Source organism: Coregonus clupeaformis, chromosome 29, assembly GCF_020615455.1.
Source record: "Coregonus clupeaformis isolate EN_2021a chromosome 29, ASM2061545v1, whole genome shotgun sequence".
NCBI classification, from domain to species: domain Eukaryota; kingdom Metazoa; phylum Chordata; class Actinopteri; order Salmoniformes; family Salmonidae; genus Coregonus; species Coregonus clupeaformis.
Genome location: NC_059220.1, coordinates 49986396 through 50274753, shown reverse-complemented (window position 1 = coordinate 50274753; position 288358 = coordinate 49986396).

The following is a 288358-nucleotide window of genomic DNA, read 5'->3' as shown; positions in this document are numbered from 1 at the left end:
AAATACCAAGGGGTCTTTAGTCAAGTGCCAAGGAAGCGCAGAGGCCTCGTCCAGAAACAACCCCTACCCTTCGGGTACTTGTAGATCTGAAAGGATTGGATAGGTTTAAGGCAAACATTCCCTCCATTGTTCAAACCTATCCAATTGTTTCTAAAATGCAGTACAAGTGAAGTGCCTGGGGTTAAAATCCAGCGGTTATTTCTAGACAGGACCGTATAGTTGATTCTAATGCTACCCTGAGTCTCCAAAAGTATTCATATTAATAGGTCTCCACTGGTACTTTTGCATTGGGATATCTCAATGTTGCTCTTCCTGAGTTATTGCCTTTAGACAGATACAGAGAAAAAGTGTTGAACTGATACTCTGGAGGACTGGTTCATTCTTTGTCTTCTAGTCAGGAGTGCTTTCCTTTATCCCCTTTATCGCTGGCAGGCTTTCACAGATTTACACTGAAAGCGCTTAGGACCTTCACAAGTGACCAATACACAACGAAAGACATGGTGGAGTCATTCAACATTTGTTAGGTCGAGGTGAGGAGGGGGATTATTTAAGATACTTTTTGAAGAGGTAGGGTTTCAGGTGCTTTCAGAAGATGGGAAGGGACTCTGCTGTCCTAGCTTCAGGGGGAAGCTGGTTCCACCATTGGGGTACCAGGACAGAGAAGACTTTGGACTGGGCTAAGTGGGAGCTTCCCTCCCGTAGGGGTGGTAGGGCCAAGAGACCAGAGGAATGGAGTGCTCGGGTTGGGGTGTAGGGTTTGTAGGGTTTGAGCATAGCCTGAAGGTAATGAGGGGCAGTTCCTCTTGCTGCTCCGTAGGCAAGTACCATGGTCTTGTAGTGGATGCGAGCTTCAACTGGAAGCCAGTGGTGTGTGCGGAGGAGCAGGGTGACATTGGAGAACTTGGGAAGGTTGAAAACCAGGCGGGCTGCAGAGTTCTAGATAAGTTGCAGGGGTTTGATGGCACAAGCGGGGAGCCCAACCTACAGCGAGTTGCAGTATTCCAGAGAGGAGATGACAAGTGCCTGGATTAGGACCTGTGCCGCTTCTTGTGTGAGGTAGGGTCATACTCTACGGACGTTGTAGATCATGAACCTGCAGAAGCGAGTCACTGCTTTGATGTTTGCTGAAGAATCTGATCATCAATGAATTTGAGAAAAGGCCATTTGTTTTTTAACACAGCAGCCGCATATCATCAGGTAACTTTCTTTCATTCAGGAAACTATTATTTTCTAATTTATTCTATTTTATTTAATTATATTGTTTCTGCAGAATACATTTGTGTTCAGTGATTAGGGCATGAGAATATAAGAGCATCTGCTGGGCTAAATCAATTATAGCAGTAGCAAGCTTACCTCCGGTCCTCCTTCTCATCTTCACACTCTCCCTCTCAAACTGAACAGGACGTCAGTAGGCCTAGTTTGCTATTTTAAAACTGTTGCGCAAGGATGGGTAATTTACCTGTCTTATATCAGCTCGCTTGTGCTCAGACGGGAGGAGTGGAAATGTTTGAGGTATGTCCTTAAAGAAAATATTCAAAGTGCTAATTTCAGGCAGTGCTGGTAGGGATACTTAAGACCAAGCAGACTTTAGCGGTAACACGGTTGGTTATGGCATGAATTTTAACAGTGGAAACGTAGCCTATCCAGCCATAACGCACACTGCCCATACAGTGCATTCGGAAAGTATTTAGACCCCTTCACTTTTTCCACATTTTGATACGTTACAGCCTAATTCTAAAATGGATTCATTATTAATATTTTTTTAATCAATCTACACACAATACCCCATAATGACAAAGCAAAAACAGTTTTGTTGAAATTTTAGCAAACGTATAAAAAATACATAAGTATTCAGACCCTTTGCTATGAGACTCGAAATTTAGCTCAGGTGCATCATGTTTCCATTGATCATCCTTGAGATGTTTCTACAACTTGATTGGAGTCCACCTATGGTAAATTCAATTGATTGGACATGATTTAGAAAGGCACTCACCTGTTTATATAAGGTCCCACAGTTGACAGTGCATCTCAGAGCAAAAACCAAGCCATGAGGTCGAAGGAATTGTCCATAGAGCTCCGACAGGATTGTGTCGAGGCATTGATCTGGGGAAGGGTACCAAAACATTTCTGCAGCATTGAAGGTCCCCAAGAGCACTGTGGCCTCCATCATTCTTAAATGGAGGTGAACTGAGGACCACGGTCAGGGGGAAGGTCTGTGACAAAGTCCACAGAGAGATGGGACCAGGGTCGTTAGGGAACCGGCAGCGGGTGCAGTTTGCCATAGGGGAGGTCTAGGTGTCTTGCTCTGTGTGCAGGTGGAGCAGGAAGAGACGTAAACCCGGACGTCCCGGGCCAAGGTGGGCCACCAGTACCTGGTGGAGAGACAATCGATAGTACGGGCTATACCCGGGTGCCCCGACACAGATGCTGTGTGTGCCCAGGCGAGGAGACGGTCCCGCACATCAGAGAGCACATAGATACGTCCCTCGGGACAGTGGGCAGGGCTCGACGGATGTCCGCATCCACATACCACACGACAGGAGCCACAATGCCGGACAGGGGAATAATGGGTGTCACTTTCTCCCTCCGATCCTCTGTGTCATGCACCCGGGACAACGCATCAGCCTTAACGTTCTTAGATCCCGGCCGGTAGGAGAGGGTAAAGTCAAACCTGGCGAAGAATAGGGCCCACCTGGGCTGATTCGGGTTCAGCCTCTTCGCTGCTCGAATGTACTCCAAGTTCAGAACAGCCCCTTCTCCAACCTCGGAGGCGTCCACCTCCACAATGAAGGGCAGAGACGGGTCAGGGTGAGCCAGAACAGGTGCGTTAGTAAAATGTTCCTTGAGTGAACAGAAGGCTTCGTTGGCCTCCCCAGTCCAGCGCAGCTGTCGAGGATCTTCCTTCAGGAGGGAGGTGAGAGGGGCCACCACTGTGCTGAAACCCCTAATGAAGCGCCTGTAATAGTTGGCAAAACAAAGGAAGCGCTGCACCGTCTTGATGTTGGATGGAACAGGCCACGACCATACTGCACTGAGTTGATGAGTGAAGGGCGTTTGCCAGCAGTAAGTTCGGCGACGGTGAATGCCTGAGCTGGACAGAAGGGGGAGCCAAAGCGAAGGCTGGTGTGACACAAACTGCGTAGCATGTACAATTCTACAGAGGTGGATGTAGGCGTAGACGGAGGAGATGCGCACCTCCCTCTTGGCCCTCTGTTGGGTGGTCGAAGACGGCACGGAAGAGTTGGGTGAAGCACTCATAGGACTGCACTTTTGGACCGTCCCTCTTACAGACGGCGTGTGCCCACTCCAGAGCCCGGCCTGTCAGCACAGAGATCACCAAGGCCACCTTGTACCTCTCGGAGGCCGTCCCGGCATGACAAGCAAGGTGGAGGTCACACTGCAGGAGAAACCCCCTACAGTGAGCTGGGGTGCCGTCAAACCGCTCCGGGAGGGGCAGGTGGACGTTGCTGATCGGACCGGGTAATGTAGATGGTGGTGGGGTGGCTGGAACGACTGCGGGGAGCTGGGAAGGTGGTGGTGTAGCCTGCAGTTGGCATACGGCGTGGAGCACCTCTTCCATGGCAGTCCCGAGGCGCTCCAGGCACGAGTCGTGGTGGCGGAGCTTCGCTTCTACAGCGGAGAGGTCGGGATGTCCTGCTTCTTCCTGTTTTCTTGGGTCGGTCATTCTGTCACTGGTGTAGAGAGGAGTAGGCAGGAGGCAGTCGCAGGTTTAGAACTACTAGTCCCCTGTGGGAATTGAACCCACAACCCTGGCGTTGCAAAGCCATGCTCTACCAACTGAGCCACATGGGAATATTCCCTGCTTGTTGTTATAGGGGTTTTTAATAACATCTCCATCAACATTAGCAGAACGTTCCTGTAATGTTTTCTCAGAACCATTTCTATTGCTCTCACATTTTGTTGTGGCAGTATGTTCTAAAAACATTGCTGGTACATTGTGTATTACATTATACCTGGAAACCTAATGAAAACGTTTGGGGAATGTTCTGTGGTGGTTGTTACAGATGTTGTGCACAACATTTTAGTGAATGTTAGGAGAACATTCCAAGTATATATATATAAAATATATATATACACGGTATCTGGAAAAAAAAAGTAACATTTTGTTATCAAAAACGGATGTTGTCATTTTAATGTTACATAAAAACCAAACTAAAACTTGATGTGAATCTTAGCTAATGTTCTGGGAACGTTCCCGGTTTGCTGGGTGCTGTGTGGACCCTCTCCTTCAAGGATACACTGCTGTGCAAATCAAACACAATTCTGAAAGTACAATGCAGAAAATCCACCGTCTGCAACAATTGAATTCCAGCCTTGGTTTCTCCCATCAGAAACATAGTGATTTTGTTTGCACTGGTATAAAAGAAAATGGACAGTGGGGAAAATGAGCCACAGTAACGGACATGATGTAGAAGTCTCAGAATACAGTGCACAGAATACCACACTAGAAGGTGTAGGAATAATGATCTTCAATACTATAATCATTATTTTCTCAAAGCTGTATTGTGTATCTCCATACAGAGCTGTAACATTGTCTCAAGATGGATGTATTTCTGGTTATCGTACAGCAAACTGAGTATGAGGTAATACTGTAATATAGCATACCATGAGAAATGTACAGAAACAGCTTTACATCACGCTGGCCTTATCAGTGCAGACCATAAGCTACTATTTAGTGTGGGTTTACTGGGTTACACATTTGCCTGCCCGTTGATATGGCCAACTCCTACATGCACTCCCACATCCACTCAGAGGCTAGGGGTCTTACAGAGAGCCTGGAATGAACATGGATATGGTGATAGAAATTAAGGCAGATTTTGTGGGAATAGCCATAGAGTAACACTCTATTGATATTTACTACGGCAGCAGAGGAGGGCATTTTAAAGTGGACTAAGAAGGGCATTCTGTAATTAAAATTGTAACGATCCCGGCAGTCTGAGTCGGGTCCTGTCTGGTGACTAGTTTTTCTGTTCGTGATCTCCAGTTTCCCGAGGGTTCGGGAACGCTCCGGGGAGCTCTCTTGATTTCCGCACCTGCATCCCATCAGCAATCTGCACACCTGGTCCTGATCATCACCCTTCTTAGGCTCTGGCCTAACATCCAGTCCCTGCCGGATCGTTAGCCATGAACAGTAGGTTTACCAGAGTATCAGTTTTAGAGCCTAGCGTTAGTTTTGTTGTTTTTGCACCTTGTTGGTTGGTTGCTTACTTACCCCCGTTTTGTTCCATCTGCAGTCACCCGTCCGGAACCTTCATCCAACCTCTGCCTGGTGGTCGGCGGCTGCCGACCCAGGATGGGATCAACCACTGCACCCCCAACAACTAATCAACGCCGCCCGCTCTGTTCCCTGGATTATTCAGCATCACTCTTGAATTTGTAATAAACACTCACCTTCGTTTCAACTTACCTTGTCCTGGTCTGCTTCTGGGTTCTGGCTTAGCAACTCGTGACAGAACGATCCGGCCAGTAATGAACCCAGCGGACCTGGACTCTGTTCGCCATGCCATTACCCATCAGGAGAAGATGTTGGGCCATCATAGCACGGTACTACAGGAGATCGCGTTGTCAGTTCGGAACCTTTCTACCGGTCTGACGGAGGTCCAGAACCAACGCACGTTTCGGTGGAGGATCCACTACCGGTTTCACCCATCTCGCCTGCCGCTTCTGGAGCTGTGTCCTTCCGTGAGCCCAAGGTTCCGACGCCGGATAGATATGAGGGGGAGCTGGGAAGATGCCGTTCCTTCCTTATGCAGTGTGGATTAGTGTTCGATCTACAGCCCTACTCTTATGCCACAGACAAGGCTAGGATAGCCTTTGTGATTGCGTTGCTGCGTGGTCGAGCGCTGGAGTGGGCTTCAGCCGTTTGGGAACGACAAGACCCCTGCATGGCTTCATACCAGGGGTTCACGGCCGAGATGAGGAAGCTCTTCGACCATTCCGTCCGAGGGAGGGACGCAGCTAGGCGCCTGTTTTCGCTTCACCAAGGAACTCGCAGCGTGGCCGACTTCGTGATCGAGTTCAAGACGTTGGCTGTGGAGAGTGGGTGGAACGAGGAGTCTCTGCAAGCGGCCTTTTACCAGGGTCTGTCGGAGCAGCTCAAGGATGAGTTGATCTCCTATCCGGAGCCTAGTGACCTGGACAGCTTGGTAGCCTTGTCTATTCGGGTGGATAATCGAGTCCGAGAGCCGAAGGAGGGAGAAGCAATGGGGTCCGTCCAATCGATCAGCTTCTCAGTTCCCAGTCGGGTCGGGTGGTGGACCAGAACACGTCGATCATTCTCCACCACAAAGGATTAGTGGAGAGGTCCTCTCTCCCGATTCTGAACCCATGCAAGTGGGGGCGGCACGGGTTAACCAAGGAGGAGCGTCAACATAGACGTAAGACCAACTGCTGCCTCTACTGTGGTAGCTCGGGACATTACATCTCCACTTGTTCCCGGCGGTCGTCAAACTGCCCGGCTCGCTAAAGTTGGGAGGACTTTTAGCGAGCCAGTTTCAACCTCTCAGTACCTCTGTCAGACCCCGTTTCCCGGCTACCCTTGTGAACAGGAATCAGAGCTTAGCGATTAACGCTTTTATCGATTCAGGTGCCGATGGAAGCTTTCTTGATGCCGAGTTGGTGGAACAGCTGGGGCTTTCCAAGGAGCAATTGCCGGAAGCCATTGAAGCGACCACTCTGAACGGCAGTAGTCTGGCACGTATCACGATGAGGACTGAACCGGTTAAGATGCGGTTGTCGGGAATCATTCTGAGATGATTTCATTCTTCATTCTGCCGTCTTCCCATGTTCCTCTGGTCCTTGGATACCCCTGGCTGAAGGAACACAATCCCACGTTCGATTGGGTGACGGGCAAGGTAACGAGTTGGAGCCTTGATTGTCATGCTAACTGTCTCAAGACTGCCTGCCCCCATTCGGTTCCCAGTCAGGTGATTGAGGCTAAACCCCCAGATTTGTCCCTGGTTCCCGAGACATATCACGATTTGGGGGAAGTTTTCAGTAAGCAGAAGGCTCTGTCACTCCCTCCCCACCCGACCATATGATTGTGCCATCAACCTGTTCCCTGGAGCTGTCTACCCCAAGGGAAGGTTATACAGTATCTCCCGACCTGAACGTGAGGCTTTGGAGACCTACATCAAGGAGTCCCTAGCTGCTGGTCTCGTTCGTCCCTCGTCATCACCCCTGGGGGCAGGATTCTTCTTTGTGGGTAAGAAGGATGGCTCTCTTCGACCGTGTATTGATTATCGGGGGTTGAATGACATCACGGTCAAGAACAAGTATCCCCTGCCCTTGATGAGTTCTGCCTTCGACTCCTTACAGGGTGCTACGGTGTTCACCAAGCTAGACCTACGCAATGCGTATCACATGGTCCGGATCAGAGAGGGGGACGAGTGGTTGACGGGTTTCAATACACCGATGGGTCACTTCGAGTATCAGGTGATGCCGTTTGGACTGACCAATGCTCCAGCGGTATTCCAGAGTATGGTGAACGACGTCCTGAGAGATATGATCGGTCTCTTTGTGTTTGTTTACCTGGATGACATTCTGATCTTCTCGAAGGAACCTTCCGACCACGTCCAGCATGTCCGGCAGGTTCTGCAGCGATTGTTGGAGAATCGCCTGTTCGTGAAGGCCGAGAAGTGCGAGTTTCACGCCCACACGACATCCTTTCTCGGGTACATCATCTCCAGGGGAGAGATTAGGATGGACCAGGAGAAGGTTAGAGCGGTTCTGGAATGGGCCCAGCCCGGTACGAGATTGCAGCTCCAGAGATTTTTGGGGTTTGCGAATTTCTACCGCAGATTCATCCGGGATTACAGCCGTGTGGCCGCTCCGTTAACTGCCTTGACTTCCAGTATCAGGACCTTCAAGTGGAATCCGGAGGCGGATCGAGCGTTTCTGGATTTGAAGAGGCGATTCACCAACGCTCCGATTCTCTCTCAACCGGACACGGCCCGTCAGTTCGTCGTTGAAGTGGACGCGTCTGATGTGGGAGTTGGCGCCATCCTGTCGCAGCGATGCTCCACGGACAGTAAACTCCATCCCTGCGCCTACTACTCTCGTCGCCTTTCGCCTGCGGAGAGGAATTACGATGTGGGTAACCGGGAGCTTCTCGCGGTGAAACTTGCCTTGGAGGAGTGGCGCCACTGGTTGGAGGGGCGGAGCAACCGTTTATTGTCTGGACTGACCACAAGAATCTTGCTTACGTGCAATCGGCTAAACGTCTCAACTCCCGCCAGGCCAGGTGGGCGTTGTTTTTCGGACGATTCAAGTTTTCCCTGACGTTCCGACCTGGATCTAAGAACGGCAAGGCGGACGCCTTGTCCCGGATGTTCTCCAAGACGGAGGAGAGTGGGTCCAAGACCGAGACAATTCTCCCCCGGAACTGCGTCGTGGGAGCAGTTATGTGGAAGATTGAGGAGGAGGTGCTGGCGGCCCCCTTCGGACTCAGCCCGGTCCCGGTAACGGTCCACCCGGTCGGTTGTTTGTGCCTGAGTCGGTTCGTCCTGCTGTCCTCAAATGGTCCCACGCCAGCAAGATGGCTTGTCACCCTGGCGTGGCTCGGACAATGGCGTTTCTTCGCAGACGTTTTTGGTGGCCTGCCATGGCCGAGGATACTCGGGGTTTTGTTGCTGCCTGTCCAGTGTGTGCACAGAATAAGAGTACCAATCGGCCCAGCTCTGGACTACTTCACCCCCTTCCTATTCCCCGGCGACCATGGTCGCATCTGGCCCTGGACTTCGTCACTGGGTTGCCCGCTTCTGAGGGGAACACGGTCGTTCTGACTATCGTGGACAGATTCAGCAAGTTCGCCCACTTTGTGCCAATTGCCAAGCTTCCCTCTGCCTCGGAGACGTCCGAGATCCTGGTTAGGGAGGTTTTCAGGGTCCACGGTTTGCCCAGTGATATCGTTTCCGACCGTGGCCCTCAGTTTACCTCTGCTGTCTGGAAGTCCTTCTGTTTGGCCATTGGAGCTACAGTCAGTCTCACATCTGGTTTTCACCCCCAATCCAATGGTCAGGCGGAGAGAGCCAACCAGAAGATGGAATCCACGCTACGCTGTCTGGTCTCTTCCAACCCCACCTCCTGGGTCTCTCAGTTGCCTTGGGTTGAGTATGCCCACAATACTCTCCCTACATCTGCCACTGGGATGTCTCCCTTCCAGTGCCTGTATGGCTACCAACCTCCCCTGTTCCCTTCTCAGGAGAGGGAGCTCTCAGTGCCTTCTGTTCAGGCCCATATTCGTCGTTGCCACCGGACCTGGCATCGGGCCAGAAAGGCACTCCTTAGAGTTTCGGACCGGTATCAGCTCCAGGCGAATCGTCGCCGGATCCCCGCTCCCACCTATACCGTCGGAGATAGGGTTTGGTTGGCCACACGGGATCTTCCGTTACGGACTGAGTCTAGGAAGTTGTTACCGAAGTTCATTGGTCCGTTTGTGGTGGAGAAGGTGATCAATCCAGTGGCAGTTCGACTCAAACTACCGAGGACGCTCAGAGTCCATCCCACCTTTCATGTCTCCTGCCTCAAGCCTGTCTTCCTCAGTCCTCTGTTGCCTCCTCCGCCTCCTCCTCCTCCTCCTCGGATGATCGGAGGTGGTCCTGCCTACACGGTGCGTCGCATCATGGATTCCAGACGGCGGGGCCGGGGTTTCCAGTATCTCGTGGACTGGGAGGGGTATGGTCCTGAAGAGAGGAGTTGGATTCCGCGGCGACAGGTCCTAGATGCTGACCTCATCAGTGACTTCTACCGCCTCCATCCTGGCGCTCCGGGAGTCCGCCCGGTGGCGTTCGTCGGAGGGGGTACTGTAACGATCCCGGCAGTCTGAGTCGGGTCCTGTCTGGTGACTAGTTTTTCTGTTCGTGATCTCCAGTTTCCCGAGGGTTCGGGAACGCTCCGGGGAGCTCTCTTGATTTCCGCACCTGCATCCCATCAGCAATCTGCACACCTGGTCCTGATCATCACCCTTCTTAGGCTCTGGCCTAACATCCAGTCCCTGCCGGATCGTTAGCCATGAACAGTAGGTTTACCAGAGTATCAGTTTTAGAGCCTAGCGTTAGTTTTGTTGTTTTTGCACCTTGTTGGTTGGTTGCTTACTTACCACCGTTTTGTTCCATCTGCAGTCACCCGTCCGGAACCTTCATCCAACCTCTGCCTGGTGGTCGGCGGCTGCCGACCCAGGATGGGATCAACCACTGCACCCCCAACAACTAATCAACGCCGCCCGCTCTGTTCCCTGGATTATTCAGCATCACTCTTGAATTTGTAATAAACACTCACCTTCGTTTCAACTTACCTTGTCCTGGTCTGCTTCTGGGTTCTGGCTTAGCAACTCGTGACAAAAATGTTGAATAATCATTACATAATCCACAGCATGGCAGTTGCATCTATTTCAGTCTGATCAACTTAAGCTTTCAAATGAGGTATTTTCAAAATGCCACTCTTACTTGATGACTACCTCCATAGATAAAGTTGTGGTCCTTCATCCCTGTGGTGTGTTGCCTCAGGAGCGATAGAACGTCGAGGGAATCTCTTTTTCTGAGAGCGAATGCAATTATGATTTCCAATCGACTTTGGGGTGCACTGTGTGAGTCCACTGGAAAGCCAACCTCCTCGGCTGTCAAATATGGACAGCTTTTAAGAACCTCACTATAACAGCATGCTCCATGCATACTGATACACAGGCACACAAAAAATATGCTTTACTAAGCGTGCAGGGTTACCGGCCTGACCTGTCAAAAGCTGGCTGAAATACACTTTGTGAGGCCGTGAAATGTGTACTCTGGACTCGACCTGCCAATCAAAACTGTAGAATTTTAAACTGATTATGCATTTTCCTGGCTTTTAGTGGGAGTCGTGTAATTGTACTCATGTTCACACCTGCTAGCAACAGCAGGTTTGGCAATTAAGAAAAAATTAGCAGTCCAAGAGATGGTCCTCTGTGTTAATCTGGGCTCGCATCCAAACACTGTTGCATCGATTAATTGAATTGTCAATGTCATGGTAGCAGCTGTGGGTGTGTTGGGCAGTGGAGTAGGTTGTCACGGTTCGAGGGGGGGCCAAAATGGCTCCGCTTTGGATTTAGTGACAGATGTCAACTTCCTCATCAAAATGCCTCACTCAGACCGGGAGGCCTCTTTTCTGTGGATAATGGACATGCACAAAAACGTTTGATATGGTGAGCTATTGAGACACGTTGATCACTCAACAGGAATACAAATACCTAATTTCACATTTGGCACAGTGGAGGAGTTGTTCCCATGGTTATTCCATAGATGTAACTTTCTTATATACAAGATCCTCACAAACAGGGTGAACTTTGGGTGAACTTTGATATGGATTGTTGATGTTTGCTGTGCGTCTTCACATTAATGACCTAACTTTATTTTGACTCCTTAACTCCATAAGTGTCTCTAGACATAACAAATAGTGTTATTAAAGTAAAGGGGAAAATAATTAAACATGTGTAGTCTACAGGGCAAAAAAATATGCACACTGCTTTTCCATTTTAGCAATGTGAGAGGCCTACTAACATCCATGTAATCTTTGTTACTTTGTCCAGATTATTATTAAAATCCATGTACAGTATGATGATCATCGAAATCACCACACACCCAGCAGCATTTTTGCTCGGTTAATACTCTTGTCATACATGCCGACGAGGCCACACGAGGGTCACCAATCAATTGTGTATAATGTCCCCGGAATAATCAAATTGGCTCAAGGACCCTTGAGGAAACCGAAGATAAAGGACCATAATGCCTTTCCAAATTCCCGTCTCCTCTGCTGCACCTTCGGACGACATGGCCCTGGTGACCGAGAGGCTGTCTGATCTGCCCTCCAGCATAATTATTAGTGTGTTATTATTTATGATTATTCATTAACCTGTGGTCAACAGCCGAGCGGAGGAACAGGGAACTGTCTGTCCCTCCTAATGAGAGCGATAACTCAGGCCAAATTGAGGACTCTCGATCATGGTGGTAAGTGAGAGAAGAATCAATTTGGAAAATTGGAACTTGACCCCGCTTTTGTACTTTGTTTGAGAACATTACATCTGCATTCAAGGGGTCTCCTTGGTTATGATAAAGTTATGAAATAAAGAAGTGAAATGTGATGTTCATCCCTAATTGGTGGTGGGGTGGTGAAATTAAAGAGACATTCTGTAAGATGTGAATACACAAGGTAAGGTCGAACAATTCCTTCATGGCATCACACCTACTGAGTGACCATTGCCAGCTGGGAATTTCCAGCTGAAACTGCAAGACACCCTTATTAACCAACATCAGTTTCCTACACAAGGACTTTATTTGCCTTGCCATTATGTTTTGGGATGTCTCTCTCTGTTATGTATGCCAAAGTATGTCTGTGTTGCACATAAATTGTATTGTTTCTAAGGCCTTCAATCTCAATGAACCAAAAATGTCTAAGTAATTTCAGTGATGATCTTTGGCAAGACTTTTGTCTTCATTTGAGCTGTCTGGATTATTTTTCCATGTTCCCACTTAGCAAAGAGCTAGAACCCCAAGGGAAATTAACATTCAATTCAGATATTTGCTGAATTAGAACTAATATTGCACACTCAGACTGCATTGCCAAATGAGCAAATGTACATACTACATGGTTGCTCACACAGATATACTTTGGGATAATATCTATTTAGGCTCCAGGCATTGCATTCCATAGCAATGTAACACAGTGTGTGCTAACATGTATTTTATGATGTATTCATGCCAACATTTGCTTGAGTATAACCTCATGTATCACTTTCCTTTTATATTGTATGGGAAAACATGGAGCACCCACCTAGGTGTACTATTATGTGTGTTTTTCCGCGTTATTTGTAATTTATTTTGTACATAATGTTTCTGCCATCGTCTCTTATAACCAAAAAGAGCTTCTGGATATCAGGACAGCGATTACTCACCTCGTATTGGACGAAGATTTTTTCTTCAACGAGGCGGCCGCGAAGGATATCATACAGACACCCGACAAGGCCCAAATCCCCGTCATTCGCGTGAGGAAGAGACGGAGATATCGTGGACGTAGATCGGGGTGCCTTGTAAGGATCCGACGGCGAGCGAGTAAACTGCCTCTTCCATCAATCCTATTAGCCAACGTTCAATCATTTGAAAATAAATTGGATGACCTAAGATTACGGTTATCCTACCAACAGGACATTAAAAACTGTAATATCTTATGTTTCACCGAGTCGTGGCTGAACGACGACATAGATAACATACAGCTAGCGGGCTATACGCTACATCGGCAGGATAGAACGGCTGACTCCGGTAAGACAAGGGGTGGCGGTCTGTGTATATTTGTAAACAACAGCTGGTGCACAAAATCAAATACTAAGGAAGTCTCGAGGTTTTGCTCGCCTGAGGTAGAGTATCTTATGATAAGCTGTAGACCACACTATTTACCAAGAGACTTTTCATCTATATTTTTCATAGCTGTCTATTTACCACCACAAACCAATGCTGGCATTAAGATTGCACGTAATGAGTTGTACAAGGCCATAAATACAGGAAAACGCTCATCCAGATGCAGCGCTCCTAGTGGCCGGGGACTTTAATGCAGGGAAACTTAAATCCGTTCTACCTAATTTCTACCAGCATGTTAAATATGCAACCAGAGGAAAAAAAACTCTAGACCACCTTTACTCCACACACAGAGACGCATACAAAGCTCTCCCTCGCCCTCCATTTGGCAAATCTGACCATAACTCTATCCTCCTGATTCCTGCTTATAAGCAAAAACTAAAGCAGGAAGCACCAGTGACTCGGTTAATAAAAGAGTGGTCAGATGACGCAGTTGCTAAGCTACAGGACTGTTTTGCTAGCACAGACTGGAACATGTTCCGGGATTCTTCAGACAGCATTGAGGACTACACCACATCAGTCACTGGCTTCATCAATAAGTACATCGATGATGTCGTCCCCACAGTGACCGTACGTACATACCCCAACCAGAAGCCATGGATTACAGGAAACATCCGCACTGAGCTAAAGGGTAGAGCTGCCGCTTTCAAGGAACGGGACTCTAACCCGGACGCTTATAAGAAATCCCGCTATGCCCTCCGACGAACCATCAAACAGGCAAAGAGTCAATACAGGACTAAGATTGAATCGTACTACACTGGCTCTGACGCTCGTCGGATGTGGCAGGGCTTGAAAACTATTACAGACTACAAAGGGAAGCACAGCCGCGAGCTGCCCAGTGACACAAGCCTACCAGACGAGCTAAACCACTTCTATGCTCGCTTGAGGCAAGCAACACTGAAGCATGCATGAGAGCACCAGCTGTTCCGGATGACTATGTGATCACGCTCTCCGTAGCCGATGTGAGTAAGACTTTTAAGCAGGTCAACATTCACAAGGCCGCAGGGCCAGACGGATTACCAGGACGTGTACTCCGAGCATGTGCTGACCAACTGGCAAGTGTCTTCACTGACATTTTCAACATGTCCCTGACTGAGTCTGTAATACCAACATGTTTCAAGCAGACCACCATAGTCCCCGTGCCCTAGGACTCCAAGATAACCTGCCTAAATGACTACCGACCCGTAGCACTGACGTCTGTAGCCATGAAGTGCTTTGAAAGGCTGGTCATGGCTCACATCAACAGCATTATCCCAGAAACCCTAGACCCACTCCAATTTGCATACCGCCCCAACAGATCCACAGATGATGCAATCTCTATTGCACTCCACACTGCCCTTTCCCACCTGGACAAGAGGAACACCTATGTGAGAATGCTATTCATTGACTACAGCTCAGCATTCAACACCATAGTGCCCTCTAAGCTCATCACTAAGCTAAGGATCCTGGGACTAAACACCTCCCTCTGCAACTGGATCCTGGACTTCCTGATGGGCCGCCCCCAGGTGGTAAGGGTAGGTAACAACACATCTGCCACACTGATCCTCAACACGGGGGCCCCTCAGTGGTGCGTGCTCAGTCCCCTCCTGTACTCTCTGTCCACCCATGACTGCATGGCCAGGCACGACTCCAACACCATCATTAAGTTTGCCGACGGCACAACAGTGGTAGGCCTGATCACCGACAACGATGAGACAGCCTATAGGGAGGAGGTCAGAGACCTGGCCGTGTGGTGCCAGGACAACAACCTCTCCCTCAACGTGACCAAGACAAAGGAGATGATTGTGGACTACAGGAAAAAAAAGAGGACTGAGCACGCCCCCATTCTCATCGAAGGGGCTGTAGTGGAACAGGTTGAGAGCTTCAAGTTCCTTGGTGTCCACATCACCAACGAACTATCATGCTCCAAACACACCAAGAAAGTCGTGAAGAGGGCACGACAAAGCCTATTCCCCCTCAGGAGACTGAAAAGATTTGGCATGGGTCCTCAGATCCTCAAAAAATTCTACAGCTGCACCATCGAGAGCATCCTGACTGGTTGCATCACCGCCTGGTATGGCAACTGCTTGGCCTCCGACCGCAAGGCACTACAGAGGGTAGTGCGTACGGCCCAGTACATCACTGGGACCAAGCTTCCTGCCATCCAGGACCTCTATACCAGGCGGTGTCAGAGGAAGGCCCTAAAAATTGTCAAAGACTCCAGCCACCCTAGTCATAGACTGTTCTCTCTGCTACCGCACGGCAAGCGGTACCGGAGTGCCAAGTCTAGGTCCAAAAGACTTCTCAACAGCTTCTACCCCCAAGCCATAAGACTCCTGAACAGCTAATCATGGCTACCCGGACTATTTGCACTGCCCCCCCCCCCCCTCCCTTTTACGCTGCTGCTACTCTGTTAATTATTTATGCATAGTCACTTTAACTCTACCCACATGTACATATTACCTCAACTACCTCAACTAGCCGGTGCCCCCGCACATTGACTCTGCAACGGTACCCCCCTGTATATATATAGCCTCCCTACTGTTATTTTATTTTACTTCTGCTCTTTTTTTTCTCAACACTTTTTGTTGTTGTTGTTTTATTTTTACTTTTTTTGTTAAAAATAAATGCACTGTTGGTTAAGGGCTGTAAGTAAGCATTTCACTGTAATGTCTGCACCTGTTGTATTCTGCGCATGTGACCAATAAACTGTGATTTGATTTGATTTGATTTAGGTGATACCCAACAGCCATTTTGTGCCAGAATGGCCACAACAGTTATCACAGTGGAGAGGATAGGAGTGAAGGGGCCAATATGAAGCTGGGCATGACAGTAGGCCTATGCGGAGACAGGTTGGAAATTCAGATAGGACACCACCACTCCAGTCACAAATACCAAGGGGTCTTTAGTCAAGTGCCAAGGAAGCGCAGAGGCCTCGTCCAGAAACAACCCCTACCCTTCGGGTACTTGTAGATCTGAAAGGATTGGATAGGTTTAAGGCAAACATTCCCTCCATTGTTCAAACCTATCCAATTGTTTCTAAAATGCAGTACAAGTGTAGTGCCTGGGGTTAGAATCCAGCGGTTATTTCTAGACAGGACCGTACAGTTGATTCTAATGCTACCCTGAGTCTCCAAAAATATTCACATTAATAGGTCTCAACTAGTACTTTTGCAATGGGATATCTCAATGTTGCTCTTCCTGAGTTATTGCCTTTAGACAGATACAGAGGACCTTCACAAGTGACCAATACACAACGAAAGACATGGTGGAGTCATTCAACATTTGTTAGGTCGAGGTGAGGAGGGGGATTATTTAAGATACTTTTTGAAGAGGTAGTGTTTCAGGTGCTTTAAGAAGATGGGCAGGGACTCTGCTGTCCTAGCTTCAGGGGGAAGCTGGTTCCACCATTGTAGTGCCAGGACAGAGAAGAGCTTGGACTGGGCTGAGCGGGAGCTTCCCTCCCGTAGGGGTGTTAGGGCCAAGAGACCAGAGGAATGGAGTGCTCGGGTTGGGGTTTGAGCATAGCCTGAAGGTAATGAGGGGCAGTTCCTCTTGCTGCTCCGTAGGCAAGTACCATGGTCTTGTAGTGGATGCGAGTTTCAACTGGAAGCCAGTGGTGTGTGCGGAGGAGCAGGGTGACATTGGAGAACTTGGGAAGGTTGAAAACCAGGCGGGCTGCAGAGTTCTAGATAAGTTGCAGGGGTTTGATGGCACAAGCGGGGAGCCCAACCTACAGCGAGTTGCAGTAGTCCAGACAGGAGATGACAAGTGCCTGGATTAGGACCTGTGCCGCTTCTTGTGTGAGGTAGGGTCATACTCTTTGGACGTTGTAGATCATGAACCTGCAGGAGCGAGTCACTGCTTTGACGTTTGCTGAAGAATCTGATCATCAATGAATTCGAGAAAAGGCCATTCGTTTTTTAACACAGCAGCCGCATATCATCAGGTAACTTTCTTTCATTCAGGAAACTATTATTTTCTAATTTATTCTATTTTATTCCATTACATTGTTGCTGCAGAATACATTTGTGTTCAGTGATTAGGGCATGAGAATATAAGAGCATCTGCTGGGCTAAATGAATTATAGCAGTAGCAAGCTTACCTCAGGTCCTCCTCCTCATCTTCACACTCTCCCTCTCAAACTGAACAGGACATCAGTAGGCCTATTTTGCTATTTTAAAACTGTTGCGCAAGGATGGGTAATTTACCTGTCTTATATCAGCTCGCTTGTGCTCAGACGGGAGGAGTGGAAATGTTTGAGGTATGTCCTTAAAGAAAATATTCAAAGTGCTAATTTCAGGCAGTGCTGGTAGGGATACTTAAGACCAAGCAGACTTTAGCGGTAACACGGTTGGTTATGGCATGAATGTTAATAGTGGAAACGTAGCCTATCCAGCCATAACGCACACTGCCCATACAGTGCATTCGGAAAGTATTTAGACCCCTTCACTTTTTCCACATTTTGATACGTTACAGCCTTATTCTAAAATGGATTCATTATTATATATTTTTTTTATCAATCTACACACAATACCCCATAATGACAAAGCGAAAACAGTTGACAGTGAATCTCAGAGCAAAAACCAAGCCATGAGGTCGAAGGAATTGTCCGTAGAGCTCTGAGACAGGATTGTGCCGAGGCACAGATCTGGGGAAGGGTACCAAAACATTTCTGCAGCATTGAAGGGCCAAGAACACTGTGGCCTCCATCATTCTTAAATGGAGGTGAACTGAGGACCACGGTCAGGGGGAAGGTCTGTGACAAAGTCCACAGAGAGAGGGGACCAGGGTCGTTGTGGAACCGGCAGCGGGTGCAGTTTGCCATAGGGGAGGTGTCTTGCTCTGTGTGCAGGTGGAGCAGGAAGAGACGTAAACCCGGATGTCCCGGGCGAAGGTGGGCCACCAGTACCTGGTGGAGAGACAAATCGATAGTACGGGCTATACCCGGGTTCCCCAACACAGATGCTGTGTGTGCCCAGGCGAGGAGACGGTCCCGCACATCAGAGGGTACGTAGATACATCCCTTGGGACAGTGGGCAGGGCTCGACGGATGTCCGCGTCCACATACCACACGACAGGAGCCACAATGGCGTACAGGGGAATAATGGGTGTCACTTTCTCCCTCTGATCCTCTGTGTCATGCACCCGGGACAACGCATCAGCCTTAACGTTCTTAGATCCTGGCCGGTAGGAGAGGGTAAAGTCAAACCTGGCGAAGAATAGGGCCCACCTGGGCTGATGCGGGTTCAGCCTCTACGCTGCTCGATTGTACTCCAAGTTCAGAACAGCCCCTACTCCAACCTCGGAGGCGTCCACCTCCACAATGAAGGCAGAGACGGGTCAGGGTGAGCCAGAACAGGTGCGTTAGTAAAATGTTCCTTGAGTGAACAGAAGGCTTCGTTGGCCTCCCCAGTCCAGCACAGCTGTCGAGGACCTTCCTTCAGGAGGGAGGTGAGAGGGGCCACCACTGTGCTGAAACCCCTAATGAAGTGCCTGTAATAGTTGGCAATAGCAAGGAAGCGCTGCACTGCCTTGATGTTGGATGGAACAGGCCACGACCGTACTGCACTGGGTTGATGAGTGAAGGGCGTTTGCCTGCAGTAGGTTCGGCGACTCCGAACGTCTGAGCTGGACAGGAGGGGGAGCCAAAGCGAAGGATGTTGTGACACAAACTGCGTAGTATGTACAATTCTAAAGAGGTGGAAGTAGGCACAGAACAATGCTGCAATAAAATCATGCGGTTTCAGTTAGAGCATATGTGGAGTCATTTACTATTACATTCCAAATGTTTACATTTTTTACACACACACACACACACACACACACACACACACACACACACACACAAACAGAAACACAGACACACACAATGGAAGTATGGCTGAATGTAGGAGGACTGCTGCAGTAATAAAATAGCTAGAATGCTGGCCAGTGCGAGCTGGGCGATAAAGCGCCTTCAAAGTGCCAGATTGCTCACTGTGCCCACACTAATCCCCATTTCAATCACTCAATATTAACTGCCAGAGGAGAGAATGAGAGAGATAGAGAGAGAGAGAGAGAGAGAGATGCAGGAAACCAAATGGCCTTGCATATTTGAATTTAGTTTTACACCTCAGAACTAGTCAACAATAGTGATTGATTGGGTTTGCATTAGGCTACATTACAAAGTTGCTGCATTTTTATAGTGATTACTTCATATCTGTAGTTTCTGTATTTAAAATCGTCTCACCTCTGGTTTCAAATATTTTCAACTTTTTCTTCTACTAAAAGAGAAATGTCACTTTCAAAGGCAAAATATCTCTATTTTCTCTTGTTTCATATGTGTATAGGCTATGTTACTAGAAAGACATGAGAACATGTTGTCAGTGGCTCAGAGAAAAGAGAGGCAGTGGCGACTGGTGCTAACATGGACAGGTATGAAAACAGATTCCTTGGCTAAGGGCCAATAAGAGGAACTCAGGGGGGACCTCAGCGTCACCATGATTGGTTGCTGACTATTCGTTAACCTTTGACCTGTGCACACTTGGTGCATCAATTCTACGTGCAGCATTCAGATGCCCCCACTAGGTATTAGGGTCCTTGGCCTTTCCCCTTGGCCTATCAGTGGATAGTTGATCGTGATGCTTGATTGGCATAGAGTGAATTTCAATAGGGATGCACTGCGAAGGCTAGGGCACTGCACAGTGAGAGGTTCCAATGGAGAGGTTTTTCTTTGACGATGGGTAGTGCAGTCGTGGTCAAAAGATTTGAGAATGACACAAGTATTGGTCTTCACAAAGTTTGCTGCTTCAGTGTTATGAGATATTTTTGTCAGATGTTACTATGGTATACTGAAGTATAATTACAAACATTCCATAAGTGTCAAAAGCTTTTATTGACAATTACATTAAGTTTATGCAAATAGTCAATATTTGCAGTGTTGACCCTTCTTTTTCAAGACCTCTGCAATTCGCCCTGGCATGCTGTCAATTAACTTCTGGGCCACATCCTGACTGATGGCAGCCCATTCTTGCATAATCAATGCTTGGAGTTTGTCAGAATTTGTGGGTTTTTGTTTCTCCACCCGCCTCTTGAGGATCGACCACAAGTTCTCATTGGGATTAAGGTCTGGGGAGTTTCCTGGCCATGGACCCAAAATGTCGATGTTTTGTTCCCCGAGCCACTTAGTTATCACTTTTGCCTTATGGCAAGGTGCTCCATCATGCTGGAAAAGGCATTGGTCGTCACCAAACTGTTGTTGGATGGTTGGGAGAAGTTTCTCTCGGAGGATGTGTTGGTACCATTCTTTATTCATGGCTATGTTCTTAGGCAAAATTGTGAGTGAGCCCACTCCCTTGGCTGAGAAGCAACCCCACACATGAATGGTCTCAGGATGCTTTACTGTTGGCATGACACAGGACTGATTGTAGCGCTCACCTTGTCTTCTCTGGACAAGGTGTTTTCTGGATGCCCCAAACAATCGGAAAGGGGATTCATCAGAGAAAAGTACTTTACCCCAGTCCTCAGCAGTCTAATCCCTGTACCTTTTGCAGAATATCAGTCTGTCCCTGATGTTTTTCCTGGAGAGAAGTGGCTTCTTTGCTGCACTTCTTGACACCAGGCCATCCTCCAAAAGACTTCGCATCACTGTGCGTGCAGATGCACTCACACCTGCCTACTGCCATTCCTGAGCAAGCTCTGCACTGGTGGTGCCCGAATCCCGCAGCTGAATCAACTTTAGGAGACGGTCCTGGCACTTTCTGGACTTTCTTGGGCGCCCTGACGCCTTGTTCACAACAATTGAACCTCTCTCCTTGAAGTTCTTGATGATCCGATAAATGGTTGATTGAGGTGCAATCTTACTAGCAGCAATATCCTTGCCTGTGCAGCCCTTTTTGTGCAAAGCAATGATGACGGCACGTGTTTCCTTGCAGGTAACCATGGTTAACAGAGGAAGAACAATGATTTCAAGCACCACCCTCCTTTTAAAGCTTCCAGTCTGTCATTCTAACTCAATCAGCATGACAGAGTGATCTCCAGTCTTGTCCTCGTCAACACTCTCACCTGTGTTAACGAGAGAATTACTGACATGATGGCAGCTGGTCCTTTTGTGGCAGGGCTGAAATGCAGTGGAATTTTTTTTGGGATTAAGTTCATTTTCATGGCAAAGAGGGACTTTGCAATTACAATTCATCTGATCACTCTTCAGAACATCTGGAGTATATGCAAATTGCCATCAAAACTGAGGCAGCAGACTTTGTGAAAATGTGTATTTGTGTCATTCTCACAAGGGGGGACCTTCTCTCAGAGAAGCCGGTGATTGGCACGTGTTGTTAGGCCCAAAGGCATTATCACTTCTATACAAGATATTTAAATAAAAATTGACATATTTTCATTAAAAACATTATTTTTATGAATTTATTCATACCATTTCAACCTTCCACAAGATTTAGTCCCGACACAAATCTAGGGTTACTACCCAAGCCGGCTGGTCGTTCATTCTATCGATTAGGTTGCCAGAGACTTGACCCAGTCGGGAAGTATTTTTGTTCTATATCTATGGACCCAGTCGTTCATTCTTAATGTTCCGTTGCCAACAGTTTTTATCCCTTGCTTGCTAGCTAGCCAACTTCTGCTAACGCAGTCATGTCAAACAGTGCAGCCAAAATAACTGCAAAGTAGCTGCATTTGCGTTTGCTTAAGCGGTTTATATTTATTTGGATGCATCCATAATAACGAGCTAATGATGTGCCTGGCATAGAACAACTACACAGTTAACAAAATCACTTCAAACTCAAGCTGGAAAGAGGGCAAACTAGGTGCATTTTGTTTCGTTTGACACGTTGTTCTATTGACATTTTGTTGTTGTTTATAGCCATACAAATTATGCTGATTCATGATTTCGACTGGCTGATAAAAGCTGCCTGCCTGTCTGTCTTGTCCCGACACGTTCATTACCATGGGACAGCTGGAGAATGAATTTCAATATTGAAACAATGTTGCAAATGTCAGAGAGACATTTGCAACAATCCAAAGCTCTGCTGTTAAAAACCAAATGCTAGTCTAAAAGAAATGGGAGGTAATGTCTAGAGGCTTTTTACAGTGGAGATAAAGCTGATAAATTGCCTGGCTGGGCTGGGTCTTTTTTCCCCCCAAATGAGGTTAGCTGAAGCCATGGCCCTTTTCAGCTAGGGACGTATTCCAGCCTACACACGTCCGCGTCATTGGTCCACAGCATGAGAGTGGTGATTGGATAGATTCGGAGAGCCTCAGCAAGGGGACTACCGTCAAAATACAGGAGAAAATGCGATTGAACTTATTGAAGTTCCCAAATTACCTTGTTCACGAGATGTTTTAGCTTTTAATTTGGCGTATTATTGTTGGAAAAAGTACAAACATTATTCATGCTTGGTAACTCTTCATTACTTGAAAAACGTCCTTGCAAAACTTGCCTTTAGCATGGTGGCTTGCCAAACTTGCTCTCAAAACTAGATTTTAGTAAGTATCGATGCTGTAAACGACATAGTGATGGATGCTTCAAACACGGGACTATGAGGTAAGACAATATTTCCAAATCTCTTAGCTATTATAGTTAGCTAGCTAGCAAGTTAAGCTTGATATTGTGCATGATTTGTGTTACATTTTGATTGTATTCTATTAAGTGTAGCTGTAATATTATGTAGAAAGGTTTACCAAACTTGTAGTTATGTTTGATCAAACCTACCACAACGTTTTTCAGGTAGGAGCATAGAGAGCAGCTGGCTCCACATTTGGAGAGACTGGTTTCAGATTAGGGCCCAGTCCCAAATTGACCCCACAACCATATGAACTTGTGGAGATCTGAAAGGATTTGACAGGTGCAATCGATATAGTAATAGCTCCACCTGGTTGTCCTCTGATAGGCTAGGTTGAAGCTTCACCATATTGCTTATACCAATCAAATAGGGCTTTGCGTCTAGGGGTCCGTTTGAGATTGAGCCTAGAATGGCAAAAAGTCTGCAAAGGTGGAAACATCATCTAGTCTAGTCAGTGACACTCCCCTTGTGGCCCCACATCCACATCACTCTTTGAAATAACAGATCTGAAAGAGGTCTAGCAAGCACAGAGCACAGTAAGGCAGAGAGAAGCCATGCCTCTTCTAATGAGAACCAAGTTTCTCTGTTCCACCTACTCCTAGCTACAGAATGTAACACCATATAATGTGATTTAACCAAACATTTTGGTATCCATTATGCTGGTAGTTAAAGGTTAGGTAGAATCGACTACAATCACTACTCTCGGCGGGTCTGACTTAGAATATGTGGACAACTACAAATACCTATGTGTCTGGTTAGACCGTAAACTCTCCTTCCATACTCACATTAAGCCTCTCCAATCCAAAGTTAAGTCTAGAATCGGCTTCCTATTTCGCAACAAAGCCTCCTTCACTCATGCTGCCAAACATGCCCTCGTAAAACTGACTATCCTACCGATCCTTGACTAATTGGATTAAGTCTATCACAGTGCCATCCGTTTTGTCACCAAAGCCCCATTTACTACCCACCATTGTAACCTGTACGCTCTTGTTGGCTGGCCCTCACTACATATTCGTCGCCAAATCGACTGGCTCCATTTCATCTATAAATCTCTGCTAGGCAAATCCCCGCCTTATCTTAGCTCATTGGTCACCATAGCAACACCCACCCGTAGTCTGCGCTCCAGCAGGTATATCTCACTGGTCATCCCCAAAGCCAACACCTCCTTTGGCCACCATTCCTTCCAGTTCTCTGCTGTTAATGACTGGAACGAACTGCAAAAATCTCTGAAGCTGGAAACTCTTATCTCCCTCACTAACTTCAAGCATCAGTTGTCAGAGCAGCTTACCGATCACTGCACCTGTACACAGCCCATCTATAATTAGCCCACCCAACTACCTCATCCCCATGTTGTTATTTATCCTGTATCTCTATTTGCACATTACATTTACATTTTAGTCATTTAGCAGATGCTCTTATCCAGAGCGACTTACAGTTAGTGAGTGCATAATATATATATTTTTCATACATCATCCTCTGCACATCTATCACAGTGTTAATACTAAATTGTAATTATTTTGCTCTCTGGCCTATTTATTGCCTTACCTCCATAACTTACTACATATATAGATTTTCTATTGTGTTATTGACTGTATGTTGTGTTTATCCCATGTGTAACTCTGTGTTGTTGTTGTTTTTATCGCACTGCTTTGCTTTATCTTGGCCAGGTCGCAGTTGTAAATGAGAACTTGTTCTCAACTGGCCTACCTGGTTAAATAAAGGTGAAATAAATAAAAATAAATAAAAGGTACTGTTTGGTGTAGCACAGAGAATTTTCGACCATCCTTAGCTTGGCAATACTGTCTTTGTCCTTGATTAATGGAAACATGAGTCTCACAAAATGTCTGTGTCCAGTTGCAGGGGGTCAGTTTGAATTTAGAAAATAAATGTTTTGCTCCATGAAGTAATCCAACTATGTGTACGCCGCCATCTTGTCTTTTTCAAGTCTTCTCTCATTGACTGAGACAGGTGGGTCCACCCCAAAGTGCCTCATGTCATGATGACAGACACCTGTCTCAATCATAGAGAGACATTCTGTAGTTAACCTACTCCAAGATGTGTGGAGATAGGCCTTTGCTAAAATAATAAAGGGGAAGGACTTGAATCACCAAGATACTAAATTCATGAATTTAATTGACTCTGTATTTCTTTCATGTGATTAAAAGGCCGCTGTGGTGTGAGCCTATGGTTGTCTTTCTAACAGCTTCCAGCAACAAATGCAAGTGGCGCTTGTGCAACTACAACAGAGTCAGTAAATGATGAGTGACAAACTAAGAAAATAGGGGAACATCTTAATAGTCTAAGTGGCCTCCTTGTTCTTCTCTTCATCTGGATAGAGTGTAGACTTACATATACTTATTTAGTTGTCCTAAATGTGGACAACTAAATGTGTAAATGTAATCTGCAAACATGTAAAATAATTGGATAAGTAAAAGCATAATCTGAGAAGATAGTCAATGTATATATGGCAGAAACGATTAATCATATTCAGTTGTTAGTTTTCTTGTCAGATTTGACAATTGGTATACACAAAGATGAGTAGATGAGGCAGCAACGACCAGCCCAAGGAAAATCAGCAAGGAAGTGGCGAACTGTGAACAGCCTACTGTGTGGTGTTAGGCATGTTCCCTCTAACCACCCTTTTTTCCCTATCTCTGTATCCCCTGCCAGAGGGCCTGAGGCCCTAGGACCGCAGCTGAGGACATCCTGGCCTGATGACTCCTGGACTTGCCAGGCCTAAACCCACGTGGTTGTGCTGCTAATCCTGGTCCTCTGAGCTCACTATTCTAGTGGCAATCCCCTTGTAATGATAGATCTGCGGTGCAAATCACCATGTGAGAAAATTGAGAAATACACAATAAAGCAATCTATAACATTTCATTTTACATTTTAGTCACTTAGCAGACGCTCTTATCCAGAGCGACTTACAGTTAGTGCATACATTTTTTTCATGTTTTTTTAAATTTTTATACTGCCCCCCCATGGGAATCGAACCCACAACCCTGGCGTTGCAAACGCCATGCTCTACCAACTGAGCTACATCCCTGTATTAAATATACAGTGCATTTGGAAAGTATTCAGACCCCTTGACTTTTTCCACATTTTGTTACGTTACAGCCTTATTCTTAAATTGATTCAATTGGGGTTTTTCCTCATCAATCTACACAATACCCCATAATGACAAAGCAAAAACAGGTTTCAGACATTTTTGTAAATGTATCTAAAATAAAATACTGAAATATCACATTTACATAAGTATTCAGATCCTTTGCTCAGCACGTTGTTGAAGCACCTTTGGCAGCGATTACAGCCTTGAGTCTTCTTGGGTATGACGCTACAAGATTGCCACACCTGTATTCTGGGAGTGTCTCCCACTCTTCTCTGCAGCCTCTGGCTGGGACACTCAAGGACATTCAGAGACTTGTCCCGAAGCCATTCCTCTTGTCCTGTTGGAAGGTGAACCTTCGTCCCAGTCTGAGGTCCTGAGACCTCTGGAGCAGGTTTTCATCAAGGATCTCCCTGTACTTTGCTCCGTTCATCTTTCCCTCGATCCTGTCTAGTCTCCCAGTCCCTGCCGCTGAAAATCATTCGCACAGCATGATGCTGCCACCACCATGCTTCACCGTAGGGAGGGTGCCATGTTTCCTCCAGATGTGATGCTTGGCATTCAGGCCAAATAATTACATATTGGTTTCATCAGACCAGATAATCTTGTTTCTCATGGTCTGAGAGTCCTTTGGGTGCATTTTTGGTAAACTCCAAGCAGGCTGTCATGTGCCTTTTACTAAGGAGTGGCTTCCGTCTGGCCACTCTACCATAATGGCCTGATTGGTGGAGTGCTGCAGAGATGGTTGTCCTTCTGGAAGGTTCTCCCATCTCCACAGAGGAACTCTGTAGCTCTGTCAGAGCTCTACGGACATTTCCTTCAACCTCATGGCTTGGTTTTTGCTCTGACATGCACTGTCAACTGTGGGACCTTTTACAGTGGGGTAAAAAAGTATTTAGTCAGCCACCAATTGTGCAAGTTCTTCCACTTAAAAAGATGAGAGAGGCCTGTCATTTTCATCATAGGTACACGTCAACTATGACAGACAAATTGAGATTTTTTCTCTCCAGAAAATCACATTGTAGGATTTTTTATGAATTTATTTGCAAATTATGGTGGAAAATAAGTATTTGGTCACCTACAAACAAGCAAGATTTCTGGCTCTCACAGACCTGTAACTTCTTCTTTAAGAGGCTCCTCTGTCCTCCACTCGTTACCTGTATTAATGGCACCTGTTTGAACTTGTTATCAGTAGAAAAGACACCTGTCCACAACCTCAAACAGTCACACTCCAAACTCCACTATGGCCAAGACCAAAGAGCTGTCAAAGAACACCAGAAACAAATTTGTAGATCTGCACCAGGCTGGGAAGACTGAATCTGCAATAGGTAAGCAGCTTGGTTTGAAGAAATCAACTGTGGGAGCAATTATTAGGAAATGGAAGACATACAAGAGCACTGATAATCTCCCTCGATCTGGGGCTCCACACAAGATCTCACCCCGTGGGGTCAAAATGATCACAAGAACGGTGAGCAAAAATCCCAGAACCACACGGGGGGACCTAGTGAATGACCCGCAGAGAGCTGGGACCAAAGTAACAAAGCCTACCATCAGTAACACACTACGCCGCCAGGGACTCAAATCCTGCAGTGCAAGACGTGTCCCCCTGCTTAAGCCAGTACATGTCCAGGCCAGTCTGAAGTTTGCTAGAGTGCATTTAGATGATCCAGAAGAGGATTGGGAGAATGTCATATGGTCAGATGAAACCAAAATAGAACTTTTTGGTAAAAACTCAACTCGTCGTGTTTGGATGACAAAGAATGCTGAGTTGCATCCAAAGAACACCATACCTACTGTGAAGCATGGGGGTGGAAACATCATGCTTTGGGGCTGTTTTTCTGCAAAGGGACCAGGACGACTGATCCATGTAAAGGAAAGAATGAATGGGGCCATGTATCGTGAGATTGAGTGAAAACCTCCTTCCATCAGCAAGTGCATTGAAGATGAAATGTGGCTGGGTCTTTCAGCATGACAATGATCCCAAACACACCGCCCGGGCAACAAAGGAGCGGCTTCGTAAGAAGCATTTCAAGGTCCTGGAGTGGCCTAGCCAGTCTCCAGATCTCAACCCCATAGAAAATCTTTGGAGGGAATTGAAAGTCCGTGTTGCCCAGCGACAGCCCCAAAACATCACTGCTCTAGGAGACCTGCATGGAGGAATGGGCCAAAATACCAGCAACAGTGTGTGAAAACCTTGTGAAGACTTACAGAAAATGTTTTGACCTGTGTCATTGCCAACAAAGGGTATATAACAAAGTATTGAGAAACTTTTGTTATTGACCAAATACTTATTTTCCACCATAATTTGCAAATAAATTCATAAAAAATCCTACAATGTGATTTTCTGGAGAATTTTTTTTCTAATTTTGTCTGTCATAGTTGACGTGTACCTATGATGAAAATTACAGGCCTCTCTCATCTTTTTAAGTGGGAGAACTTGCACAATTGGTGGCTGACTAAATACTTTTTTCCCCCACTGTATAGACAGGTTTGTGCCTTCCCAAATCATGTCCAATCAATTGAATTTACCACAAGTGGACTCCAATTAAGTTGTAGAAACATCTCAAGGATGATCAATGGAAACAGGTGCACCTGAGTTCAATTTCGAGTCTCATAGCAAGGGTCTGAATACTTAAGTAAATAAGGTATTTATGTTTTTTTTGCAAACATTTCTAAAAACCTGTTTATGCTTTGTCATTATGGGGTATTGTGTGTAGATTGATGAGGAAAAAAAGTATGTAATCCATTTTAGATTAACGCTGTAACGTAACAAAATGTAGGAAAAGTCAAGGGGTATGTATTATGCACTGTATAACTTAACATATCAATTATTATTATTCAACATATATTGGGCTCTATCTGAACTGGAAGATGTTAGTCTAGCTCCTTCAAGTTGGATGGGTTCCGCTGGTGTACAGCAATCTTTAATTCATACCACAGATTCTCAATTGGATTGAGGTCTGGGCTTTGACTAGGCCATTCCAAGACATTTAAATGTTTCCCCTTAAACCACTCAAGTGCTAAAACCACTCAAGTGTTGCTTTAGCAGTATGCTTAGGGTCATTGTCCTGCTGGAAGGTGAACCTCCGTCCCAGTCTCAAATCTCTGGAAGACTGAAACAGCCCTCAAGAACTTCCCTGTATTTAGCGCCATCCATCATTCCTTCAATTCTGACCAGTTTCCCAGTCCCTGCCAATGAAAAACATCCCCACAGCATGATGCTGCCACCACCATGCTTCACTGTGGGGATGGTGTTCTCGGTGTGATGAGAGGTGTTGGGTTTGCGCCAGACATAGCGTTTTCCTTGATGGCCAAAAAGCTCAATTTTAGTCTCATCTGACCAGAGTGCCTTCTTCCATTTGTTTGGGGAGTCTCCCACATGGCTTTTGGCGAACACCAAACGTGTTTGCTTATTTATTAAACTCAATAAACATAAACAAAACAAGAAACAACGTAACGTGAAGTCCTCAGGCTATACACATACAAGCCAAACACGGAACATAAACATGATCCCACAACCCAGGCAGGAAAACTGGCTACTTAAGTATGATCCCCAATCAGAGACAACAAGCGACAGCTGCCTCTGATTGGGAATCATACCCGGCCAAAAACACAGACGTATAACAACTAGACTCTAAACAAAGATATACAGTGGGGGAAAAAAGTATTTAGTCAGCCACCAATTGTGCAAGTTCTCCCACTTAAAAAGATGAGAGAGGCCTGTAATTTTCATCATAGGTACACGTCAACTATGACAGACAAATTGAGAAAAAAAAATCCAGAAAATCACATTGTAGGATTTTTAATGAATTTATTTGCAAATTATGGTGGAAAATAAGTATTTGGTCACCTACAAACAAGCAAGATTTCTGGCTCTCACAGACCTGTAACTTCTTGTTTAAGAGGCTCCTCTGTCCCCCACTCGTTACCTGTATTAATGGCACCTGTTTGAACTTGTTATCAGTATAAAAGACACCTGTCCACAACCTCAAACAGTCACACTCCAAACTCCACTATGGCCAAGACCAAAGAGCTGTCAAAGGACACCAGAAACAAAATTGTAGACCTGCACCAGGCTGGGAAGACTGAATCTGCAATAGGTAAGCAGCTTGGTTTGAAGAAATCAACTGTGGGAGCAATTATTAGGAAATGGAAGACATACAAGACCACTGATAATCTCCCTCGATCTGGGGCTCCACGCAAGATCTCACCCTGTGGGGTCAAAATGATCACAAGAACGGTGAGCAAAAATCCCAGAACAACACGGGGGGGACCTAGTGAATGTCCTGCAGAGAGCTGGGACCAAAGTAACAAAGCCTACCATCAGTAACACACTATGCCGCCAGGGACTCAAATCCTGCAGTGCAAGACGTGTCCCCCTGCTTAAGCCAGTACATGTCCAGGCCCGTCTGAAGTTTGCTAGAGTGCATTTGGATGATCCAGAAGAGGATTGGGAGAATGTCATATGGTCAGATGAAACCAAAATAGAACTTTTTGGTAAAAACTCAACTTGTCGTGTTTGGAGGACAAAGAATGCTGAGTTGCATCCAAAGAACACCATACCTACTGTGGAGCATGGGGGGTGGAAACATCATGCTTTGGGGCTGTTTTTCTGCAAAGGGACCAGGACCACTGATCCGTGTAAAGGAAAGAATGAATGGGGCCATGTATCGTGAGATTTTGAGTGAAAACCTCCTTCCATCAGCAAGGGCATTGAAGATGAAACGTGGCTGGGTCTTTCAGCATGACAATGATCCCAAACACACCGCCCGGGCAACGAAGGAGTGGCTTCGTAAGAAGCATTTCAAGGTCCTGGAGTGGCCTAGCCAGTCTCCAGATCTCAACCCCATAGAAAATCTTTGGAGGGAGTTGAAAGTCTGTGTTGCCCAGCGACAGCCCCAAAACATCACTGCTCTAGAGGAGATCTGCATGGAGGAATGGGCTAAAATACCAGCAACAGTGTGTGAAAACCTTGTGAAGACTTACAGAAAACGTTTGACCTGTGTCATTGCCAACGAAGGGTATATAACAAAGTATTGAGAAACTTTTGTTATTGACCAAATACTTATTTTCCACCGTAATTTGCAAATAAATTCATTAAAAAATCCTACAATGTGATTTTCTGGATTTTTTTTTCTCATTTTGTCTGTCATAGTTGACGTGTACCTATGATGAAAATTACAGGCCTCTCTCATCTTTTTATGTGGGAGAACTTGCACAATTGGTGGCTGACTAAATACTTTTTTCCCCCACTGTACAACAACCTAGAACTAAACATGCACACCCTGACCAAACTAACTAGAGTTCTATAGGTCAGGGCGTGACACATTCAAATGGATTTGAGTTAAATGTTGTATGCTGGGACTTTTAGTTCTTAAAACTCATTAACTGTTGATATACCAATTTATATGTGCTGTAGTGCTACACCTATAATAACAGAAAATAGCAAATTATTTTAAGATCTCGCCTTATTTACTAACCCCCTTCTGAGTCGCTTGGCACAGTGAGAGGCTGGTGGTCAGGAGCACTGGAGGTTGCATCTCCAAGCCAGTGGTTAAGTCTGTTAAGTGAGTGCAGTAACATCATTGTTAGTCTAGACATGAACCAAATATTGTTAGTCTACAATCTAGATATGTACAGATGATCACATGATGTATCAGTTAACCAACCGTTTGCAAGGTCCTCTTGAAGTCTTTGCGTCACCTGAACTGTAGCTGTTAAAGATAATATACACTGAGTGCACAAAATATTAATGACACCTGCTCTTTCCATGACATAGACTGACCAAGTGAATCCAGGTGAAAGCTATGATCCCTTATTGATGACACTTGTTAAATCCACTTCAATCAGTGTAGATGAAGGGGAGGAGCCAGGTTAAAGAAGGATTTTTAAGCCTTTTAAGACAATTGAGACATGGGTGAATAGGAAAGACAAAATATTTAAGTGCCTTTGAACGGGGTAGGTGCCAGGTGGAACGGTTTGTGTCAAGAACTCAAACACTGCTGGGTTTTTCACACTCAACAGCTTCTCGTGGTCCACCACCCAAAGGACATCCAGTCAACTTGACACAACTGTGGGAAGCATTGGAGTCAACATGGCCCAGCATCCCTTTGGAACGCTTTTGACACCTTGTAGAGTCCATGCCCCGACGAATTGAAGCTGTTCTGAGGGAAAATCAAAATTAGGAAGGTGTTCTTAATGTTTTGTACACTCATTGTATACTGTATATAAATATAATCAATAATAAAACAAATATTATACTTTACAATACCGTTTCATGAAGCAAATAAGTAACATAGCTGTGGTAATTATAAGGTAAAAAAGGACTACATCAAACGTGTTACTCCTTCAGTCACGAGCTGGGGTGTGACATCAACAATTTGTCCAGATTCTTATGAATTATTCAAATGGGATTTGAAAACTAGTTGCATGTGTTTTCATTGTGAAATGCATAAATGTATATCTATAAAAAATATGATATTCTGTATTGTTGCCTCATTCATAATTTGTCTATTATGTGCTCACTCTAATGACTGCCTTGGCTGTCTCAGTGGCTGGAGAAAATCCAGAGGTATTGTTGCTGTAAGAGATATTTAATCAACTTCAGCACTCTGCTTTGGTACATAGAATATTCACACGAAAATTATTGTCTAACTGTAATCAATAATAAAATAGTCACTATTTTACCTCCTGTTATCTTCAGCAACTCAGCCCTCATCTCCGGTGTTGTCGGGAGGAAGTTGCTCGACAGGCATTTGTGGATTCACTGGCCAGTTTATTAGGTACACCCATCTAGTACCTGGTTGGACCCCCCTTTGCCTCCAGAATAGCCTATATTCTTCAGGACATTCTACAAGGTGTCGGAAACGTTCCTCAGAGATGTTGGTCCATGCTGACGTGATGACATCACGCAGTTGCTGCAGATTGGACAGGGGTACATTCTTGCTGCGAACAGCACGTTCCATCTTATCCCAAAGATGCTCTATTGTGTTGAGGCCTGGGGACTGCGTAGGCCACTCAAGTAAACTGGACTCGCTGTCATGTTCCAGGCTATGTTTTTCCACTACTCAATTGTCCAGTGTTGGTGCTTACTGCCCATTGGAGCGCTTCTTCTTGTTTTCAGCTGATAGGAGTGGAACCAGGTGTGGTCGTCTGCTGCAATAGCCCATCCGTGACAAGGATCGACGAGCTGTGCATTCCAAGATGCCGTTTTGCACACCACTGTTGTACTGCGTCGTTATTTGTCTGTTTGTGGCCCGCCTGTTAGCTTGCACGATTCTTGCCAATCTCCTTCTACCTCTCTCATCAACGAGCTGTTTTCGCCGACAGAACTGCCGCTGACTTTATGTTTTTTTATTTGTTGCACAATTCTCGGTTAATCTTAGACACTGTCATGCTTGAAAATCCCAGGAGGGTGGCCGTTTCTGAGATACTTGATCTGGTGCGCCTGGCACCGACGATCATATCACGCTCACAGTCGCTTACGTCACTCGTTTTGCCCATTTTAACATTCAATCGAAAAGTAACTGAATGCTTCGATGCCTGTCTTCCTGCTTTATATAGCAAGCCACATCCATGTGACTCACTGTCTGTAGGAGCAATCAATTTCCGTGAATGGGGTGGTGTACCTAATAAACTGTCCGGTAAGTGTATATCTGGACCACAGCAGCCTGGTGCTTGTATGGAGGTCCTGTGTGCCCGGCTGGACAAGTGCATAGGTCCAGCTCCATGTCAGCAGATCAAATAAGGCAGGGAGATTGAACGCTTTTGTCCTCTGGACAATTTTGTCCTTAAGGAACCGCATTGCTGCCTCCACAAAGTTATTTGTGTCGTTCCCTCGGGTTGGCAGTTCCTCCCGATAGCTGAGTGCCCAACACTCTCGACGACTGAACAGTCAATCAAAGTAGGCCGTGAATTTCTTGTACCTGTAATTAGGGTACAATATGTAATTGAACAATGGCTTGTACTATCACATGTTGGTGACAAAATATAAGGGAAAATGTATCCCAAATAACAACATATCCCAAACAAGGACTGGGCAAATTTCAATTAGACTAAAACTGATCAGCAAGTCCTGGCTTTATCAGAAAGAAGTTACTGAGAATAAAGCATAAGTTAATAGATTGCACCTCATTATACTGTTCTATACAGTAACACTAACCTGGCTACAAGTGGGTGTTGTTGTGCCTGCTGATAGAGGGGCTCAACCATCTCTTCCCTGGCATACATGATGTCTTTGACGACAGCGAAGAGGGTCTGCCTGTCTCTCAGGTCTACTCTACTCTCCTTGCCCCACAGCCACCTCCACACTGCCTGAAGTAGGTGGAAGGTGCAGAGGAGCAGTTTGGCCCCTGAAAATGCCCTCCTTAATGCTTCCATCTCTGCCTGGCAGTCATCTGTAATGATGAGGCGAGGACCAGCCTGACCTCTCCCTGCAAAGGCGTCCTCCCTCAGGATGTCCTTCAACAGTTGAAGGCCATCAAGGAGTCAGGATAAACCCAAGGAGGAGATTGCCAGCACAGGTGTGGCTAAGGAGAAGAATAACTGCAGTTCTCTCTGTCCATGTTCCCAGAGAAATCAATGAAGCAGAGCTCCCCACTGTGTTTGGTCTGATAGACACCCTTCATCAGTGGGGAGCAGATAGCCATGAGAGGGGTTCCTCCAGAAGATTTCTCAATTTTGGCACAGATCTCGCCGCACCTAAGATTATACTCCTCAACCTGCCTCTCTAGGGCTGAGAGCATCTCAGGCCCATTCTGTTCCCCATACTCCTGCCTGAACACTTTGTGGTACAATCTGTGCAACAATGTGTCCACAATTTTCTACACCTGTTCACTACTAATACTGTAACACTTACCACGATACAAAAGGAAATGATCATAATCATCATAACCCAAGACTGTCCTGAATTCTAAAAATGTGTCTTAGGCACCGTCCTTAAAAAATATTAACTTACCGGTAACAGAGGGATATGTTTGCCGAAGTGAAGATGTAGTCCTCTATGTACTCCATCTGCAGGTCATTCTTCACTACCATCAGCGCAGATGAGGGGGAGTGCCCGATTTCAAATAGCTGGGTCAGTGTCTCTATGGTTCTGACCCCCACATCTCTGTGCCTGAGGGCGTCTGCCACAGAAATGTTGTGGTTGTGTAAATTGCTCCTGGGACCAACCACACACAAAATTGTGTCAAATTGAGTCAGAAAACAAAGAGGGGACAACTGGATTGACAAACAGGCTTATTAGACATCGCTGAGCCACCTGCTCAATCCTCTGGCCTTGTCGGCATTTCAGCAGGGTACAGGTCATCTTTGCAGCAGGTGTTCTTGGACAGTCTTCTGTCATTGGCTGTTTGGGAACTAACGGGTAAATTGTGTTGACGCCTATATAATGAGCCTGAACAAAATAGATGGAATTTATTCTTCTCATATTATAGAAAACAGCAAAATGATTTACTGGGATAGGGTAGGAGACCATAAATAGCAAAAGACTAAACAAACAAGAAATGTGTGTGTGAGGGAGAGAGAGAGAGAGAGAGAGAGAGAGAGAGAGAGAGAGAGAGAGAGAGAGAGAGAGAGACAGAGAGACAGAGACAGAGAGAGAGAGAGAGAGAGAGAGAGAGAGAGAGAGAGAGAGAGAGAGAGAGAGACAGAGAGAGAGGGAGAGAGGGAGAGAGAGTGAGAGGGAGAGAGAGACAGAGAGAGAGAGAGAGAGAGAGAGAGAGAGAGAGAGAGAGAGAGAGAGAGAGAGAGAGAGAGAGAGAGAGAGAGAGAGAGAGAGAGAGAGAGAGAGAGAGAGAGAGAGACAGAGAGAGAGACAGAGAGAGAGACAGAGAGAGAGTTTTGAGTTTTAAATAATCTTTATTGGGTCTGGGAGCCCACCACACAATAAATACTCATACAAAACCGTAGTTACACATCAATTAAAAACACAACTCCAATTCCTCCTCCACAGTTACTAAACACAACAGCCTCTGAATACCCCATATACTCATAAAAATATCAATATTGTTGACAAGTTTATAATAGGCAAACTCAACCCTTATTCTCGCTGCCAACATTCCCTCCAGCATTACCACCACATCCACAGACCCCTGTCCCCGAAAGCTGTTTTTTCGGGTCTTCCATATCGCTAATTTTGCTGCCCCTAACACAAAATTAAGCAACACAACTACACCTTTTTGGCTAAACCTGTACTTTGGCCCAAATATATACAGTGGAGAAGAGAAAACTTCTCCCAACGTTGAGAACCAATTAGTGATCAGGTCAATCATCCCGACCAACCTGGGACACTGTAAAAACAGATGTGCCAGAGTTTCAGACTCAGTACAGAATGGACACTTCTCCCCAACAGTAGGATCCAGGTGTACCAGATGCATGTTGGTGGCTATGGCTCCATGTATTATCCTCCATTGGAGGTCAGCTGTCCTCTTATCAATAGGCAGTTTGTATAATGATCGCCAACAGCCTTTTGGGGAGGCACCTGGACCAAGCAAACCCGCCCACCTCGTCGATTTTACCCCTTCCAGGGAAGAGGCATGGGACACCTTTACACATATTCTGTACATGGCCTTCTCTCCCACCTCCTTGAACTCCCCCAGCTCCGGGGTATCGAAGGAAAGCAGCATCCCCACGTCCTCCTCGAATGCCCCCGCTGCAGCACTAACAATCAGTGCAGGGAACACATAATCCAGACCCTCCTTCCACCGATCAGAATTGGAAGTGTCAGTCACATACTGCAGATGAAGTACTGGCAAGGAGTCACAGACCTCAGCGACGACCTTCCTCAGTAGGCGAGACGATCGGATCCCCGCTCTTTCTCCCAGCTCCTCCAACGACCTATTCCTGTTCCGCATCAGATGACCCAGCTTAGTACACCCCACGCCTAACAGGCATGAACGTAGGCTAGCTGAACCCAGAACACGGGACTGGATGGCAGTGTTGTGAAAAAGAGGCTCTTCAAAAAGCCACATCCCTGGTGGCGTGCAGGCCTTACGGGACTTGACCAAAACTCTCCAAGCCTGCATAACAGACTCATAAAATGGAGTCAGGCCAGGCAACTCACCCCCCTCCAGCTTTAAGAGGAAAAGGTGCTTGTCTAAGCCCAAACAGCCCGCTCTCCTCATCAATGTGTAGGCTGTGTCAACCCAGCTAGAACCATCACTGTACAACAGTCTCTGGGCTGCTTGAAGCCGGAAAGCCATGATCCTGGAAGAAATGTCCACCAGGCCTTGCCCACCCTCGTGCAGTGGCAGGTACAGGGCTGAAGCTTTAATCCAATGTTGTCCAGACCAGAAGAAATTGACAAGGGTCCTCTGAAGCTCTTGTATCAGACCCTTTGGTGGCTGCAAAATCATTAGTCTGTGCCACAGGGTAGAGGCAGCAAGATTATTAGCTACCAGTACCCTTCCCCTATAAGACAGCTGGGGCAGCACCCATTTCCATCTTGACAGTCTGGCACACACTTTCTCCACTACACCCTCCCAGTTCTTTTTCTGAAAGACTTCGGAGCCTAGAAAACCCCCCAAAGTCTTCATCCCATCTCTGCCCCACTGATGCCCCCCTGGTAACCGTGGAGCGGACCCCATCTGAAGCTGGCCTGCCCACAGTGCTTCACTCTTTCCCCAATTAACTCTAGCTGAGGAGGCCCCCTCATACACCTTTAAAGCGTTTGAGAGAACCTTAACATCCTCACCCCCTGTAATAAAAACTGTCACGTCATCTGCATATGCAGACAGTGCTATCGTGGGACCCTTCATAACCCCTGGCACAGAGAAACCAGTAAGCCTCGCTCTTAAAAAACAAAGCATTGGTTCAATCGCCAGACTATATAACTGCCCTGAAATTGGGCATCCCTGCCTGATGCCCCTTTGGACAGGGATGGGGCAACTCAAACCACCCCCCACCTTCACCATACACGAGGCCCCAGCATACAGTAAATTCATCCAAGACAAAAAAACATCCCCAAACCCAAAGGCTTTCATTATTTTAAACAAGTACTGGTGGTCCACACGATCAAAAGCCTTCTCCTGATCCAAAGAAAGTAAACCCACATTTACATCAGACAGTTTACAAATGTCTAGAACATATCTTATTAGAAACAAGTTGTCAACAATAGAGCGATCAGGTACACAGTAGGACTGGTCCTTGTGGACCAACAATCCCAGATACTCTTTCAACCTGTTTGTCACACCCTGGCTCTGGGGACTCTATATGTTGAGCCAGGGTGTGTATATTCTATGTGTTCTAGTTCTGTGTTATTGTTCTATGTGTTATATTTCTATGTTGGCCAGATTGGTTCCCAATCAGAGGCAACGAGTGTCAGCTGTTGCTGGTTGTCTCTGATTGGGAACCATATTTAAACAGTCTGTTTTTCCCTTAGTGTTTGTGGGATCTTGTTTCCGTTTGGTTTGTTCTGTGTCGGTTGTGTTAAACCGTAGGACTGCACGTATCGTTTGTTGTTTTGTTTATTGTCCGTATTATCACTAAAGATAAATAAACATGTTCGTTCATCACGCTGCGCCTTGGTCTACTCCGTCTAACGATCGTGACACTGTTTGAGAGACATTTAGAAACAATTTTATATTCTGCACACAGCAAAGCAACAGGTCTCCAATTTTTTATGAGAGCCAAATCCCCCTTTTTTGGCAACAGTGAAAGTACCGCACGTTGACAAGATACAGGAAGAGAGCCCTCATGAAAAGATTCACACACCACTTCATAAAAATCCTCCCCAATAGACCCCCAAAAGTGCTTATAAAACTCACATTGTAAACCATCAATGCCAGGGGCTCGGCCTGTTGAGAGCTGCATAACTGCTGTGGACAGCTCTTGCATTGTAATGTCAGAGTCCAATGCGACTTTGCTCAGGTCCCAATTGAGGAAGACCGTGTAACAACTGTTCAGTACACAGAGAGTCACAATCCTCCGCCTTATAGAGGGCAGAATAGAAATCCACGGCATGTTGACGCATTTCACTGTCATCTGTGGTCACCTTCCCATCAGGGAGACGAAGGCAGACCATCTGTTTACGTTGCAATGTCGACTGTCCTAGGTTTTTTTTTAAAGCACTAGGAGCATCCATATCCTTGAGGGAAGCGAAACGAGACCTAATCAAGGCACCCTTCACTCTTTCATGCAGAAACGACCTCAGTTCATGTTTCTTGTCCTGTAAGTTCATGACTAGCCTGGGGTCATTCTGAGTGAGCAACTTCAATTCAATAGATTTGATGTCCTGTTCAAGGGCCCTGATAGTCTCTTTAACTTCAATTCGAGACAGAGCAGTATACTGTTGACAAAATAATCGTATTTGGGCCTTCCCAACCTCCCACCATTGTCTCAAGGACTCAAAATTCTCTTTTGTAACCCTCAATTTTTCCCAAAACAACAAAACCCTTTCACAGAACATGACATTATGTAACAATTTAACATTAAAATACCAATAAGATGATGACCTTCGTGGACAGGACAAGTGAATATCAACAGTGACAATATGGTGATCAGAGAAACCTACAGGAGTAATGTCACACCTTCCAACCCTACTACAGTATTGCTCATATACATACAACCTGTCTAACCTTGCTGCACTGACATGACCTTCATTAACTTTTAGCCAAGTGTACTGCCTAACTTTTGCATTCCTTACTCTCCACATATCAGAAAGCTCAAACTCAGTTAATAGACCAGACAGACAAATTGCTGACCGCAGGTGAGGTTCTTCAGCGGTGCGATCAACAGTAAAATCCACTGTACAGTTCCAGTCCCCCCCTAAAACCATACACCCCTCTTGGTCACACTGTCTTAAGATTTCCTTTATTTTATCAAAACCAACAATACGCTCTGTCCCCTCGTTAGGAGCATAAACATTCAAAAAAAAAAAAAAAAAAAAACATAACATCCACCTTGACGAATAAAACCCGACCCTTGACAATCTCTGTTGTAGATACCACAGTCACCCCTAAGCCTGAAGAAACCAAGATTGCCACCCCAGCAATGAAATTAGTACCATGACTGAGTATGTGCTGCCCCTCCCACCACATACCCCAGTCAACCTCATTTTCCTCATCACTATGTGTCTCCTGTAGGAAAACTACATTAAGCCTTTTCTGTTTTATTACTTCTAATACCCAAGCCCTCTTATTCCTGTCCCTTCCTCCATTAATATTGAGAGAACCTACCCTTAGTACCTCCATATAGAAAAGAAAAAGGAAAAGCAGAAGATACCACAGAGAAACCAGACAAAGAGAATAGAACACCCTATGAGGCATAATCATCATCATTATTTAAATTTTCTCTTAACCTGACCACGTTTCCCACCACCTTTTGCTGCTGCAACAGCAGTAACAAATTTCCTCAAGCGAAACCGCTTCTTCTCACTCAACTGGTCTAACCCCACCGTCCTCTGTAACATCACAGCTGACCTCACAAACTTATCAACATCAAAATAATCTGCCAATTTGACAGATTTCCCAAAAGTCTGATCAAGAAACCCATTTACCTCCTCTAGATCGTAAATTGAGTCCTCACCAGCTGATATCGTATCAAGAATGATATCCATATCCTTCTCCTGATCCTCCTCAACTGAGGCCACAGACCACTGACTCCCCTCTACCACATCCCTTTCAACACTCCCCACTTGCACCCCATCACTCGTACCAGGCATCTACTCCACTACCTGGGAGACTAGCCCCACCTGAACCCCATTACTCGTAGTGGGCATCTCCTCCACTACCTGGGAGACTAGCCCCACCTGAACCCCATTACTCGTAGTGGGCATCTCCTCCACTACCTGGGAACCTAGCTCCACATGAACCCCCCCCTGTACCCCAGCACTCATAGTGGGCATCTCCTCCACTACCTGGGATATTAGCTCCACATGAACCCTCTCCTGTAACCCATTACTTGTAGTGGGCATCTCCTCCACTACTTGGGAGATTAGCTCCACATGAAACCCCCCCTGTACCCCAGCACTCGTACTGGGCACCTCCTCACCAGTCTGAGGAAATGGCCCTTCAGATCCATCCTTACCTTCTACAACAATATGTTTCTGCTGCATAACATTTCCCTCTGGTACAAGTTGCAACTATGTGCCCTCAACACGGACAACTTGTTCCTCAGCAACAGATGCTTGTGGCTGCTCTACCGCTGTCAGCCCACCTCTCCCTACATCAGTGGGCCCAGGCATTACGAGGACCACCTGCGCCCCTCCCTCTGCCTTCTCCCTTTTCGGGCAAGCATGTCGCTTATGACCAACATCCCCACACTCAAAACACTGTTGACTACCCGTACTAGCATAAGCCATATACAGTCTAAGTCATACTTGACTTTAAACGATAACTCCAAAGTCTGTTCCGGTGAGTCCAAAAACATAAACACCTGTCGCTGAAACGACATAACCTGTTTCAACGCCGGGTGTTTGCAACCCAATGGGACAACCTTAATTGAACTTGCAAACTTCCCAAAGCGCAACAACTCGCGCTCCAATAGCTCATTTGGAATAAACGGCGGTACATTTGAAATCGTTACCCTTGTTGATGCAGAAAAAAGCGGCGTAACTTGAATAAACATTCCTTTAAGAAGTACGCCATGCTCAACCATATGATCAACAAGGCGCTCTTCTTTAAGAAATACCACCACCGCTTTATTCATCCGTGACGCAAAAGCAACATTCTCATATCCTACCTTCTCTCCTACGGTGACCAGAACCTCCTCCACCGTGACAGTAGCTTCAGTAACACACCTAAAGCCGTGCCGAAGTGACAGGGACGGCGTCCCCATTCGGGCCGCCATCCCCACCAAAATCAGCGTAATTTCGACACGAAAAACAATATACTTAATTCTACCACAACAAGAAAATAGAAATAATAACCTTAATCATGCATAGAGAAAAAAAATTAAAAATAAAAGGATATCACCAAGAAAAGGAAAACCCAGGATATCTAACTCTACACAACACTCGCACTTAGCACTCACTCAAACAATTCCCAGCATGCACCAAACACTCCCAGCATGCAGAGAGAGAGAGACAGAGAGAGAGAGAGAGAGAGAGAGAGAGAGAGAGAGAGAGAGAGAGAGAGAGACAGAGAGAGAGACAGAGAGACAGAGACAGAGCGAGAGAGAAAGAGAGAGAGAGAGAGACAGAGAGACAGAGAGAGAGAGAGAGAGAGAGAGAGAGACAGAGCGAGAGAGAAAGAGAGAGAGAGAAAGAGACAGAGACAGAGACAGAGAGAGAGAGAGAGAGAGAGAGAGAGAGAGAGAGAGAGAGAGAGAGAGTGTGTGTGTGACATAACAGTGTTGCTGTTGTGACCTTACCTTAAAAAGCACACACTATTCCTTTACTTGGTTTTGTGACAGCAACCCTCCAAGAGACTCCTGACTCTTGCGTCTTCTGTAGCCACTCTTTCAACTGACTTACTCCTTCGATTGCTATTCAAAAGGATGCCTCAAATGCACATTGGTCCAATTGTGTGGGGCTCTCCTCGTAGGAACATTTCCATTTTAGTCATTTAGCAGACACTCTTTGAGCAACATACAGTAGTGTGTGCATTCATTTTTGTACTTTTTCTCCATGGGAATTGAACCAAGAACTAAGAAGGTAACAAACTATGAATTGAAAAATAAACGTAGTCAACTGTGATATTGATTGACATAACTACATACAGTATGTCACAAAAAAAGTAATGAGCATACCAACTAACATCTTGGTTTTCATCATGAATTCATTACATTCATTAAAATGATCAATAACAATCTTTGCCTTAACTACAGCTAACCTTTAATTGTGGATACTCAGTGTTTTCTCTCACATTGCCACAAGTCAATGGGACTTGCCATGAAACTCTGAGACCAGCAAGATTCAAATTATGAATCTAATTATCAGTCAAACTATATTCTCCACTCATAAAAACTAATATTTAAGCTATTTTATATATGAATGACTGTTATCTTACCTAGCTGTAGAGCTATTGGCGTCCAATCTTCTCAGATGAGGTGATAGAATTTGCAGTTGGAAGATACTTCGCTCGCTCACTGACGCGCAGAGATGATTTTATTAGCAACGGTAGCTAGTGCTTCTTGACGGCACACTGTTGGCGGCACGCGCCTGGCTGAGGTTCTCTGAATCTATCCAATCACCGCTCCCATGCTTTTGACCAATGATGCAGACTTATGAGGCTGGAATACGCCCCTAGGATAAATGGGGCATGTTTTCAGCTAAACTTGTTTTGTTTTCAGCTAAACTTGTTTAAGGAAAAAAAGACGCTCATGAGACAATGTGATTACAAAGGCTATGTTTACTGAACCCCAGGCTATCAAAGAACATCTGGTATATGAATATGGCATATGGCTGTGTAAGCCAAGGATTCATCTAGGATTTGTGAGATTTAACAGGAAGGAATGAGAGGTAGGTGAGTGTAAAGGGAGAAAAATACTTCCTGTATAGGTTTCAGTTCTCAAGTGCATTTTCTTTAAAGTGACAGGACTTAAACAGTTTGTCATTTCACAAGACACAGTGGGGAGAACAAGTATTTGATACATTGCCGATTTTGCAGGTTTTCCTACTTACAAAGCATGTAGAGGTCTGTAATTTTTATCATAGGTACACTTCAACTGTGAGAGACGGAATCTAAAACAAAAATCCAGAAAATCACATTGTATGATTTTTAAGTGTTTCATTTGCATTTTATTGCATGACATAAGTATTTGATACATCAGAAAAGCAGAACTTAATATTTGGTACAGAAACCTTTGTTTGCAATTACAGAGATCATAAGTTTCCTGTAGGTCTTGACCAGGTTTGCACACACTGCAGCAGGGATTTTGGCCCACTCCTCCATACAGACCTTCTCCAGATCCTTCAGGTTTCGGGGCTGTCGCTGGGCCATATGAACTTTCAGCTCCCTCCAAAGATTTTCTATTGTGTTCAGGTCTGGAGACTGGCTAGGCCACTACAGGACCTTGAGATGCTTCTTACGGAGCCACTCCTTAGTTGCCCTGGCTGTTTGTTTCGGGTCGTTGTCATGCTGGAAGACCCAGCCACGACCCATCTTCAATGCTCTTACTAAGGGAAGGAGGTTGTTGGCCAAGATCTCGCGATACATGGCCCCATCCATCCTCCCCTCAATACCGTGCAGTCGTCCTGTCCCCTTTGCAGAAAAGCATCCCCAAAGAATGATGTTTCCACCTCCATGCTTCACGGTTGGGATGGTGTTCTTGGGGTTGTACTCATCCTTCTTCTTCCTCCAAACATGGCGAGTGGAGTTTAGACCAAAAAGCTCTATTTTTGTCTCATCAGACGACATGACCTTCTCCCATTCCTCTTCTGGATCATCCAGATGGTCATTGGCAAACTTCAGATGGGCCTGGACATGCGCTGGCTTGAGCAGGGGGACCTTGCGTGCGCTGCAGGATTTTAATCCATGACGGCGTAGTGTGTTACTATTGATTTTCTTTGAGACTGTGGTCCCAGCTCTCTTCAGGTCATTGACCAGGTCCTGCCGTGTAGTTCTGGGATGATCCCTCACCTTCCTCATGATCATTGATGCCCCACGAGGTGAGATCTTGCATGGAGCCCCAGACCGAGGGTGATTGACCGTCATCTTGAACTTCTTCCATTTTCTAATAATTGCGCCAACAGTTGTTGCCTTCTCACCAAGCTGCTTGCCTATTGTCCTGTAGCCCATCCCAGCCTTTTTTAGGTCTACAATTTTATCCCTGATGTCCTTACACAGCTCTCTGGTCTTGGCCATTGTGGAGAGGTTGGAGTCTGTTTGATTGAGTGTGTGGACAGGTGTCTTTTATACAGGTAACGAGTTCAAACAGGTGCAGTTAATACAGGTAATGAGTGGAGAACAGGAGGGCTTCTTAAAGAAAAACTAACAGGACTGTGAGAGCCGTAATTCTTACTGGTTGGTAGGTGATCAAATACTTATGTCATGCAATAAAATGCAAATTAATTACTTAAAAATCATACAATGTGATTTTCTGGATTTTTGTTTTAGATTCTGCCTCTCACAGTTGAAGTGTACCTATGATAAAAATTACAGACCTCTACATGCTTTGTAAGTAGGAAAACCTGCAAAATCGGCAGTGTATCAAATACTTGTTCTCCCCACTGTATCTGCCATAATATGTATAGCTTTTCTGCTACTGAAACATTGAGGATTTCAGTACTCAAGGACCATGCGAAAAGCAATATGTTGACTACTTGAGAGTTTTTTTTATACAGTATATATACTGAACAAAAATATAAACACAACAGTTACAGCTCATATGAGGAAATCAGTAAATTGAAATCAATTTATTAGGCCCTAACCTATGGATTTCACATGACTGGGAATACAGATATGAATCTGTTAGTCACAGATACTGGGCCTCAGCATTCAAATTGCCAACCGATAAAATGCAATTGTGTTCGTTGTCCGTAGCTTATGTCTGCCCATACCATAACCCCATCGCCACCATGGGGCACTCTGTTCACAACGTTGACATCAGCAAACCGCTCACCCACAGGACGCCATACATGTGGTCTGCGGTTGTGAAGCCGGTTGAACGTATTGCCAAATTCTCTAAAACGACGTTGGAGGCGGCTTATGGTAGAGAAATTAACATTCAATTCTCTGGCAACAGCTCTGCTGGACATTCCTGCAGTCAGCATGCCAATTGCACGCTCCCTGAAAACTTGAGACATCTGTGGTATTGCGTTGTGTTGCCATACCTCCAAAATCACGTCGCTGTCACGCCTCCTTTGGAGGTCTGGAGAATTTTGTATTGCAAAAATGGTTTGAATGGTCCGCTGGCTCCCAGCTGCAAGATTTTGATTGGATGTTACAATTCAAGAACCCTTCCCCCACATGCTCGTTGGCACATGTGTTATGTTTGTCACCGTTTTCAGACTGGGAAGGAAGCATTTTGCAGAGAGTTATTACGTATGCTAGTTTGCAACATTGCAGAAAATGGAAGAAAACCTGTAGGAAAAATGTATTTATGTTTTGCGAGAAGTGTGGTCTATACACACAATCGACATACATCAACCTATTTTGATCAGGTTTTAATTGGCAATTTCCCAGGCATCCTCAAGGTTTCCACTAGTTACCACAGCCACAAAGAGAAAATTGGGTATAGAGTGGGGGAAAAAAGTATTTAGTCAGCCACCAATTGTGCAAGTTCTCCCACTTAAAAAGATGAGAGAGGCCTGTAATTTTCTTCATAGGTACACGTCAACTATGACAGACAAATTGACAAAAAAAATCCAGAAAACCACATTGTAGGATTTTTTATGAATTTATTTGCAAATTATGGTGGAAAATAAGTATTTGGTCACCTACAAACAAGCAAGATTTCTGGCTCTCACAGACCTGTAACTTCTTCTTTAAGAGGCTCCTCTGTCCTCCACTCGTTACCTGTATTAATGGCACCTGTTTGAACTTGTTATCAGTATAAAAGACACCTGTCCACAACCTCAAATAGTCACACTCCAAACTCCACTATGGCCAAGACCAAAGAGCTGTCAAAGGACACCAGAAACATAATTGTAGACCTGCACCAGGCTGGGAAGACTGAATCTGCAATAGGTAAGCAGCTTGGTTTGAAGAAATCAACTGTGGGAGCAATTATTAGGAAATGGAAGACATACAAGACCACTGATAATCTCCCTCGATCTGGGCTCCACGCAAGATCTCACCCCGTGGGGTCAAAATGATCACAAGAATGGTGAGCAAAAATCCCAAAACCACACGGGGGGACCTAGTGAATGACCTGCAGAGAGCTGGGACCAAAGTAATAAAGCCTACCATCAGTAACACACTACACCGCCAGGAACTCAAATCCTGCAGTGGCAGACGTGTCCCCCTGCTTAAGCCAGTACATGTCCAGGCCCGTCTGAAGTTTGCTAGAGTGCATTTGGATGATCCAGAAGAGGATTGGGAGAATGTCATATGGTCAGATGAAACCAAAATATAACTTTTTGGTAAAAACTCAACTCGTCATGTTTGGAGGACAAAGAATGCTGAGTTGCATCCAAAGAACACCATACCTACTGTGAAGCATGGGGGTGGAAACATCATGCTTTGGGGCTGTTTTTCTGCAAAGGGACCAGGACGACTGATCCGTGTAAAGGAACTAATGAATGGGGCCATGTATCGTGAGATTTTGAGTGAAAACCTCCTTCCATCAGCAAGGGCATTGAAGATGAAACGTGGCTGGGTCTTTCAGCATGACAATGATCCCAAGCACATCGCCCGGGCAACGAAGGAGTGGCTTCGTAAGAAGCATTTCAAGGTCCTGGAGTGGCCTAGCCAGTCTCCAGATCTCAACCCCATAGAAAATCTTTGGAGGGAGTTGAAAGTCCGTGTTGCCCAGCGACAGCCCCAAAACATCACTGCTCTAGAGGAGATCTGCATGGAGGAATGGGCCAAAATACCAGCAACAGTGTGTGAAAACCTTGTGAAGACTTACAGAAAACGTTTGACCTGTGTCATTGCAAACAAAGGGTATATAACAAAGTATTGAGAAACTTTTGTTATTGACCAAATACTTATTTTCCACCATAATTTGCAAATAAATTCATAAAAAATCCTACAATGTGATTTTCTGGAATTTTTTTTCTCATTTTGTCTGTCATAGTTGACGTGTACCTATGATGAAAATTACAGGCCTCTCTCATCTTTTTAAGTGGGAGAACTTGCACAATTGGTGGCTGACTAAATACTTTTTTTCCCCACTGTATCATAAAAATTCCTGAAAAGCAGAGAGAACAGCCTATGGCTTGTGTGGATGGATTTTCCAGGCCTTCCTTTCACACCGCCTGATATAGAGGTCCTGGATGGCAGGAAGCTTGGCCCAAGTGATGTACTGGGCTGTCCGCATTACCATCAGTAGTGCCTTGCGTTCGGAGGCCGAACAGTTGCCATACCAGGCGGTGGTGCAGCTGTATAACCTTTTGAGGATCTGAGGACCCATGCCAAATCTTTTCAGTCTCCTGAGGGGGAATAGGCTTTGTTGTGCCCTCTTCACTACTGTCTTGGTGTGTTTGGACCATGATAGTTTGTTGGTGATGTGGACATTCTCACGTAGGTGTTCCTTTTGTCCAGGTGGGAAAGGATGCAGGATTTTAATCCATGACGGCGTAGTGTGTTACTATTGATTTTCTTTGAGACTGTGGTCCCAGCTCTCTTCAGGTCATTGACCAGGTCTTGCCGTGTAGTTCTGGGATGATCCCTCACCTTCCTCATGATCATTGATGCCCCACGAGGTGAGATCTTGCATGGAGCCCCAGACCGAGGGTGATTGACCGTCATCTTGAACTTCTTCCATTTTCTAATAATTGCGCCAACAGTTGTTGCCTTCTCACCAAGCTGCTTGCCTATTGTCCTGGGTCCTCATTTTAAGTCAGAATGTGATGCTGGTCAACTGAGATATGCCATGCATGAAAGGTTTCCTATGTGTAAATAAAAATAAAAGATGTAGCTATGTATGTCAAATGTACGGGAAAGTAGAAATTCATAAATGTGATGCAGGTTAACTGTGTTTTAAGTACAAATATTCCATTATTTAAACAATTTGATGCACTGAATTAGACTAATCTCAAAGCAGAATAACTATTAGCAACATTTAATTTTAATGAAAGTGCTTTATGAGATTATAATTGTGTTTGTGCATTGTTTTTATACCGGTTTTAGGAAGAGTAATCCCATGTAGAAAATGTCTGGCCCGCTTCTAAATAACCTTTTTCAAATTTGGCCCCTGTAAGAATATAGATGAATAACCCTGTCATAGCCTATCCAGTCCAAGTGCTTATAAAAGTCACGAGAAGACGTCCAAGTCCAAGGGTCTGACTGATCTGAGAGTAGCAAGACTGAAGAGCAAGGGCGTCCAGAGTTACATAACATTCAGGACTAGGGGCTGACGGAGCATGCATATCATCGTATTTGTGGGTCTGAGAACAAATGTGCTTTTCTCAAATAATTTCATTAAATTCTACGTCATTTTCCGGCTGGAGACATTACAATAAAAAAAAATTCTACACATTGACATTGACATACTGACTTCAATAAAACGAACAACCCTGTCCAAAATGCAACCAATAGCATAGGCCTATGAAAAGAGTTGATACACAGATTGTACAATATGAGGAGGAAATTAGTCCACCAACTTTCCAGTATAACTACTCTTCAACATAGGAACCACTCGGATTACCTTCTTCTGGAGACGGGAGGATATTTCTTCCTTAAAAACGAGCGCTGAGGCCTCGGGAACGTTCGACGTGATGACGCTGCAGAAGTGTAGCCTATACTCTGACGCCACTGTTTGCATGATCCAGGGTGACACTGCGCATGCACACCATTGGTCAGAGCAGACAGCAAGTCTCCCGTGAAGTGCCATCTGAAGGGGCGGGATGCCACCTTGTGGACTGGGAGAGATTGGATCTTTTTCCATTTACTCCACTCTTGACAACTGTGTGTCTGAACATGGAGAAGGAACAATTGTCATCGAACTCGCATGCCGGAGACAATAAAAATTTGTAACACTGTGGAACTCTGTTGAAAACACGTTTCTTATGTGCCAAGGTTTGCCTAAAGCCCGGCCCAGTCTGGGTACACGGGCTCCTGCGATTAGTGACGTACCCTTGAACACTGTGAACGCGGGCTAACAGAGGGGCCAGCATTAAACATTGGACAAAATTCCAACATAAGTTGTGCTTCGGTGAGACTGTATAGCCTGCTTGAAGCACGGCCCCTTTACGGGCACAGGGGGCTCTGGCAATGGCTGATGTAGTAACCCGTTTGCCAAATGTGGGGGCACTCCGACCCATGCCAAGGCCCCTCGCTCCGGGGGTTACCCCAGCCAAGTGCTCCGGGGGCTGCTTCTTCGTCGGAGGTGGAGGCAAACCTTGTTTCCTTCACTCCCTCCAACTCCAGGAACTGAAAATAGGAATGGGGTTGCCATAACGCCGGGGGAAAGTTAAGAATGCTAGCCGGTGTTAGCCAGGAGGCTTTTTAGCATAAGCTAGGCTAGCTAGCTTCTTTGACTGCAGCACGGTCCATTTAGAATAACCAAGCGACTTAATGCTACATATACTAAACAAGAGAGATACCCTAGCAACTCCACCGTGGGGAGGCAGGGATAGCTAGTAATAGCTAGCTCGCCTCAGCGAGTTAGCCAACCTGGCTAGCATGCTATGCAGAGCTAGTTTAGCTAGCCTGGACTCAAACGTCCATGTAGGACTAGATCAGTTCATCAACAAGTCTGAGAAGAGAAGCAAGTGGTGCTTGACCGAGGCAGACACAGGCGACAGGGGGCCCACCGAACCTGGCCGCCCTCTCTATTTAAGTAGCCTCCCGCAACCAGCGATAGAGTGCACAGGAGCTGGGTTGGGCGCGGGCAGCCACCGCATACCCCACGCCCAGGCAGACAAAACATTTGCTCAGACCACCCAAGCCATCTCCATTTTCTGCCCCTCGGACCCAGCCGAGGTACCGGCATCCGGGAATGGAAAGTCGCCATCGGTAGGAGTTTGTCGTACGTGGCAATGCGCACACAAACTGGTTTGAGCGAGGGCTGCCTGAACGTGCTCCAAGCCGACACAAACTACACATAGATCGTGAGTATCTTTCTGAGAAATGCTATAACCGCATGACTAGGGGCATGATCTCAACTCCAAACCCAGCTTAGCCATTGTCGTCTCGGTCATTTTCTTAGCCATCTTACTCATTGCACCAGGAAATTGAAGAATAACTAATCGTTTATGAGAACAAGTACAAACTTCAGCACACAACGTCCAGGGGGTGATCACGCTCTACCACTATTGGACAGTTTAGTTGGCGCAACGTAAGACAGACATTTTCCAATTGTTTGTTTTAGTAGCATGAATCCTTCCTGTTTACACAGAGGTGAAGTTTAAGGAATCATTTAAGGAATGAATCTAAGCCTCACGCTTATCAACTGTGGAAGGTAGGGCTTCCAGCGAGGCGTGGATTTAATTGGCCTTGTCAGGCGTGATTGTAGATGCTTCAACCCTAGTTGTGAGAGTGCGACTCCCCATAGTATGTTGTACCGAAGTTGACTGACTGAAAGAGAACAGCTATTTGATATTTGCCGCGCGGGGTGCCCAATTGCGGAACTTCCGACTGTAGGCCTATCCACAAACAATCCACAGCAATTTTTTAAAAGAAGCTATTGATCCTAAATTATGCTCTCTGGTGTAGTATTTTCAATGATTTCATTTATTTATGTACTTACACTGAACAAAAATATAAACTCAACATGTAAAGTGTTGGTCCCATGTATCATGAGCTGCAATAAAAGATCGCAGAAATGTTCCATACACACAAAAAGCTTATTTCTCTAAAATGTTGTTCACTCATTTGTTTACATCACTGTTAGTAAACATTTCTCCTTTGCCAAGATAATCCATCCACCTGACAAGTGTGGCATATCAAGAAGCTGATTAATCAGCATGATCATTACACAGGTGCTCCTTGTGCTGGGGACAATAAAAGGCCACTCTAAAATGTGCAGTTTTGTCACACAACACAATGCCACAGATGTCTCAAGTTTTGAGGGAGAGTGCAATTGACATGCTGACTGCAGGAATGTCCACCAATGTTCATTTCTCTACCAAAAGCCGCCTCCAACATCATTTTAGAGAATTTGGCAGTACGTCCCACCGGCCTCACAACCGCAGACCTGTTGGCGTCGTGTGGGCGAGCGTTTTGCTGATGTCAACATTGTGAACAGAGTGCCCCATGGTGGCGGTGGGGTTATGGTATCGGCAGGCATAAGCTACGGACAATGAACACAATTGCATTTCATCGGTTGGCAATTTGAATGCACAAAAATACCGCAACGAGATCCTGAGGCCCATTATAAGGCCCATTTTTTTAAGGTATCTGTAACCGACAGATGCATATCTGTATTCCCAGTCATGTGAAATCCATAGATTAGGGCCTATTACTTTATTTCAATTGACTGATTTCCTCATATGATCTGTAACTCAGTAAAATCGTTTCAATTGTTGCATGTTGCGTTTATATTTTTGTTCAGTATATATAATTTGGCAAATGTATTTAAATGTATCTGCAGCACTTCCAGCAGCACTTCCAGCACCCCTTCCTGCGTCACTATGTTTCTTTCATGCGCTGTGCTCTCCCCAAGGCCAAATAATCAACACGTATTATTATTAATTCAATGGATTGTGGTCAGTAACTCCATATGAGGTTATTGTGTAGGTAGGCCTACTGTTACAATAATATTTAAAATAATCAAGCCTAACTACTTGAGCAGAGCAGATGGAGTTCCACACTGTCACCCGTACAGCCACCTGTATTTTGTTACATAAGTCTGCAGGTAGCCTTGCGGTTAAGAGCGTTGGGCCAGTAACCGAAAGGTCACTGGTTTGAGTCCCTGAGCCGACTAGGTGAAAAACCTTTCAATGTGCCCTTGAGCACGGCACTTTGCCCTAATTGGTCCTGTAAGTCGCTCTGGATAAGAGTGTCTGCTAAAATATAAATAATTAAATCAAAGCCTATGGCGCGTCTTATTGAGTTCTGGCTGGATTTTATTTTCAACCTAAATTGTAATAAGAAATTATGTGGTGTTTTTGGTCTAACAGTAGCCTAACATTATCTATGCTGTTATATTTGGTTTGTTGTGTAGAATACTAATTAATCATTAAGTGATCTTGCATTGCTTCATTGTGCACCTTTGCAGCACTACACCTCTGATTATAACGGTTGGATGACTTTGGGAGTTTTATGTAACCAAGGCTCTATGAACTAAGTGCCGAATTCAGTTGACCACACCATCGCAAGCAGCGAAAAAGATTCTGGGCTGACCCAAAATCATTTGGGGCTAACGCCACAAAAGCCAGTTCCTGGTGACGTCCCTGCTGAAGAGCAGACAATGTATTCGTGACATTGCATTGCATCAACCAATAGTTGTGCGCCACGTCATCAACTGGGCAGTCGCGCATCAGATTGCTATATCATATGTTGTAGTTAGTTTATATTAAACACCTATCCAAGCGTTGTGAAATATGACAGTCGTCTGCAATGTAGTCAGGCAGGAATGCCACCATTAGCATCCACAGTTACCCTGATGTCAAGTCAAGGTGAACATAATGCGGTGGCTAACAAAAAGAACTGTCACGCACGTTGACTGATGACTCGTGGAACCAAGGCGCAACGTGATAAGCGTACATTTTATTTCGGACACAACACACGAACAAAACAACAAAACGATACGTGAAGTCCTGATGTTACACAACACAAACCTTTACGGAACAAGATCCCACAAACTAACTGGTGCCAACAGGCTGCCTAAGTATGGTCCCCAATCAGAGACAACGAGCTACAGCTGTCTCTGATTGGGAACCACCCTGGCCAACATAGATCAACACGATCTAGAACAAAAACATAGAAAACTAAACAATGAAAATCCACACCCTGGCTCAACATTTAAGAGTCCCCAAAGCCAGGGCGTGACAAGAACATGAGGGTCTGACTGACCTTTGAGCAACAGATTAATTCCGCTCATCTGTAGAGGTCAGTGGCGCTGCACGTTATGGGACATTAATTATGGGGGAAAAGTAACGGTATCGCTGTCAGGCTAATCCGGGGCTATTAAGGAGAATATTGAATATAGATCCGTCAAATTTAAGGGGTTCTGTTTGGATTAACAATCCAAGGCACACTTGCCTTTCAGAATAAATATTTAAAAATTCAGTTGAGATCCTCTCAAAAGCAAAAGGACACTAATGAATGTTAAACCTGCCTATATAATTTTTTTCTCTCTCAGGAGTGGAATGAATTGTGGATTTTAGAAGGAGAGAAGTCCTTTACAGTCCCTAAATTGGAATAGCCTATTCATTATAGAACGATTACTGAGCTAAATGTATTTTACAGAGGCAATATGACAGCGTTAACCCTATTGAAAAAGTGTGTCGCTATCAATTCAAAATCCGAGGGATTATTGGAAGAATAGGGTAAAGTCTATCATTAGTCTATATCAGTGTTCACCTATCCTGATCATGGGGTGCCCGTGTAGTGAGCAGGGTTTTGTTCTAGCCTGTCACTAACACACCTTATTCAATCATCAAGCCCTTGACGAGCTGAATCAGTTGTGTTACTGCTGAGTTAGCGTCTGCTGAGTCCCCAAAAACCGGATGTTCCGGTTTTCAGGGAAAATGGAAAGAGAGCCTGTGACACGGATTCCACTTTTGGACGTTAACAAGGCGACACTCCATTTGAACTCCTCTTCCAAATTTACTGAATTGGTTAAACAGTGCAGAAGAGAATGTCCCCCTACAGTTTTTTTTATTTTCGTCAAGACCAGTATTTAGAGGATCTAGTTTCTCCACTATAAAAAGCATCTAGACATTATCTCACATTTCTTTTAGACTAACATTTAGTTTTCAACAGCGGAGATTTATATAAACCTTGCTGTCTGTCTCTCCGGCATTTGCAACATTGTTTCAATATAAAAATTATATCTCCAGCCGTCCCATAGTAATGACTGTGTCGGGACGAGACAGACAGACAGGCAGGCAGGAAGCATTTCTCAGCCAGTCGAAATCATGAATCAGCTGGCATCATTTTTATGGATATATACAAAGACATTTCAATTGGAAAAAAAGGTCAAACGAAACGAAGTGCAGCTAGTTTGCAGTCTTTCCAGCTTCAGTTTGAAGTGATTGTGTTAGCTGTGTTGATGGCTAGCTCCTCTGAACAACAGTGTCCTGACGAGAGAGCACATTTTCTATGCCAGGCAAAGTTGTTAGCTCATTGTTATGGATGTGTCCAAAAATATGTCACTAGAAAACAGCCTAAACAAATGCTAATTGTTGTTATTCTGGCTGCACTATTTGACGTGACTGTCAGTTAGCCGTAGTTGGCTAGCTAGCAAGCAAGGGATAAGAGCGTTGCCAGCCAGTATCGCAATGGAACGTTTAGAATGAACGACTGGGTCGTAGATACAGAACAAAAAGACTGAACGAATGGATCGCATCTCCGGCAACCGAACAGATAGAACGAATGACCAGCCGGCTTGGGTAGCAACCCTGGATTTGTGTCAGGACTATATCTTGTGGAAGGAAGAAATAGTATGAACAAATTCATCAAAATAATGTTTTTAATTAAAATATGTAAGTCATTATCTGAATATGTTGGTGACCCATTGTATAAAAGTGATAATGCCCTCAAATAAGCTCAGATGCACTAAAAACTAGCCATTGATTAATAATTATGCATTTGATTATTATTAGGCTAATCTTCATGGATGAGGTGTAGTCTGATCTTATGAAAGTGCATGTCAGACAAAATGTTAACAATACATGCACCATCGTTTTGTACAGTGTTAAGATCCTTTTGTCACGTTGGTGGCATTCTAGCCTGAAAATGACTAGTAATCTTGACTATAAATATTCTGTGCAGTCATCTTCTGTGAAGATTACTAGTCAAACATTTCTCTGGATGTATGAGCTTGTGGGTGAATCCCTTACTTTATGTTCTCGCTTGATTTGTATTTGTATTTGTATTTATTAGGGATTCACCCACAAGCTAAGGCAGCAGCTACTCTTCCTGGGGTCCAAACATATTAAAGAATTTACATTACATATAAAACAAAATGTAAAACAGTACATCATATGACATTATTACACCACTACCTATCTACAATACAAAATGTTTAATACCACCATACAACAATATCACAATGTGTGCATATGCATGTGTCTATACCCTTGTGTGTGTCTCTTCACAGTCCCTGTTGTTCCAGAAGGTGTATTTTTACCAGTTTTTTAAAATCTGATTCTACTGCTTGCATCAGTTACCTGATGTGGAATAGAGTTCCATGTAGTCATGGCTCTATGTAGTACTGTGCGCCTCCCATAGTCTGTTCTGGACTTCGGGACTGTGAAGAGACCTCTGGTGGCATGTCTTGTGGGGTATGCATGGGTGTCCGAGCTGTGTGCCAGTAATCCAAACAGACAGCTCGGTACATTCAGCTTGTCGACACCTCTTATAAAAACAAGCAGTGATTAAGTCAATCTCTCTTCCACTCTGAGCCAGGAGAGACTGCCATTCATGTCATTAATGTTAGCTCTCCATGTACTTTTAAGGGCCAGCCATGCTGCCCTGTTCTGAGCCAACTGCAATTTTCCCAGGTCCCTCTTTGTGGCACCTGACCACACTACTGAACAGTAGTCTAGGTGCGACAAAACTAGGGTCTGTAGGACCTGCCTTGTTGATAGTGTTGTTAAGAAGGCAGAGCAGTGCTTAATTATGGACATACTTCTCCCCATTTTAGCTACTGTTGTATCAATATGCTTTGACCATGACAGTCTACAATCCAGGGTTACTCCAAGCAGTTTAGTCACCTCAACTTGCTCAATTTCCACACCATTCATTACGAGATGTAGTTGAGGTTTAGGGTTTAGTGAATGACTTTACCCAAATACAATGCTTTTAGTTTTGGAAATATTCAGGACTAACGTATTCCTTGCCACCCATTCCGAAACTAACTGCAACTCTTTGATAAGTGTTGCATTTATTTCAGTTGCTGTAGTAGCTGACGTGTATAGTGTTGAGTCATCCGCATACATAGACACACTGGCTTTACTCAAAGCCAGTGGCATGTCAGTTATAAAGATGGAAAAAAGCAAGGGGCCTAGACAGCTGCCTTGGGAAATTCCTGATTCTACCTGGATTATGTTTGAGAGGCTTCCATTAAAGAACACCCTCTGTGTTCTGTTACACAACTCTTTATCCACATTATAGCAGGGGGTGGAAAGCCATAACACACACGTTTTTCTAGCAGCAGACTATGTTCGATAATGTAAAAAGCCTCACTGAAGTCTAACAAAACAGCCCCCACAATATTTTTATCATCAATTTCTCTCAGCCAATCATCAGTCATTTGTGTAAGTGCTGTGCTTGTTGAATGTCCTTCTCTATAAGCATGCTGAAAGTTTGTTGTAAATTTGTTTACTGTAAAATAACGTTGTATCTGGTCAAACACAATTTTTTCCAATAGTTTACTAAGGGTTGGTAACAGGCTAATTGGTCGGCTATTTGAGCCAGTAAAGGGGGCTTTACTATTCTTAGGTAGCAGAATGACTTTTGCTTCCCTCCAAGCCTGGGGGCACACACATTCTAGTAGGCTTAAATTGAAATTATGGCAAATAGGAGTGGCAATATCGTCCGCTATTATCCTCAGCAATTTTCCATCCAAGTTGTCAGACCCCGGTGGCTTGTCATTGTTAATAGACAACAATAATTTGTTCACATTTTCCACACTCACTTTACAGAATTCAAAATTACAATGCTTGTCTTTCATAATTTGGTCAGATATACTTGTGTAGTGTCAGCAATTGTTGTTGGCTTGTCATGCCTAAATTCACTAATCTTGCAAATGAAAAAAAAATATTAAAGTAGTTGGCAATATCAGTTGGTTTTTTGATGAATGAGTTTGCCTTTTTAAGGTGCTCCAAAGCTTTTTACTATCATTCTTAATGTAATTTATGCTTGTTTCATAGTGTTGTTTCTTCTTTAGTCACATGATTTCCCAATTTGCAATACGTTTGCCAATCGGTTGTGCAGCCAGACTAATTTGCCATTCCTTTTGCCTCATCCCTCTCAACCATACAATATTTAAATTCCTCATCAATCCATGGGGATTTAACAGTTTTTACAGTCATTTTCTTAATGGGTGCATGCTTATTAGTAACGGGAATAAGCAATTTCATAAATGTGTCAAGTGCAGTGTCTGTTTGCTCCTCATTACACACCACGGACCAACATATATTCTTTACATCAACAACATAGCAATCACTACAAAACGTATTGTATGACCTCTTATACATAATATTAGGCCCAGCCTTTGGAACTTTGGTTTTCCTAGATATGGCTACTATATTGTGATCACTACATCCAATGGATTTGGATACTGCTTTCAAACAAATCTCTGCAGCATTAGTAAAGATATGATCAATACATGTTGATGATTTAATTCCTGTACTGTTTGTAACCACCCTGGTAGGTTGACTGATAACCTGAACCAGCTTTCTCTTGAGTGGTCAGCCTGATGAAAGCCAGTCAAAATTTTTATCACCCAGAAAGTATACCTCTCTATTGATATCACATGCATTATCAAGCATTTCACACATGTTATCCAGATACTGACTGTTAGCACTTGGTGGTATATAGCAGCTTCCCACCAGAATTGGCTTTAGGTGAGGCAGATGAACCTGTAGCCATATTACTTCAACAGTATTTAACATGAGATCCTCTCTAATCTTCACAGGAATGTGGTTCTGAATATAAACAGCAACACCTCCACCATTAGCATTTCTATCTTTTCTGTAAATGTTATAACCTTGAATTGCTACCACTGTATCATCAAAGGTATTATCTAAGTGAGTTTCAGAGATAATCAGAATATGAATGTCATCTGTTACTGGCAAATTATTGATTTCACTTGTTTCTTAAGCTACATACAGTATGTTAACGTGGGCTATTTTGAGCACTTTTCTTCTGGGATGCTTACATGTTTTTATTGCTTTACTGGGAAGCCGCAGTAGATGTGCTCATGTTCTTTATGTTAGTGTATGGTGAGCTGCACACAGTGGACTGCCTACTCGGGCACACCAGCTCAGTGCTAACAGTATAAATCTGGTTCTTAGGCACATGATTACTGCATACAATAGCTGTAGGATCAGCAGCGGCATTCAGGGCAGTTAGAGGGACATAAATTAGGTTACTTATATTGTGACTACCGACGCTCCTGATGTAATGGACATTTGCTGAAGCATTTTGATGATGATAATGATGATGATCATTCTTTAGCCTTTCAACCTATGGTTGAATAGATGACACCTTGGCCTTCCACACAAACCCTTAATACCCCTAATACAATAACCAAACGCATGTGGATAAACTAGATATGACAAGCTAGGCATCCCATGAGAGTTTGTGCTGCTACTAACAATCATTGTCAAAGTGGTTAGAACCTTGAGTGCAAGAGTTCCTTTGTAGGTACATTACCGGTCAAAAGTTTTAGAACACCTAATCATTCAAGGGTTTTTCTTTATTTTTACTATTTTCTATATTGTATAATAATAATGAAGACATCAAAACGATAGAAAAAACACATATGGAATCATGTAGTAACCATAAAAGTGTTAAACAAATCAAAATATATTTTATATTTGAGATTCTTCAAATAACCACCCTTTGCTTTGATGACAGATGTACATTCTCTCAACCAGCTTCATGAGGTAGTCACCTGCAATGCATTTCAATTAACAGGGGTGCCTTCTTGAAAGTTAATTTGTGGAATTTCTTTCCATCTTAATGCGTTTGAGCCAATCAGTTGTGTTGTGACAAGGTAGAAGGGGTATACTGAAGATAGCCCTATTTGGTAAAAGACCAAGTCCATATTATGGCAAGAATAGATCAAATAAGCAAAGAGAAACGACAGTCCATCATTACTTTCAGACATGAAGGTCAGTCAATACGGAACATTTCAAGAACTTTGAACGTTTCTTCAAGTGCAGTCGCAAAAACCATCAAGCGCTATGATGAAACTGGCTCTCATGAGGACCACCACAATGGAAGACCCAGAGTTACCTCTGCTGCAGAGGATACCAGCCTCAGATATTGCAGCCTAAATAAATGCTTCACAGAGTTCAAGTAACAGACACATCTCAACATCAACTGTTCAGAGGAGACTGTGTGAATCAGGCCTTCGTGGTCGAATTGCTGCAAAGAAACCACTACTAAAGGACACCAATAAGAAGAAGAGACTTGCTTGGGCCAAAAAACACGAGCAATGGACATTAGACCGGTGGAAATTTGTCCTTTGGTCTGGAGTCCAAATTGGAGATTTTTGGTTCCAATCGCCGTGTCTTTATGAGACGCGGTGTGGGTGAACGGATGATCTCCGCATGTGTATTTCCCACCGTAAAGCATGGAAGAGGAGGTGTTTTGGTGTGGGGGTGCTTTTCTGGTGACACTGTCTGTGATTTGTTTAGAATTCAAGGCACACTTAACCAGCATGGCTACCACAGCATTCTGCAACGATACGCCATCCCATCTGGTTTGGGCTTAGTGGGACTATCATTTGTTTTTCAACAGGCCAATGACCCAACACACCTCCAGGCTGTGTAAGGGCTATTTGACCAAGAAGGAGAGTGACGGAGTGCTGCACCAGATGACCTGGCCTCCACAATCCCCCGACCTCAACCAAATTGAGATGGTTCGGGATGAGTCGGACCGCAGAGTGAAGGAAAAGCAGCCAACAAGTGCTCAGCATATGTGGGAACTCCTTCAAGATTGTTGGAAAAGCATTCCAAGTGAAGTTGGTTGAGTGAGTGCCAAGAGTGTGCAAAGATGCCAAGGCAAAGTGTGGCTATTTGAAGAATCTCAAATATAAAATATATTTTGATTTGTTTAACACTTTTTGGTTACTACATGATTCCATATGTGTTATTTCATAGTTTTGATGTCATCACTATTATTCTACAATGTAGAAAATAGTAAAAATAAAGATGAACCCTTGAATGAGTAGGTGTTCTAAAACTTTTGACCGGTAGTGTATGTTGCCTTGGACACACAGACAAAAATCAAGGACAATCCCGAAGGGCAGCCATCGATGGCTTTGTTTCTATCTTCAATCAAAATTGTATACTATTTCATGAAGACATTTTCCCAATTTTGAGTAGATGTGGTGCTTGTCTATTCGTTTGATGATTGTCTTGATATTCCACTGTTTTAAGCACCCTGCACCAACCTCAACCCTACTATTTTTATTTGATGATAAAAAATCTGCAGTGTGACCCAATTTCCGGTTTGTCAGAATGGTGTGAGCAAAGAAAGCTCTTCGCATTTGGCATTCACGACTGGTACAGAAGTCTATGTTGGATTGATTCCAGGATATGTTATAAATTTGCCAGAATTTGCAAGAGTGTAAAAGTGAAATCCAGTCAGCAATAATTGTGCTAAAATATTTATGTTCATGGTTCCTGTGCTTTGAAACACTTGCTATGCTTCAAGAGCCAGACATCAAAATTAGGGGGGAAAAAGCTATTTATTTCTGTCAATGTAGCTACTATATTTTAAAGCTGGAAACTATAATAACCCTGCATGTGTTTGGTTTATATAATAACCCTGAAAGTGTCTGGTTTTTGGACTCATTAAAACTGTATCTTCTATTCAAAATTAAGAGATTGCAGTTTAATTATGGGTGATTGCACTGGACAGAAGAACTGTGCAAACGTAAATAATAATAGTAAATACAAAAGGGTCTCAGAGGAACCCGTGTAAAGGTTCAAACCAGAACCTTTTTGTGATGGGAGGGGTTACATTTTGAACCTTTAATAATATATTGTAGAGGTGGCAGCCTATCAGAAGATTGGAGGCATGGCTTATTGGAGGCATAGCTTTCATATAGTTATTTTTGGCCACTCGTTACAGTAAATGTAATTCCTGTTAATAGCGTTAACTTTGTACACTGCAAATGTAAATTCTCCTTTAATATGTATGCATAGTACATATTGTAATATAATATTAATAATATTAACATTACTAATTACATTTAGTAATTATTATTTATTTTTTTTTAGCAACAATTCCAACATTGGGATTTGTATGGGCTCTTGAGGAACACAGTAAACCTTATTGACGCTACAAAACTGTCAGTGTTCCACCTTAACATGTGATGACAACAGAACAGATTAACAGGAATTACATTTGCTCCCACAGATGGCTTAAAGCCACGCCCCTACTAAGCCCACCTCCAGTCCTTACTACTTTTGGGCTCCTGAGTGGTGCAGCGGTCTAAGGCACTGCATCTCAGTGCTAGGGGCATCACTACAGACCCTGGTTCGATTCCAGGCTGTATCACAATCCGGCCATGATTGGGCGGCGCACAATTGGCCCCGCGTCGTCCGGGATAGGCCATCATTTTAAATAAGAATTTGTTCTTAACTGACTTGACTAGTTAAATAAAGGTAAAATAAAAAATAAACATTAGGTTCCTCCAAGAACTCCTCAACTAACCAAAGGTGCAAATACAAACCCTTGACCAAGGGGTTCCTTGAGGATCTCCAGGGTTACTCGAGTCACAACTAATTCTAATAGTTTAGAGGACAATGCAGGAAATTGCCAACATAACCTCCTGGGTGATTTTATAGGTCCACAAATCAAAACCCAAGAGTCAAAACCCGCTCTCTGTTTTCTGCTGTCCTGCTTTATTTACAGTACAAAACGGACAGAGGTAATAAGTGTAATTTTGAATAATGCATAGCTACGGCCAATGTCTTTCAGTAGCAATCAATTATTCAATGTTGTTTTGCTCCCACTCAGCATGTTCCCTAATAGCACTAACCACTGTCACATCAAAACTACATAAGAAATGAAAAGAGCCACAACAAACACAAGTCACAGGGACAGAACTGGGACATTAATAATGTTGTTGTTTTTCTCTGCAGTATCTACATAGTGATCGCACATGCTTGTCTCAACATAGGGGCCTATTGGTAAATGCCAGTCAGAGTTGTTGGCTTGCTCATAGCATACCAGACTGACAGATCCTAACTCTGAATTTGATGTATTCTTTATTAAAAATGGAGGTTGGATGGATGCAGTTTTATGCAGTTTGTATCACCGTTGAGAGGAATACTCCAGGTTTAGGACGAAGATACCATACTTCGCTAGGGGCATAAACTCAATTTACTGGAAAGCCATACTTCATTGATTATCCCTCCAAAAAGGGAACATAATGTTTCAGAGTTTTACCTGAACCTCTGAGCGAAGGACTGACAATTAATTTTCAGGTGGATAACAAGTACTGAACTACAAACTACTCTTTCAACTACACTCTTAGAAATAAGGGCATGGTTAGGGTAAAAATTGTTCCCTGGGGTACAAAAATATCAAAATATACATAATGTACCTTCAGAGGTACACAGAAAAATCTCACATGGTACTGTGTGGATAATCTAGTATAATGGTACATTTTTGTACCCAATCTTTTAAATCAATCATCACGCTCACTCATCACACACATAGGGTACATTTATGCATTTTTGACACTTACTGCTATTAGCCCATACATGGAAAAACAGATCTTGTGACACCTGTGTGGGTCGTAGATGCAAAACGGAGAACACCATCGTATTCGTGAGTCTCATCATTCCATAAAGGGGTCATCAGGGCTCCCATGCAAGGTCTGAGAAAGACACCCCCCTCCAGAGCCATGGGCCCCCCCGCATTGCGGGTGTGTGGTACGCCAACGGGGGTCATATTAGTTTGTAGGCCAAACCGCTCTGACACTACAGACGTTTTCGTGAGAAGACCGATTTTCGGATTGTCTACTGAGCTGAAAAACTGCTGTACCTCGGTCACCTTCCACCACAGCTATCTACAGCGCATTGCAAAAGTATTCATCCTCCTTTGCGTTTTTCCTATTTTGTTGCATTACAACCTGTAATTTAAATTGATTTTTATTTGGATTTCATGTTATGGACATACACAAAATAGTCCAAATTGGTGAAGTGAAATGAAAAAAATAACTTGTTTCATAAATAACGGTGGTGCATGCATATGTATTCACCCCTTTTGCTATGAAGCCCCTAAATAAGATCAGGTGCAACCAATTACATTCAGAAGTCAGATAATTAATTAAATAAAGTCCACCTGTGTGCAATCTAAGTGTCACATGATCTGTCACATGATCTCAGTATATATAAACCTGTTCTGAAAGGCCCCAGAGTCTGCAACACCACTAAGCAAGGGGCACCACCAAGCAAGCGGCACCATGTAGACCAAGGAGCTCTCCAAACAGGTCAGGGACAAAGTTGTGGAGAAGTACAGATCAGGGTTGGGTTATAAAAAAATATCTGAAACTTTGAACATCCCACGGAGCACCATTAAATCCATTATTAAAAAATTGAAAGAATATGGCACCACAACAAACCTGCCAAGAGAGGGCCCCCCACCAAAACTCACGGACCAGGCAAGGAGGACATTAATCTGAGAGGCAACAAAGAGACCAAAGATAACTCTGAAGGAACTGCAAAGCTCCACAGCGGAGATTGGAGTATCTGTCCATAGGACCACTTTAAGCCGTACACTCCACAGAGCTGGGCTTTACGGAAGAGTGGCCAGAAAAAAGCAAACACGTTCGGTGTTCGCCAAAAGGCATGTGGGAGACTCCCCAAACATATGGAAGAAGGTACTCTGGTCAGATTAGACTAAAATGTAGCTTTTTGGCCATCAAGGAAAACGTCTGGCGCAAACCCAACACCTCTCATCACCCCGAGAACACCATCCCCACAGTGAAGCATGGTGGTGGCAGCATCATGCTCTGGGGGTGTTTTTCATCGGCAGGGACTGGGAATCTGGTCAGAATTGAAGGAATGATGGATGGCGCAGACATCGACTATGTTTTTGCATGTACATTGATTGACTGATAAATAACATACATTTCTCTAAACTAATCCAATCAGTTAGTTGGATTTGTTGCATCTGTTTCTGAAATGGTTGTTCCAGTTTAAATGGCTTTGGTAGTCTCCTCACTGTGTTCCTAACCCTGGCAGTCATTTTGAATGCAGGTTGCGGGTGAAAAAAAATTCTAAACGTTGGATATCCTTACTTTTCCAATAGGAATTATATATATCACTTTGCAAGCCAGCATAATGTGACTTGCAGGTAGGGTTGCAAAATTCTAGTAACTTTCGTAAAATTCCCAGGTTTTACAGAAATCCCGGTTGGCAGATTCCTGGAAACGGGAGGGAATAAGCAGGAAATCCGTAAAGTTACAGGAATTTTGCAACCCTACATGCAGGCTCATTGTAATGGCTGGAATGCCATTAATGGAACAGAGTCAAACATGGGGTTTCTATGTGTTTGATACCATTCCATAAATTCCATTCCAGCCATTCCAATGAGCCCATCCTCCTATAACTCCTCCCACCAGCCTCCTCTAGTTCCAAAGTATTCCCACTCATAATGGAGACATACTGTATATGTGATCGTATACAAATGTAAACAAGGTTTGCAATGATTATGTTTCAATCAAATATTATATCTGTTAGAGCTTCTTGCGGTCAATTGCGATCTACAAATTATTTGTTACTATGTTTTGGCCCCCTGACCATCCGTTCAAGAAGAAAATTGGCCCGTGGCTGAATCTTCTTGATGATCCCTGCCTTATGAGATTTGCAAAGGCATTGTCATAATGATTTTAATTTTAATGATAACATTCTCCTTGGAACTCACTTGGTGACAGCCACAGGACTGAAAATTAATGAATTAAAAAACCATGTCTCTGTCACTAACAAATACAGTCAGGGGTGGTAACTACAATTCACTCGAAAAGGCAAGGTACGATGGAAAATTATATTGGAGGCATGACTTAGTGGCAGAGAATTTGCACCGACTTTCTGGAGCAAACCAGCTAGCCCTGGGCTAAGGTTGGTGCTAACCAACTTCAGAATTGTGACGTTCTGGCTCCGGGACTCTTAGTAGTGAGCCAGGGTTGTCATTTTCATTTGGGTGTATTTCTATGTGGGATCTAGTTGTTTCATTTCTATGTTTGGTTTTGATGTTGATTAGTCAGATGACTCCCAATCGGAGGTAACGAGTGTCAGCTGTTCGGCTCGTTATCTCTGATTGGGAGCCATATTTATACTGTGTGGTTTCACCTTGGTTTTGTGGGTTTTTGTTTCCTTGTTGCTGTTTAGTCATTATCAGTATTGGACTTCACTTTCGTCATATTTGGTTTGTTGTTTTGATCGTGGTTTCTTTATAATAAAGTCTACGATGTTCAGCTCAACACGCTGCGCTTTGGTCTCCTCCTTTCGACGATCGTGACAGAAAAACCCACCATAAAAGGACCAAGCAGCGCGTCCAGGAGCAAAGGGTCTGGACATGGGAGGAACTGTTGGACGGTAAAGGGTCCTGGACTTGGGAGGAGATCCTGGATGGTATGGATCGCCGACCATGGAGCGAGACGGTGGAGAGGCGACGGCGAGAGGAGCAACGGCATCGGCAGGGCCATCGTCGGAAGGACGGGAGGCAACCCCAAAAAAATTTTTTGGGGGGCACATGGCAGGCGGCTGGGCAGCAGGAGGCTGCCACAGGGAGAAAAGGAGAGAAGGCTAACGGAGTACGGGAGCCATTGGCGAGTAGAGGGAGGGAAGTGTTTGTGGCACGGCGTGAAAGACTGATGTGTGTTGCCAGTCCGGTCCGGCCCGTTCCTGATCCTCGGTTGAGGCCAGTGGTGTGTGTTCCCGGTACGGACCGGCCTGTTCCTACTCCAAGCACCAGGTCCACGGTGTGCTACACCAGCCCGGCCCGGCCTGTTCCGGCCACTCGCACCAGGGATGCGGTGCGCGTCGCCAGCCCAGCCCGGCCTGTTCCTGCTCCACGCACCAGGGATAGGATGCGCTTCGCCAGCCCGGCCCGGCCTGTTCCGGCCACTCGCACCAGGGATACGGTGCGCGTCGCCAGCTCAGCCCGGCCTGTTCCTACTCCACGCACCAGGGATACGGTGCGCTTCGCCAGCCCGGCCCGGCCTGTTCCGGCCACTCGCACCAGGGATACGGTGCGCGTCGCCAGCCCAACCCGGCCTGTTCCTACTCCACGCACCAGGGATACGGTGCGCTTCGCCAGCCCGGCCCGGCCTGTTCCGGCCACTCGCACCAGGGATACGGTGCGCGTCGCCAGCCCAGCCCGGCCTGTTCCTGCTCCACGCACCAGGGATACGGTGCGCTTCGCCAGCCCGGCCCGGCCTGTTCCGGCCACCCGCACCAGGGAGACGGTGCGCGTCGCCAGCCCAGCCCGGCCTGTTCCTGCTCTCCGCACTAGGCCTTATGTGCGTCCCCAGGGTCCAGCATGCCCTGTTGCTGCTCTCCGCACTAGGCCTTATGTGCGTCCCCAGGGCCAAGCATGCCCTGTTGCTGCTTCCCGCACTAGCCCTGAGATGCGTGTCCTCAGCCCGGTACCTCCAGTTCCGGCACCACGCATCAGGCCTACGGTGCGTCCCCAGGGCCAAGCATGCCCTGTTGCTTCTCCCCGCACTAGCCTTGAGATGTGTGTCCTCAGCCCGGTACCTCCAGTTCCGTCACCACGCACCAGGCCTATGGTGCGCCTCAGACGGCCAGAGTCTGCCGTCTGCCCAACAGGGCCTGAACTGTCCGTCTGCCCAACGCCGTCTGAACTGCCCGTCTGCCCAACGGCGCCTGAACTGTCCGTCTGCCCAACGCCGTCTGAACTGCCCGTCTGCCCAACGGCGCCTGAACTGCCCGTCTGCCCAACGCCGTCTGAAATGTCCGTCTGCCCAACGCCGTCTGAACTGCCCGTCTGTACTGAGCCTGCAAAGCCGCCCGTCTGCCATGAGCCCTTCAGAGCCGTCCGCCAGACCGGAGCCGCTAGAGCTCTCCGCCAGACAGGATCAGCCAGAGCCTTCCGCCAGACAGGATCAGCCAGAGCCTTCCGCCAGACAGGATCAGCCAGAGCCTTCCGCCAGACAGGATCAGCCAGAGCCTTCCGCCAGACAGGAGCAGCCAGAGCCTTCCGTCAGACCGGATCAGCCAGAGCCTTCCGCCAGACAGGAGCAGCCAGAGCCTTCCACCAGACGGGATCAGCCAGAGCCTTCCGCCAGCCATGAGCAGCCAGATCCGTCAGCCAGCCATGAGCAGCCAGATCCGTCAGCCAGCCATGAGCAGCCAGATCCGTCAGCCAGCCATGAGCCGTCCAGCCAGGATCCGCCAGAGCCGTCCAGCCAGGATCCGCCAGAGCCGTCCAGCCAGGATCCGCCAGAGCCGTCCAGCCAGGATCCGCCAGAGCCGTCCAGCCAGGATCCGCCAGAGCCGTCCAGCCAGGATCCGCCAGAGCCGTCCCGCCAGGATCCGCCAGAGCCAGCCAGCCAGGATCCGCCATTTAGTCAGGTGCTGCCCCTTAGTCAGGTGCTGTCCCTTAGTCCGGTGCTGCCCCTTATCCTGGTGCTGCCCCTTAGTCCGGTGCTGCCCCTTATCCTGGTGCTGCCTCTTAGTCCGGTGCTGCCCCTTAATCCAGGTGGGTTTAAGTGGAGGGTGGTCATTGGGAGGAGGTTAAGAAAGCGGGTAGTAACTATAGTGGGGTGGTGGTCAAGCCCGGAGCCGGAACCGCCTCCGGGGAGCAACACCCACCCAGCCCTCCCCTATTGTAGGGTTGTGAGGCGCGGTCGCAGTCCGCGCCTTTAGGGGGTACTGTGACGTTCTGGCTCCGGGACTCTTAGTAGTGAGCCAGGGTTGTCATTTTCATTTGGGTGTATTTCTATGTGGGATCTAGTTGTTTCATTTCTATGTTTGGTTTTGATGTTGATTAGTCAGATGACTCCCAATCGGAGGTAACGAGTGTCAGCTGTTCGGCTCGTTATCTCTGATTGGGAGCCATATTTATACTGTGTGGTTTCACCTTGGTTTTGTGGGTTTTTGTTTCCTTGTTGCTGTTTAGTCATTATCAGTATTGGACTTCACTTTCGTCATATTTGGTTTGTTGTTTTGATCGTGGTTTCTTTATAATAAAGTCTACGATGTTCGCTCAACACGCTGCGCTTTGGTCTCCTCCTTTCGACGATCGTGACAAGAATGTGCAAGTGTGAACACTCGCTTAGCCCTGGGCTAAGGAGGCTCTTAGCCCAGGGCTAAGGTGTGAAAGCACCTTGTGTGAACGTTAGTTGGAGTCCTCTGTCGCAATGACTACGTAAGGCTAGCTTGACTGGAGCTAACGTTAGCCGATGTTAGCTTCTATGCTAACAGATTTTTATAAATTCGTTTTTCTGGATTTTTATGTTGTTATTCTGTCTCTCACTGTTCAAATAAACCAACCATTAAAATTATAGACTGATCATGTCTTTGTTAGTGGGCAAACATACAAAATCAGCAGGGGATCAAATACTTTTTTCCCTCACTGTATAACACAAGGATGTAACCCAAACAAAAGAGCGAGGTGTAAACTTCTAAATAATACACGGGACGAGACCCATAATAACAAGTGCACAATACTCGGTATGTAAACTGTGATACAATGTACTCACGAGACCAACGGACATAGGACAATAATTGACAAGGACAATGGGTAACAGAGGGCACATACAGTGGGGCAAAAAAGTATTTAGTCAGCCACCAATTGTGCAAGTTCTCCCACTTAAAAAGATGAGAGAGGCCTGTAAATTTTATCATAGGTACACGTCAACTATGACAGACAAAATGAGAAAAAAAAATCCAGAAAATCACATTGTAGGATTTTTTATGAATTTATTTGCAAATTATGGTGGAAAATAAGTATTTGGTCAATAACAAAAGTTTCTCAATACTTTGTTATATACCCTTTGTTGGCAATGACACAGGTCAAATGTTTTCTGTATGTCTTCACAAGGTTTTCATACACTGTTGCTGGTATTTTGGCCCATTCCTCCATGCAGATCTCCTCTAGAGCAGTGATGTTTTGGGGCTGTCGCTGGGCAACACAGACTTTCAACTCCCCTCCAAAGATTTTCTATGGGGTTGAGATCTGGAGACTGGCTAGGCCACTCCAGGACCTTGAAATGCTTCTTACGAAGCCACTCCTTCGTTACCCGGGCGGTTTGTTTGGGATCATTGTCATGCTGAAAGACCCAGCCACGTTTCATCTTCAATGCCCTTGCTGATGGAAGGAGGTTTTCACTCAAAATCTCACGATACATGGCCCCATTCATTCTTTCCTTTACACGGATCAGTCGTCCTGGTCCATTTGCAGAAAAACAGCCCCAAAGCATGATGTTTCCACCCCCATGCTTCACAGTAGGTATGGTGTTCTTTGGATGCAACTCAGCATTCTTTGTCCTCCAAACACGACGAGTTGAGTTTTTACCAAAAAGTTCTATTTTGGTTTCATATGACATTCTCCCAATCCTCTTCTGGATCATCCAAATGCACTCTAGCAAACTTCAGACGGGCCTGGACATGTACTGGCTTAAGCAGGGGGACACGTCTGGCACTGCATGATTTGAGTCCCTGGCGGCGTAGTGTGTTACTGATGGTAGGCTTTGTTACTTTGGTCCCAGCTCTCTGCAGGTCATTCACTAGGTCTCCCCGTGTGGTTCTGGGATTTTTGCTCACCGTTCTTGTGATCATTTTGACCCCACGGGGTGAGATCTTGCGTGGAGCCCCAGATCGAGGGAGATTATCAGTGGTCTTGTATGTCTTCCATTTCCTAATATTTGCTCCCACAGTTGATTTCTTCAAACCAAGCTGCTTACCTATTGCAGATTCAGTCTTCCCAGCCTGGTGCAGGTCTACAATTTTGTTTCTGGTGTCCTTTGACAGCTCTTTGGTCTTGGCCATAGTGGAGTTTGGAGTGTGACTGTTTGAGGTTGTGGACAGGTGTCTTTTATACTGATAACAAGTTCAAACAGGTGCCATTAATACAGGTAACAAGTGGAGGACAGAAGAGCCTCTTAAAGAAGAAGTTACAGGTCTATGAGAGCCAGAAATCTTGCTTGTTTGTAGGTGACCAAATACTTATTTTCCACCATAATTTGCAAATAAATTCATTAAAAATCCTACAATGTGATTTTCTGGAATTTGTTTTCTCAATTTGTCTGTCATAGTTGACGTGTACCTATGATGAAAATTACAGGGCTCTCTCATCTTTTTAAGTGGGAGAACTTGCACAATTGGTGGCTGACTAAATACTTTTTTTCCCCACTGTATATACACATACTAATCAGGGGGAATGGGAACCAGGAGTGCGTAATGAGACAAGACAGTCCAGGGTTGGTGATAATGAACCAGGTCAGTGACGCCTAGAAGGCTTGTGAAGTAGACCTCCGGAGCTGGTGAACGGAATGAGCAGCAGTACCGGCGGGATCCGTGACATTTTCTTTGACGTTAGAGACAGACTAGCACCAACAATAGTAGCCTAATGACTCTGACTTTATCAGAAACTTGCCCATAACGGTATATAAATGCATCAATATAATACCATTCAACCTCTTGACCTTGGTGGGTTTATTTAATGCATTATACTGCCATTGTGCCATTGTAATGCACAATTACTAAAGATGGTACCATATGATAATTTTTTGTACCATTTATCAGAATTGTGCGTTACCATCGTAGAATGTATAATGCAGGTTAAAAGCATGGTATTTCCATGATCCACATCTATACCATGGTAAAATGATGCAATACCATGGTATTATTTAGGTGCATGGCAGTACCATCATACTTCAAAGCTAAAACCAGGTTGTGACTATAGGGGTAGCAGGTTAGGAGAGAATTTTTGCTTACCATAACCCTTTTCCTAACCTTAACCTAAGTCTCCTAACCTCCTAACCTGCCACGTTAATTATCCTAACCTGCTGCGTAAATTCTCCTAACCTGCTACGAAAAAGTCACTTCTGCTTGTAGCTGTACTCCTTCTAGTCAGAACCCTAAAACCATGGTACGTTGACATTATTTAGATCTATAACATGGTTTAAATGATGGTATAAATTATCCAATACCATGGTAATATTTAGGTACAATGGCAGTACGTACCATCATCCTTCAAGGCTAAAATCATGGTACATTATTTCTCAACATTCCTAATATTAAGCACATGGCTTCTCTTTACAACAGGAGTATAGCCTACCTGGCTGGTGGGAAAAGTGTCCTCCATTCGCTATTTAAGTGCATAGATAACATGTATTCTTTTTCGCTGCCCCTGTTTCGAGACAGGTGCATGATAATGGTCCATTCTAAATCAAAACAAATTTCACACATATATTATTGAGTATATGTAAAGACAAGATTAAGTCAAGAATAGTGTGATGGGTGACAATATTAGCCTATCACTTGTGAACGATATATTATCACTTGTGAATGATGCCCAGTTTAAGGCAAGAAACAGTGCATGCTTTTTTATGACTTTTTCAAATCATAGTTGCATACCTCATGTAGCCTAGCCCATAGGCCTATATGTTTTAATAAGGTTTATATTACAACTAAAGTGGCCAAATAACTTCTTAAAATGAAGCACATTAATCCGCTTTACAACGGGTGTAGAGCTTAACCGGCATACGTACACAGCGCGTGAGTTTCAAGTTTGGGGAAGATCATTTTCACCATACAAATGCACCTTTATAATAAAGCATTACATGTATAAATCGCATTTGTGGTCACTTTTGAGAGTGGTGTTTTCCTGCTAATGGAACATTCACGCTTATAGCCTACTGCCGTGTGTGCATTGCTGCACTTATAATGTGAAGAAAAAGCCTAATAGTTTATCAACATTTTAAGCTAAACATTTTCATCTGTTGCGTCAGGCTCATTGCTTAAAACATGTTTTTGATGCTAGTGGTTGTATTAATTTGGGATCTATCGCACCCCACAACTGTCCCTCACTATGTTTGGAATATGTATTTATTGCACAGAATAGAATAGGTCAACTTTTGTTCTATGGGGGATAGCAGATTTACATAGGCTAGTGCTTTTGCTGTTGGTTAGGCCTACTCATCTTGTTGGCTGACCAAAAGTAAATGTGGACAGTTCTTCAATATGCACCTCGGAATTGGATAAGGACGCGCGCAGTTGCGTCCCTGATGTGTCTGTCTTCACTTGTAGCCTGTGAGAAAGACCGATCCCATGACGGAGAGCCATGTGAGTGAGAGGTGCTTCTGCACGCAGCCGGGAGAAGGGAATCATAATTATTATATTCAGCCCAATGGCACAATGGCCACTGGCCACAAAATGCATGGATCTTTTAAAGGGGCATTACGGCCACACAAAGGGGATGCATCTGGGAAATCCGAGGCATTGTCAAGTGCTTATCAAATTGTGAATGAGAGACTGATGAAGTGTGTATAGCCTGCGTAAAAAACAAAGCAGAGCTCATGCCTTTCATGCAACTATTTTCAAATCATCATTAGAGTCGCATCATGTAGCCTTAGAATGTATTAAAAATCAAAACATATAGCCCAACATTTGTATCACAACTAAAGTTACATAAATAACTCTAAATTAAGCATTTAGGAGTACCTGTTTCTTTGTTAACCGCTCAACACAGAATAGCCACATGTGCGCTCTCCCTCAGATCGTTTGGAGAAAATATCTATTTTATTCAGCTATGTTCAATTGTATTCTTCATGCTATAAATTAATGCCACGGGATTCTAAGAAAATCTTGTTTGCTAAATGAACTAGTGTAGCCCACAGCCATTTGGCATAGCCAGATCAGGGCCTAACATAAGGACATCTTAGTATGCTATTCTGTTCTTCTGAAATAGACTACATTTTCTTCATATCATGTTTCTTTAGACCTGTCTAAAATAAATAATAGATTTATTGTGATGGTGTAGACTGTATTACATGGATTTATTAGACTTTTTTAAATGTAGATGTTCCAAAGGTCTGCATCAGTTGCTTGTAGGCTATGCGTGGAAGCCAGGAGATGCTAAATGTGTTTATGTTAATTAAAGGGCAATTACCGTGAGACTGGCAGTTATTTGCTTGACAATCACCGACTGAAAAAAATGTCATGACCACAATAGCCCTAGCAACGGATATCAAAAATCATTGGATAAATCACATTATCTGGTGTAACAATCTGTAGCTAAGAGAACTGGTGATAAGCAGACGATGGGAGACGTTGTCATGATGAAATTGCCATTCCAAAGAAACATGGAGTAAATTCAGGGAATACTTGTAAAGCTGTGGGAGGAGTATTGTCATGATCAAACTGCCATTCAGCTCCTCATTAGTAATCTGCTTGAAATTCAGCATAATGTCTAATAGCCACAGAGATTACATTTACAACAATATCTAGCATAATATAAATAAATATGGCATAACCCTCAACCTTTGTACAGTGACCAGACCGTACAAATGTAGGTAGGTAGGCAGACAGTATCTATCTATAGGCATGTCTATTAGGCATGCTTAGGCAAAATATTTTTTAAATAGTAAAACCAGTTTCAATTTTAGAGATGTACAACAGTAAATTGTTGTATTATTGTTTCTCTTCACTGTTTGCTAGTAAACTTAGCTAGTCAGCTTGCTGGATATGCAATACTTGTTATTTACATCTGTTTGGAATCCTGTCTTGCATCATGTCTATAATTTTGTGAGATTGAAATGCATCCATGGTTATAATCATGACCAATGTCAACCCTCATCAATTATGTTACATAGCTAGCTAGTAAAATGAATTACAGTTGCTGATGTTACACATGTTTGCGAATAAATTGCAAATGTGAGGCGTGGCGCATAAAAGTTGGCAGGCGCCAGGCTAACTAGCTAGCCAACTCAAGTCATGTGCTAACATTTGCTGGTAAACCTAGCTTTAGGTTGCTGGTTGCAACGTTGTAGCTCGCTGTTTAGTAGCTAGCCATATATACGACTAAAAAGAGAAGAGGTTTTTACAACTGAGATACAATTGATCTCCGATTGTAAAGCATTTTCTATTTTTTGTCATAGATATGGCTACCGGTAGTTGTTTAGCTAGCAAGCTAACTTAGCTAGGCGCCATTTTTGTAATCTGCCCTCTTGGTGCTGGCATTGGCTGTAGCTGAGCTTCTAATGTTAGCTAAATCCAACTCTTTGTTTTGAATCCATAGCTATATTCCGGTTGAAACATCTATGGTTGAATGTCACCATGTAGCTAACAGATGCTCCATCGTCAAATTTGTGTTCATGAGAGGAATCACTTGAAGCCTTTGTCTCTGGTCAATTCTTTCAGTTTTGCCCAAAGGATTGTTGTTAGTGTCTGCCTCCTTTTCAAAAAAGCCCACCTTGGGTGAGAGAGACGGGGGCCAGAGCATGAAGCACTGCCCAACACAAGTTGTAGTCTTTCAGAGATGGGAAAAAATGTGTCTGCTTGTATATTTACACTGTAGGTTTTTAGGGTTGAGATAATAACCAGTAAAAATTACTGACATGGCAGATTCGGACAGGACTAAAATTTCAGATGTGGTGATTTGTGCTCGTGCACATAATTACATTAACTGAGCTCCCCAAGTAAAACTCATCCCGTCCGAATAGGGCTTGTCAACTTTCTGGGAATTACTCTATACTAAATTTCCACCCATGCCAAATGGCATCCTATTCCCTACGGTGCCCTACTTTTGAGCAAGGCCTATAGCCCTGCTCAAACGTAGTGCCCCATATAAGGAATAGGTTTCCGTTTGGGATGCAAGCCCATATAAAAATCTCTCTTGTACATCTTACATTTGTTGTCACAACTCACACACTATCAAGATGGGCTTCACTACTAATCCAATGCTGCTCTGCAGAGGATGGAGAGAGTGGAGACTCTGGCCGACTCGCCAACCTTGCTGTGTAAGCACGTGCCACCTTTTGGACCCCTGTCGAATTGTGGCCTGTATAGTTAACCACCGTCACATCATAGGAGATGTGGCGCAACAAGCTGAGGTAACCCACTAGGCAAAAAAGTTTTGAATCAACATTGTTTTCATTTCATTTCAAAATGTGATGATGTTGAATCAACGCGGAAAACTGATTGGATTTGCAAAAAGTCATCAACGTAAGGGCATTTCGTATTTTTTTCACCCAACTTTTAACCTAAATCCAATGACATGGTGACATTTGTTTGTGTATTTAAGAGCGTCTGCTAAATGATGAACATTTAATGTAAAAGTTAATGTTGAATTTGCGTTAGTTGAAAACTCAACCTAATGTAAATCGAAACTAGACGTTGAACTGACGTCTGTGCCCAGTGGGAAATCACCCCATCACTGGCGCCGAAATCCCCTTACAGAGAGCCAAGGTCGGAGGTCAGGGCCATCTGCCTTTTAAAACAGATGAAATGACATATTCATGACCCACGGACGACTTGCTCGTTCGTTTGTTTATTTAATTAAATTATACCCTGGACCCGATGCTCGGGAGTATGCGACAGGCATACAGATTGAACGCGGAGCCGTGCGGTAAACATTTGCAATGTTAATGTGGGTATCTTTTTAATGTTTTTCTCTTCAAGGAGAATGTGGTCGATTGGATTCTTGTTGATTTAGGACAAATTTCTAGCTTTAGCTCTTCAAATTGGGATAAAAAAATGCCTGTGTGACGTGAATGCTGTGCATAAGCAGAGGGAATATTAGCGACTACTACTATTCGTTTTGTTAGAGCGAGGCTTGAGCTCTTGATCCCCTGGTGTGAATTTTGAATAACTTCTAAGATTGCCTCTTGCACAAATACTTGCTGCATTAAAATACCAAAATTGGTATTCATGTAATGCAATGTAAATTGTATGGAAGCACATTAAACAGAGCATAGCCAACATAGTCCCTTTTCCCCTTTTCCTACGTTCATATATGAATTATAAAAATGGTTTAGCAAAAGCAATTAATACAACATACAATTAATACATGACAATTAATATGACATTATTATGACTTGATGAATGTTAATAATAATGTTATATTGACCCTTGAATGCACCTTGATTGTATCTAGTTTTTCTAGGTTCTTTCACTCATTCACCTGCCGTTTTCAAGCACTTCAATTCTCTTTGACTCTATGACCTTTTGACTTGTTTGCTGGTTAATGCACATTACAAATAACTGCAGTTCCTGCTATTTTGTTATGGTGACCTTCAAGCCCCAAGCCCAAGGTCTTTGAACTCTGTAGAAAGGACAGAAATAAGTGGAAGTTTCATTGACTATAGGCTTTATTGACCTTCAGTGTGTATTTTCCTCCTTCCACTCAAAGGCATGGGGAGCTTTACGGTTAATTTCCCCTTCGACCAGGGATTTGCCTGTGGTGGCTTCTCTAGCTGTCAAGGGGGGCACATACAGCTCCCAGAGAACTTTAACTCGGAGCTCAAAACCCACTTAATGGCACAGAAACAGCGAACATTAGATGTCTGAAAGCTCAATTTCCCTCAACATACATACAAAGATGGAGGATCGTCCACTAGAGCGAGGGTAATAGTCGACCTGACAGCTATCTTCACAGATTTCCCCACCACCGCATCAACTGGGTTGCACTTTAGGCATTGATGCCATAACATGGTGCATGTCGAGGAACTGAGAACTATGGCGTCGTCTAGAACCTTCGAGCGAAAGTCAAGGACTCCTGGTGTGACAGTTTCCAGTATCTCCCACATACATCTGAGGAAACAGCAACTTCTTGACTTATTCATTAAAGCATGATGCGAAAGCCAAGGAAAGTGACATTCGGTATGCAGCAGTGCTCAATTTCTATAAAGCTCACCAGATGCATTTTCTCTGTTCCACTGTAGTGTGTTTGGACACTGGCAAATAACAGTATTTCACAGAATGAATAGTACAGTGTGGTAAGTTATAGGATTCTATTTTCTTTTTTTGTATAAATATAACAGACAATAAATACTGTTTTTATTATTTGGTAGGCTATTGTACTAGTATGCTGTACATTGGGTGGAATTGCGGGAACCCGGTTACCAACATTTACTGGGATTTACAGCCCAAAATCACTCCCTTTTCCCAGGAAAAATAACTGTGGGAAACCGGTAAATTATAATAAATTATTGATTTGAACAGCATGGCGTGAAATGGAACTGTTAATTATATGCGATGTCTAAATCTGGCTTCTCTACGGCCTCTGCATGATGAATCATCAACGCTCAGGGTGGGGACAGACAGCCCATCTCAGTATGGAGCACAGTTCACAATGCACGTAGACCTATTATCTCATCATGGCAACTTTTTTTATTGTGACAGGTAGGCCTGCATTTGCTGCAGCATAGTCTATGCTACAGGAATATAAAGCCTGAATGCACGTCTAATTTACCCATCTCCATCTGGCTCTCGGGATAACCTTATTTTAAAATGTTAAAGACTTTAGTATTTTTTATTGCAGCTGCAGAGTTTTAAAACAGCCTATCACTCGAATATCGTTGCTTTAAATCAGTGCACGCGTGAGCACTCTCTCGCAGTCTTTCTCTCTCTCCATCAACTCCATTCAAATTGCATCCAAAATAGATGATCCTGTTCTAGATTGATATGTAGCCCTATATATAGAAGTCCTAGCCTACCTCTTTCAGGTAATACATTTCAATGCAGTATTAGCCTTATATTTAGCTAATTAATGATGGGTTATGCATAATAAGCTTCTAACCTATAGCCTCTGTCTCAAGAGCAATATGCACGCACCTGTGCTCCGGTGGCCTCTCTCCTTAAAAAACGCTCCTTAGCTCTTGGAGTCCCATGCAGGAAAAGCTACACTAGAATAGCTTGCTGGACTCTTTTTTTTTTTTGCATTTCTTACTAATAGACTATTCGAAGAGGGACGCAAGCTCTTGTTTGCTGAACGTGGTACCTTCAGGCGTTTTGAAATTGCTCCCAAGGATGAACCAGACTTGTGGAGGTCTACAATTTTTTTTCTGAGGTCTTGGCTGATTTCTTTTGATTTTCCCATGATGTCAAGCAAAGAGGCACTGAGTTTGAAGGTAGGCCTTGAAATACATCCACAGGTACACCTCCAATTGACTCAAATGATGTCAATTAGCCTATCAGAAGCTTCTAAACCCATGACATCATTTTCTGGAATTTTCCAAGCTGTTTAAAGTCACAGTCAACATAGTGTATGCAAACTTCTGACCCACTGGAATTGTGATACAGTGAACTATAAGTGAAATAATCTGTCTGTAAACAATTGTTGGAAAAATGACTTGTGTCATGCACAAAGTAGATGTCCTAACTGACTTGCCAAAACTATAGTTTGTTAACAAGACATTTGTGGAGTGGTTGAAAAAACGAGTTTTAATTACTCCGACCTAAGTGTATGTAAACTTCCGACTAAATTCCATTCCTTACTATATTTGTGTGTTTTGGGTATACGTTGTGAAATTGTTAGATATTACATGTTAGATATTACTGCACTGTCAGAGCTAGAAGCACAGGCATTTCGCTACAACCGCAATAACATCTGCTAAACACGAGTATGTGACAAATAAGATTTGATTTGAATTGATAATGACAAAGCGAAAACAGGTTTTTAGAGAAAAAAAATCCTTATTTAGATAATTATTCAGACTCTTTGCTACGAGCTCAGGTGCATCCTGTTTCCAATTATCATCCTTGAGATGTTTCTACAACGTGATTGGAGTCCACCTGTGGAACATTGAATTGATTGGACATTATTTGGAAAGGCACCTGTCTATATAAGGTCCCACAGTTGACAGTGCATGTCAGAGCAAAAGCCATGAGGGTGAAGGAATTGTCCATCGAGCTCCGAAACAGGATTGTGTCGATGTACAGATCTGGGGAAGGGTACCGAAAACTTTCTGTAGCATTGAAGGTCCCCAAGAACACAGTGGTCTCCATCATTCTTAAGTGAAAGAAGTTTGGAACCACCAAGAACCAATGGTCACTCTGACAGAACTCCATAGTTCCTCTTGGAGATGGGAGAAACTTCCAGAAGGACAACCATCTCTGCAGCACTCCACCAATCAGGCCTTTATGGTAGAGTGGCCAGATGGAAGCCACTCCTCAGTAAAAGGCACATGACAGCCCGCTTGGAGTTTGCCAAGAGGCACCTAAAGGATACTCAGACCATGAGAAACAAGATTCTCTGGTCTGATGAAACCAAGATTAAATTATTTGGCCTGAATGCCAAGCGTCACATCTGGAGGAAACCTGGCACCATCCCTATGATGAAGCATGGTGGTGGCAGCATCATGCTGTGGGGATGTTTTTAGCAGCAGGGACTGGAAGACTAGTCAGGATCGAGGGAAAGATTAACGTAGCAAAGTGCAGAGAGATCCTTGATGAAAACCTGCTCCAGAGTGCTCAGGACCTCAGACTGGGAAGATGGTTCACCTTCCAACAGGACAACGACCCTAAGCACACAGCCAAGACAACGCTCAGGACCTCAGACTGGGGCAAAGGTTCAACTTCCAACAGGACAACGACCCTAAGCACACAGGCGAGACAACACAGTAGTGGTTGCGGGACAAGTCCCTGAATGTCCTTGAGTGGCCCAGCCAGAACTCCATCGAACATCTCTGGAGAGACCTGAAAATAGCTGTGCAGCGACGCTCTCCATCCAACCTGACAGAGCTTGAGAGGATCTGCAGAGAAGAATAGGAGAAACTCCCCAAATTCAGATGTGTCAAGCTTCATACCCAAGAAGCCTCGAGGCTGTAATCGCTGCCAATGGTGCTTCAACAAAGTACTGAGTAAAGGGTCTGAATACATTTACATTTTAGTCATTTAGCAGACGCTCTTATCCAGAGTGACTTACAGTTAGTGAATGCATAAAAGGGATATTTTTTTTCATACTGGCCCCCCCGTGGGAAACGGACCCACATCCCTGCCGGCCAAACCCTCCCTTACCTTGGACGGCGCTGGACCAATTGTGCGCCGCCCACGGGTCTCCCGGACTTGAACCAGGATCTCTAGTGGCACAGCTAGCACTGCGATGCAGTGCCTTAGACCACTGCGCCACTCGGGAGTGTTCCTATTAAGTACCTGTAAAAAGTTATTCCCATATTGCAAATAAACCAAATGACCAACATAACTTACCAGTAATACCCTACAATAGTTGTGCGTATTGCATATTTAAACTATTACAACAATACATCAGTTTGTGCCTATTAGCACATATGACCCTATAGGCCATCTCATGTAGTGTTTGTGCTATTAAAAAGCTTGGAGGACGATCCTCTTCTGTAACCTGTGCTACAGTATGATAAAGGACTGAATAGGAAAAATGATATGACTTTGCCACTAATACAGAAATACAGACTAGACTAGGTTGGATTTACCGAAGCTGCCGACGTTTCACAGCATTGCTTATACAGTATCGTGTAACTGTCGGTATTGCATGAAAGTTCCAACATTTGAATGACAGACTAACCCTATCCCTTTAAAAATCTATGCAGAAACACCAAGAGTAACAGACGTGACCTGTTCATCTCTGCCGGTCAGCCAGCCTATCAAAGGGAGTGCGTAGTTATGTTAATGTAATATTTCAGTTTTTTTTAAATATAAATTTACAAACATTTAAAAAACCTGTTTTTGCTTTGTCATTATGTATAGATAGATGAGAAAAAAATGTTTAAACAATTTTAGAATAAGGTTGTAACATAACAAAATGTGGAAAAAGTCAAGTTTCCAATTGCTCTGTATGTGTCAGTCTACTAATTATATAAATAGGCCCTATTATATTTCCAAATTGAAAAATCAAATTCGCTAGCCTATGCTTGTAACTTTGTAGGCCGCATGTGCTGCACCAGAATCACATGTTCTCTCCCTGCTTTATTGTGGTTTGAATGATGTGCGTAATTCTAGTCCATATAATACAATACAGTACAGTAATACAGTTCACACTCAAAAAAGATTAGCCTACTGGTGCTAGTTTCATTTATTTACCCAAGACAGCATATAGCTAGCTACATCTATGGGCTTTTATGTTTTTCTGTCGTGTCTAATGTGCAGTAGCCTATATCATATATGTGTTGGATAACGGCACAATCGTTTGGCCTTTTTTGGCTTGGGCTCATTAAATGTCTTTAATGTAGGGCTCATAAAATGTATTTAATGTACGGCTCATCAGCATCAGGCTTCAATTTGAGATCAAAGCTCTAATCAAATTCGGTCGGACATATGCCTATTTATATGCTTTATAATACTTTTGATTATATTTCCGGTTTTGGCGGGAAATACCGGGTTAACCAGGAGAAAATACATTTATTCGGGACGGAACATTTGTAAATTACCAGGAATATATTAAACCCCAGCTGTACAGGCCCTAGACAAAATGTAAATGTACAAACCAGCCATTTAAAAGGTTGTACAGCGCTCAGAGGTCAAATTCACATGGCATGACCATTGCTGTTAGAAAGGTCCACCCCCCAAGGATATAGTTGCCACAGTTGCATAACTAAACTCTTGGGGTTGGTGCCCTTTACACTGGAATTCTCTCCAATATGAAGAGCCAATGAGCCTGCCAAGAGGCACAAACAGTGCCTTCAGAAAGTATTCACACCCCCTTGACTTTTTCCACATTGTTGTGTTACAGCCTGAATTTAAAATGGATTAAATTGAGAATTTGTGCCACTGATCTACACACAATATCCCAAAATGTCAAAGTGGAATTTTGCTTATAATTCTTTTTACAAATTAATAACAAATTAAAAGCTCAATTATTCAACTAACTCTGTGTGCAATAATAGCGGTTAATATGATTTTTGAATGATTCGCCCATCTCTGTACCCAACACATGCAATTATGTGTAAGGTCCCTCAGTCGAGTGGTGAATTTCAAGCAGAGATTCAACCACAAAGAGCAGGGAGGTTTTCCAATGCCTCGCAAAGAAGGGCACCTATTGGCAGATACTGAATATTCCTTTGAGCACGGTGAATGTATTAATTACCCATTGGATGGTGTATCAATAGACCCAGCCACTACAAAGATACAGGCGTCCTTCCGAACTCAGTTGCCGGAGAGGAAGGAAACCACTCAGCGAATTCACCATAATGCCAATGGTGATTTTAGAACAGTTACAGAGTTTAATGACTGTGATAGGTGAAAACTGAGGATGGATCAACAACATTGTAGTTACTCCAAAATACTAACCTAAATGACAGAGTGAAAAGAAGGAAGTCTGTACAGAATAAAAATATTCCAGAACATGCATCCTGTTTGCAATAAGGCACTAAAGTAATACTGCAACAAATGTGGCAAAGAAATGAACTTTTTGTCCTGAATACAAAGCATTATGTTTGGGGCAAATCATTTACATTTACATTTTAGTCATTTAGCAGACGCTCTTATCCAGAGCGACTTACAGTTAGTTAATTTTTTATTTTTTTTATTTTTATACTGGCCCCCCGTGGGAATTGAACCCACAACCCTGGCGTTGCAAACGCCATGCTCTATCAACTGAGCTACATCCCTGCCGGCCATTCCCTCCCCTACCCTGGACGACGCTGGGCCAATTGTGCGCCGCCCATGAGTCTCCCGGTCGCGGCCGGCTGCGACAGAGCCTGGATCCTGAAATCCAACACAACATATCACTTATTACCACTCTTCATATTTTCAAGCATGGTGCTGGCTGCATCATGTTATGGATATACTCGTCATCGGCAAGGACTAGGGAGTTTTTTTAGGATAGAAATAAACGGAATAGAGCTAAGCAGAGGCAAAATCCTAGAGGAAAACCTGCTTCAGTCTGCTTTCCAACAGACACTGGGAGACAAATTCACTTTTCAGCAGGACAATAACTTTAAACTCAAGGCCAAATATAACCTGGAGTTGCTTACCAAGACGACATTGAATGTTCCTGAGTGGCCTAGTTACCATTTTGACTTAAATCGGCTTCAAAATCTATGACAAGACTTCAATATGGTTGTCTAGCAATGATCAACAACCAACTTGACAGAGCTTGAAGAGTTTAAAAAAGAATAATGGGCAAATATTGTACAATACAGGTGCGCAAAGCATACCCAAAAAGACTCAATGCTGTAGTCGCTGCCAAAGGTGATTCTAAAGTATTGACTCAGTGGCTTAAATACTTATCTAATCAAAGATATATTAGAGTTGTATTTTTCATTCATCTAAAAAAATATCTATATAATTTCCTTCCACTTTGACATTACAGAGTATTTTGTGTAGATCATTGAAAAAAGGACAATTAAAGCTGCAATATGTAACTTTTTGGGCGACCCGACCAAATTCACATAGAAATTTGAGGTATAGATCTGTCATTCTCATTGAAAGCAAGTCTAAGAAGCGGTGGATCTGCTCTATGTGCGATATTTCTATGCTTTCCGTGCTTAAGTTTAGTTTTTGTGTCATTTACTTTCGGTTTTGTACACCAGCTTCAAACAGCTGAAAATACAATATTTGTGGTTATGGAAAATATATTTCACAGCGGTTTAAATGGTGTAATGATTCCCTACACAATGACAGCTTGTTTTGTCACATAAACTATTAGATTTTTAGCAACCAGGAAATGGCGGAGCCATTTCTGCATATTGCACCTTTAAATCCATTTTTAATTAATTAATTAATCCCAATTTGTAACACAGAATGTGGAAGGTGGGGTGTGAATACTTTCTGAAGGCACTGTATTTCCAATCAATATACTGCCCCATTGCCCTGCTCATATATAATGACTGCCTTGTAGACTACTGAATGTGAGGCTTTGTGTATTGAAGGGTCCCTTTGGGTTCTTGTGATGATGTATGGACTGCGTCTCTAAGGACTGAGAATCTGTAGTGTATACATAGATGTAGCATGTATGTAGGATGGTCTCAAGGCCCACAAGGCCCACCAAAGCCCACAAGGCTTGTTGATTCAGAAACATCATTGAACAATTCATTCCATTCATTGTGAGAGGACCATTTTCCTCTGTCCTTTTCATTCATTTTGTTATTTCTCAACAACATTGACCACTTTGCTGGCCACTAATGGACATCCATCTGCCATGTACTAGTAGATCCAAAAGGACACTTGGAGGATTAATTCCATTATCGATTTGTTTTTGTCAAAGAGCTCTGTTTAGCCGATTATTCATGTACTTTTTCAAGTCAAGGATGCATTCTAGGAAATTGCTTCAGCTAGGAGAAGTATAAGTAAATGCACCGGGCCTTGATCCACATCCTCGAGTGATCATTATAGGAAAAGATGCTGAAGGAGATAATAGGAGCCCTTACAAAAAAATAAAATAATAATCCTTGTCACAATAATAATCATTGTCACAACACAACTGATTGGCTCAAATGCATTAAGAAGGAAATAAATTCCACAAATTAACTTTTAACAAGGCACACCTGTTAATTGAAATGCATTCCAGGTGACTACCTCATGAAGCTGGTTGAGAGAATGCCAAGAGTGTGCAAAGCTGTCATCAAGGCAAAGGGTGGCTATTTGAAGAATCTCAAATATAAAATATATTTTGATTTGTTTAACACTTTTTTGTTTACTACATGATTCCATATGTGTTATTTCATAGTTTTGATGTCTTCAGTATTATTCTACAATGTAGAAAATAGTAAAAATATGAATGAGTAGGCGTGTACAAACTTTTTACTGGTACTGTACATGTGCAACAATAGTAATCATATTACTAGTATTTTTTTTAAACACCTTATAAACTGCACACGCACTAAAAACCCTGTTGTTTTGACAAGTGTCAATAAATCACTGATATTGATTAGGGGGGAAATCAGATTTTAGGTGCTGTTGAAATTAACACAACTAAAAAACACATTGAAACTGGAGATATTTTTTACATCATTGGTTAGAGAACAACCTGCTGAAGACAGTCAGCTACATTTTGGAGTGATGCATTTTGATTTGGGGGTCGCCAAAAAGGAAAGAGAAATGCAACACTTATTTGTTAATCACTCATATTGATATCATGTTGAAATCAATTGAGCCAGAGGGGGAGATGAGGTTGCACGTCCTGTTAAAACAAACACAGCTCAAATACCACACAGAATCTGTGAATAATGTGTACATCACTGGTTAGACGTGTTGGATTCTAACTTATAACTTGAAAAATCCTTATTCATGTTACCATATTAGAACTGAGTGTATGGAAATCTAGAAAGGGGAGTGCAGAAAGTTTACATTCTGTCTGAACATGTTATTGTTAAATCTCATGTATCCTATGGAGAGGAGAAGGGCAACGGTCTGGTTTCAGTCACAGATAAGGTAGGACAGCCGTGAGTTAGGGAGGATTTGAGGAATTCAGGCCGGGGTCAGGTCAGAGGAAGTGAGAAGGCATAGTCGCCACCTGAGTTCCTGCCTAGCAACAAATATGTATTGGCTGTCTAAATGTGGAGGAGAGACTCACCCTGGAAGGAGGGTATAAATATGTGTGCTTGTGTAAACATGTCTTTGTCTTTTCAGCTGTTTGACCCAGTGGGTGAATAAACTTGGTTTGAGCTTTGACTAGTTGTCCGTTAGGTTCTCACAAACAGAGTGAAAAACTAACAGTTGGCGTTGTTGGCAGGATTCACAACGATTTTTTGTCGAACTGGAGAGTCCGAATCAGTGGAGCAGGAGCCGGAACAAAAAAACAAGGTAGGCACAGTTCCTACACCTGTTACCACTCATTCAGACATCTTGGGGAGATGAGAGTCATTGGCTGAACAACAATAGGATAGAAAGCCTGAGCTTATTCAGTAGTCCCATTATATAACGACCGGTCGTAGATTTATGGTATATGGTAAGACCCAGAAGGTAAGCCTGAGCAGGGTAGTCCCTGCGGAGGGTATGTCCTAGGAGGTAAATCCCGGGTGGGGTTGATTCCCTGCTAGACCCGTAATAAGGGGGGGGGTGAAAGCCAAGCCGCGGTGGCCATGAGGCCATAGGGTGTGTGTGAGTGTATGAATGTTTGAACATGATTTGTCTGTAGTAACAGCAGCAATAAAGAGAGAGGTTGGTCCATGCCCTATTGGGGCAGAGAACCATGACAGATTAGGTGGAAATAGGAGGACAACTGTGAGTAATTTTAGTAATGAGGATCGTTGGGAACAGTGGTATTTTATGTCGAGAAATTGGACTAGAACCCCTTCCCATGCTACACATTAGTCGTCCACAATTGCCTGTGGTGAATTGACGGACACGAGTGTGGTCCAGCACCAAAAGTGTATGGAGGGCACAGCAGGATTTCTTATAAGCGTCCGGGTTAGAGTCCCGCTCCTTAAAAGCAGCAGCTCTACCCTTTAGCTCAGTACGGATGTTGCCTGTAATCCATGGCTTCTGGTTGGGGTATGTACGTACGGTCACTGTGAGGACGACGTCATCGATGCACTTATTGATGAAGCCAGTGGTGTACTCCTCAATGCCATCGGAAGAATCCCGGAACATATTCCAGTCTGTGCTAGAACAAAACATTCCTGTAGCTTAGCATCTGCGTCATCTGACCACTTATTTATTGACCAAGTCACTGGTGCTTCCTGCTTTAGTTTTTGCTTGTAAGCAGGAATCAGGAGGATATAATTATGGTCAGATTTGCCAAATGGAGGGCGTGGGAGAGCTTTGTACGCGTCTCTGTGTGTGGAGTAAAGGTGGTCTAGAGTTGTTTTCCCTCTGGTTGCACATTTAACATGTTTGTAGAAATTAGGTAAAACAGATTTAAGTTTCCCTGCATTAAAGTCCCCGGCCACTAGGAGCACAAAGTCCCCTGTCTATGTGAACTGAGCCAGCCACAGTCTCTGGTGTGTTAACGCTTGAGTCCCTCCATCTCCCCTCCGAATCCCTAGGGGGCAGAGGGCAGGGGAACCGGGAAGGATAGGAAAGCGTGGTAGTCAGCGCACAGCCTGGAATTAGAGCAGTAATCATTCTCCTGTCACCTGTGTGGATGAACAGATGCACAATGTATTGGCTGCAGCAGTGGATGCCTCCTCCACCCCTGCTACACCTTCTGTTGACAAGCTGCTTCTCTTCCCCCATTACTCTATACGCTGCCAGTCATGTGCACGCACAATCGCTTCCTCATTAAATCCCTGTCTTTATTAACTGAGCCAGCCACAGTCTCTGGTGTGTTAACGCTTGAGTCCCTCCACCTCCCCTCCGAATCCCTAGGGGGCAGAGGGCAGGGGAACCGGGGAGGATAGAAAAGTGTGGTAGTCAGCGCACAGCCTGGAGGATTTAGAGCAGTAATCATTCTCCCGTCACCTGTGTGGATGCACAGATGTATTGGCTACAGCAGTGGATGCCTCCTCCACCCCTGCAACACTCCCTCTTCCTCCTCCTCCCACCAGCCTCCCAGCTTCTGTAGCAGAGCCGCCCTCTATCTCCTGTGGTGGGTGCCCCACCGCCATGCATGGCCTGTGTGAGAGAGGCCATCAAAAGAACTCACCACATGTTCAAGAATGGCCTTTTCCCCTTTATTCAGATTACAACCTCTCACTTTCAGTTATTTGAAAAGGAAATGATCTCCCAAATATCACTATTTCTAAAACAAGCCATAGAAAGTTGGATGCAATTTCAATTTAATCCTCCAGAAACGACAGAACAAATAATGCAACAAATATTGTGGTTAAACTCAAATATACTAATTGATAAAAAAAACATTAAATTTTTTTTTTTTTAAGTATAATCTTTGTAAATTACATCATAGGTAGGACTGGTGGAGTTATGTCGCACATGCAGCTAACAAAAACATATGGAAATGTCTGCTCTACCCAAAATTACAACCAAATAATTGCAGCATTACCGCAAAAATGGAAGAGGAAAGTGGAAGGGGGAAAAAGTAAGGAACTTGTCTGTCGGCCCTGCAATAAAGAACATAATTGGTTAAAGAAAATTGTGATAAATAAAAAAGTATGTCAGTTTCACTTAAGGACTAAAGGATTGACAGACATTTACATTTACATTTAAGTCATTTAGCAGACGCTCTTATCCAGAGCGACTTACAAATTGGTGCATTCACCCTATAGCCAGTGGGTTAACCACTTTACAATAATTTTTTTTTTTTTTTGGGGGGTGGTAGAAGGATTACTTCATCCTATCCCAGGTATTCCTTAAAGAGGTGGGGTTTCAAATGTCTCCGGAAGGTGGTGAGTGACTCCACTGTCCTGGCGTCGTGAGGGAGCTTGTTCCACCATTGGGGTGCCAGAGCAGCGAACAGTTTTGACTGGGCTGAGCGGGAACTATGCTTCCGCAGAGGAAGGGGAGCCAGCAGGCCAGAGGTGGATGAACGCAATGCCCTCGTTTGGGTGTAGGGACTGATCAGAGCCAGAAGGTACGGAGGTGCCGTTCCCCTCACTGCTCCATAGGCAAGCACCATGGTCTTGTAACGGATGCGAGCTTCAACTGGAAGCCAGTGGAGTGTGCGAAGGAGGGGGGTGACGTGAGAGAACTTGGGAAGGTTGAACACCAGACGGGCTGCGGCATTCTGGATGAGTTGTAGGGGTTTAATGGCACAGGCAGGGAGCCCAGCCAACAGCGAGTTGCAGTAATCCAGACGGGAGATGACAAGTGCCTGGATTAGGACCTGTGCCGCTTCCTGTGTAAGGCAGGGTCGTACTCTCGAATGTTGTAGAGCATGAACCTGCAGGATCGGGTCACCGCCTTGATGTTAGCGGAGAACGACAGGGTGTTGTCCAGGGTCACGCCAAGGTTCTTCGCACTCTGGGAGGAGGACACAACGGAGTTATCAACCGTGATGGCGAGATCATGGAACGGGCAGTCCTTCCCCGGGAGGAAGAGCAGCTCCGTCTTGCCAGGGTTCAGCTTGAGGTGGTGATCCGTCATCCATACTGATATGTCGGCCAGACATGCAGAGATGCGATTTGCCACCTGGTTATCAGAAGGGGGAAAGGAGAAGATTAGTTGTGTATCGTCAGCGTAGCAATGATAGGAGAGGCCATGTGAGGATATGACAGAGCCAAGTGACTTGGTGTATAGGGAGAAAAGGAGAGGGCCTAGAACTGAGCCCTGGGGGACACCAGTGGTGAGAGCACGTGGTGCGGAGACAGCTGTCCCATATAGATTGCAAAATAGTTGGGAAGACATTTTTGATGTACCGATTCCATGGCATAGTGTTTATGAACTTATACGCAAAACTTAGAATGTTTACATTTAAATTATTATGCAAAATTCTTGCTACCAATAGAATGTTATTTACAGTGGGGAAAACAAGTATTTGATACACTGCCGATTTTGCAGGTTTTCCTACTTACAAAGCATGTAGAGGTCTGTAATTGTTATCATAGGTACACTTCAACTGTGAGAGACGGAATCTAAAAAAAAAATCCTGAAAATCACATTGTATCATTTTTAAGTAATTAATTTGCATTTTATGGCATGACATAAGTATTTGATACATCAGAAAAGCAGAACTTAATATTTGGTACAGAAACCTTTGTTTGCAATTACAGAGATCATACGTTTCCTGTAGGTCTTGACCAGGTTTGCACACACTGCAGCAGGGATTTCGGCCCACTCTTCCATACAGACCTTCTCCAGATCCTTCAGGTTTCGGGGCTGTCGCTGGGCAATACGGACTTTCAGCTCCCTCCAAAGATTTTCTATTGGGTTCAGGTCTGGAGACTGGCTAGGCCACTCCAGGACCTTGAGATGCTTCTTACGGAGCCACTCCTTAGTTGCCCTGGCTGTGTGTTTCGGGTCGTTGTCATGCTGGAAGACCCAGTCACGACCCATCTTCAATGCTCTTACTGAGGGAAGGAGGTTGTTTGCCAAGATCTCGCGATACATGGCCCCATCCATCCTCCCCTCAATACGGTGCAGTCGTCCTGTCCCCTTTGCAGAAAAGCATCCCCAAAGAATGATGTTTCCACCTCCATGCTTCACGGTTGGGATGGTGTCCTTGAGGTTGTATTCATCCTTCTTCTTCCTCCAAACACAGCGAGTGGAGTTTAGACCAAAAGCTATATTTTTGTCTCATCAGACCACATGACCTTCTCCCATTCCTCCTCTGGATCATCCAGATGCTCATTGGCAAACTTCAGACGGGCCTGGACATGCGCTGGCTTGAGCAGGGGGACCTTGCGTGCGCTGCAGGATTTTAATCCATGACGGCGTAGTGTGTTACTAATGGTTTTCTTTGAGACTGTGGTCCCAGGTCATTGACCAGGTCCTGCCGTGTAGTTCTGGGCTGATCCCTCACCTTCCTCATGATCATTGATGCCCCACGAGGTGAGATCTTGCATGGAGCCCCAGACCGAGGGTGATTGACCGTCATCTTGAACTTCTTCCATTTTCTAATAATTGCGCCAACAGTTGTTGCCTTCTCATCAAGCTGCTTGCCTTTTGTCCTGTAGCCCATCCCAGCCTTTTTTAGGTCTACAATTTTATCCCTGATGTCCTTACACAGCTCTCTGGTCTTGGCCATTGTGGAGAGGTTGGAGTCTGTTTGATTGAGTGTGTGGACAGGTGTCTTTTATACAGGTAATGAGTTCAAACAGGTGCAGTTAATACAGGTAATGAGTGGAGAACAGGAGGGCTTCTTAAAGAAAAACTAACAGGTCTTTGAGAGCCGTAATTCTTACTGATTGGTAGGTGATCAAATACTTATGTCATGCAATAAAATGCAAATTAATTACTTAAAAATCATACAATGTGATTTTCTGGATTCCGTCTCTCACAGTTGAAGTGTACCTATGATAAAAATTACAGACCTCTACATGCTTTGTAAGTAGGAAAACCTGCAAAATCGGCAGTGTATCAAATACTTGTTCTCCCCACTGTATATGGGGGATACAATCTTCCCAGTTCTGCAGATTTTGCTGCAAAGAGACAGAATCATTAGATAATTTGTTTTGGTACTGTTCATTTGTAGCTTGGTTTTGGTCACAGGTCCAGGAATGGCTGACTGATTGCAATATTTACCTGGAGCTAACCCTGCAGATAGCACTACTGGGTGATCTGAAAAGTCATAGTCAATCGATCAATAATATAATAATACTTTTAGCAAAAATGTTTATTTTCAATTTACAATCTGTAGAAACAATGAGAATAGAAGGGTTCAGAACTTTTGTGAAACATCACAGTACAGTTGAAAAATATATGGCAAATAGAAATCTATAGATGGTGTTAAGAGATAGATGGGCGGTGTTGAATGGAGTTGAAGGATGAGACTAATAACAACTAACAACAACAAGATAACTAATGTAAAGCATACTGTGTCCATAATAAGTACAGTGGGGGAAAAAAGTACATGCTATATACATTTTATTGACACAGTCAATTTTACAATAGTTATATTTTGTTTGTTTTTACTCCTGAACTTCCTCTACCCTCAACCTCTCCGATCATTTTCATGATGTCCATCCGGTTTGCTTCTATATGCCATATCTTTCTAACTGTGCTCTTTCACAAAAGCTCTCAACCTATAACCTATATACAGTGGGGGAAAAAAGTATTTAGTCAGCCACCAATTGTGCAATTTCTCCCACTTAAAAAGATGAGAGAGGCCTGTAATTTTCATCATAGGTACACGTCAACTATGACAGACAAATTGAGGAAAAAAAATCCAGAAAATCAAATTGTAAGATTTTTTATGAATTTATTTGCAAATTATGGTGGAAAATAAGTATTTGGTCACCTACAAACAAGCAAGATTTCTGGCTCTCACAGACCTGTAACTTCTTCTTTAAGAGGCTCCTCTGTCCTCCACTCGTTACCTGTATTAACGGCACCTGTTTGAACTTGTTATCAGTATAAAAGACACCTGTCCACAACCTCAAACAGTCAGACTCCAAACTCCACTATGGCCAAGACCAAAGAGCTGTCAAAGGACACCAGAAACAAAATTGTAGACCTGCACCAGGCTGGGAAGACTGAATCTGCAATAGGTAAGCAGCTTGGTTTGAAGAAATCAACTGTGGGAGCAATTATTAGGAAATGGAAGACATACAAGACCACTGATAATCTCCCTCGATCTGGGGCTCCACGCAAGATCTCACCCCGTGGGTCAAAATGATCACAAGAATGGTGAGCAAAAATCCCAGAACCACACGGGGGGACCTAGTGAATGACCTGCAGAGAGCTGGGACCAAAGTAACAAAGCCTACCATCAGTAACACACTACGCCGCCAGGGACTCAAATCCTGCAGTGCCAGACGTGTCCCCCTGCTTAAACCAGTACATGTCCAGGCCCGTCTGAAGTTTGCTAGAGTGCATTTGGATGATCCAGAAGAGGATTGGGAGAATGTCATATGGTCAGATGAAACCAAAATATAACTTTTTGGTAAAAACTCAACTCGTCGTGTTTGGAGGACAAAGAATGCTGAGTTGCATCCAAAGAACACCATACCTACTGTGAAGCATGGGGGTGGAAACATCATGCTTTGGGGCTGTTTTTCTGCAAAGGGACCAGGACGACTGATCCGTGTAAAAGAAAGAATGAATGGGGCCATGTATCGTGAGATTTTGAGTGAAAACCTCCTTCCATCAGCAAGGGCATTGAAGATGAAACGTGGCTGGGTCTTTCAGCATGACAATGATCCCAAACACACCGCCCAGGCAACGAAGGAGTGGCATCGTAAGAAGCATTTCAAGGTCCTGGAGTGGCCTAGCCAGTCTCCAGATCTCAACCCCATAGAAAATCTTTGGAGGGAGTTGAAAGTCTGTGTTGCCCAGCGACAGCCCCAAAACATCACTGCTCTAGAGGAGATCTGCATGGAGGAATGGGCCAAAATACCAGCAACAGTGTGTGAAAACCTTGTGAAGACTTACAGAAAACTTTTGACCTGTGTCATTGCCAACAAAGGGTATATAACAAAGTATTGAGAAACTTTTGTTATTGACCAAATACTTATTTTCCACCATAATTTGCAAATAAATTCATAAAAAATCCTACAATGTGATTTTCTGGAATTGTTTTTCTCATTTTGTCTGTCATAGTTGACGTGTACCTATGATGAAAATTACAGGCCTCTCTCATCTTTTTAAGTGGGAGAACTTGCACAATTGGTGGCTGATTAAATACTTTTTTTCCCCACTGTATATAGGTTATAGGTTGAGAGCTTTTGTGAAAGAGCACAGTTAGAAAGATATGGCATATAGAAGCAAACCGGATGGACATCATGAAAATGACCGGAGAGGTTGAGGGTAGAGGAAGTTCAGGAGTAAAAACAAACAAAATATGACTATTGTAAAATTGACTATGTCAATAAAATGTATATAGTATCTATAAACTGGAAGTAGTGGCCTAAGCGTTGTTATTCACTAGTTTACTCCAATTAGGGAAGGGGTGGTGGGTTTGGAAAGTAATAAAGGGAAATATATTTTTTAAAAGATATGTATATAGATGTGTATGTATATGTTTTTATATGTATATACACACACACACATATATATATATATATATATATACATATATATTGTGACGTCACGAGAGGCTACACAGCTTTCAGCGGGATTGCTCAAGTAGTGCAAGGAGACAAGGTTCAAACAAAACAAGGATTTTATTATAGGTCTTGGGAAATTAACGAAAATATAACAAAATTCTGTTCTCTTGTGGCTCTTTAAGGGTTAACAGTTCAGGGATGTCTCTTCCACATCCAAAATCATAATTCTCACTCGCTCAGATAACTTTTCCCCAGCCTTACTGTAGTCCACGTTGCAGCTAGTGGCCAACCCAGCAAAAAGTCCTTCCAAATGTCTCTCACGTATTTCCACAGGTGCATATATCCAAAGGTGAGTATTTCCCAAAGGTAAGTATCTCCAAATCCTTATATTCCTCATGGAAGTGGACGTGCAGCACTCTTGTCCTCCAGAGAGCCCAGGTTGGAGACTGTGTTTCTTCACCCCCCACACACCCCCTCAGTGTGTCTCTTCCCTTCCCCAACCTTCAGCTCATCAGCTCCTCATTTGTTTCAGCTGCGTGGGAAGATTGGCCATAGAGGGGTGGAGTTCCCGACCATACCAGCAGATGGAGCCATAGCTGTCTGGGTTTGCAGCCACCTCAGGGGGATGTAACGTCCCTCCAGGACACAGCCTCTCGTGACATCACAATATATATATATATATATATATATATATACATGTATACATACAGATGAAGTCGGAAGTTTACATACACCTTAGCCAAATACATTTAAACTCAGTTTTTCACAATTCCTGACATTTAATCCTAGTAAAAGTTCCCTGTCTTAGGTCAGTTAGGATCACCACTTTATTTAAAAAATGTGAAATGCCAGAATAATGGTAGAGAGAATGATTTATTCAGCTTTTGTTTCTTTCATCACATTCCCTGTGGGTCAGAAGTTTACATACACTCAATTAATATTTGGTAGCATTGCCTTTAAATTGTTTAACTTGGGTCAAACGTTTCGCGTAGCCTTCCACAAGCTTCCCACAATAAGTTGGGTGAATTTTGGCCCATTCCTCCTGACAGAGCTGGTGTAACTGAGTCAGGTTTGTAGGCCTCCTTGCTCGCACACGCTTTTTCAGTTCTGCCCACACATTTCCTATAGGATTGAGGTCAGGGCTTTGTGATGGCCACTCCAATACCTTGACTTTGTTGTCCTTAAGCCATTTTGCCACAACTTTGGAAGTATGCTTGGGGTCATTGTCCATTTGCAAGACCCATTTGCGACCAAGCTTTAACTTCCTGACTGATGTCTTGAGATGTTGCTTCAATATATCCACATAATATTCCTTCCTCATGATGCCATCTATTTTGTGAAGTGCACCAGTCCCTCCTGCAGCAAAGCACCCCCACAGCATGATGCTGCCACCCCCGTGCTTCACGGTTGGGATGGTGTTCTTCGGCTTGCAAGCAACCAAATGTAATGATGGTCATTATGGCCAAAGGACATTTCTCCAAAAAGTATGATCTTTGTCCCCATGTGCAGTTGCAAACCGTAGTCTGGCTTTTTTATGGCGGTTTTGGAGCAGTGGCTTCTTCCTTGCTGAGCGGCCTTTCAGATTATGTCGATATAGGACACGTTTTATTATGGATATAGATACTTTTGTACCTATTTCCTCCAGCATCTTCACAAGGTCCTTTGCTGTTGTTCTGGGATTGATTTGCACTTTTCGCACCAAAGTACCTTAATCTCTAGGAGACAGAACGAGTCTCCTCCTGAGCGGTATGACGGCTGCGTGGTCCCATGGTGTTTATACTTGCGTACTATTGTTTGTACAGATGAACGTGGTACCTTCAGGCGTTTTGAAATTGCTCCCAAGGATGAACCAGACTTGTGGAGGTCTACAATTGTTTTTCTGAGGTCTTGGCTGATTTCTTTTGATTTTCCCATGATGTCAAGCAAAGAGACACTGAGTTTGAAGGTAGGCCTTGAAATACATCCACAGGTACACCTCCAATTGACTCAAATGATGTCAATTAGCCTATCAGAAGCTTCTAAAGCCATGACATCATTTTCTGGAATTTTCCAAGCTGTTTAAAGGCACAGTCAACTTAGTGTATGTAAACTTCTGACCCACTGGAATTGTGATACAGTAAATTATAAGTGAAATAATCTGTCTGTAAACAATTGTTGGAAAAATTACTTGTGTCATGCACAAAGTAGATGTCCTAACCGACTTGCCAAAACTATAGTTTGTTAACAAGAAATGTGTGGAGTAGTTGAAAAACAAGTTTTAATGACTCCAACCTAAGTGTATGTAAACTTCCGACTTCAACTGTATATATACAGTGGGGGGGAAAAGTATTTAGTCAGCCACCAATTGTGCAAGTTCTCCCACTTAAAAAGATGAGAGAGGCCTGTAATTGTCATCATAGATACACGTCAACTATGAGAGACAAAATGAGAAAAAAATATCCAGAAAATCACATTGTAGGATTTTTTATGAATTTATTTGCATATTATGGTGGAAAATAAGTATTTGGTCACCTACAAACAAGCAAGATTTCTGGCTCTCACATACCTGTAACTTCTTCTTTAAGCGGCTCCTCTGTCCTCCACTCGTTACCTGTATTAATGGCACCTGTTTGAACTTGTTATCAGTATAAAAGACACCTGTCCACAACCTCAAACAGTCACACTCCAAACTCCACTATGGCCAAGACCAAAGAGCTGTCAAAGGACACCAGAAACAAAATTGTAGACCTGCACCAGGCTGGGAAGACTGAATCTGCAATAGGTAAGCAGCTTGGTTTGAAGAAATCAACTGTGGGAGCAATTATTAGGAAATGGAAGACATACAAGACCACTAATAATCTCCCTCGATCTGGGGCTCCACGCAAGATCTCACCCCGTGGGGTCAAAATGATCACAAGAATGGTGAGCAAAAATCCCAGAACCACACGGGGGGACCTAGTGAATGACCTGCAGAGAGCTGGGACCAAAGTAACAAAGCCTACCATCAGTAACACACTACGCCGCCAGGGACTCAAATCCTGCAGTGCCAGACGTGTCCCCCTGCTTAAGCCAGTACATGTCCAGGCCCGTCTGAAGTTTGCTAGAGTGCATTTGGATGATCCAGAAGAGGATTGGGAGAATGTCATATGGTCAGATGAAACCAAAATATAACTTTTTGGTAAAAACTCAACTCGTCGTGTTTGGAGGACAAAGAATGCTGAGTTGCATCCAAAGAACACCATACCTACTGTGAAGCATGGGGGTGGAAACATCATGCTTTGGGGCTGTTTTTCTGCAAAGGGACCAGGACGACTGATCCGTGTAAAATAAAGAATGAATGGGGCCATGTATCGTGAGATTTTGAGTGAAAACCTCCTTCCATCAGCAAGGGCATTGAAGATGAAACGTGGCTGGGTCTTTCAGCATGACAATGATCCCAAACACACCGCCCGGGCAACGAAGGAGTGGCTTCGTAAGAAGCATTTCAAGGTCCTGGAGTGGCCTAGCCAGTCTCCAGATCTCAACCCCATAGAAAATCTTTGGAGGGAGTTGAAAGTCTGTGTTGCCCAGCGACAGCCCCAAAACATCACTGCTCTAGAGGAGATCTGCATGGAGGAATGGGCCAAAATACCAGCAACAGTGTGTGAAAACCTTGTGAAGACTTACAGAAAACATTTGACCTGTGTCATTGCCAACAAAGGGTATATAACAAAGTATTGAGAAACTTTTGTTATTGACCAAATTGCAAATAAATTCATTAAATATCCTACAATGTGATTTTCTGGATTTTTTTTTCTCATTTTGTCTGTCATAGTTGACGTGTACCTATGATAAAAATTACAGGCCTCTCTCATCTTTGTAAGTGGGAGAACTTGCACAATTGGTGGCTGACTAAATACTTTTTTTCCCCACTGTATATATTAGCGAGAGAAAAAAAAAACATATGGGGGATTGGAAGTGATGCAGACAATAACATTGATGGAAGTTACAATATATCTGCAATATTAAAGCTGATCTACCCCCCCCCCAAAAAAAAATACAATAATAATCCCTGTCTTTATGAACTGAGCCAGCCACAGTCTCTGGTGTGAGTCACTCCACCTCCCTTCCGAATCCCTAGGGGGCAGAGGGCAGGGTAACCGGGAAGGATAGGAAAGTGTGGTAGTCAGCGCACAGCCTGGAGGATTTAGAGCAGTAATCATTCTCCCGTCACCTGTGTGGATGCACAGATGTATTGGCTTCAGCAGTGGATGCCTCTTCCACCCCTGCTACACTACCTCTTCCTCCTCCTCCCACCAGCCTCCCAGCTTCTGTAGCAGAGACGCCCTCTATGTCCCGTGGTGGGTGCCCCACTTCCATGCCTGGCCTGTGTGAGAGAGGCCATCAAAAGAACACATCCCTGCTGCACTGTTTGCTTAGCATGGTCTGCACACCAATACGGGACACCGGGGGTGTACTGGTAGATCAGCATGTGGGCGGCCCAGTATGGAGCAGTCGACAGTAAACAAATGCAACCTCCTCCACCGCAGAGAGCCGGAGGCTATGTACACCCTGGGTGTGTGCTGTCGGCATTCCCTTACATCCACTGTCTCCTGCTATGTATTTGCTATGTATATTTGGCAATGGAGATCGCTATAGCTAGAGAGGGTGTATTCAAATGCTTGAGATGCATTCATTAGCATGTGTTGTCATGGTTCTGATGCCAAAATAAAAGAAAACCACTCTTGTTCTCATGCCTGCTATGTTGAACTCCATGGATGGGCAGACAGGAAGCCTATGTATTCACAGTGGCCAGTTTATTAGGTACACCCATCTAGTACCGGGTCGGACCCCCCTTTGCCTCCAGAACAGCCTGAATTCTTCGGGGCATGGAAACATTGCTCAATTGGTGTCAAGGGACCTAACGTGTGCCAGGAAAACATTCCCCACACCATTACACCACCAGCCTGTACTGTTGACACCAAGCAAAATGGGGCCCTGGACTCATGCTGCTTACGCCAAATCCTGACTCTGTCATCAGCATGACGCAACAGAAACCGGGATTCGTCTGACCAGGTAATGTTTTTCCACTCCTCAATTGTCCAGTGTTGGTGATCGCGTGCCACTGGAGCCACTTCTTGTTTTTAGCTGATAGGAGTGGAACCTGGTGTGGTCATCTGCTTCAATAGACCATCCGTGACAAGGACCGACGAGTTGTGCGTTCCGAGATGCCATTCTGCACACCACTGTTGTACTGCGCCGTTATTTGCCTGTTTGTGGCCTGCCTGTTAGCTTTTACCATTCTTGCCATTTTCCTTCGACCTCTCATCAACAAGCTGTTTACGCCCACAAGACTGCCGCTGACTGGATGGTTTTTGTTTGACACACCATTCTCGGTAATGAGACACTGTCGTGCATGAAAAGCCCAGGAGGCCAGCCGTTTCTGAGATACAGGAACCGGCGTGCCTGGCACCGACAATCATTCCACGCTCAAAGTTGCTTAGGTCTCTTGTTTTGTCCATTCTAACGTTCAATCGAATAGTAACTGAATGCCTCAATACCTGTCTGCCTGCTTTATATAGCAAGCCACGTCCGCGTGACTCACTGTCTGTAGGAGCGAACTATTTTCGTGAACAGGGTGGTGTACCTTATAAACTGGCCGCTGAGTGTATATTTGTGTGTTGTCAAGCTCAAGTGCCAAAATAAGGTAAGCCCACAGCTTAGTCCATGCGAACGATGAGGTGTTGCTCATTCCATGTTTCATGAGTGCTGACGGGTGCATACTGATCAAATTTTGTCCGTGGAGGGATCAGCAAGGCCCCCACACGCGATTTATCTCCAGGTCACCTGCAGGCCTCCGTTCTTCCTGAAGGCATATGGATGAAGTGGTAATGGATGGTAGTTCATGTGGTTTTCAAGAGACTTTGAGTTATGACCGCACCTGTCAATAAACTCTGAAAGACAATACTTGGTTGTAGTCACACTGGGTTACTGACCATAAAAAGACCATCACCGACCATGAACGCTTGTATTCAGTTAGATGGAGGGAGAGATTGGATGGGATATTTATCAGATGTATCCACTGCCATAGTCAATAGGGGAGTTTTATTCAAGCTTGTCACATTGATTGGATATGATGACAAGGGGATATGTAGCCTATTGCATATTTAGGAAAAACTCCACACATTGCATTTTTTTCACAATGGGGGGTGGGGTTGCATGACTTGAAAAAACTAAAACAAATTATACAATACCTTTGAGTATCATTTGAGCATACAGACTCTTTTTGAAGTTGAACTTCTATGATTTCACATACAGTACCTTGTGAACTTTATACCATATTCTTACTCTCTCAACAGTAGGCTACATAAGGTATTTTCATGCGGAAGCGTGTATTGGGATCATTTCAGGGATCAGCACCACAGACTGCCCCTGGTTACCTACCACCTTGATTTCCTTAAACCCTCCCCTGAATTCCTTACGATCAATAAAATGTAACATATAGGTGAGGAAAATCTATTTGTTCCCCAGTTACATTTAAATGAAACTCCCCAAAGACCTCGATTGCCCATGTGAATTGGATTAAATTAATTAGATCATTCTGACAAATTTGACCTGTTCCAAAGATTGTCCATAGTTATTTAATTAATTAATCTGAGAAATCGCCCATTCCAAATCTGCTCATCGGTGGAGGAACCTGCGGCTTGAACAAATCCACTAACAGAAGATGACATTTAAGTGACATGGTCTTTCAATGTCCATTAGTTTCTTAAAGATGTTATGTTTGATTTAAAAAATCAGCACCATGAAACCGATGCTCAATGGAGCCAGTACTTAAAAATACAATATAATAAGGCCTGTTAAAACAGGATTATCCCTCTAATCTGGTTTGTACTGGCCAGCGAGTGCAGTGTCCTCTTTAGCTAAAATGGAAACACACAACCCAGGCTACACAGCCATCAAGTAGTGAAGCTTATAACTCCTCAGCCTCCTCAAGATTTGAGCTGTGAATGAATATCACCATTCAGCCATTAACTACTGTGTTGTGGATGCATTTGTGAGCACTTGCATTAGTGAGTGTAACATTGTTGCCTCTATTAAAGCAATTGATGTGGGAAGCATACAGTCGTTTTTATGATGGCAATTTGCATATACTCCAGAATGTTATGAAGAGTGATTAGATGAATTGCAATTAATTTAAGTCCCTCTTTGCCATGAAAATGAACTTTATCCCAAAAAACATTTCCACTGCATTTCAACCCTGCCACAAAAGGACCAGCTGCCATCATGTCAGTGATTCTCTCGTTAACACAGGTGAGAGTGTTGACGAGGACAAGGCTGGAGAGCACTCTGTCATGCTGATTGAGTTAGAATAACAGACTGGAAGCTTGAAAAGGAGGGTGGTGCTTGAAATCATTGTTCTTCCTCTGTTAACCATGGTTACCTGCAAGGAAACACGTGCCGTCATCATTGCTTTGCACAAAAAGCGCTTCACAGGCAAGGGTATTGCTGCTAGTAAGATTGCACCTAAATCAACCATTTATCGGATCATCAAAAACTTGAAGGAGAGAGGTTCAATTGTTGTGAAGAAGACTTCAGGGCACCAAAGAAAGTTCAACAAGCGCCAGGACCGTCTCCTAAAGTTGATTCAGCTGCACCACCATTGCAGAGCTGCACCACCATTGAGTGCATCTGCATGCACAGTGAGGTGAAGACTTTTGGAGGATGGCCTGGTGTCAAGAAGGGCAATGAGGAAGCCACTTTTCTCCAGGAAAAACATCAGTGACAGACTGATATTCTGCAAAAGGTACAGGGATTGGACTGCTGAGGACTGGGGTAAAGTCATTTTCTCTGATTAACCCCCTTTCCGATTGTTTGGGGCATCCGGAAAAAAGCTTGTCCGGAGAAGACAAGGTGAGCGCTACCATCAGTCCTGTGTCATGCCAACAGTAAAGCATCCTGAGACCATTCATGTGTGGGGTTGCTTCTCAGCCAAGGGAGTGGGCTCACTCACAATGTTGCCTAAGAACACAGCCATGAATAAAGAATGGTACCAACACATCCTCCGAGAGCAACTTCTCCCAACCATCCAAGAACAGTTTGGTGACGACCAATGCCTTTTCCATCATGAAGGAGCACCTTGCCATAAGGCAAAAGTGATAACTAAGTGGCTCGGGGAACAAAACATCGACATTTTGGGTCCATGGCCAGGAAACTCCCTAGACCTTAATCCCATTGAGAACTTGTGGTCAATCCTCAAGAGGCGGGTGGACAAACAAAAACTCAGAAATTGTAACAAACTCCAACATTGATTATGCAAGAATGGGCTGCCATCAGTCAGGATGTGGCCCAGAAGTTAATTGACAGCATGCCAGGGCAGATTGCAGAGGTCTTGAAAAAGAAGGGTCAACACTGCAAATATTGACACTTTGCATAAACTTTATGTAATTGTCAATAAAATCCTTTGACACTTATGGAATGCTTGTAATTATAGTTCAGTATACCATAGTAACATCTGACAAAATATCTAAAAACACTGAAGAAGCAAACTTTGTGAAGACCAATCCTTGTGTCATTCTCAAAACTTTTGACCACGACTGTACACTTCTCTTTTTTCTCTCTCCATCAGAACAAGTAGCTCTATAAAACCATTGTTATGACCTGTTCTCTGCCTTCTTCCACACTTCTTCAAAGTAAATTAAATATTTGCGCATTGTACTAACTAGCTACTCACCATCTTGCACTGACAGACTCAGTCGCTCTGTTTCTAGTTCCTATCCAACTTTGCAGTATTCTTTTTTTATGTGTGTTTTATTTCTTACATTATTTGCTCAGAACGTTTCTTGTATTATTACCTACAGCAGGAAATAACTTTTGGATATTAGATCGGTGGTCACTAACAAGAAATGTCACTTCCCTGACCTGGATCATTTGTTTGAACTTCACAAGGCAGCTCTTTTCATCCCGGGGGCTGCACCAAAACGCTGACGCCGTAGAAGAGGTAGAAGGAGTGGTGTCCTAGTCAGACGCAGATAGCGTGCATACTGTACCATCCACCGCTTCCGCGTATATTACTCACAAACTTTCAGTCCCTGGACAATAAAGCAGACGAGCTCAGGGCGAGGATCTCCTTCCAGAGAGACATCAGGGACTGTAACATACTCTTGTTTTACAGAATCATGGCTCTCTCAGGATTTATTGTCTCTGTCCACCACAACAGCTCTCAATGAACTATACTGGACTATGTGCAAACTGGAAATCGCATATCCTGAGGCCACTTTTATGGTAGGTGGGAACATTAGCCCCCTAGAGTCAATGTCCGCGCCCCCACTGAAATCTAATTAGCATAATAAAAAAATCCCCAGAAAAATCTGTACGTTTAAGCTAGAGATATCTATTTCTGCATTGGAAGTGTCTCAATCCACCGCATCCGCCTATGTCGCACTTCCACATCTGCGGTGAAAAGGTGACAGAGCCCGAAAATCGGTCTTCCCACAAAATCTTCTATAGCGTACAAACTATTATGATCCCTCTATGGAAAGATGAGACTCTCATGGACACGATAGTGTTCTCCGTTTTGCTCTACGAGCCCCACAAGCGTCTTGGGACTCATCTGAAGTTGGTACAGCCGATCTGCCAACTTCTGTCTGTAGCATCTGAACAGTTTGGGCTACACACTAATAGGACCCCTCTGTGGACAGGTGAGACTCTCACAAACATGTACATGTCGGTTGTTTTGAAGGTTCCCCGGGACCAGTTGAAAAAATGAATGGAAGTATGTATGGAGACTATTTAGTGCCAAAAATAAGGGGTTAAATACATGTAACAAAATTAATAATAATAATAATAATAATGTTTCCTGATCTTTCTTATGTCTCTGAGATAAAGGACAGACACTTTATTTTGGGGGGTGGACTATCTGTTGTTCCATGTAGTGAATCTGTTTTTCAATGCATTTGTATGGGCTAATAGCAGTAATGCCCAAAATAATTGTTCATCAAATACTTTTTTAATACTTCAAGGGGACTTAAAATTCTAAATCAAATAGCAAAATTATCCTTGGTATGACCTTCTAGAATGTTTGGTGCCAAAAATAAGGGGTTAAATACATTGTAAAAAATATATATATATACAGTTGAAGTTGGAAGTTTACATACACCTTAGCCAAATACATTTAAACTCAGTTTTTCACAATTCCTGACATTTATGCCATCCAGCTGGTCCTATTGCAAGAGGATAGTAGTGACCACAGCAGTGGTTTTTTCTACTTTTCCTCGTTAAATAAGATTTGGTTCAGGTGATCACCTAATCAGTACCTAATTCAGTAGAATGAGGTGTGCCTGTGTTGGAATTCAACAGACACTGGAATGGAATGGCTGTCATACATGTAGAGATGCTGATTTAAGAAAAAATGTGCAGTGGTCTCTTAATTTTTTCCACAGCTGTATATATACACAGTATATACAGTAGAAGTCGGAAGTTTACATACACCTTAGACAAATACATTTAAACTCCGTTTTTCACAATTCCTGACATTTAATCCTAGTAAAAATTCCGTGTGTTAGGTCATTTAGGATCACCACTTTATTTTAAGAATGTGAAATGTCAGAATAATAGTAGAGAGAATGATTTATTTCAGCTTTTATTTATTTCATCACATTCCCAGTGGGTCAGAAGTTTACATACACTCAATTAGTATTTGGTAACATTGCCTTTAAATTGTTTAACTTGGGTCAAACGTTTCGGGTAGCCTTCCACAAGCTTTCCACAATAAGTTGGGTGAATTTTGGTCCATTCCTCCTGACAGAGCTGGTGTAACTGAGTCAGGTTTGTAGGCTTCCTTAGTCGCACACGGTTTTTCAGTTCTGCCCACACATTTTCTATAGGATTGAGGTCAGGGCTTTGTGATGGCCACTCAAATACCTTTACTTTGTTGTCCCTTGTTGTATGCATGGGGTCATTGTCCATTTGGAAGACCCATTTGCGACCAAGCTTTAACTTCCTGACTGATGTCTTGAGATGTTGCTTCAATATATCTACATAATTTTCCTTCCTCATGATGCCATTTGTTTTGTGAAGTGCACCAGTCCCTCCTGCAGCAAAGCACCCCTACAGCATGATGCTGCCACCCCTGTGCTTCACAAAGTAGATGTCCTAACCGACTTGCCAAAACTATAGTTTGTTAACAAGACATTTGTGGAGAACGAGTTTTAATGACTCCAACCTAAGTGTATGTAAACTTCCGACTTCAACTGTATGTTTCCTGATCTTTCTTATATCTCTAGATATAGGACAGACACTTCAGAACAAACTTCCTTTAGATTATTTTTGTGGACTATCTATTGTTCCATGTAGTGAATCTGCTATTCAATGCGTTTATATGCACTAATTCATCAAATTCTTTTTTTATATATTTTTTTATACTTCAAGGTGTCTTAAAATTCTAAATCAAATAGCTAAATGATCCTTGGTATGAACTCTTAAAACAATGATATAAAGCTTAGTAGAACCCCCACACACACACACACGCATGCATGCACGCACGCACGCACGCACACACACACACACACCGACATACACACACACACCTTAGACAGGGCTTAGACTCTTATGGGTTAATAAAGGAAATGTCAGGGAAACGCTACCGAAAGTCTATCAACACATCTCCTGTGCTACACATGCAACACAGACCCTGGATCATTGCTACTCTCCCTTCTGGGACAGCTACAAGGCCCTCCCTTCGGCAAATCAGATCACGCCTCCATAGAAAGCTGCCATGGAAAGGACTGTTCAACATTTGTCTGAACAATCTGAATATATGCTTCAAGATTGTTTTGATCACGTAGACTGGGAAATGTTCCAGGTCGCCTCTGAGAATAGTATCGACATATACGGGTCTTTCTATAAACTAGGGTACCAGTGAGGATTCCCTACGCTGGACATCTTGTTACAGCTGTTGTCAATGTTGTCATAAGTAATTGTTAATAATCAGCTAATTGTTTTCATGTCATTACATTAAGATATAAGACGGAACATAGCTATATTCAATTAAATTCATGAGTTGTTTAACCCTTTCTCATTATTGGTGTTTTGTATAGAGATCTCAGAAATGCAGTGTAACTACGTAACATTTCCTATCTCCTCATGTTACGGCGTGAAAACAGGTTTCATGGGCACACAAATCGAAAATAATATATCTGATTGCAAAATCGAATGCTTTTAATAACCGAAAGAGTCAACTTACCTTAACACTTAAAACCTAAATTAATAATGTCACTAACGTGGTTCTTCAATAATTATATATAAACTTGTTGGATGCTCATTTGGTGTCGGAGCAGTTTAATTATTTTCACACATCATCTGATCCTGGAAGGAATTTTCCGAATGACATTCAAGTGATGAACAGCTGTTGTGATAGCAAATGTGATGCAAGAACATCCCAAGTACTGGAAAAAAGGTGTTCACAAGGAACGTTCAGAATATTTTGTTCGCAGTGGTTTAAAGTAACCAAGTAAAAATACTTTGAAGTACAACTTAAATATTTTTTTTGGTATCTGTACTTACCTATTTATTTCCTAAAGAAAATATGTACTTTTTACTCCCATATATATTCCCTGACAACGAAAGTACTCATTACATTTCGAATGCTCAGGCAGGACAGCAATTTGGTATAATTCACACACCTATCAATATAACGTGTTGTCATATCAGCCGCCTCCAACATCGTTTTGGAGAATTTGGCAGTACGTCCATCCGGCCTCACAACCGCAGACCACGTGTAACCACGCCAGCCCAGAATCTCCACATCCGGCTTCTTCACCTGCGGGATTGTCTCAGACCAGCCACCCTGACAGCCGATGAAACTGTGGGTTTGCACAATCGAATAATTTATGCACAAACTGACAGAAACCGTCTCAGGGAAGCTCATCTGCATGCTCGTCGTCCTCACCAGGGTCTTGACCTGACTGCAGTTCGGCATCGTAACCAACTCCCGGTTTCACCTGTACCGGGCAGATGGCAGACGGTGTCATGTGGACGAGCGGTTTGCTGATGTCAACGATAAATGGTTGATTTAGGTGCAATCTTACTAGCAGCAATATCCTTGGCTGTGAAGCCCTTTTTGTGCAAAGCAATGATGACGGCACGTGTTTCCTTGCAGGTAACCATGGTTAACAGAGGAAGAACAATGATTTCAAGCACCACCCTCCTTTTTAAGCTTCCAGTCTGTTATTCTAACTCAATCAGCATGACAGAGTGATCTCCAGCCTTGTCCTTGTCAACAGTCTCACCTGTGTTAACGAGAGAATCACTGACATGATGTCAGCTGGTCCTTTTGTGGCAGGGCTGAAATGCAGTGGACATTTTTTTTGGGGATTAAGTTCATTTTCAATGCAAAGAGGGACTTTGCAATTAATTGCAATTCATCTGATCACTCTTCATAACATTCTGGAGTATATGCAAATTGCCATCATAAAAACTGAGGCAGCATACTTTGTGAAAATTCACATTTGTGTCATTCTCAAAACTTTTGACCACGACTGTACAGAGGCCTTGTAACCCAAATGGAATACATTTTAGTTGTTTTTACAGTTTAATGCTACATGAATTCAAACTCTAAATTCATTAGTGCAGCCCTACATTTTTACTTGGAATAGTTAATAATAATTTCATTTTTATTTTCATAAAATAGGAATTTACACAGCAAATAAAATGAAGAACTACAGATCTCTGGAAGCATACAACATCTTTACCAGTGGATCAGGTGATTTGCCATGTAGAACCTCAAGCCCAGGTCAAGACATCCTGGAGGGTTACTGAGATGGCTCACAGCGCCTGGGTGGCTGTTAAAAATGATGGGAAGATAAATGTTGCTCACTGTGACTGTATGGCAGTCTAAGCACAAACAGTAATTACATTCCTTTAAAGGAAACCTGGCACCATCTCTACGGTGAAGCATGGTGGTGGCAGCATCATGCTGTGGGGATGTTTTTCAGTGGCAGGGACTGGGAGACTAGTCAGGATCGAGGGAAAAATGAACGGAGCAAAGTAGAGAGAGATCCTTGATGAAAACCTGCTCCAGAGGTCTCAGGACCTCAGACTGGGGGCGAAGGTTCACCTTCCAACAGGACAACAACCCTAAGCACACAGCCAAGACAACGCAGGAGTGGCTTCGGGACAAGTCTATGAATGTCCTTGAGTGGCCCAGCCAGAGCCCAGACTTGAACCCGATCAAACATCTCTGGAAAGACCTGAAAATAGCTGTGCAGCGACACTCCCCATCCAACCTGTCAGAGCTTGAGAGTATCTGCATAGAAAAATGGGGAAACTCCCCAAATACAGGCGTGCCAAGCTTGTAGCGTCATACCCAAGAAGACTTGAGGCTTTCTAAAAACCTGTTTTTGCTTTGTCATCATGGCGTATTATGTGTAGATTGATGAGGGGGAAAACACTATTTAATCAATTTTGGAATAAGCCTGTAATGTAACAAAATGTGGAAAAAGTCAAGGGGTCTGAACACTTTCCAAATGCACTGTAAGACGCACATTAACTTGAAAGCGGAAAAGGCAGGCTTTCGAATTTTAAAGACATACCATATATTGGCGTTTCTTGTGATGGATACATATAATGTGAGTGCTGTGGAAAATGAGTACTTGAGTCAAAGTGTCCCTTTAAATGGGCAAATGACCATTCAACCAACCGCTGGACAGAAGACAAGAGAACACATTTCAAGACATTATTTTCCTTGAAAACAAAGCACTCCTACTGTTCAGGTATGGTCACTGTGCACATTGAATCCTATTACCATTCATTATATGTCAGTCTGAAAGCATCATATAAAATGAAGTTACACTTTGTCCCTAGCCTGAACGTCAGCCCCATGATAGCCTAGCAAAACAGTGCTGCTAGGCTATCATGGGGCTGACATGCATGCTACTTTGTCCTGTTTGTTTTCACAGGTGCAGCTGCAGATGTTTGTCTGTCATGCAGGCTATGCTGATTATCAGGTGGACCCCCCAGCAAAGCGTCACATTTACCCTGGGCTGGTGGGAACTTCAGCCCAAGAGATGGACCAGGAGGTTCAGGTAAAACAAATTGTGGTTAAAACACTACAGAATAAATCAAAAATGTATTAGTCAGTTAAAACATGATTTTAAGTTTTTAATGAAATTCATTGTTTTGTCTGAATCACATGACAATTAACATAATAACTGATGTCACAATTCGTCTTGCTTTCTCAGGAGATAGAAGCAGAATCTACAGACAGTGCAGGGTGGAGAGCAGTGCAGTAAGGTATCAGATGCTGGTAGATGAGGGAGTTGCTGGTACATGCATTAAGTTAATCATATCACACAAATGAATGTGTCTAATGAGCTAACAATAACAGCTGATTTAGCTTAATTGACTAGGTTGACCAGGTCCTTTGCTTTTCAACTTCAGGTTTTACAGTGGGGAAAAAAAGTATTTAGTCAGCCACCAATTGTGCAAGTTCTCCCACTTAAAAAGATGAGAGAGGCCTGTAATTTTCATCATAGGTACACGTCAACTATGACAGACAAATTGAGAAAAACAATTCCAGAAAATCACATTGTAGGATTTTTAATGAATTTATTTGCAAATTATGGTGGAAAATAAGTATTTGGTCACCTACAAACAAGCAAGATTTCTGGCTCTCACAGACCTGTAACTTCTTCTTTAAGAGGCTCCTCTGTCCTCCACTCGTTACCTGTATTAATGGCACCTGTTTGAACTTGTTATCAGTATAAAAGACACCTGTCCACAACCTCAAACAGTCACACTCCAAACTCCACTATGGCCAAGACCAAAGAGCTGTCAAAGGACACCAGAAACAAAATTGTAGACCTGCACCAGGCTGGGTAAGACTGAATCTGCAATAGGTAAGCAGCTTGGTTTGAAGAAATCAACTGTGGGAGCAATTATTAGGAAATGGAAGACATACAAGACCACTGATAATCTCCCTCGATCTGGGGCTCCACGCAAGATCTCACCCCCGTGGGGTCAAAATGATCACAAGAACAGTGAGCAAAAATCCCAGAACCACACGGGGGGACCTAGTGAATGACCTGCAGAGAGCTGGGACCAAAGTAACAAAGCCTACCATCAGTAACACACTACGCCGCCAGGGACTCAAATCCTGCAGTGCAAGACGTGTCCCCCTGCTTAAGCCAGTACATGTCCAGGCCCCGTCTGAAGTTTGCTAGAGTGCATTTGGATGATCCAGAAGAGGATTGGGAGAATGTCATATGGTCAGATGAAACCAAAAGATAACTTTTTGGTAAAAACTCAACTCGTCGTGTTTGGAGGACAAAGAAGGCCGAGTTGCATCCAAAGAACACCATACCTACTGTGAAGCATGGGGGTGGAAACATCATGCTTTGGGGCTGTTTTTCTGCAAAGGGACCAGGACGACTGATCCGTGTAAAGGAAAGAATGAATGGGGCCATGTATCGTGAGATTTTGAGTGAAAACCTCCTTCCATCAGCAAGGGCATTGAAGATGAAACGTGGTTGGGTCTTTCAGCATGACAATGATCCCAAACACACCGCCCAGGCAACGAAGGAGTGGCTTCGTAAGAAGCATTTCAAGGTCCTGGAGTGGCTTAGCCAGTCTCAGATCTCAATGCCATAGAAAATCTTTGGAGGGGAGTTGAAAGTCTGTGTTGCCCAGCGACAGCCCCAAAACATCACTGCTCTAGAGGAGATCTGCATGGAGGAATGGGCCAAAATACCAGAAACAGTGTGTGAAAACCTTGTGAAGACTTACAGAAAACGTTTGACCTGTGTCATTGCCAACAAAGGGTATATAACAAAGTATTGAGAAACTTTTGTTATTGACCAAATACTTCTTTTCCACCATAATTTGCAAATAAATTCATAAAAAATCCTACAATGTGAATTTCTGGATTTTTTTTCCTCATTTTGTCTGTCATAGTTGACGTGTACCTATGATGAAAATTACAGGCCTCTCTCATCTTTTTAAGTGGGAGAACTTGCACAATTGGTTGCTGACTAAATACTTTTTTTCCCCACTGTACTTTCAATTGAGCTCTTGAATTAGGAGGCTGGAAACTACCCATCCACCAACCTGTTCTTGTTGAACACCACACTTGCTGACATACACTGAGTATTCAAAATATTAAGATTGTTCCATGACATAGACTGACCAAATGAACCCAGGTGAAAGCTATGATCCCTTATTGATGTCACTTGTTAAATCCAATTCAATCAGTGTAGTGTAGATGAAGGGGAGGAGACAGGTTAAAGATCAGGCTGCCTTGAGGCAATTGAGACATGGATTGTGTGTGTGTGCCATTCAGAGGGTGAATGGGCAAGACAAACGATTTAAGTGCCTTTGAACAGGGTATGATAGTAGGTGCCAGGTGCATTGGTTTGTTTCAAGAACTGCAACACTGCTGGGTTTTTCACACTCAACAGTTTCCCGTGTGTATAGAGAATGGTTCACCACCCAAAGGACATCCAGCCAACTTGACACAACTGTGGGGAGCATTGGAGTCAACATGGGCCAGCATCCCTGTGGAACGCTTTCGACACCTTGTAGAGCCCATGCCGTGATGAATCAAGGCTGATCTGAGGGCAAAAGGCGGGTGCAACTCAATAATAGGAAGGTGTTCCTAATGTTTGGTATATTCAGTGTATTTACCAAAGCTGCACACATGTACAACATTTTATAAATGGTGGCCACCTCCCTGTTTTCCATTTTGTCCCGCAAAGACTTCACAAACTGAAGAGGAAGTGGCATATCAAGAATATGGAAACTCCCCTTCAAGACGTAAATCACCCGCTCTATAACAAAATGCACATGAATATTTTTTGAATATTATTTTGGTTCATGAAATAAACGTAGACTTGCCCAGCAGTGTATAATACCTGTATACTGGTATAATATAATAATATGCCATTTAGCGGACGCTTTTATCCAAAGCGACTTACAGTCATGTGTGCATACATTTTTACGTATGGGTGGTATAATACACGTGGTACAATACACCACTGGGCAACTCAACGTTTGTGAATACTTTATTGGATTCATATTGTGTTGTTCAAGATAGTTTCAGTATGATGTGAAAGTACAGATGCGTACAGGGACTGAGCGTCGGCTGTCATTCTGCCCAAGCAGTTTCCCTTAAGACACTGAGGAAAACATGATGTGGCGCTATCTGCCATAGAAGATATCAACACCATGGGGCTACGGCTTTACAGCTCTCAGGTGGTGTAAAAAAAGTAGTGGTGGTCTAAAGAAGTTATGTGGCTGAGCTTATCTGGTCTTTGAATAGATTCCACTTTTGTCATTTTATTTCCTTTTTGTTCACAAATTTAATCCAGGTTATTGAATGTACACATTCTTGGTAATAAATGTATTTCTGAATGTTATTGGTATTGTTTATTACCAAAATATGTGAGAAATAAACTTGCCAATATGAATCCGAACATTGGATTTGACTCTGGATTCTTCAACATCTCTCCATGGGAGCTGTTTCCTGCCACAGGTGAACGCTGGGGTGAGTAGATTGGCACTAATCAGGGCAAAGTCATCTTTAATGGTAAAAACTCGATCAACCAAGGTCTGAAACGAATGAGTAGAATAAAACCCAAATATTTAGTTGAACTGTAATGATATTTTGGCATGTCCTTTTCATCTTACTTAATGCTATGCAGTATGTGACCCTGGCCTAAAGTAATTGCTTTTGAAATTAGGAGAGTGTGACGATCAATAAAATCACTGTCTACATTACCTATGAAGCAAGACTCTCTGACAATCTTTACATCAGACGCTCTTACGAGAAGGTTAGAGGCATAAATATCATACCGCCCAAAAAAATGATAACCTCCCCCATTATTGTTATGGGGAGAGGTTAGCGTGTCTTGGGGGTATGATATTTGTGGGTCCGCAACTTTCTCACTCATCATTATTCACGATTCATTCAGGATTATCCGTAATCATGGGAGCATCCACATTAATGTAGAAGTGTTTAGAAACATATTCTATTCTTATTTACAATACAATTTGAATGTAGCCAAATAGAGTGCACAAAAATCACACAGGTACCGAGAGACAGGACAGCCAGCAGACTGACAAACCAGCAGTGTTTCCCTGTCATCGCTCTCTTTGTGACTGACAGGCACCTGTCCTATCAATAGATCACTAGAAGATGCATATTGTTCATTATAGCGAGAGAAGGCTATACAGACTTTTCTGACTTGCGAATTAAAACTATTAAATAAAAAGAAGCCTAGTTAAGTAAAGTGGAAAAAGTAGCCGGCTAATAATGAGTCTGGAAAACACTGCATAAATAAGTATCTACTACCCTGTGTTGTCCAGGAGCAGGAGGGAGGGGGCGGCCATCTTGATGTTTACAATCAGTAATTCTTTATTAATCACCTGATTTCTCTCCCCGCAGCAGTACACAACAATCTGATCCGAAACCAATCCAAATGATGAATCTACCGCGTGTGGCAAATTGAACCCTAATCTCCAGCATCTGACACCTGACAACAGTGACTAACCGCTTAAACATTGGTATCGACTGTTTCCAGAGGGCACTCTCCATTGATAGACGCGAGTTACAAATTGCAGCAACTTTTCCTTAGGGAAGAGAGAGACCTTGACCAGTGTGTGATTGCAGTGTTGATGGTGTGTACCACTAGGGGCAATGGTGTCACATGATCACCCATCTACTTAATCTATAATTAAATATTTATAAGATGCATTAATTGAGTTATTTCTTGGGGCTATAACCGGCAATGTTATTATTGTCTTAAGATGTAGGGATGGAGTGAGGTCATGCACTTTGGACAGCCCACCTCCTGGTGAGCTATGGGTATGCAGGCTTTTGCTCGAGCACTGCCTCAGAACATACCTGATTCAACTAATAAAGGTCCCGAGGAGTGGGAGTAGCAGGCCACCGATTTTAGGGGTTCAGGAGGCTATATGTGTGGCATCAATTGACACACAAAATGGAACAATTATGCAGCCTGATTGGTTTATGGATATACCCATCAAACAGATCAAATCAAAGTTTATTGGTCGCATACACAGATTTTCAGATGTTATCGCAGGTACAGCGAAATGCTTGGGTTTCTAGCTCCAACAGTGCAGTAATACTTAGCAATATACTGTAGATATATATACAGTATATATATTTAGTAAACAACACAACACACACATAATCCCCCCCCTAAAAAAAGAATGCAATGTCAGAGACCGAAATATATATATATATATATATATATATATATATATATATACATACACACAGTACATATACAGTATCATAAATAAATATATACTGAACAAAAATATAAATGCAACATCCAACAATTTCAAAGATTTTACTGAGTTACAGTTCATAGGAAATCAGTGAATTGAAATAAATTAGGCCCTAATCTATGGATTTCACATGACTGGGAATACAGATACACATCTGTTGGTCACAGATACCTTTAAAAAAAAAGTAGGGGTGTGGATCAGAAAACCAGTCAGTATCTGGTGTGACCACCATTTGCCTCATGCAGCGCGACACATCTCCTTTGCATAGAGTTGATTATAATGTTGATTGTGGCCTGTGGAATGTTGTCCAACTCCTATTCAATGGCTGTACGAAGTTGCTGGGTATTGTCGGGAACTGGCACACGCTGTCGTAAGCGTGTGCAGGCCATGGAAGAACTGGGACATTTTCAGCTTCCAGGAATTTCGTACAGATCCTTGCGACATTGGGCTGTGCATTATCATGCTGAAACATGAGCTGATGGCGGCAGATTAATGGCAAGACAATCGGTCTCAGGATCTCGTCACGGTATCTCTGTGCATTCAAATTGCCATCGATAAAATGCCCATACCATAACCCCACCACCACCATGGGGCACTCTGTTCACAACGTTGACATCAGCAATCCGCTCACCCACACGACGCCATATACGTGGTCTGCGGTTGGTTGTACTGCCAAATTCTCTAAAATGACGGCTTATGGTAGAGAAATTAACATTAAATTCTCTGGCAACAGGAAAAGGTGCACCTGTGTAATGATCATGCTGTTTAATCAGCTTCTTGATATGCCACACCTGTCAGGTGGATGGATTATCTTGGCAAAGGAGAAATGCTCACTAACAGGGATGTAACAAATTTGTGCACAAAATATGAGATAAAGCTTTTTGTGCATATGGAAAATTGCAGCTCATGAAACATGGGACCAACACTTTACATGTTTTGTTTATATTTTTGTTCAGTGGTATTTGAAAAATCTTTACAACAATCTCCCCCTTGATAATCACCAATCCTACGTGTGAAAGAGCAATGGAAGTTATAGGCTACTGCTACATTGGCCTATAGGCTATGAGTTCCATGCGCTCATTTCTTTAGCCGCCAATGGATCACGGTGTATCTTTTTAGTCATGCACCAAAACTGTTTTTAAGATGCGATTGCATTCAGAATTATTGCGCAATGAATGGGTTTATAAAAGCACATTTTACTCAGGCAGTAACCAGCTGAGGAGCTTCAGGAGAAATCCCACTCAAAATGGGCTCTCTCTGTATGCTGTGCGCGTGTGATAGTTGTGTTGATAAATAAGACACATGATGACTAACGAAAATACACACAGGCCAATTTAATTCCATTAAATTATGCAAATTAACCCATAGACCGATAAGCATGAAAGTCAAATGTATTTCCATCGACTGGTATTTCCATCAATGAATAAAAAGCATTATTTTTGGTCATTTTGGCCGGCAACAGTTTTATTTATCGGCTTTTTTTTTAAATATGGCCAAAAGCGCTGGCTAATGGAAACCCTGGTGGGTGAGTGAGTGAGTGGGCCACGGCTTCATAAAATAACACTCTCAGCCCATAGTCATCTGACGAATAATGTGTTGTAAACATTTATCTGTGTTATTAGTCTTTCCTTTACGATTGCAGACTACCCATGTCTTGGTGGCAGTGTGGAGGAGGAGTGTAGGTGTGTAACTTTGTATTGCCACATACAGTATGTGTCCATCTGCCGGTACTGCATGCCGCACTATTATATCCAGGTGCTGTGCTAAATACGTATCTGCAGGGGAAAATATCTCTCCCTCTATGTGCCCAAGGTTCCCCTTTTCTGTCTCATTAGATATGCTGCTAGATTTGACCGAGCCCCCTCTCTCTCTCTCTCCCCCTTTCTCGCTCTCCCTCCCTCTGCTGCAAGACACACTGCTGGGTTTGACTGAGCCCCTCTTTCTCTCTCCCTGACTCCCTCCCTCCTTCTTTCTGCCGCCTGCATGCCAAGTGGTTCTCTGAGCCCACAGGCACACGTCCGTGAGAGCTCCAGCAGGCTCTGTGCAGAGCAGCCCCGGAGTGAGTTTCATCTGTCCCCCCAGAGGGATGGGGAAGAGGAGGAGTGGGTCAAAGGGTTTTCTCCCGTTTTAGTTGGCTCCCGAACAGGGGCAATGCTTTTTTTTGTCACTGAGCACCCCGAATGTCACTAGCACTCTCCGCCCTGCACTTGTTGTTGGCTAATTAGTTATTATTACCGATTCTGAGGATTGTCCCCATACTACTTGTGAGAGAAAGCAGAGTGATCAAAGTGAGAAATGGGATGGCTTGCTGGTAAGGGTGTTGAAGTAATCAGACTTGTACACCTGGGTTTTGATGCGCTACATGGCCAGTACTGCTTCGCCACACTGGCTGAGTGGTTGCTAATGCTGTATTTTACATATTTATCAGATCACATTTGACTCACCCAATAGATGTACTTCAGCATAAAAAACATGTTGGTCTAAATAAAGTTAGCTCACATATGATCGCCCACTACTGTGAAGCCACCAGGACATTTCATACCTACAAAGCAGTTTGTTTCAAATCCTTTGGCAAAACTCAACTAGGCCTATACCTTTAAACCCCTGTGTCTTTCTGTGAGCATCCTCTTTGAGTTCAAGAGCATTTCACCTACTTTTGATGAAAGTCAGGGGTTGTTGTCGATGTTAGCCACAATGTGACTAAATTGAACAACAGACTCAAAAAGCCCTGAGGGCCAAACAGACTCTTTGAAACAAGTACCTTTACACCCACACATCTGCCATGATTGAATTGATTGGCCACAGTATGCCCAGGTGGGGGTGGTGAGGTCAAACATGGTGTATGTTTTTTTAGGTGGTTGCATATGACATAATTGGTTGGCTCCCTTCTAGCATTTTGTCCCATCTTTCCCACAAGAACTGATGTCACTGTTGTTTAATGTTAAGAAAAGTAATACATTGAACATGCGGCAAATGTTTTCCCAGACTTCGCAATTAAAGTAAAAAGAAAACAGCTGGTGAGGTAATATTGAGACTGTTCAAATATGAAGCAATGAGCTCAACTAATGTAGAGGGTTTCAATAATGCCAAATATTGGACATTATTCAAGGTAGAGCAAACCCCGCGAGGATATTACATTTATATGCAAGTCCCTCATCTCACTGACTGTCTGTCACCCATAAAGTAAACCAAAAGTTTTGTGGAGTTTTTGAATAAGGAATGTTAAAAGGGGTATTGGGAAAGGGCTTTCACTCCAGGTTTAAATTTTTCACCAAGACTTAAGAGTTTCACACATCAGTGAGATAGACACTGGCACAGTCTTCCAAACACCAGCAAAGGGGCTAAAAATGAAAATGAGACAAATAGAAGAGTGACAAAGACAAACCTCCTACTGTGACTTTGTCACAACAAGGAGAGCACTAGTTTTTGTGCATGCTTTGATACTGCTTTCCAACCGTCTCAAAGCTTTGATGGGTTAAAGTTATATTTTAGTTGAATCCAAATAGGTTGCAATCCTCTCGTCTATGTGTGGTTTGCTTGGATGTCATACTTTTAAGTTCTTGCACCCCTCATGTTTTAATGGAGACCATGCAGGCTAGTTTCTGCATGCATATCTACTCGTGTAGAACTCAGAAATAGTATAAACAAATGCATACTCCAAGTACTGTATGTGTATATCGGTAATATAATTATATAATATAATATAATCAGCTGGAGATTAATAAAACTTTACCACTATTGGAAATGTAGTACTTGGTTTTCTTTTTGCCCTAACCATGAAAAACTAACCCCATTTGGTCTTATATGACATTTTACTAAATGTCAGCTTGGAAAGGGTACACTATTTGGTCACACTACACATTCATATTTATTTGTCACACACAAACACCTCAATTTAAAGTCCATGTAGCAGATAATGGACCCTATCAGATATGTATGTAGTTGGTGCTGTATATTAACTAATATAAATGGGTTATAACTTGAAGAATTCTTTGTTAGTTTATAATTGTACAATTTATTCTCCCCGCATGTAAAATCCACGAAGACTGCCAGAAAGCCCCGAACGCAAGATCGTAATTTATAAAGGATGCTCTGAATAGATGTGTACGACAGCGTGTTCCAGTACCCGCCAATATCCAGCAACTTTGCACAGCCATTGAAGAGGAGTGGAACAATATTCCACAGGCCACAATCAACGGCCTGATCAACTCTATGCGAAGGAGATGTGTCGCGCTGCATGAAGCAACATGTTGCCTGTAGCCTACTGTACATGGCAAACTGATGCGCACCAAGTGGCACTGATGCGCACCAAGTGGCACAATCTTTATAGAATAAAAATCTAATTTCATAAAATACCTGTGGGAAAAAGTATTTGAGTGAACGTTTGTAAACCAGCAGCAGATGAAAGTTAATTCTCTCCTTTTCTCCGGTTTTAGCTTGCAGCTATCACTGTCTAGCTGGCTAGGTTTAGGATATTTACTAGCCGATACCAGTGACGAACTTAGCTATGTTATCGACATATGGCAGTACACAAACAAAATCTAGCTCACTTATTTTGCAAGCTAGAAAGAAATAGCGACAAATTCATTCGAAAACAGAGGAAGATGATAGCTAGTTATAGCAAGCTAACATTAGCTTCTGCCTCTCCAACAATAAGCAACTGTGACAACTAGGGATGTGACAAATGGACAATTTTACTTAATGTTTAAACTGCCATTTTCTTTACCGGTTTTCCGTTAAAACGATAAGAAAAAATATCATAAAATCCCATGACAATTTACAATGCAGAATAATGGTCCTATTAGGTATGTATGACCACTAGGGCCGGGAAATAAGTTATATCTACCGCAACCCTTTACAGACATAGAACGCAGCTACAGTAATATGTCGATAACGACAAGTGATCACTTTTCAGACAATAAAAAAAAGTACTGCATCAGACAGTAGAATTCTGCTCCGGCTTAAAATGTTCTCTATTTTACCTGACAACAATAAATGTCACTGATTGATGTGCTGCTGTGTTGTTTTTTATGCAATTTATGGTATGGTAGCTAGATGTGTTTTATTTGTACTAAATGTCTTGGTAAGTCACAGTATTTAACAAACTTTAAAGTGCTTTTTTAGGAGAGTGTGGTCTGCGCACAGGCAGCAGGCAAGCAGGCTGTGTGGTTGGAAGTGCCATATGGAGTGTGTGACGCAATTGCGGAGCCTCCAGTGGCATAGAGAGGCCAAATTGAGCTCTGTACCGCATCGCTGTGCGCCTCCCACATTTTGTAATAATGAGGAGGGCTCCATATAGCTCTGTATAGCTCCGCATTGATATGATTGGTTGACGGTAGGTGGGGATGGGAGGTCCTGTATAAACACAAACTCACTTACATTTACATTTACATTTTAGTCATTTAGCAGACGCTCTTATCCAGAGCGACTTACAGTTAATGCATACCTTTTCTTTTTCTTTTTCTTTTTTTCATACCCCCTGTGGGAATCAAACCCACAACCCTGGCGTTGCAAACGCCATGCTCTATCAACTGAGCTACATCCCTGCCGGCCATTCCCTCCCCTACCCTGGACAACGCTGGGCCAATTGCGCGTCGCCCCATTGGTCTCCCGGTCACGGCCGGCTATGACAACTTCCTTCACAAAGGCTCTGCTCATCTGCTCCGTGAAGCGCAAGAAGTATGAATGCCCTGACTTCTGCAGAGGCCGTATCACCGTAAATACTGCACGGCCAACGCTGCACGGCCAACGTTGACCATGCAGCGCCTTTTACAGATAGACAAACAAACATTTCATAGCGGAGGCGCTTTCAGGGGGCCACATTCCCTTGTCTGAAAAGCGTAATTGATACAGACTACCGGTAGCCTACTGTAATTTCATATGAGGCAAAAACAAAGAGTAGGCTAAAACCTGGCCCGAAGACATGAGAGCACTGCCCGGTAGCACTCACATCGTTAGCCATGAAGTTCTTTGAAAGGCTGGTCATGGCTCACATCAACGCCATCATCCCAGAAAACCTAGACCCACTCCAAATCGCACACTGCCCCAACAGATCCACAGATGACGCAATCTCAATTGCACTACACACTGCCCTTTCCCACCTGGACAAAAGGAACACCTACAGTATGTGAGAATGCTGTTCATTGACTACAGCTCAGCGTTCAACACCATAGTGCCAACAACGCTCATCACTAAGCTAAGGACCCTGGGACTTAACACCTCCCTCTGCAACTGGATCCTGGACTTCCTGACGGGCCGCCCTCAGGTCGTAAGGGTAGGCAACAACACATCTGCCACGCTGATCCTCAACACAGGGGCCCCTCATGGGTGCGTGATTAGTCCCCTCCTGTATTCCCTGTTCACCCACGACTGCATGGCCAAGCATGACTCCAACACCATCATTAAGTTTGCTGACGATACAACAGGCCTGATCACGGACAACGATGAGACAGCCTATAGGAAGGAGGTCAGAGACCTGGCCATGTGGTGCCAGGACAACAACCTCTCCCTCAACGTGAGCAAGACAAAGGAGCTGATCGTGGACTACAGGAAAAGGAGGGCCGAACGCCCCCATTCACATCAACAGGGCTGTAGTGGAGCGGGTTGAGAGCTTCAAGTTCCTTGGTGTCCACATCATCAACAAACTATCATGATCCAAACACACCAAGACAGTCATGAAGAGGGCACGACAATGCCTATTCCCCCTCAGGAGATAGAAAATATTTGGCATGGGTCCCCAGATCCTCAAAAAGTTACACAGCTGCACCATCGAGAGCATCCTGACCGGTTGCATCACCGCCTGGTATGTCAACTGCTCAGCATCCAACTGTAAGGTGCTACAGAGGGTAGTGCGTACAGCCCAGTACATCACTGGGGCCAAGCCTCCTGCCATCCAGGACCTCTGTATTAGGCGGTGTCAGAGGACGGCCCCGAAAAATGTAAAGGACTCCAGTCACCCAAGTCATAGACTGTTCTCTCTGCTACCGCACGGCAAGTGGTAACGGAGCGCCTAGTCTAGGTCCCAAAAGGCTCCTTAACAGCTTCTACCCCCAACCCATAAGACTGCTGAACAATTAATCAAATGCCCCCCCACCCCCCCACGACCCCCCCCTTTGTTTTGACACTGCTGCTACTCGCTGTTAATTATCTATGAATAGTAACTTTACCCCTACCTACAGTACATGAACAAATTACCTTGACTAACCTGTACCCCCTGTATATATTCTCGTTATTGTTATTTTATTGTGTTACTTTTTTTTGCTTTAATTTATTTCATTTTATTTTCTTAACTCTATTTTCTTCAAACTGCATTGTTGGTTAAGGGCTTTTAAGTAAGCATTTCATGGTAAGGTCTAAGCCTGTTGTTTTCGGCGCATGTGAAGAATACAATTTGATTTGACATCAGTGCCATGAAAAGGCTATGAAGAGACAAAGGCAGAGCAGGCAGGCGAGGGAGAGAGAGGCAGAAGAAGGATAGAAGCCTGCTCATATGTTTTGGTAATCTACATCTCACAATGTCTTGTCTTGCATGCCTTGCAAATTCACCAAGTAGCCTAAAGTTCGCCTCTTCCTCTCTGGTTTTATTTGAATTACACAACTTCCTCAGGCCTTTATTGCCTATTGGCTATAACATGGAAAATTATATTTTTTGTGATAACTGAACTGTGATTTTAATTAAGTGAAGAAAACAAATTAGAAAAAAAATTGTTTTCTTGTAAGGATTTTTCTTAAAGTTAAGGATCCCAACTTCCTTTAAACAGCTTTAACGTTCACACATTGACACTAAGATAAAATAAATAAACGTTCCCATTAAGCAAAATCCACCCATCCAAAGAAAACATGGCTCCGGGGGCCTGTTGGAAATGCCACAGGATCTGTGATCTGATCCATGGCCAAGCGTCGCATTTCAGTTTATCCAGCAGTCAGCAGGCCATATAGAAAAATCCCAGGGAGCCACAGAACGTCCGAATTACCGCAATGCGCAGCCCCCCACAAACACCTTTAAAACTCCAGTTTCCATATTCGTTCCTAAAATCTGCCATCAGTCCAGTGTAGGGAATATCTTCGAGATGCCCTAGCCCATAGCAGATGCCATCAAATTCTGCTGGAGGTGTCGCAACCCGTGCGGATCCATCCAACAAACCATTCCCCCAAGCACAACGCACGCACGAGATACCCTAGCCCATAGCAGATGCCATCAAATTCTGCTGGAGATGTCGCAACCCGTGCGGATCCATCCAACAAACCATTCCCCCAAGCACAACGCACGCACGAGATACCCTAGCCCATAGCAGATGCCATCAAATTCTGCTGGAGATGTCGCAACCCGTGAAGATCCATTCAACAAACCATTCCCCCATGCAGGCAGGCAGGCAGGCAGGCAGGCAGGCAGGCAGGCAGGCAGGCAGACAGACAGAGCCCGAGTGTAGACTGCCTGAGGCTCCCAAAACACAACTCAGGGCGAGCTGCAGAAATAAACTTTCCCATTGAGAGAAATCCACAATCCACCCCTCCAAAGAAAGCCTGGCTCAGGGACTTCTCAGAAATGCCACCAGATCGGATCCATGGCCAAGCGTCGCATTTCAGTTTATCCAGCACACAGCAGGCCTTATAAAAAACTCCCCCTGAGCCACAGAACCTCAGAATTACCTCAATGCGTAGCGCCCACAAACACCTTGAAAACGACTCTTTCCCATAGGCTTGTACCATCTATGACAGCATTGGCAGTTAGCTACCAACCGCTGGCAGATATGTTTACACTTGGTTAGTTTTATCGGTGTTAATTAGATGGATAAATGTGGTAGCTCTATAGCTAGCTAGCTCGTTCACTTACCTGGTTCACTTCCATGCTCACTGAAGCCTATGATAACGCTTGGTCTCTGCTGGTGCTGCTGGCTGTTTGAGATGCTTTAGAAGCCCTTCTTCCTTTGTTGATAGCCGTGAAAATCTCATGGATGAAATGTGCCCCGCAGATTGACGAGTAGACACCCAATTCGCCCGCCTCAATCTCACAAATGTATCCCACATATTACAATGTTTTTAATTCACTGTGTGACTGACAGGGCATTGTGGGATTGTTTCCAAAAGTAGAGCTGATTTGAAGAAAACCTCAAACCCAATTTTTAGAACATTACAATAAAAATAAAACATGTATTTAAGAGTTTGTCATTTGTGAATATGTTCATGGGGTGATCTAAAATACTATTATATGTGTTTCTGGCATTGAGAAATAGGTACACTCCCTTTAATTACTTATGTGTTTTTACTTTGTTGCTAGCTGCATTAGTAATTTCTGTAGTGTGCATTAGCAGTTTCACTAAATACATACACTGTGTAATGAGACAATTATAATTCCATGTTACCTTGCGACAACTGTTATTACTTAAGCAATAAGGCATGAGAACCCGGAAATTATCGTGGGATAACGCCCGACTAGGCAAAGCCAAGGGCTGGGTTATCTGACGATAATTCCCAGGTTCGAGGGCCTTATTGCTTTTGTAAAATGGTTGCCAACATATTTTAAAAAAAGATTAATGACATGTTTTCATTAAGCATGTTCTTTTAATGAGTAAATTAGTTTAATTTCATCCTTCCACCAGATGATATACACTGAGTGTACAAAACATTAGGTACACCTGCTCTTTCATTTTTACATAGACTGATCAGGGGAATCCAGGTGAAAGTTATGATCCCTTATTGATGTCACCTGATAAATCCACTTCAATCAGTGTAGATGAAGGGGAGGAGACAGGTTAAAGAAGGATTTTTAAGCCTTCGGACAATTGAGACGTGGATTGTGTACGTCTGCCATTCAGAGGGTAAATGGGCAAGACAAAATATTTAAGTGCCTTTGAACGGGGTATGGTAGTAGGTGCCAGGCGCACCAGTTTGAGTGTGTCTAGAACTGCAACCCTGCTGGGTTTTTCACACTCAACAGTTTTCCGTCTGTATCAAGAATGGTCAACCACCCAAAGGACATCCAGCCAACTTGACACAACTGTGGGAAGCATTGGAGTCAACATGGGCCAGCATCCCTGTGGAAGGCTTTTGACACCTTTTAGTCCATGCCCGACAAATTGAGGCTGTTCTGAGGGAAAAGGGGGGTGCAATTCAATATTAGGAAGGTGTTCCTAATGTTTTGTACACTCAGTGTAGTCTGGGCAAAAGCCAGTTGTTAGTTCTGAGGTTCTAAAGTTGCTAACTGAACAATCTGGTCGTTAATTCTATTATCATGTTTTGGCCCAGTCGTTCATTCTATTCATTCCACGTTGCTATGCTAAACAAATAATTGACATGTAACTAGTTAGCAGAGGTTCAATGATGACGAGAGACAAGAACTTCAATTAATAATTATTTAAAGTTGCAATATGTAACTTTTTGGGTGACCCGAACAAATCCACATAGAAATGTGAGTTATAGATCTGTCAGTCTCATTGAAAGCAAGTCTAAGGAGCGGTACATAAGTGTGCATAATTCTATGTGCGCTATTTCTATGCTTCCCATTCTTAAGTAATTTTTGCATCTTTTACTTTCAGTTTTGAACACCAGCTTCAAAGAGCTTAAAATACAATATTTTTGGTTATGGAAAATACATTTCACAGCGGTTTAGGTGGTACAATGATTCTCTACCCTATATGTGACTCGTTTCAGGAACCTAGGCATATGTCGTGGGTCACTACTTCACAGGAGAGCCATTTGAACGTAAACTTATTTTTCAAATCAAAATGCGTTTTTTGGCAGAAATGCTTTCTGGAACATGTGAACTTTCATGTGCCTTAATAACAAACGTGTATGCCATCTGTAAATACGAATGAAATTGTTAAATTATGAGCCTGGTTGGTTTAGCCACAAAAAAAGACAGCAACCTTCCCACTAGTCATGATTGGCTGAGATAATGAGTGGGCTGAACATGCCGAGAGATGAGTTCGGATTGGTCTGCCATATAGCACGCTTCTGTTTATTTGAGCTGGTCAGTATGTGTAGGTAATCCTGTCTAACGCAGCTTTTTTTAAATGTATTGCGTAGTTAAACTGCATAAGTGTTGCTCTCCACTTTCTGGAGGACCGAGTTTTGAAATCAGTGGAATTAGAGTATGATAGCTAAGGAGGGGAGAAAACACCTGTCTCCGGATTACATCTTCAAACTAAGGGCAACCATGGCATCCGTGAGGGAGACGCGTCCATCCATGATGTATACGGCTTAGATAGTCTAGCTAGCTACATTTTCAGATATTACACGCTTCTAATTTTGACAGAAAGTGGTTTCATTTCAAGTTAAAGTGTACTGTTAACTTAAAAATGTGTATGATGTTATCATTCGTATCTCAGAGCCATTTGCTTTGCTAGTTATAGCCTAATGTTAGTTAGCTAACATTGAACCTGGTTGGTTAGCTACCTGCACATTCATGCAGGGTAGTAACGTCATGAGTTGGGATTATGGTTCATTGTTTACCTTAGCTAGCTAGCTACATGTCTTAACAAAAGACTCCACTATGCAAGTAACCATTTCGGGTGCGTTCGTAAATTCAGTCTGGCCATCTACTCCGATTTCAAAGCACTCTCGTCTGAGTGTGCCAGAGCGCAGAATAACTGATGAATTTAGGGTTCTAAACTCACATATGGAAATGTTTTATAAAGGTCATACCATGGATCATTTAGATATTTGATTTAGAATATTAAGACCCCTTTAGGTATAAAATATATATACAGTGAGTGGAAAAAAGTATTTGATCCCCTGCTGATTTTGTACGTTTGCCCACTGACAAAGACATGATCAGTCTATAATTTTAATGGTAGGTTTATTAGAACAGTGAGAGACAGAATAACAACAAAAAAATCCAGAAAAAACGGATGTCAAAAATGTTATGAATTGATTTGCATTTTACTGAGGGAAATAAGTATTTGACCACTCTGCAAAACATGACTTAGTACTTGGTGGCAAAACCCTTGTTTTCAATCACAGAGGTCAGACGTTTCTTGTAGTTGGCCACCAGGTTTGCACACATCTCAGGAGGGATTTTGTTCCACTCCTCTTTGCAGATCTTCTCCAAGTCATTAAGGTTTCGAGGCTGACGTTTGGCAACTCAAACCTTCAGCTCCCTCCACAGATTTTATATGGGATTAAGGTCTGGAGACTGGCTAGGCCACTCCAGGACCTTAATGTCCTGCTTCTTGAGCCACTCCTTTGTTGCCTTGGCCATGTGTTTTGGGTCATTGTCATGCTGGAAAACCCATCCACGACCCATTGTCAATGCCCTGGCTGAGGGAAGGAGGTTCTCACCCAAGATTTGACGGTGCATGGCCCCGTCCAACGTCCCTTTGATGCAGTGAAGTTGTCCTGTCCCCTTAGCAGAAAAACACCCCCAAAGCACAATGTTTCCACCTCCATGTTTGACGGTGGGGATGGTGTTCTTGGGGTCATAGACAGAATTCCTCCTCCTCCAAACACGGCGAGTTGAGTTGATGCCAAAGAGCTCGATTTTGGTCTCATCTGACCACAACACTTTCACCCAGTTCTCCTCTGAATCATTCAGATGTTCATTGGCAAACTTCAGACGGCCCTATATATGTGCTTTCTTGAGCAGGGGGACCTTGCGGGCACTGCAGGATTTCAGTCCTTCACGGCGTAGTGTGTTACCAATTGTTTTCTTGGTGACTATGGTCCCAGCTGCCTTGAGATCATTGACAAGATCCTCCCGTGTAGTTCTGGGCTGATTCCTCACCGTTCTCATGATCATTGCAACTCCACGAGGTGAGATCTTGCATGGAGCCCCAGGCCGAGGGAGATTGACAGTTCTTTTGTGTTTCATCCATTTGCGAATAATCGCACCGAATGTTGTCACCTTCTCACCAAACTGCTTGGCGATGATCTTGTAGCCCATTTCATCCTTGTGTAGGTCTACAATCTTGTCCCTGACATCCTTGGAGAGCTCTTTGGTCTTGGCCATGGTGGAGAGTTTGGAATCTGATTGATTGATTGCTTCTGTGGACAGGTGTCTTTTATATTTATTTAAGAGTGTGCTCCTAATCTCAGCTCGTTACCTGTATAAAAGACACCTGGGAGCCAGAAATCTTTCTGATTGAGAGGGGGTCAAATACTTATTTCCCTCATTAAAATGCTAATCAATTTATAACATTTTAGACATGCGTTTTTCTGGATTTTTTTGTTGTCATTCTGTCTCTCACTGTTCAAATAAACCTACCATTAAAATTATAGACTGAGCATTTCTTTGTCAGTGGGCAAACGTACAAAATCAGCAGGGGATCAAATACTTTTTTCCCTCACTGTATATATATTTAACCTCTTAAGGATCTGACACTTTTTTCCAATTTTCGCCTAAAATGACATACCCAAATCTAACTGCCTGTAGCTCAGGACTTGAAGCAAGGATATGCATATTATTGACACCATTTGAAAGGAAACACTTTGAAGTTTGTTGAAATGTGAAATTAATGTAGGAGAATACAACACATTAGATCTGGTAAAATATAATACAAACAGAAAAACATGTGTTTTCTATTTTGGTTTTTGTTCCATCATCTTTGAAATGCAAGAGAAAGGCCACAATATAATATTGCACTTTCGATTTGGGCCACTAGATGGCAGCAGTGTGTGTGAAAAATTTCAGATTGATCCAGTGAAGCATTGCAATACTGGAATATTTTGTATCAAGTCTGCCTAAATGTGCCGAATTGGTCAATTGATACATTTTCAAGTACGTAACTATAGAGAACATAGAGAAATGATATGGTAATACAAATTGTAAGTTTACACACTCCCAGGAATGTCATACATGATGGATCATTAGCTAATACACTAACATTCACACATCAGGATGGCCGGGATGGGGTGGGTGTGGAGCCAGAGAGAGCAAGGGTTCAAACTGTAAAACCCAAATCCTACATTTCAATATAAAAATTGATTTTATCAAACAAAACGATGCTACATTTTATCTCTGGGACCCTCAGGATGACAAATCAGAGCAAGATTACCAAATAGATCCTGCTCCAGTGTCACGTTCGTCGAGGAGTGAAGGAGACCAAGGCGCAGCGAGTGAAAAGAACATGTTGACTTTATTTACTTAAAGCAACCAAAAACAACAAACCAAAGCGACGAATGTGAAGTCCAATAGTGACAATGACTAAACAGGAACAAAAACCCACAACCCTCATGAGAACACAAACAGTATAAATATGGCTCCCAATCAGAGATAACGAGCCGAACAGCTGACACTCGTTACCTCCGATTGGGAGTCACACGACACTACAATTACTCACCCAAAACACAACCAAACGAATACACCCTATACAACAAAACCCCACAACAAAACCCAACAAAACAAATACACCCTGGCTCAAATACAAAAGTCCCGGAGCCAGAGTGTCACAGTACCCCCCCCTAAAGGTGCGACCTCCGGGCGCACCAGCATACAGTCTAGGGGAGGGTCTGGGTGGGCGTCTGTCCACGGTGGCGGTTCTGGCCCTGGTCGTGGTCCCCACCCCACCTTAGTCACCACCCGCTTCCCTAGCCTCCTCCACATGACCACCCTCCAACTTACCCCACCTGGATTTAGGGGCAGCACCGGGCTAAGAGGCAGCACCAGGATAAGGGGCAGCACCGGGCTAAGGGACAGCATCGGGCTAAGGGACAGCACCGGACTCAATGGCGGATCCTGGCTGGCTGGCTCTGGCGGATCCTGGCTGGACGGCTCTGGCGGATCCTGGCTGGACGGCTCATGGCCGGCTGAAAGATCTGGCTGCTCATGGCTGGCTGACGGATCTGGCTGCTCATGGCTGGCTGACGGATCTGGCTGCTCATGGCTGGCTGACGGATCTGGCTGCTCCTGGCTGGCTGACGGATCTGGCTGCTCATGGCTGGCTGACGGATCTGGCTGCTCATGGCTGGCTGACGGATCTGGCTGCTCATGGCTGGCCGACGGATCTGGCTGCTCGTGGCTGGCTGACGGATCTGGCTGCTCATGGCTGGCTGACGGATCTGGCTGCTCATGGCTGGCTGACGGATCTGGCTGCTCATGGCTGGCGGAAGGCTCTGGCTGATCCTGTCTGGCGGAAGGCTCTGGCTGATCCTGTCTGGCGGAAGGCTCTAGCGGCTCCGGTCTGGCGGACGGCTTTGAAGGCTCATGGCAGACGGGCGGCTTTGCAGGCTCAGTACAGATGGCCAGTTCAAGTGCCTTAGGGCAGACGGGCAGTTCAGGCCCCGTTGGGCAGACGGCAGACTCTGGCCGTCTGAGGCGCACCGTAGGCCTGGTGCGTGGTGCCGGAACTGGAGGTACCGGGCTGAGGACACGCATCTCAGGGCTAGTGCGGGGAGAAGCAACAGGGCATGCTGGACCCTGGGGACGCACATAAGGCCTAGTGCGGAGAGCAGGAACAGGGCATGCTGGACCCTGGGGATGCACATAAGGCCTAGTGCGGAGAGCAGCAACAGGACGCACAGGACTCGGGGAACACACAGGAGGCCTGGTGCGTGGTGTAGGCACTGGTGGGAAAAGGCTGGAGACACGCACCATACAGCTAGTGCGTGGAGGAGACACAGGGCTCTGCAGACGTACAGGAAGCCTAGTGCGTGGTGTAGGCACTGGTGGTACTGGGCTGGAGCGGGGAGGTGGCGCCGGAAATACCGGACCGTGCAGACTTACTGGCCCCCTTGAGCACTGAGCCTGCCCAACCTTACCCGGGTTGATGCTCCCCGTCGCCCGACCAGTACGGGGAGGTGGAATAACCCGCACCGGCCTATGTGGGCGAACCGGGAACACCATGCGTAAGGCTGGTGCCATGTAAGCCGGCCCGAGGAGACGCACTGGTGGCCAGATGCGTTGGGCCGGCTTCATGACATCCGGCTCAACGCTCAATCTAGCCCGGCCGATACGTGGAGCTGGAATGTACCGAACCGGGCTATGCCTGCGTACAGGAGACACCATGCGCTCTACTGCGTAACACGGTGTCTGCCCGTACTCTCGCTCTCCACGGTAAGTCCAGGGAGTAGGCGCAGGTCTCCTACCTGACTTCGCCACACTCCCTTTCAGCCCCCCCCCAATAAATTTTTGGGTAGTACCCACGGGCTTCCAGCCTCGACTCCGTGCTGCCTCCTCATACCACCTCCTCTCGGCTTTAGCTGCCTCCAGCTCTTCACGAGGGCGGTGATATTCTCCCGGTTGTGCCCAAGGACCCTTTCCATCCAGTATCTCCTCCCATGTCCATGAATCCTTGATAGGCGTCCATAAATCCTGTGTAGGTAGGTCCTGTTGCCGCTTGACACGCTGCTTGGTCCTTTTACGGTGGGTTTTTCTGTCACGTTCGTCGAGGAGTGAAGGAGACCAAGGCGCAGCGAGTGAAAAGAACATGTTGACTTTATTTACTTAAAGCAACCAAAAACAACAAACCAAAGCGACGAATGTGAAGTCCAATAGTGACAATGACTAAACAGGAACAAAAACCCACAACCCTCATGAGAACACAAACAGTATAAATATGGCTCCCAATCAGAGATAACGAGCCGAACAGCTGACACTCGTTACCTCCGATTGGGAGTCACACGACACTACAATTACTCACCCAAAACACAACCAAACGAATACACCCTATACAACAAAACCCCACAACAAAACCCAACAAAACAAATACACCCTGGCTCAAATACAAAAGTCCCGGAGCCAGAGTGTCACATCCAGAGTACTGGCCTCGGTGTAACGCTCATTGCTTTGACGATAAACGCGAATCCGACCATCACCCCTGGTGAGACAAAACCGTGACTCGTCAGTGAAGAGCACTTTTTGCCAGTCCTGTCTGGTCCAGCGACGGTGGGTTTGTGCCCCTAGGCGACGTTGTTGCCGGTGATGTCTGGTGAGGACCTGCCTTACAACAGACCTACAAGCCCTCAGTCCAGCCTCTCTCAGCCTATTGCAGGCAGTCTGAGCACTGATGGAGGGATTGTGCGTTCCTGGTGTAACTCGGGCAGTTGTTGTTGCCATCCTGTACCTAACGCGCAGGTGTGATGTTCGGATGTACCGATCCTGTGCAGGTGTTGTTACACGTGGTCTGCCAATGCGAGGACAATCAACGGTCCGTCCTGTCTCCCTGTAGCGCTGTCTTAGGCGGACATTGCAATGTACAGTGGGGAAAAAAAGTATTTAGTCAGCCACCAATTGTGCAAGTTCTCCCACTTAAAAAGATGAGAGAGGCCTGTAATTTTCATCATAGGTACACGTCAACTATGACAGACAAAATGAGAAAAAATAATCCAGAAAATCACATTGTAGGATTTTTTATGAATTTATTGGCAAATGATGGTGGAAAATAAGTATTTGGTCAATAACAAAAGTTTCTCAATACTTTGTTATATACCCTTTGTTGGCAATGACACAGGTCAAACGTTTTCTGTAAGTCTTCACAAGGTTTTCACACACTGTTTCTGGTATTTTGGCCCATTCCTCCATGCAGATCTCCTCTAGAGCAGTGATGTTTTGAGGCTGTCGCTGGGCAACACGGACTTTCAACTCCCTCCAAAGATTTTCTATGGGGTTGAGATCTGGAGACTGGCTAGGCCACTCCAGGACCTTGAAATGCTTCTTACGAAGCCACTCCTTCGTTGCCCGGGCGGTGTGTTTGGGATCATTGTCATGCTGAAAGACTCAGCCACGTTTCATCTTCAATGCCCTTGCTGATGGAAGGAGGTTTTCACTCAAAATCTCACGATACATGGCCCCATTCATTCTTTCCTTTACACGGATCAGTCGTCCTGGTCCCTTTGCAGAAAAACAGCCCCAAAGCATGATGTTTCCACCCCCATGCTTCACAGTAGGTATGGTGTTCTTTGGATGCAACTCAGCATTCTTTGTCCTCCAAACATGACGAGATGAGTTTTTACCAAAAAGTTATATTTTGGTTTCATCTGACCATATGACATTCTCCCAATCCTCTTCTGGATCATCCAAATGCACTTCAGACAGGCCTGGACATGTACTGGCTTAAGCAGGGGGGACACGTCTTGCACTGCAGGATTTGAGTCCCTGGCGGCGTAGTGTGTTACTGATGGTAGGCTTTGTTACTTTGGTCCCAGCTCTCTGCAGGTCATTCACTAGGTCCCCCCGTGTGGTTCTGGGATTTTTGCTCACCATTCTTGTGATCATTTTGACCCCACGGGGTGAGATTTTGCGTGGAGCCCCAGATCGAGGGAGATTATCAGTGGTCTTGTATGTCTTCCATTTCCTAATAATTGCTCCCACAGTTGATTTCTTCAAACCAAGCTGCTTACCTATTGCAGATTCAGTCTTCCCAGCCTGGTGCAGGTCTACAATTTTGTTTCTGGTGTCCTTTGACAGCTCTTTGGTCTTGGCCATAGTGGAGTTTGGAGTGTGACTGTTTGAGGTTGTGGACAGGTGTATTTTATACTGATAACAAGTTCAAACAGGTGCCATTAATACAGGTAACGAGTGGAGGACAGAGGAGCCTATTAAAGAAGAAGTTACAGATCTGTGAGAGCCAGAAATCTTGCTTGTTTGTAGGTGACCAAATACTTATTTTCCACCATAATTTGCAAATAAATTCATAAAAAATCCTACGATGTGATTTTCTGGATTTTTTTTCCTCAATTTGTCTGTCATAGTTGACGTGTACCTATGATGAAAATTACAGGCATCTCTCATCTTTTTAAGTGGGAGAACTTGCACAATTGGTGGCTGACTAAATACTTTTTTTCCCCACTGTATTGCCCTGGCCACATCTGCAGTCCTCATGCCTCCTTGAAGCATGCCTAAGGCATGTTAATGCAGATGAGCAGGGACCCTGGGCATCTTTCTTTTGGTGTTTTTCAGAGTCAGTAGAAAGGCCTCTTTAGTGTCCTAAGTTTTCATAACTGTGACCTTAATTGCCTACCGTCTGTAAGATGTTAGTGTCTTAACGACCGTTCCACAGGTGAATGTTCATTAATTGTTTATGGTTCATTGAACAAGCATGGGAAACAGTATTTAACCCTTTACAATGAAGATCTGTGAAGTTATTTGGATTTTTACGAATTATCTTTGAAAGACAGGGTCCTGAAAAAGGGACGTTTCTTTTTTTGCTGAGTTTATATTAAATGTTATCTCGAACCTTACACAATACGTGTCCATACTTCTGTAGCCGCCCTTGCAACAAACATAACAGCTAACACTCATGAGTGTATCCCCCTGTGCTGAAAGCCCCAAAGCCAAAGATGTAATGAATTCCCCATTCTCAAAGGGTTGAAGCGCTTTTAACTTCAGACAGCACAACTACTTTTAGTATGTTTGCTAGCTTGACCGAAATAACAGGGCTCTGGACTCCCGAGGATCAACAGAGTTCGACCTCCTTAAAAACAAACATAATCTGAGCTTGAACCGTTAAAGGGGCATCTATTATCATAATAACATGGTATACAGTTCATTTTGAAAGTATTCAGACCCCTTCACTTTTTTCACATTTTGATACGTTACAGCCTTATTCAAAACACTTTTTTTTTTTTTTTTTATCCTCAATCATCTACACACAATACCCCATAATGACAAAGCAAAAACAGGTTTTTAGAAATTTTGCAAATGTATTACAAATTAAAACTGGAGATATCACATTTACATCAGCGTTCAGACCCTTTACTCAGTACTTTGTTGAAGCACCTTAGGAAGCGATTACAGCCTCGAGTCTTCTTGGGTATGATGCTACAAGCTTGGCACACCCATATTTGGGGAGTTTCTCCCATTCTTCTTTGCAGGTCCTCTCAAGCTCTGTCAGGTTGGATGGGGAGCGTCGCTGCACAGCTATTTTCAGGTCTCTCCAGAGATGTTCGATCGGGTTCAAGTCCGGGCTCTGGATTGGCAACTCAAGGACATTCAGAGACTTGTCCCGAAGCCACTCCTGTTTTGTCTTGGCTGTGTGCTTAGGGTTGTTGTCCTGTTGGAAGGTGAACCTTTGCCCCAGTCTGAGGTCCTGAGCGCTCTGGAGCAGGTTTTCATGAAGTACTTTGCTCCGTTCATCTGTCCCTCGATCCTGACGGACAAAGCAGAGATGGCGCCGGAGGGGATGGCTGCCGTTTTATGGACTCATAACCAACCACGCTATTTTGTGTGTTTTTTTGTATTTTTTTAAAACTTATTTTGTACATAATGTTGGTGCTACCGGCTTTTATGACCGAAAATAGCTTCTGGACATCAGAACTGCGATTATTCACCTTGAACTGGATGAATAATTTTTCTTTAATGAGTCGGACGAGAGGGATTTTCTCCAGACACCCGACAGGGCCATCATCCCCGTCATTCGCAGTAGAAAGATAAGAAGATGTCGCGGAAGGAGATCGGGGTGCTTGGTAAGGAGCTGGCGACGAGTGGCTAATCTGCCTTTCCATCAATACTATTGGCCAATTTACAATCGCTTGATAATAAAGTGGACGAACTACAGGCACGAATATCCTACCAACAGGACCTTAAAAACTGTAATATCTTATGTTTCACAGAGTCATGGCTGAACAAAGACATGAATAACATACAACTGGCGGGTTATACACTGTATCGGCAGAATAGAACAGCAGCCTCTGGTAAGACAAGGGGTGGCGGTCTACATGTATCTGTAAACAAAAGCTGGTGCACGATATCTAAGGAAGTCTCTAGGTTTTTCTCACCTGAGTTTTCATCTATATTCTTCGTAGCTGTCTATTTACCACCACAAACCGATGCTGGCACTAAGACCCACACTCAATTAACTGTATACGGCCATAAGCAAACAGGAAAACGCTCATCCAGAGGCAGCGCTCCTAGTGGCCGTGGACTTTAATGCAAGGAAACTTAAATCTGTTTTACCTCATTTCTACCAGCATGTTAAATGTGCAACCAGAGGGAAAAAAACTCTAGACCACCTTTACTCCACACAAAGAGATGCGTACAAAGCTCTCCCTCGCCCTCCATTTGGCAAATCTGACCATAATTCTATCCTCCTGATTCCTGCTTAAAAGCAAAAACTAAAGCAGGAAGCACCAGTGACTTGGTCAATAAAAAAGTGGTCAGATGAAGCAGATGCTAAGCTACAGGACTGTTTTGCTTGCACATACTGGAATATGTTCTGGGATTGTTCCGATGGCATTGAGGAGCACACCACATCAGTCACTGGCTTCATCAATAAGTGCATCGATGACGTCGTACCCACAGTGACTATAGGCACATACCCCAACCAGAAGCCATGGATTACAGGCAACATCCGCACTGAGCTAAAGGGTAGAGCTGCCGCTTTCAAGGAGCGGGACTCTAATCCGGACGCTTATAAGAAATCCCGCTATGCCCTCCGATGAACCATCAAACAGGCAAAGCGTCAATACAGGACTACGATCGAATCGTACTACACCGGCTCCGACGCCGGTCGGATGTGACAGGGCTTGCAAACAATTACAGACTACAAAGGGAAGCACAGCCGCGAGCTGCCCAGTGACACGAGCCTACCAGACGAGCTAAATTAGTTCTATGCTCACTTCGAGGCAAGTAACACTGAAACATGCATGAGAGCATCAGCTGTTCTGGACGACTGTGTGATCACGCTCTCCGTAGCCGATGTGAGTAAGACCTTTAAACAGGTCAACATTCACAAGGCCGCAGGGCCAGACGGATTACCAGGACATGTACTTCGAGCATGAGCTGACCAACTGGCAAGTGTCTTCACTGACATTTTCAATCTCTCCCTGTCTAAGTCTATAATACCAACATGTTTCAAGCAGACCACCGTAGTCCTTGTGCCCAAGAACACTAAGGTAACCTGCCTAAATGACTACCGACCCGTAGCACTCGCATCTGTAGACATTAAGTGCTTTGAAAGGATGGTCATGGCTGACATCAACACCATTATCCCAGAAACCCTAGACCCACTCCAATTTGCATACAGCCCCAAGGTATCCACAGATGATGCAATCTCTATTGTGCTCCACACTGCCCTTTCACACCTGGACAAAAGGAACACCTATGTGAGAATGCTATTAATTGACTACAGCTCAGCGTTCAACACCATAGTGCCCTCAAAGCTCATCACTAAGCTAAGGACCCTGGGACTAAAAACCTCCCTCTGCAACTGGATCCTGGACTTCCTGACGGGCCACCCCCAGGTAGTAAGGGTAGGCAACAACACATCCGCCACGCTGATCCTCAACACGGGGGCCCCTCAGGGGTGCGTGCTCAGTCCCCTCCTGTACTCCCTGTTCGCTCATGACTGCATGGCCAGGCACAACTCCAACACAATCATTAAGTTTGCCGATGACACAACAGTGGTAGGCCTGATCACGGACAACGACGAGACAGCCTATAGGGAGGAGGTCAGAGACCTGGCAGTGTGGTGCCAGGACAACAACCTCTCCCTCAACGTGATCAAGACAAAGGAGATGATTGTGGACTACAGAAAAAAGAAGAGGATCGAGCACGCCCCCATTCTCATCAATAGGGCTGTTGTGGAGCAGGTTGAGAACTTCAAGTTCCTTGGTGTCCACATCACCTTCAAACTAACATGGTCCAAGCACACCAAGACAGTCGTGAAGAAGGCACGACAAAACCTATTCCCCCTAAGGAGACTGAAAAGATTTGGCATGGGTCCTCAGATCCTCAAAATGTTCTACAGCTGCACCATCGAGAGCATCCTGACTGTTTGCATCACCGCCTGGTATGTCAACTGCTCGTCCTCCAACTGCAAGGCACTACAGAGGGTAGTGCATACGGCCCAGTACATCACTGGGGCTAAGCTTCCTGTCATCCAGGACCTCTATACCAGGCGGTGTCAGAGGAAGGCCCTAAAAATTGTCAAAGACTCCAGCCACCCTAGTCATAGACTGTTCTCTCTGCTACCGCACGGCAAGCGGTACCGGAGCGCCAAGTCTAGGTCCAAGAGACTTCTAAACAGCTTCTACCCCCAAGCCATTAGACATTAGTCTGGCTACCCAGACTATTTGCATTGACCCCCCCATATTTTACGCTGCTGCTACTCACTGTTTATTATCTACGCATAGTCACTTTAACTCTACCTACATGTACATATTACCTCAATTACCTTGATTAACCGGTGCCCCCGCACATTAACTCGGTACCGGTACCCCTTGTATATAGCCTCGCTAATGTTATGTTTACTGCTGTTCTTTAATTATTTGTTACTTTTATTTTACATTGTATTATTTAATTTTTTTGATATTCTTTATTAAAACTGCATTGTTGGTTAAGGGCTTCTAAGTAAGCATTTCACTGTAAGGTCTACACCTGTTGTATTCAGCGCATGTGACAAATAACATTTGATTTGATTTGACTAGTCTACCAGTCCCTGCCGCTGAAAAACATCCCCACAGCATAATGCTGCCACCACCATGCTTCACCGTAGGGATGGTTCCAGGTTTTCTCCAGACGTGACGCTTGGCATTCAGGCCAGAGAGTTCAATCTTGGTTTCATCAGACCAGAAACCAGAGAATCTTGTTTCTCATGGTCTTTTGACAAACTCCAAGCGGGCTGTCATGTGCCTTTTACTGAGAAGTGGCTTCCGTCTGGCCACTCTACCATAAAGGCCTGATTGGTGGAGTGCTGCAGAGATGGTTGTCCTTCTGGAAGGTTCTCCCATCTCCACAGAGGAACTCTGGAGGAATGTCAGAGTGACCATCGGGTTCTTGGCCACCTCCCTGTCCAAGGCCCTTCTCCCACGATTGCTCAGTTTGGCCCAGGAGGCCAGCTCTAGGAAGAGTCTTGGTGGTTCCAATCTTCTTCATTTAAGAATGATGGAGGCCACTGTGTTCTTGGGGACCTTCAATGCTGCAGACAATGCTGCAGACATTTTTTGGTACCCTTCCCCAGATCTGTGCCTCGACACAATCATGTCCCAGAGCTTTACGGGTAATTCCTTCGACCTCATGGCTTGGTTTTTGCTCTATAATATAATATAATAATAATATGCCATTTAGCAGACGCTTTTATCCAAAGCGACTTACAGTCGTGCGTGCATACATTTTTTTTGTGTATGGGTGGTCCCGGGGATCGAACCCACTACCTTGGCGTTACAAGCGCCGTGCTCTACCAGCTGAGCTACAGAGGACATGCACTGTCAACTCTGGGACTTTATATAGACAGGTGTGTGCCTTTCCAAATCATGTCCAATCAAATCAATTTACCACAGGTGGACTTCAATCAAGTTGTAGAAACATCTCAAGGATGATCAATGGAAACCGGATCCAATTTAGCAGGTCCCTCACCGCATATGCCGGACTCCCATCAATGTCCAGGGGCAGAGGGGGCGTACACAGGGGGACGGCATCCTCCAGAGGACCAGGAACCACCGGCCTGAGGAGAGACACATGAAAAGTGGGTGAGACACGGTAGTGAGAGGGAAGGAGCAGCCGGTACGATACCTCATTTATCTGCCGGAGGACCTTAAACGGCCCCACAAACCGGGGGCTCAGTTTCTTGCAGGGCAGGCGGAGAGGGAGGTTTTTTGTGGACAGCCAGACACGATCACCAGGCGGGAATACGGGGGCCTCACTGCGGTCGCGGTATGCTTGGTCCTTCTGCCGACTAATGGCCCTCTGGAGATGGACATGGGCAGCGTACCAGACCCGTCCAGCCCTGCGGAACCACTCGTTGACAGCGGGCGCATCAGTCTGGCTGGGTGTCCAAGGGGCCAGGGCCGGCTGGTACCCCAGGACGCACTGGAAGGGAGTGAGCCCTGTGGAGGAGTGAACGAGGGAGGTTCTGGGCATATTCTGCCCAGGGTAGAAACCTCGCCCACTCACCCTGCCGGTCCTGACAGTGGCAATGAAGAAACCTCCCCAGCTCCTGGTTCATGCGCTCCACCTGCCCATTCGAATGAGGCCTATACCCGGAAGTGAGGCTGGCTGTGGCTCCGATCTTCTCCAGGAAAGCCTTCCACACTCGGGAGGTGAATTGGGGGTCACGGTCCGAGACGATGTCCTCCGGCAGTCCATAATGCCGGTAGACCTGTTGGAACAGGACCTCAGTGACCTGGAGAGCAGAAGGAAGACTAGTTAGTGGCAAAAAAACGAAATGATTTGGAGAACCGATCTACGACCACCAGGACTGTGGTAAAGCCGTCAGGACGTGGGAGGTCGTTGACAAAGTCTATGGACAGGTGTGACCAAGGTCACTGAGGCACTGGGAGAGGAACTAGTTTGACTGCCTGGGCGTTCCGAGGTGTCTTCTTTGGGCACATACGGAACAGGAGTTGATATAGTGGGAGACATCAGTAGTCAAGGTGGGCCACCAGTATTTTTGTGAGAGAGAATGTAGGGTGCACGTCATCCCGGAGTGCCCTGCCGTAAGGGTGGTGTGCGCCCAGATCAGCAAGCGGTCACGGACCCTGGTGGGGACATATATGCACCCCGGAGGGGCGTTGGCAGGTGCTGGGTCCTCCTGAGCCGCCATGCGGCTGTCTTCGTCCACATCCCAAGCGACAGGTGCCAGGATGAGAGATGGTGGCAGGATAGGACCCCCTAGATCCTTCCTTTCTCCGGTATGGTGCATCCTGGAGAGTGCGTTGGCTTTCACATTCTGGGAACCTGGGCGGTAGGACAGAATAAACTGAAAGCGAGTAAGAAATTGGGCCCACTTGGCTTGACGAGAGTTCATATGTTTTGCTGCCCGTATGTGCTCCAAATTCCAGTGGTCAGTGAGAATCCGGAATGGATGGACTGTGACCTCCAGCCAGTGTCTCCATTCCTCCAGAGCGAGGACCACCGCCAACAGCTCCCTGTCTCCAACTCCATAGTTCCTTTCTGCGGGGGTAAGCTTTTTCGAGAAAAAGGCACAGGAATATTTTTTCTCTGGCTTACCTTGCCACTGGGAGAGGACCCAAAGGACGAGCTGGGTCTGGGTGTTTTAGGAGGGGCGCTGTGGTGAACCTCTCCTTCAGCCTCTTGAAGGCAGCGTCAGCCTCAGGGTTCCAGACCAGCTTCTGAGGCCCCCCCTTAAGGAGAGAGGTGAGCGGGGCGGCTATGGAGCTGAAGGAACTGATGAAACGCCAGTAGAAATTTGCTAAGCCCAGGAAGCTCTGTAGGCCCTTGATGGTGGTGGGAACTGGCCATGACCTGACGGCGTCCGTCTTCGCTCTTTCCATGAACACCCCCTGAGGACTGATCCTGTATCCCAGGAAGGAGATGGCCTGTTGGTGGAATTCACATTTCTACCCCTTCACCAACAGGCTGTGTTCCCGGAGGCGGAGTAGGACCGCTCTGACGTCCCCGACGTGCTCCTCGTACGTAGCCGAGTAGATCAGGATATCGTCAATGTACACCACGACCTGTCTACTCAGCATGTCACGGAACACGTCATTGACGAAGGACTGGAACACGGAAGGTGCGTTAGCGAGGCCGTAGGGCATGACGCATTATTCATAGTGGCCTGAGGTAGTGCTGAATGCCGTCTTCCACTCGTCTCCTTCCCGGATTCTGATCAGGTTGTAGGCACTCCTCAGGTCCAACTCGGTAAAGTACCGGGCCCCTCGCAGCTGCTCGATGGCTGACGGAACCAGAGGGAGGGGGTACCGGTACTTGGTGGTGACTGCGTTCAGCCCCCGGTAGTCAATGCACGGTCTCAGTCCTTTTTGGCCACGAAAAATAAGCTAGGTAGAGAGGTAGAGCGTCTAATGAACCCCTGTTTCAGGTTCTCCGCCACATACTTCTCCATGGCCTCAGTCTCCGCTATGGAGAGGGAGTAAATGCGACTCTTCAGGGGGTGTTGTCCCTCCAGCAGGTCAATGGCGCAGTCCCAGGGCCTGTGAGGAGGGAGACACTTAGCCTTGGAGGCAGAGAAGACATCGGAGAGATCTGCGTATTCACATGGAATGTTGGGCTGGAGGGCGGACTCCGGACTCTCCACTGACGTGGAACAACAAACCACCGGCAGGCAGGTCCTCCGGCATGAGGGGGACCAGGCTGTGATCCTCTTGGTGATCAAATTGATGGTGGGGTTGTGTAGTCTGAGCCAGGGCAATCCCAAGACGATCCGGTGAAGGGGTGACGTGACGATGTGGAAGGACAGCTCCTCGTGGTGCTCTGGTAGTGTGGGAATGGTGATGGTGATGGGGAGAGTGACGTGCGTAATGGTGCCTGATCCAAGTGGTTTATTGTCCAGCGAGGTGACGCGTAGCAGAGATGGCAGTGGCACGGTGGGCAACCCCCATTCAGAGACCAGCTCCCTATCTATAAGGTTCCCCGCTGATCCGGAATCGATCATTGCCATGGAAAGCGAAGAGAAGGAAGAACCAGTCACCGTTAGGGGAACTAAAAACAATGGTTTGGTGACCGAACACTCACGGAGCAGCGACGGGAGTCATACCGCCTAGATAGGGAGCCGCCAGGAGATATGTGGTCCGTGGTGGTGTAGGGGGTGCTTCCCACTTCCATGGGTGAGGACTTGGAGGCAGGGCGTCTTCCATAGCTCAGATGGGGTGAGCGTCGAGGCTCTGGGAGGTGTTGGGAACGCCGTCGGTCTCTTAACATTTCGTCAAGACGAATGGACGTGGCGATGAAGTTATCAAGGTCCATCTCGTCGTCCCGACATGCGAGTTCCGTCGTGATGTCCTCCCGTAAGCCTCTCCTGAAGGCCGTGTGCAGAGCACGCTCATTCCAGCCGGAAGACGCCGCCACCGTGCGATTGCTCAGGACGTACTCCCTGCTGTAGCTGCCCTTTCCCTCCGTGGTATGATCGAACACCGCCCTGAACCAAGCGAGGAAGATGGAGTAAGGAAGCGCTGCAGCCTCACCTCCTTCCCAACTGCCGTGGCCCAACCCAACGCCTTTCCCTTCAGTAGCGAAATCCCCAGCGCTATCCTGGCTTGGTCCGGTGGAGATGGAGATGCCCCACGCTGACGCGCCAGATACAGCGAAGCCTCTACATTTCGTCATTATCCAGTCATAACGCTCCGGCAGGGCGAGGGGTCCCTCAGACGTTGGTGATAGCCCGGGAGAAGGTGGACTGGGTGCACTCGCCGCTCCCTGAGGTGGAACCGAAGTGATGGTCATTTATGCAGCGTTTGGAGCACTTCCTGCATGGTGGCGTTCAGCTGGGCAATCTGCTGCTGGTGCTGGTCGAGGCACTGGGAAACTCCAGGGGATTACCTGCTGCATCCATCTTCGTGATTGGTGTGTGATTCTGTGACGAGTACTGAGGATACGAAGAGGCAGGACGCAAACGCAGGAATCAACAATGTAAAGGTTTACTTAACACTGAGCAAGAGAACAACAAAGAGCGAGTACACGACAAGACATTAACAATCACACACAACACTGAACCGTCCAGGGCTATATAGGGGTGGTGATGAGATGATGAGGTGCAGGTGCGCTGGAGGGGATTAGGGTGCATTGGGTTTCCATTTTGGAGGTGGTGCGCTCAGACCGGTGGCTCAGTAGACAGACGAATCAGAGCGCCGGAGGGGAGCAACGGGAGGAGACGTGACAATTGCGCCTAGGACTACAGATGTACTGAAAACCTGTTCTGAGGCACAGCTGGAATGCACAGATATTGCTTTGCAAAACGTGCAAGGATGGGCAGGCTGGTTGCATGTTTCCCCCACAAGGTAAGTGGGTCCTCCACTGCACTTATTGCTTTCATTTGGTTGTAGACCTTAAAATCGCTGTTGAGTTTTTCAGTGGGGGTTTTGTCAGTGTCCACTCTCTCAGAAGCATCTGTCTGTTTTCTTTTCCCTTTTCTGCTGATTGTCCCTCGCATTTTCCTCACCTTGTTCCTCCTGCTTTGTTTTCCTGGTTCAGGTAACTCAGCTGTGAGAGCTCTCTGGAGAAGCTCCTTGTCACGACTTCCTCCGAAGCTGCCTCCCCTCCTTGTTCGGGCAAGCTTCGGCGTTCGTCGTCACCGGCCTTCTAGCCACTGCCGCTCCATATCTCATCATTCCATTTGTCTTGTCAATTACACACACCTGGTTCATATTCCCCTCATTAGTATGTGTTTAAGTGTTCCATCTGCCCCCTTCACCTTGTGGGTGATTGTTCATTGTGAGGATTAGTAGCTCGGTTGACCTCAGTATTTTGTATTGCCAGGGTATTTTCCCCGTGCGCCTGTTTTGCGCACTGGACTGGTTACGCTGGATTACGGAATAAACTCTGTATACTGTGATTTACCCTCCTGCGCCTGACTCCTTCAAATCATGCATCACACTCCTCCTTCACCTCTTTATCCATGGTTACAAAAGTGTCTTTAAAACTGGGATCAAGGTATGTTGCAGTGTTGAGGACAAGTTACAACTTCATATCTTCATAATGTCACTTCCTATTTTTTCTTTCAAATCACAGGCTAGGATGCTGTCAGTCTTCCTCTGTTACACAGTAATATATTTTCCATAACAGAGGCAGGACTGAGGACAGAGTAGGGTCTTTCTCTCCACTCAAAGCGTCTGTGAAGGCTCTCAGTGGACCGAGAACATCCCTCACAGTCTCCAAGATGGTGACGTCTGTGCCCTTGGTGATGAGGTGAAACTTTTTGCGGTTCTCCGCCAGAACTGCACAGACGGCTTGCTGCTGCTTACAGAACCTGTCTACCATATCGAAGGCCGAGTTCCATTTGGTGGGCTCGTCATGGTTGAGCTTGTGCTCTGGTACCTGCAATGCCTTTTGTTTATTTTTCAGTGTTCTTGTCAGTTTGTTTGACCTAGAGAATGCTGAGACCGTTCTACAGAGCCTGGACAGACACTGAGTAATTACCGAAACACAGGATTCAGTTATATGCTTCAAAGGCCTTGCAGTTGTTTGAAGCGTTGTCTGTTGTTATCCCAACCACTTTGGACATGTCTAAGTCCCATGCATTAGTAACCATTTCCTCTAGTGCTTCACTTAGACTTATACTATGCTGTATGATCTGAGTGCAAAGCTGTACAGCCTAAACATCAAGACTGCGTTTCCCATGATTCTGTGATGAACTGGATTGTAACAGCCATGTATGTGTCTGCTTGTCTGTAGTACATGAGAACAATGGTTTCCCTGCCAGTTGTCCAACTCCAGCACAAGACTCCTAAATCCACTTTTCTCAACAGTATACACATGTACTTGATCCAGACAGATAAACTCAGCTACTGAGTCTTTGTCATACTTTTGGTGGAGTTCAAGCACAGATGTAATGGAAGGCTGACTTGTAGCTGATGGGGTGGTGGCTGACTTCTGTAATTAAAACAAGATAAAACAATAATGAGATGTGGACACTGGATATTCAACATGATCTCATAGTTTGATTTCAGGGCTGTAATTGGACGAACGTCGATTTTTGATCCATTAATTCTGCATGGTTACAGGGTTAAAAGAGAAACAACTCAAAGGGTTCAGGTATTAATTCCGAATGGTTAAGGTTAAGGCTATGGATTCGTGAAGGCTTAAAACAAAATAATGCGCTGTTTCCATTAAGTATCATAAAGTACTCTCCCTCTTTGCAAGACAATTCTGAACTGCTGTGGCACAGTGGTCAAAGCAGTGCACTCTGGCTCTGAGCTTCGTGAATTCGAGCCCAGTGCTGTGCCATTGTTGTTGTGGTGTTTTCTTTTTTTTTGGGGGGGGGGGGGGGTATTAGCCTAAAATCTTTATGCAAAACCATATCTGAAACCCGAGTATACGAGCGGAGTTGAACGGTTGGAAATCCCGCTCACGGAGCTGTCACATCTTTTTTAATCTTCAACATAGGAATGCTACCAAAAAGAACTTAATGAAACTGGTTACAATTGACGGAGTCACCCATAATTCACCTAATGATATTTTGAAGGAAGAAACAAAGTATTTTAAGCATATGTTTTCTTTTCAGTCGCCTCCATCTCCTCTAACTGAAGCTAATTGTAGAGATTTTTTTTCTATTGATAATGTCAAATTAACAGCCACACAGAAAGACTCATGTGAAGGTGAAATTACAGAGGAGGAACTTCTGGATGCAATTAAAGACTTTAAGTCCGGGAAAACTCCAGGGTTGGATGGCATACCAATCGAGGTATACCAAACCTTTTTTGATATACTAAGAGGACCGTTATTAGCATTTTTTAACCACTCCTATGTAAATGGTAGATTATCTGACACTCAAGAAGAAGGTCTGATCTCATTATTACTGAAACAGGATACAAGTGGAAAATATAAAGATCCAGTCCATTTACAAAATTGGAGGCCACTTACACTTCAGTGTTGTGATGCAAAAATCCTAGCAAAATGTATAGCGCATAGAATTAAAAAGGTATTGTCGGATATTATTCATTCTAATCAGACAGGTTTTTTACATGGAAGATACATTGGAGATAATATAAGGCAAGTATTGGAAACAATAGAACACTATGAAAAATATGGGAAACCAGGCCTGCTATTCATAGCAGACTTCAAAAAGGCATTTGATAAAGTTCGACTGGAATTTATATATAAATGCCTGGAGCATTTCAATTTTGGAGAATCTCTTATAAAATGGGTCAAAATCATGTATAGTAACCCTAGGTGTAAAATAGTAAATAATGGCTATTTCTCAGAAAGTTTTAAACTGTCAAGAGGAGTGAAACAAGGTTGTCCACTATCGGCATATCTATTTATTGTGGCCATCGAGATGTTAGCTATTAAAATCAGATCCAATAATAATATCAGAGGATTAGAAATACAGGGCTTAAAAACAAAGGTGTCATTGTACGCAGATGATTCATGTTTTCTTTTAGATCCACAACTAGAATCCCTCCACAGCCTCATAGAGGATCTAGATACATTTTCTAACCTCTCTGGATTAAAACCAAATTATGACAAATGTACTATATTACGTATTGGATCACTAAAAAAATACAATTTTTACATTACCATGTAGTTTACCAATAAAATGGTCTGATGGTGATGTAGATATACTCGGAATACATATCCCAAAGGAAATAAATGATCTCACTTCAATAAATTTTAATAGAAAGTTAGCAAAAATAGATAAGATCTTACTACCATGGAAAGGAAAATACCTGTCAATTTGTGGAAAAATCACCCTGATTAACTCTTTAGTATTATCCCAGTTTACCTATTTGCTTATGGTCTTGCCTACGCCTAGCAAACAGTTTTTTAAATTATATGAGAAAAAAATATTCAATTTTATTTGGAACGGCAAGCCAGACAAAATTAAAAGAGCATATTTATATAATGAATATGAATTCGGAGGACAGAAATTATTAAATATTAAAGCATTAGACCTATCACTAAAATCTTCAGTCATCCAAAAGTTATACTTAAATCCGAACTGGTTCTCAAGCAAATTAGTAAGATTGTCTCACCCACTGTTCAAGAAAGGCCTTTTTCCCTTTATTCAGATTACAACCTCTCACTTTCAGTTATTTGAAAAGGAAATAATCTCCCAAATGTCACTATTTCTAAAACAAGCCATAGAAAGTTGGTTGCAATTTCAATTTAATCCTCCAGAAACGACAGAACAAATAATGCAACAAATATTGTGGTTAAATTCAAATATACTAATTGACAAAAAACCTTTATTTTTTGACAGAATGTTTAAAAAAGGTATAATCTTCGTAAATGATATCATCGGTAGGACTGGTGGAGTTATGTCGCACATGCAGCTAACAAAAACATATGGAAATGTCTGCTCTACCCAGAATTACAACCAAATAATTGCAGCCTTACCGCAAAAGTGGAAGAGGAAAGTTGAAGGGGGAGAAAGTAAGGAACTTGTCTGTCGGCCTTGCATTAAAGAACATAATTGGTTAAGGAAAACTGTGATAAATAAAAAAGTATATCAGTTTCACTTAAGGACCAAAGGATTGACAGCCGTCCCATATAGATTGCAAAATAGTTGGGAAGAGATCTTTGACGTACCCGATCCCATGGCATAGTGTTTATGAACTGACACGCAAAATGACACCGGATTCAAAAATTAGAATCTTTCAATTTAAATTATTATATAAAATTCTTGCTACCAATAGAATGTTATTTATATGGGGGATACAATCTTCCCAGCTCTGCAGATTTTGCTGTGAAGAGATAGAATCATTAGATCATTTGTTTTGGTTCTGTCCATTTGTAGCTTGTTTTTGGACACAGGTCCAGGAATGGCTAAAGGATTGCAATATTTACCTGAAACTAACCTTGCAGATAGCATTACTGGGTGATCTGAAAAGTCATAGTCAATCAATCAATAATATAATAATACTTTTAGCAAAAATGTTTATTTTTAATTCACAATCTGTAGAAGCAATGAGAATAGAAAGGTTCAGAACTTTTGTAAAACATCACAGTACGGTCGAAATATATATGGCAAATAGAAATCCTATATGGATGGTGTTAAGAGATAGATGGGAGGTATTGAATAGAGTTGAAGGATGGGACTAATAACAAATAACAACAAATAATAACAAAGATAGCTAATAATGTAAGCATACTGTGTCCATAATAAGTATATAGGTTGTATGTTGGGAGCTTTTGGGAAAGAGCACAGTTAGAAAGATATGGCATTTAGAAGCAAACCGGATGGACATCATGAAAATGATCGGAGAGGTTGAGAGTAGAAGAAGTTCAGGAGCAAAAAAATAAATATATATATATATATATATATATATATATATATATATATATATATATATATAGATATAGAATTATTGTAAAATTAACTCTGTCCATAAGGTGTAGATAGTAAGTATAGACCGGAAGTAGAGGCCTGGGCGTTGTTGTTCACTAATTTACTCCAAGTAGGGAAAGGATGGTGGGGTTGAAAAGTAATAAAGGGGAATATATATATAAAAAATATAAAAAAACATGGGGGATTGGAAGTGATGCAGACAATTACATTGATAGAAGATACAATCTATCTGCAATATTAAGCTGATCCATCCCCCCCCAAAAAATAAAAAAAATAAAAGAGAAAACAATAATGAGATGTGGACACTGGATATTCAACATGATCTCATAGTTTGATTTCAGGGCTGTAATTGGGCGAACGTCGATTTTTGATCCATTAATTCTGCATGGTTACAGGGTTAAAAGAGAAACAACTCAAACGGTTCAGGTATTAATTCCGAATGGTTAAGGTTAAGGCTATGGATTCGTGAAGGCTTAAAACAAAATAATGCGCTGTTTCCATTAAGTATCATAAAGTACTCTCCCTCTTTGCAAGACAATTCTGAACTGCTGTGGCACAGTGGTCAAAGCAGTGCACTCTGGCTCTGAGCTTCGTGAATTCGAGCCCAGTGCTGTGCCATTGTTGTTGTGGTGTTTTCTTTTTTTTAGGGGGTATTAGCCTAAAATCTTTATGCAAAACCATATCTGAAACCCGAGTATACGAGCGGAGTTGAACGGTTGGAAATCCCGCTCACGGAGCTGTCACACCCTGGCTCTGGGACTCTATATGTTGAGCCAGGGTGTGTTCATTCTATGTGTTCTGTTCCAGTTGGTTGTGTTTAGACTTAGGACGTCACGGTATCGTTTGTTGTTTTGTTTTCGTGTGTGCACTTTAATTAAATAAAGTATGTTCGCTCAACACGCTGCGCCTTGGTCTACTCGATACGACGATCGTGACAGAAGATCCCACCATACAAGGACCAAGCAGCATGTCCAGGAGCAGGCAGATTGGACATGGGAGGAAGCGCCGGGTAAGGAGATGGAGAGGTTGGCGATGGCCCAGGTGGGCAAATCGTGGTCCTGGGAGGACATGCTCGGGGGCAAAGGGCCATGGGCTAGGATTAAGGCCCTGGCGAGAGAGGAGCAACGGCGTCAACAGTGTCGTCGTCGGATGGACGAGAGGCAACCGGGTTTGGGGGGCCAGAAGAAAGGTTGGCGGAGCCTGGATGGAGAGCGGAACCAACTTCCCGTACTCAGGCATGGCAGCATGGGACGGGGCAGGTTCCGCGGTATGCGGAGCGGCGTACTGTGCCACGAGTGGTCCGGCATAGTCCGGTACGTCCTGTGCGAGCACCCCGCACGTGTCGTGCGAAGGTGGGTATGCAGCCAGGACAGAGTGTGCCGGCTCAACGCTCGTGGTCTCCAATGCCTCTCCGCGGTCCTGGATATCCTGCGCCAGTGTCACGTGCTGTTATGCCAGTACGGGTACACAGCCCTGTGCGTCCTGTGCGGATGCCTCACACCGAGTGTGTGAAGGTAGGCATTCAGCCAGGACGGGTTGTGGCCGCTCTTCACTCCAGGTCTCCTGTCCGTCTCCACAGCCCGGTCCGGCCTGTTCCTGCTCCTCGCACCAAGCCTATAGTGCGCATCGCCAGCCCGGCCCGGCCTGTTCCTGCCCCTCGCACCAAGCCTACGGTGTGCATCGCCAGCCCGGCCCGGCCTGTTCCTGCCCCTCGCACCAAGCCTACGGTGTGCGTCGCCAGCCCGGCCCGGCCTGTTCCTGCCCCTCGCACCAAGCCTACGGTGCGCATCGCCAGCCCGGCCCGGCCTGTTCCTGCCACTCGCACCAAGCCTACGGCGTGCGTCGCCAGCCCAGCCCGGCCTGTTCCTGCCACTCGCACCAAGCCTACGGTGCGCGTCGCCAGCCCGGCCCGGCCTGTTTCTGCCACTCGCACCAAGTCTACGGTGTGCGTCGCCAGCCCGGCCCGGCCTGTTCCTGCCACTCGCACCAAGCCAGGGGTGCGAGTCGTCAGCCTGGTCCAGAACGTTCCTGCTACTCGCACCAAGCCAGGGGTGCGAGTCGTCAGCCTGGTCCAGAACGTTCCTGCTACTCGCACCAAGACAGGGGTGCGAGTCGTCAGCCTGGTCCAGCCCATTCCTGCTACTCGCACCAAGCCAGGGGTGCGAGTCGTCAGCCTGGTAAAGCCCGTTGCTGCTCCACGCACCAAGCCAGGGGTGCGAGTCGTCAGTCCGGTGAGGCCCGTTCCGGCCCACCGCACCAAGCCGGGGTGCGCATCGTCAGCCCGGTCCGGCCCGTTGCTGCTCCACGCACCAAGCCAGGGGTGCGAGTCGTCAGCCTGGTAAGGCCCGTTCCTGCTCTACGCACCAAGCCAGGGGTGCGTATCGTCAGCCCGGTCCGGTCCGTTCCTGCTCCACGCACCAAGCCAGGGGTGCGCATCGTCAGCCCGGTCCGGCCCGTTGCTACTCCACGCACCAAGCCAGGGGTGCGCATCGTCAGCCCGGTCCGGTCCGTTCCTGCCTCACGCACCAAGCCAGGGGTGCGCGTCGTCAGTCCGGCACAACCCGTGCCTGGGTCACCGGTGCCTAATCAGGTACCGGTCAACTGCTCCACAACGGAGCTGAAGCTAACCGCTCCTGCTACGTCCAGTTCAGCTCCAGCCAGCGGGGCCAGACCGGACCAGGGGCGCTATGGGGGGATTATTGGAGGGTGGTGGGCAAGCCCGGAGCCAGAACCGCCGCCGAGGAGGAATGCCCACCCAGCCCTCCCCTGTTTTGCTCTGGTTGAGGCGCGGTCGCAGTCCGCGCCTTTAGGGGGGGGTACTGTCACACCCTTGCTCTGGGACTCTATATGTTGAGCCAGGGTGTGTTCATTCTATGTGTTCTGTTCCAGTTGGTTGTGTTCAGACTTAGGACGTCACGGTATCGTTTGTTGTTTTGTTTTCGTGTGTGCACTTTAATTAAATAAAGTATGTTCGCTCAACACGCTGCGCCTTGGTCTACTCGATACGACGATCGTGACAGGAGCGGTTGCACACCGCCCCTGCTCTTCACCTCCTTTCCAACCGCACCGCAAAAAGGAAAAGAAAACAGCCGCTACATTCATTAAAATAATCATTTAACCAACACCCATCTAATTTTGTGACTACCTGGACCTACATTTGGTTTTGAAGTATTGAAACCAAACCATATGCTTTGAATGAAAAGTATTTTAATAAACAACATGAAAAGGTGAATGTACGAATCGCTCCTCATTTCAAATAAGCTACTTGTATTAAATATCATATAAACACTCTAAATAGGTCAGGAGCCAGACAGGTAGCCTAAGACGGAATGAAAATGAATGATTTAGGCTATATTATTAGCCTATAATTTCAATGATTCCAAGGCCATAGCCTACAAATAAATAAAGTGTGAAGCATTTGCGAGTGCAACACACTAGGCTGGCAGGAACATTAAGCGCTGAGCATTTAAACAACATTTTGTTGTATTAAATCATTATAGCCTATAAATTGCGCATATAGGCTGTGACTTACGTAGAATGAAATACAAATAAAATGAAAAAAATGGCTTATTAGGCTCAGTGCCATTGAATTCACTTTTAGAAACACGAGTTTGGCCAGAGCCTGTGTGTCACGCTCTGGCTCCGGGACTTTGTATGTTGAGCCAGGGTGTGTTCGTTTCGTGGTGTTCTGTTTGGTTGGGTTGTTCTATGTGGTTGTATTTCTTTGTTTGAATGAGTGACTCCCAATCAGAGGTAACGAGTGTCAGCTGTTGGCTCGTTGTCTCTGATTGGGAGCCATATTTATACTGTCTGTTTTCACCTTGGGGTTGTGGGTTTTTGTTCCGTGTTCAGTCAGTGTTACTGTGGACTTCACGATCGTGTTTTGTTTTGTACTTGTGCTTTAACCAATTTAAAGTCATGTTCGTTTCACACGCTGCGCCTTGGTCTACTCCTTCTCGTCAAGACGATCGTGACAGAAAAACCCACCATACAAAGACCAAGCAGCGTGTCCAGACGGAGGCAGACTGGACATGGGAGGAAGCGCCGGGAAAGGAGATAGAGAGGCTGGCGATGGCCCAGGTGGGCAAAGTGTGGTCCTGGGAGGACATGCTCGGGGGCAAGGGACCTTGGGGTAGGATCAAGGCCCTGGCGAGAGAGGAGCAGCGGCGTCAGTAGGGCCGTGGTCGGAAAGGCGAGAGGCACCCCCAAGAATTTTTTAGGGGGGGGCACACGGCATGGGCGACTGGGCAGCAGGAGGCTGCCACAGGGCGAAATAGGAGAAGAGGAGAGAAGGCCACCGGGTTACGGGAGCCATTGGCGAGAGGAGGGAAGGAAGTCGTAGAGGCACGGCGAGAGGGACTGAGGTGGATTGCCAGTCCGGTCCGGCCCGTTCCTGATCCCCGTTTAAAGCCAGTGGTGTGTGTTCCCAGTACGGTCCGGCCTGTCCCTGCTCCACGCACCAAACCTACGGTGTGCGTCGACAGCCCTGCCCGGCCTGTTCCTGCTCCACGCACCAAGTCTACGGTGTGCGTCGACAGCCCTGCCCGGCCTGTCCCTGCTCCACGCACCAAGCCTACGGGGTGCGTCGTCAGCCCGACCCGGCCTGTCCCTGCTCCACGCACCAAGCCTACGGTGTGCGTCGCCAGCCCTGCCCGGCCTGTTCCTGCTCCACGCACCAAACCTACGGTGTGCGTCGCCAGCCCAGCCCGGCCTGTTCCTGCTCCACGCACCAAGCCTACGGGGTGCGTCGTCAGCCCGGCCCGGCCTGTCCCTGCTCCACGCACCAAACCTACGGTGTGCGTCGCCAGCCCTGTCCGGCCTGTTCCTGCTCCACGCACTAAGCCTACGGTGTGCGTCGCCAGCCCAGCCCGGCCTGTTCCTGCTCCACGCACCAAGCCTACGGGGTGCGTCGTCAGCCCGACCCGGCCTGTCCCTGCTCCACGCACCAAACCTACGGTGTGCGTCGCCAGCCCTGCCCGGCCTGTTCCTGCTCCACGCACCAAACCTACGGTGTGCGTCGCCAGCCCAGCCCGGCCTGTTCCTGCTCCACGCACTAAGCCTACGGTGTGCGTCGCCAGCCCAGTCCGGCCTGTTCCTGCTCCACGCACCAAGCCTACGGGGTGCGTCGTCGGCCTGGTCCAGCTCGTTCTTGCTACTCGCACCAAGCCAAGGGTGCGAGTCGTCAGCCTGATCCAGCCCATTCCTGCTACTCGCACCAAGCCAAGGATGCGAGTCGTCAGCCTGGTGAGGTCCGTTCCTGCCTCACGCGCCAAGCCAGGGGTGCGCGTCGTCAGTCCGGTGCCTGATCAGGTCAGCTACTCCACTACGGAGTTTGAGCAATCCGCTCCGTCTATGTCCGGTCCAGATCCAGCCAGCGGGGTCAGACCGGACCGGGGGCGCTACGGGGGGATTGTGGAAGGGTGGTGGTCAAGCCCGGAGCCGGAGCCGCCTCCGAGGAGAAATGCCCACCCAGCCCTCCCCTGTTTGGGGTTTTGAGGCGCGGTCGCAGTCCGCGCCTTTAGGGGGTACTGTCACGCTCTGGCTCCGGGACTTTGTATGTTGAGCCAGGGGTGTGTTCGTTTCGTGGTGTTCTGTTTGGTTGGGTTGTTCTATGTGGTTGTATTTCTTTGTTTGAATGAGTGACTCCCAATCAGAGGTAACGAGTGTCAGCTGTTGGCTCGTTGTCTCTGATTGGGAGCCATATTTATACTGTCTGTTTTCACCTTGGGGTTGTGGGTTTTTGTTCCGTGTTCAGTCAGTGTTACTGTGGACTTCACGATCGTGTTTTGTTTTGTACTTGTGCTTTAACCAATTTAAAGTCATGTTCGTTTCACACGCTGCGCCTTGGTCTACTCCTTCTCGTCAAGACGATCGTGACACTGTGGCTTCAGGCTCACGCGATGGTGCCTGGAAAGCAGGCCAGCAGCGGATGCAGAGTTTATTTTTCTATAGTTAGGTCTAAAGATTTTTAAGCAAAATAACCTTATCAAAATTAAAATCTCCTTGAAAGAGGTCATATGTCAGGCCTATGGGGCCAAAATCAATGATAGCCTGTTGTATAGTATATATACTGAACAGAAATATAAACGCAACATGTAAAGTGTTGGTTCCATGTTTCATAAGCTAAAAATAAAAGATCCCAGAAATGTTCCATACGCACAAAAACTTATTTCCCTCAAATGTTGTGCACAAATGTGTTTACATCCCTGTTAGTGAGCATTTCTCCTTTGCCAAGATAATTCATCCACCTGACAGGTGTGACATATCAAGAAGCTGATTAAACAGCATGAACATTACACAGGTGCACCTTGTGCTGGGGACAATAAAAGGCCACTCTAAAATGTTCAGTTTTCACAATGGCACAGATGTCTCAAGTTTTGAGGGAGCGTGCAATTGGCATGTTGACTGCAGAAATGTCCACCAGAGCTGTTGCCAGAAAATGGTATGTTAATTTCTCTACTATTAGCTGCCTCCAACGTCGTTTTAGAGAATTTGGCAGTACATCCAACCGGCCTCACAACCGCAGACCATGTGTAACCACGCCAGCCCAGGACCTCCACATCCGGCTTCTTCACCTGCGGGATCTTCTGAGACCAGCCACCCGGACAGCTGATGAAACTAAGGAGTATTTCTGTCTGTAATAAAGCCTTCGGTTTGGAAATACTCATTCGGATTGGCTGGGCCTGGCTCCCAAGTGGGTGGGCCCCAAGTGGGTGGCACATGGCTGCGCCCCTGCCCACCACCCATGGCTGCGCCCCTGCCCACCACCCATGGCTGCGCCCCTGCCCACCACCCCATGGCTGCGCCCTTGCCCAGTCATGTGAAATCCATAAACTAGGGTCTAATGAATTTATTTGAATTGGCTGATTTCCTTATATAAACTGTAACTCATTAAAATTGTTGAAATTGTTGCATTCATTTAATTTTCAGGGTAGTACAGAATTGGACAGATCATGATTGATTGTACATTCCAGCACAGTAGGTGGCGGCATGCACTTAAACTATTGTCTGCGGACCGCCATGATATCATAAGACGAAGAAGACGAAGAAGAAGAAGATGAAGAAGAAGAAGAAGAAGAAGATGGCTTTTCCAGCTCTGTGTGAGAGATCTCGGTTGACACCGTGGTTTTTAACGGTGTGTGCAACTCTGCAGAAGTCTTGTGTAGTTTCAGCGTGCTTCGTTTATTAAAGTTCTAAGTTTGATCACCTTTCTTATCGTTCTACTCCTGACAAGTTGGAACCTGTGGGACTGTTCTATCCTCTGATCTCATGATTACTAGCAACATTGTTGCAAAGCTTTTGTCAAACAAACAACCAATGATTGTGTCAGACGTCAAATGCACATTCAAGCCTGGATGCAACAGCTAAGACCCTCTCACTTTCTCACTCTCTTTTTCTATTGCTTTCATCAGTGCCATACACTGAAGTACTTTCCCTCTTTGCGCTGTGCTCCCTTTTATGTTCAGTGCCTTTGGGGAACTAATAATGCACTGTAGGACTGTTTGACATTTTAGTTAAAGCGAGGTTGCGTGAGAGTTTGTTTATGTCACGTTCGTTGGAGGATGGGACGGACCAAGGCGCAGCGTGATATGCATACATGTTTAATATCACGAAGAAACACACGACAAAACAATAAACCAACGACACGTGAAGTCCTAAGGTAACACACAACAAACCTTATACGGAACAAGATCCCACAACCCACTAGTGCCAATAGGCTGCCTAAGTATGGTCCCCAATCAGAGACAACGAACGACAGCTGCCTCTGATTGGGAACCACACCGGCCAACATAGAACCATACATACTAGATCGTAGCACATACACAATAAAGAATATACACGCCCTGACTCAACATATAAGAGTCCCCTGAGTCAGGGCGTGACAGTTTATTATGTATTATTGTTTGAACAGAATTGATTTTGTGTGGGACTATTGAAATTTGGCCAAGAAGACATTTTAAGGACTTTCTTTTGTTTTTGTTTACACATATCTTCATGCCCTACTCACTCCTCCACTGAGAGGGAATACAGATTATTGCAAATCCTCTAATGTTGATGACTGGGTTCTTTCTTGTCATTCGTTTCTGTGAAGTTGCCTCGGAGGTTCTCGTCGTTATTATTGTCTGAGGTATTATTGGTTGGTTTACCCCTGTGCTGTGACTTGTATTCATATGGTGTGTGTTAACCATTCTCGCCACTGGTTATCTGGCAAATACACTCTAGGTAGTCTCTTCTGCTGATGTGTGTGTGTCTGGTAGCAGTACTCTATCTATCCTACTATTTTCCTTTTGGCAGGGTTAATACCTGCCTGGCGTCCGAACAAAAATCTTTATCTTTACCCCTCTCTAACAATACCGCTACACTGTTTTTTAATTTGCTTTGCTTTGACTTCTTATGCTTTGACTCCTATCTCTCCAGATAAAATCTTGCGACTTCTGACGGCCGGCCGCCCAACAACCGGCCCGCATGACCCTATCCCCTCCTCTCTTCTCCAGACCATCTCCGGTGACCTTCTCCCTTACCTCACCTCGCTCATCAACTCATCCTTGACCGCTTACTCATCCTTATCTCTCACTCTCCTCTCGCGTCTCAAAAGTGGCTTGCGCTGTGTCAGCTGACTCACTATTGGATGAACAAGTAGCCTGTACTGAATAGCTTACTACTGCCCCCTTGAGAACATTAAGACAAATTCTTAGACAGACTTGATACTCTCAATCAGTAGGCCTGTATGAGACATTTGACAGAAGTACTGAAGTTTATACCGTGCAACACTATCAGATACATATTCACACATCATTGGAAAATGAAATCACATACAGTGCATTCGGAAAGTATTCAGACCCCTTGACTTTTTCCACGTTTTGTTACGTTACAGCCTTATTCTAAAATTGATTCAAGTAAATGTTTTCAATCTATACACAATACCCTACAATGACAAAGCGAAAACAGAAATTACTTATTTAAATAAGTATTCAGACCCTTTGCTGTGAGACTCGAAATTGAGCTCAGGTGCATCCTGTTTCCATTCATCATCCTTGAGATGTTTCTACAACTTGATTGGAGTCCACCTGTGGTAAATTCAATTGATTGGACATGATTTGGAAAGGCACACACACCTGTCTATATAAGGTCCCACAGTTGACAGTGGATTTCTTGGCCGCCTGGTCAAACTAAGAAATCGGGGGAGAAGGGCCTTGGTCAGGGAGGTGACCAAGAACCCAATGGTCACTCTGACAGAGCTCCAGAGTTCCTCTGTGGAGATGGGAGAACCTTCCAGAAGGACAACCATCTCTGCATCACTCCACCAATCAGGCCTTTATGTTAGAGTGGCCAGACAGATGCCACTCCTCAGTAAAAGGCACATGACAGACCACTTGGAGTTTGCCAAAAGGCACCTAAAGGACTCTGACCATGAGAAACAAGATTTTCTGGTCTGATAAAACCAAGATTGAACTCTTTGGCCTGAATGCCAAGCGTCACATCTGGAGGAAACCTGTCGTCATCCCTACGGTGAAGCATGGTGGTGGCAGCATTATGCTGTGGGGATGTTTTTCAGCAGCAGGGACTGAGAGACTACTCAGGATCGAGGAAAAGATGAACGGAGCAAAGTAGAGTGAGATCCCTGATGAAAACCTGCTCCAGAGCGCTCAGGACCACAGTCTGGGGGCAAAAGTTCACCTTCAAACAGGACAACGACCCTAAGCACACAGCCAAGACAACGTAGGAGTGGCTTCGGGACAAGTCTCAGAATGTCCTTGAGTAGTGGCCCAGCCAGAGCCCGGACTTGAACCTGATAGAACATCTCTGGAGAGACCTGAAAATAGCTGTGCAGTGTTGCTCCCCATCCAACGTGACAGCACTTAAGAGGATCTGCAGAGAAGAATGGGAGAAACTCCACAAATACAGGTGTGCCACGCTTGTAGCATTATACCCAAGAAGACTTGAGGCTGTAATTGCTGCCAAAGGTGCTTCAACAAAGTACTGAGTAAAGGGTCTGAATACTTATGTAAATGTGATATCAGTTATTATTTTTTAAATACATTTGCTAAAAATTCTAAAAAACTGTTTTCACTTTGTCATTATGAGGTATTGCGTGTAGATTGATGAGGAATTGTTTTTGTTTAATCGATTTTAGAATAAGACTAACATAACAAAATGTGGGAAAAGTCAAGGGGTCTGAATACTTTCCAAAGGCACTGTATAGTATATACACTATATATACAAAAGTATGTGGACACACCTTCAAATTAGAATGGAATGTCATTGAGAGGGTCAGTAAATCAAAGTTATGGAGGCTGTTGGCTGGAAACACAACTGCAAGCCCACACTGAATGTCTGTTATTGCACACAGATGGAAATCCACCAAACATACTGTATGTTTCTTCCAGTTGCATCGGTCAGTTTCTTCTCATTCCTTACGATGAGCCACTCTCTAAGCTGTCTGAGTCTGTGCCAGGCATTTGGACAGATGCCTAATGAGTCAGCATGCCGATTTGATTCCCCTGAGCATAGTCTCTCCATTTGATATTCTACACCAGAATCCTTGCAGTCAACTGTTTGCTCAGGGGGCTGAGGTCTGGGACAAAGCTCATCCTTCCCCATTCTATGTAGGCCCTCCCTCAAGGCCAGTAAACAACTCTGCTTGTTAGAAAACCTAGCTCTCGCTTTTTTTCTGTCAGAAAGAGCAGAGAAACAACGCCTCAAACTACATCTCCCACCTCATTCCACAGGCAAGCCTTCTACGGTTTCTGAACCTGTTCAACAGGCTCTAATTTATGCTATTTTGTGTTTCTCTGAGGGAAATGTTTTCCTCCCTTACATTCCCACAGCACAGGTTGTGCAGGAACTTTATTTTTCTTTCGCTCCAGTGCTTTTGTTGAAGACCGAATGTAGCTACTTGATTACTTGTAACTGTCACCACAAAAATAATTCCTGCGTTCCGAAAATGAGACGCCTTGGTCGATGCCCCACTTAAAAAGTAATGAATAACAGATTATTGTGAGAGAATCGTTAAAGGGGCGTAACTTTTTTGTGCTTCGTTAATTTGAACGGGGAGTGCAGGAAGTGTTAAGGTTTGCCCATTACCCACACGCAACGGGACTTTGTGAGGAAAAGTAAAGTGATTGCATCATTGTAAAGCCAAACTCTTTCGCTTAGCAACCACAACACATACATTCAGTTACATGTCTGCAGAGCCTCAGGCCTTATAGTAACCTATTTATGGCCGTCTGCAGCTGCATTCCATGGAGATTTTGTGGATGACCCAGGCACCTCCTAAACATGCCTAGACTAGCTGAATTCATTCAGACTATATCTTCCTTCATGAAGATTAAGCACGGTCAATACAGTCGGTATGAAAACCAACTGCCTGCAAATGGTTTTATATTTGAAAATGTGGTTGTGCAGGTCCATTCTGCATTTGGCAGTATGAAACATGCTTTAGAGAGGGAGTTACAGCGGAGGAGTTACAGAGGTGACTAGGACATTGGTTGAAGCCTCGCAGAGGAGGTAGTGACTGGAGAGGAGTTTGATCCTGACGGAACTGCCAGATATAGAGTGTCAAACATTTATCAAAGGCATCTGCTGTTGACAGCTTTGCTCCAATGTCACTCGCACCCTCAAGAGACTGCACTAGGAGAACACAAACATATCTGATTGCAACTTTAATCGCTGGTAGGTGCAGTGAAATAGCATATTTTCAAATATGATTTTGTAAGAGACAAGGGAGAGGGTAATCACTGAGAATGGGTTATCACAAAAAAGTAGCGGGACATTGGTTCAATGTAAAGATACAGTACATCATACATTTAAACTTTGTAGAAGAAGCAGAAAGAAACAATCACAAATGTGTCACCTAATATTGAAGTTTTATATTTTGGATAAGACAGGGTTTGTTCTGCGGTTTGTTGCTTCCTTATCTAACACTAATCTCACACTGAGAGTCTAAGATGATCTGAGAGTGAGAGGGGAGAGAGAGAGCAAAGGGAAAGGGCAGAAGGGGAAATGAATTCAGTCCATTTCACAATGTGCTGTTTACTGGCAATCAGAATCAAGTGTGTGGCCAGTACTTCAAACCCACTCCTGAAGGAGTCGAGAGCGGACACTGTATTATGGATTCTTCAGGGCAAGGATCAAATCAATCAAGAGCAATATCCTTGTGTTTTCTGGGTTCGGCAAAACCACACTCCCCTGGCACTGTGAGAAAACATGACTAGATTAACATCCAGACCTTCACACTGTAAACCTTGTCTTGTTGATTGAAGGGATCACATTTTGTTGTACCACGACAACGTACATGATGCTGTTAATCGTAAAGAAGATCCAGCCCTCCTTTAGGTCCTTCGAGGTAAAGCGGAGAGTCCAACTCATGTCGCTTTGCACTTTGTTCAGTTAATTGAATTCCGACAAGTCATCATCCATGTACAATACTTAATCCTCCAGAGACCCAATGCTATAATTAAATCTTATTAACTGACATGCTAGAAAAACTACCCACGTTGCGTGCGTGAGCGTTGCAAAATAAATGCACTCGCTGCCAGTCCCGCCTCTCACATCTACTCATTTTGTTTTTATTTTTTATGAGCACATACCCACGTGGGCGACTGAAAGATGAACGTGGTCCACACTCCAGTCCAGTTGGTGGTGGTAATGAACCTTAAATTTGGTTGCCAACCGCAATATAAAATCCACAGAAGGAGGTACGCGGAGAGAAAACGAACTAAAAATTAATTCCCTTTTTATCTGTGGATAAATTGTCGGATTACAGAACACATGATTTTGTATGACTCAAAATGGGTAAAAATTCTACAAAGTTCCAGAAAAAAAAGGACCATTTGCATTTCAGGTAAAATAACAACACAATGTTTATCTCCCAGGACAAATTTTACTAGCTAAATGTCCATAAATGTGTTATGTGTGTTTCGACCTGTCCCCAAATTAATATAGTTGGTTCTGGTATTTTAACCTGCGTGTCTTGAGCTGGTGGGGATAGACAAAATCAACATGCGCATGATGGTGCACGCGCGGAGGCGGTTTGGTCAGCATGTAAGACTATTAACTCATAAACGAAACAAACATTTGCTTCAAATTTTACTTTCTGTGCTCAAGGACACTTTCCCATCCCTAATTCCATATGGCACATTACCCCAAGACAGTGGCGAACCGTGATTATAGGACCTAGGCCTTCAGAAGGACCAAAAATCTTCCAATATGTTGTATTAAACAAAAATGTCAAGAAAATAACAGCAACCATAGCATCACTTAATGCGCCCCACATTATATCTTCTGTAGTCGGACCATTCTAGTGAAGGAGGAGCAATGCTTTTTGATGACAGAACCTATGGAAGCCTAACACCAGTGGTGGAAAAAGTAACTAATTGTCATACTAGAAAATGACTCAAGCAAAAGTCACCCAGTAAAGTACTACTTGAGTAAAAGTCTAAAAGCATTTGGTTTTCAATATACTTAAGTATCAATAGTAAATGTAATTGCTAAAATATACTTCAAGTTGCACTATGCAGACATCACTCCGCCATTTCCTGGTTGCTAAAACTCGAATGGTTCACCTAATTTCAGTTTATGTGACAAAATAAGTTAGTATAGTGTAGAGAATCATTGAACCATCTAAACCACTATGAAATATATTTCCCATAACCAAAAACATTCTTATAATTTCAAATTCCTTATATTAAACAAACCAGGTGGCACCGTTTTCTTGTTTTTTATTTATTTACGGATAGCCAGGGGCACACTCCAACACAGACATAATTTACAAACAAAGCATGTGTGTTTAGTCTGCCAGATCAGAGTCAGTAGGGAAGACCAGGGATGTTTTCTTGATAAGTGCGTGAATTGGACCATTTTCCTGTCCTGCTAAGCATTCAAAATCTAACGACTACTTTTGGGTGTCAGGGAAAATGCATGGAATAAAAAGTATATTCTTTTCTTTAGGAATAAGTGAAGTAAAAGTTGGCCAGCATAGGTCACATGGGCTGATGGAAGCTGAAGGTTGAGATGTGGAATTGTTGGCCTTCCTGATATGATTTTTTGTTGTCCTTGATGTGTTTTGCATTGTTGTTTTCTGTTTTCCTTTGTTTTTCTCTTTTGTTCATTTGTTGGTTGTTGGGGGACAGTGGCTGGAATTATGTGGGGTGGGGTCTCGGAAGGTTGAGGGGCAGCTCTCGGGGAACTGTGGGGGGGATCTTGGAGGGCTGGTGGCCTGGCGGTTGGGAGCTTGGAGGAGCTTGGGCCGGTGGCTGATGGACCCGAACCAGTGACCTCCGTTTTGACCTTGTGGGAGATCTGTCGACATGCCCTTGGGCAGGGCGTTGACCCTGGTTGCTTCTGTGGGTCGCTCAGGATGGGAGTCTGTTAGATGACTGAATGTAATGTAAATGTTGAGTGGCTTCACTGCAAGTAGATTGTATGTTTTAATATTCAATAAAAAATAAAATATATAGAGTACCAGTCAAATGTTTGGACACACCTACTCATTTAAGGGTTTTCCTTTATTTGTACATTTTTCTACCGTGTAGAATAATAGTGAAGACATCAAAACTATGAAATAACACATATGGAATCATGTAGTAACAAAAAAAGTATTAAGAAAATCAAAATATATCTTATATTTGAGATTCTTCAAAGTAGCCACCCTTTGCCTTGATGACAGCTTTGCGCACTCTTGGCATTCTCTCAACCAGCTTCACCTGGAATGCTTGAAGGAGTTCCCACATTTTCTGAGCACTTGTTGGCTGCTTTTCTTTCACTCTGAGGTCCAACTCATCCCAAACCATCTCAATTGGTTAGAGGTCGGGTGATTATGGAGGGCAGGTAATCTAATGCAGCACTCCATCACTCTCCATCTTGGTAAAATAGCCCTTACACAGCCTGGAGGTGTGTTGGGTCATTGTCATGTTGAAAAATAAATGATAGTCCCACTAAGCCCAAACCAGATGGGATGGCGTATTGCTGCAGAATGCTGTGGTAGCTGTGCTGGTTAAGTGTGCTTTGAATTCTAAATAAATCACAGACAGTGTCACCAGCAAAGCACCCCATCACCATAACACCTCCTCCTCCATGTTTTACGGTGGGAAATACACATGCGGAGATCATCCATTCACCCACACCGCGTCTCACAAAGACACGGCGGTTGGAACTAAAAATATCAAATTTGGACTCCAGACCACAGGACAACAAAGTCAAGGTATTGGAGTGGCCATTACAAAGCCCTGACCTCAATCCTATAGAAAATGTGTGGGCAGAACAGAAAAAGTGTGTACGAGGAAGGAGGTCTACAAACCTGACTCAGTTACACCAGCTCTGTCAGGAGGAATGGGCCAAAATTCACCCAACTTATTGTGGGAAGCTTGTGGAAGGCTACCCGATACCAAATACTAATTGAGTGTATGTAAACTTCTGACCCACTGGGAATGTTATGAAATAAATAAAAGCTGAAATAAATCATTCTCTCTACTATTATTCTGACATTTCACATTCTTAAAATAAAGTGGTGATCCTAACTGACCTAAGACAGGGAATTGTTACTGTGAAAAACAGAGTTTAAATGTATTTGGCTAAGGTGTATGTAAACCTCCGACTTCAACTGTACATGCTCCGCTATAAAACCGAAGTAGCCCACAAAAAGGATCGGCGGGAATGCGGGAGGCCTCCATTCGCTATACGAGTTCATACAGATCACGTCTTTTTCCCCTGCCCCCTGTTCCTGCCCATTTGATCATTCTAAATCGAAACTAATTTGACATATTAGTAAAGACAAGATTAAATTGAGAATAGTCTGTTGGGTGAAAATATGAGCACATGATGAAAGAACAGCTGTGCAGCCTGAGGCAAGGAACAGAGAGCAAGTTTTTTTGGCTACTTTCTCAAATAATCAGTAGCCTATATTCGAACCATGCAGCCCATATACTGTATGTTGATTTCTAAGACATTCTAAGGTTTGTATCATTCACATGTAAAGTTGCCAAATAACTCTAAATGTAGTATTTGGACCTGTTTCAAATGATTACTCAAATAACTCAATCTAGCATATAGGACCTGTTTCAAATCACTTTTACTCTCAACATAGCCACTTCATATGCGCACTCACTCAGTAATGGGAAAAATATCCTTTCCATTTTATTCAGCTAAGTTCAATTATATTCTTCTTACTATAAAATAAAATAATAGCACGGGACTTGTAAGCATATCCTGTCAGCTAAATAAACAGGCCTACAGCCTATTGCATGGAGCATAGCAAGATAACATAGGCCTACAGTAGGCCAACTCATATTCTAGTAACCTGAAACACATTTCTTTCATATCATAATGTTTCTTTAGACCTGACTAAAATAAATAATGGATGTATTGTGATGGTGTACATTCAATTGGCTAATTATACTTTTTTAAATGTAGATGGTCCAAAGGCGGAATCAGCGGCTTGTATGTGTGGAGACCTGGAGATGCTAACAGTCTTTATGTTCATTAAAGGTCAATTACCGTGAGACGGGCAGTCTTTTGCGTTACAATACCCGACTGACAAAGTTTCATGACCTCCACAGCCCAATGCAGCCCAATCAAATAAAAACATGTGCTGACATGTTAACAAACAACATATCCCAAAAACAGGACAGGTCAAAGTAAAATGGACAAAATGGCATGGACAATCAGGCTACTCACAACTGCTGTGCAGGAGTTTCATCCTGTGGGCTAAATTGTCATGATCAGTGGTTTCAAGTTTGTAACCATCAATTTTTGACAAGCTGATCATAGCGAAAAAGAAAATACTTCTGCTGTGTAAACACATTGCAAATAGACTCAGGATATGTCTTCTTGATAAAGTTGGGTAGCTGATATTCAGAGCTTAAATAGCCACATTGATTAGTCACAGGAATCAGGACTAATAAAGCCAATGCAATGGCCTGTTTTACAAACGGTGGGCCTACCATATGGATGGGCATTCATAAAATTCCATTGCAGGCCGACATGGTAGGCTACATCCCAGTAAGCACGGAACAACGCCTTTTGGACATATTTTTTTTGGGTGTAGCCTTGATTTCCACGTCCATGGACATAGTTATTTGTTCTGGTCCGGACCAAATCTGAACCAATCATAGACATCTATATACAATATATTTGACTGTTTATCAAAGTGTGCTGGCTAACTTATTTAAGGATACTGCTTTCTGAAACACCCACCGGAGTACTATATTTGCTTAATTTGTTTTGTTCTCGCCTAGGGCGGCAGAACGTCCAGGACGGGCCCTGCCTATGCAGTCCATAGCACTGAAGGAGAGCCAATGTTGGTCAAACACATAGACACGGCTGATAGACAAGTGACAGCAGTCACACACAGCATCAAATAATATGATTAGAGAATAAGCAGCCATTCTCTCAGTAGGCCCCATGAAATAATACCAATACAAAATCACAACCATTTCATTTCCAAAATGAAATTAAAACAAACCAGCTATTACTTCCCATTGCAAATACATTTTATCACGTTCATCACACTAACCAGCGATCTAAAGTTTAAATGCAACAATGTTTTACAGTCATTCATTTCAAAGAGATAGCTAACAGCAAGCAAGCTGCAACAAAAACAGTGCCACTCACCAGATGATAGTCATTTGTAAATGAAGTTTGAAAGTTAATCTTGAAAAGGGGGATGTTAACAAATTATCAAAAATATCTACCTTGAAGTTGATAACAGCCCGCTGTCGCCATTGTCACACTACTACAACACAAGCTAGCTAACTTTACTGCTTGGCCACTGATTATTTGCTCTCAGTAGTGACGTTTCTTTTTAAATGGTTCTACCCATTGCAAGTCAAAATGTGATTGATTCATTCCACTGTCACTCCAAAATTCTGCTCTAATACAGTTGAATGGCAGAGGCCTTCTGTCCAGATTCTGAAGGCCTAGCCAATGGCTGGCTGAGCTAGCTAGATTTTTGTACCCAGAGCACCAAAGAAAAATCCTGATTGGATATTTGTTTCTTTTCAGTATTAACCCTTCTCTTTCCAACACAAGCTGAAGAGATGAAATCAGAAAATAATTAAAATTTTTGTAAAGATGAAATAGAAATTAAAATGACATTTTATTTAAAATAAACCTTATTTTTTTAAATCCTTAGGCCCACACAGTTCCCCACTGCCCCAAGGTCTCACCGCATTACCAATTTTCTTGTTGATGTAATTACTAAACCTTACACTTCCCACCTGAATCGACAACAAGGAATTTTGATGAAGACTTCTCAATGGAAGCTCATTAATGTATATAAGCCAGTAAAAGCCATATATATTGTATCAAATACTGTATCAGGAAGATAATATATGATATAGCAGTATTCCGACCCAGTGCACTTGAAAGGCTGAGCGCGGGCATCTTATCCAGCAGTTATAAAACAACACTTCTCCAAACTGCTGAAGTATATCAGCAAGGTTCTTTCATGTGAAATTGGCATGCCATACAGTATGAATATGCAACGCATGCATGTAATTAGCTGGCCCATCTTTTAATGTTTCGAGTACTCATGAATATTCATGACGGTATTTCACTGCATGAAATGTTTCCAGTCTCCTGTCAAATTGTACTCTGAAACAATACTGTCTGAAAACAAAGACGTACTCTTCCCTATGTCTGCCATGGAGCTGCCTGCACTTGTGGCAGAAAATAAAATAATAAGGAACAGGAAGTTTAGATAAGTATTCAGCATCATTACCATCATAGCCCATTATGACAGCAAAGATTGATTGCATATCTATTTGTAGGAGAGGCTCTTTCAATAACAATGCAACAGTATCATGACCTCACCATGGAAATAGAATCTCATTCAATTTCTGTGGACGTCACTCTGGTCACTCTGCAATTTGAGTGCCATCATAGAAAATGTGACTTGTATCACTGTACTGACCAATGAGCACCTCCAGAACAACCATATGGTACTGAGACAGGATATAGGCTGGCCAGGGTATGAGATAGGGAATTGTAGGTGACTTAGCAGTTGTCCTTATGTCACGCACTGATCGAGAGAACTCTCGTTGGTTGGGTCAGGGTGTGAGTTTTCTGTTGTAATCTATGTTGTATATTCTATGTTTATGTTCTAGTTATTCTATTTCTATGTCTGGCCAGGCATGATTCCCAATCAGAGGCAGCTGTCGCTCATTGTCTCTGATTGGGGATCATACTTAGGTAGCCCCATGCCTACTGTGTATTGTGGGATCTTGTTTCCTGTTAGGCTTGTATGTGTATAGCCGGAGGACTTCACGTTACGTTGTTTCTTGCTTTGGTTGCATGTTTATTTAGTTAATAAACATGTACGCTTTTCACGCTGCACCTTGGTCTGACCCGTCTCTCAACGACCGTGACGCCTTATCCCCTTCCCTTTATTGACACAGGACTGAGAACACTTGATAGGTGGAATAAATATTGTGGAATAAAACATTTAAGGGGGATCTACTTTCACCTATCTATGTTTACGTATGTGATGGTAGGAAATGAGGATATCATTAAAATACTGTACACCCATAATATACCTTATCACAACCCAACGTACAGTGGGGTCTGAAACTATTGACACCCTTGATAAAGACGAGCAAAAACGACTGTATATAAAATAAAATAAATACTGAGCTATACTGTATGTTAAAAAAAAGGGGATTATTTTTTATTTTATACTAATACAAAAGTAATATTTTTTTCTCTCAAAAAATATATGGGTTAAAATTATTGACACCCCTGTTTTCAATACCTTTCGATACCTCACCTTGCGAGGATAACGGCAATGAGCCTTTAAAAAAAATGTTTTATGAGATTGGAGAACACCTTGGGAGAGATCTTAGACCATTACTCCATTCAAATTCTTTCCAGATCCTTGATATCCTTCATCTGCCCTTATGGACTGACCTCTTCAATTCATATCACAGGTTTCCAATGGAATTCAAGTCCAGAAACCGAAATGGCCCTTGCAAAATGTTGATTTTGTGGTCAATTAACAATTTCTTTGTGGATTTTGATGTGTGCTTGGGGTTATTGTCTTGCTGGAAGAGTCACTTGCGGCCAAGTTTCAGCCTTCTGGCAGAGGCAACCACGTTTTTGGCAAAAAATGTCCGGGTACAGGGTTAGGTTCATCATGCCGTTGACCTTAACAAGCGCCCAATGACCAGCGGAAGCAAAATAGACCCATAACATCAATGATCCACCAACATATTTTACAGTAAGTACAGGGTTATTTTCTTATGCATCCGAATTTCGACACTAAACCCACTACTGCAGTGGCGACTCGTCATACAGCATGTTTTGCATGTTATATTGGCATTAATCTGTGTCATATCAGTTTGCAAACAATGTAAAATAATATATATGGGCCTCCTGAGTTGCGCAGCGGTATAAGGCACTGCATCACAGTGCTTGAGGCATCACTACAGCCCCGGTTTCGATCCCAGGCTGTGTCACAGCCGGCCGTGACCGGGAGACCGATGAAAGACCCAGCCACGTTTCATCTTCAATGCCCTTGCTGATGGAAGGAGGTTTTCACTCAAAATCTCACGATACATGGCCCCATTCATTCTTTCCTTTACACGGATCAGTCGTCCTGGTCCCTTTGCAGAAAAACAGCCCCAAAGCATGATGTTTCCACCCCCATGCTTCATGGTGTTCTTTGGATGCAACTCAGCATTCTTTGTCCTCCAAACACGACAAGTTGAGTTTTTACCAAAAACGTCTATTTTGGTTTCATCTGACCATATGACATTCTCCCAATCCTCTTCTGGATCATCCAAATGCACTCTAGCAAACTTCAGACGGGCCTGGACATGTACTGGCTTAAGCAGGGGGACACGTCTGGCACTGCAGGATTTGAGTCCCTGGCGGCGTAGTGTGTTACTGATGGTAGGCTTTGTTACTTTGGTCCCAGCTCTCTGCAGGTCATTCACTAGGTCCCCCTGTGTGGTTCTGGGATTTTTGCTAACCGTTCTTGTGATCATTTTGACCCCACGGGGTGTGATCTTGCGTGGAGCCCCAGATCGAGGGAGATTATCAGTGGTCTTGTATGTCTTCCACTTCCTAATAATTGCTCCCACAGTTGATTTCTTCAAACCAAGCTGCTTACCTATTGCAGATTCAGTCTTCCCAGCCTGGTGTAGGTCTACAATTTTGTTTCTGGTGTCCTTTGACAGCTCTTTGGTCTTGGCCATAGTGGAGTTTGAAGTGTCACTGTTTGAGGTTGTGGACCGGTGTCTTTTATACTGATAACAAGTTCAAACAGGTGCCATTAATACAGGTAACGAGTGGAGGACAGAGGAGCCTCTTAAAGAAGAAGTTACAGGTCTGTGAGAGCCAGAAATCTTGCTTGTTTGTAGGTAACCAAATACTTATTTTCCACCATAATTAGCAAATAAATTCATAAAAAATGCTACAATGTGATTTTCTGGATTTTTTTCCCTCAATTTGTCTGTCATAGTTGACGTGTACCTATGATGAAAATGACAGGCCTCTCTCATCTTTTTTAGTGGGAGAACTTGCACAATTGGTGGCTGACTAAATACTTTTTTTCCCCACTGTATATATATACACACAGTACCAGTCAAAAGTTTGGAAACACCTACTCATTCAAGGGTTTTTCTTTACTTTTACTGTTTTCCACATTGTAAAATAATAGTGAAGACATCATAACTATGAAATAACACATGGAATCATGTAGTAACCAAAAATGTGTTAAACAAATAAAAATATTTTGAGATTCTTCAAAGTAGCCACTCTTTGCCTTGATGAAAGCTTTGCACACTATTGGCATTCTCTCAACCAGCTTCATGAGGTAGTCACCTGGAATGCATTTCAATTAACAGGTGTGCCTTGTTAAAAGTTAATTTGTGGAATTTCTTTCCTTCTTAATGTGTTTGAGCCAATCAGTTGTGTTGTGACAAGGTAGGGGTGGTATACAGAAGATAGCCCTATTTGGTGAAAGACCAAGTCCATATTATGGTAAGAACAGCTCAAATAAGCAAAGAGAAACGACAGTCCATCATTACTTTAAGACATGAAGGAGGACCGCCACAGGAAAGGAAGACCCAGAGCTACCTCTGCTGCTGAGGATAAGTTCATTAGAGTTAACTGCACCTCAGATTGCAGGCCAAATAAATGCTTCACAGAGTTCAAGTAACAGACACATCTCAACATCAACTGTTCAGAGGAGTATGCGTGAATCAGGCCTTCATGTTCGAATTGCTGCAAAGAAACCACTACTAAAGAACACCAATAAGAAGAAGAGACTTGTTTGGGCCAAGAAACACGAGTAATGAACATTAGACAGGTGGAAATCTGTCCTTTGGTCTGAGTTCAAATTTTAGATTTTTGGTTCCAACTGCTGTGTCTTTGTGAGACGCATAGTAGGTGAACGATTGATCTCCGCATGTGTGGTTCCCACCGTGAAGCATGGAGGAGGAGGTGTGATCAAGGCAAAGGGTGGCTACTTTGAAGAATCTAAAATCTAAAATGTATTTTGATTTGTTTAACACTTATTTGGTTAATACACGATTCCATGTGTTTTATTTCATAGTTTTGACGTCTTCACTATTATTCGACAATGCAGAAAATAGTACAAATAAAGAAAAACCCTTGAATGAGTTGGTCTGTCCAAACTTTTGACTGGTACTGTATACCCTTGAGTTAATAAATCCACATACGAACATGGCCTCTTTCTTGAGTAAGGCAGCTCCAAAATGCAGGTGTTTCAGCCAAGCTCAGTGCTTTCTGTGGTGGAGGGGCAGCCAGCGAAAGTATAGAGCGTAGGCTTTGGTAATCTTCTCTAGTTGCGCCGTGATTGGCTCAGTGTTCTGTCACTCATGGGGGGAGGGGACCTACGTCACCGCAGAATCTACAGGGAGTGCTAGGCAGTTCAAGCCCCCTTGGGTGCTGCCATAGATGTATATTAAAAGTGCCTGTCCAAGAAGGCTCAAGTTCATTGGCCACAGATAACATGACGTCAAATCACGTTATGTCTACCGTAGCTTTGATTGGACTGATCATGTCAACAACATACTTTGAAAATCTTAGCACGCTAGCTAGCTAGACAAGCAGTCATCATCTTGAATCATGTCGACAATCTGCTGGCAAATCCTTTTCAATCCTTGTCATATGAATCAGTGGCTAACTGCGAGCGTCGCAAAGCAATCACTAGTTTGCTTCCCCTGCCTGCTATTCGGTGGAGGGGGTGTGTGGTCCAAGTCTGGGTTTAAGGATAAACATCTGTGTGAAAGCGTCTCTTTTCCAAGCTTAAAAGGATAAACATTCACATGCAACACCATGGGCCAGAAAATGTTGAATACATTGGCCATGCTGTCAATCCTGCATGACTTCTGCTTCGTTCAAAACAACTGGAAACTCGGAACTGGGAAATCTCAGACTTCAGTGCATTCAAGACAACTGGGAACTCTGAAATAAATTAGCTCTGATTGGGAAAATACATTTTGAACGGACATCCAACTCAGAATTCCAAGTTGGGAACTCGGGCCTCTTTCTAGAGCTCCGACTTGACGATCACTGACATCATGATTCGACCTCATTTTTTTCAGAGTTCCCAGTTGTCTTGAAAGCACCATAAATCCAGAGAATGCCCACTTAGACAAAGTTTGCCCACAAGAAGGACCGCCGCACCACCTTCCGTTCAAGTGAGCACAGCACAACAACGATGAGTCCAAAAATATGGCTTGTATGCTGCTGCATAAATTATGTAATATGCCAGGGAGATATGTATACTGTAGCTAAGAAGGTAATACTAAGTACATGTTATGTAGCTGTTAGTAGCCCATGTGCCTCACCCTAAGAATTTGATCCATCTCCCCCTCAGAACTTAGCCTACTGTTCTGACTTGGTGGTGCACATGTAGCCTATAGCCTGTTTTAGAGAAATGTCATCATCGAGCTTTCATTGTCTGCTTATATACCCCCGTTATTTATCCTACAGTTCTGACTCGGTGTACAGGGAGAATACTGTAAGAACGGCCCATGTTCTGAATTCTGTCGCTGTCCATTTCAAAAGTGCTGAACAAATAGGCTTATCGACTACGTCCGTCTTAGCGCGCTCATTAATGTCTTAATGGAAATTACGGCTTGCCTCTTATCCGCTCATCGTTCCCTTATGTCATAGTTTGTACTTCTCAATTGTTATATTGCTTATATAGGTCTATCTCATTAGTATCTTATTCATACTTTTAGGCAATGTTGGAGTGATGCATTTCAATGTTTTGCTTACTTTGTGTATTATAATTAGCTTGTGCATTTCTTCATGAGGAGAGGATACTATATAATGTTGTTGGGTCTGTAACTATGTTTGCCAGTGAGTCTCTTCCCATTCAAATATTTTTTTTTAAACAAAAAGTTCACCACGTAATTCTAGTTGATTTTGCGACGTTTGATTGTTTCCCTTCTCGCTCAATGTGCTCTCAAATGTAGGACTCTGACATAACCCTTTGAGGCTACATAAATTGCATTTGCTTGGACTGCTGCAAGGGAACGTTTTTCCCCATGGTGAAGATTGAAAAGGGAAAAAAATCTAATGCGGTCTGTTTTGAAGTTGACGAGTTTAGCGTGCCGTTTAATTGAAAACAAGTACTGAAAGCTCTCATATGTTTGACACCGAGATCTGCTAGCCCAAAGCAGTGCCTAACATGCCAACAATGTGATACGAAAGCTGTGGATAAATATTAATAGGATTGACAGTTTTCTTCTGTTGAACATGAAATCAGTCATCTGTTTTCAGAACTGACACAACAGCTGACCAATTGAATTTTATTTCACTCATTCCTAGTTCGCCCACTTTTAACAGTTTTAATTGGCAGAACAGATGGCGCTATCAGAGACCATTAAGCATTGAGGCACATAGTCTTACTTGAGATGTGTGCACCTCCCATCTTCATCCATGGATGATTTAAAAATAAAGATGTTTCTCAAGGCTTCCGACCAGAAGTAGCACATTTTGAATACACAATGATGGAGACATGTTTGGTGTAATTAACGTTTCTCATAAACATAAATATGATCAACTGTCTATTGTGTTGCTAATGAATGATCACCACTTTTGTAAGAACAGAAAGTCAGGCTGATATTGAGTGGAGCAGAAAAGTTGTTGGCCCTAAGAACTGAGCTATGATGCGCTTTGTTTTCATCTATTTATAGTTAAGGTTAGAGATGTGGTCAAGTATGTTGGTCTGAGATCTGTAACGCCCGTAGCCCCCTACCAAGGAAAGCTCAAAATCTCCTTTGCTCATAGTGATGGATGCTGAATCAGGCTGCCATTAGCAATTACGCTAATTAAACCAAGTAATTTAAATATGCAGCGTGATTGACATTTAAAGACAATGTTCCTGCTTTAGCGGACTGCATTCACGGTAAACGCTGCATATGTCGGCTCAATTGGAAATTGCCTTTACATTTCTATTGCGGAATCTGTAACACGTCATCTTTACAGATTAGAGCCCTAAATCACACTTTTGGATCTGGGGCTCTTTTGTTACTTCACAGGGAAACGGCAGGAGCACGGAACCGTGGTAAGACAAACTTCCCTGTGATATTGTTTGCTGTGTCCGCTTGTATCTCCCTTTGTGAAGATTTATGTTTGTGTCGCCGAGCAGTAAAACACTAGCCTGGTGTCTTTCCCCTGCTAAAAGCACAGCTTTAACTTGCCTTAGAAAAAAATGATGATAGGGCCACAAAGCTCGGTGGACCCATATGCTTTCCTTTCCCCTACTGATGTGTTTATCAAGTGCCGTCGCAGCACAAAACTCAGAATCAATAAAGCAATTAGCACATCCTAGCCTTGGACGCTCGACTAGGAAGACTTATCAGTTGTGACAGTGGCCTGGGCTCATGGGACCTCATCCTTTCCCACATTACTGTGCTGGGATACTTCGATCCATGCTGTACTAGCTTGGTAGTGATAGCATCTGAGGACAAGGCAGTGCCACCGAAGGTGGTTTGCTTCACAATCTTGGAAATGGACCACCATGGCCATTTGTTTTGGACATTGAACTTAACCTGTTCTGGTCCATCAACCATTAACCTTTTCCCAGGACGGTACCTCAGGTTTTACATTTTCTTTTTGACCCCTGACCCCTCTCTGCCCCCATCCCCATCCTTTCAAACTGGTGCTTCTCATTCTCTCAAACTAGTTTTTGCTAGGATAGCTTACCTGACAAGAGGACATCCATAATGCCTTAGTCACGTCTATGTGCTCCGGGCAAATCCATACCCTTTGTGTCATGGCATCGGGTTGGAGTTAATGTGCTCCGCTGATGTGTGCTGCCTGACAGCTAATACTTAGGGACATTTCATTTTAAACTTCATGAAGACATTCAACCACCAGAGACATTTTTGCACCACCACTTTGTCGGGTTTGATTAGCATCACAATCCTTAAATATCAGATCATCCAAAAGAAGCAGTTAGTCACAAGCGGACTACGTGCCTCTAGAGTTGACTCAACATCGATGCTGCTAGTTGGCTGATGACTCATTGTGAAAGGACACATATTGTTTGGATCCAAAATTGTTTAGATCCAAGCATTTGCCTGACTGAACAGAATCCTATTCATTTTACTCGTGCTGTCAAGATGCCTGGTTTCTCTTATGCTTGATTTATAGTGTTTGCATCAATCTAAATGAAAAGAACAGTCATGCTGACCTGTAGGCTTCTAGACAGACACCAATGCAAAAACAAAGCATTCCTCTTGTGCACAAACTAAGCAATTCTTGTTGAAACATTACCATATTGGTTCACCAGTTCTGTTGTCTCACTGTTAGTTGGGGCAAGATACTTGTAGTATCCAACTGCGATGTGAAATGCAGGAGAATGCTTCTTTTGGAAGGGAGGGTGGGCTTGGTGTGTGTGTGTGAGAGAGAGTGTGAGAGGGAGAGAGACAACAGTATTCAAAGACTCTGAGCCCAAGGAGAACCCCTGCTGTGTAGAGAGAAGTCCCCAGGGCTGAATCTGATGAACTTTCAGCTTTAACCTCCATTAGACCCTTTGAAAAATTCCTCAGCAGTTGCTTAGAAATTCATGGCATGTTCTATGTTCAAAGACCTAGCCAACATGCATTGATGCCTCCTCCTCTCACACATAAGGGAGCTTTGCTTGCTTGCTTGGTATCAGCAGGACAGGAACTTGAGCTTTATTTTTATATTTCTTCATTAGAAAGCTGTCATTCTAATCCCTTTGGAAAATACAGCAGATGGTCGACATTCGTTGAGAGCGAGGTCCTCTGCCGAAGATGCACCTGAGAATTATTTATTAGATGAGGATTAATTTGAATTATGCTCGAGAAATCATCACTAATGCTAGAAAGAGTGAGGGTTGTTTAATTAAAGTCTGTAAAGTAAATAACGTGTGTCTTGTACGCCTGGCGGTTGGGAATTCTTCCTGGCAGGGTTACCTGTCTACTTTTTATGACCTTTCCCTATAAGTGTTCTGAATAAACTACAAACTCACAGATTCTTCTTCTTCTCAGGCATGTTAAAGTAGGAGTTTGGAGGTAGGGAAACTGTTGGTTGTCTTAGTCTGTCAGTAGTCGTATAGTCCAGAGATTACATTATATTCTCTATTTTTTTCTCATGACATAACCCTTTCTTTTCCTTGGTATCTTTCCATCAAATAGAATTTGGGATGTTACAGATGTTCCCTTCCTACTTTCTTCCATTTTCCCTTATTTATGTTCATTCAACACATGGACATTTCTTGTTAAATATGTATCTCTATAATAGTGGCTAAAACAATTGGTCTACATTGTTATGTTTGGCTTTTGTTTCCCGACTTGGAGACTGTTTGTGAGCAGTACTTTAGAGATTGGGTTATTTACTGCCCACTCTTTCTATCCTTTTCCCAAGCGACCGACGTGAGACTAGTGGCTGTCCTGTCTGAACGGTGACATTGTCACGCCCTGGCTCTGGGGACTCTAATATGTTGAGCCAGGGTGTGTATAGTCTATGTGTGTTCTAGGTTTCACTTTCTGGTTTGGTATATCTATGTTGGCCAGGGTGGCTCCCAATCAGAGACGGCTGTAGCTCGTTGTCTCTGATTGGGAGTCATACTTAGGTAGCCGTTAGGCATTCATTTGGTGTGGTTTCTTGTTCGTATTTGGTTTGTGTTTACCATTGACTGTCACGTCATCGTTTTGTTGTTTTGATCGTGTGATCATTAATATAATAAATATGTTCGCCTTCAACGCTGCGCCTTGGTCCTCATCTGTTCTAGACGATCGTGACAGACATTGAGGGCTTAATAAAGTGTTGAAGGCCACTGATACTCAGATGCAGACGATCAGCCATGAATCACTTCTACCCTGTAACAGAGGAGAGAGACACAGATGCCTTGGGCTTGTGTTGTGGCAGGTGTTCGTCTGTGTGTCTTTTTCTTGGTTTGTTTCTGTCTTTGGCAGTCTCTCTGATTCTTTCTCTCTATTTCTATCTTTCACCCGAGCACCAACTATTCGATTTACTTGCGGTAATGCCACAAAAAGCATCATTTTCTCACAGATACTCTATGTAATTGTGTTCCCCTTGAGAAAACAATAGCATGTCCTACTCTTCCCTGGAGTGCATTTATTGCTTTCAAAATAAATAATAAACTAATTTATGTCAGTTATTCAGTTTCCCGTTCTTAAGTTTCGTTTTGTGCGTCTTTTACTTTCAGTTTTGTGCATCAGCTTCAAACTGCTGAAAATACAATATGTTTGGTTATGGAAACTGCGGTTTAGATGGTAGAATGATTCTCTACACTATACTTGCTTGTTTTGTCACAAATTGAAATTATGCGCATTATTAGAATTTTTGCAACCAGGAAGTGGCAGAGCAATTTCTGCATAGTGCATCTTTAGCAACATGAATTGGGGTATTTAGAGAACTATATAGGTAGAGAACACTGACATAAATTAATTTTGACAAAAATGTAGTCGCAAGCTCCACATTTGATGACTTGAGACTAGACTTTATAGAAAATAAAATAACTTGAGACTTGACTTTGAACCTCAAGACTCAGGATTCGACTTTGTCTTGAGACTGATGACTTTAAATTATCTGGCCAGGTTTTGTAATGTTATGTCACTCATTTTGTGGCACATAGTCTCCGTGGATTAGGCCTACTCTCCACGCAGCCAGAGACAGTAGCTGCAGCATGCCAGCATCACACTTGCAAAAAAAACGTGCAACAGATTGGCTAGTGAAACGCACACTCAGCCCTCTGATTGGACCGGCAAACTGTCAATCAACACAGGTCGGGTGAGCTAGCGCAAGGAGTTTTGGGGGGTCACAAGTGCAAAACTTTCATCCATATTTAATAGGCTACATATAGCCAACCATTTGTATTTTCTATTTATACCTTTGCTTATTCGGTCTGGTCACTAACATAGGCCTATGGCATTGCACCAAATTCCTGTTTCAAAAACATCTAAAACAGTGAGGGGAAAAAGTATTTGATCCTCTGCTGATTTTGTACGTTTGCCCACTGACAAAGAAATGATCAGTCTATAATTTTAATGGTAGGTTTATTTGAACAGTGAGAGACAGAATAACAACAAAAAAATCCAGAAAAACGCATGTCAAAAATGTAATAATTTTTTTTTCATTTTTAATGAGGGAAATAAGTATTTGACCCCCTCTCAAACAGAAAGATTTCTGGCTCCCAGGTGTCTTTTATACAGGTAACGAGCTGAGATTAGGAGCACACACTTAAAGGGAGTGCTCCTAATCTCAGCTTGTTACCTGTGTAAAAGACACCTGTCCACAGAAGCAATCAATCAATCAGATTCCAAACTCTCCACCATGGCCAAGACCAAAGACCTCTCCAAGGATGTCAGGGACAAGATTCTAGACCTACACAAGGTTGGAATGGGCTACAAGACCATCGCCAAGCAGCTTGGTGAGAAGGTGACAACAGTTGGTGCGATTATTCGCAAATGGAAGAAACACAAAATAACTGTCAATCTCCCTCGGCCTGGGGCTCCAAGCAAGATCTCACCTCGTGGAGTTGCAATGATCATGAGAACGGTGCGGAATCAGCCCAGAACTACACGGGAGGATCTTGTCAATGATCTCAAGGCAGCTGGGACCATAGTCACCAAGAAAACAATTGGTAACACACTATGCCGTGAAGGACTGAAATCCTGCAGCGCCCGCAAGATCCCCCTGTTCAAGAAAGCAAATATACAGGCCCGTCTGAAGTTTGCCAATGAACATCTGAATGATTCAGAGGAGAACTGGGTGAAAGTGTTGTGGTCAGATGAGACCAAAATCGAGCTCTTTGGCATCAACTCAACTCGCCGTGTTTGGAGGAGGAGGAATGCTGCCTATGACCCCAAGAACAACATCCCCACCAAAAATTGCTTGAAATTGATCATTTACTTATGAAGCTTAGATTTGGAATTTGTTGTTAAACAAAAATATGAAAAAATAATGAAAAGGGCGGTCTGACTTAACTTGAAAAAACCTGTGACTCAACTTGACTTGCTCTTAGAATGCACGACTTAGACTTGACTCAAGACTTGACCCATTCTACTTGGGCCTCGACTTGGTACTCGGACCTTGTGACTTGCTTGTGACTCTAATAATAGTGACTTGGTCCCACCTCTGCCTTGTACTCATATGTTATATTTACTTATACAATGGGTGGGTCTAATCCTGGATGCTGATTGGTTAAAACCACATTCCAGCTGGTGTCTATTCCACAAGTTACCACCGGCTAAAGCCTGATTCATGCAGTCTCTTCTGAACAGTTGATGTTGAGATGTGTCTATTACTTGAACTCTGTGAAGCATTTATTTGGGCTGCAATTTCTGAGGCTGGTAACTCGAATGAACTTATCCTCTGCAGCAGAGGTAACTCTGGGTCTTCCTTTCCTGTGGCGGTCCTCATGAGAGCCTGTTTCATCATAGCGCTTGAGGGTTTTGCAACTGCACTTGAAGAAATGTTCAAAGTTCTTGAAATTCTCCATATTGACTGACCTTCATGTCTTAAAGTAATGATGGACTGTCGTTTCTCTTTGCTTATTTGGTATTTTACCAAATAGGGCTATCTTCTGTATATCACCCCTACCTTGTCACAACACAACTGATTTGGCTCAAATGCATTAAGAAGGAAAGAAATTTCACAAATTAACTTTTAACAAGGCACACCTGTTAATTGAAATGCATTCCAGGTGACTTTTATATTATATAAATGTATATTCCTAAAACTTATGTTGAAAATTATTGATTCTACAAAGTATTGACTAGGGGTGTAAATACTTATGTAAATGAGATTTATGTATTTCATTTGAAAAAACATTTCTTCACTGTCATTACGGGTTATTGTGTTTAATCCATTTTTAATTCAAGCTGCAACGCAACAAAATGTGGAATAAGTGAAGGGTTATTAATACTTTCTGAAGGCACTGCACTTACTATGACTGAGATATCTGGTTGTCCCACCTAACTATCTTATGCTGAATGCACTAACTGTAACCCACCAAACAATGTTACGTTGTGACGACGAAGTGACAACGTAAGCTTTCATACTGGTTTCATACTAGTTACAGAAGATAGTTACTAATCTACAACGTCAAAGTGAAAGACCCATTTTGGTTGGTACAACATAAGTTGCTTACGTTGTCATTTTGTCATCAGTACGTTGTGACGTTATGTATTTAAGGTTGTCTATTCGTCATTTGCGAACCATCATTGCAGGTATTTGGTTATGCCATATTGGACTGGCCAGTTTTGAACTAGCAAAATGAGTCCACCAAGCCTACCTGTTTGTTACCTTCTGTCCACTCCAGGTCGACCCTCTGCAGCATCAACCATATCAAATCCCATTTATCATACCCTGTGTGCATGGTGTGGTGTTCTAGTTCTTAAATAAGAGAACACTTTGTAGCGTTAGATCGTACTCCTACATTCAACACTGTTCTCCCACTTCATGTTTATCCAACTACTAAACCATAATTCCCTGCTCTCTTAAAAGTGCACAACACATTTAAGTATGAACATCACACATGGATTTGATCAACTCCATAGAGATAGTTAGAGGATGCAACATTGTATTGTCCCATTATTGCGTCTGTAAGAGCATGGGCGGCGCCATCTCCATTTTGAAGTAGTACATGTTTCTTCTACTACTGCTGTGAGTTGGTAAACAAACTGAAAGGTTGCATAATGCCACCTATTGTGTGTTGTTTGAACAGGTATAAAGCCAAGGTTGGCGATTTACTGCAACCTATAGTTATGGAATTTTCTCACAAGTATAATTCATTGGAAGATCCCTCCTGGTGACCTGGATGGAATTATGTGATCCTTCCTTAAACCACAGGAAGTCCCACCCAGTTGACAACTTAAAAATGGTGAAAGTCCTCAATGGCGCTGCCCATGCTAAAACGGGCTTCATGGGCACTAGAGTCCTCTATCTCTATGATCAACCCCTTATCCAGATATAATTAAGTGCCGCTGATGAAGCTCATTATTCAATAAATGTTCTCTTCTAGCAGATTGCATAACACAAAATAAATGTATTATACAATTTATAAATATTTATTAAAAAGTTAAAAAGCCAGATATATTTTCTCTTATTTTACATTTCCTCATCACCCGTCTCCCAGGTTGACCCCACCTATCAGGCTAAGATGGTGAGTCTGCAGCGTAACACAGAAATTGAATCAGAAATGCTGTTGGGAAAGGGATGCAAAAAGTGTTTTAGACAATAAATGTTCATTCAGTATTACTGCACTCGTGAAATTATTTCAACGTCATTCAGCTTTGTCTGCCATGACACCTCCACACCTGTACCATAGTGCAATTCACCTTGTCTTTTTGCAGTCTTATTGAATCGTCGCTGGTCTGCATTGCACTGTGGTACAGGCGTGGAGTTGTTATGGCAGACACAATAGAGCTGAGTGAAGTTTATCATGCAAGCCACATCCTTATGCACCTTGGCTATTGAGCAAGTAGACTAATGTCAATGGCAAATTGGTAAGTCTAATTGATTTATTCCATGGCCCATTTTTAAAACCTATTGTTATTATTAGGGATGGGCATTTGAAATGTTTTGACTGTTCTGAGAACTAGATTTCTTTTTTTTTTTGTACTAAAAAAAAACCCAAATAAAAAAGAGCACAAGGCCAGCACTGGAAAGAAATGTACGCATTTATCTATGCCAACAGTACGCAGCAATGCCTAATTTATCAACCAATACAGATAACAAACCCTAATTGCTAAATTGCCCCATATACACCGAATTTGTAACATTTCCATGACATAGACTGACCAGGTGAATGCAGGTGAAAGCTTTGATCCCTTATTGATGTCACCTGTTAAATCCACTTCAATCCTTGTAGAAGAAGGGGAGGAGACAGGTTAAATAAATAGTTTTAAGCCTTGAGACAATTGAGACATGGATTGCCTACGTGTGCCATTCAGAGGGTGAATGGGCAAGACAAAATAAATAAGTGCCTTTGAACGGGGTATGGTAGTAGGTGCCAGGCTCAACAGTTTGAGTGTGACAAGAACTGCAACGCTGCTGGGTTTTTCACGCTCAACAGGTTTCCCTGTGTATCAAGAATGATCCCCCACCTAAAGGACATCCAGCCAACTTGACACAACTGAGGGAAGCATTGAAGTCAACATGGGCCAGCATTCCTGTGGAATGCTTTTGACACCTTGTAGAGTCCATACCCCGACAGATTGAGGCTGTTCTGAGGGCAAAAGGGGGTGCAACTCAATATTAGGAAGGTGTTCCTAATGTTTTGTACATTCAGTAAAATAAATAAAGCCATTTAAGATTATTTTATTGAAACCGTAATATCAACTGATTATATTATACGTGGAACACAATCTTCAGAAAGGCATTAAACTTCAGCAGTGGCGAACACAGTATTTGATCTCTGGTTAAATATAGAGTTTTGATGTCCGTTCAAGTACTCAATTACTCATGCCCATGATGGGCAGCCCATCCCTAATAATTATTGGAGCAAAGGGTGACCTGGCGATACAAATCAGTCAGGGGTACCTCTGTTACATGAAGATATTGAAAATAATTACTGTGTCAATGCATTTTGAATATTTTTTTAAATTATCCAAGCATTAACTATTATTGAGGGCCATTTTCAAGACAAGACATGTTACATTATATTAATGTTGCACGGTATACCGATACTTCTGTACTTTTTAGATACTATAATTGTTACTTTCGGTACTTCTGTCAAATGTGTCTCATGTCATATACGGATTGAGAGGATCGAGTCTGCCTAGTAATTTGTCTGAATCTTCTCAAGGGGACAGTAGCTAGCCAGGCTGCGCTTGCGCGTGCAGCTGACACAGCACAAGCCACTTTTGAGAAGGAAATTAGAGAAAATGCCTACAGAATGGCTTCTTCAAACGAAAACATCATACCTCCACACCCACAGCTTGTTGACAAAACTAGCTGCAGAAGCAAACTATGGGAATACTTTGATTACAGAGCAGATGATGAGGGCCAGCCCACAGAAACAACTACGCAAAAGGTGTTACATAGCAGTGCAAGGGAGTTTCAGCTCCAAAACGACATAAAAGAAAACGATTTTACACATGACATTTGCATTGTAACATCGTTATTTTACTAAATTTGAATGATTTTTTTATGACAATGACAGTAACATATATTCAGCGTGACATTCATGTGAACATTATAATATTATTACATAACCCAAAAGTAATGTGAAATGCACTCGTACTTGACAGCAATATACCCTACATGACCAAAAGTGTGTTGACACCTGCTCATTGAATATCTCATTCCAAAATCATTGGCATTAATATGGAGTTGGTCCCTCCTTTGCTGCTATAACAGCCTCCACTCTTCTGGGAAGGCTTTCCACTAGATGTTGGAACATTGCTGCGGGGACTTGCTTCCATTCAGCCACAAGCGTTAGTGAGATCGGGCACTGATATTGGGCGATTAGGCCTGGCTCGCAGTCGGCGTTCCAATTCATCCCAAAGGTGTTCGATGGGGTTGAGGTCAGGGCTCTGTGGAGGCCAGTCAAGTTCTTCCACATTAATCTTCACAAACCATTTCTGTACGGACCTCGCTTTGTGCACAGGGGCATTGTCATGCTGAAACAGGAAACTGTTGCCACAAAGTTGGAAGCACAGAAATGTCATTGTATGCTGTAGCATTAAGATTTCCCTTCACACTACTCCAGCCGACACTTGGCATTACGCACGGTGATCTTAGGCTTCTGTGCGGCTGCTCGGCCATGGAAAACTGATGTTGTTTCCAGAGGCAATTTGGAACTCAGTAGTGAGCGTTGCAACCGAGGACAGACGATTTTTACGCACTAGGCAATTCAGCACTTGGCGGGCCCCCATTTATCTGGGCTTGCTAGCAGTAGCCAGTAGCCACCACTGAGGTATATAATAAGAGTGGTAGCCACTAGCCGCCAGCAGCCCTGGGCGGAGCGTTGCACCCTGAAATGTGAAATGCAATCTGGGAATCATAGTATGCTGTGTAAATTCCATTGTATTTCTATGGCGTGTAGACTATTGCAATATGTAGAAGCTTCAGAAATTAGATTCAAAGTGTTTTTTATGTAGTTTTGGAACTAAACTATTAATTTAATACATTTAGTTATTTTGCTGTAATAAATAATAAATTATTGATATGAATCAAATTACATTTTAAAACAGTTTAGATGTAATTGTAAAGTTATTTTGTCTGCTCTGTCTCCGATTTGGTTTTGCATAAGGACAATTTGAGGTATTCTGTTTGTTATTTTATTTGTTCTACCAGTTAATGCTCATGGTAAAAAAAAAAATGCAAATAATATTCTGTGACTTTAGCTAATACCCTTCTTGCCATGGTATCGTTTCGGTATTGAGTATTATGATACTAAACCTGATATCGGTATTGAAGTCAAAATCGGGTATGGTGACAACATTACATTATATAAACAAACGCTACCTTGTGGTCTCTCATGCAGTCATTGCGGCCCAGTGTGTTGTAAACCACACTGCTCTCTCCCTTATTCCACTGAAATGAAACACAAAATGGTTTAATGGGCCTGTTTTACATGCTTCCATAGTTAATTAATAAATTAATCCACTAGTCAATAAGTGTGAATAGCAGTGTTACCAGTGCACTCACTCTGTGGATGATGTCTTGGGCAGTGTGAGACATGAGGATCCGGTCGCACCGGGAGGGGAAACGATTGTTCACTGACTGGGTTGGTTTAGTGTAGTCCTCACTGTAGGGGTAACTGACAGACAAACACACGCAGACAGCAGTAACACTCCTCAAGCAGTTGTAATAGTGACAGGGCTGCTAGGGATGATGAACTGTATGGAAACATGAGGCATGAGCGATCTCTCCCTGATGAGACCATTCATATTCACTGCCAGAGCGATCCTCATTTAATGCGATTGAGCTGTCCCTACGACCAGCCCGGACATTTACATTTTAGTCATTTAGCAAACGCTCTTATCCAGAGCGACTTACAGTTAGTGAGTGCATATATTATTTTTCATACTGGCCCCCCGTGGCAATCGAACCCACAACCCTGGCGTTGCAAACGCCATGCTCTACCAACTGAGCTACATCCCTGCCGGCCATTCCCTCCCCTACCCTGGACGACGCTGGGCCAATTGTGCGCCGCCCCATGGGTCTCCCGGTCGCAGCTGGCTACGACAGAGCCTGGATTCGAACCAGGATCTCTAGTGGCACAGCTAGCACTGCGATGCAGTGCCTTAGACCACTGCGCCACTCGGGTTACCAGGGATTAAGGATGGACCTGTCCAAATTGGGGGAGGAGGGGGAGGAAGGGGGGTTATCTGGGGGGTTATCTGGGGGTTAGAGGAAGAATAGGGTGTACAGACCAAACTGAGGGTTTCGCAAGTTAGATAGGCTGACCTCAACTGAAACCCTAATCTGAGTTATTGCCGTTATTAAATCAAATTATTTGTTGCTCAGTTCTGAAGGAAACATGGTGGCAGGTTTAAGAGTGATGCTGACTAAATAATAAACAGTATCTATAGTAGAAGTATCAAATAGCATTGGACATTTTTGGAGATTCTTAAAACCATAAAACTGCTAATGATTGTAAAACTCTGCTGTGCCTTTTAACAAGAACCACACACACACACACACACACACAGAAAGGTTCTCCTCCACATACTCCGCCAAGCACCTTTCTTCATCAATCAGGTTTGTGCACAGTTCAATAAAAAACTATTGACTATTGAATACTGCATTGGTAGGTGTGTAACGGTTCACGTATTCGTACCGAACCGTTTGGTATGGGGACGTAGGTTCGGTCCGTACTGTGAACCCGAATGAATACATAAAAAATATATATTTACAAAATAAAAACACTAGGCATATAGGCTATGCCTACGCTGCATTGTATGCCTCTTGAGTAAATCTGAGCTGATAAAAACATTTCTGGCTATTCTGTTAAAACTATAGCATATACACATAATTCAAACCTTAATTGGCATATTTCAAACTGTCCTGAGGCGCAGTCGGGAACTAGTTTGGTATGATGGCGAGTGGTGGGGTCGATAAACCAGGAGGATTCTCCATTGTTTAAATCTCCAGTTTTGGAACATTTTGGCTTCCCAGTAGATTACAACAGTGATGGACAGAGTTAACAGTACTATGTAGCCACTGCTTAACAAGAATAGCCTATGCAGATGCCAAGACCTCAAACATATTGACACATTTACGCCGACATCTCCCAAGTAGAGTCAATACAGGACTAAGATTGAATCGTACTACACTGGCTCTGATGCTCGTCGGATGTGGCAGAGCTTGAAAACTATTACAGACTACAAAGGGAAGCACAGCCGCGAGCTGCCCAGTGACACAAGACTTCCAGACGAGCTAAACCACTTCTATGCTCGCTTCGAGGCAAGCAACACTGAAGCATGCATGAGAGCACCAGCTGTTCCGGATGACTATGTGATCACGCTCTCCGTATGTGAGTAAGACTTTTAAGCAGGTCAACATTCACAAGGCCGCAGGGCCAGACGGATTACCAGGACCTGTACTCCGAGCATGTGCTGACCAACTGGCAAGTGTCTTCACTGACATTTTCAACATGTCCCTGACTGAGTCTATAATACCAACATGTTTCAAGCAGACCACCATAGTCCCCGTGCCCAAGGACTCTAAGATAACCTGCCTAAATGATTACCGACCCGTAGCACTGACGTCTGTAGCCATGAAGTGCTTTGAAAGGCTGGTCATGGCTCACATCAACAGCATTATCCCAGAAACACTAGACCCACTCCAATTTGCATACCGCCCCAACAGATCCACAGATGATGCAATCTCTATTGCACTCCACACTGCCCTTTCCCACCTGGACAAGAGGAACACCTACGTGAGAATGCTATTTATTGACTACAGCTCAGCATTCAACACCATAGTGCCCTCAAAGCTCATCACTAAGCTAAGGATCATGGGACTAAACACCTCCCTCTGCAACTTGATCCTGGACTTCCTGACTGGCCGCCCCCAGGTGGTAAGGGTAGGTAACAACACATCTGCCACACTGATCCTCAACACGGGGGCCCCTCAGGGGTGCGTGCTCAGTCCCCTCCTGTACTCCCTGTTCACTCATGACTGCATGGCCAGGCACAACTCCAACACCATCATTAAGTTTGCCGACGACACAACAGTGGTAGGCCTGATCACCGACAACGATGAGACAGCCTATAGGGAGGAGGTCAGAGACCTGGCCGTGTGGTGCCAGGATAACAACCTCTCCCTCAACGTGACCAAGACAAAGGAGATGATTGTGGACTACAGGAAAAAAAAAGAGGACTGAGCACGCCCCCATTCTCATCGATGGGCTGTAGTGGAACAGGTTGAGAGCTTAAAGTTCCTTGGTGTCCACATCACCAATGAACTATCATGGTCCAAACACACCAAGACAGTCGTGAAGAGGGCATGACAAAGCCTATTCCCCCTCAGGAGACTGAAAAGATTTGGCATGGGTCCTCAGATCCTCAAAAAATTCAACAGCTGCACCATCGAGAGCATCCTGACTGGTTGCATCACCGCCTGGTATGGCAACTGCTTGGCCTCCGACCGCAAGGCAATACAGAGAGTAGTGCGTACGGCCCAGTACATCACTAGGGCCAAGCTTCCTGCCATCCAGGACCTCTATACCAGGCGGTGTCAGAGGAAGGCCCTCAAAATTGTCAAAGACTCCATCCACCCTAGTCATAGACTGTTCGCTCTGCTACCGCACGGCAAGCGGTACCAGAGTGCCAAGTCTAGGTCCAAAAGACTTCTCAACAGCTTCTACCCCCAAGCCTTAAGACTCCTGAACAGCTAATCATGGCTACCCAGACTATTTGCACTGCCCCCCCCACCCCATCCTTTTACGCTGCTGCTACTCTGTTAATTTTTTATGCATAGTCACTTTAACTCTACCCACATGTACATATTACTTCAACTACCTCAACTAGCCCCCGCACATTGACTCTGCACCAGTACCCCCCTGTATATATAGCCTCCCTACTGTTATTTTATTTTACTTCTGCTCTTTTTTTCTCAACACTTTTTTTGTTGTTATTTTATTTTTACTTTTTTGTTAAAAATAAATGCACTGTTGGTTAAGGGCTGTAAGTAAGCATTTCACTGTAATGTCTGCACCTGTTGTATTCTGCGCATGTGGCCAATAAAATTTGATTTGATTTGATTTGAAGTATCAGTGGCAGTCAGTGCCGTTTAAGATGAGGGAGGACGATTTTTTTAAATGAGCATGGCCTTATTTCTATTACAGCATATTGGATGACTGTCATTCATATTCCATTCACCCAGTTCAATGTAACATCGATAGGTTAAGGCTACTACAATGAAAGATTATAACGTAGGTGCACATAGGTCGAGAGAAAATATTGAGGTGACAGACAGTGACACATGGACAAACAGCGGAACATTCAATACTACCTTGCACGCTCTTTCCTGCATATAGTTGATCTAGGGTGTAATCATTAGTCCAACAGTTGCAAACAAGAGTTTCTATTGGACAAATGTAGGTATGTTTATCCCCGTTTTGTTCCGTTTGCTTCCATTTAAGAAACCTTTTTCAACAGAATTCGGCGGAATGAATACACCCCAGGTCACGAGTAAACACAGTTCACATTCATAGCAGCCAACGTTGTATTCCTTCTTGCATCTATGCGCTCTCCTCCTCTCACCTTTTCCCTTCATTTGTGGACTTCAATGCACAACACATCAGCTGTATGTGACCAGGCGTAAAAACCTTTCCAAGCCAAACCATATCTATACTGCTACACACAACCTACATCATTGTCACCATATTAGCTAAAGTAACGTCATAGTCAACAAAGCTAATAGAACTGCTAGTAACGCGTTAGTAAACCCGCAACAATCATGCAGTAACTTTACAATGTATAGTCAGTTAGAAGTTTAGCAGTTACACCGGCGGGCCCCGGTGGAAATAAATTAGTAAAACCAAAAGCTTACCTTGACTTGGAAGAGTTCCAGTGTTGTGTTGGATAGTCATAGCCAGCTAGCTAACATAGCATCCCTCTGTTTGAGCAGGGTGTTTGAGTAGGCTAAACTAGAAAGCTGCATTTGCTTGCTAAGTACGTCAAACTGAAAAAAATACAATCTCTCTCTCTCTTGCTTCTCCTTCATTTTGGAATAAATTAATTTGTTCAAAACTGTTCAACTATTGTCTTTCTCTCTCTGTAAGTTAACTACTCACCACATTTTATGCACTGCAGTGCTAGCTAGCTGTAGGTTATGCTTTCAGTACTACATTAATTATCTGATCCTTTGATTGGGTGGACAACATGTCAGTTCATGCTGCAAGAGCTCTGATAGGTTGGAGGATGTCCTCCGGAAGTTGTCATAATTACTGTGTAAGTCTATGGAAGAGGGTGAGATCCATGAGCCTCCTAGGTTTTATATTGAAGTCAATGTACCCAGAGGAGGACGGAAGCTAGCTGTCCTCCGGCTACACCATGGTCTACCCTACATAGTGCTGTTGAGGCTACTGTAGACCTTCATTGAATAAATTAATTATTTTGTGACGTGAATATATTTAATATAATTTTATCTAAAATGGATTACTTTTTTAAAATGTTTTACAATTTAAATTTTTATGAAATTCACTGAGGAGGATGGTCCTCCCCTTCTTCCTCTGAGGAGCCTCCACTGCCCAGTATGTATTCCTACTACCGGAACAAGACAGAAACGCTAAACAATTCAAATAAATGTGTCTACCCTCTGCAGTCAATCTGCCCTTCGCAGTTGATTCTGACCGGGCCCAAGAAATTACAAGAGCGATACGTGTGTTAATAGCAGGGGATATGCACCCATTCTCAGTGGTTGAGAATAGGGGATTTCACCACCTCGTGAAACTGCTCGAGCCACGGTACGAACTTCGCCCTCTCGCACCCATTTCAGCAAACAGGCAGTAAGAGTGGCTGTCCCAGTGCTCCAGTTGTCTTGAGAGATGTGGAGGATCAACAACTTTAGTTGGCTCTCCCTATTTGGATTTCTAGACCAACAATCCTTTATCTGATATTTCCTATTTTCATTTTGCTCCACTTTTTGGTTTGCTTCCTGTATTTAAGTTTGCTGTGGGTTTTTCTTTAGTTTTTCTCTTCTTGGGCAAATTTAGTGGGCGCTCATGGTGGGTGTCTTTTTAGGTCCCAGTTGTTGTTGTTAGTCAACTTTCAGTGGACACCCCCATGAGTGTCTTTCAGAACCCCTCCTAGAACCCCACCTGTTTCGTTTTTGTTGTTAAAGTGATTTTCTTTGTTAGTTCCCTTTGTTGTGAGCAATATTGAGTTTGTTCTTGTGGGAACGTAACACCGCTCTATATAAGAAAGCAAAATCTTAAGTTGTTAATGAATTGGCCAATGCACCCTGTGTTGCGCTTACTACAGATGGATGAACCTCCAGGGCTACAGAGAGCTTCTTAGTGACAGCCCATCACATTACCCCAGAGTGGGAGATGAGAAGTACCGTGCTATAGACACACCCCCTTTATGAGAGTCACACAAGTACGCATCTTTTTCTCTTTGTAAGAAAACATTATAGCATAGGCCTACACAATGTCTGAGCCATGTTTTACATTTTGATTATTTACACGCATATTGCACTTTATTTGAGTGTTGTTGAGTAATTGTGTGTATTAATTTAAGAAAATACAGAGCGTTGACTCATGATCATGTATGGAGTCAGGAATACCAACACTTTGTATTTTCTTAAATAAACCAAAATGAACTACAGTAACTGTTGGCATTAAATTTTCCGCTGTACCAAAACCGAACAGTGACCCCAAAACCACAATAAGTACCGAACTGGGTTTGGTGAACCGTTCCACCCCTAATGTCTGGCATACACAAAGATAGGATATGCGTGTTGTTAGAAATGGGTGTTATTGGCAAATCTCTTCCCATTCTCTGCAACTGCGCACTAGTGTTTTTGAGTGAGCAACAGGAAGAGCGAGCGATAAAAAAAGGGGAGACATTTCGACTCACTAAAGGTGTCTGTTGAATCGGGACAAGGTTTTGCACCTGAAAAAATTAGGGTTAAAGGACAAGTTAAAATAGGATTTTATTTGCTTTAAAAACGTATATTATTAGAAGTGGTGCTATTTCAATCGGATCTACTGACACTAATGTCAGGCAATCATCAGCAGCTGAATAGCATGTCTCTTGGGGAATCAAGTCTCAGTGAGACCTGATGCGGAGAAAAAAACAAGTGAAAGATCATCAGCCTAACTTGTACAGACCTAGCTCTTACCAAGCGGGATAGTAGGAATAAATACACATTGAAGATCAGAGTATCTGCAGGGGATGCGAACTCTTGAGGGACGAAAAAGGTGAGACATTTGTTTTTGCACGGAAACACAAGAAGAAATCTTTGAAAAACTGCATGATAATGATCCTATTTTCAGAGTGGGGTTATCACAATACCAACATTCTACTAACAATGTGACACCAGCAGTAGAGAAGGGTGGGGGGAGCTATAGGAGGACAGGGCTCATTGTAATGGCTGGAATGGAATTAATGGAACGGTATTAAACACTAACATATGGAAATCACGTTAGACTCCATTCTATTTATGCCATTCCAATGAGCCCGTCCTCCTATAGCTCCTCCCATCAGCCTCCACTGGATATGAGGCCAAGTATCATGATACAGAGTAGTATCGTAATACCACAGGGTTTGCCCCACCCACCCCAGGTAGCCTGTTCCCATTTTCTATAAGTTCTGCACATGTGCTGCACAAAAACCTGTCCCTGATATTCACAACTCTACTCAATACAACACATTGAATTCAACTTCACACTTTTTATTGTATAATAGAAAAGGCTACTGCTTAAAATAGCTGATTTGCTTATATCCAAAGGCCTACCCGTGATTGGGCAGGAGTGATGTAGTAAGGAATATAAATGCATAATGGGAAAAACACACTAGGCCTATATGAAACCATCTTTAGCCTACTCTTCAGACAACTTTACACACATTGCCTACACACTCTCCTATCCTCCCTGTCACACACACCCTCTCGCTTACTCACTCTCCCACACACATCAGGGCTCAACACTGACCTTTTTTACAAGGAGCACGTGTGCGCCTAAGTTGAAAAATGTAGGTGCACAAAGAAATGTAGGAGCACAATGAAAAATAAACCTAGAATCCTTCATTCTTGTAGGCGCACTGGTGCTCCTACATTTTCATTCCAGGTTGCACAGCAAAATATTACAGCCTTATTATACAATGTATTAAATATTTTTTTCCCCCCTCATCAATCTACACACTATACCCCAAAATGACAAAGCAAAAACAGGTTTTTAGAAATGTGTGCATTGCAAATAAAAAATGGAAATATCACATTTACATAGGTACTCAGACCCTTTACTCAGTACTCTGTTGAAGCACCTTTGGCAGCAATTACAGCCTTGAGTCTTCTTGGGTATGATGCTACAAGCTTGGCACACCTGTTATTTGGGGAGTTTCTCCCATTCTTCTCTGCAGATCCTCTCAAGCTCTGTCAGGTTGGATGGGGAGCGTCGCTGCACAGCTATTTTCAGGTCTCTCCAGAGATGTTCGTTGGGGTTCAAGTCCGGGTTCTAGCTGGGCCACTCAAGGACATTCAGAGACTTGTCCCGAAGCCACTTCTGCGTTGTCTTGGCTGTGTGCTTAGGGTCATTGTCCTGTTGGAAGGTGAACCTTCGCCTCAGTCTGAGGTCCTGTGCGCTCCGGAGCAGGTTTTCATCAAGGATCTCTCTGCACTTTGCTCTGTTCATCTTTCCCTCGATCCTGACTAGTCTCCCAGTCCCTGCCACTGAAAAACATCCCTACAGCATGATGCTGCCACCACCATGCTTCCCTTATGGATCGTGGCAGGTTTTATCCAGATGTGATGCTTGGTATTCAGGCCAAAGAGTTCAATCTTGGTTTCATCAAACCAGATAATCTTTTTTCTCATGGTCTTTAGGTGACTTTTGGCTAACTCCAAGCGGGCTATCATGTGCCTTTTACTGAGGAGTGGCTTCCGTCTGGAAAGTTTTTGAAAGATATAACGTTAGCCATCAAGAACTACAAAAGTTTTGCTCCTTTTCTCAACAACATTGATGCCTTGAATTTAGCAGGCGCTATCAACAGATCAGTTGAAAAAAGTGATGGGCTACTTTCTGCACACGCCGCGGTCAGTGTGAACCGGAGTGACTTGACACAACGCTGGCCAAACAAGATGTAGCTACAAACAAAACTGAGTTAAATGGTTCCAGTCTGCCGTGAAGCGTTCATCCATGTATACGGGTAAGAGTCTAGCTACATTTTCAGATATCAGTTTCTAATTTTGTCAGAAAGTTGTGTTTATTTCAAGTTAAAGCGTACTGTTAGTTAGCAAGCAAACATTAGCTTGCTGGCTCGCTAGCTAACGTTACGTGTATGATCTGTGTAGAAATATTATTCGAATCAGAAACTCATTTGCATTACTAGTTATAGCCTAATGTTAGCTACCTAACATTAAACCTAGTTTATTAGCTTTAGCTACCTGCAGATTCATACTACAGCTATGACAATGTTTGTATTGGTAGCAGTATGAGTTGGGATTTATGCCGGTTCATTGTTTAGCTAGCTACCTAGCTAGCTGCATATCTAAACAAAAGACTCCACTTTGGCCGGATTATTACATGACCCATCAAATTAGCCAGGTGTGTCTGGGGGTGATTACGGCCATCTATTATAAAAATATTTTTATCTGAACACTTTCTGTTTTTGATATTGCTACTATGCAATTAACCACTTCACTGTACCCTTTACACCTTCTGTATCCTGTGCATGTGACATATTAACCTGGATTTATTTGATATAGCGTGTGTTCACCACATGGCCTCACATGTGAATCCTTAAAGAGATGGGTGGGGCTAAGGCTTAAGTGGGTGTGAACTATGCTGAATGGGTGTAGACGAAGAAGAGCTCTCCAGCAGGTGTACCAAAACATTCAAGAGCCATTTTCTCAAAAGTGGGGTTACAAGTTTATCAACTTTCAAAGCAGAATTACTTTCCCATTGTTCCTCAACTGCAGTATATGATATATCATTTGTCCAATGTAAAAAACACAATTTCAAATGTTGCTACATAAGACCGAATCGAGGCGGTCAATCACATATTAAGAAAATGTAGTCTATTTCAGAAGAACAGAATAGGATACTCTGAGTTGTCCTTATGTTAGGTCCTGATCTGGCCATGCCATATGGCTGTGGGCTACACTAGTTCATTTAGCAGACAAGATTTGCTTAGAATTCCGTGGCATTATTTAATAATTTTATAGTATGAAGAATACCATTGAACACAGCTGAATAAAATAGACCAATGTGTCAGAGGAAACACCGTTCAACTGACAACCGAAGTCAGCATGCAGGCGCCCGGCACGCCACAAGGAGTCACTAGAGCACGATGAGCCAGGTAAACTCAGATGAAGCTGGACCAATTGTGCACCGCCCTATGGGACTCCCGGTCATCGAACCCGGGTCTGTAGTGAAGCTTCAAGCACTGCGATGCAGTGCCTTAGACCGCTGCGCCACTCGGGAGGCTAATAAAGGTGCATTTCTATGGTGAAAATTATCTTCCCCAAACTTGAGTGCTGCATATGTATGCCAGTTATGCTCTACACCCATTGTAAAGCGGATTAGTGTGCATAATTTTAAGAAGTTATTTGACCACTTTAGTTGTGATACAAACCTTATCAAAACATATACAGTGGGGGAAAAAAGTATTTAGTCAGCCACCAATTGTGCAAGTTCTCCCACTTAAAAAGATGAGAGAGGCCTGTAATTTTCATCATAGGTACACGTCAACTATGACAGACAAAATGAGAAAAAAAATTCCAGAAAATCACATTGTAGGATTTTTTATGAATTTATTTGCAAATTATGGTGGAAAACAAGTATTTGGTCAATAACAAAAGTTTCTCAATACTTTGTTATATACCCTTTGTTGGCAATGACACAGGTCAAACGTTTTCTGTAAGTCTTCACAAGGTTTTCACACACTGTTGCTGGTATTTTGGCCCATTCCTCCATGCAGATCTCCTCTAGAGCAGTGATGTTTTGGGGCTGTCGCTGGGCAACACGGACTTTCAACTCCCTCCAAAGATTATCTATGGGGTTGAGATCTGGAGACTGGCTAGGCCACTCCAGGACCTTGAAATGCTTCTTACGAAGCCACTCCTTCGTTGCCCGGGAGGTGTGTTTGGGATCGTTGTCATGCTAAAAGACCCAGCCACGTTTCATCTTCAATGCCCTTGCTGATGGAAGGAGGTTTTCACTCAAAATCTCACGATACATGGCCCCATTCATTCTTTCCTTTACACGGATCAGTCGTCCTAGTCCCTTTGCAGAAAAACAGCCCCAAAGCATGATGTTTACACCCCCATGCCTCACAGTAGGTATGGTGTTCTTTGGATGCAACTCAGCATTCTTTGTCCTCCAAACACGACGAGTTGAGTTTTTACCAAAAAGTTATATTTTGGTTTCATCTGACCATATGACATTCTCCCAATCCTCTTCTGGTGTAACGATCCCGGCAGTCTGAGTCGGGTCCGGTCTGTGTACTAGTTTTTCTGCTCGTGATCTCCAGTTTCCCGAGGGTTCTGGAACGCTCCCTGCCTGGTTGCCGGGCAACGTTGCTAGGCGGGAGCTCTCTTGATTTCCGCACCTGCATCCCATCAGCAATCTGCACACCTGGTCCTGATCATCACCCTTCTTAGGCTCTGGCCTAACATCCATTCCCTGCCGGATCGTTAGCCATGAACAGTAGGTTTACCAGAGTATCAGTCTTAGAGCTTCTAGCGTTAGTTTTGTTGTTTTGCACCTTGTTGGTTTGTTGTTTACTTACCTCCGTTTTGTTCCATCTGCAGTCACTCGTCCGGAACCTTCATCCAACCTCTGCCTGGTGGTCGGCGGCTGCCGAGCCATGATTGGATCAACCACTGCACCCCCAACAACTAATCAACGCCGCCCGCTCTGTTCCCTGGATTATTCAGCATCACTCTTGAATTTGTAAATAAACACTCACCTTCGTTTCAACTTACCTTGTCCTGGTCTGCTTCTGGGTTCTGGCTTTGTAACTCGTGACAGAACGATCCGGCCAGTAATGAACCCAGCGGACCTGGACTCTGTTCGCCATGCCATTACCCATCAGGAGAAGATGTTGGGCCATCATAGCACGGAGCTACAGGAGATCGCGTTGGCAGTTCGGAACCTTTCTACCGGTCTGACGGAGGTCCAGAACCAGCGCAAGTTTCCGGTGGAGGATCCACTACCGGTTTCACCCATCTCGCCTGCCGCGTCTGGAGCTGTGTCCTTCCGTGAGCCCAAGGTTCCGACGCCGGATAAATATGAGGGGGAGCTGGGAAGATGCCGTTCTTTCCTTATGCAGTGTGGGTTAGTGTTCGATCTACAGCCCTACTCTTATGCCACAGACAAGGCTAGGATAGCCTTTGTGATTGAGTTGCTGCGTGGTCGAGCGCTGGAGTGGGCTTCAGCCGTTTGGGAACGACAAGACCCCTGCATGGCTTCATACCAGGGGTTCACGGCCGAGATGAGGAAGCTCTTCGACCATTCCGTCCGAGGGAGGGACGCAGCTAGGCGCCTGTTTTCGCTTCACCAAGGAACTCGCAGCGTGGGCCGACTTCGTGATCGAGTTCAAGACGTTGGCTGTGGAGAGTGGGTGGAATGAGGAGTCTCTGCAAGCGGCCTTTTACCAGGGTCTGTCGGAGCAGCTCAAGGGATGAGTTGATCTCCTATCCGGAGCCTAGTGACCTGGACAGCTTGGTAGCCTTGTCTATTCGGGTGGATAATCGAGTCCGAGAGCGAAGGAGGGAGAAGCAATGGGGTCCGTCCAATCGATCAGCTTCTCAGGTTCCAGTCGGGTCGGGGATTGGACCAGAATACGTCGATCATCGTCCACCACACAGGATTAGTGGAGAGGTCCTGTCTCCCGATTCTGAACCAATGCAAGTAGGGCGGCACGGGTTAACCAAGGAGGAACGCCAACTCAGACGTAGGACTAACTGTTGCCTCTACTGTGGTGGTTCGGGACACTACCTCGCCACCTGTTCCCGGCGGTCGTCAAACTGCGCGGCTCGCTAAAGTTGGGAGGACTTTTAGCGAGCCAGTTTCGACCTCTCAATACCTCTGTCAGACCCCGTTTCGGCTACCCTTGTGAACAGGAATCAGAGCTTAGCGATTAACGCTTTTATCGATTCAGGTGCCGGCGGAAGCTTTCTTGATGCCGAGTTGGTGGAACAGCTGGGGCTTTCCAAGGAGCAATTGCCGGAAGCCATTGAAGCGACCACTCTGAACGGCAGTAGTCTGGCACGTATCACGATGAGGACTGAACCGGTTAAGATGCTGTTGTCGGGGAATCATTCGGAGATGATTTCATTCTTCATCCTGCCGTCTTCCCATGTTCCTCTGGTCCTTGGATACCCCTGGCTGAAGGAACACAATCCCACGTTCGATTGGGTGACGGGCAAGGTAACGAGTTGGAGCCTTGATTGTCATGCTAACTGTCTCAAGACTGCCTGTCCCCATTCGGTTCCCAGTCAGGTGATTGAGGCTAAACCCCCAGATTTGTCCCTGGTTCCCGAGACATATCACGATTTGGGGGAAGTGTTCAGTAAGCAGAAGGCTCTGTCACTCCCTCCCCACCGACCATATGATTGTGCCATCAACCTGTTCCCTGGAGCTGTCTACCCCAAGGGAAGGTTATACAGTATCTCCCGCCCTGAACGTGAGGCTTTGGAGACCTACATCAAGGAGTCCCTAGCTGCTGGTCTCGTTCGGTCCCTCGTCATCACCCCTGGGGGCAGGATTCTTCTTTGTGGGTAAGAAGGATGGCTCTCTTCGACCGTGTATTGATTATCGGGGGTTGAATGACATCACGGTCAAGAACAAGTATCCCCTGCCCTTGATGAGTTCTGCCTTCGACTCCTTACAGGGTGCTACGGTGTTCACCAAGCTAGACCTACGCAATGCGTATCACATGGTCCGGATCAGAGAGGGAGACGAGTGGTTGACGGGTTTCAATACACCGATGGGTCACTCGAGTATCAGGTGATGCCGTTTGGACTGACCAATGCTCCAGCGGTATTCCAGAGTATGGTGAACGACGTCCTGAGAGATATGATCGGTCTCTTTGTGTTTGTTTACCTGGATGACATTCTGATCTTCTCGAAGGAACCTTCCGACCACGTCCAGCATGTCCGGCAGGTTCTGCAGCGATTGTTGGAGAATCGCCTGTTCGTGAAGGCCGAGAAGTGCGAGTTTCACGCCCACACGACATCCTTTCTCGGGTACATCATCTCCAGGGGAGAGATTAGGATGGACCAGGAGAAGGTTAGAGCGGTTCTGGAATGGGCCCAGCCCGGTACGAGATTGCAGCTCCAGAGATTTTTTGGGGTTTGCGAATTTCTACCGCAGATTCATCCGGGATTACAGCCGTGTGGCCGCTCCGTTAACTGCCTTGACTTCCAGTATCAGGAGCTTCAAGTGGAATCCGGAGGCGGATCGAGCGTTTCTGGATTTGAAGAGGCGATTCACCAACGCACCGATTCTCTCTCAACCGGACACGGCCCGTCAGTTCGTCGTTGAAGTGGACGCGTCTGATGTGGGAGTTGGCGCCATCCTGTCGCAGCGATGCTCCACGGACAGTAAACTCCATCCCTGCGCCTACTACTCTCGTCGCCTTTCGCCTGCGGAGAGGAATTACGATGTGGGTAACCGGGAGCTTCTCGCGGTGAAACTTGCCTTGGAGGAGTGGCGCCACTGGTTGGAGGGGCGGAGCAACCGTTTATTGTCTGGACTGACCACAAGAATCTTGCTTACGTGCAATCGGCTAGACGTCTCAACTCCCGTCAGGCCAGGTGGTCGTTGTTTTTCGGACGATTCAATTTTTTCCCTGACGTTCCGACCTGGATCTAAGAACGGCAAGGCGGACGCCTTGTCTCGGATGTTCTCCAAGACGGAGGAGAGTGGGTCCAAGACCGAGACAATTCTCCCCCGGAACTGCGTCGTGGGAGCTGTTAGGTGGAAGATTGAGGAGGAGGTGATGGCAGCCCTTCGGACGCAGCCCGGTCCCGGTAACGGTCCACCCGGTCGGTTGTTTGTGCCTGAGTCGGTTCGTCCTGCGGTCCTCAAATGGTCCCACGCCAGCAAGATGGCTTGTCACCCTGGCGTGGCTCGGACGATGGCGTTTCTTCGCAGACGTTTTTGGTGGCCTGCCATGGCCGAGGATACTCGGGGTTATGTTGCTGCCTGTCCAGTGTGTGCGCAGAATAAGAGTACTAATCGGCCCAGCTCTGGACTACTTCACCCCCTTCCTATTCCCCGGCGACCATGGTCGCATCTGGCCCTGGACTTTGTCACTGGGTTGCCCGCTTCTGAGGGGAACACGGTCGTTCTGACTATCGTGGACAGATTCAGCAAGTTCGCCCACTTTGTGCCAATTGCCAAGCTTCCCTCTGCCTCGGAGACGTCCGAGATCCTGGTTAGGGAGGTTTTCAGGGTCCACGGTTTGCCCAGTGATATCGTTTCCCGACCGTGGCCCTCAGTTTACCTCTGCTGTCTGGAAGTCCTTCTGTTTGGCCATTGGAGCTACAGTCAGTCTCACATCTGGTTTTCACCCCCCAATCTAATGGTCAGGCGGAGAGAGCCAACCAGAAGATGGAATCCACGCTACGCTGCCTGGCCTCTTCCAACCCCACCTCCTGGGTCTCTCAGTTGCCTTGGGTTGAGTATGCCCACAATACTCTCCCTACATCTGCCACTGGGATGTCTCCCTTCCAGTGCCTGTATGGCTACCAACCTCCCTTGTTCCCTTCTCAGGAGAAGGAGCTCTCAGTGCCTTCTGTTCAGGCCCATATTCGTCGTTGCCACCGGACCTGGCATCGGGCCAGAAAGGCACTCCTTAGAGTTTCGGACCGGTATCAGCTCCAGGCGAATCGTCGCCGGATCCCCGCTCCCACCTATACCATCGGAGATAGGGTCTGGTTGGCCACACGGGATCTTCCTTTACGGACTGAGTCTAGGAAGTTGTTACCGAAGTTCATTGGTCCGTTTGTGGTGGAGAAGGTGATCAATCCGGTGGCAGTTCGACTCAAACTCCCGAGGACGCTCAGAGTCCATCCCACCTTTCATGTCTCCTGCCTCAAGCCTGTTTTCCTCAGTCCTCTGTTGCCTCCTCCGCCTCCTCCTCCTCCTCCTCGGATGATCGGAGGTGGTCCTGCCTACACGGTGCGACGCATCATGGATTCCAGACGGCGGGGCCGGGGGTTTCCAGTATCTCGTGGACTGGGAGGGGTATGGTCCTGAAGAGAGGAGTTGGATTCCGCGGCGACAGATCCTAGATGCTGACCTCATCCGTGACTTCTACCGCCTCCATCCTGGCGCTCCGGGGAATCCGCCCGGTGGCGTTCGTCGGAGGGGGGGTACTGTAACGATCCCGGCAGTCTGAGTCGGGTCCGGTCTGTGTACTAGTTTTTCTGCTCGTGATCTCCAGTTTCCCGAGGGTTCTGGAACGCTCCCTGCCTGGTTGCCGGGCAACGTTGCTAGGCGGGAGCTCTCTTGATTTCCGCACCTGCATCCCATCAGCAATCTGCACACCTGGTCCTGATCATCACCCTTCTTAGGCTCTGGCCTAACATCCATTCCCTGCCGGATCGTTAGCCATGAACAGTAGGTTTACCAGAGTATCAGTCTTAGAGCTTCTAGCGTTAGTTTTGTTGTTTTGCACCTTGTTGGTTTGTTGTTTACTTACCTCCGTTTTGTTCCATCTGCAGTCACTCGTCCGGAACCTTCATCCAACCTCTGCCTGGTGGTCGGCGGCTGCCGAGCCATGATTGGATCAACCACTGCACCCCCAACAACTAATCAACGCCGCCCGCTCTGTTCCCTGGATTATTCAGCATCACTCTTGAATTTGTAAATAAACACTCACCTTCGTTTCAACTTACCTTGTCCTGGTCTGCTTCTGGGTTCTGGCTTTGTAACTCGTGACATCTGGATCATCCAAATGCACTCTAGCAAACTTCAGACGGGCCTGGACATGTACTGGCTTAAGCAAGGGGACACATCTGGCACTGCAGGATTTGAGTCCCTGGCGGCGTAGTGTGTTACTGATGGTAGGCTTTGTTACTTTGGTCCCAGCTCTCTGCAGGTCATTCACTAGGTCCCCCCGTGTGGTTCTGGGATTTTTGCTCACCGTTCTTGTGATCATTTTGACCCCACGGGGTGAAATCTTGCATGGAGCCCCAGATCGAGGGAGATTATCAGTGGTCTTGTATGTCTTCCATTTCCTAATAATTGCTCCCACAGTTGATTTCTTCAAACCAAGCTGCTTACCTATTGCAGATTCAGTCTTCCCAGCCTGGAGCAGGTCTACAATTTTGTTTCTGGTGTCCTTTGACAGCTCTTTGGTCTTGGCCATAGTGGAGTTTGGAGTGTGACTGTTTGAGGTTGTGGACAGGTGTCTTTTATACTGATAACAAGTTCAAACAGGTGCCATTAATACAGGTAACGAGTGGAGGACAGAGGAGTCTCTTAAAGAAGAAGTTACAGGTCTGTGAGAGCCAGAAATCTTGCTTGTTTGTAGGTGACCAAATACTTATTTTCCTCCATAATTTGCAAATAAATTCATTAAAAATCCTACAATGTGATTTTCTGGATTCTTTTTTCTCAATTTGTCTGTTATAGTTGACGTGTACCTATGATGAAAATTACAGGCCTCTCTCATCTTTTTAAGTGGGAGAACTTGCACCTTTGGTGGCTGACTAAATACTTTTTTTCCCCACTGTACAGTACCAGTCAAAAGTTTGGACACACCAACTCATTCAAGGGTTTTTCTTTATTTTTACTATTTTCTACATTGTAGAATAATAGTGAAGACATCAAAACTATGAAATAACACATATGGAATCATTTAGTAACCAAAAAAGTGTTAAACAAATCAAAATATATGTTATATTTGAGATTCTTCAAAGGAGACACCCTTTGCCTTGATGACAGCTTTGCACACTTTGTATTCTCTCAACCAGCTTCATGAGGTAGTCACCTGGAATGCATTTCAATTAACCTCTACGGGATCGGTGTCCCGTATACGGGACGGTTAAGCTAACGTGCGCTAATGTGATTAGCATGACTGTTGTAAGTGACAGCAAACTTTCCAGGACATAGACATGTCTTATATGGGCAGAAAGCTTAAATTCTTGTTAATCTAACTGCACTGTCCAATTTACAGTAGATATTACAGTGAAAAAATACCATGCTATTGTTTGAGGAGAGTGCACAACAACAAAAAACGTATCACGGCAACTGGTTTGATACATTCACCTCTGAAGGTAAATAATGTACTTCCATTCAGTAATTTTGCTCTGATTTGTCATCTAAGGGTACCAGAGATCAAATTTGGCATAGTTTTGTTTGATAAAGTCCATTTTTATATTCAAATGTAGGAACAGGGTTCTACAGTTTGAACCCCTGCTCCCCCCACACCAATATTGTATTGTGGCCTGTCTCTTGCATTTCAAAGATGATGGAGGAAAATAAAAAAAAAGGAAACGCATGGTTTTTTGTATGTATTATCTTTTACCAGATCTAATGTGTTATATTCTCCTACATTCATTTCACATTTACACAAACTTCAAAGTGTCTCCTTTCAAATGGTATTAAGAATATGCATATACTTGCTTCAGGTCCTGAGCTACAGGCAGTTAGATTTGGGTATGTCATTTTAAGGGAACATTTAAAAAAAGGGTCCGATCCTTAAGAGGTTAACAGGTGTGCCTTGTTAAAAGTCAATTTGTGGAATTTCTTTCCTTCTTAATGCGTTTGAGCCAATCAGTTGTGTTGTGACAAGGTAGGGGTGGTATACAGAAAACAGCCCTATTTGGTAAAAGACCAAGTCCATATTATGGCAAGAACAGCTCAAATAAGCAAAGAGAAATGACAGTCCATCATTACTTTAAGACATGAAGGTCACTCAATCAGGAACATTTCAAGAACTTTGGAAGTTTCTTCAAGTGCAGTCGCAAAAACCATCAAGCGCTATGACGAAACTGTCTCTCATGACCCAGAGTTACCTCTGCTGCAGAGGATACGTTCATTAGAGTTAACTGCACCTCAGATTGCAGCCCAAATAAATGCTTCTCAGAGTTCAAGTAACAGACACATCTCAACACATCTCAGCATTGCACACTCTTGGCATTCTCTCAACCAGCTTCACCTGGAATGCTTTTCCAACAGTCTTGAAGGAGTTCCCACAGATGCTGAGCACTTGTTGGCTGCTTTTCCTTCACTCTGCGGTCCGACTCATCCCAAACCATCTCAATTTGGTTGAGGTCGGGGGATTGTGGAGGCCAGGTCATCTGATGCAGCACTCCATCACGCTCCTTCTTGGTAAAATAGCCCTTACACAGCATGGAGGTGTGTTGGGTCATTGTCCTGTTGAAAAAGAAATGATAGTCCCACTAAGCCCAAACCAGATGGGATGGCGTATCGATGCAGAATGATGTGGTAGCCATGCTGGTTAAGTGCGCCTTGAATTCTAAATAAATCACAGACAGTGTCACCAGCAAAGCACCCCCACACCATAACACCTCCTCCTCCATGCTTTACGGTGGGAAATACTCACAAAGACACGGCGGTTGGAACCAAAACTCAAAAGTTTGGACTCCAGACCAAATGACAAATCTCCACCGGTCTAATGTCCATTGCTCGTGTTTCTTGGCCCAAGCAAGTCTCTTCTTGTTATTGGTGTCCTTTAGTAGTGGTTTCTTTGCAGCAATTCGACCATGAAGGCCTGATTCACACAGTCTCTTCTGAACAGTTGATGTTGAGATGTGTCTGTTACTTGAACTCTGTGAAACATTTATTTGGGCTGCAATTTCTGAGGCTGGTAACTCTAATGAACTTATCCTCTGCAGCAGAGGTAACTCTGGGTCTTCCATTCCTGTGGCGGTCCTCATGAGAGCCAGTTTCATCATAGCGCTTGATGGTTTTTGCGACTGCATTGAAGAAACTTTAAAAGTTCTTTAAATTTTCCGTATTGACTGACCTTCATGTCTTAAAGTAATGATGGACTGTCATTTCACTTTGCTTATTTGAGCTGTTCTGGCCATAATATGGACTTGGTCTTTTACCAAATTGGGCTATCTTCTGTATACCCCCCTACCTTGTCACAACACAACTGATTGGCTCAAACGCATTAAGAAGGAAAGAAAATCCACAAATTAACAAGGAACATCTGTTAATTGAAATACATTCCAGGTGACTACGTCATTAAGCTGGTTGAGAGAATGCCAAGAGTGTTCAAAGCTGTTATCAAAGCAAAGAGTGGCTATTTGAAGAATCTCAAATATAAAATATATTTTCATTTGTTTAACACTTTTTGGGTTACTACAGGATTCCAAAAACCCTTGAATGAGTCGGTGTTCTAAAACATTTGACCGGTAGTGTATGTGTAAAATTTGTTTGGATTTAGAATGGACCATTATCATGCACCTGTCTCAAAACAGGGGCAGGGGAAAAACATACATGTCATCTATGCAGGCTTTTCTCGTTGTTCATTTTCATGCCAGCCAGGTAGGCTATACTACAACTTTACTGTTGTAAAGAGAAGCAATGTGCTTAATATTAGGAAAGTTGAGAAATAAATATACAGTGGGGAAAAAAAGTATTTAGTCAGCCACCAATTGTGCAAGTTCTCCCACTTAAAAAGATGAGAGAGGCCTGTAATTTTCATCATAGGTACATGTCAACTATGACAGACAAAATGAGAAAAAAAAAATCCAGAAAATCACATTGTGGGATTTTTTATGAATTTATTTGCAAATTATGGTGGAAAATAAGTATTTGGTCAATAACAAAAGTTTCTCAATACTTTGCTATATACCCTTTGTTGGCAATGACACAGGTCAAACGTTTTCTGTAAGTCTTCACAAGGTTTTCACACACTGTTGCTGGTATTTTGGCCCATTCCTCCATGCAGATCTCCTCTAGAGCAATGATGTTTTGGGGCTGTCGCTGGGCAACACGGACTTTCAACTCCCTCCAAAGATTTTCTATGGGGTTGAGATCTGGAGACTGGCTAGGCCACTCCAGGACCTTGAAATGCTTCTTACGAAGCCACTCCTTCGTTGCCCGGGAGGTGTGTTTGGGATCGTTGTCATGCTAAAAGACCCAGCCACGTTTCATCTTCAATGCCCTTGCTGATGGAAGGAGGTTTTCACTAAAAATCTCACGATACATGGCCCCATTCATTCTTTCCTTTACACGGATCAGTCGTCCTGCTCCCTTTGCAGAAAAACAGCCCCAAAGCATGAAGTTTCCACCCCCATGCTTCAGAGTAGGTATGCTGTTCTTTGGATGCAACTCAGCATTCTTTGTCCTCCAAACACGATGAGTTGAGTTTTTACCATAAAGTTCTATTTTGGTTTCATCTGACCATATGACATTCTCCCAAACTTCAGACGGGCCTTGACATGTACTGGCTTAAGCAGGGGGACACGTCTGGCAATGCAGGATTTGAGTCCCTGGCGGAGTAGTGTGTTACTGATGGTAGGCTTTGTTACTTTGGTCCCAGCTCTCTGCAGGTCATTCACTAGGTCCCCCCGTGTGGTTCTGGGATTTTGCTCACCGTTCTTGTGATCATTTTGACCCCACGGGGTGAGATCTTGCGTGGAGCCCCCAGATCGAGGGAGATTATCAGTGGTCTTGTATGTCTTCAATTTCCTAATAATTGCTCCCACAGTTGATTTCTTCAAACCAAGCTGCTTACCTATTGCAGATTCAGTCTTCCCAGCCTGGTGCAGGTCTACAATTTTGTTTCTGGTGTCCTTTGACAGCTCTTTGGTCTTGGCCATAGTGGAGTTTGGAGTGTGACTGTTTGAGGTTGTGGACAGGTGTCTTTTATACTGATAACAAGTTCAAACAGGTGCCATTAATACAGGTAACGAGTGGAGGACAGAGGAGCCTCTTAAAGAAGAAGTTACAGGTCTGTGAGAGCCAGAAATCTTGCTTGTTTGTAGGTGACCAAATACTTATTTTCCACCATAATTTGCAAATAAATTCATTAAAAATCCTACAACGTGATTTTCTGGAATTATTTTCTCAATTTGTCTGTCATAGTTGACGTGTACCTATGATGAAAATGACAGGCCTCTCTCATCTTTTTAAGTGGGAGAACTTGCACAATTGGTGGCTGACTAAATACTTTTTTCCCCACTGTAGTAGGCCTAGCCTATAGAAAGCTGATGGGATCCTCCTCTTTTTAATAGAGGCCATCACTCTGTTTTCTCATGCAATTTCATAGCCTATAGAAATGTTGCGCAACATGAGCTCATGGGCCCTCATGAAGTGTTTGATTTAGATTTTAGATAACATTTGCATTGATATCCGAGTGATTAGAGGGACAATAGAGTGCTGAGTGCCAGGAATTTAGCAAGTTTGGTAGGCTACTAATGACCATCAGCAGCATCAGAGCTTGGAGAAGCATAATTACCGGGACTAAACATTACTCAATTTTGACTGGAGGTAATATGGTCACCTTAACAGCCCAAGGCGCATATGAGAGTAAAATGGTCACACTGTAGAGCCCTGCACATCCTCTCTCTCCCTCACACACCACTTTCTCATTCACTCTCTCACACACACACACACTGCTCCCAAAAGTTGTTCCAAGATGGCGTAGTAGTGCAGTTCTGTTTTTGTCGTGTGTCTGTAAATAGCTTGTAAATACCCTGTTTTTTTGTATTTTTCGTACATATTTCCCTATCAGACTTTTCATCCTTCTACAAAATATACTTTCCTGCAACCCGCCTCACTCAATGTGGAACGGATTCTATTATTGACTTACCTTTATCTAGAATCTCCAGTTGAAACTAGCTAGCCAGCTAACTAGCTACTTGCTATTAGCCACAGCTAGCGGTATTTCACCCAGAACATCAGATTTTTTTTCTGCGGGATTAACTTAATCACTGGACATTAATCACCGGATATTCGGCCAGTCTGCACAGCGCGTTATCGACCCAGAACATATCAGTTTTTCCGCCGGAATCACTGAATCACTGGACCTTTAACTCCGGATTCATCGCTACCAGCTAGCTGCAACAAAATGGACGCTGTGGTCTGGCTAATCATCCTGAGCTAGGCCCATCTCCCGGCTATCTACCTCTCTGTCAACCGGACGGGACCACCTAGTGTTGACACGGAGCCCCGCCAATCCTACACGACTGGTCTGCCGACGAAATCGTCTGATGTGGTTACGACGTTAACCACGAAGATTCCATCTGCTAGCCCCGGCCCGCTAGCACACGCTAGCCGTGGCCTCTTACTCGCTAGTGCTTTAGCAGCCTCCGAACTATCCTATTGCTGTTCACCGGACCTTATGATAACTCAGCTATACAGCTGATGTCTGCTGGACTGTTCCTTTTTACGGTACTACATCCTGTTTATGTTTAGCCTCAGCCCAAACATGGTTAGCTTATTGTTGTTTCGGTTATTTCTAATTGTACTATTTCACTGTAGACCCCCCAGCCCAGCTAAACCTGCCTTAGATAGCTCCTTTGTCCCACCCCCAATACACACGGAGAACGACTCAATTGATGCCTCCAGCGATGCTATCTCTTTCATTGTTACCCAACGCTTAGGTTTACCTCCACTTTACTCATATCCTTCCATATCCTTGTCTGTACATAATGCCCTGAATCTTTTCTATAACACCCGGAAATCTGCCCCCTTTATTCTATGTACCCAACGCACTAGAAGACCAGTTCTTAAAGCCTTTAGCCGTATCCTTATTCTAGTCCTCCTCTGTTCCTCTGGTGATGTAGAGGCTAACCCAGGCCCTGCAGCCCTCAGTATCACTCCTACTCCCCAGGCGCTATCATTTGCTGACTTCTGTAATCGCAAAAGTCTTGGTTTCTTGCACATAAATATCAGAAGTCTACTTCCTAAGTTTGAGTTATTCACTGCGTTAGCACACTCCGCCAACCCTGATGTTCTAGCAGTGTCTGAATCCTGGCTCAGGAAGGCCACCAAAAATTCTGAAATTTCCATCCCCAACTATAACATTTTCCGTCTAGATAGAACTGCCAAAGGGGGGGTGGAGTTGCAATCTACTGTAGAGATAGCCTGCAGAGCTCTATCATACAATCCAGGTCTGTGCCCAAACAGTTTGAGCTTCTACTTCTAAAAATCCACCTTTCCAGAAATAAGTCTCTCACTGTTGCCGCTTGCTACAGACCCCCCTCAGCCCCCAGCTGTGCCCTGGACACCATATGTGAATTGATTGCCCCCATTTATCCTCAGAGTTCGTACTGCTTGGTGACCTAAATTGGGATATGCTTAATACCCCAGCCATCCTACAATCCAAACTAGATGCCCTCAACCTCACGCAAATTATCAACGAACCTACCAGGTACAACCCTAAATCCGTAAACATGGGTACCCTCATAGATATCATCCTGACTAACATACCCTCTAAATACACCTCAGCTGTCTTCAACCAGGATCTCAGCGATCACTGCCTTATTGCCTGCGTCCGTAACAGGTCCGCGGTCAAACGACCACCCCTCATCACTGTCAAACGCTCCCTAAAACACTTTAGCGAGCAGGCCTTCCTAATTGACCTGGCCCAGGTATCCTGGATGGATATATATCTCATTCCGTCAGTAGAGGATGCCTGGTTGTTCCTTAAAAGTAATTTCCTCTCAATCTTAAATAAACATGCCCCATTCAAAAAATACAGAACTAAGAACCGATATAGCCCCTGGTTCTCCTCAGACTTGACTGCCCTTGACCAGCACAAAAACATCCTGTGGCGTACAGCATTAGCATCAAATAGCCCCCGTGATATGCAACTTTTCAGGGAAGTTAGGAACCAATATACACAAGCAGTCAGGAAAGCAAAGGCTAACTTTTTCAAACAGAAATTTGCATCCTGTAGCACTAACTCCAAAAAGTTTTGGGACACTGTAAAGTCCATGGAGAATAAGAGCACTTCCTCCCAGCTGCCCACTGCACTGAGGCTAGGAAACACTATCACCACCGATAAATCTACAATAATCGAGAATTTCAACAAGCATTTTGCTACAGCTGGCCATGCTTTCCATCTGGCTACCACTACCCCGGCCACCAACTCTGCACCCTCCACTGCAACTTGCCCATGCCCCCCCCCCACTTCTCCTTCACACAAATTCAGACAGCTGATGTTTTGAAAGCGCTCCAAAATCTGGACCCCTACAAATCAGCTGGGCTAGACAATCTGGACCCTTTCTTTCTAAAACTAGCCACGAAATTGTCGCAACCCCTATTACTAGTCTGTTCAACCTCTCTTTCATAACGTCTGAGATCCCCAGAGATTGGAAAGCTGCCGCGGTCATCCCCTCTTCAAAGGGGGTGACACTCTAGATCCAAACTGCTACAGACCTATATCCATCCTGCCCTGCCTTTCGAAAGTATTTGAAAGCCAAGTTAACAAACAGATCACCGACCATTTCGAATACCACCGTACCTTCTCCGCTATGCAATCCGGTTTCCGAGCTGGTCATGGGTGCACTTCAGCCACGCTCAAGGTCCTAAACGATATTATAACCGCGATTGATAATAGACAGTACTGTGCAGCCGTCTTCATCGACCTGGCCAAGGCTTTCGACTCTGTCAACCACCACATTCTTATTGGCAGACTAAATAGCCTTGGTTTCTCAAATGACTGCCTCGCCTGGTTCACCAACTACTTCTCAGATAGAGTTCAGTGTGTCGGAGGGCCTGTTGTCTGGACCTATGGCAGTCTCTATGGGGGTGCCACAGGGTTCAATTCTTGGGCCGACACTTTTCTCCGTGTATATCAATGATGTCGCTCTTGCTGCTGGTGACTCTCAGATCCACCTCTACGCAGACGACACCATTTTGTATACATCTGGCCCTTCATTGGACACTGTGTTAACAAACCTCCAAACGAGCTTCAATGCCATACAACACTCCTTCAGTAGCCTCCAACTGCTCTTAAACACTAGTAAAACTAAATGCATGCTTTTCAATCGAACGCTGCTGGCACCCGCCCACCCGACTAGAATCACCACTCTGACGGGTCTGACCTAGAGTATGTGGACAACTACAAATACCTAGGTGTCTGGTTAGACTGTAAACTCAACTTCCAGACTCACATAAAGAATCTCCAATCCAAAGTTAAATCTAGAATCGGCTTCCTATTTCGCAACAAAGCCTCCTTCACTCATGCTGCCAAACATGCCCTCGTAAAACTGACTATCCTACCGATCCTTGACTTCGGCGATGTCATTTACAAAATAGCCTCCAACACTCTACTCAGCAAATTGGATGTAGTCTATCACAGTGCCATCCGTTTTGTCTCCAAAGCCCCATACACTACCCACCACTGTGACCTGTACGCTCTTGTTGGCTGGTCCTCACTACATGTTCGCCGTCAAACCCACTGGCTCCAGGCCATCTATAAATCACTGCTAGGCAAATCCCCGCCTTATCTTAGCTCATTGGTCACCATAGCAGCACCCACCCGTAGTCTGCGCTCCAGCAGGTATATCTCACTGGTCATTCCCAAAGCCAACACCTCCTTTGGCCGCCATTCCTTCCAGTTCTCTGCTGCCAATGACTGGAACGAATTGCAAAAATCTCTGAAGCTGGAGACTCTTATCTCCCTCAATAACTTTAAGCATCAGTTGTCAGAGCACCTTACCGATCACTGCACCTGTACACAGCCCATCTGAAATTAGCCCACCCAACTACCTCATCCCTATATTGTTATGTATTTTGCTCTTTTGCACCCCAGTATCTCTATTTGCATATAATCTCTTGCACATCTAGCATTCCAGTGTTAATACTATTGTAATTATTTTGCACTATAGCCTATTTATTGCCTTACCTCTATAACTTGCTACATTTGCACGCACTGTATATATATTTTCTGCTGTATTTTTGACTATGTTTTTTACCCCATATGTAACTCTGTGTTGTTTTTATTGCACTGCTTTGCTTTATCTTGGCCAGGTCGCAGTTGTAAATGAGAACCTGTTCTCAACTGGCTTACCTGGTTAAATAACGGTGAAATAAAAAATATAAAAAAAATAAAAAAAAGTTAAATTAAAAGATACATATCCACTCTCCAATAAGTAAACAAATGTAACAACAGAAATCCCATCACTGTCTGCACACCCCAGCTCGCCATCACGGCTACAGTATATGACATTTTAAAACTGATGGAGATGCGCAGAAAGAATGGACGAAAAGAAGCACATGAGTAGGCTAATGGCTGGTTATGGGATGCGCCTGGCTGCTCACAGCTGTCACACATGATACTGGATGAAGCACTCATTCTGATATGAAATATCTGACATGACATCAGTCTCTGAACTCTGCTTAATATTCTATTTGTAGGACGCTTAGGGATGCATTCTGTGCTCAGTCATTATTTTCGATGTGAGAAACATACACCACTATTTAGTGATCACTCAGGGAGAAGAAGTCAAGAATATCTGTTCGCGCCTCTTTTGCAGCTCAATGGGTGATACTCTGCGTCACCCAAAACCCAAACATTTTTACAGATCTACACGATACCAACAAAAGCACACAAAACTTTAACAGTTAGCTAACAAATCTAATAAAATATAACGGGTTAAATAAATATAATTGGTGTTTCACATAAATTATGTACACATGAAAATATAAATAATGTGAGTCTTCTTTTGTGCAAACAAAACCATTAGGAGCTAAAAAACATTGATAGTTAAAATAAAAATAATTGTGGCCGCCATTTTGTCTCACAGACTTAACGTTAGCTAGCTACTGTTAGCTAGATACATACAAAACTATTCAGCTAGCCTGGCTAAATGACACCAAAAATCATCACAGTTATGTAGAACATGTTATCTGAAGGTTTCAAAGATGAAAATATGCTTATACATATTACGAACCTGTAAAGCAGGATAAATGGATGAGATGGGAGAGTTTGCTTGCTTATTTTTGCTTCTTCTCAATGTGAAGAAGAGCAGTGTGTGCAGGCAGTAGCTACACTCTGACCGTCTCCATCTACTGGTAGCACTAAATATTGGAATTTATTCTCTATGATTTTAAAAACCATCTAAACATTGAATTGACCGAAACCATATAGGCCTATCTATGCATTCAAAATAAATTTGTGGTGCATGTTTCACATATCAAATAGAGTGTGAGCCATACAGCATTTTGAATACCAAAATACCAAATATATTTTTCTCCCCCTGATTTGCTTTGGGGTCTGTGTTATTGAAGAATAACATCAACTGCTAACATTATGATATTACCTTCAGATTATGTTGCCACAACAGTAATTACCAATCCATTAGGTCGGGGTTAGTCGTGGTTATGTAAAGTGTATGCTGGGTAAGTTGGACATGGATAAGTAAAGTGTTTCCTGGAAAGTCGCTCTGGATAAGGGCATCTGCTAAATGACTAAAATGTAAGTGTAATTATCCCAGTTTGATCTGCTCATTCCGATATCAGCTAAAAATATAATGTAATGTTTTGGTCAGCGAGAAAAAAAATCACATGGCTAGCTAGTTGGCTACAGCAGGTTCTACCATTTCACAATAGCCTGGGATCACAAATACCTTTTTGGGTGGATTATTGTTGTTTGGTTTACTGTTTGAACAGTCGCTGAGATTGTATTTGGTTATCAATGCAAAATAGGCTACTTTGATGAATAGCCTATATTAGGTTTTGATTGGCCAATGCATGTTAAAGTTAATTTTTCCCCTTGTTTCTCCGTAAAGACTCCATATTCTTGAACTACATTTGGGATCTCAGCTGAGAACTCAATTTCCTAAATGGTCACCAGATGCCGCCGCGATCAGTTTGCTAGTTTTCTTGCAAAAAGGGGGTTTGAAATATCCTTCTCCCATATAGGCCCTTTTGGAAATGACCTCCAAGAATTTCCACAAAGTGGTCAACAGTGGCACTCGAATCACAGAGAAAGATTAATTATGACCACTTTTTTGAGAAAGGTGTTGATTTAATTAAAAACAAAATTTTCTCTGCTATCTTTTAAAGCACACAATGAAGGAAAGCTAACTAATTACAGTGCCTTGCAAAAGTATTCATCCCCCTTGGCGTTTTTCCTGGAACTGCCGATCTGCGGTCAAGAACGCTGAGTTCATGTCAGCCTATGCTGCCCTTCAGTCCCTTGAGTTTTTGGCCCTGATGGAGACATGGCTCACCCCAAAGAACACTGCTACTCCAGTTGCACTTTCTTTATCTGACAACGTTTTCTCTCATAGTCCGAGGGCATCTGGTCGTCACGGTGGTGGCACAGGTCTACTCATTTCTCCTAAGTGGAGATGTTCTATTTTCTCCCTTTTCTCCTGTCCATCTCCTCATTTGAATTCCATGCTGTCACTGTCGCTTGTCCACTCAAGCCTAAAATTACTGTAATCTATCTTCCACCTAGTGCCCTTGGAGAGTTCCTCAATGAGCTTGACACCTTGATAAGCTCCTTTCCTGACAATGGCTCACCGCTCTTCGTACTTCAACCTCCCGACATCTGCCTTTCATTCATTTCTTTCCAACTCTCTCTTTCCCCTCCTTGCCTCTTTTGACCTCACCCTTTACCAATCCCCTCCAACTCACGAGGCTGGCAATACGTTTGACCTCATCTTTACTAGAGGCTACCCGCCTACTAATCTAACTGCAAACCCCCTCCAGGTCTCTGATCACTATTTTGTTTCCTTTTCTGTCTCCCTTTCCTCCAACCCTAACCATTCAGCCCCTACCCAGATGGTCATGCGCCATCGCAATCTTTGCTCTCTCTATCCTATCATCTCTACCTTCTACTAAATCATTCTCCCTCCTGTCTCCTGATTCTGCCACTTCGACCCTACTCTCCTCCCTTTCCGCATCCTATGACTCGCACTGTCCCTGCTCCGTGGCTGAGTGACTCATTGCGAGCTTACCCCAGGGCTCGGTTCTAGGCCCTCTCCTCTTCTCTCTATACACCAAATCACTCGGCTCAGTCATATCCTCACATGGTCTCTCCTAGGATGACACTCAACTACTTTTCTCCTTCCCCACTTCTGACACCCAGGTGGCGACACACATCTCAGCGTGACTGGCAGATATCTCAACTTGGATGTCGGCCCACCACCTCAAGCTCAACCTCGACTTCAAAGAGTATTTTTAATAATCCTCCTCCTCACCTATAAATGAATAAATACTTAACCAGCAATTGACCCCCCCTTCTAGCTCTGACTACTGATAGCTACTTTATTGAGATTTTTTTTTACTTTCTATGACTGTGATATGTGGTTGGCCCACCTAGCTATTTTAAGATTAATGCACTTGGCATATATACAGTGGGGTAAAAAAGTATTTAGTCAGCCACCAATTGTGCAAGTTCTCGCACTTAAAAAGATGAGAGAGGCCTGTAATTTTCATCATAGGTACACGTCAACTATGACAGACAAAATGAGATTTTTTTTCTCCAGAAAATCACATTGTAGGATTTTTTATGAATTTATTTGCAGATTATGGTGGAAAATAAGTATTTGGTCAATAACAACAGTTTCTCAATACTTTGTTATATACCCTTTGTTGGCAATGACACAGGTCAAACGTTTTCTGTAAGTCTTCACAAGGTTTTCACACACTGTTGCTGGTATTTTGGCCCATTCCTCCATGCAGATCTCCTCTAGAGCAGTGATGTTTTGGGGCTGTCGCTGGGCAACACGGACTTTCAACTCCCTCCAAAGATTTTCTATGGGGTTGAGATCTGGAGACTGGCTAGGCCACTCCAGGACCTTGAAATGCTTCTTACGAAGCCACTCCTTCGTTGCCCGGGCGGTGTGTTTGGGATCATTGTCATGCTGAAAGACCCAGCCACGTTTCATCTTCAATGCCCTTGCTGATGGAAGGAGGTTTTCACTCAAAATCTCACGATATTTGGCCCCATTCATTCTTTCCTTTACACGGATCAGTCGTCCTGGTCCCTTTGCAGAAAAACAGCCCCAAAGCATGATGTTTCCACCCCCATGCTTCACAGTAGGTATGGTGTTCTTTGGATGCAACTCAGCATTCTTTGTCCTCCAAACACGACGAGTTGAGTTTTTACCAAAAAGTTATATTTTGGTTTCATCTGACCATATGACATTCTCCCAATCCTCTTCTGGATCATCCAAATGCACTCTAGCAAACTTCAGACGGGCCTGGACATGTACTGGCTTAAGCAGGGGGACACGTCTGGCAATGCAGGATTTGAGTCCCTGGCGGCGTAGTGTGTTACTGATGGTAGGCTTTGTTACTTTGGTCCCAGCTCTCTGCAGGTCATTCACTAGGTCCCCCCGTGTGGTTCTGGGATTTTTGCTCACCGTTCTTGTGATCATTTTGACCCCACGGGGTGAGATCTTGCATGGAGCCCCAGATCGAGGGAGATTATCAGTGGTCTTGTATGTCTTCCATTTCCTAATAATTGCTCCCACAGTTGATTTCTTCAAACCAAGCTGCTTACCTATTGCAGATTCAGTCTTCCCAGCCTGGTGCAGGTCTACAATTTTGTTTCTGGTGTCCTTTGACAGCTCTTTGGTCTTGGCCATAGTGGAGTTTGGAGTGTGACTGTTTGAGGTTGTGGACAGGTGTCTTTTATACTGATAACAAGTTCAAACAGGTGCCATTAATACAGGTAACGAGTGGAGGACAGAGGAGCCTCTTAAAGAAGAAGTTACGTTACAGGTCTGTGAGAGCCAGAATCTTGCTTGTTTGTAGGTGACCAAATACTTATTTTCCACCATAATTTGCAAATAAATTCATAAAAAATCCTACAATGTGATTTTCTGGATTTTTTTTCTCTCATTTTGTCTGTCATAGTTGACGTGTACCTATGATGAAAATGACAGGCCTCTCTCATCTTTTTAAGTGGGAGAACTTGCACAATTGGTGGCTGACTAAATACTTTTTTTCCCCACTGTAACACGGCAATTAGAAATGCCAGACGGGCTAATTTTTCTAACTTGATCACTATTAATCCGAATAGTTAGAGGGTGCTCTTCTCGACCATTGATGGCCTGATAAAGCCTACCCCCGCAAACCTATGTGAACTTTCCTCCACATCTTAATGTGATGAGTTTGCAGCAAATTTCAGAGATAAGATAACAATATTAGGCTGGGTATCAGTCAAGCAAGACCTGATGAGAAGTTTGATGAAATGTGCCCTAGCCTACCACACAAAGGGACTATGGATTTATTTTCCCTGGTTGACACAGACATGCTCAGGAAAGTGATAGCAAGCCTTCTTCCTGCCTTCTCGATCCTATCCCCACCACCTTCTTCAAAACAGTTTTTAATTGCATATTTGAAGAAGTGCAAGCTATTGTTAATCACTCCCTGTTCACAGGTACTTTCCCCACTTCACTAAAAACGACTATGGTGAAACCCCTTCTGAAGAAAAGTAATCTAGATTCTTCATCTGAGCAATTTTCGGCCAATCTCCAACCTTCCATTCTTAAGCAAAATTCTGGAGAATTTTTAAGTGCCAACTGTATTTTGGAAAAATTACAATTTGGTTTTCATGCCCACCACATCACAGAGACAGCCTTAGTTAAAGTGGTCAATTATCTTAGAGCTAACACAGATGCCAAACAGCTCTCTGTCCTTGTACTCTTAGATTTAAGTACTGCATTCGACACTGTTGACCATGATGTCCTTCTGGACAGACTGGAGAGGTGGGTTTGGCCTCTCCGGTCAAGTTCTAAATTGGTTAAGGAGTTATTTAACCGTTTGAGAGTTTTTTGTTACCCTTGGTGAACATGTGGCGTTCCACAAGGTTCGATCTAGTGTCCGGTACTGTTCAGTTTATATCTGTTACCCCTTGGCAGCGTCATCAAAAAGCACAGCATTGATTTTCACTGCTACGCAAACAATACACTTTACATTTCTGTGTCACCAGAGGTTTTTAGCTCCACGGATAAATGAATAGACTGTGTTAGTGATTTAAATTGGTCTCCTGAGTGGCGCAGTGGTCTAAGGCACTGCATCGCAGTGCTGACTGTGCCACTAGAGATCCTGGTTCGAATCCAGGCTCTGTCGCAGCCGGCCGCGACCGGGAGACTCATGGGCGGCGCACAATTGGCCCAGCGTCGTCCAGGGTAGGGGAGGGAATGGCCGGCAGGGATGTAGCTCAGTTGATAGAGCATGGCGTTTGCAACGCCAGGGTTGTGGGTTCGATTCCCACGGGGGGCCAGTATAAAAATATATATATATGTATTCACTAACTGTAAGTCGCTCTGGATAAGAGCGTCTGCTAAATGACTAAAATGTAAATGTAAATTCTTGGATGGCTCACAACTTCCTCCAGCTAAATCAAGACTTGTTGGAGCCAAAGCACAGAGAGAGAATCTAGCCGCACATTCTAATTCACGGGCAATAAAGATAAAACCTAGGTGTTATTTTAGATTCGGAACTAAATCTTTTATCCTGAGGAACACTGCCAAGGTGCGGCCGTTTCTCTCTCAGACTGATACAGAGAGACTCATCCATGCTTTTATTACAAGCAGGCTTGACTACTGTAATGCTCTCCTGTCTGGTCTACTCAAGAAAGCCATTGGTCAACTGCAAAACATACAGAATGCTGCAGCACGGGTACTGACCAAGACCAGATGGAGAGCACACATTACACCAGTTTTAAGGTCTCTGCACTGGCTGCCTGTGAGTTTTATAATTAATTTTAAGAATCTTCTATTGGTTTTTAAATCAATCCACGATTGTGCAGCCCAATACATGTCAGACATGCTTTTAAGTTATATGCCCAGTAGGTCCCTCAGGTCCTCTGGCACTGGCCTTTTAACTATCCCAAAACATAGGAACAAGAGGTATGAAGAGGCAGCCTTTAGTTATTATGCTCCCAGCCTCTGGAATAGCCTGCCAGAGAACCTGAGGGGGGCCGAAACTGTGGACATATTTAAAAGAGATCTTATAACACATAGTTTTAGCTTTGCTTTTCTTTAGTTTTTTTTTAGTTGTTCAGTTTGTGTCATTCTGTAGTTTATCTTATGTTTGTTGTGTAGTAAATATTTCAGCTTATATTTTCATTGTTTTTTCCTGTAAAGCACATTGCGTTGCATTCCATGTCTGAAATGTGCTGTATAAATAAAACTTGATTTGATTTGATTCGCACTAACTGTAAGTCCCTCTGGATAAGAGCGTCTGCTAAATGACTAAAATGTAAATGTCGAATATGTGTTCAGGCAATGTTGGTGTGCACTAAAATGGCTGTTGACTGATGTTGCAGCATCTTAGCCTGATGTATCCTCACTTTCTGAAAATTGGGTAATTCATAAACAATTTAGCTATTTTAAATGCAAGCAGCAGGTGATGAGACCAGTTACAGAAAGTATTACAATACCAAAACATAAATTCAACCTTACCAACATGATTTCAATAGTCATCAGTATGATTGATATTAACCCATTACACTCTAAGCCATGTCTAAGAAGGTCATACCAAGGATCATTTTGCTATTTGATTTTGAATTATAATAAATAATAATAAAACAAATATTTGATGAACATTTTTATTTGGCCTTACTGCTATTAGCCCAAACAAACGCATTGAACAACATATTCAATATATGGAACAACAGATAGTCCCCCCAAAAAAATCTAAAGGAAGTTTGATTTGAAGTGTCTGTCTTATATCTGAGAGATATAAGAAATATCAGGAAACATTTTATATATTTTTTACATGTATTTTGGCAGTAAACAGTCTCCATACAGTATATATACTACTGTTCAAACGTTTGGGGTCACTAGAAATGTCCTTGTTTTCGAAAGAAAAGCACCTTTGTTGTCCATAAAAATAACACCAAATGGATCAGAAATACAGTGTAGACATTTTTTATGTTGTAAATGGCTATTGCAGCTGGAAACGGCTGATATTTAATGGAATATCTACATAGGCGGACAGAGACCCATCATCAGCAACCATCAGTCCTGTGTTTTAATGGCATGTTGTGTTTGCTAATCCAAGTTTATCATTTTAAAAGGCTAGTTGATCATTAGAAAACCCTTTTGCAATTATGTTAGCACAGCTGAAAACTGTTGTGCTGATTAAAGAAGCAATAAAACTGGCCTTCTTGAGACTAGTTGAGTATCTGGAGCATCAGCAATTGTGGGTTCGATTACAGAATCAAAATGGCCAGAAACAAATAACTTTCTTCTGAAACTCGTCAGTCTATTCTTGTTCTGAGAAATTAAGGCTATTCCATGCAAGAAATTGCCAAGAAACGGAAGATCTTGTACAACGCTGTGTACTACTCCATTCACAGAACAACACAAACTGGCTCTAACCAGAATATAAAGAGGAGTGGGAGGCCCCGGTGCACAACTGAGCAAGAGGACAAATACATTAGAGTGTCTAGTTTGAGAAACAGACGCCTCACAGGTCCTCAACTGCCAGCTTCATTAAACAGTACCCGCAAATCACCAGTCTCAACGTCAACAGTGAAGAGGCAACTCTGGGATGCTGACCTTCTAGGTAGAGTTGCAAAGAAAAGCCATATCTCAGACTGGCCAATAAAAAGAAAAGATTAAGATGGGCAAAAGAACACAGACACTGGACAGAGGAAGATTGGAAAAAAGTTTGAGGTGTTCGGATCACAAAGAAGGACATTTGTGAGACGCAGACCAAATGAAAAGATGCTGGAGGAGTGCTTGATGCCATCTGTCAAGCATGGTGGAGGCAATTTGATGGTCTGGGGGTGCTTTGGTGGTGGTAAAGTGGGAGATTCGTACAGGGTAAAAGGGATCTTGAAGAACGAAGGCTATCACTCCATTTTGCAACGCCATGCCATACCCTGTGGACGGCGCTTGATTGGAGCCAGTTTCCTCCTACAACAGGACAATGACCCAAAGCACAGCTCCAAACTATGCAAGAACTATTTAGGGAAGAAGCAGTCAGCTGGTATTCTGTCTATAATGGAGTGGCCAGCACAGTCACCGGATCTCAACCCTATTGAGCTGTTGTGGGAGCAGCTTGACCGTATTTTATGTAAGAAGTGCCCATCAAGCCAATCCAACTTGTGGGAGGTGTTTCAGGAAGCATGGGGTGAAATCTCTTCAGATTACCTCAACAAATTGACAACTAGAATTCCAAAGGTAATTGCTGCAAATGGAGGATTCTTTGAAGAAAGCATGGTTTGAAGGACACAATTATTATTTCTATTAAAAATCATGTTCGTGAGAGTCACCTTTCCACAGAGGGGTCATATTAGTGTGTATCCCAAATAGTTCGGACGCTACAGACAGAAGTTGGCAGATCGGCTGTACCGACTTCAGACGAGTCCCAAGACGCTTGTGGGGGTCGTAGGCCAAACCGTTCAGACGCTACAGACGATTTTGTGAGAAGACCAATTTTCGGGATGTCTCATGGTCTGACAAACACCACTCTAGCTCTGTCACCTTTCACCACAGATGTGGAAGTGTGACATTGACGGATGCGGTGGATTGAGACACATCCAATACAAAAATAGATCTCTAGCTTAAACTTTCTTTTAAATGATGATGTAGTGGTGAATGAATCACACATTGTTAAATGTGGTAGCTGCAAGTTGTCTGTGTTCCATAGGAGGTTGGTGGCACCATAATTGGGGAAAAAGGGCTTGTGGAAATGAGTGGAATGGTATCAAATACATCAAACACATGGTTTCCATGTGTTTGATGCCATTCTATTCGCTCCGTTCCAGTCATTAATATGAGCCGTCCTCTCCTCAGCAGCCTCCTGTAGTGTTTACATCCCTCTCAGTCCAATCACCAAAGATGGCTATAGTAGAGGAAGATAGGTTACAAGAGAAAAGGGTGGGGGGACTAGGTGGAGGTTCAGATCTCATGGAGAGTTACTCTCCTGTAGCTTATCAACCAGCTAGTTATTAGAATCAGGTGCACTTGATTAGGGTTGGAGAAAACCTACAAGACGGAGCCCTGTATCAGATCTTGCGTCAAGTCTGTTGATTCCATCCCGAGCTGGTCATCCTCATCGTTTGCCCTACCACCACACAGCCGATACAAAAGATCAACTTATCATCAAGTGTTGATGATTTGAATCAGGTGTGTAGTGCTAATGCATAAACAGTATATCTTTCTCCACTGTCCCTGTCCACACTGGGCTCGAACCAGTGATCATCTGCTCGCAAACACACGTGACCGTCCTCCTTGACAACGTACCAACGGTTTGAGACACCCAAAAGGTACAAATTGGATGGCTCCATCCGCAACATTTCAAGCTAGCTGTGGAGTGAGCTTACAGCACGTTCTTAACTCTGTTACAGGTTTGTATGTGATCATGTATTAGTGCACACTACCAGTCAAAAGTTTGGACACACCTACTCATTCAAGGGTTTATTTGCAGCCCAAATAAATGCTTCACAGAGTTCAAGTAACAGACACATCTCAACATCAACTGTTCAGAAGAGACTGTGTGAATCAGGCCTTCATGGTCGAATTGCTGCAAAGAAACCATTACTAAAGGACACCAATAAGAAGAAGAGACCTGCTTGGGCAAAGTAACACGAGCAATGGACATTAGACCGGTGGAAATGTGTCCTTTGGTCTGGAGTCCAAATTTGAGATTTTTGGTTCCAACCGTTGTGTCTTCGTGAGACGCGGTGTGGGTGAACGGATGATCTCCGCATGTGGATTTCCCACCGTAAAGCATGGAGGAGGAGGTATTATGGTGTGGGCGTGCTTTGCTGGTGACACTGTCTGTGATTTATATAGAATTCAAAGCACACTTAACCAGCATGGCTACCACAGCATTCTGCAGCGAAACGCCATCCCATTTGGTTTGGGCTTAGTGGGACTGTGTCACGATCGTTCATTAACGAGAAGGACCAAGGCGCAGCGTGATATGTATTCAAATTTATTTACGTACTGAACACACGACAAAACAACAAACGAAACGTGAAGTACAAGGTAGACAAAATAACATACCTCACACGGAACAAGATCCCACAACTGACTGGTGCCAAAAGGCTGCCTAAGTATGGTCCCCAATCAGAGACAACGAGCTACAGCTGCCTCTGATTGGGAACCACCCTGGCCAACATAGATCTAAACGATCTAGAAACTAAACATAGAAATAAACACAACACGAAATATACACACCCTGACTCAACAAATAACCGTCCCCTGAGTCAGGGCGTGACAGACTGTCATTTGTTCCAGGCTGTGTAAGGGCTATTTTACCAAGAAGGAGAGTGATGAAGTGCTGCGTCAGATGACCTGGCACTTTTTTGGTTACTACATGATTCCATATGTGTTATTTCATAGTTTTGATGTCTTCACTATTATTCTACAACATAGAAAATAGTAAAAATAAAGAAAAACCCTTGAATGAATAGGTGTGTCCAAACGTTTTACTGGTACTATATTTGTAAGCTCAAAACTTTGGTTTACAGTTTGTAATAAAAAATTATATCTGAACACAGGGTTTTTCCTGCTAATAAATCATATCTGTATTCATCAATCCTTTCTCCATCCCTCCCTCTCACCCCTTCTCTCTCATCCTCCTGCCTCTCCCTTTCTCCACCTTCATCCTTCCACCTCTCCTCTCTCTCTCCAGCCTCCTCTCTTTCCCTCCTTTTAACCACTGTGATCTTTGTTATAAGTGCTTGTTGCAGTTTTTGATGCCTTGATGACAGAGGAGGGGGGCTCCCACATGTAGCAGGCTGGTTCCAGGCCAGCCATTTTGCTGTCATAATGGAAGACAGGGTTCCATCAAAGGCCAAACTGTTTCTCGTTTTGATTTTGTTGAGTCCCACCACCGAGAAGACACGCTCAGCATCTGCATTTGAGTGAGGAAGAATGAATACCAGCTTGGCAATGTTTGAGAGTCACCTAAATCTGTTCATCCCTGTCACCTATGAAGAATGTGCAAATAAGGCCTAATTGTTACCTTATCTAAAGTGCTTCAGCATCTGTTAAGTTGATTTGGTCGTTGTGCATATTGAGGAGGCCCCAGAATAACTTTTACCTTATGCTTCAATGATGCCAGATGTCCCCAAAAGCTCTCGATGTCCTCTGTGGCAGAATCTTAACTTAACAGATTTTGGCCCAGTGGTTGTGCTCATATCAAGGAACCTGTGCACCACTCTGTTAGTGTCATCTAAACGCACTGTGAGGGGGTTCATCTTTTCTCATCCTGCAATGGCAACATACAAGCTTATCAGTTTAAAGACACACCTCTTTTGAGTACATGGCCTACTATATAAAACAAGAGGGGAAAATAAACAAAAGGCCAAGATGTCAAACTTTGGAAACAATCTCCATATACGTTAATAGGCATACCTGTATCATTGGATCCATCCGTGATGATCCTGTACGGATTGTCTTTCATCGTCATCACCAGTTCTTTTTTGAGGTGTGGTGCGACAGCTTTGTTGATTATACAGGTGGTCTTTGTGCGGGCACACTTGCAGTCTTTAGCAATCTGGGAATCAGTGAAACACTCCTTGAACAGAGGCCCCAGGTGATCCGCTACCACCAGCGGCACATTGTGCTCAACCAATGACACGGCCACCTTAACCTCTGCCCTCCTTGTCTGCAACAGAAAAGGGTTATTTGTAGTAGATGTAACAGTGTTCTTGTTACATTTGTTTTTTAAATGTTTTTTCAGATGTTGCCTATCCAGTACATTCTTATGCCCTACACTTATACTGATAGTGTACCTTGGCTTCTTGTGTAAACCCCACCAACAGAAGCGGCTACCAGGACAGAAAACCGGGCAATGTCACTTGCAGACTGCAGCACCTTTTGTTTCTCCTGGTGGCCCTGGCTCTTAATATGTCTGAAGACATCTGTAATGCCTTGGTGCCTTGGCCAACATATTAAACACCATTATACAACGGGTGGTTTGGAATTCCCATTGTTAGAGCCTATCCTGCCCATGATATGAGACAACAAACACGAGACAACAAACACGTTCATATAAAGTGGCATCGTTTACGACGTTACCTAGCAACGCACTAACGCTACTTTCTTTACAACTACTAGCCTTAGCACGTGTAACTCGTCATGGATGATTTTAATACTTTTGATTTGTTTTATCCACAAGAAGAGGAGGAGGAGGATATGAAAGAAATGAAACAAGAACAGGAGGAGATGGAGTAATATTCTAACAGCTGGGTGCGACAACAAGGCAGTTGATCCTGAGAAACGGCGCCAGGTGCGCTTGAGACCCCGGCGTTAGTCAGACACTGAATGGAAATATGCAATTGAATGTGTACCATAAATGAATAGCTGTCGATGCTGTGACCAATCCCATTGTTTTTGTCATTATGGTTTCTATTCTGCTGTATCAATGTCTTTGCTCAAATGTTTCAGCGCTGTTTTCAGATCCATGGACAGCGCCCCTATACAATGTTTTGATCTGGCATTACATTTTCCTACGCATAGACATGCACTGTTTTCAGAACCATGGACAGCGTCCCTAGAAACCAAGGTTCTGGAACTATGAACAAGCGCTTGGGTACTATACAATGTTTCGATCTGGCGTTCAAATTTGTTCCCGCCAAGATCCAGCAACTTCGCACAGCCATTGAAGAGGAGTGGGACAACATTCCACAGGCTACAATCAACAGCCTGATCAACTCTATGTGAAGGAGATGTCGCGCTGCATGAGGCAAATGGTGGTCACACCAGATACTGACTGGTTTTCTGATCCACGCTCCTACCTTTCTTTTTAAGGTATCTGTGACCAACAGTTGCATATCTATATTCCCAGTCATGTGAAATCCATAGAGATTAGGGCAAATTAATGTATTTAAATTGACTGATTTCCTTGTATGAACTGTATGTAACTCAGTAAAATCTTAGAAATTGTTGCATGTTGCATTTATATTTTTCTCAGTGTAGCTAAGCTAACGTACCTAAGTTTTCCATAAATAAAATAAAATGTTAGCTAGCTTTCTAGCTAGCCAACATAAACCCAACATCCTGCCCCACATTGTAATTTCTGTCAATGATAACGCAGACTACATTGCTTACCTTCATTACTTTGTTCTTTCTTTGATGTGAATTCTCTCTGGGGACTTGTCTTGTGTTGTAAGATGACAAGAGCTGACCACTAAATTATGTCAGTGAAAATTTATGAAAATAAAGCACAAAAAAAAAAAACATTATACCGTGCTGTGCCTCTACCTCTCTTCCCCTTTTTTTGCTTTTCTTTTATGGTGCCCACTCCTGAAAAATAGGTTTGAAAAATAAGGCAGACCGGTCCAGTATATGACCCTCCAGCAGCCTCTAATAATGGTCACATTGTTGGACCATACACTACTGTTATACAGTCTGCTACATTAGCTTGTAACACTGTTCACTACATTAGACTAACTCTGACAATAACAAAAGTGGCTGAAAGTCTACACCATCCCATTTTACAGTACACTCCATTAGGCCCAATTCACTTCCATTGGCCTGCTGTGTTTATGTGTTTTGTTTTGTGTGTGTGTGTGTGTGTGTTTGTGTTCCACCTGGATCTGAGGTCAGTCAGTGGGCATGTTCTTCCATCAGCGCAGTTTGTCCTGCTCATTGATGGCCATGAGAGTGTTGTGGGGCTCATTATACACAGCCTTCACACTGGGAGAGAGAAGAGGGAGAAAATGGGGCAAGAAAGATAGAAAGGGGAGGGAGAGAGATGGGGAATGAGAGATCAGGGCATGACAGGAAAGAGCACCCACATCCACACTCCTAGTAACAGTCTGACTGCAGGTGGTGCCTTCTCATTGTTGGTGCCTTCCATTGCGGATCATTACTGATCCTCTTCCTCTCCTCGGTTAATTGTTTGCGGCAAATAGTTCATTATAAGAGGCAGGAGTGAGTACACAATTGTTTATTTTTATTTTTGTATTGGGTGTATCTACCGACGGCCTGTATAGGTCCGGAAAGATACATCAGTTGTTTTGTTATATTTGTTTTACTCCACCTGCAAACACGCTGGATGCTTCAGAATCCATTGAATAGCTTAAACTATTAATTAACGAGAGATACTTACGAGCTCAAAGAAACATGTCGCAGGTTTCAGAGGATTCAAGCGTTGTACGACGACATGGATAATATACAGTTACATTTACATTTTTACATTTTAGTCATTTAGCAGACACTCTTATCCAGAGCTGGTTTTTCCATGCATCGGCAAGACAGAACAGCTGCCTTCAGTAAGACTTGGGGTGGCGGTCTGTGTCTATTTGTCAATAACAGCTGGTGCGCGAAATCAAAAAAAAGGTTTTGCTCACCTGAGGTAGAGTATCTCATGATAAGCTGTAGACCACACTATTTACCAAGATAGTTTACATCTATTTTTCATAGCTGTCTATTTACCACCACAAACCAATGCTGGCACTAAGACTGCACTCAACGAGCTGTATAAAGCCATAAGCAAACAAGAAAATGCTCATCCAGAGGCGCCGCTCCTAGTGGCCGGGGACTTTAATGCAGGGAAACTTACATCCGTTTTGCCTCATTTCTACCAGCATGTTACATGTGCAACCAGAGGAAAAAAACTCTAGACCACCTTTACTCCACACACAGTGACATGTGCAAAGCTCTCTCTCTCGCCCTCCATTTCGCAAATCTGACCATAATTCTATCCTCCTGCAATTCTATCCTAAAGCAGGAAGTACCAGTGACTCGCTCAATACGGAAGTGGTCAGATGACACAGATGCTAAGCTACAGGACTGATTTTCTAGCACAGAATGAAATATGTTCCAGGACTCATCCGATGGCATTGAGGAGTACACTACATCAGTCACCGGCTTCATCAATAAGTGCATCGATGACGTTGTCCCCACAGTGACCGTATGTACATACCCAAACCAGAAGCCATGGATAACAGGCAACATCCACACTGAGCTAAAGGGTAGAGATGCTTTCAAGGAGCGGGACTGTAACCCTGGCGCTTATAAGAAATCCCACTATGCCCTCAGATGAACAATCAAAGAGGCAAAGCGTCAATACAGGACTAAGATTGAATCCTACTACACTGGCTCCGACGCTCATGGGATGTGGCAGGGCTTGCAAACTATTACAGACTACAAAGAGAAGCCCATCCGCGAGCTGCCCAGTGACACAAGCCTACCAGACGAGCTAAACGACTTCTATGCGTGCTTCGAGGCAAGCAACACTGAAGCATGCATGACAGCACCAGCTGTTCTGGACGACTGTGTGATCACGCTCGCCGTAACTGATCTGAGTAAGCCCTTTAAACAGGTCAACATTCACAAGGCCGCATGGCCAGACGGATTACCAGAACGTGTACTCTGAGCATGCGCTGACCAACTGACCAACTGGCAAGTGACATTTTCAACCTGTCCCTGGCCGAGTCTGTAATACCTCCATGTTTCAAGCAGACTACATTAGTTCCTGGGCCCAAGAACACCAAGGTAACCTGCCTAAATGACTACCGACCTGTAGCACTCACGTCTGTAGCCATGAAGTGCTTTGAAAGGCTGGTCATGGCTCACATCAACACCATCATCCCAGAAACCCTAGACCCACTCCAATTTGCATACCACCCCAACAGATCCACAGATTGCACAATCTCTATTGCACTCAACACTGCCCTTTCCCACCTGGACAAAAGGAACACAATGCCTATTCCCCCTCAGGAGACTGAAAAGATTTGGCATGGGTCCTCACATCCTCAAAAAGTTGTACAGCTGCACCTGACTGGTTGCATCACCGCCTGGTATGACAACTGCTCAGCCTCCGACCGCAAGGTGCTACAGAGGGTAGTGCGTATGGCCCAGTGCATCACTGGGGCCAAGCTTCTTGCCATCCAGGACCTCTATACCAGTCGGTGTCAGAGGAAGGCCCTAAAAATTGCCAAAGACTCCAGCCACCCTAGTCATAGACTGTTCTCTCTGCTACCACATGGCAAGCGGTACCAGGGCGCCAAGTCTAGGTCCAAAAAGCTTCTTAACAGCGTCTACCCCCATGCCATAAGACTGCTGAACAGCTAATCAAATGGCTACCCAGACTATTTGCATTTTTACGCTGCTGCTACTCGATGTTTACTATCTATGCATAGTCACTTTACCCCTACCTACATGTACGTATTACCTCAATTACCTCGACTAACCTGTACCCTCGCACATTGACTTGGTACCGGTACCCCCTGTATATTGCCTTGTTACTGTTATTTTAATGTTGCTCTTTTAGTTTTTACTTTAGTGTATTTAGTAAATATTTGTCATAACTCTTATATTTCCTAAAACTGCATTGTTGGTTAAGGGCTTGTAAGTAAGCATTTCACTGTAAGGTCTACACCTGTTGTTTTCGGCGCATGTGACATATACAATTTGGATAAACTTTATATCAACAGGCAACTGTATCGGGACTCTAGAGTAACTTCCTGGCTATTTTAATCCAATGTTTAAATCTGAGTTTGGGTGTTGTAGTGTATCACGACAACTTCAACTATAACGAATACATGCTCTATTGATCTTCACTTGACAAGGAAAGGGCTGCATATAGCTCATGTTAATGTATGTAGCCTTCTAAACAAAATACATTAGGTTTTTAACTTGGTCAACATAAATAATATTCATATTTTAGCTTTAACCAAAACGCATTTGGATGCACCTGTTAATGATGGGCAAATTAACAATCATGGATATAGTCTAGAATGGTGGTGGTGTAGCATTGTACATTCAGAATCATATACCTTTTAAGAGGAGGGATGACCTTAATATATGTCAAATAGAGGCACTATGGGCTCAAGTACATCTGCCTCACCTCACCACCCATATTGGTAGGATGTGTGTAGACCTCATAGCTCTAAGGTGTCCTGTCTGGATGACTTGGGTTTGACCAGGCCACAGATCGTAACAGAGATGTATTTATCTTGGGTGATTTTAATATAAATCTATAACAGTGGGCTGGACAGACCATAATATTGTGACCATAACCATGAACACTAAGGTTCCAAAGACACCCCCAAGGATTGTGGTCAAGATCAAAAATGTAACATTTAATCATGAGCATTTTCAAAATGATTTGGCTGCTGTACCCTGGGAGCTGATTTATCTACGCTACAGAATGTTTTATTGATTTGCTCACTGGGGTAATGGATCATCATACAGTTGGGGCTCGTCCATCTCCATGGATTGATGATGAACTGGGTGAGGCATTTTCTCAAAGAAATATGGCAAAAGTCTTAGCAGCCAAATCTAAACTAGAAATTGATGAACAGAATGATAGAACACTACGTAATTATGCAGTTAAATTAAATCTCAAGAAAACAATTTTCTTTACAAAAATGCTTTTATTGATTGTAAAAATGATTCAAAAAAGGTATGAATACAGTTAAGGGCTTACTTGGTACATCTATCTCATCATGCCCATCTAGTGTGGAGGTTGATGGGAAAACAATAACAAAACCAGCTGATATTGCCAATCATTTTGCAGATTTTATTTTACAAAGAAAACACATTTATTGAGAGATAATGTAAACACCCATTCTTCCAAACAAGCTATTGTCCAATGGATTGATGATCATATTATGAGCAAAAAAAACCTGCTCTTTTAGTCTACCATTGGTGTCAGTAGAGGAGGTGTTAAACCTATTGAAGTCATTACCCAATGGTAAATCTACAGGTTATGATCTTATGGACCATTTTTTACTTCGCTATGCTGCTCCCCAGATTGCAGCTCCACTGAAATACATATTTAATTGGTCACCTGAAAAGAGGAAATGTCCAAATGTATGGAAGCTGTGACCAATCCCGAAAGACAGCAAAGAAACAATTACTCCTGCCAATAGTCGACCAATCAGTCTACTCCCTTCACTCAGTAAGATATTGGAGGATATTGTGAGTAGACAAATATGGGAGTATATGGAAAATAATGACCTGATCACAGCCAATCAGCATGCTTATCACAAAAACCATTCCACTACCACTGCATTGGTTGACATGACTGACCAGTAGCTCAATGCTATTCATAATGGCAGGTTTGTGGGTGTACTATTTTTAGATTTCAGTGCAGCATTTGATTTAGTGGATCATTAAATAATTTTGACAAAATTACTCCATTATGGGTTTGAGGAGGCAGCATTGAATTGGGTATAGTACCTAACTGACAGGAAACAGTCCACCTATATCAATGGGTTGTTTTCGTCCCCTCATGCTTTAAACTGTGGAATACCGCAGGGCAGCTGCCTTGGGCCACCTCTTTACTTAATATATACCAACGACCTTCCTTATGCCTTATCTGAAACTCAAGCTACTACATTTGCAGACGATACTACAATTTATACAGCAAGACAATCGTTTAAACAGGTACAGCAAGCTCTACAAGTAGATCTGGGAAATATCAGGGAGTGGGTTTGCCGGAACAAACTTGTTTTGAACGCCAAGAAAACCAAGGTTATGTTGGTCTGTTCCATCAGGAAAAGGACAACACAATATGGGATGCAATTAAGTAAGGGGAAGTACAAATTGAGGAAGTGGCAGAAACCAAACTACTAGGGGTGCAGCTTGAATACCGCTTATCACGGTCATGTCAAATAACTAATCTATGTAAAAAATTAATAAAAATAAAAAATAAAAAATATATGCATGATCAGAACGATAGCTAAATATTTACCGGGAAAGATTCTTAAACAAACAACCCAAGCATTAATTGGGAGTCAGGTGAACTACTGTTCTGTGGTCTGGGGAAATGCATCAGCAAGTGAAATTAGGAGGCTGCAGATTGCACAGAACAAAGCAGCAAGGATTGTTTTAAGGTGGAGATATGATTCTTCTGTTTTAGTCATGCAAAATGCTCTTTAATCAACAAGATAATTTTTAAAAACGAAATTCACAACACTATTCAGTTGGTAAGAGACAGACAGTCAGTCAATACTAGGAATAGATTGTCCACAATCTATGTGTTATCCCGGCAGAAAATAGAATAGGGAAAATAACATTTAGATTCAGAGTAATAAAGACATTGAATAATTTATCTGAGCAAACCAGAAACCTTTCAATATATAAATTCAAATAATACTTTATAACCATTTAAATATCATTAATTGGAAGATTGTGCAGTACTATGGTAGATGAAGGATTCAATCCATCTTTTCAGACTGTTAGAGTATTGATCTGGTCAATATGTCAGTGTATTATGTCTGTTTTTTATATGTGAAAATGTGATTGTATTATAAATTGTATTTTAATGTTTAAGGACTCTTGGAAGATTAGTCCAAATGAGGACTAAAAGAGATCCTAATCAAGTAAAATAAAATCCTCCTCCTGTGATTGGTCAAAGATAGACTCCATATCCTCTCCTCAATCCTTCTCGAAGAGGGCTCAAACCTGGGGGTGTCGCATTGGCAGGATGTACACATTATTACACAGAAAAAATTCTCAGGGGGGGCAATTTTTCTGATGATTTAGGTGACCTACACACATTTTAAAAAAGATATGTCCAGCAACAACATGAAGACAGGGGCAGCATATAAGTCAATACTGATATACACATTACTTGCTTCAAAAAGGCCTCATGGTTGAATTGGAAATATGTGCACCTGAGCATAATTCACAACAAGCAAGCAGGAGCTTTTGATAGAGGCTACTGAAAACATTGATGCAAGTTATTGGTAATAAGAAATTTTTATAGACTTCCATATTCTGCCCTCTTGTATAGATTTGTGAAAATGAACAGTGATAGACATTTTGCCTGAAAAACAGAATTTGAAAATAATTTATAGAAAAGGTAAACACAGCTATCTGTATGGCTTTGTAAAAATGAACAACCATATTCTGGCCAATTGTATAGATTTGTAAAAATGAACATGAACAGATGTTTTTTTTTTTTTTTTTTTAAAAATGAAAAATAACTATTTTAAAACAACATCAACTGTGAACTGATTTGGGCGGTGTGTGTTAAAGAGACAGACAGGGAGGGACAAAGAGAGAGAGAGGCTACATTACTTGTACTGAAACTGTTCTAGCTTGCTGCATGATCAAATTCAGCTGATGCGCATAGCAATGCACGTAATGGGCATTCTTGAAATGCTCACGCACCTTTTGCTGCACACCAGCCTTCTCTCACCTCATCACACTGGCTCCATCGTAAGCTTGCGCAATGAGTTTGACTTTCTCGTCGTCGGCAAAAAGACCGTTCAGTCTCTCCAAAAGCACACTGGCGATTGAGACTGAGGTTGATTCCGAGATGGGAAGGAACTCAAAAAAGCGCTCCTGCACTTTTGGTTGCTATCTATGTACCTCAGCACAAGCACCAGCTGTGTCTGTGTAGAAACATCCGTGGTCTCGTCAGCTTGGATAGCTACGAAGTTCGCCGACTTCACCTCCTCCACAATATGTTCCCTCATGACCGCTAGCATACACTCCAGTAGCTCGTTTTGAATGGTCTTTGATGTGCCCTTGAAAACTAGCATTTTTAAGATGGTCATCAAACACCTCATCTAATTGTGCCACAAAGTTGACAAGTCCAAGAAAAATACCAGGGTTGGTGGAGCCCTCAGTTTCATCTTTGCCTCGCAAAGCTAGCCATCTTGACAGTTGTACGTGAATTGATTGACGCTGCTACCCGCTCTTTTCTTAGTTATGTTCATGGTTACTTATGTTATGTATGACGAAAGCGCGTAAGTGCAAGCCCTCCCGGAACCCATAGAGATTGTATTGAAAGCTCTGATATTTGAGAAAAAAATATATTTTACATGATAGTCTATGAGAGACTCCTGGGCGATTTTCAACCTGACTGAAATCGCCCCAAAAGGGGCGGGGCCATTTGAAGCACGACTTTAGCCTGATTGGACATTTAGTGGCAGATCAGACGTCTATATTAGAACACTGATAACTACTGTTGCCGTGATATAATTGATTAGAAAAAAAATCCCTTCCTTTTCCCGTTTGGCAGTGCGTCGCCCATATCGCCCTAATGAACACACCGCCCCTGTCCACTAATATTGGCGATACAATGGCACCATTCTCTAACTTAACTAACGTTATCTAGCTACAACAATAACGTAGATAGAAAGGGAATACAAAGACTTTTTTGGTTACCAAACTAGCTAGCTGTGTATGTTATTGGGAGAGGGGGGTATATATCTTATAAAAGAGTTAACTAGCTAGCGTTATTCAAACGTTACCTAACCTAGCTATCTAGCTAGGTGGCTAGCTAGTACCTATGTTCAACATCTAACGTTGTTAGACACAAACAGAATGACGCATAGAATCTGAAGAAAAAGGAACAGAAGAAAACTATTAACCAAGGTCTATTAGCTAACTAGCTAACACCCTTTGGTCTGTTTTACTAATGTCACTGCCCAGAGACAGTTTCAACAAACAAATCAACAACTTTTTACCTTAAATAATTCTTAACACAATAGATAGTTAGCTATTTCAGTTTGGACATTCAACTGGTACAATAATCCAGTCTCTTATGACGATGTCCTAATGTTACAGTATGGTATAGGGTTGTGCCGAATAGTCGGGCAAAACGTGTATCGTAACGGATATGGGCAATTTTCCTGATACGATTATGATCTGAGTATTTTTTGTAATTATCCGTGATCAGAATTTGTTTTTTTTTCTGGTGCCAGCACGCATCTATCAATCAAGTGCAATGTGCTACATGGTCTTAATAACTCAACTGGCTAGTTTGCCTGTCTGTAAAGAAAAGTGCAGGCTGTACGTTGATCCTGCTGCTTTGATTGGATAGAGCGAAGGGGTATTTCTCCATCCTCTTCACTTCATAATTTCACCCGATCACTTCTCCTCGCATGTTTCGGTCTGATCATTTACATTGCTGCTGCTTCCTGTTAGCCCCCTACTATAATAAATGAAATGGTGAAGATGTTTGCTAGCCTAGCAAGATATCAATGTGCATAATATCTAACAAGCTTGTCTGCTCGCTGCAAATTGACACACAGACACAAACACCCCTCTGTGCACTGCCCCTAATCTGCAGCATTTTTGGTCTATAAACATGCAGGGAGATAGGTATTTTTACAACATCTACTTAGGCATATTAAAACACTTCAGTTTTTTCCGATCACGAGTATCATCCGATCCAAATCCGAGTATGGCAAAGTCACCGCACCTCTAGTATGGTGTTCACTCGCCTATCTCCCGGTAGTCTTCTTCTTCTATGAGATTATGGCTGTCCGCAAACAAACGTTAAAGGTGCATGCCGCCACCTACTGTACTGGAGTGTGTAGTCAATCACAGCGTACAGACTAAATGAATAAAAACTAAACCCTCCTACTTACTCCTATACTACTAAGAAAATAAAAAAGAGCCCTACTAACTTCTAACAAACTCTCCCCCATCCCCCAAATACCCTCTTCACCCCACCATCCCCGTCCAACCTCAATAACCCTACACATCAATCGTTCCCTCTCCTCCACATACCGGTACTAACAACACATCAACACATGCTTCACTGTTTCATCAACCATACTCTCCGTACAAAAGCCATTCACATGATTACCAACCAGATGTAATTATGAGTTCAATGTCCTAGGCACAACCGAGTAAACACTACCTCTTCCTTCCTTATCTGACCTTTGAATCTTGGTCCACTGACCTTTCTTTGGAGGGCATATAAATACTGGCCCTTGGGCTCGCTGTCCCATCTCTTCTGCCACATATCTATCGTAATGGCTCTAAACTTACATTTGGCCTCAACTACCTCTCCCATACTAACTGAACTAACTTGACTGTGTATCAGGGTTCCCCAACTAGTGGCCCCCAGTAAAAAAAAAAAAAGTAATCTTCATTGTTGGACATAAAAGACTGTGATCGTTTCCCAATGTAATCAAGGTTCGAAATTATTATGTTTTTGTGAAATACGATCTGTTTGGCCTCCGTGCGGTAAATTTGCAGTGTACAAATTATTTATTAAAGTAAAACGGGTTGTTTGGATCCTGGATGCCGATTGGGACGAGCGGTGTTCCAAGCCATGCACACTTTGCCTGCTAACAGTTCCATCTGAATTATCACAGCACCTTCATAAGAATGTCATCATGTTCATGTTGCTGTCCGAACCATCTCTTCTATTTATCTCAACTTGCACATTATTTTCCTTTGCTTCTAGCCTTGCATTTCGTTTGACAGAGGGGGTTAATTGAATATACACTACCGGTCAAAAGTTTTAGAACACCTACTCATTCAAGGGTTTTTCTTTATTTGTACTATTTCCTACATTGTGCAATAATAGTGAAGACATCAAAACGATGAAATAACACATACGGAATCATGTAGTAAACAAAATATATTATAAATATATTTTATATTTGAGATTCTTAAAATAGCCACCCTTTGCCTTGATGACAGCTTTGCACACTCTTGGCATTCACTCAACCAGCTTCACCTGTAATGTTTTTCCAACAGTCTTGAAGGAGTTCCCACATATGCTGAGCACTTGTCGGCTGCTTTTCCATTCACCCCCTCCCGCCTTGTCACAACACAACTGATTTGCTCAAATGCATTAAGTAGGAAATAAATTCCACAAATTAACTTAAGAAGGCACACCTGTTCATTGAAATGCATTCCAGGTGACTACATCATGAAGCTGGTTGAGAGAATGCCAAGAGTGTGCAAAGCTTTTATCAAGGCAAAGGGTGGCTATTTAAAGAATCTCAAATATAAAATATATTTTGATATGTTTAACACTTTTTTGGTTACTACATGATTCCATATGTGTTATTTCATAGTTTTGATGTCTTCACTATTATTCTACAATGTAAAAAATAGTAAAAATAAAGAAAATCCTTAAATGAGTAGGTGTTCTAAAACTTTTGTCCGGTAGTGTATGTCTCGCTGTCTGCCTATCCGACCTCGGAAACAATGTTTCACTTTTGAATTTCGATCACTGTACCATAAATGGAGAGTGAACAAGTGGTGGCTCCTCAGAGGAGGAAGGGGAGGACCATCCTCCTCAGTGATCCTTTTTAGATAAAACTATACTAAATATATTCACATGCCACCAAATAATTGATTAAAATACACCGTTAGGAATTAAGGTCTACCGTAGCCTCAACAGCACTCTGTAAGGTAGCATCATTGTGTAGCCGGAAGACAGCTAGTTTTGATCCTCCTCTGGGTACACTGACTTCAATACAAAACCTAGGAGGGTCATGGTTCTCACCCCCTTCCATAGACTTACACAGTAATTATGACAACTTCCGGAGGACCTCCTCCAACCTATCAGACCTCTTGCAGCATGAACTGACATGTTGTCCACCCAATCAAAGGATCATAGAACGAATCGAGTACTGAAAGCATAAGCTACAGCTAGCTAGCACTGCTGTGAATAAAATGTGGTGAGTAGTTGACTCAAAGAGAGAGAAAGACAATAGTTGAAAAGTTAACAAATACATTTCTTCAAAAATTAAGGAGAAGCAAGGGAGAGCGAGTGAGAGCTAGCTATATTTCGTAGTATTGTTTTTCACCTTCACTTATTTAGCAAGCTAGCTAGTTTAGCCTATTCAAACACCCGGCTCAAACAAAGAGGGATGCTATATTAGCTGGCTATGGCTATCCAACACTGGAATTCTTTCAAGTCAAGGTAAGCTTTTGGTTTTATTAAGTTATTGCCACCAGGACCTGCCGGTGTAACTGCTAAACTGCTTGCTGACTGTACACTATACTGCATGATTGTAGCGGGTTTACTAATGCGTTAGTTCTATTAGCTATGTTGACTAGCTATGATGTTAGCCACATATAGTGACAACGATGTAGGCTGTGTGTAGCAGTTAGCGGTTATGATATGAAGGTTTTGGCATGGAAAGTATTTTTCACCTGGTCACAGAGAGCTGATGTGTTGTGCACTGAAGTCCACAAGCGAAGGGAGAAGGTGAGAGAGGAGGAGAGCGCATAGATGTGAGAAGGAATTACAACAAGCAAAGTGATCATGCTGTATGTGGCTGCTATGAAAGTGAACTGTGTTTGCGTGTGATCAGGGGTGTATTCATTCTGCCGATTCTGTTGAAAAAAAAATTTTAAACGGAAGCAAACGGAACGATAGAGGGATAAACATACCTGAATTTGTCCAATAGAAACTCTCGTTTGCAACTGTTGGACTAATGATTATACCCTAGATCAGGGTTCCCCAAACTCAGTCCTGGGGCCCCCCCTGGGTTTTGCCCTAGCACATCACAGCTAATTCAAATACTAAACGTGCACCCAGGGGGGGGCCCAGGACCGAGTTTGGGAAACCCTGCCCTAGATCAGCTAGATGCAGGCAAGAGTATGCATGGCATAATTAGTAAAAATTATCTTGACCTGTGCACCTACATTGTAAACTTTCATTCATAGGCTAGGTTGTAGCAACCTCATGATGGGTATAGGGAAAATTTGAGTATCATGTAGTAGCCTAAACCTATCGATGTTACATTGAGCTGGGTGAATGGAATATGAATGACAGTCATCCAATATGCTGTAATAGAAATAAGGCCATGCTCATTAAAAAAAATATCGTCCTCCCTTAAACGGCACCGACCGCCACTGGATAGACGGGTTGGCTGACAACATCACAAAAATGATTTGCGTGCATCGATATGGCCGGAAGGTGTGCATTGTTATGATTCTAAAACGGTCAGATAGCTAGCAACAATGACAAGAAGCTGCCTTGTGGGGAATCGTCTTGTTTTGAGGTGTTTTGACTGATACCATGTCTATGCTAATATGGCTAAAATTCGCTAGCTAGCTAACCAACAACTGTAACAATGCATTTGAGAAACAACAAGTGCTCATTGTGCAAATGTATTTATGTTTTCAATAAACATTTGGAGACAAAATATATTTGACATATTGTCAACCGTCTAAACCAACCCCATCTGTTTTGCCCCATAGTTGTGCACACGTTGGTTTTGTTGCTAACCCGTCTATAGCAACTATGCAAAAATAACTAATGACTGGATTGCGCTGTAGCAATATGACCAAAATAACTAACAACCAGATTTTTGTCCGGCTTATGTCTTCCGTTAAAAAAAATTAAGTTGAATGAAAAGATGTAATTCGTTGTTATTTTAATATGTTGGTAACCGTTTTATCAAAGCAATAAGGCACGCAAGGCAGTGCTGTATCATGAATACAGCCACAGGTACTGTATTATACGCCATTTACCTGTGACTGTATTCAGAAAATGCATCATGGGGGAAGTTAGGTACAGTGGTAAATGTATTCATTTTATCCTAATGTATGCATATTTAAATTATTATATAGTTCATAAACTAGTTATGTAATTGCAAGACCTTTTTTACAGTCTGTAGCTTAAACTGTTAAAGAGCTGTACCATTTTGAAAACAAACTACTTTAGGCTGATATTGACAACAATGTTGTTTTATGCCATTTCAAATGGTTATAATGCACAGTAATAATGTTTGGAGGCAGGACTTGTGCTATTATCAGACCTACGTTTTAAGTGAAATATTAGATTTAGTCTGAAGCCAAAAAAGACAGGAAATGTTCAAGCTATTTTGACCTTTGCTCTAACAAGCCTTTTCAGTATAAGCAGCTTGACTACTGCTATACTGTAACTTTATTGATATACTGTACTTCAACAACAGATGTACTCACATTGGATAGGTTGATTAGGATACAAACCTTCTCTCAAACAGCCTAATGCATATTCTTAGAGTAGGTTTAGCCCATTAATGTACTTGGCAATGTAAACATGTTTTTTCATGTAAAACACACCTGCAATCTGGGAATCTGTTCAATGTTCCTAATCTTGATATATACCCATTGGTTCTTAAAGGGGCATTATGATGTTCAAAGAATAACAAAGCCGTCACACCGCCACTGTTTTGGTAAAAAAGATGAAGAATTGGGGATGGAGAAATGTAACCACTCAAATTCATCGATAGAGCTATGGATACAAAATTAAAATGTTAATCATATTCATAGGCTAAACAGTGATTGTTTACTATTACATTGTTTAGAAAAAAATAGTAGAACAAGCATATATTTTGGGTTCTGTAGGAAATGACAATTGGACTAAGCTCATGAGGCATTTATTATATAAGTGATATTCTTCAAGAATCAATGGGTGTGTGTAAATCATTTTAAAGTAAAATAATTGATGAAGCAATCACAGATTGACCCTTTTAAATACTATAATGTATAAATGTCTCAAGAGCATAGCGCAACTGTCTTTCTCTAGCGTAATCCAAAATACAGTACAAGGTTGCATTAATCCATTGTTTATAAGAGGGACATAAACCATGTATAGCTTCAAAATATGTTAAAATACACTGTTTAAAGGCACTTACTGTAAACATTTTGATTTGCCACATTCACCCTCTGAATGGCACACAAACACAATCCATGTCTCAATTATCTCAAGGCTTAAAAATCCTTCTTTAACCAGTTTCCTCTCCTTCATCTACACTGATTGAGGTGGATTTTTTCAAGTGACATCAATAAGGGATCATAGCTTTCACCTGGATTCACCTGGTCAGTCTATGTCATGGAAAGAGCAGGTGTCCTTAATACACTCAGTGGATGTATTAGGCTAGTTCAAATATAGGGTTAAGGAGAGGTTTCGTGGACACAGATTACACCTAGTCCTGGACTAGAAAGCATTTTGGCTGGAGATTTTCCATTGATCTTGCTTTTTAGTCCAGTACTAGGATTAATCTGTGTCCGGGAAAACATCCCAATAATGTTTAAATGAGTGGAATGTGATGATGTCTTACATGAAAAAAACAAATGTACATGACCAAGTACTGTAATGGTGTAAACCTACTCTAAGATGATGTATTAGGCTGTTTGAGAGAAGGTATAAATCCTAATCAACCCAGCTGTTGTTGAAGTACAGTAGATCAATAAAGCTACTGTACTCTAGCAGTAGTCAAGCTGCTTATGCTGAAAAGCCTAAGTTAGTGCATAGGACATAACATTTTCCTTTTCCGCTTCAGACAAAAGCAAATATTTTACTTAAAACATAGTTTTTTGTATTAATAGCCAATAGATCAGATCAAGGAACCAAGCGACAACACTGCCCCCACGGCTGTGGAAGGAATGATACGGCTCGTCTCAATTTTCAGGTAGTACAAAGGTACATTGAATGCCGGAGCCTTTTACAAGGAGCTGCTGAAAAATGACATTGCAACATTGCGCTACGCTCCATACCTTCCGTCTCCGTAGTGTGTGAATTTACCTTAAGACAAATGGTCATAAATGTGACCCTTCACACCTAGGTGCGATATCATGTGACCTCATGGGACAAGAAAATAGCCCTTCTCTCTCTCCCTCATTGTCTTATCCTGTTTGACCTCTCAAGCTTGAGCTCTCTCGAGGAGCTAGAATAACCTCCACCTTCAGTAGGCCGACCACAAGGCCTGGACGTTCGTCTTTAATGGCAAGAACTGGTGAAAAGATAAGTTAGGGAATAGTTCCTGTAACCCAGTACAAAAATTGGGACGGAAGAGCCCATGCACTAAACAGTCTCAGAAGGAGACTTAGTCTTTAAAGAGCTAGTGTAACCTCATGGCTTGGTTTTTTCTCTGACATGCACTGTCAACTGTGGGACCTTAAATAGACTTGTGTGTGCCTTTCCAAATCATGTCCAATCAATTGAATTTACCACAGGTGGACTCCAATCAAGTTGTAGAAACATCTCAAGGATGATCAATGGAAACAGGATGCACCGGAGCTCAACTTTTATAAATGTGATATTTCAGTTTTTTATTTTTAATAAATTAGCAAACATTTCTAAAAACCGTTTTTTGCTATGTCATTATGGGTTATTGTGTGTAGATTGATGATGAACAAAAACGATTTAATCAATGTTAGAATAAGGCTGTAATGTAACACAATGTGGAAAAAGTCAAGGGGTCTGAATACTTTGCGAGTGTACTGTAATTTCCCAGGAGGAAAGCAGGTATGGGCTTTGCGCGCTGAACCATATGACGGCATCCATTGTATTGATGGGGTGGCGAGATCTAAAAATAAATGTAGTCCTGCTTTGTGGCATTTCGCAAAGGCTCTATATTATAATGATCGCACTATATGTGTTGTGCGTGTAGATATGGTTGTCCTTGTTCAATAGAGCCATTGGACGTCTTTCAGTGATGTTCCTATCGGCGCATTCATTGCTAAATATACAAGCTGACAAATGTTTTCCAGTCTCTGAAAGATTACAGCTTGTGTTAGGCTGGACAATAGAACGAGTCAAAATTCACCCAAGGCTGAAAAACGGCTAAAGAACTTTGGCTGAGTTGGAACACTAGCGCGAGGCCACAGCAAATTAATTGAAACGGACCTTCGCAGAGCCTCTTCTGACTGGAGTGATGCTTAGAATTCCATTTCCCCTAAATGGCACAAAGAAATGTGTGTAGAAAGTAAACATCCGCACCTCGATGGTGTCAACTGTGCTTATGCCTGCGTAATGAGGAAGTAGGGAAACATTTTAAATGTCTGACTATTTCCGGTCTAGTGATCGACGACAACCGAGCTCGCTCCCCAGACTTATGGGTATAGAAAGTCACCACCCCCTTTCAAAATATTCACCTTTTGATGCCTTACAGCCTGAAACGAAAACACATCAAATCAGACTTTTCCGGCTTTATTTACACATAGTAACCACAGTAATATCAAAAAAACTAGTAAAAAAACTAGTAAAATACCCTACTCCCCTGAGTTAATACTTGGTGGAACCACCTTTTGCTTGAATTATAGCCTTGAGTCTTTTTGAATACGTCTCTACTAACTTCAAATCACATTTATTGGTCACATACATGGTTAGCAGATGTTATTGCAAGTGCAGCAAAATGCTTGTGCTTCTAGTTCTGACAGTGCAGCAATATCTAGCAAGTAATATCTAACAGTTCCACAACAAAAACCTAATACACACAATCTAAGTAAAGGAATGGAATAAGAATATATAAATATATGGATGAGCAATGTCATAATCAGAGTGGCATAGTATATACAGTGGGGGAAAAAAGTATTTAGTCAGCTACCAATTGTGCAAGTTCTCCCACTTAAAAAGATGAGAGAGGCCTGTAATTTTCATCATAGGTACACGTCAACTATGACAGACAAAATGAGAAAAATGAATCGAGAAAATCACATTGTAGGATTTTTAATGAATATATTTGCAAATTATGGTGGAAAATAAGTATTTGGTCACCTACAAACAAGCAAGATTTCTGGCTCTCACAGACCTGTAACTTCTTCTTTAAGAGGCTCCTCTGTCCTCCACTCGTTACCTGTATTAATGGCACCTGTTTGAACTTGTTATCAGTATAAAAGACACCTGTCCACAACCTCAAACAGTCACACTCCAAACTCCACTATGGCCAAGACCAAAGAGCTGTCAAAGGACACCAGAAACAAAAATGTAGACCTGCACCAGCCTGGGAAGACTGAATCTGCAATAGGTAAGCAGCTTGGTTTGAAGAAATCAACTGTGGGAGCAATTATTAGGAAATGGAAGACATACAAGACCACTGATAATCTCCCTCGATCTGGGGATCCACGCAAGATCTCACCCAGTGGGGTCAAAATGATCACAAGAACGGTGAGCAAAAATCCCAGAACCACACGGGGGGACCTAGTGAATGACCTGCAGAGAGCTGGGACCAAAGTAACAAAGCCTACCATCAGTAACACACTACGCCGCCAGGGACTCAAATCCTGCAGTGCCAGACGTGTCCCCCTGCTTAAGCCAGTACATGTCCAGGCCCGTCTGAAGTTTGCTAGAGTGCATTTGGATGATCCAGAAGAGGATTGGGAGAATGTCATATGGTCAGATGAAACCAAAATATAACTTTTTTGCTAAAAACTCAACTCGTCGTGTTTGGAGGACAAACAATGCTGAGTTGCATCCAAAGAACACCATACCTACTGTGAAGCATGGGGGTGGAAACATCATGCTTTGGGGCTGTTTTTCTGCAAAGGGACCAGGACGACTGATCCGTGTAAAGGAAAGAATGAATGGGGCCATGTATCGTGAGATTTTGAGTGAAAACCTCCTTCCATCAGCAAGGGCATTGAAGATGAAACGTGGCTGGGTCTTTCAGCATGACAATGATCCCAAACACACCGCCCGGGCAACGAAGGAGTGGCTTCGTAAGAAGCATTTCAGGTCCTGGAGTGGCCTAGCCAGTCTCCAGATCTCAACCCCATAGAAAATCTTTGGAGGGGAGTTGAAAGTCCATGTTGCCCAGCGACAGCCCCAAAACATCACTGCTCTAGAGGAGATCTGCATGGAGGAATGGGCCAAAATACCAGCAACAGTGTGTGAAAACCTTGTGAAGACTTACAGAAAACGTTTGACCTGTGTCATTGCCAACAAAGGGTATATAACAAAGTATTGAGAAACTTTTGTTATTGACCAAATACTTATTTTCCACCATAATTTGCAAATAAATTCATTAAAAATCCTACAATGTGATTTTCTGGATATTTTTTTCTCATTTTGTCTGTCATAGTTGATGTGTACCTATGATGAAAATTACAGGCCTCTCTCATCTTTTTAAGTGGGAGAACTTGCACAATTGGTGGCTGACTAAATACTTTTTTCCCCACTGTACATATGAGATGGGTAATGCAATATATGTCAACATTATTAAGATAGTATAGAATACAGTATATACATATGAGATGGGTAATACAAGATATGTAACATTATTAAAGTGGCATTATTAAAGTGACTAGTGTTCCATTTATTCAAGTGGCAGTGATTTTCAAGTCTGTATGTAGGCAGCAGCCTCTCTGTGCTAGTGATGGCAGTTTAACAATCTGATGGCATTGAGATACAACCTGTTTTTCAGTCTCTCTGTCCCAGCTTTGATGCACCTATACTGACCACGCCTTCTGAATGATAGCGGGGTGAACAGGCAGTGGCTCGGGTGGTAGTTGTCCTTGATTTTCTTTTTGGCCTTCCTGTGACATCGAGTGCTGTAGGTGTCCTGGAGGGCTTGTAGTTTGCCCCCGGTGATGCGTTGTGCAGACTGTACCACCCTCTGGAGAGCCCTGCGGTTGGGGGCGGTGCAGTTGCTGTACCAGGCGGTGATACAGCTCGACAGGATGCTCTCAATTGTGCATCTGTAAAACTTTGTGAGGGTTTTAGGTGACAGGCCAAATTTCTTCAGCCTCCTGAGGTTGAAGAGGTGCTGTTGCGCCTTCTTCACCACACTGTCTATGTGGGAGGACCATTTCAGTTTGTCAGTGATATGTACGCCGAGGAACTTAAAACGTTTCACCTTCCCCACTGCTTTCCCGTCGATGTGGATAGGGGTGTACTCCCTCTGCTGTTTCCTGAAGTACACGATTATCTCCTTTGTTTTGTTGACGTTGAGTGAGAGGATATTTTCCTGACACCACACTCCGAGAGCCTTCACCTCCTCCCTGTAGGCTGTCTCATCGTTGTTGGTAATCAAGCCTAATACTGCTGTGTCGTCTGCAAACTTGATGATTGAGTGGAGGCGTGCATGGCTACGCAGTCATGGGTGAACAGGGAGTACAGGAGGGGGCTGAGCACACACCCTTGTGGGGCCCCAATGTTGAGGATCAGCGAAGTGGAGATGTTGTTTCCTACCTACACCGGAGGGAACGACCACTCTGTTTGTATTCTGCCATGTTCCCCGTTACCTTGCCATGGTTAAATGCAGTGGTTCGTGCTTTCAGTTTTTTCGAATGCTGCCATCTATCCACGGTTTCTGGTTAGGATAGGTTTTAATAGTCACAGTGGGTACGACATCTCCTATACACTTCCTTATAAACCCACTCACCGAATCAGCGTATATGTCTATATTATTCTCAGAGGCTATCCGGAACATATCCCAGTCCGCGTGATCAAAACAATCTTGAAGCGTATATTCCGATTGGTCAGACCAGCGTTGAATAGTCCACAGCAATATTTGCCCATTCTTCCTTGCAGAATTGTTCAAACTCAGTCAAATTGCATGATGACCGCTCATGGACTGCACTCTTAAAGTCATTCCACAGATTCTCAATGGGATTTAGGTCGGGGCTCTGACTAGGCCACTCAAGGACATTCACCTTCTTGCCCTTCAGCCACTGTACGGTTGCTTTGGCGGTGTGATTTGGGTCATTGTCATGTTGAAACGTGAACCATCTTCCCATTTTCAACTTCCTGGCAGAGTGCTGCAGGTTCTCTTCAAGAATCTGTTGGTATTTTGCATTGTCCATTTTCCGTTCTATCCTGACAAGTGCTCCAGTCCCTGCTGAAGAGAAACACCCCCACAATAGGATGCTGCCACCGCCGTGCTTTACTGTAGGCATGGTGTTCTTTGGGTGGAAAGATGTATTGGGTTTTCGCCAAACATATCGTTTTGTGTTCAGGACAAAAAGTTCAATTTTGGCTTTTTTTGAGGAGTGTTTTTTTTCTTGCCACCCTCCCATAGAGGCCAGATTTGTGCAGCACTTGTGATATTGTGGTCACATGCATACATTGACCAGTCTTTACCATAAAGGCCTGAAGCTCCTTCAAAGTCGCCATTTGCTTCTTGGTAGCCTCTCCGATCAGTCTCCTCCTTGCCCGGTCATCCAGTTTGGAGGGACGGCCTGATCTATGCAGGGTCTGGGTGGTGCCATACGCCTTCCACTTCTTAATAATGGTCTTAACTGTGCTCCGAGGGATAGACAAAGCCTTTGAAATCTTTTTATATCCATCCCCTGACTTGTGCCTTTCCACAACTTTATCTCGTAGATCTTTTGAAAGTACCTTTCCGCCCATAGTGGATTATATGCTTTGAATTGCACTACTAAGCAATGGAGTCCTCTATGTACAACTGCTTTTAACTGCTTTTGAACTGTATCCTGTGAACTGTATCCATCTTGAGGAATTAGACATTATGCTGGATTTCAAGCAGATGCTTCATGAGGAGCTGAATAGCAGTTTGATCATGACAATACTCCTCCCACAGCTTTACAAATATTCCTTGAACATCACCACACTGATCACTGTATTTTCTTACTGTATGTTTCTTTGTGAATGGCAATTTCATCATGACCACCAGTTCTCTTACCTACAGATAGTTAAACCAGATAATGTGATTTAACCAAAGATTCTTTTAGCACAGATAATTTTTCGACGAACCTTAGCAATGCTGTCTTCGTCCTCGATTTGGGGAAACATGAGTCTCATTAAATGTCTGTGTTCAGTTGCAGGGGGTCAGTTTGAATTTAGAAAAAGCTCTGTTATTAAAATACTTTTTTTTGCTCCATAAAGTAATCCAACAATCGAGACAGGTCTCTGTCATCATGACATGCAGCACTGAGAGAAGACTTGAAATAGACAAGATGTCGGCAGATATCTTTGGGTAAATCACATTATCTGGTGTAACAATCTGTAGCTACAGTTCTCTGCACTTGTGTGTCCCTACACCTGAGACACACTCGGACACACTGAACTACACTGTTCATACAAATGTTTTTATACGTTACTTTTCCCATATAACATTCTTGTTGAATACCCAGTTCTCTTGAGTTAGCAGTAAATAGTGTACACTCCCCTGTATTTTAGATTGACAAATAAACATTCTTTGGATATCTGAATATCTAGCATCTGTTTGATGCTACAGAGCCCTGTACAGATTATGTAAATATCTTCTGTGAATCCATAAAGGCAGACACATTTAAAAGATTGATAGAAAATATCCATATTTATTTTATGATGGTTCTACATCAGGGCACTCCAACCCTGTTCCTGGAGAGCTACCATCCTGTAGGTTTTCACTCCAACCCTAATCTAGCACACCTGATTCTAATAATTAGCTGGTTGATAAACTGAACCAGGTTAGTTACAACTGGGATTGGAGCGAAAACCTACAGGAGGCTAGCTCTCCAGGAACAGGGTTGGAGACCCCTATTCTACATGGTCTTTTACACAGGCAGACCAATTCTGATATTATTTCCAATAATTGGTCTTAATCACATTAGATCTTTTCACATTAGACCTTTTTCTAAACTGATCTGATTGGTCAAAAGAACAATTAGTTTTAAAAAATATCAGAATTGGGCTCCCTGTGTAAACACAGCCATAGTCCTTTATCCGGCATTCGGTACACTGGTAATGGTGTTCAGTATGGTGGGCTGGGGAAGCTGAGACTCTTTGTGCTTATGGTGAATGGATAAGAAGGTAAACGTCAACATAGGTACACGTCAACTATGACAGACAAAATGAGATTTTTTTTCTCCAGAAAATCACATTGTATGATATTTAATGAATTTATTTGCAAATTATGGTGGAAAATAAGTATTTGGTCAATAACAAAAGTTTCTCAATACTTTGTTATATACCCTTTGTTGGCAATGACACAGGTCAAACGTTTTCTGTAAGTCTTCGGTTTTCACACACTGTTGCTGGTATTTTGGCCCATTCCTCCATGCAGATCTCCTCTAGAGCACTGATGTTTTGGGGCTGTCGCTGGGCAACACGGACTTTCAACTCCCTCCAAAGATTTTCTATGGGGTTGAGATCTGGAGACTGGCTAGGCCACTCCAGGACCTTGAAATGCTTCTTACGAAGCCACTCCTTCTTTGCCCGGGTGGTGTGTTTGGGATCATTGTCATGCTGAAAGACCCAGCCACGTTTCATCTTCAATGCCCTTGCTGATGGAAGGAGGTTTTCACTCACTCACGATACATGGCCCCATTCATTCTTTCCTTTACACGGATCAGTCGTCCTGGTCCCTTTGCAGAAAAACAGCCCCAAAGCATGATGTTTCCACCCCCATGCTTCACAGTAGGTATGGTGTTCTTTGGATGCAACTCAGCAGTCTTTGTCCTCCAAACACGACGAGTTGAGTTTTTACCAAAAAGTTATATTTTGGTTTCATCTGACCATATGACATTCTCCCAATCCTCTTCTGGATCATCCAAATGCACTCTAGCAAACTTCAGACGGGCCTGGACATGTACTGGCTTAAGCAGGGGGACACGTCTGGCACTGCAGGATTTGAGTCTCTGGCGGCGTAGTGTGTTACTGATGGTAGGCTTTGTTACTTTGGTCCCAGCTCTCTGCAGGTCATTCACTAGGTCCCCCCGTGTGGTTCTGGGATTTTTGCTCACCGTTCTTGTGATCATTTTGACCCCACTGGATGAGATCTTGCGTGGAGCCCCAGATCGAGGGAGATTATCAGTGGTCTTGTATGTCTTCCATTTCCTAATAATTGCTCCCACAGTTGATTTCTTCAAACCAAGCTGCTTACCTATTGCAGATTCAGTCTTCCCAGGCTGGTGCAGGTCTACATTTTTGTTTCTGGTGTCCTTTGACAGCTCTTTGGTCTTGGCCATAGTGGAGTTTGGAGTGTGACTGTTTGAGGTTGTGGACAGGTGTCTTTTATACTGATAACAAGTTCAAACAGGTGCCATTAATACAGGTAACGAGTGGAGGACAGAGGAGCCTCTTAAAGAAGAAGTTACAGGTCTGTGAGAGCCAGAAATCTTGCTTGTTTGTAGGTGACCAAATACTTATTTTCCACCATAATTTGCAAATAAATTCAATTTAAAATCCTACAATGTGATTTTCTGGGAAAAAAATTCTCAATTTGTCTGTCATAGTTGACGTGTACCTATGATGAAAATTACAGGCCTCTCTCATCTTTTTAAGTGGGAGAACTTGCACAATTGGTGGCTGACTAAATACTTTTTTTTCCCACTGTATGTGTAGATTGATAAGGGAAAAAAACTATTTCATCCACTTTAGAATAAGGCTGTAAATTAACAAAATGTGGAAAAAGTCAAGGAGTCTGAATACCTTCCGAATGCACTGTATATTAAAAAGGAAAGTGGAAAGCGGCATCGTTCCTTTTTCCAGCAATCTGTTGACTGCATTTGACCTGACAGAACAGCATGCAAACTAATATTGAATCTAACAGCGAGGAGGAGGAACTGGGGGGGGGGCTTTGTGTGCGGGAAGCAAGAGGAGAGAGGGAGAGAGACAACAAATGGAGTAAACTATAAAAACGGACTTTACACGTGGCTGAGTGGCGTTTTAAAAAGTTGCTAACAATATGGATATTGCACATGTCAATATTGCGATGTGAATTTCATTAATTGTGCATCTTAAAGGATGTACCTAAAATTGCATGGTACAGGCACAAGAGAGCAAAACACCCAACCACTCATGCCCAGAAGCCACACAGTAGAACGAGCCATCAAACAATAGGCTGCAAATTCTGGCGGTTGATATTAGCCTCGTTTGTTCAAGTAATTCATTGCGGTCTTGTCATATAATTTTTCACAAAGGAAGAAGGGGAAACTTGAATAATGCCTAATTTTATTGAGGAGTCTCTGCATTTAAGCTTCGATGTTAAACGCTCACATGTTCACTAGCGTCGAGGATGGGGAACTACGCGTTAGAGCGAGCACTGCCAAGTTGACAGTAATTGGGGACAGCACCAAATTGTCATCCTGCCACCGGAGAGGGCGAGCCCGGGAGAAAGTGACGCCACAGCTCTCTTCTTCCCCTTCTTCTGTCAACTTTTTGTTCTCATTACAGTTTTTCTAACCTCCATGATCGGCTTCCATAAATCATGATAAAGTAATGCCTGCACGTTAGTGTCACTTTTATCATATTATCTCCCTATCTGCAGTCTCTGTTTCTGTGCTGGTATTTTTCAACCATAATCAACCAAAGTGGATTATACAGGCCTGGGGGTGCTGGAGAGAGAAGACAGGCTTCTATTAAATCCATTATTTCTGGATTATTTTTTAATTTTTTAATGGTGTTTGTATTTAAGAGGGATCAAATATGAGGGGGAGGGGGGACGGAAAACTGTTGTGTTGTGAATACAGATGGCAAATGGCTATTAGCTATAGGGCAAGTCCCCAGTACGGTGTGAGGCTGAGGGTGCCCTAAAATGTACACCATACACTGCAAATTTGAAATTGTTAATGTAACACCCTTAGAGTTAAATTTAACACTTTAACAGTGTTTATATGGGAACCACCACCTGTGTTACTTTATTAACACTATCACAGTGTTACTGGACCAAGACTTAAAGTGTAAAATATTAACACCAGAACAGATTGAAGTCACACTAAACCGGTGTTGAATATTTATTTATAAGAAACACAGTAGAATATCAACACTGTACTGGTGTTGATTTAGTAACACGACTATAGTGATTAACCTCAACACTTATGGAGTTTAAAAATCAACACTACCCTGGTGTTGATTTAACACTTTTGTTAAGTGATGATTATTACACTGAAATCATTCACACAAATATGAGTGTGATGAGGTGGTGTTGAAGGAGTCAGGCGCAGGAGGGTAAATCACAGAATAACAGGCTTTAATCCGCAAAATACAGGTTTACGCAGAAATGCGTCAAACACACTCCAGGGCACAAAACAGGCGCACTGGAAAATTCAAGGCACACGGGAAAATACACAAGCTCCACCGAGCTTCACTAACCTCCACAATAAACAATCACCCACAAGGACAAGGGGCCAGAGGGAACACTTATACACGGACTAATTAGGGGAATAGAACCAGGTGTGTGTGATTGACAAGACAATTGTGACGATGATTGGGGCGGCAGTGGTTAGTACTCCGGTGACGACGAACGCCGAAGCCTGCCCGAACAAGGAGGGGAGGCAGCCTCGGCGGAAGTCGTGACAGTGAGTAACTTAGGATATTTTATTCAACTCCCTAGTAATACCAGGGCATTACAATATGACCCTAAAAATAAGGCAAATGATCTTGTAAAGAACAGCACATAGCAAAACAAAATACCTTCTGCATTGGCTTGACCAGTGCCCTGTACTTATAAAATACAGTAAGTAAGAACATAACAAAAGGTGTCGCAGCCATATGAAACCTGGAGATCAAAAAGTTTAAAACATCTCAACTCATCTGGGTTGATTATTAAAATATGGTCTTGTTCAGTAACATGAAATGCATGAACGTGCAGATATATGCTAACAATCTTACTGAACACTGCCATCTCATCCACTAAATCTGAATAGACAACAAGGCCAGTGCGATACTCAATGCCATCACACATGACCCAGGGTGTGACACGTATTTCACTGGACATATCAAGTTGAAAATGCTGTGAGATCAATTCACCATTTTTTTTATGTCATTCAACATTTGAGTTTTGACTGGCCCAGACTCAATGCCTTTGATGGCGAGTGATTCCCAATGATATGCAATGGCCATTTGGTCTTTCTTGGCGAGGGATTTGGTTACATTCTTGCACTTTTTTATGCTCGTCTTGAAAACGTGTGTTTAGCTTCATACCCCATTGTCCAAACATGTACCAAAGGACCAAATTTGCGTATAGATTCTGGATAGTGGATCATGAAGTGATGCTTCAGAATCAGTTTATTCAGAGGATACAACTCTGTAAACAATCTACGATGCTCTGCGATAAGATGCTTTAAAAAATACAGTCCTCCCCTCAGTAATGCTGGGAGAAAATACAATGTTGATAATGTCCAACAGCAGCAACATCAAATGCCAGTGTCTGTCTCCTTCTGGGACAACATCACCAAATATAAAAGGAATGTTCCTAATAAGGCACATTGTTTGACTGGCATTAAGCCTGATGCTATTACCACTGTGTTGTAGGTTTATCTTTGTCGGACGGTTCATTTTGTCGAAATAGTCATAGTTGAATGCATAAACTCGTTGAAGAATGTTTTCATTGGAATTCAGGTTCTTACTCAAATATTCAAAGAGCAGCTTGATCTCCTACTGTCCTACACCCTTTAAAATGTCATGCATTATGTCCAACACAAAGTTATCTGATACATTGAAGTATGTCAAGGAACTGAGTACACTGTTGTGTTTGATTCCGTAACAAGAACTGTCACCTGGATTCGGAGCAAGATGGCTGTAATGCTCCTCATTCAATGTTTTAGTGCGAAAAGTCACCCGTGGGTCATTCTCACTAAATACTGTCGGAGCTGTGGCCTTGTCAGTGAGGCACATCCTGCAGTAGTAGTTGGCACTGAAAGATTCCACATAACCAAGAATGCCATTTAAACCTAAATTGTCACCCGTAATCTGTGCAATGGTATCATAGATAGGTTGATCAGTGAACAACACTTTCATTCCACTCTGTTCCAATACTTTTACATCTTCAACAAATGGACTTAGTATTCTGTCAATGCCATTCTTCTTCCCATCTTGAGAGTGAAACAATGCAATGAGATGGATATTCATCAGAGATTAATTCTGGCGTGGCGATAAAATTACGGAGAGTGAAATATAGACATCCAAGTTTATAAATGACATGTATAGATCCCAATGGGTTTGCAGTTTCAAAGTCGTCAAAATAAACTTGAATTTGCAGGGCATTTTCACACTTTGAACACAATGGATGGTTTCGGTAGAACTTTCCATCACAAAAATCCTGATACATGCCACTAAGAAAAGACGACAGAATGTGACTGCATACATCCTCATTCTTGAAAATAATCTCTAAATTCTTGAATAGTGGTATGTAGAGGAACGTGTTGTTCACTGGTACCTGTTCATACATTCCAGATACTTTGTTTCTCTTTTCATCATATCTCACTCCTAAATGCACTTCCACACGTTCAACAACCCCCCATTTTTCATTGAAATACTTCCTCCATTTAGCATCTGTGTTTAAGCTTCCACTGAGCGTCTACTGGGATTGTTAGGAGGGACTATACTCTACTTGTTCCCTGAGACTTGAGTGAGCGTCACATACTCTTCTATGCTTTCAACAACAGTACAACATTGTTAGCAACACCACTGCCCTGTAACTTAGCAATAATAGATGCACACATTTCTTTAGACTGGTCTTTTGAGATATGAGAAGTTGCAGGTGGATTTGACAAATGTAGGTCTGAAAGTCACCCTCTTGTGAGGTCTCTTCAATCACATTGTCAGATTGAGTTGTGGGCATGTTGCCATCATTAGTTGAAAAGCTGGAATATCATTCTCATGTTTTTATTTATCAAGTGCTTTCTAAAAACCTGCAAAACTTTTGAATTGCAATGAACATCCACCTTGAGCACATATCACACATATCAGACAAGCCATGCAAAAGCTTAACGCTTTGAACACACCGACTGCGTCATTGCGCAAAATAGTATGCAGCATCATCTAGATATGTGTGCAACAAAAGTTCAACATTCACCTTCTGCTACCATTTCTGTCAACCCGTTTACGCATAGTTTGACGCATACGTTCGATAAATCCAACGTATGCACCACACAGAACGCACTGCAACTGCCTCTGCAACGCAATGCTGCAAGGCAAACGCAGCATTCCATTGGAAATGAATGTACTTCTGGTGTACCAAAACGCAATGACGCAGTCGGTGTGTTCGAAGCATAAGGTGCCGAATCAATGTGCCAACCACATCATGCAAAGATCTACAAATGTAACATCTATACATTGTTCATAAACTTAGCTCTAAGCTCTTTCACCTTAGGGCTCACTCTGGTGTTGCCAACATTAATGCTGTAGACTGTTGTTTGAAGAAATGTGTACATGCTGCTGAGTGACTCATAGTAGCTTACACTGAAAACAAAATTAACCTTGAAAAGTTTGTTGAATGCTGCCAATGAGGTGCTTCCCTGGCATGGAATGAGCTTCTTGTCCATGCCGATATAGAAGTTGCTGATGGCCTGCTTGCTGGTTCCAGAGGCGAGTAGATGCCGTCTTCCCTCCGTCTCCATGCAGTCATCCAGGCTCCTACAACACTGAGGTAAAGAAAGTTCATAACAGATCAATATCATGTGTTAGGATAAAGGGTTTCATCTCCAATTTGACACACATGCATACAAAACATTATAGAAAATGATTGCCTTGTTCAACTTCTTTGTTGGAATTTGATTCACATACTGAGCTCAAAGAAGTTGACATCTGCCACATACCTTGTGAAATACAACCAGATGGTCAATGGCCTGAGCTGCGCTGATCTTCTGTCTTTTCTTCCTACCAGCGGGCTTTTGTGATAGGAGTAGGAGGGAAGACGTGTCACTGTCCCACTGTGGAAACAATAATTGCTGATATTAGTTTTGCCCAGCATCAAATTAACTCATCACTAACATTTTGTTCAAGTGTTTTAAGTTCCCTACAAGGACCCCAAGGGAAGACTCATTGCAGGCAAAGATATCGAGATTGTCTGCTCTTATGGATTGTCGGCTCTTATGGATTGTCGGGCCTGTATGGCTCTGATGGGATATTTGTGAACAACACCCTCTACCTCAAAAGACTGTCTTACTACTCTGATTTTAAATGTATTTATTGCACTGAATGTGTTTCTATGTGTTGTATGCACCTGTGTGGTGTGTCATGTCATGTGTGTACTAACCATTTTACAAATGAAGTTGTGGAAAAATAAAGTCATTTGAATTGAATGATTTGATTGAACAAATTTACCTGGATGGTCCCTGGCAGACCTCAGCAGCCGCTGGAGTAGAGGTGTGGGAGTCAGCCTCTCTGATCACCTTCACTTTGTAAGATGTATGCCACTTTTCTAGAAGTTTGGCACCCGTTTCTGTCCCGAAGAGGAGGCTGAAGACTTGAAGTATGTGAAACCCATAATGAAACAAAGACACAAAACAAGGGCCATCAGTCTTGCTTTACGCATCAGTAGACCATTACAATTAATGTACAGTAACACTGTGTTCCACTTTGAATTGGATGATAATGCATTTGAAGCATTCATGCTGCAGGACTATTAAATTGTGTCGCAGGACAGCGATACTATAACTAATTGCAAACTTACCAATCCCTTTGTATCCAACAGCCATGGAAACACAGAGAGGACTTTAGAGGACGTGTCAGGATTGTGGACGAGGCCCTGTCTGTACTGAAATTCATTTTCTGCAGGATAATCTCTCTGTCATTGGTTCATATGATGGCCTCTTGACAGCTCTCCTCTTCTAGCTGGTCATTAAGGTGTCTCATATCTCTTCCGAGCATTGGGCCTCCTGACGCTTTTGTCTTCAGAGTGTCTGGACACACAGCAAGTCTTTGCTTTCTCTGAATGGTTTTCAGAAATCCAGAACCACTCTGACTGTCATAGAAATGTTCCTAAACAAAGACAATATAGTAAGGAACGATCTCATTCTAATCAATTTCATAAGTTAAGCCATATTTGATTTAGATCCTCTATTCATGTCTCCTTACCTTGGATGTCCACCGTTGCCAGTTTTTGAAGTTAGTCTACGTCACCTTGATAATGTTCAATAATAACTTACATATCCTTTCCTGGAGAGCGGATCTTAAAGTGCAGGAAAAAGGTGATAATCCCCAGGGTGTATTTCTCCTTGATATGTTGCTGAGGGATTCTCCTAAAAAACAAAGGTTGTTTCCCATTTATACACCCCTTCATCTGAGTAAGAACAGATTGGAAAGAACAATGTAAAATGGACAGCTAATCCTAAAATTTCACATCATAAACATACCCCTCAGAATCATATGTCCTGTTTGGACGTTCACCATCTGCCATCTTGAACTGTCACAGATTGTCCCTGTGTCCTCATACACCTTCAGCACTGCTGCTCCTCCTGGTTTCGTCAGGAGAATCTATTTTATCAACTAAACAGATTGAAACAACCAGCACAGGCATTGTTGATTAGCAAGGAGTCAACGCCTGAGGGCTGTGTCAAAATACACAATTAGCAATCTGCTGGATAATGGCACTTGTGATATCCCTAACAAAGTTGGTGAAAGATGATTTTTTTTTATGCGCACCTGGGCCTCCCGAGTGGTGCAGCGGTCTAAGGCACTGCATCACAATGTTGCGGCATCACTACAGCCTTGGGTTTGATCGCAGGCTGTGTCATTACCGGCCATGACTGGGAGTCCCATAGGGCGGAGCACTATTGGCCCAGCATCATCCGAGTTAGGGGAGGGTTTGGCCGGTGGGGCTTTACTTGGCTCATCACGCTCTAGCGACTCCTTTTGGCGGGCCAGACGCCTTCAAATCAAATCAAATGTTATTGGTCAAATACACGTGTTTAGCAAATGTTATTGCGGGTATAGCGAAAAACTTGTGTTTGTAGCTCTGGTAGTGCAGTAATATCAAACAATTTCACAACATATACCCAATACACACAAATCTAAGTAAAGCAATGGAATTAAGAATATATAAATAAATATATGGACGACCAATGTCAGAGCGGCATAGACTAAGATACGGTAGAATATTATAGAATACAGTATATACATATGAGATGAGTAATGCAAGACATTATTAAAGTGACAGCAGCCTCTAATGTCCTAGTGATGGCTATTTAACAGTCTGATGGCCTTGAGAAAGAAGTTGTTTTTCAGTCTCTTGGTCCCAGCTTTGATGCATCTGTACTGACCTCGCCTTCTGGATGATAGCGGGGTGAACAGGCAGTGGCTCGGGTGGTAGTTGTCCTGGATGATCTTTTTAGCCTTCCTGTGACATCGGGTGCTGTAGGTGTCCTGGAGGGCTGGTAGTTTGTCCCCGGTGATGCGTTGGGCACACCGCACCACCCTCTGGAGAGCCCTGCGGTTGGGGGCAGTGCAGTTGCCATACCAGGCGGTGATACAGCCCGACAGGGTACTCTCAATTGTACATCTGTAAATGTTTGTGAGGGTTTTAGGTGCCAAGCCAAATTTCTTCAGCCTCCTGAGGTTGAAGAGGCGCTGTTGTGCCTTCTTCACCACACTGTCTGTGTGGGTGGACCACTTCAGTTTGTCAGTGATGTGTATGCCGAGGAACTTGAAGCTTTCCACCTTCTCCACAGCGGTCCCGTCGATGTGGATAGCGGGGTGTTCCCTCAAGTCCACGATCACCTCCTTTGTTTTGTTGACGTTGAGTGAGAGGTTATTTTCCTGGCACCACACTCCCAGAGCCCTCACCTCCTCCCTGTAGGCTGTCTCGTCATTGTAGGTAATCAAGCCTAATACTGTTGTGTCGTCTGCAAACTTGATGATTGAGTTGGAGGCGTGCTTGGCCACGTAGTCATGGGTGAATAAGGAGTACAGGAGGGGGCTGAGCATGCACCCTTGTGGGGCCCCAGTGTTGAGGATCAGCGAAGTGGAAGTGTTGTTTCCTACCCTCACCACCTGGGGGCGGCCCATCAGGAAGTCCAGGACCCAGTTGCACAGGGCGGGGTTCAGACCCAGGGCCTCGAGCTTAATGATGAGCTTGGAGGGTACTATGGTGTTGAATGCTGAGCTATAGTCAATGAACAGCATTCTAACATAGGTATTCCTCTTGTCCAGATGGGATAGGGCAGTGTGCAGTGTGATGGGGATTGCATCGTCTGTGGATCTATTGGGGCGGTAAGCAAATTGAAGTGGGTCTAGCGTGGCAGGTAAGGTAGAGGTGATATGATCCTTGACTAGTCTCTCAAAGCACTTTATGATGACAGAAGTGAGTGCTACGGGGTGATAGACATTTAGTTCAGTTACCTTTGCTTTCTTGGGTACAGGGACAATGGTGGCCATCTTGAAGCATGTGGGGACAGCAGACTGGGTTAGGGAGAGATTGAATATGTCCGTAAACACACCAGCCAGCCGGTCTGCGCATGTTCTGAGGACGCGGCTAGGGATGCCATCTGGGCCAGCAGCCTTGCGAGGGTTAACACGCTTAAATGTCTTTCTCACGTCGGCCACGGAGAAGGAGAGACCACAGTCCTTGGTAGTGGGCCGCGCCAGTGGCACTGTATTATCCTCAAAGCGGGCGAAGAAGGTGTTTAGCTTGTCCAGAAGCAAGATGTCGGTGTCCGCCACGTGGCTGGGTTTCCTTTTGTAGTCTGTGATTGTCTGTAGACCCTGCCACATACGTCTCGTGTCTGAGCCTTTGAATTGTGACTCCACTTTGTCCCTATACTGACGTTTTGCCTGTTTGATTGCCTTGCGGAGGGAATAAATACACTGTTTGTATTCTGCCATATTCCCATTCACCTTGCCATGGTTAAATGTGGTGGTTCGCACTTTCAGTTTTGCGCGAATGCTGCCATCTATCCACGGATTCTGGTTAGGGTAGGTTTTAATAGTCACAGTGGGTAACATCTCCTATACACTTCCTGATAAACTAAGTCACCGTATCAGTGCATACGTTGATATTATTCTCCGAAGCTACCCAGAATATATCCCAGTCCGTGTGATCAAAACAATCTTGAAGCGTGGATTCTGATTGGTCAGACCAGCGTTGAATAGTCCTTAGCACGGGTACTTCCTGTTTGAGTTCCTGCCTATAGGAAGGGAGGAGCAAAATGGAGTCGTGGTCAGATTTGCCGAAAGGAGGGTGGGGGAGGGCCTTGTATGCATCCCGGAAGTTGGAGTAGCAATGGCCGAATGTTTTAGCAGCACGAGTACTATAGTTGATGTGTTGATAGAACTTCAGCAACATTTTCCTCAAATTGACTTTGTTAATATCCCCAGCTACAATAAATGCAGCCGGTCGTACTCTCCGAATGTTGTAGAGCATGAACCTGCAGGAGCGGGTCACCGCCTTGATGTTAGCAGAGAACGACAGGGTGTTGTCCAGGGTCACGCCAAGGCTCTTCGCACTCTGGGAGGAGGACACAACGGAGTTGTCAACCGTGATGGCGAGATCATGGAACGGGCAGTCCTTCCCCGGGAGGAAGAGCAGCTCCGTCTTGCCAGGGTTCAGCTTGAGGTGGTGATCCGTCATCCATACTGATATGTCTGCCAGACATGCAGAGATGCGATTCGCCACCTGGTTATCAGAAGGGGGAAAGGAGAAGATTAGTTGTGTATCGTCAGCGTAGCAATGATAGGAGAGGCCATGTGAGGATATGACAGAGCCATACTAAGGCGAAGCTCAAAATAGGAATTGGCTGAACAAACCATCAATTAATTAGATAGCTAACATTAACCATCTTTAGACCGCTAGCTTGCATTTGCTAATGTTAGCTAACTAGCTAAGTTAGCTGTCTGGCTAGCTCAGTCCGGTCACTGGCCTGGGTCGCTACTCGCTACCAGGTTGACGATTCTCAGTAAACGTGCCTATAGTACAACATCGCAAAATATTTTAATGCAAATTCAGCATGAACTAATGAATACCGTCTATTTCATTGAAAGAATACTCACTGTTCCCTCACCGCTGCTACTTTCTCAATGCGAGGGTGGAAAAATGCCACCCAAAATAATTTCAAAAGGTCCTTATCAAAATATCCCAGATGTTCCAATTAACACTGCTGGGAGCTGAACAACTTGAACTCCGCAATTTAACACCAGACTCTATTCATTCATTTACACTTTTGGTGTTTCTCCTGTAAAATTCAAAACCGGAACCTCAACACTTTGACACTTTGAATCATTAACACCAGAATTTTAACACTGACGATTTTGCTGTGTACTGTACCGCAGCCCAGTCCCAAAGAATAGAAGTCACAGGCCATATGGGCCTATGCTTCTCATAAGTGAGACATTGCAAGGCCAAGCCGTTCAGAAGTCACTACAAGGGCCCCTGTTTCTCCAAGGCCACAGAGGGACATGCTTAGTACTAGGAGAGACAAATGGACCAGATTTCCTTGAGGCTGGTGTCACAGATGTTTCCTCTCGCAGTGTCAGATGCAATAAGAGGCTTGAAGCTCCGCTAACAAACAGTGACTCAGGGAGCAGCGATGATGTATAAAATCAATACTGCAGCACCATTGTGTGACCAACCGCCTTCGGAATCAATCCGTGAAACATCCAGCAGCCGATCTCATGGAGTCTTTAAGACGGATGCTGTGTGCTGGTTGTCTGTCTGGTAAGGAGACTGAGAGGATATCTAACTGCTTTGTTTCAGCTGGTTATGAAGAGGGTGCGCTAGTACAAAACCAAGTACATCTCCACTGGTGCAATTAAACCTATTCCAGTCTTGTGTCAATGGCCCTATATCAACCATATCCAAATGTATCCACGAGAAATACATGTTCGTTGTGGGGCTACAGACACGTCTAATCTTTATTCAAATAGAGCTCGGTGGACAAGTGTTCAGCCATTTTACAGCCCGTTCTAATTGGAAGGTAATGGACCTCATGTCACGGTTTCGGCCGAGGCTGCCTCTCTTCCTTGCTCGGGCGGGCTTCGGCGTTCGTCGTCTCCAGAATACTAGCTGCCACCGTTGCATGTTTCTATATTCGTTTGCTTTTGTCTGATTGTTGTCACACCTGTTATCATTTAGTGTCATTAGTGTCCTATATAGTTCTCGTTGTGTTTGTCAGGTGTTGTGTGTGATTGTTTTACTGTCGTGCCGGTAGGCTGGATTTATACTGTTGGCTCGGTTGAGCTATTTTGCTCCTTAGTGTTTGGAGTGTTTTGTCGCACCTGTTTGTGCGCTTGTGTATTTTGTCGCACCTGTTTGTGCGCTCGTTTGTTTTCGCCTACGTGCGGAGCCTTTTGCCTCAGGGCATTTATTCGTGTGTGTTTGCTGTACATCACTAAAGTCTGTTGGACTAACGTTCTGCGTCCTGCGCCTGATTCCACCACCACACCCACCTACATATACCTTGACAGAATCACACACCATAATATGGAATCAGCAGGAGCCGCAGCGGCTCAGACAACGTTGGAGGACTGAGTCCGCGAACAAAATGACCAGATCCTGCGGATGGGGTCCGCACTACAGGAGGTGATCACCACCATCCGAGGCTGGGAGACCCGAGGGACTCCTCCACCGCCATCCTCCCTGCCCGAACCATCGGCAAGTCGGCCCATTCCCGCTCCGGAACCCCGAGGAGTTCGACTCTCGCTCCCGAGGGCCTACAACGGGACCGCGGCCGGGTGTCAGGGATTCCTTCTCCAGGTGGAGCTATACCTGGCCACCGTGCACCCAGCGCCCTCGGGACACGAGAGCGTGTCCGCCCTGATCTCCTGCCTTTCCGGGAAGGCGTTGGAATGGGCCAACGCAGAGTGGAGGAGAATCGACGCAGACACCATCACCTACGACGAGTTCTCCCGCCGCTTCAGGGCGGTGTTTGACCATCCCCCGGAGGGGAAAGCGGCGGGGGAGCGTCTGGTCTGCCTCCGGCAGGGGAGGAGGAGTGCCCAGGAGTTCGCACTAGAATTCCGTACTCTAGCGGCAGATGCAGGGTGGAATGAGCGGGCGCTCATCGATCACTACCGATGTAGTCTCCGCGAGGACGTCCGTAGGGAACTGGCCTGTAGGGACACCAGCCTCTCGTTCGACCAGTTGGTCGACATGTCCATCAGGCTGGATACCCTTCTAGCTACCCGCGGACGTCCCACGGGGGGTCCGTCCATTTCACCCTCCAGCGCCTCCGAGCCGTGCCCCATGGAGCTCGGGGGCGCTGGCGCTAGAGAGAGGAGGGGTCGGCTTACGAGGGGGTCTATCTCCTGCACCAACTGTGGTCAGGGAGGACACACCACGGCTAGGTGCTGGGGATGGCCTCCTCGGGGAGAGAACGACAGGTCCCGCACTGGGGAGGCCTTCCAGGTGAGTAGGCGCCCCACTCACCCAGAGCTCTCTGTTGCACATTTCTGTATATCTGTGCGTTTTCCACAGGTAGCACCTCATTCCCAGCATAAGGCGCTGGTAGATTCAGGCGCGGCTGGGAATTTTGTTGATAAGAAGTTTTGTTTAGCCTTAGGGATTCCACTTCTCCCTGTTGACGTTCCCTTTCCCGTTCATGCCCTAGATAGCCGTCCGTTGGGTGCGGGCTTGATCAGGGAGGTCACTGCGCCACTTAGGATGTGTGCGCAGGGGGGTCATCAGGAAATGATCCAGCTGTTTCTGATCGACTCGCCTGCATATCCGGTGGTGCTGGGCATGCCCTGGTTGAGTACCCATAACCCATCTATTTCGTGGCAGGAGAGGGCTCTGATGGAGTGGTCTACCCAGTGTGTGGGTCTGTGTTTAGGCGTTTCCATAGGGGCTACCTCGGTGGAGAGTCCAAACCAGGTGCCCGCATTGCACGTTCCCCCTGAGTATGGGGATTTGGCTATTGTGTTCAGTAAGTCGAGGGCGACGCAGTTGCCTCCCCATAGGCAGGGAGATTGTGCGATAGACCTCCAGGCAGGAGCTGCGCTCCCACGGAGCCATGTGTATCCTCTGTCTCAGGAGGAGAAGAGAGCTATGGAGACGTACATAGACGAATCTCTGAGACAAGGATACATACGGCCTTCCACTTCCCCTGCGTCCTCGAGTTTCTTTTTTGTGAAGAAAAACGATGGAGGATTACGCCCGTGCATTGATTACCGTGGTCTCAATCAGATCACGGTGAAGTACAGTTATCCACTCCCGCTGATTGCGACCATGACGGAGTCATTGCACGGCGCGTTTCTTCACTAAATTAGATCTCAGGAGCGCGTACAACTTGGTGCGCATTAGGGAGGGCGATGAATGGAAGACAGCCTTTAGTACCACCTCGGGTCATTACGAGTATCTTGTCATGCCATACGGGTTGATGAACGCTCCTTCAGTTTTCCAATCATTCGTTGATGAGATCTTCAGGGACATGCAGGGGCAGGGGGTGGTCGTGTACATAGATGACATTCTCGTGTACTCGCCTACCCGAGTCGAGCATGTGGCCCTGGTGCGCAGAGTGTTGCGGAGGCTGTTGGAGCACGACCTGTATGTCAAGGCAGAGAAGTGTCTGTTTTTCCAGGAGTCGGTCTCCTTTTTGGGTTATCAGTTGTCTGCGTCAGGGGTGAAGATGGAGGTAGACCGGGTGTCGGCCGTGCGTAATTGGCAAACGCCAACCACTGTGAAGGAGGTGCAGCAGTTCTTGGGGTTTGCGAATTACTACCGGAGGTTTATCCGGGGTTTTGGACAGGTGGCAGCTCCCATAACGTCTCTTTTTGAAGGGGGGTCCGGGTGCGTCTGCAGTGGTCAGCCGAGGCGGACAGGGCGTTTGGGAGGTTGAAGGACCTGTTTACCTCGGCCCCGGTGCTGGCGCATCCGGATCCCTCTTTGCCATTTCAGGTAGAGGTGGATGCGTCAGAGGCCGGTATAGGAGCCGTGCTTTCGCAACGGTCCGGCGCGCCACCTAAACTCCGCCCCTGTGCTTTTTATTCCAAGAAGCTCAGTCCGGCGGAGCGAAACTATGACATAGGGGACAGGGAGCTGTTAGCTGTGGTACAGGCCCTAAAGGTGTGGAGGCACTGGCTTGAGGGGGCTCAACACCCTTTCCTCATTTTGACGGACCACCGTAACCTGGAGTACATCCGGGCAGCGAGGAGGCTGAACCCTCGCCAGGCGAGGTGGCATATGTTTTTGACCCGGTTCACATTTAAGCTCACATACATCCCTGGGTCACAGAATGGTAAGGCAGACGCACTGTCTTGGCGGTATGACACGGAGGAGAGGTCCGTGGAGCCCACTCCCATACTGCCGGAGTCTTGTCTGGTGGCACCGGTAGTGTGGGAGGTCGATGCTGAACTCGAGCGAGCGTTACGCACCGACCCTAGTCCACCTCAATGTCCGGAGGGTCGGAAGTACGTTCCGCTCGAGGTTCGGGATCGATTGATCTATTGGGCTCACACGTCACCCTCCTCTGGACACCCTGGTATCGGCCGGACAGTGCACTGTCTTAGTGCCAAGTACTGGTGGCCCACGTTGGCGAGGGATGTGAGGGTTTATGTTTCCTCCTGCTCGGTGTGCGCCCAGTGTAATGCGCCTAGACATCTGCCTAGGGGTAAGTTACTACCCCTGCCCGTTCCACAACGACCATGGTCTCACCTCTCGGTGGATTTCCTCACTGACCTTCCTCCTTCACAGGGGAATACCACTATACTGGTCGTTGTGGACCGGTTTTCTAAGGCCTGTCGTTTGCTCCCCATGCCGGGCCTTCCTACGGCCCTGCAAACTGCCGAAGCACTATTCACACATGTGTTCCGGCACTACGGGGTACACGAGGATATTGTGTCTGATCGAGGTCCCCAATTTACCTCCAGAGTCTGGAGAGCTTTTATGGAGCGGTTGGGGGTCTCGGTGAGCCTTACCTCGGGTTACCACCCGGAGAGTAATGGGCAGGTGGAACGTGTGAACCAGGATGTGGGTAGGTTTCTTAGAACATACTGCCAGGACCGGCCGGAGGAGTGGGCAAGGTACGTTCCCTGGGCCGAAATGGCCCAGAATTCCCTACGCCATTCCTCCACTAACCTAACCCCTTTCCAATGTGTGTTAGGTTACCAGCCGGTTCTGGCACCTTGGCAGCAGAGCCAGATCGAGGCTCCTGCGGTGGATGAGTGGGTGCGGCGCTCGGAGGAGACATGGAACGCTGCACACGTCCACCTGCAGCGGGCCATCCGTCGTCAGAAGGCGAGCGCCGATCTCCACCGCAGTGAGGGACCGGTGTACGCACCTGGTGATCGAGTCTGGCTCTCTACCAGAAACCTGCCCCTCCGCCTGCCCTGTCGGAAACTGGGTCGGCGGTTTGTAGGGCCATTTAAAGTCCTGAGAAGGTTGAACGAGGTGTGTTACAAATTACAACTGCCTGTGGAGTATAAAAGTATTAACCCCTCATTCCATGTGTCTCTTCTCAGGCCGGTGGTAGCTGGCCCACTCCAAGAAAGTGAGATCAGGGAGACTCCTCCGCCCCCATTGGACATCGAGGGGGCACCGGCGTACTCTGTGCGGTCCATCTTGGATTCGAGACGTCGGATGGGGGGTCTCCAATATCTAGTGGAGTGGGAGGGGTACGGCCTGGAGGAACGGTGCTGGGTGCCGAGGAGAGACATTTTGGACCCGTCTCTCCTGACGGAATTCCATCGTGGGCACCCGCCGCATCCTGCTCCGCGTCCTCCTGGTCGTCCCCGAGGCCGGAGTCGGCGCACGTCGGGAGCCGCGCGTCAATCAATCAATCAATCAATCAATCAATTTTATTTTATATAGCCCTTCTTACATCAGCTAATATCTCGAAGTGCTGTACAGAAACCCAGCCTAAAACCCCAAACAGCTAGTAATGCAGGTGTAGAAGCACGGTGGCTAGGAAAAACTCCCTAGAAAGGCAAAACCTAGGAAGAAACCTAGAGAGGAACCAGGCTATGAGGGGTGGCCAGTCCTCTTCTGGCTGTGCCGGGTGGAGATTATAACAGAACCATGCCAAGATGTTCAAAAATGTTCATAAGTGACAAGCATGGTCAAATAATAATCAGGAATAAATCTCAGTTGGCTTTTCATAGCCGATCATTAGAGTTTAAAACAGCAGGTCTGGGACAGGTAGGGGTTCCATAACCGCAGGCAGAACAGTTTAAACTGGAATAGCAGCAAGGCCAGGCGGACTGGGGACAGCAAGGAGTCACCACGGCCGGTAGTCCCGACGTATGGTCCTAGGGCTCAGGTCTCTCAGTTGGCTTTTCATAGCCGATCATTTAGAGTTGAAAACAGCAGGTCTGGGACAGGTAGGGGTTTCGTAGCCGCAGGCAGAACAGTTGAAACTGGAATAGCAGCAAGGCCAGGCGGACTGGGGACAGCAAGGTGTCATCATGCCCGGTAGTCCTGACGTATGGTCCTAGGGCTCAGGTTCTCAGAGAGAAAGAGAGAACGAGAGAATTAGAGAGAGCATACTTAAATTCACACAGGACACTGGATAAGACAGGAGAAGTACTCCAGGTATAACCAACTAACCCCAGCCCCCCGACACATAAACTACTGCAGCATAAATACTGGAGGCTGAGACAGGAGCGGTCCGGAGACACTGTGGCCCCATCCGAAGAAACCCCCGGACAGGGCCAAACAGGAAGGATATAACCCCACCCACTCCGCCAAAGCACAGCCCCCGCACCACTAGAGGGATATCCCCAACCACCAACTTACAATCCTGAGACAAGGCCGAGTATAGCCCACAGAGGTCTCCACCACAGCACAAACCAAGGGGGGCGCCAACCCAGACAGGAAGATCACGTCAGTAACTCAACCCACTCAAGTGACGCACCCCTCCCAGGGACGGCATGAAAGAGCACCAGCAAGCCAGTGACTCAGCCCCTGCAACAGGGTTAGAGGCAGAGAACCCCAGTGGAGAGGGGAACCGGCCCGGCAGAGACAGCAAGGGCTGTTCGTTGCTCCAGCCTTTCCGTTCACCTTCACACTCCTGGGCCAGACTACACTCAATCATATGACCTACTGAAGAGATAAGTCTTCAGTAAAGACTTAAAGGTTGAGACCGAGTCTGCGTCTCTCACATGGGTAGGCAGACTGTTCCATAAAAATGGAGATCTATAGGAGAAAGCCCTGCCTCCCGCTGTTTGCTTAGAAATTCTAGGGACAATTAGGAGGCCTGCGTCTTGTGACCGTAGCGTACGTATTGGTATGTACGGCAGGACCAACTCGGAAAGATAGGTAGGAGCAAGCCCATGTAACGCTTTATAGGTTAACAGTAAAACCTTGAAATCAGCCCTTGCCTTAACAGGAAGCCAGTGTAGGGAAGCTAGCACTGGAGTAATATGATCAAATTTCTTGGTTCTAGTCAGGATTCTAGCAGCCGTATTTAGCACTAACTGAAGTTTATTTAGTGCTTTATCCGGGTAGCCGGAAAATAGAGCATTGCAGTAGTCTAATCTAGAAGTAACAAATGCATGGATTAATTTTTCTGCATCATTTTTGGACAGAAAATTTCTGATTTTTGCAATGTTACGTAGATGGAAAAAAGCTGTCCTTGAAACAGTCTTGATATGTTCGTCAAAAGAGAGATCAGGGTCAAGAGTAACGCCTAGGTCCTTCACAGTTTTATTTGAGACGACTTTACAACCATCAAGATGAATTGTCAGATTTAACAGAAGATCTCTTTGTTTCTTGGGACCTAGAACAAGCATCTCTGTTTTGTCCGAGTTTAAAAGTAAAAAGTTTTCAGCCATCCACTTCCTTATGTCTGAAACACAGGCTTCTAGCGAGGGCAATTTTGGGGCTTCACCATGCTTCATTGAAATGTACAGCTGTGTGTCATCCGCATAGCAGTGAAAGTTAACATTATGTTTTCGAATAACATCCCCAAGAGGTAAAATATATAGTGAAAACAATAGTGGTCCTAAAACGGAACCTTGAGGAACACCGAAATGTACAGTTGATTTGTCGGAGGACAGACCATTCACAGAGACAAACTGATATCTTTCCGACAGGTAGGATCTAAACCAGGCCAGAACTTGTCCGTGTAGACCAATTTGGGTTTCCAGTCTCTCCAAAAGAATGTGGTGATCGATGGTGTCAAAGGCAGCACTAAGGTCTAGTAGCACGAGGACAGATGCAGAGCCTCGGTCTGACGCCATTAAAAGGTCATTTACCACCTTCACAAGTGCAGTCTCAGTGCTATGATGGGGTCTAAAACCAGACTGAAGCATTTCGTATACATTGTTTGTCTTCAGAAAGGCAGTGAGTTGCTGCGCAACAGCTTTTTCTAAAATTTTTGAGAGGAATGGAAGATTCGATATAGGCCGATAGTTTTTTATATTTTCCGGGTCAAGGTTTGGCTTTTTCAAGAGAGGCTTTATCACTGCCACTTTTAGTGAGTTTGGTCAAGGGGGGGGTACTGTCACGGTTTCGGCCGAGGCTGCCTCTCTTCCTTGCTCGGGCGGGCTTCGGCGTTCGTCGTCTCCAGAATACTAGCTGCCACCGTTGCATGTTTCTATGTTCGTTTGCTTTTGTCTGATTGTTGTCACACCTGTTATCATTTAGTGTCATTAGTGTCCTATATAGTTCTCGTTGTGTTTGTCAGGTGTTGTGTGTGATTGTTTTACTGTCGTGCCGGTAGGCTGGATTTATACTGTTGGCTCGGTTGAGCTATTTTGCTCCTTAGTGTTTGGAGTGTTTTGTCGCACCTGTTTGTGCGCTTGTGTATTTTGTCGCACCTGTTTGTGCTTCGTTTGTTTTCGCCTACGTGCAGAGCCTTTTGCCTCAGGGCATTTATTCGTGTGTGTTTGCTGTACATCACTAAAGTCTGTTGGACTAACGTTCTGCGTCCTGCGCCTGATTCCACCACCACACCCACCTACATCTACCTTGACACCTCATCTGCTCATGTCCAGAGAAGCATGAGATGAACGTACGCTTTTTAACTCGTAGTTTGTGTCCCAAACGGAACCCTATCCCCCATATAGTGCACTACTTTTGACTAGAGCTATATGGGTCCTGGTCAAAAGTAGTGCACTATATAGGGCAGGGGCGCAACTTTGGTTTTAGAAGTAGGGGGGAAATATTAAATAAATAAATATACTGTATACAGTGAGGGAAAAAAAGTATTTGATCCCCTGCTGATTTTGTGCGTTTGCCCACTGACAAAGACGTGATCAGTCTATGATTTTAATGGTAGGTTTATTTGAACAGTGAGAGACAGAATAACAACAAAAGAATCCAGAAAAACACATTGAATTGTGTATATTAATTGATTTGCATTTTAATGAGGGAAATAAGTATTTGACCCCTCTGCAAAACATGACTTAGTACTTGGTGGCAAAACCCTTGTTGGCAATCACAGAGGTCAGACATTTCTTGTAGTTGGCCACCAGGTTTGCACACATCTCAGGAGGGATTTTGTCCCACTCCTCTTTGCAGATCTTCTCCAAGTCATTAAGGTTTTTCGAGGCTGACGTTTGGTAACTCGAACCTTCAGCTCCCTCCACAGATTTTCTATGGGATTAAGGTCTGGAGACTGGCTAGGCCACTCCAGGACCTTAATGTGCTTCTTCTTGAGCCACTCCTTTGTTGCCTTGGCCATGTGTTTTGGGTCATTGTCATGCTGGAAAACCCATCCACGACCCATTTTCAATGCCCTGGCTGAGGGAAGGAGGTTCTCACCCAAGATTTGATGGTACATGGCCCCGTCCATCGTCCCTTTGATGCGGTGAAGTTGTCCTGTCCCCTTAGCAGCAAAACACCCCCAAAGCATAATGTTTCCACCTCCATGTTTGACGGTGGGGATGTTGTTCTTGGGGTCATAGGCAGCATTCCTCCTCCTCCAAACACGGCGAGTTGAGTTGATGCCAAAGAGCTCGATTTTGGTCTCATCTGACCACAACACTTTCACCCAGTTCTCCTCTGAATCATTCAGATGTTCATTGGCAAACTTCAGACGGGCCTGTATATGTGCTTTCTTGAGCAGGGGGACCTTGCGGGCGCTGCAGGATATCAGTCCTTCACGGCGTAGTGTGTTACCAATTGTTTTCTTGGTGACTATGGTCCCAGCTGCCTTGAGATCATTGAGAACATCCTCCCGTGTAGTTCTGGGCTGATTCCTCACCGTTCTCATGATCATTGTAACTCCACAAGGTGAGATCTTGCATGGAGCCCCAAGCCGAGGGAGATTGACAGTTATTTTGTGTTTCTTCCATTTGTGAATAATCGCACCAACTGTTGTCACCTTCTCACCAAGCTGCTTGGCGATGGTCTTGTAGCCCATTCCAGCCTTGTGTAGGTCTACAACCTTGTCCCTGACATCCTTGGAGAGCTCTTTGGTCTTGGCCATGGAGGAGAGTTTGGAATCTGATTGATTGATTGCTTCTGTGGACAGGTGTCTTTTATACAGGTAACAAACTGAGATTAGGAGCACTCCCTTTAAGAGTGTGCTCCTAATCTCAGCTCATTACCTGTATAAAAGACACCTGGGAGCCAGAAATCTTTCTGATTGAGAGGGGGTCAAATACTTATTTCCCTCATTAAAATGCAAATAAATGTATAAAATTTTTGACATGCGTTTTCCTGGATTTTGTTGTTGTTATTCTGTCTCTCACTGTTCAAATAAACCTACCATTAAAATTATAGACTGACTATTTCTTTGTCAGTGGGCAAACGTACAAAATCAGCAGGGGATCAAATACTTTTTTCCCTCACTGTATATACACACTACTATGGAGAACGTTGTTGGCCACACAGGTTCTACACCAGCTACACTGTAAAGGGGTTACTGTGAATTTGACATTAGCTTTCAGGCAGCTTGGTGGCAAGTAAAATGTTGTATTTCATATTACAGTACATCTACTGTAATATAAATACTGTATCAAAGCAAGTACTGTGTAAGTACAGTACCGTAACATTGACTGTATTATACTGTAAAAAAAAGTAAATGCTACTGTAATCGGGGTGAATGGATGATTGAAATTCATTGAGGGGAGGGGTTTATATTTCACAGTATTTTACTGTAATTTCAAGGGATTGGTGTAAGCAGGTTGGCTACTAGGTAAAGTGTTTACACATTAATATTTAGTGTTTTATATTACTTGCACTTCTAGAGGCCTTAACAAAGGCTTCCAAACCGGCAGCGACTACAGGGCAAAACAGACCCAAAGGACATGGCACAATGCTCAACCATTTAAAGTTTAAAGCTTCAATATGTAACTTTTTGGGTGACGCGACCAAATTCACATAGAAATGTGAGTCATAGATCTGTCATGCTCATTGAAAGCAAGTCTAAGAAGCGGTATATCTGTTCTATGTGTGCTATTTCTATGCTTCCTGTTCTAAAATTTTGTTTTTTTCATCTTTTACTTTTGATTTTGTACACCAGCTTCAAACAGCTACGAGGCTAATTATTATAATTCTTTCAACCAGGAAATGGCGGAGCGATTTCTGCATATTGCACCTTTAAAGGGAAGCTTCACTGCTAGACACTATTTGGGGTATTTTTCCATAATTATGAGTGAAGAGAGGTGTTTCAGACATAATTATGCACCATAGCAGTATTTATTATTTTTTTTGCACTGGGAGAGTTCAACCAATGATGTAATTTGTTGATTGAGCCCGCTGTCTGATCTAAAAATGAATGGAGTCATTTTTTGTAGCAATTATTGTGGCCTTTGTGTTTAACCGATTGCACGATCACGCTAGCAGCGGGTAGATATGTTTGTCCTTGTTCAATGGAGCCATTTTACTTGTCTCAACGATGTTCCTGTCTGCCACGACATTGCAGGATATGTCTGTTGACTCATTTTCCTTGGCTTTGTAAAGACTACAGCCTGACAGGAGCCCTATTTCCTTGTTCCGACCCTCGAAGGCAGCCTTTTCAAAATGGAGGTGGTACTAGTTTCTACAGGGACACGGGGAGCTACAGTGCTATGAAAAAGTATTTGCCCCCTTTCTAATTTTCTCTACTTTTGCATATTTGTGATACTGAATGTTATCAGATCTTCAACCAAAACCTAATATTAGATAAAGGGAACATAAGTGAACAAATAACACAACAATTACATATTTATTTCATTTATTTCATAAACAAAGTAATGCAACACCCAATTCCCCTGTGTGAAAAAGTAATTGCCCCCTTACACTCCATAACTGGTTGTGCCACCTTTAGCTGCAATGACTCCAACCAAATGCTTCCTGTAGTTGTTGATCAGTCTCTCACATCGCTGTGGAGGGATTTTGGCCCACTCTTCCATGCAGAACTGCTTTAACTCAGTGACGTGTGGGTTTTCAAGCATGAACTGCTCATTTCAAGTCCTGCCACAACATCTCAATTGGGATTAGGTCTGGACTTTGACTAGGCCATTCCAAAACTTCCAATTTGTTGCTTTTTAGCAATTTTAATGTAGACTTGATTGTGTGTTTTGGATCATTGTCTTGCTGCATGACCCAGCTGCGCTTCAGCTTCAGCTCACAGACGGATGGTCTGACATTCTCCTGTAGAAATCTCTGATACAGAGCAGAATTCATGGTTCCTTCTATTAAGGCAAGTCGTCCAGGTCCTGAGGCAGCAAAGCATCCCCAAACCATCACACCACCACCACCATTCTTGACCTTTGGGATGATGTTCTTACTGTGGAATGCAGAGTTTGGTTTTCGCTAGGCATTACTGGAACCATGTCTCTTTTCACATGAGGCAGTGTTGTTCAGTACAGTATAATTGTGTGATCAGTTTGGCCATAACAGGGCTTGCTAGTACGACTACAAGTTGAGCTAACTAGCTTTGTTGCTATACCCAAAATGTATTGTAGCTGAATGTTATAGCTAACTAGCTAGCTAAAGTTAGCTAGATAGCATCTCATTAGGACTGGAGAAATGTTTAGATGGCGATGACGATGAGTAAAGGAATGACTTTGGCTTTATGACTCGTCTTTGAGTAACTATACCTGTGTGTTGTAGCTAGCTAACGTGTATCTGTGAGATGTAATATTCTGCATCGTGCTACAGTAAGAATACATACAGTATAAAATTATTTCTCATTAAAGTCTAATAGCGTTTTTGTCATTCTCTTACAGACAATACCGACTTGGTGGCCTACATATTGTTTGGGGAGTTTGTTCTACGTGGGGAGAAGATAGGTACAGGACACCGAATCCCCTTGCCTGTGTGTGTTGATGGGGCCAAGGATTCAGCCCCCTTCCCATTACACCCTTATTCTAAAATTGATTAAATAAAAAACATCCTCATCAATATACATACATAAGTATCTGATAATCTACCCTTTTTGTAGGAGTGGTTAAAACACACTAATAACTGTCCCTGAGTATATCAAAAAAGGTTTGGTATACCTCCACTGGTATGCCATCCAACCCTGGAGTTTTCCTGGACTTAAATGCTTTAATTGCATCAAGAAGTTCCTCCTCTGTAATTTGGCCTTCACATGAGTCTTTCTGTACAGCTGTTCATTTTACATGATATATATTTTTTAAATCCATACAGTTATCTTCAGTTAGTGGAGATGGAGGAGACTGAAATGAAAACATGTGCTTAAAGTACTTTGCTTCCTCTTACAAAATATTGTTTGGTGAATCATGGGTGACTTCATTCTTTTTGGTAGTATTTCTATTTCGAAGATTTAAAGGAATTGGTGCATTTTCCCCCATGTTCCATCCAGTTCATTATATTTTTTATAATATATTACACTTGACCTTTCTTGAATAAGTTCCTCCATTTATTTTTGTTTTTCCTCTTAACTGTTTCTGTGCCTCTATCGTAAAGTTTTTATTGCTATCTATCTGTACTATTAGTCCTTCCATTTCCTTTGTTAATATGGACTCTTTTGACCTACATGCTTTTGTTTTAGTACTGAATGGCCTCCAAAGGCACTGGGGACCTTACATATAATTGTATGTATGGGGTACAGAGATGAAGTGGTCATTCAAAAATCATGTTAAACACTATTATTGCATTATTATTATTATTATTATTATTATTATTATTATTATTATTGTCCATGCAACTTATTATGCCTGTCCATTCTATAACCCCACCGCCACCATGGGGCATTCTGTTCACGACGTTGACATCAGCAAACTACTCGCCATCTGCCCGGTACAGTTGAAACCGGGATTCATCCGTGAAGAGCACACTTCTCCAGCTTGCCAGTGGCCATCGAAGGTTTTGATGATGGCAATTTGCATATACTCCAGAATGTCATGAAGAGTGATCAGATGAATTGCAATTAATTGCAAAGTCCCTCTTTGCCATGAAAATGAACGTAATCCCCCAAAAAACATTTCCACTGCATTTCAGCCCTGCCACAAAAGGACCAGCTGCCATCATGTCAGTGATTCTCTCGTTAACACAGGTGAGAGTGTTGACGAGGACAAGGCTGGAGATCACTCTGTCATGCTGATTGAGTTAGAATAACAGACTGGAAGCTTTAAAAGGAGGGTGGTGCTTGAAATCATTGTTCTTCCTCTGTTAACCATGGTTACCTGCAAGGAAACACGTGCCGTCATCATTGCTTTGCACAAAAAGGGCTTCACAGGCAAGGATATTGCTGCTAGTAAGATTGTACCTAAATCAACCATTTATAAAGTAAGGGTAAAGTCATTTTCTCTGATGAATCCCCTTTCCGATTGTTTGGGGCATCCGGAAAACACCTTGTCCGGAGAAGACAAGGTGAGCGCTACCATCAGTCCTGTGTCATGCCAACAGTAAAGCATCCTGAGACCATTCATGTGTGGGGTTGCTTCTCAGCCAAGGGAGTGGGCTCACTCACAATTTTGCCTAAGAACACAGCCATGAATAAAGAATGGTACCAACACATCCTCCGAGAGCAACTTCTCCCAACCATCCAAGAACAGTTTGGTGACGACCAATGCCTTTTCCAGCATGATGGCGCACCTTGCCATAAGGCAAAAGTGATAACTAAGTGGCTCGGGGAACAAAACATCGAAATGTTTGGTCCATGGCCAGGAAACTCCCCAGACCTTAATCTCATTGAGAACTTGTGGTCGATCCTCAAGAGGCGGGTGGACAAACAAAAACCCACAAATTCTGACAAACTCCAAGCATTGATTATGCAAGAATGTGCTGCCATCAGTCAGGATGTGGCCCAGAAGTTAATTGACAGCATGCCAGGGAGGATTGCAGAGATCTTGAAAAAGAAGGGTCAACACTGCAAATATTGACTCTTTGCATAAACTTAATGTAATTGTCAATAAAAGCCTTTGACACTTATGGAATGCTTGTAATTATACTTCAGTATACCATAGTAACATCTGACAAAAATATCTCATAACACTGAAGCAGCGAACTTTGTGAAGACCAATACTTGTGTCATTCTCAAAACTTTTGACCATGACTGTACAGGCTGACCTCGGTCATCAGGTGAACGGTGATTCTTCTGACACGTTGGTGCAGCTGGCTTCCGGGTTAAGCGGGCGGGTGTTAAGAAGCGCGGTTTGGCGGGTCATGTTTCGGAGCACGCATGACTCGGCCTTCACCTCCCAAGCCCGTTGGGGAGTTGCAGTGATGAGGCAAGATCGAAATTGTGGAGAAAAATATAAAAAATATAAACATGGGGGGTAACACTTTGCATGTGGCATTTATATTTTTGTTCAGTATAGTACCATTAGAAATTAAAGCAATTATTTCCCCGCCCACATCATTTTCCCACAATGCACCATAATTTACAGTATGCTGAAGTAAAACATAATAATAATAATAAAACATTTCACAGTATTTTACTGTTGATAATACCCAAAATGACTGTATAAGTTACAGTTTTCCATTACAGTGTAGGACCAGTTAATTCACAAATTTTCTGCAGCATGATTCACACACTCAAGAATGACACCTGTCATCATGAATTGAGGCCGCACAGACAATCAAGCTTTTTATTTTTTGCGCCCCACACTGGACTGGTCTAATAAACATTTAACTGGGAGTAACAACCCAATTGACTGTGGTAAAACACATCAGTGACTCAGGCTGTGGAAATTGGGTTTAAGCGGACCAAATAACCATGTTATAACATCTGAGACCGTTTTCCTGCCTCCCAAAATGCCCATTCTGCTGCTTTCCTGGAGTAAATACCTCTTTGCCTGTAACTCCCTTGAGGCCTGGAATCCAATTTAATGGATGTATTCACACACTGGAGAAGACGAAAAGGCAGTGATGTAAGAAAAGAGAACCGTCTCTCATTTTAATGAAGATCTTAACTCCTTCAGGTGGGTGGTGTCTGCTCGTGCTCTTAAGTCAAAGGCTCTGAAACTCAAAACAGATGACAGACAGTTTTCTGGCGATGCTTTTATGCTGCATGTTGGTTTGGAGGCAATTATTGCCTTCTAGTTAAGAGTAGATCTCATTCACTTCACCCTGTCTCATTCTATGATACTCATAGTGAGGATATAGCAGCTAGACTTCATGTGAAATAAATATTGCCAATCCCCTATGATAGTTTGAATACAGCCACCTGGTAATAAGGGTTTAATTATTTGACTGTATGTTTTTTTTTTTTTTTTTTTTTTTGGGGGGACTGTATAGTGTTCTATTGCAAGCAGTTACAATTAAATAATTATTCACATGACATGTAGGTTGGTAAAAACAATGCCCATTTTTGCACAACTGTTAACTTTATTTACTGTATCGCATTGAGGATTCTATGTTTAGTCAAATGATCAATGACACAAGGGCCATAACTGTATCGAACCTGCTTCCATACTTGTTATTCCCGTTAATGTGCCTAACAATGGTTGTCCTTTGAATTTGGTCCAGGAAGATGTTGTCCTTTGAATTTCATCCAGGAAGATGTTGTCCTTTGAATTTCATCCAGGAAGATGTTGCCCTTTGAATTTGGCCCAGGAAGATGTTGTCCTTTGAATTTGGACCAGGAAGATGTTGTCCTTTGAATTTGGTCCAGGAAGATCTTGTCCTTTGAATTTGGTCCAGGAAGATGTTGTCCTTTGAATTTGACCTAGGGAGCAATCAAAGAAATCATCACATGAAATAGACATTGACTTGTCCCAGGGGGAGTACAATGATAAGCACTGCTTGTCTCATTGCCTCTGTTCTGCCCAGGCACCATGGATGTGTGTCTCAAATGGATCCCTATTCCCTATAATGGTCCACTACTTTTGACCAGGGCTAGTGGACTATTTGCCTGGTCAGTAGTGGGAATAGGGTGCATTTTGCGACACAACCCATGACTGGAAATGAGGCCTTCTTCCCTATAATGATGCTGTCATTTCAGCACCACAGGGTGAGCATTGGAACTGACTGTGCATAAAATCCAGCAATTTCCCCTGGCTGCAGAATCTATCTGTGATTAAATGTGACAGAAGCTTTTAGGAGATGTTTAGGGCCCCTTTCCAGCTCTCAATATTGCCCGAGGTTGGTTCATGCTTATGTAATAATTGTGGAGTGTCGCTCTGAAGTATTGTTTGAGTTGTCCTAATATGTGAGGCTACTCTCTTTTTTTAACACTCAGTGGTTCAAGGGTGGACCCCCTGAACTTGATGAAACGTCATGGGCCAAACAACGCCAATATGATCTTATCCCATGAAACAAGTGTCCCTTCAAGCGTTGTGTAAGTTATCCATTGACATCAATGGGAGATTCACATATGTTTCTTATAGGCCTTGTATGGGTGGCGTTGAAAACAGTTCTCTTTCCATCAGGTTTATCCAGTTTATCGTCAAAAATCAACAGAATCCGTTTTCAGTAACCGCTTCATCTTACCCTAGTGTCTACTCACTCACAAAAGTTTTCATTTCCGGCCAGACTGCACTACATGATTTTGTACATTTAGACAAGGGACTGTACGTTATTTATAATTAGGGATACCTGGAGAAAATCGGACCTCTCTGAAATGAAAATGGATGGCCCTCCCTTCAGTAAAATATATTTTTACCCCACCCACCCTGAACGCTTAAAAAAAAACAAGTGACCCTCTCCTATAACAATTAAAACAAACTGGATAGCAGAGAACATGCCTACCATTTACCCTCACTCCTAGGACAGACCAGAGCCTTAACATATGACGTTTTAAACTGTTTTTCGTTTAGTAAGCATTAGCCTACATGGCAAAGTAGCCAGAAGGTTGTGGATTCACATTCCACCGCGGAAAAGATCTCCATTATATTAAAAGCACTACATTAATCTACAATCGTATTTGCGGTTCGAGAAAAAATTGCCTTTTATAAACGCATTTCATGCAATTCTACATTATTTTACATGACTGGAGACAAGCAGAATCTTTTAATACCACAACAGAGCTTGACAACGAATGAGCGCATGCTGCAGCACCAGAGATATTTTGATTTCTATACAGGCTATTTGGAACAGTGCTAAATTTGTCTATCAACTGTTAAAATTCAGCGCAACCAGTTACAACTGAAGTATCTGATCATCAATGAATTCGAGAAAAAGCCATTCGTTTTTTAACACAGCAGCCGCATATCATCAGGTAGGCCTATATGCACTTGTAACTGCTAGGCTAAATTAACAAACTAGGCATGTATAGCTCACCGCATGAGCCTCAAACCAAAGTCATGTTTCTAAAAGTTAATTCAAAGGCACTCTAGAATGACTGTATAGCCTAATAGGGCATTTTTAGTTTCATTATCATTTAATTCTAAGTAATATCTTTTTCAAATGTCATTTTATACAGCCTAAATGCAATATTTATAGCCATGTGTTGAAGTGCTGTTGTTGATGTGTTGTTGAAATTCTGAGCGCTCCTGCCAGCCTGTAGCATGTCACAAATGCTTTGCAGGCTATCGCCTTGAAATGATAATAATATAGCCTAAATAATTCATTTTCATATCTTCCTAGGCTACCTGACTTGCTCTTGACTGATTTAGAGTTAGTGTTGTTTAACCTGTTGAAATGTGGAACGTCAATTAGTGACAGAATCACACATTACTTCAAAAGCAAAGTATATTTTTTGTCTCCTCGGCTATAGAAGGTTGTAGTGCAGCCTTTGAATATCATAAAGACAAACCAAAGATATCCCATATGCATCGGAGTCACGTCTTTCCCAAGCATTTTACAGCTTGTTTCTAGCGTAAAGCATTGCGGACTAAAGCTTTGATTAAGATCGGTTTATATAATCAGGTGCACTTTTCGAAATCTTAAGCTAACAAGGGGTAGGCTTATGCTTTTAGACATTTTCTTTCACAAAAGCCACAATATCCTCACAGACACCCTCAATTCGAGCCCTGGTTTTAACTTAAAACTCACTGACACTGAGATATTTAAGGAGTGGATGGTGACTGAAGGAATTGGCTAATAAAATATATGTATAGTAGACTACAATTTAGTCTGTCAAACAGGTAGGCCTACCTCTTTTTTCTTGACTAGGAAGAAATAGGCTCCAACACAAAGCCCTCTTGTAGCCTAAAGTCCAAAATAAAATGAAGACTATTTAAATTAATTAGGACTTCCAGAAATAGCCTACTTTCAGCACCCATGCGCTGTCATGTACAGTGGGGGAAAAAAGTATTTAGTCAGCCACCAATTGTGCAAGTTCTCCCACTTAGAAAGATGAGAGAGGCCTGTAATTTTCATCATAGGTACACGTCAACTATGACAGACAAAATGAGGAAAAAAAATCTAGAAAATCACATTGTAGGATTTTTAATGAATTTATTTGCAAATTATGGTGGAAAATAAGTATTTGGTCAATAACAAAAGTTTGTCAATACTTTGTTATATACCCTTTGTTGGCAATGACACAGGTCAAACGTTTTCTGTAAGTCTTCACAAAGTTTTCACACACTGTTGCTGGTATTTTGGCCCATTCCTCCATGCAGATCTCCTCTAGAGCAGTGATGTTTTGGGGCTGTCGCTGGGCAACACAGACTTTCAACTCCCTCCAAAGATGTTCTATGGGGTTGAGATCTGGAGACTGGCTAGGCCACTCCAGGACCTTGAAATGCTTCTTACGAAGCCACTCCTTCGTTGCCGGGCGGTGTGTTTGGGATCATTGTCATGCTGAAAGACCCAGCCACGTTTCATCTTCAATGCCCTTGCTGATGGAAGGAGGTTTTCACTCAAAATCTCACGATACATGGCCCCATTCATTCTTTCCTTTACACGGATCAGTCGCCCTGGTCCCTTTGCAGAAAAACAGCCCCAAAGCATGATGTTTCCACCCCCATGCTTCACAGTAGGTATAGTGTTCTTTGGATGCAACTCAGCATTCTTTGTCCTCCAAACACGACGAGTTGAGTTTTTACCAAAAAGTTCTATTTTGGTTTCATCTGACCATATGACATTCTCCCAATCCTCTTCTGGATCATCCAAATGCACTCTAGCAAACTTCAGACGGGCCTGGACATGTACTGGCTTAAGCAAGGGGACACGTCTGGCACTGCAGGATTTAAGTCCCTGGTGGCGTAGTGTGTTACTGATGGTAGGCTTTGTTACTTTGGTCCCAGCTCTCTGCAGGTCATTCACTAGGTCCCCCCGTGTGGTTCTGGGATTTTTGCTCACCGTTCTTGTGATCATTTTGACCCCACGGGGTGAGATCTTGCGTGGAGCCCCAGATCGAGGGAGATTATCAGTGGTCTTGTATGTCTTCCATTTCCTAATAATTGCTCCCACAGTTGATTCCTTCAAACCAAGCTGCTTACCTATTGCAGATTCAGTCTTCCCAGCCTGGTGCAGGTCTACAATTTTGTTTCTGGTGTCCTTTGACAGCTCTTTGGTCTTGGCCATAGTGGAGTTTGGAGTGTGACTGTTTGAGGTTGTGGACAGGTGTCTTTTATACTGATAACAAGTTCAAACAGGTGCCATTAATACAGGTAACGAGTGGAGGACAGAGGAGCCTCTTAAAGAAGAAGTTACAGGTCTGTGAGAGCCAGAAATCTTGCTTGTTTGTAGGTGACCAAATACTTATTTTCTACCATAATTTGCAAATAAATTCATAAAAAATCCTACAATGTGATTTTCTGGATTTTTTTTCCTCATTTTGTCTGTAATAGTTGACGTGTACCTATGATGAAAATTACAGGCCTCTCTCATCTTTTTAAGTGGGAGAACTTGCACAATTGGTGGCTGACTAAATACTTTTTTTCCCCACTGTAAGTCATAGTAATGTAAGTTATGTAAATTACTTGAATATGGCTTATTGTGAGGTCAATAGCTCTGATAAATGGCTTCATTATGGGAAACGAAATATATTGTTTTTATTATAAATTATAGCAGTAGCAAGCTTACCTCCGGTCCTCCTTCTCATCTTCGCGAAGTGTGTCCTTAAAAACATGATCCAAAGTTCTAATTTTAGGCAGCGCTGGTAGGCATATTTAAGACCAACCAAAAGCTGGTTTTGTTATTGGTGAAGCAGTTGGTTATCGCATGGAACAAGGGTAATGTGCTTTTGGTGCCTGTATGTTTCCCATTTTGTTTTATTTGATTTTAAAAGCCTTTCCTCCTCTCAATGATGGCTGTTTTATGGAGAAATTGCTTAAGCTGCGAAAAGTATAAAAGCCAATGGTCCAATATTCTAGAACACTGCTGTGCATACATGTACAAGTTCTGGACTATGATAAACCCTTTACTGTCAAGAGATTCCCCTGGATGGAGCTTTCACGCCACTGGGGCTGGGTTTGTGTGTTACAATTTCTTCTAATGCTATTGATAACTCATTTGCTAGAGTCAAATGTGGAGGCCTATTCGGGGGAATTGCCACAGCTTGACTCAGAAGTATTGAAGGCAAAAGGCAAAAAGGACCAGGCTGTATTGGAACGGGTTGTATAGTGCCATAAGCAATAGCCACATTATAAGCACAAGAACTCCATGTCCACAGATCAATGTGCGCTCATGCCTACACTGAGCAGAATGCGCGAGTGCAGCACAAGTATAGAAAATAATATACTTTGCAGTCTCCTACTTTGGATGCACTGCTCGTGTTTTTTGTTGTTGTATTGTAGCAGACATATGTTAGTAGGGTTGCAAAATTCCGGGATCTTTCAATAAATTCCCTGGTTTTCCAGAAACCCTGGTTGGAGGATTCCGGATATCCTGCTCATTCCCTCCTGAATGCGGGAATCCTCCAACTGGGATTTCGGGAAATCGTAATTTTGCAACCCTATATGTTAGTAATATCAATAATAGTAATAATCAATGAGTCAACTCTTAGTCCATATGAATATAACTGTGATGCTGAAAACTAACTTGTGCTACTGGTCTTTTAATGCCACTTTTTAATGAAAGCCATGTTAATATTAATCCATTTCTCCCTAAGGAACAGGAAAATAATGCCATTAATCCAAAAGTACAGTATGTAGCATTAATTGTTACTGGTCAATCCCACCCATAAAAACCCACTGTAAATGAAGCAGATCCAATTATTTTCCCTTTAAAGCAACCTAACTAACAACAATTCCCTTTGAACATTTCCCACCAAGTCACACACATGCAAATTATCCCCAGTTTTGGTCATGCATGTTAATAGACGTCAGTAGCGGCCGCTGCTTCATTAGGAATGAGATGACAGAGAGAGAGCACCTCAATCTGTACAACTAAGTGAATGGTTTACTAATGACATTGAGGTTCGCATGTATGAGGGGTGGAACAAAAATAAGACTGAATCAAAGTAACAAGCAACAAATGATATAAGCAAGCGTTAAATCTAACTTCAGTGTTGTCAGTCTCTTGAATAAAGAAATCCTCACCTTTTAAATCAAACAAACAGTGAAATCAAACAATCACGTTTCAAATCATGGAAAACTAAACAGTGCAAAACTCTCATTTAAGGGATACAATTGTGTCCGCTTATTCAGGTCTCAAGGCTTTGAATGAGTCACTGGCCATGTCCGAATACCCATACTACTACATACTTAAACTGCATACTACAGTATGTACTCATGATCGCATACTATTTAGCACGTACCATGTAGTAAAAAGTATGCAGTATGCCACGGCCACAAACACAGTAGGGACTCCTGACTGGCTGAGTAGGTGGGGCGGGCCGAGTGCATGCATCGCATTAACCAGCCTGATAATTGCTCATTTCCAATTTGATTAATTTCTCTAAACTCTGAATAGAATAGAAATGGAGTTATAGGCATACTCAGGCTGGTTATAGGCAGACTATCACATTCGACCTATACCGTAGCCCATATTTGTATTTGTATTTATTATGGATCCCCATTAGCTGTTGCCAAGGCATTAGCTACTCTTCCTGGGGTCCGGCAAAATTAAGGCAGTTATACAATTTTAAAAACATTGCAATACATTCATTACAAAATTCACAACACACTAACTGTGTGCCCTCAGGCCCATACTCCACTACCACATATCTACAACACAAAATCCATGTGTACGTGTGTGTATAGTGCGTATGTTATCATGTGTGTGTATGCATGTGTCTGTGCCTATGTTTGTGTTGCTTCACAGTCCCAGCTGTTCCATAAGGTGTATTTTTATCTGTTTTTTTTAAATCGGATTATACTGCTTGCATCAGTTACCTGATGTGGAATAGAGTTCCATGTAGTCATGGCTCTATGTAGTACTGTGCGCCTCCCATAGTCTGTTCTGGACTTGGGGACTGTGAAGAGACCTCTTGTGGCATGTCTTGTGGGGTACGCATGGGTGTCTGAGCTGCGTGCTAGTCGTTTAAACAGACAGCTCAGTGCTTTCAACATGTCAATACCTCTCACAAATACAAGTAGTAATGAAGTCAATCTCTCCTCTACATTGAACCAGGAGAGATTGATATGCATATTATTAATGTTTGCTCTCTGTACATCCAAGGGCCAGGGCCAGCCTCCTCCCTAAGTTTGAGTTATTCACTGCGTTAGCACACTCCGCCAACCCTGATGTTCTAGCAGTTTCTGAATCCTGGCTTAGGAATGCCACCAAAAACTCTGAAATGTCCATCCCCAACTACAACATTTTCCGTCTAGATAAAACTGCCAAAGGGGGCGGAGTTGCAATCTACTGTAGAGAGCCTGCAGAGCTCTATCATACTATCCAGGTCTATGCCCAAACAGTTTGAGCTTCTATTTCTAAAAATCCACCTTTCCGGAAATAAGTCTCTCACTCTTGCCGCTTGCTACAGACCCCCCTCAGCCCCCAGCTATGCCCTGGACACCATATGTGAATTGATTGCCCCCCAACTATCCTCAGAGTTCGTAGTGCTTGGTGACCTAAACTGGGATATGCTTAAAACCCCGGCCGTCCTACAATCTAAACTAGATGCCCTCAATCTCACACAAATTATCAAGGAACCTACCAGGTACAACCCTAAATCCGTAAACATGGGCACCCTCATAGATATCATCCTGACTAATTTACCCTCTAAATACACCTCCGCTGTCTTCAACCAGGATCTCAGCGATCACTGCCTCATTGCCTGCGTCCGTAATGGGTTCGCGGTCAAACGACCACCCCTCATCACTGTCAAACGCTCCATAAAACACTTCAGCAAGCAGGCCTTTCTAATTGACCTGGCCCTGGTATCCTGGATGGATATTGACCTCATTCCGTCAGTAGAGGATGCCTGGTTGTTCTTTAAAAGTGCTTTCCTCTCCATCTTAAATAAGCATGCCCCATTCAAAAAATTCACAACTAAGAACAGATATAGCCCCTGGTTCACCCCAGATTTGACTGCCCTTGACCAGCACAAAAACATCCTGTGGCGTACTGCATTAGCATCGAACAGCCCCCGCGATATGCAACTTTTCAGGGAAGTCAGGAACCAAAATACACAATCAGTTAGGAAAGCAAAGGCTAGCTTTTTAAAACAGAAATTTGCATCCTGTAGCACTAACTCCAAAAAGTTTTGGGACACTGTAAAGTCTATGGAGAATAAGAGCACCTCCTCCCAGCTGCCCACTGCACTGAGGCTAGGAAACACTGTCACCACCAATAAATCTACGATAATCTAGAATTTCAATAAGCATTTTGCTACGGCTGGCCATGCTTTCCACCTGGATACCCCTACCCCGGCCACCAGCTCTGAACCTTGCGCTGCCAAACATGCCCTCGTAAAACGGACTATCCTACTGATCCTTGACTTCGGCGATATCATTTACAAAATAGCCTCCAACACTCTACTCAGCAAATTGGATGTAGTCTATCACAATGCCATCCGTTTTGTCACCAAAGCCCCATAAACTACCCACCATTGTGACCTGTACGCTCTCGTTGGCTGGCCCTCACTACATATTCGTCGCCAATACCACTGGCTCCAGGTCATCTATAAATCACTGCTAGGCAAATCCCTGCCTTATCTTAGCTCATTGGTCACCATAGCAACACCCACCCATAGTATGCACTACAGCAGGTATATCTCACTGGTCATCCCCAAAGCCAACACCTCCTTTGGCCGCCATTCCTTCCAGTTCTCTGCTGCTAATGACTGGAACGAACTGCAAAAATCTCTGAAGCTGGAGACTCTTATCTCCCTCACTAACTTTAAGCATCAGTTGTCAGAGCAGCTTACCGATCACTGCACCTGTACACAGCCCATTCTGTAATTAGCCCACCCAACTACCTCATCCCCATATTGTTATTTATTTTGCTCATTTGCACCCCAGTATCTCTATTTGCACCTCATCTTCTGCACATCTATCACTCCGGTGTTAATACTAAATTGTAATTATTTTGCACTATGGCCTATTTATTGCCTTACCTTCATAACTTACTACATTTGCACACACTGTACAGTGGGGGAAAAAAGTATTTAGTCAGCCACCAATTGTGCAAGTTCTCCCACTTAGAAAGATGAGAGAGGCCTGTAATTTTCATCATAGGTACACGTCAACTATGACAGACAAAATGAGGAAAAAAAATCTAGAAAATCACATTGTAGGATTTTTAATGAATTTATTTGCAAATTATGGTGGAAAATAAGTATTTGGTCAATAACAAAAGTTTGTCAATACTTTGTTATATACCCTTTGTTGGCAATGACACAGGTCAAACGTTTTCTGTAAGTCTTCACAAAGTTTTCACACACTGTTGCTGGTATTTTGGCCCATTCCTCCATGCAGATCTCCTCTAGAGCAGTGATGTTTTGGGGCTGTCGCTGGGCAACACAGACTTTCAACTCCCTCCAAAGATGTTCTATGGGGTTGAGATCTGGAGACTGGCTAGGCCACTCCAGGACCTTGAAATGCTTCTTACGAAGCCACTCCTTCGTTGCCCGGGCGGTGTGTTTGGGATCATTGTCATGCTGAAAGACCCAGCCACGTTTCATCTTCAATGCCCTTGCTGATGGAAGGAGGTTTTCACTCAAAATCTCACGATACATGGCCCCATTCATTCTTTCCTTTACACGGATCAGTCGCCCTGGTCCCTTTGCAGAAAAACAGCCCCAAAGCATGATGTTTCCACCCCCATGCTTCACAGTAGGTATAGTGTTCTTTGGATGCAACTCAGCATTCTTTGTCCTCCAAACACGACGAGTTGAGTTTTTACCAAAAAGTTCTATTTTGGTTTCATCTGACCATATGACATTCTCCCAATCCTCTTCTGGATCATCCAAATGCACTCTAGCAAACTTCAGACGGGCCTGGACATGTACTGGCTTAAGCAAGGGGACACGTCTGGCACTGCAGGATTTAAGTCCCTGGTGGCGTAGTGTGTTACTGATGGTAGGCTTTGTTACTTTGGTCCCAGCTCTCTGCAGGTCATTCACTAGGTCCCCCCGTGTGGTTCTGGGATTTTTGCTCACCGTTCTTGTGATCATTTTGACCCCACGGGGTGAGATCTTGCGTGGAGCCCCAGATCGAGGGAGATTATCAGTGGTCTTGTATGTCTTCCATTTCCTAATAATTGCTCCCACAGTTGATTCCTTCAAACCAAGCTGCTTACCTATTGCAGATTCAGTCTTCCCAGCCTGGTGCAGGTCTACAATTTTGTTTCTGGTGTCCTTTGACAGCTCTTTGGTCTTGGCCATAGTGGAGTTTGGAGTGTGACTGTTTGAGGTTGTGGACAGGTGTCTTTTATACTGATAACAAGTTCAAACAGGTGCCATTAATACAGGTAACGAGTGGAGGACAGAGGAGCCTCTTAAAGAAGAAGTTACAGGTCTGTGAGAGCCAGAAATCTTGCTTGTTTGTAGGTGACCAAATACTTATTTTCTACCATAATTTGCAAATAAATTCATAAAAAATCCTACAATGTGATTTTCTGGATTTTTTTTCCTCATTTTGTCTGTAATAGTTGACGTGTACCTATGATGAAAATTACAGGCCTCTCTCATCTTTTTAAGTGGGAGAACTTGCACAATTGGTGGCTGACTAAATACTTTTTTTCCCCACTGTATATAGATTTTCTATTGTGTTTTTGACTGTATGTTTTGTTTATCCCATGTGTAACTCTGTGTTGTTGTTGTTTTTAATCGCACCGCTTTGCTTTATCTTGGCCAGGACGCAGTTGTAAATGAGAACTTGTTCTCAACTGGCCTACCTGGTTAAATATAGGTGGAGAAAAAAAACAAAACAAAAAACAAAGAGGAGCCAGATTTGCAAAAATTAGAAAAAGTTTAGTTTAAGTTGAAGCATCAGCCAATTAATATCTTTGACGTAGTTGCATGTGATCAAAGGCTACAGTGGCTTGCGAAAGTATTCACCCCCCTTGGCATTTTTCCTATTTTATTGCCTTACAACCTGGAATTAAAATTGATTTTTTGGGGGTTTGTATCATTTGATTTACACAACATGCCTACCACTTTGAAGATGCACATTTTTTTTTTGTGAAACAAACAACAAATAAGACAGAAAAACAGAAAACTTGAGCGTGCATAACTGTTCACCCCCCCAAAGTCAATATTTGTAGAGCCACCTTTTGAAGCAATTACAGCTGCAAGTCTCTTGGGGTATGTCTCTATAAGCTTGGCACATCTAGCCACTGGGATTTTTGCCCATTCTTCAAGGCAAAACTGCTCCAGCTCCTTCAAGTTGGATGGGTTCCGCTGGTGTACAGCAATCTTTAAGTCATACCACAGATTCTCAATTGGATTGAGGTCTGGGCTTTGACTAGGCCATTCCAAGACATTTAAATGTTTCCCCTTAAACCACTCGAGTGTTGCTTTAGCAGTATGCTTAGGGTCATTGTCCTGCTGGAAGGTGAACCTCCGTCCCAGTCTCAAATCTCTGGAAGACTGAAACAGGTTTCCCTCAAGAATTTCCTTGTATTTAGCGCCATCCATCATTCCTTCAATTCTGACCAGTTTCCCAGTCCCTGCCGATGAAAAACATCCCCACAGCATGATGCTGCCACCACCATGCTTCACTGTGGGGATGGTGTTCTCGGGGTGATGAGAGGTGTTGGGTTTGCGCCAGACATAGCGTTTTCCTTGATGGCCAAAAAGCTCAATTTTTGTCTCATCTGACCAGAGTACCTTCTTCCATATGCCTTTTAGCGAACACCAAATGTGTTTGCTTATTTTTTTCTTTAAGCAATGTTTTTTTTCTGGCCACTCTTCCGTAAAGCCCAGCTCTGTGGAGTGTACGGCTTAAAGTGGTCCTATGGACAGATACTCCAATCTCCGCTGTCAGCTCCTTCAGGGTTATCTTTGGTCTCTTTGTTGCCTCTGATTAATGCACTCCTTGCCTGGTCCGTGAGTTTTGGTGGGGGCCCTCTCTTGGCAGGTTTGTTGTGGTGTCATATTCTTTCCATTTTTTTATTATGGATTTAAATGGTGCTCCGTGGGATGTTCAAAGGTTCAGATATTTTTTTTATAACCCAACCCTGATCTGTACTTCTCCACAACTTTGTCCCTGACCTGTTTGGAGAGCTCCTTGGTCTTCATGGTGCTGCTTGCTTGGTGGTGCTGTCGTGACGTGACTTACTTTAATGTATGACTGTTATTTATCGAATCACCTAACTATGTTTAATTGTCACTCGATTCAATTAATAATGTAACAATTAACTCATTAGGAATTTGGGGCACCACTGAAGAAGTTCTTTAACGAGTTGCCATTTCCCGAATTAAACTCTTAAAATATATATGTTATATATAATCGATAACAGTCACGTAGTAAATAATTACCTCTTATCGGTCTCATTCTGAACGTCGCATAATCATTGAACCTGCAAGAACCCTAACCTTATTGATGATTCATCAATACACAAATTGGCTTAATTATTTATTTACTTACTTACTAACTAAATAATAACACAATACAAACACACATAGGTTATTGATTACTAACGTAATACAATGAAAACAGGTCCCTAGTGGACTGGACTAACAATCGCATGACTGCTTGGGTAGAGGGAGGGTCAGAGTGGAAGGGAGAGACAGAGACTCAAACTATCGTGGTTACAGTAATCATAATACTTATGCACCCTAATAACGCTAATTCGGATTTTAAATGCAACATGTATTTACGTGTTGCGGTCCTCGATAGTTGAGTTGATAATGTAGGACTCTGGTTTGCCCACCAGAGATCTCAATGTCCTTGGTAGAGTTTCTGGTCATAGTGGGGGTTAGAATGGTTACTTCAGATGTACCAGTGGTTGTCTGAGAGGGATTGTCCTCCATCTCCTGTCTTTAGTGAAAGTTCTCTAGACGACTATACATGCCAGCTGCAGACTGAAATGATAAGGTCTAGTGCATTGTCTTCTTCTTCACCTCGTGTAGAGGTTGAGAGTTTCAGAATTTCTCAATTTCAAACGTGTGGACTAACGTCTCACGTGTTCTGGTCTTTCTGGTCTTGTAGAAATTCAACAATTTTAAGCCGTGGGGCTTGCCGGTCTTGTAGATATTCAGCCATTTTCAACATTTAGCTCACGCTCCACGTCTGTTGGTCTGGGGTGAATTTCATTAAGAGGCTTTTTATGCACTCGGGGTAAAAGGGGCGTTCCATCATGTTTGTGCTCATCTGGGCGTGGCCACTGACTGAGAACAAATCAATATGAAAAATAATAATCTCATCTAGAATGCTAAAATCCCATTGTTATCTTCACAAAAGTATTATTATTCTTAATAATTTGTTTTATACAACAAATAGATGCAAACCTCATAACTGGGAAGTGTACCCCCACCAGAGATACAGTTATGTTGTTCCACCGTCTTTAATGACATCACAACATAGTAACGAATTTTACATGATTGTTCTTTAAGTCCCCACCAACCATTTCCCACATACTTTTAAATAGGAATGTTGTTCCATTATCCACTTTTGGATGTTGGAGTTTTGGCGGGAAGACTTCCTTTGTTAAC